At 41.3% G+C, this 288358-nt stretch overlaps 1 protein-coding gene across 1 annotated transcript; it reads left to right on the forward strand.

Moving 5' to 3' along the window:
* Nucleotides 1-7628: 7628 nt before the first annotated feature.
* LOC132817149 (collagen alpha-1(I) chain-like) lies at nt 7629-196759 on the forward strand. The gene is made up of 52 exons (XM_060827358.1): nt 7629-7829; nt 52138-52340; nt 55530-55556; nt 58352-58378; nt 62271-62351; nt 76082-76150; nt 76271-76315; nt 77840-77893; nt 85191-85244; nt 90474-90527; nt 91162-91215; nt 93199-93252; nt 93591-93635; nt 94935-94988; nt 100513-100557; nt 100680-100733; nt 109612-109710; nt 109826-109870; nt 112572-112670; nt 123842-123895; nt 124412-124519; nt 126799-126852; nt 126960-127058; nt 127151-127204; nt 128646-128744; nt 129314-129367; nt 129469-129522; nt 131150-131203; nt 134603-134656; nt 154867-154911; nt 155003-155101; nt 155203-155310; nt 155438-155491; nt 155587-155640; nt 156928-156981; nt 158416-158469; nt 159292-159399; nt 160447-160500; nt 162406-162459; nt 163580-163741; nt 164736-164843; nt 166002-166109; nt 166330-166383; nt 166506-166613; nt 167612-167665; nt 172612-172719; nt 174820-174873; nt 178044-178151; nt 182027-182321; nt 187771-187961; nt 188682-188924; nt 195679-196759. Exons 1-52 carry the CDS (start codon nt 7754-7756, stop codon nt 195823-195825), a joined length of 4347 nt encoding a protein of 1448 aa, XP_060683341.1. The 5' UTR covers nt 7629-7753; the 3' UTR covers nt 195826-196759.
* The last annotated feature ends 91599 nt before the right edge of the window (nt 196760-288358 follow it).

Below are 288358 nucleotides of genomic sequence, written 5' to 3' on the forward strand. Positions count from 1 at the left end.
CTGTTGTTTATGCTCGAGCCTGAGATAACTAGATTGGTTTCTGGGTAAATTTAAAGTAATATCAAAATCTGACCAGCCCAGCTCCTTTTATGTTTTCTGACTTTTTTTTTGTTGGCAAAGAGATTACTTTTTGCATTTTTAACTGAACACTGGTGTAGGTGCTGCTGCAAGACTCAACTTCTTTGTTTATAACTCAGGTCATGTTTTGGAAAGGAGATAGAATCTCTCAGGGAATGTTACGAGGCTGGAAAAGGCTGCGACCTGGCCATTACAGTTACAATGCTTCATATCACATTCCCTATTTCCCTACAGAGAATTCTAATCAGTCTTGTTATAACTCATGAATTCCACAAATGTTCATGTTGACTTCAGTCGTAGCTGAACAAAGGACCCAATATTAGACTGTTATCTGGACCCACGCCAATTGAAAATTTAAAGTTTCCTAGTTCATGTTTGATAGTGCTAAGATAACTAGAGGCAAACATCCTGTGGGTGATGAATGCTTTTTCTTTCAACTAGGGTTTCAATTGTCGTGCGTATTGTTACAAAAAGATGTTCCAATCAAATATTAATTTTTAATTCATTGGCTGATGACAGACAAATTTTAAGAAAGGGTTATTTTAACCAGCTCAAGGATTTTGACTGAAACTAAAGGAAAAGTTGACAATCTGTGTTTCTATGGAAACCATATTACACTACATTGGATTCCAAATGCAAAGTTTATGTTCATCCAACCAGAGACAAAAAATTGTTTGACAGTTGTAAGTAATTTCTTTCTTACCTTGTCAAAAATGAGGATCCATAGCATTTAAACATGGATAAGTATAATGAACCATTCAGCAGTTAATTTCTCAGACAAAAGACCCTGATTTCATTATTTTGACTATGTGGACATGGGCTAATCAAAGATACCTTTCGGAATAGGTAATGGATTTTCGAACTGTGGTGACTGTAACAAAGTTATGATGTGGAGATGCCGATGTTGGACTGGGATTGACAAAGTTAATGATCACATAACTCCACGTTATAGTCCAACAGGTTTATTTGGAAGTACAAACTTTCAGTGCACTGCTCCTTCATCAGGTAGTTAGTGGGGCAGGATGATAGGTCACAGAATTTACAGTAAACAATCATTTTGATCTTTTACTATAAATTCTGAGTCCCATGATCCTGCCCCACTAGCTACCTGATGAAGGAGCAGTCCTCTGAAAGCTAGTGCCTCCAAATAAACCTGTTGGACTAGAACTTGGTGTTGTGTGATTTTTTAACTTTGTAACGAGGTCAGCCAGGTGGGCCTCATAGAATATCAGTTCCCTGATTGGGGCTGTTAACTTAGTCCAAGCAGGGAGCCCTGACTAACAGATACAAACAGGAATGTCAGAGGCTCTGTTCACTCTGAGAGCTGGTTCAGAAGAACCTGGATCAGTGTCAAGGATTCTCCTCAAGTAAATAAGAGGTGACTTAGTGACAGGAGACAAGCCTCTCTGGAGTTATTTCACTAACTTCTCATGACAGCTAGAGAGAAGTCATGTGACTGGCCACGTTTTGTGTAGGTTCAGGAAAAACCCTGTTTAGCGAGAAGACCATTGGAAGCTCTGGGAGGAGACTATTGCTATTTCTCTCTCAATCTTAGGGAGCATCATTTTTGCTGTGTTTGCATCTACATTCCTGAAAGCAAGCAAAAAATTCCACACAAATACTTCTGTTTCAACAGCAATGTTTCTAGAAGAAGAAGACTGAAATATCACTCACAACTTTAGCAACTGCCTCAGCTGAGGACCAAAGCCTCTGGATCGATAACTCGTGAACCATTAATTGGCCAAACTTAGCCTCCTTTAACCTGTTAATTCTATTTTGCATGCTTGGTTTGTGTCTGTTTGCTCATGCACATTTCGTGGAAATCAAGAAGATCTTTACATTTTAAGAAATTTTAAAAATTACTTTACTTGGGTGTTCACATCAACTTTACTTGTTAAATCATGTCAAGTTAATTCTTTATATATAGCTTCATGATAACCTAGTATATACTGAATTGTCATGACATCCTTTTTAAATTGTACCTCTTTGTGATCTATAACTAAATGAAGAGTGGGAAAAGAGGGAGACCAATCCAGCCTCCTTTCTCAGACATACCAGTGGCACCTATGTGAATGGTCCACTCAAGATGGCATGGAGTAGGGCTCCTCATGAAAGCTCATCCATTCCGATTGCTTTTCTATCTTCCTCTTTCTTCTTTTCTCACTTTCTTTCTCTCTCTTTCTTTCAGTTCCTTAGTCTTTACAGCTCGGTCATGGAAGTGAGTCAGCAGCAGCTGGGGACTTTGACAGTTGACCATCAGGTGGTTGATCGGGGTTGGTGGCATTGTGTATCCACCCAGGTCCGGACTGGTAAAGTGGGGCTCTGCGGTGAGGTGGCTAACGCGGCAACAGAACATGGCAGCGGATGGCAGAGTGGTGTCAACAAAAGATGGCAGCGGTCAGCAGTCAGTCGTGAAAGATGACGGCAGCAGCGGTCAGTGGTGAAGCAGCAGTCGGGGCCGAAGCCTGGCGTGCCTGATGGAGATCACCAGCGGCAAAGGCAGTTGGCAAACACAGGTGGGTCTTAGCAAATGCAGGAAAGCATGCCCAGTGCTAGGGAGAGTGAGCCTTGTTGAGGAAAGCCCAGCTTGGAGCACCTGCAAGCCCATGGCTTCAGAAAGGACTGAAATATTTGACTTTTTAACTTTATTTCTTCCACTTTTGTACTTAGACTGTAGTGCCAAATATTTTAACTTTTATCTTTTTTTAACTTTTGCAGCTGTGATTTTGCACCTGGGCATTTTGTACCTAAGATGACACCTTGTGTGGCGACATTGTAGACTTTTCATCAGAAATGTCAATTTGAGTTCTGTTAAAAACTAATTCTATGTTGTTGTGGCTTACACGTGAAAAGCTATAAATATTTTTGGTAATGCTTTGAAAGTCTGGGTGCCTTTGTTTCACATGATTCTAACTGGGAAATGGTCAAGGCCTATTATTTAAGAAAACAAGAGTGATGGTGATATGATACGGCTCACTTAATGTGTTTGTGTTGTATGACAACAATTACATTTGTGAGCACATTGTAGCCTGGAGTTACAGGCAATGATGGTCAAGGCTGTAGCTTTCTTTTTATCATTTGGCCATCCAGGAATCCTTTGCAGCCTTACCACTTGCTATCAGCATGTTTTGGAAGGATTTAGTTATTTCTTAATCCATTTGGCCAGATGATAAAACAATTTTCTTGGTCATCAAGTCATGGCAGGACTTTAACGTGGAGCTTTAACGTTAGAGGCATGGTGGAACACAATAGAACACAACCAAATAAATCAATAAAAAGTGATATGTTTTGGCATGTACAGGCTTTGGAAGTCCAAAGACGACAGGATGAAGAGAAACGTAAGAGTAATGTGAGGATTCAGGCCCCAGAACTTGGCTGGTGTCACACCAGCTACATACAACCATCCTGCCACCACCATCTATCCCACAGCACTGAGAAAGTTAGAAAGCCACAAAGTGGTCAGTTTCATCTTTTACTTGTTTTTCATGGCACACTAGGGACTCAAGGGTTAAACATTCCCTTGCTAAGAGCGCTCACTGCAGTATGAATTACATGTCTGTCCTCTTACAACATGAGACAGGACACCTCAGTAGGGGAGCTGGCTGACTCTCAGAGAACTGAATCTGAGGAGCCATTCATGTGGATTCCACTTGCTGCTTCAGGCAAAGGCATTTATCCTCCCTGGATAAGACTGATAACCTTGACCATAACCCTATTAACTGCCTCCTGCTCCCATTATTTTGCTTCCTCACCATATTAGCATAGGTATATGAATTCCCTATTGAGAACAAGCAAAGCCCTTCTGATTTAATCTCATCCCAACAACAACGATTATGAAGAATATGATAATCAGTCTCTGTAATCCATCCACTCATTACTACAGGTCATCGACAATCACTGGGCATTTAAAAATAATAATTGCCTATCTTAAACAATGTAATGACAATCCACCATGTGACTTATAGGTCTTTGTTTAATCCCAATAAAAAATACTGTCTTTGTGTGTAGAGCAGAGATTCATGGAGAAGTGTCACCACAAGTACACACACAGCTACTTTTCGGGACATTGAGAATCTCTCACCAGCTGTCCGATAATAAAGCATCTATCATTGTACAGAAACTTGTGTCATCTGGATTTGTGGAACAAAATATGCATCAACATCACCTAATGCTAAAGGCTTCACTGTGGGATTTTGCAATGTGTGCGTTTAACTTCCTATTGTTGCCTTGTAGTTAGTGAAAGGATAGTGTTTAGTATAGTTGGAGGACCTCTGACTTGGTTTTGGAGTCAGTGGAGATTAAAGCTCTGTTAGCAGAAAATCACCTATTACTAATAGGTAATATAGTCACAGTCCCACATGGCATGCAAGTGCTCCCTGAGTATCTACAGTGTGCACAGTCCCTTGTGAAACATGCCCTCAGCTTTCTATTCATGACTGCTCATGTTATGTAAGGTGTTGCTCTTCTTTCTCCTCCAACCGTGAAGGCTGCTCTACCAGACTATTCATGACTGCAGTTAAGCCCTTCAGAAGGCAACTAACTGCAGTGAGTACAACAATTCTTATTTTCACTGCCAAGTGTAACTTTCTAGAATCAGACAAAAGACCAAAGCACCCAAATTAGTCAGCAACCTGAAATGTTAAACCAGCAATGAATCTAATTAATTACAAACACAACACTGTCTCAGGATTTTGTTTAAGATCAAGGTTTTATGTGTAAACATTTTACTGTTCACAGGGAGCTAAAGATTAAAGTGTTGTTTAGTCAGGTTTGGCCTTGGAGCATTCCAAACAAGGAGTCACTCTTTCATTCTTGTCATCTTGTGTTCTTAAGATAGTTTTAGTGAGGTTTAAAAGGTCAATGGTTAGGTACTGTTTTGTTGGGATGATGAGGTGGTGAAAGCAGATGATTGGCCAGCCAAGAAATAAAGAATACAATTCAAGAGAGGCTTCCACAGATGACAGGATACTAACAACAATGAAGTAGAGTATTTGACGTGTAAAGTAGTGTCAACCTTTTTAGAATATTCTCAGAGTAAGCTGGGCACTCTTAGGTGAAGGCTAAGTTCTGTCTGACTCTGATGCATGTACTGCATATTTTGTGTCTCACTATCTTACATGTATCGACTTTTGTATTTTAAGTTCGAGTATTATAGCTTTCTTTGTAACTCTGAGAACCATACAAAACAAAAGGCTTTACTCTAGCCTCATAAAAGCAAGGACTGAACCTGGTGAAGACTTAGAGTTATGGAGTCATCGAGCATAGAACCAGGTCCTTCAGTTCACCATGTCTGTGCTGACCAACAAACACTAAACTACCTTGCAATTGTTCCATTCCCTATGATTGCCTTGGTATTTTAACTGCTTCTTCCAAGTCACAGGTTGTTGGGCAGGTCACCATCAGGTGGGTGGCACGGTGACTCAATGGTTAGCACTGCTGCCTCACAGTGCCAGAGACCCGGGTTTGATTCAGGCCTTGGGTGACTGTCTTTGTGGAGTTTGCACATTCTCCCCAGGTCTGCGTGGGTTTCCTCTGGTGCTCCAGTTTCCACCCACTTCCCAAAAGATGTGCAATTCAGGTGAATTGACCAACCTAAATTGCCCATCATGTTAGGTGGTTCCTTGCAGATGAGGATGACTCTGATTCACTCTCAAGATGAGTCAGTGGGTGGCCTTACAGATGGATGCGGCTACCACCGACTCAGTTACATGTGGGGCAGGTGCTGGTTATGGAAAGGGTTGGTAGGGCATTGGTGTGGCAACGTGTTCCTTTCACTGCTTTCATCTAGCTTCCATTTTTTTCTGATGGCAAGTCTTGAGGTGCTCAATGCCTTCCCAGATGCTTTTCCTCAACTTTGGATGGTCTTGGGCCTAGGTGGGAAAGCCACACTTTGCCAGTGAGGCCCTGAGGGTATCACTGAAGCGCTTCCTTTGTTCACCTGGGGTTCACCTGCCATTTCAAAGCTGAGAGTAGTGCACTTGTTTGGGGAGTCTCTTGTCAGTTACACGGACGACATGCACAGCCCATCAGAGCTAAACAAGGGTGATCAGTGCCTCAATGCTGGGGATGTTGGCCTGGTCGAGGACGCTGGTATTGATGTGCCTTTCTTCCCAGCGGATTCTCAGTATCTTGCACAGGCAGCATTGTTGGTACTACTTCAGCAACTTGAGGTGTCTCAGAGTCATCTCTGAGGGCACAATCTACCGCAGCTCTGTAAACCATGATCTTGGTGTCAGATCTGATGTTGTTGTCCTCAAACACCTCTTTCATCAAGCGGCCGAAAGCTGTGCTAGCACACTGGAGGCAATGCTGGATCTTTCCTCAATAGCTACTTGGCCAATTAGCCAAAGGTATTGGAAGTGAACAACGTTCTGAAAGGCTTCCCCTTGAACCTTGGTGCCTGGGGGATTGCTCCACAATGTAGGCCAGTTTGGCAGAGGACTTTCATCTTGTGGATGTTGAGCAAGCAGCATCAAGCAGAACATGCTGGAATTAGCGAAGAGAGGCCGAAAGTGGTGGTGGAGGGTTGCTTTTCAGACTGGAGGCCTGTCACCAGCAGGGTTCCACAGGGATTGAGTTCTGTGTGTTCTTTAGTTTGTCATTTATACAAATGATTTGGGATGAGAATATAGAAGGCATGGTTAGTAAGTTTGCAGATGAAACCAAACTTTATGGCATAATAAACAGTGAAGAGGATTTTCTAAGATTACACAAGGATGTTGATTAAATGGGTCAATGAGCTGAAAAATAGAATATGGAGTTCAATCTGGATAAGTGTGAGGTATTGCCTTTTGGCAGAAAAAAACAAGGTAGGGCTTATACAATTAATGGTAGGGCCTTGGTTAGTGCTGTATAACAGAGGGATCCAGGGGTTCAGGTATATAATTCTTTGAAGTTTGCATCACATATAGGGAAGGTGGTTAATAAGGCATTTGGCATGCTTGCCTTCATAGCTCAGTCCTTTGCGTACAGGAGTTGGGAAGTCATGTTGAGGCTATATAGGATATTGGTGATGCCTCTTCTGGAATACTATGTCCAGTTCTGGTCGCTCAGTTGTAGGAAGGATACCATTAAACTGGAAAGGGTTCAGAAGAGATTTACATGGATGTTGGTGGGTATGGAAGGCTTGAGCTATAAAACAAGCTGAATAGGTTGGGGTATAGATAGAGTTAATGGTAGTTGTCTTTTCCCTAAGATGGGGACTTTCAAGACTAGGGGGTATATTGTTAATGTGAGATGAGAGAGATTTAAAAAAGATATGAGCAGCAAAGCTTTTTTACACAGAGGATGGTTCATTTCGTGCTTTTATTTTAAATAAAATTGGTTGCTGTTGTTTGCTTTAGATTTGCTTGTGTTAAACTTACAGAAATAAAGCAAATTAGCTTGATTCATTTAATAAGTTTATTATAGAATATCTGCGGTTTATTAAACAAATATAAATCAAAGCCAAAACAGAAAAAAATCGAGAGGCCCATTTCAGTATCAAATTTCAGAGAGGGGCGGGAAATATAGCATTGCCAAACTTCTTCCACTTAAAACTTTAGAAGCAGAAGAAAAATCGCAATGTGAACTGAAGCTGTGCTGAAGGAGGAAGAACATACTGGTTTGATGTTACTACACTGAAAACTGTCAGCCCATTTGTTTTCATGTGGCGCCCTGTACTTAAAATTTAGACATGCAGCATTTTGTGCATTTGTGGTTCTTCCTACTTCTTGGGATAACACATGTGTCATTAACATCAGCTCAATCAGGTAAGTGTCATTCTGGATTTCTTTCTGATCCTGTAGACAGACATTATTGTGAATTGAGAGTGTAGTCAACACATTAGATTATGAAAATGATCTTTAAAATTTCAGATTTATTTTTAAACAAAGCTAACTGTTATTATATTTGATTTACCATGCTTCGCATTTGTCATTTTTCTTCCTATCAAATTATTCCTATTTTCTTGCTTTTCCCTGATGTTTGGTGACTCATGTATGTATGTAATACAAGTTGAGATGCAATTGCTTCCTGTTATTTCTCAACTGAGGTCATTTTTTCCCTCCTTGTCTTGACCTGGATACTGAGTGTCAGCTGCATGTTGGATATTGAGCATGCTCCTCTGTGCACCTTCTTTTCAAACAAAATCATTAAAGATCACTGAATAGGGAAGAAATAACATCCTGGAGGATTTGGGTTCCAATTATTTTAAAACTTACCACTTTGACCAAGTCTGTTCACTTGGTGAAATTTCTCTCCATGTGATTCAATGTCAAATTTAGTAATTAACTACCTTAGGACAATTTTATTATGCTAAAGGTGCTACATAAATGTAAATTGCTGTTTTGTTGTATTATTGTGCTGTTCTGTTTGGCTGACAAAGTAGACCAGGGATTAAGCATGGAATATGTTGGGTTTTGTGTGACTTGGTACAACATAATGAATACAATGTGTATTTATTTTAATCAAGTGAGATTTTTATATTTATGTCAATGATTCATTTGATTTTCTTAAGAACAAATTCAGGATGTATATTTTGATCAAAGTATTCTCTTTTTTTATTCCTAATGAATGTTACAATTCAGTACATTGTACTGGTTTGGACTTTGGCACTTCTTCGTGCTCTCAGTTTCACACAGTACCTCTTCATAAATTTAACTGTTTGTCTTGTTCCTAAGCTGGCTTTCTATACTGACCAAACTGGGGTTTAAATGACTGTGCTTTCTTAGTTTGGGAGAAACTTACTGATAGGATAATTGGATTTGTGCATGATTTATACTTTCCGTCATTCAATAAATGTTGGACAAAGGCATTTTAACCTTTAATATATCATCAAACTTAATATGGTTCAATTGAGGCAAACAAGTTGACATATCAAAGTGTGTTCCAGATATGACATAATCACATGTAACTAACAGTATCAGACAGCTCAACTGCAATACTTGCTACTTAGACCCACCCAGTTTTATGAGAGGGAACAGTAATTTTTGGACTACTCATATCAAGATCATGTTTCCTGCTACAATGTAAACTGGGTCGGTCTAAAGAGCAAAGATTGCAGTTGAACTGTTGGTTACATGTAGTTATGTCATAACCAGAACACATTTTAACATGTCAACTTATTGTCATGGCATAGTACTGAGCACAGTGCCTTCCAATTCAACAACTTAATTCTAATGGGAAGTGTAAAATGGCTTAACTATGAAAAATCACATAAACTATCCTGATAACATTTAAAAAATAAGAATTTAGTTGAGTATGTTTCCTTCATATTAAGAAAGATTGCTATTACTCTGGGAAGCTTACAGTAAGTACTGTAGAAATAGTGCCACTGACATGTAGTGTACTCTTGCTGTAAAAATGAAACAGCACATTAAGGCTGCTCCGGAAATACTTAAATCAGCACATGTTTGAAGATATTAAGCTCTATACAATAGAGATAATTGAAGATAATTGTGGGCGGCACGGTGGCACAGTGGTTAGCACTGCTACCTCACAGCACCTGTAGACCCGGGTTCAATTCCCGACTCAGGTGACTGACTGTGTGGAGTTTGCACGTTCTCCCCGTGTCTGCGTGGGTTTCCTCCGGGTGCTCCGGTTTCCTCCCACAGTCACAAAGATGTGCGGGTTAGGTGAATTGGCCAAGCTAAATTGCCCGTAGTGTTGGGTAGGGGGTAAATGTAGGGGTATGGGTGGGTTGCGCTTCGGCGGGTCGGTGTGGACTTGTTGGGCCGAAGGGCCTGTTTCCACACTGTAAGTCTAATCTAAAAAAAAGGGCAACATGGTGGCTCAGTGGTTAGCACTGCTGCCTCACAGCGCCAGAGACCTGGGTTTGATTTCCACCATGGGCAACTCTGTGTGGATTTGCACAGTGTCTGCATGGATTTCCTCTGGGTGCTCCGGTTTCCTCCCACAATCCAATGACGTCCACGTTAGGTGAATTGGCCATGCTAAAATGCCTATAGTGTTCAAGGGTGTGGCGGTTAGGAGCATTGTCAGGGGAAATGTAGAGTAATAGGGTTGGGGTGTGGGTTTGGGTGAAATACTCTTTGGAGGTTAATTGTGGACTTGTTGGACTGCATGGCCATTTTCCACAGTGTAATGCTTCACTGAATTGGGACAAATGAGCCTGGCATGACTAAAAATATTCAAAAGGATATTGTAATCTCATCATTCATTTATTTTATCATGACGCCTGTCATGGAATAATTAGACTAAAGCCATGGCTAATCAGGCAGATCAGAGATTGCACAGTAAATAGATCTCCTGCTGATTCCTAAAGCCAATCTACCACCAACAAGGCACAAGTACAATGTTCTTCACTTGGCTGGATGAAGTGGTAACAATCAAGAAGGTCAAGACCATCTAGAACGAAGCAATCCTCTTGATCAGCATTGCCATTCATCACTTTGAAAATACACTCTATCCACCATCCACGTACAGTCTCTGCAGCACCACTCACAAGCTGCACTGCAACAATTCTTCAATGCATCTCCAATAGCAGCCTCCGACCCTAGGATCTCGACCACTCAGAAAGAGCAGGGCAGCAAGTGCCTGCCCAACCTGTAAGTTCTTTCCAAGCTACACATCACCATTCTGACTCAGAACTACATCATTCCTTGACTGTTACCAAGTAAAATCTGAAAATCTTAAAATCTTGGACATCCCTGTATAATGACACTCCAGGTGTAGAAATCGTAGGAAGGTGAGTTAATGGGTTTCTGAACATAATCACTTTCCATTGAATGAAGGCATCTTGTAAATTTTGAATGGAGTTGAGGTATTTTCATGGAGGGAATCAGAAGCCAGATGTGTTCCTGGAACATCAGCGTGTCTCTGCATTCAGTTAGCATTGACAAATAATTGATGGCACAGCCTTCTTAATTGGGATTTTGGATATGAAATGGTGGTCATGTTTTTCCACTCTCAGAAGGCAGGGTGAAAGATAGTGAGAAAAGCAAACATTTGGCTGAGTTGGCCCTGGAGAGTTACTCATCCCCTTCTCACCATCTCAGTAATTAGGTGGCAGGTTAAAAAGTAAAGTCTATTGGGGATTTTCCCTACTTATTGACAATTAAGGTCTATAGGTGTTCAATTACTGGATACGTAAAGGCCTCAGGTGGCCCAATACGTGCCCTTTAGCAGTGAAAAAGTGGCTGCTTTAGATAGGGAAACCAGATTGAACTGCCTGCTAGAATGATGATGAGGACCTCCATTTACCCCAATCCTTGACAAATTGGAGAAAGAACTGGAGTCAAAGGAAGGGCCATCTATCTCCCTTTCTCATCCATTTTCATCCACGACTCCACGCCACAACAAGTGAAGGAGAAGACTGAACTACTTGTCAAAAGAGGCCCTGAAGAGTAGGCCTCAAGCAGTGGTTTTCAGGACGAAGAGACCTCTGGCCTCAGATTGGCTCACAACCTTTGAGCTGTGAGGCAAGACTGCACTGTTGAGGTCTGTGATTAGATGAGATGCTCAGCCATCAGCTCATATGAAGCTGGTTGGAGCTTGATATGGTGAGTTTTCTTGATGTTGTCGATAGTGAGTCAGTCACCAATGAAAAACCCACCCCCACACTCAAGTAAGAGAATCACAGCCAATGTTTGTCTGATTTTATATAAATATACAAGCATTAATCAAAAAATACTTAATGCCACTGAGGAACCCCACTCAGTTTACAAATGAATCAGTTAAGATCTTTATTGACATTGGTAGAAGTTGTTAAGCTTGTCAAACAGTCTTAATTTTAATTGACTATTAGCCAAGCCTGCTTTGTAATGATGTTGCCTACATGCTATTACTTGCTGGTGAGGATTTGGAGGTACAATAATCTATAGATTTCACTTTGGTTTTTAAAACCTGCTGATGATCCTATCTGAAATCATGGGAATGACAGGCTATAAAGGCCTTGTCAGAAACAATGTGCTCTTGCATCTCTCGTTTCTATTGGTCATGTGTTTAGAATTATGTTAATAAGAGTTTGCAATTAGATTAATACAGCAAAATGCACGAATGTGGTTGACAAAAATAAAAAAAAAACAAGATTCTAGGAGTGCTGCTGAACAGAACAAACAAGAGTTGGGTTCTAAGCAGTATCTCAAAAGAAGGGTTACAAAGGGTGAAAGGTTGGGGATTTCTTGATGTGGGATCAAGGCAGCTTAAGGCACCACTGTCAATGGTGAAAGGGGTAAAAGAACAAGAGACAAGACAAAGAATAAGTTCAGTTGAGAGATTGTAGGGCTAGAGAAAAATAAAGAAATAGGGCAAAGTAACTTACATCAAATGAAGAATGAACAGTAGTTGGCCATTCAGACCCTTGAATGTGCTGTACCATTTAATACAATCATAGTTAAACTGATTGTAACCTCAAGTCCACGTTCCTACCTATCTCTGATGACCTTTCATCCTCTTGCTTGAAGGGATTTAAAGTGAGAATGCACATTTTAATTTCTAATATTTGCCAATGAGGCAGCAGTAATAGTCACATGAACATAAGGGTGAGGCTCCCAGTTCTGCAGAAGGCAAAAGGAGTGGTGGGACAGATAAACTGAACTGGGCAGCAATCATAAACTATGATTCTCTCCAGAAGGGTAATCCTCTGAAGAGGGTATTTATGTTCTCTTATCTCAAAAGGTGGGTTGATTTTCCTCACTGTTCATTAAAAGGACCAGAATTGAGTGGGCACTTATCAGTGCCTTGCCAGTGACCTGCGTTCCATGAATGGATTTTAAAAATTCTGATGAAGGAGACAGACTATGAAAATATTATCGTTAATCAATTTCAGGGCAATGAAGCTACCAACACATGCTTGAATTCTCTGATTATTTTTCCAGTTGGCTGAGAGGCCTTTGGTTCCTCTTTGACACATAATTCATTGAGTGAAACTGTTTCATTTTGCGCTATTGTTTTAAATAAAGGGTGCATTTTTATGTTATTGTACTTGTACTGTGATTACTGAGAAGTGTTACATTAGGTGCAGAACCTGACCTTTGTGTAATTGCACACAATAATACCTGCATACTCCTATGATCTGGAGGCAAACATGATTACATGCATTGCCTCAAGCAAACAGCAGGTAATTGAGGACACATAATTGCTAGAACATGTACCCCAGTTCTCTTACATCCTCTGTTGTGATTATTTGCTTTATTCCTTCACTGTCCCTACTGTCTTGGAGCTAAGGCAAGGCAATAATGTTTCCCTCCTGCACCTTATGGAGTTCAGCCACTTTTCTCCATTACTTCCATAAATTGTCTCTGTGCTGTACACACTTGGCACTAGCCCTGCCTCACACTGACTTCATTGTCAAGGTTACTGTTTTTGAACTCAATCTTCCAAGCCTTAACGGTAATCCCCAATGCTAGGTCTATTCTTCATTAAGTCATGAGAACAATATTAATGACAAATATTGCTGATAACTGAGAGACAATGAAAGATGTCCTGAAAGAAGATCAGCATCACATTCTAGTGAAAGAAGATGCTCCATTCTTTTTCACTTCAGTCAAATATACCATAAATTAATGAGCAACATTTACAACAGTGCAAGTGAATGTGTCGTTAAAATGTGCTGTGTAGATTCATTAAAGATCACCCAAGCCACACTTGTATCCTCAAGACATAGATTCATGCAGCACAGAAGACTCCCTTCTACCCGTTAAGTCTGTGCGAACCTATCTACATTAATCTCACTTTCTAGCACTTAGCCCAAAACCTTGAATGTTATGAGATTTCAAGTGCTCATCAACATTTTTTTAAAGGTTGTTGTGAGGTTTCCCATTTCACCTACCTGCCCAAGCAATGTGTTCCAGGTTTCTACCGTCCTTTGAGTGAAAAGAAAATGTCCTTTAATCCACTCTGTATCTCTTGCCCTTTGCTTTAAAATTATGCCCACAGTTATTGACCCTTCAACTAATGGCAACAGCTGCTTCCTATCCATCCAACCCATGCACCTGCATAATTTTATATATCACAATAACCCATTCCCACTTAGCTCTAAAGAAAATAATAACCTGAGCATATCTGGCCTTTCTTCAAAGCTGAAAAACTCCAATCCAGGCAACATCCTTCTGAATCCCTTCTGCATCCTCTTCAGTGTAATCACGTTCTTCTTATAGTGTGGTGACCAGAACTGTACATACTACTCTAGATGCAAGTAACCATTGGCTCAAACAGCTTCAGCATAACCTCTCTGCTCTGATAATTTTTGCCATTACTGACAAAGGCAACTGTTGCATATGCCTTCCTAACTTCCCTATCCCTGCTGCTTCCCAAGATCCCTCTGTGCTTCCTAGTATAAAGCCATTCTCTTGTTACTTCTTCCAAAGTGCATCAGCTCATATTTCTCAAGGTTAGATTCCATCCTCCACTGATCAATCCAACTATGTCATCCTGTAAACTAAAACTTTCTTAAAACCATCAGTCATAAAATCCCTACAGTTTAGAAACAGGCCATTAAGCCTATCAACCCCCCAAAAAGCATCCCACCCACACCCTCCATTCTCCATGGTTAATCCATCTAACCTACACATCCCTGGAGATTATGGGAAATTTAACATGGCCAATCCACCCAAGATGCATATTTTTGGAATGTAGGAGGAAACAGAGCACCTGGAGGAAACCCACGTAGACATGGGGAGAATGTGCAAACTCCACACATTCACCTGTGAATGGAATTGAACCCGGGTCCCTGGCACTGTGAACCACTGAGCCACATGACACCTAATATTCTTCACTATTATCCAGAAGAAACCTCCTGTAAAAAAGCTATCCCTTATTCCCACTTCTTTTGCCTCTGCCGTATCTGCTCCCAGGAGGACCCAATTCCACCATAAAAGATCCCAGATTGTCTCCTTCTTCAAGGACAACAATTTCCCCTCCCACGTGGTCGACGATGCCCTCCAGCACATTTCCTCCACTTCCCGCACCTCTGCCCTTGACCCCACCCCTCCAATCTCAATAATGACAGAACCCGCCACCCTGGTCCTCACCTTTCACCCCACCAACCTGCAGATGCAATGCATCATCCTCCGCCATTTCCGCCACCTACAAACAGACCCCACCACAAGAGATATATTTTCCTTCCCACCCTATCTGTGTTCAGCAGAGACCATTCCCTCTCCCTTGTTAAGTCCACCCACCCTGCCTCCCCCCACCAGCCCACCCTCCCCTCCCAGCACCTTCCAGTGCCACCGCAAGAAGTATAAAACCTCAGCCCATACCTCTCCCCTCACCTCCATCCAAAGTCCCAAAGGATCCTTCCATATCCGATAGAGATTTACCTGCACCTTCACACACATCATCGACTGTGTCCATTGCTCCCGATGTGGTCTCCCCTACATTGGGGAGACAGGGCGCCAATTTGCGAAACATTTCAGAGAACATCTCTCTGACACACGAATGAAACAACCCCCCCGCCCTGTGGCCAAACACTTCAATCCCTCCTTCCATCCACCAAGGACATGTAGGTCCTGGGTCTTCTCCACCACCAGGTTCTAGCCACCTGATGCCTGGAGGAAGAACGCTTCATCTTCTGTTTTGGGACCCTCCAAACACACGGAATCAATGTTGATTTCACCAGTTTCCTCATCTCCCCTCCCCCAACCTTATCATAGATCCAACCCTCCAACTCAGCACTGCCATCTTGAACTATCCTACCTGTCCATTGTCCTTCCTACCTGTCTGCTCCACCTTCCACTTTGACCAATCACCAAGATTCCCCACCTTCATCTTCCTATTGCATTCCCAGCTACCTTCACCCAGCCCCACCCCCTCCCCTTTATCTCTCAGCCCCTTTGGGCATCCCCTACATTCCTGATGAAGAGTTCATATTTGAAACAACGACTCTCCTGCTCCTTGGGTGCTGCCTGACCGGCTGTGCTTTTCCACCACCACACTTATTGAATCTTCACTATGGACCACCCAACCAATCCTTGTGTCATCTGCTAACTTAATTAGCACCACCCCCACATTCTCATCTACAAGTTATTCTCCTATAACATGCCCTTCATTAATGCACATTCACTATAATGCGATTGACCAATTAGAGACGTATCTAAAGTGCAAACGTGTGTTGGCTGTATATCCTTCATTAAATCTTGCCTCTCCCAGTGCAGATTAATTCACTTCTTCAGAATTTTCTCCAGTAGTTCCCAACCACTAACATGTGACTTACAGTTCTATAGTTGCCTGGTCTATCTCTCCACCCTTCTTGAAAAATGGAACTACATTAACTATTTCCAGTCATCTGCCACTTCCTCTGTGTTCATAGAGTCACAGAGTTATACAGCATGGAAACAGACCCTTCAGTCTAACCAGTCCATTCCGACCATAATCCCAAACTAAATTAGTCCACCTGTCTTCGCTTGGCCTAAATCCCTTCAAGCATTTTTTATTCATGTGCTTATCTAAATGTATAATGTACATTGTAAATGTACCCACATCTACCGATTCCTTTGGAATTTCCAAATCACTCTCTATGTAAAAAAATTGCCCCTGATATTTTTAATTTTTTTTTCCATTGCACTTTAAAAATATGTCCCCTTTTCATGAAATCCCGCACCCTAGGGAAAACACATCTGCCATTCACCCCTCATCATTTTATAAATTTTTATAAGATTACCTTTTAACCTCCAATGTTCCGGTGAAAAATGTCCCAGCCTATCCGACCTTTTCTTATAATTCAAACTGCCCATTCCCGACAGCATCCTGGTAAATCTCTTCTGAACCCTCTCCAGCTTAATAATATCCTTTCTATAATAGGAAAAGCAGAACTGCACCACAGTGCTCCAGAAGAAGCTTTACCAAAGTCCTGTAGAACCTCAACATAATGTCCCAACTCCTATACTCTAATGTCTGAGCAGTGAAGGCAAGCATGTTAAATCCCTTCTTAACAGCCCTATCTATATGTGACACAAACTTCAAAGAATTATGTCTCTGAACCTCCAGGTCTCTGTGTTCCATAAAATTGCCCAAGGCCCTACTTTTAATTATATAAGTTCTGCCTTTGTTTGTTTTTCCAAGAAACAATAACGTCTTCTTTCGTCGACCACTATGTTTAGGTGTTACCTGATGAGGAGGGAGTCTGCCATTACCTATAGCCCAGTGACAATGATGGATTTGGTGGGTGTCCGCTGGGGGTTTAAGATCTAAAGGAACCTTCCTTTTTCTGTTGTCAGCCTGGACCAGAACTTCAATTGAAGTGTTGTTGAATATTTGAGCCAGGTTTTGTTTAATGTGAAACATGCCTGGCGTGTGGGGTGAGTGCTGGTGCAGGTTGGTCAGCACAATCTGACTGATTCAGTAGGCTTCCCAGTGCTGATGTTTTTCACCTGGAATCATAGAATCATGGAATCCTTACAGTGTGGAAAGAGATCATTCGACCCCTTAAGTCTGCACCGACCTTCCGACAGCCCTCTACTCTATAACCATAATCTCACATCTACTATGGCCAATCCACCTAACCTGCACAAATGCTGGCTCCACTACTTTTCATCATTTAAATAAATGATTTGGATGTGGGCATAAGAGGTATAGTTAGTAAGTTTGCAGATGATACCAAAATTGGAGGGTAGTGGGCAGCGAAGAAGGTTACCTCAGATTACAATGGCTCTTGATCAGATGGGCCAATGGGCTGAGAAGTGGCAGATGGAGTTTAGTTCAGATAAATGTGAGGTGCTGCATTTTGGGAATGCAAATCCGTTGGAGGCTGAGGGGTGACCTTATAGAGGTTTACAAAATCATGAAGGGCATGGATAGGATAAATAGACAAAGCATTTTCCCTGGGATGGGGGAGTCCAGAACTAGAGGGCATACATTTAGGGTGCGAAGGGAAAGATAGAAAAGAGACCTAAGGGGCAACCTTTTCATGCAGATGGTGGCATGTGTATGGAATGAGCTGCCAGAGGAAATGGTGGAGGCTGGTACAATTGTAACATTTAAGAGGCATTTGGATGGGTATATGAATAGGAAGGGTTTGGAGGGATATAGGCCAGGTGCTGGCAGGTGGGACTAGATTGGGTTGGGATATCTGGTCAGCATGGATGGGTTGGACCAAAGGGTCTGTTTCCGTGCTATACAACTCTATGACTCTAACTTTGGCTGTGGGAGGAAGCAGGAGCACCTGATGGAAACACATGAGGACACAGGAAGACTGTGTAAACTTCACACAATTGCCAGTGGCTGGAATCGAATTCAGGTCCCTGATGCTGTGAGGCAGCAGTGATAACCCATGCCCAAAAAATATGTTCCAGGTGAATTATGTTCATTCATCAAAATATAATTGATGAAAGAAAAGTAATTTATTTTGTAATTATTGTCACTCTGTCTAAAAGGTAAGGCCATCATGGTTCCATGCCTCAGGTAAGAGGCAAAGTTGAGAACACAGGATCTTCATAGTAACCTCAGCTGGTAAAGGAATTGAACCCATGCTGTTAGCATCAGTCTGAATCACAGACCAGCTAGCTCACCTATTGAGCTAACCACCACATCATCCCAACCCTCCCCTGAGTCTGACTAAGGTGAAATAATCCAATATCACCATACTGCCATGTATGTCTAAGCTGCAATTGCTATATTAGAGAATGGAATATATTTTCCTTCATTTATTAAGGAACTGCAAAGCATTTCAAAGCCAGGGGTTTATATGTTTTTAATATGTGCATTTTTATAGTAATTTAATCCATCAGGACCTGCATTCTATACATTTACACATTGTCAGTGTTCCCAGTGAAGGTTTTAGTTGGGAACTCTTGAATCTCCAGCTGTTTTATCTCTGGCATGCAATTGAAGCCAGCTTGAAACGTTAATGAATGTAAATAGCTGATGGCAAAATGTTGTCTTTATTTTATAATTGTTTATATTGAGTTTTTAATATATTTAACATTGTCATGTTAATTTTAAGAAATCTCCAATCTTTTGCTTTGCAATGCAAATAGAGTTTGGCTGCTATAAAGAGATAAAGATTTTGCTTATGATTGAGATGACAAATCTAAGTTTTGCATTTATTGTACTTAAAATATTAAACAATTAAAAAACACAAATTAACTTCACTGCTCCTTGTTTTAGTCACACAGCACACACACTCATCTGCCTCATCTTCCCAACTGCCAAAAGGTGAAACCATTTCAATCTATATACATAGGAGCATACTGTCCTTTTTCAACTGGCTTTCTATTCAAAACCACCAAACCTTAATTGGCTCTACCTCCACTGTTGTTCTATGTCAGCAAAAAGGAAGCAAAGAAACCCACATTGCCCACCACTCACACTGAAATCCGAGCATGTATTCGAAATTCCTGCTATACATAAGGTTAAGTTCAAAGAATGAACCTAGAGTTGCAGCAGTCTCTGTGGTGGAACTACTACATATATATCTGAAGAAATAGTCATAGTATCTTGTGAATTTAACTTAGCCAGTATGAAATAAACACACAAAATATAACAATAGGCCTGATCTATTTAAAGTTAAATGATGAAATGAAACAATTTTTGTTTCTATTGTTTATTTAGACCAATATTGCTTGTTGCACTTATTGAGTGGAGGATAACACAGCCTAAAGTATAAAAATGTGTACATTAAGTCAAGTATTCAACCTTCAGCAAGCAAATGAACTAAACAATTAATGGGAATGTTTTGATCAATCCAGCTTTGATTATGGACTTGCTTATTAAAAAAAAACGTTTTGCAATCATTGCCATATAAAGTAATACAAGCTCCTTAATGCTGTAACTTTTTTTTATATCAGAGAGTCATTCAAATTGGCAAATATTTGGATTGGTCATACTCTTTGGAATGCAAGCACAGGTTACTGATTCTTTAATCTGTTTAAATTTATGTTTGATCTAAAAGCAAACCATTTCTTTGCCTATGTAACTGGCTGGACTTTTCAGATATTTTGTCTGAAAATCCATTATGAAAATGAATTGGGTATTTAGTCCCAAATTTGTAGCTAGCTGGTAATTATTTACTACATCAACTCTAAATTATTAACTTTTTAAAAATCCATGGAATGCAGCTATCACTTGCACAGACAGCATTCTCACCTACCCTTAATTCATTTTTAAAAAGTGGGGATGAGTTGCCTGCTGAAAATGTGTTGCAGGTCAGGCAGCATCCAAAGCGCAGGAGAATCGATGTTTCGGACATGAGCCCTTCTTCAGGAATCTAGATGAGTTGCTTGCCTGAATCACTACTCTGCGTATGGTAGAGTTGCTTCTTCAATGCCATCAAGAAAGGGTTCGAGAGTGGTGAGGCAGAGGTCCTCTTCATTCCTACTGCCCCACACACAGTCTTCTCCTATATATGTACCAAAAAGCTTGAGCAACAGATATTTGGATCAGGATAACAATGTGTAATGTTGAGGCATCCCGATGTTTGGAGAATGCTCCTCAAATGTTATTTGTGTGGTGCAACTGCTGAATGATGACATGACTGAGGTGCTGCTTTCAGTTTGATATCATCCACTAAGGCTGATTGGAACCGCCCCCAGTAGACCCAGGCTGTGCTGTCCGTGTGTCTGTGATTTAAGTAAAAACCAAAAACAAACTGTGGATGCTGTCAATCAGAAACAAAAACAGAAGTTTACAGAAAACCTCAGCAGGTCTGGCAACATCTCTGGAGAGAAATCAGAGTGATTGTTACGTTTTGAGTAACACTTCTTTCGAAGCTTTGCCTCTGATTTCTCTCCCCAGATGCTGCCAGGCCGACTGAGCTTATCCAGCTATTTTATTTGTTGTCTTGTTACATTGAAGGCTGCTACACTAACAGATGAGGAGCAAGCACATGCAGGCAGACGCTTAGGACCAGAATCAATCTTCAGTGATTGTGCAACCAACCCCTACTGCGGAGTTTCTAACACATGGAAATGTGGGTTGGTGGTGTTATGCTCTGTCTAAATGGACATGCTGTCCAGCATTTCTGCAATAAAACATCTCCTTCCAATGGGCCCAACGTGGGACAGATGATGGCCCTCTTGATATCCGGTTTCTGTGTAGGTCATGTCTGAGGTTTTGTACTGATACCATTCAGACAAAAGATGCCTCTTGATCCTCGAGATCTTTGCTCCAAACAACTGTAAGGTCATGGAGGCTATGGGCTGGAAAATGGGAGTCATTGACAGCCACAAAATCCCGATGATTACCATGTTCTTCAGACTGACCAGTATCTTCAGTATCTGACAGTGCAGCGTTGTCAGCCATAGCAACACAGACAGGACTCCTTTCTGAGTATGGTTCAATGGAAGCAAGTTGCATGAAGACACCTTTCACTGACTGTAAATGTTTTGATACAGCTGACGCCAGCAACCTCTGAATAAACCCAACAGCAAATGCAGCTTTAAGCTTTGATCTTTATGTGCAGTTCATACTGTTTCATAAAACATAAAGTAATGAATGTATGGAAACCTTCACAACATCCAGTATTCCCTTAATCAATCATGACAACGTTTTGTGTTTGTATGAGCATTGTGGAAAGGAAGGCTGTCATTCAGTTAGGGTTAGGGCATGATGTGCTTCTCCTTTGCCTGGGGTCCTATAGGCACCACTTTCCCTCCTTGTGAGGAAGGGGCACCTAGACTAATGTCAAGGTCCCTCACCCCACTGCTGCCTTGCCAATGGTGCTGAGCCCCAATGACTGGAGCGATGGATTGCAGAGCCTGAGGCCATTGGAGTTTACTCCGCATTGCAGCTGACAACGTGTCAATGGATGCAGCTGGAGGCTTGAATGCCAGCAACAACATCATGCAACCAAAATTGTTCGCATCCTCCAACCTTTCAGTCAGTTTGCCAAGGGCCTCTGACAAACTTGCCTGCCGTGCCTATGTCAGCTTTTGCATTTTTATAAAGTTGCAAATAGCAGACACCATGGAGTCACCTCCTGCCTGGTTTGAGCAGGTGCCTGGCCTCTGCCAGTCCTTTGAGTGCCAGTGATCTGAGGCGTTTCATCCCGTGGAGATGAGCAGTGATGTCCTCACACCCAGGTGCTTGCAACTGTAACCTAGCACACCCCACCCCACGGTGCCAGCATCTGAGCTGGTACAGGGTGTAGCTTTGCTGGCAATTTTCTGAGGGATGTGCGACTTTTCCTCAGAGGTGGAAAATGAGATGTCAGCTGGCACTGTCTAGAAAGATGGCACTGGTGCCTGCAGGAGACAAAGTGGAGAATGGGTTATGAAATCAACTTTGAACATTATATACACTAAGAATACATACACAGTGGTGGTAATGTGAAAACACCACAGCAATAAACACCAAATCTAACTTGATTGCTGGGACCTAGAAGTGTTGGCATCACCACGTGAGCAATCACAGTCCTTCCTTGCTTGGGCAATGATGCTGTCTTTGTAGGGTGCAGGGTATGAGGAGTTTGATACTGGGCATCCCACCACCCACCTTGGCTTTCTCATCCCTATTTTGGGATGCTTTCTCCTGGAATAAGGGGAGGAGAGGGATTGCGTAAAGTGAAAGGAGCTGGCAGAGCAGTTAGTATTAGCGCAGATGAGGGAAAGGTGGTGGGATGGTTTGAGTGTGTGAGTAGGCAGTGCAGAGGGCCAATGCGGGGTCAGTTATTTGGGGTGGTGGGTTTAGAATGGGTGACACTAAGTGAAGGAAGATCTTGCATGTAAGAGTGAGATTGACAGAAATTGACAGAACCTGAGCCTTGGTGGGGGACGGGTGCAGTAACAGAGATCGAGTGAGAGAAGACCCGCTTGCCTTCATTTACCTTCTTGTAGCATTCTTGAGCTTTCCTCTAGATTATTGGTATTTCACTGAGCTTGATGTCAACCTCAACCCCACTGGTGGGGTTTGGCAGTCCTGAGAAAAGAGGTCACCTCTCCTTTGCAACATACAATCCACCAAGACCTCCAAGTCCCTGTCAGCAAAGCATAGAGCTAACTTGGTTCCATTTGCTATTTCTGGGACAATTCACACAGAGCCATGCAGAGCAGCTCAGGACTGACATCACTGTACCTGGTCCACAACTGCATTTTAAACACCGGCCAGTGCCATCATTCCCAGAGGCACTGACAGGGTTGAGTACATTCATCTGCAGCCAGCCAGAAGGTAGGGTCAGTGGGGTACCATGTGGATGTGATGCATATCTAAGAAAAGCAGTTGTGTGAAAAAGTTTAAGAGATCTCACCAAGAGAAACTTTTCATGAAACTTCCTGAAATTGACACTTAGCCAATTTCTGGTTAAATTTAGCACATGGACTTATTGTTTATGGGGCTTCACTGTTTAAATCTGCTGCTATGTTTACATACTTGTTCAAATGTACTTTTAGGTCTAAGAAGCTTTGGGTTGTTTTAATAACATGAAAGGCACTATGTGAATGCATAGTACTTTCTTTCTGTGTGTGGAAAAAATTCTCTATTGTCATAATTAATGATCAAATATCATATTTAAAATCTGAGATTACTTTTCTTGGAAAACTGAACCACGTTCAAGGCACATGTTAAGAAGATGCAATGTTAAAAAAAATTCTATTTACCATGGATCTGATTTCTCCAAGGCGATGTTGTAAGTAAACAGTTGAAACTAACAGGGGAATTTCTTCAGCACTTTTATTTCAATAAGGTTACAGAAAAAAACTTCTCTATTAGAAGAAATATTTTAGACATTTTGTTTGCTGATGAGCATTTGGAAATTGGGAGTATTGTTTTGATGTTTAGCTGTTGACCTGACCTTTAATTGAAACCTTACTTCTTATTTGACAAATAGTATTCACTGTATGGGAAATAGATCCTGAAGTTAACTACATATTTTGGATTTTGTACCATAAGTTTAATTTTCATCTGCAGGGCTGAAAAAGAGTGGGGAATATTGTTCCCCTTCTATGTACAGTTTTAAACTAAACCTAGCTTTTATAAGCAATCTGGTCGCGATAAAGTGCATCAAAGCTATTGAAGCACTTTTGACATCTATTTTGTCATTTTGTAAGCAAATACAAGGTACCATTTAAATCTGCTCCTGTCCAGCAGATTGTGTGTTGAATGTATTTGAAAACTCTGGTATCATTTTGTGCATAGTTTTTTTTTACTTTCAGCCAAACATTCATACAAGGTTTAACATTTCATCCAAAAGGTGGCACTTCTGATAATGCAAAATTCTTCTAGTACGTTGCTTCGATTTTATAACCAATGAAGATATGGAGTTTCTACTGGATTTTTTTCTCAAGTTAAAATATCTTGTTAGTATCTTTCATGTGGGCTTCACTGGTTCGGCCAACATTTACGACCCAGGGGAGAATTAAGAGTCAACCACGTTGCTGTGAGTCTGGAGTCACATATAGGCTGGATCAGATAAGGACTGGAGGCATTAATGAACCAGATGGATTGTTATCACCATGGTCAACATGACATTGTCGCTATTAAGCTTGATTTTCATTCCAGATTTTTTGTGAATTCGAATTTTCACTATTTGCCAAGAGAGGATTTGATTCCACATAAACACGCTTCTGGTTTACTAGTGACATTATCACTACACCAACACCACCACCCCCTAACAACCTTCAAATCTGAGTCCAAGTTGAAGAGTCAAGTCAAAGTACTGTACCCTGCAACAAATTTTCAATTGGATGACCTTAATTCACAATGTTGTGAACAGTTTGATCTGGGTAACCACAACTGCATGCTGGTGATTTTTTTAAAAAATTCGCTATTGGGATATGGCCATCCCTGGCTGGGCCAGGATTTAATGTCCATCCATAACTGCCCTTTAGGAGGTAGTGGTGAGCTGCCTCTTGAACCATTGCAGTCCATTTTGTGTAAGTTCACAGTTAGGAAGGAATTTCCAAGATATTGAATCAGTTGTCCTTGAAATTACATTTGTAGGGGATGTGTGATGTTCTTGTATGGAGAGTGAAGATCCTTTTCAGTGTTTTCATGGGAAGTCAAAAGTTTTAATGTCAGATCATTCATGAGACTGTTGTTAGCAATATTGGTGTCAGCTCAAATTTACATCATTCATCTTTTTTGTCAAAACCTGCAACACTTCAGGGTTCTAAGCATAAGACAATAGTCAGGACTAATGGTTACAAAAATAATAAGAAGAAAAAGAACTAACAGTCCTAAATTTGAATGTGTGTCAGTTTGAAGTGAGAAAAATATGCAGGGTGGGTCTGTTAATAAAAGGTAGTATTGGCCCAATTGAGAAGGATGAAGGATGACCAAAATTCAGGACACCAGAATGAGGAAGGTGGAGAAATGATTAAGGGGTTTAGATCAGATTGATGCTGGAAAAGCACAGCAGGTCAGGTAGCAAGAAAATTGACGTTTTGGGCAAAAGCCCTTCATCAGTAGAAGAGGCAGGAAGCCTCCAGGGTGGAGAGATAAATGGTGGGGGAGGGGGGGGGATGCTGAGGAGAAGGTAGCAAAGAGTACAATAGGTGAATGGGGGTGGGGATGGAAGTGACAGGTTAGAGAGGAGGGTGGATAGGTGGGAAGGAAGATTGGCAGGTAGGGCAGGTCATGGGGACAATGCTGAGCTGGAAGGTTGGAACTGAGGTAAGGTGGGGGGAGGGGAATGAGAAAACTGGTGAAGTCCACATTGATGCCCTGGGGTTAAAGTGTTTCGAAGCGGAAGATGAGGCATTCTTTCTCCAGGCTTTGGGTGGTGAGGGAGCAGCAGTGGAGGAGGCTCAGGACCTGCATGTCCTCGGCAGAGTGGGAGGGGGAGCTGAAATGTAGAGCCATGGGGTGGTGGGGTTGATTGGTGCAGGTATCCCAGAGATGTTCCCTGAAGCGCTCTGCGAGGAGGCGTCCAATCTCCCCAATGTAGAGGAGACTGCATCGGGAGCAACGGATGCAATAAATGACATTGATGGATATGCAGGTAAAATTTTGATGTATATAGAAGGCTCCTTTGGGGCCTTGGATGGTGGTGAGGGGGTGGGGGAGGGGTAGGCATAGGTTTTGCGATTCCTGCGATGGCAGGGGAGGGTGCTGAGATGGGAGGGTGGGTTGTAGGGGGGTGTGGACCTGACCAGGTAGTCACAGAGGGAACGGTCTTTGCGGAAGGCGGAAAGGGGTGGGGAGGGAAATATATCCCTGGTGATGAGGCCCGTTTGGAGGTGGCTGAAATGTTGCCGGATGATATGGTTAATGCGAAGGTTGATAGGGTGGAAAGTGAGGACCGGGGGGTGGTTCTGTCCTTGTTATGGTTGGAGGGGTGAGGTTTGAGGGAAGAGGTGCAGGATGTGGATGAGATGCATTGGAGGGCATCTTCAACCATGTGAGAAGGTAAATTGCAATCTCTAAAGAGAAATGATTAAGGCAAAATGTCACTTGTGGGAGTGGGGTACAAGCCTCCTCATAATAACCACATGTTAGGAGCTTGCCAGAAAGATATGGTGAAAATCATGGAGATTTTTGTTTTCATATAGATTGGAAAAATCAGATGGGGATGTGTAGTAGAGAAAAGGAGTTTTCACAGAATGTTTTTGGGAAACTTTCTTAGCACAGAGTCTTTTTGAACCAACCAACAGTAGGCCTTACTAGATCTGGTATGATGCAATGAGAAAGGATTAATTAATAACCTCATTATGAAGCTGTCCCTTTATAGCATTAATTATATTATGTCAGTTTGAGGAACAGAAGAGTATTTTAAACTTTAATGAGGACAGTTATGAAATCATGAAAGCAGAGTTATTTGAAGTAAAATGGCAAACAACGTTAAGCAATAGGTCAATAGAGATGAAATAGCAGACATTTGAGAGACTATTTCAGATTGTGGAGAATAGAAACATTCTAATGAGAAAGAAAAAAGTCAAGGGAGGACACATCATCCATGATTACATAGGAATCATACAATTGCGCAAAGATTAATGGCAGCTGAAATGATTGAGCAGAATAAACTACAATAGCAAATAGTGACTAAAAGATTAATAAGCAGCGGAAAAGATAGTATGAGAGACAAATTGCTATAGATGTAAGAGCAGGTTGTAAGAGGTTCTATAGATATCTTTAAAAAAAGTGTGTTGATCCTATATAAAATGGATCTGAGGAATTAATCATTGAAAATAAGGACATGGCAGATGATTTCAACATGTATTTGCATCAGTCTTCATTATAAATTGGGAAATGTAAGGAACTCAAGAAAATTACCCTCACCAGAAAGTGGTACTAAGTTTTTTGGAGCTGATGGACTCATCCTAAGGGCTGAAAAGAAGTGGCTAGTGAGATGATTGGTGCGTTGGTTTTAATTTTCCGAAATTCCCTAGATTTGGGGAATGGTCCATTTGAATGGAAATCATTGATTGTAACTTCCTTATGCCAAAAGGGAGAGGCACAGAAAACAGGAAACTGTAGGTCAGTTAGCTTAACATTTGTCATAGGAAAGACGTTAGAAACTATTAGCACGGCACTTAGAAAGGTTCAAGGTAATCACACAGAGTCAACATAATTTTGCGAAAGGGAAATCATGTTGAACTAACTTATTGGAGTTCATTGAGTGAGTAACAGGTGCCGTGGATGAAAGGATGCTTGCTTTATATTTCAGTGTCCAGAAGGTACTCAATAAGCTGCCACATCAATTGTGGAAAATAGAAATTCATGGTATAGAGGCTAACATATTCCTGGAAGGACAAAACAGTATTACCAGTCTGGTAAAAGTCGCATATCAGCCGCTGTTGAAGACTCATTGACACTGCTGACACCTGATTAGCCACCAAGAGATTGACTCCTGGTTCTGTGCAGTAAGTAGCAGCCACATTCTGGTTCATTATTGCCAGTTGGACACAGTTTTCACTTGTAGCTGCCTTGTAAGCCAATACTACCTGTTACACTTGTATCTTGGCAATGGCTTCTATTGTCATTGGATGTTGCATTGTGCAGCTTTCTGGTTTTAATTTAATAATTTCCTCAACATGAGTTAAAGTTTTCTTTCAAACTTTAATTCAATTCTAAACAGAATTGTGGATGTGAACTTAATCTTGGTTGAATTGTAGCGAAGATAGTTACAACACATCTTCAAACTTCCATTGTGTAAAAACGTAAAACCAAGGAAACAATGAAAATGTGCAATTTAATTAATGAACAGTAATATTGTTGAACACACAAAAATATATAAGCTTCATTTTACAAATTACATTATGTCTGATGCACATGACAATTATTTAAGTTTTAAATCTTGTCAACTATGTAGCAGTTAATTTATCTTTGTGACTTTCTCCCCACTTAAGCCTTGGGTGTAGAGGTGGAATGTGAAGCATGTGTTCTGGATGAAGACAAAATATTAGCCACAAGTGCAATAAAGCCTGCATTCACAAAGCAAAATAGACATTGCAGTGAGGCAAATAAAGTCAGTATCGGTCAACAGCATGGATGCCTTTCACAGTATTCACCTTGAGTTGGCAAAACCAGGACTTTGCTGCACTCCCAACTATTTAAAGCAAATGCATGGCATGCTACAACCTGAAAACTTTCAAATCATTCAAACAGACAAAGACCCATTTATCCTGACTCTCTGCTCGAGTTAGCAAACCACTCCTTCATTGCTGCTGATATATTCACTACCACACGTTGTGCTCTTATCTTGTAACAAATAGACAGGGAAAGAGAGAGAGAGAGAGAGACAAACAGACAGAAAGAGATTAGAGAGACACAGAGAGATCTGCAAAAAATGTAAACCTAACTTGCAAAATTTCCTGCAGATATAAGGCAATTGTTGTCTAAGTGTCATTTAGCTCAGTTTCTTTGTCTTCATGTCACATTTACAAGAATGATTGTAGATGAAGAACCAGGGATGAAGAACTTGAGTTCTGAAGATAGATTGAAGAATCTTTGGTGAGATCAAGACTAAGCTAGGATCTGATAAAGGTTTTCAGCATAAGTAGTGGGATGGATAAAGTAGATGGCGACGAACTGTTACTGCCCGTTTAAGAAACAAAAATCAATGTCACAAATTTAGTGATCTACAAAAGAAGCAAGAGTGATGAGGGAAAAGGTTTTTAACAGAGTGAGTTGTTCCATTATGGAATGCACAACCTGGAAGTATCATGGAGGCTGGTCCAATTGAGGCATTTAACAGAGTATTGGATGATTATCTTGATTTAAAAATAAATGTGTAAAAAATGAGGTCTGCAGATGCTGGAGATCACAGCTGCAAATGTGTTGCTGGTCAAAGCACAGCAGGTTAGGCAGCATCTCAGGAATAGAGAATTCAACGTTTCGAGCATAAGCCCTTCATCAGGAAAATCCTGATGAAGGGCTTATGCTCGAAACGTTGAATTCTCTATTCCTGAGATGCTGCCTAACCTGCTGTGCTTTGACCAGCAACACATTTGCAGCAGTTAAAAATAAATGTGCAAAGATATAGGGAGAAAGCAGGAGACTGCTGCTTGGAAATGATGCTTATTTAATGATTCAGCACAGGAATTATGGGCTGAATGGTCTCCTTTTGGACAATAACTATTCTGAGATTCTGTAAATGCTCCTTCCCAATAGTCACTACAAACTGTAGGAGCAAATTACTGCAGATCCTGGAATCTATACTGAAAACAACAAATGCTCGAAATGTTAATTTGCTCTCTCTCCTTGGATGCTGCCTGATCTGCTGTGATCTCCAGCATTTGTTATCTTCAGGCAATACAAACCAATGGCTGGCTGCAGCTAAAATAATATTCACCCAATCCAATCAGCTTCTAGCTTCACTGTGAACTGGCCAATCAGCAAACAACAGGAGAAGGACTCCTGGCCCAAAGGCAAGGTCAGCAGTGGATGCCAATGAAAGCAGTCGAACAATCAGTTCCAGGAATGGATTAAGGTAGCGGGATCATCCTGCCCATATTGATTGCCCTTTGAAATATCATGAAACCTTTTGTCGGATTTGAGCCAGGGCAGAGAAGAAAAAAATGTGAGAAGGGGAAAGTGACTGAAGGAGGATGGGGAGAGCTAAAGGCTAGAGTGTAGAGAGAGAGAGAGAGAGAGACAGACAGACAGACAGACAGACAGACATTTTGAGGAAGGGTTTAAAGAGAGAGAAAAGAAGGAAAGACTGGGATTTTGGGTAGCATTAGAGAGTGAGAGTGACTGAGAGAGACTGGGGGCAAGAAAGAGACAAGGGCACAGACTTGGATTGTTGGGAGAGAGAGAAAAAGTAAGGTGGGGGTAAAGAATATGAGTCAGGGAGACTGTAGTTGAGGCAGAGAGAGTGGCTGGGTAGAATATGTGTGAGAATAAGATTGGGTAGCTAACAGACTATAAAGTATGTGTAAATTGCCATTTTCTAGTTGGCATATAACAAGTGGTATACCACAGGAATTAGTGCTGGAACCCTCAACTGTACATAACTTAGATAAAAAGCTTTCAAAGTTTCTGATGACACAAGGAAGTAGAAAGTTAAATTTTGAAGATGACGAAAGGATGCTGCAAGGAGATGCTGATAGGATAAGTGAGTGGGCAACATCTGGCAAACAGAGTGTAATGTGGAAATTGTGAAATTGTCAATTTTGGCAGGAAGAATAAAAAGATGTAAAGTATTATTTAAATACGGAGAGATTTTAAAGCTTTGAGATGGAGAGACATCTGATGTCCTTCTCCATAACTCACAAAATGTTAGTACATAGGTGCAGAACGTAATATTATTATGTGAATAATGGGATGCAAATGTAGAGAAATTATAATTCAGGGATTTGAGACCATTTCTACAATAATGTACAGTATTGGTTTATTTACTTAATGAGGGATATAAATCCATTGAAAGCAGTTCTGAGGCAGTATATACCCAGCATACCTGGAATGGGCAAGCTGTCTTACAACATCCGAGGAGCAAGAAAATTGATGTTTCAGGCTGGAGCCCTTCATCAGGGCTCTGGACCGAAATGTTGATTTTCCTGCTCCTCTGATGCTGCCTGACCAGCTATGCTTTTCCAGAAACACACTCTCAACTCTGATCTCCAACATCTGCAGACCTCACTGTTTCCAGGCTATATTACAAGGCAAGGCAGGAGTTCTGAAGAGGAAGACACAATTTGATTGAAATAGATAGGATCATGAAGAATCCTGCCAAGATTGATATGAAGAGAATGGGCTTGTGATTTTTTGGCTAAGTGTCAGCTTTGGCAGTTATCATGGAGTGTTTCTCTCCACACGCAAGAACAAGTTTTCTTGCCATGGCTTAACAAACCACCGATAGCCATGGCACCACTTTCTTGCACTTCTCATCTGATCTTGCCATCCACTATTCCCAGAGCATAATGCCTCTCCCAGATATCTCCCAAATGACCAGCAAGCGAGCATAAAAGGTATAGTTAGTAAGTTTGCAGATGACACCAAAATTGGAGGTGTAGTGGACAGCAAAGAGGGTTGCCTCAGATTACAACAGGATTTTTACCAGATGGGCCAATGAGCTGAGAAGTGGCAGATGGAGTTTAATTCAGATAAATGCGAGGTGCTGCATTTTGGGAAAGCAAATCTTAGCAGGACGTATACACTTAAAGGTATGGTCCTAAGGAGTGTTGCTGAACAAAGAGACCTTGGAGTGCAGATTCATAGATCCTTGAAAGTGGAGTTGCAGGTAGATAGGACAGTGAAGAAGGCATTTGGTATGCTTTCCTTTATTGGTCAGAGTACTGAGTACAGGAGTTGGGAGGTCATGTCGCAGCTGTACAGTACATTGGTTAGGCCACTGTTGGAATATTGTGTGCAATTCTAGTCTCCTTCCTGTTGGAAAGATGTTGTGAAACTTGAAAGGGTTCAACAAAGATTTACAAGGATGTTGTCAGGGTTGGAGGATTTGAGCTGTAGGGAGAGGCCGAATAGGCTGGGACTGTTTTCCCTGAAGCATCAGAGGCTGAGGGGTGACCTTATAGAGGTTTACAAAATTATGAGGGGCATGAATATGGTAAATAGACAAAGTCTTTTCACTGGGTCTGTGAGTGCAGATCTGGAGGGCATAGGTTTAGCATGAGAGGGGAAAGATATAAAACAGACCTAAGGGGCAACTTTTTCACACAGAGGGTGGTACGTGTATGGAATGACCTGCCAGAGGAAGTGATGGGGCTGGTACAATTGCAACATTTAAGAGGCATTTGGATAGGTATATGAATAGGAAGGGTTTGGAGGGATATGGGCCGGATGCTGGCAGGTGGGACTACATTGGGTTGGGATATCTGGTCAGCATGGACGGGTTGGACTGAAGGGTCTGTTTCTGTGCTGTACATCTCTATGACTCTATGATTCTATAACTTTCAAGGTGGCCATGCACATGGATATGTTTTCACAATGTGGCTCATTCTTCATTAGCAGTGTGATTGTACCCTGGCTACAATCCTTCACTATATAACCTTTGTCACTGTTTAACCACCAGGCTGGACAATTTATCTGTACTTTGCTAGATCCCACCCACCCTCTCTAAATAACTGCTATTCTGTCCCTTGTCAAAAAGTGTGCTGCTGGAAAAGCACAGCAGTTCAGGCTGCATCTGAGGAGCAGGAGAGTCGGCATTTTGGGCATAAGCCCTTCGTCAGGAACGTCCCTAGTGCCTGCTATAGTACTGTACTTCCTCACTGTACAGTAAGGTTCCACCTCATCCAGTTAAGCAATTGGATAAATGCAAACATAAACTTTAATTTACCGTTAGCAGAAGTGAGCACGAACAACTGAATAGAGGCTGCATTTTGTCCCATAATTCAAGCCAGATGCTGGCATGTTGACCAATGACTATTTTACGATAATTCATTTGGAGGGATATGGGCCGGGTGCTGGCAGAGGTGGACTAGATTGGGTTGGAATATCTGGTCAGCATGGATGTGATGAACTGTATGTGCTATACATCTCTGTGACTTTCGGACTCTATCTACTGGACCTGAGTGTCAATGAATCTCACCTCTGTCATGGACAAGGAGAGGTTCCTCTTCCCTAGTGTCCCAAGCAAGGTGAATTGTGAGCAGCCCTATCTAATGCTTTACCACAGTCCTAGTCAAAGTGCAGGCAGTATTTTATCCGTGCTCCCCATCAGTTAGGGAATTGTGCAATGGTGCCATAGACCATGATCACAGCGTATAGGACCCCAGTAATCAGCCATAAAAGGCACCAAGACCCTCAAATGCATAGACATTAGTGGAATGGACCCATTTCCAATTAATGACTTCAGAGTATGCAGTCAACAGCATCCTGGACGGGTCTAGCTAAGTTCCCTGATCCTAATGACTGGGTTGTAGCATTGACCTCATTGTAGAGGAACAAAATGAACCAGTGTGATCTTGTACAGACGGCATCAGTCACTGTCCTGATGCCTGTATAAGTATATGACTTAGAGATCCCACACAGGTCACCTGCCAGTTCCTGGAAGGAGCCAGTTGTACAGAGATTTAGGGCAGTTGTCATCTTTGCAACCACCAGGAAAGGAGGATCTCTCAGTCTTGTAGTCCTCAGTTTCTGCTTCAGCATCTGGCACAGTTTTGTCAGTGTTCTGGGATGTATGGAGCCTGTATCTTCCAAATCTGCAGAAGGCAGGGTCAAAAAAAAAAGTGGGCCAACAGTGGACTCCACACATCTTGATGGACCCCGTGATTGTGATCTCAGGTTGAGCTGAGTGTACCTTGGCCTCCACACTGACTTGTTGCTAATCTTGATCTTGACGTCAGTGTTTGGGTGGATGAAGAAATGGTCTGCATGAGTTTGTAAGAATGGGTATGGGGAGTGACTGAGGGCCTACGGAGCTAATGTTTAACAGAGTAATGGAGATGTGGTTCAGGAGAATCAAGGCAGGCATCTTAAACATATCACTTCAGCATTCAACAGACCCTTTGGCCAGCTCTGAAATGTGTCTGGGAGTGACAGTCTGACATAATGGGTGGGTTTCCTCCGGGTGCTCCGGTTTCCTCCCACAGTCCAAAGATGTGCGGGTCAGGTGAATTGGCCATGCTAAATTGCCCGTAGTGTTAGGTAAAGGGGTAAATGTAGGGATATGGGTGGGTTGCGCTTCGGCGGGTCGGTGTGGACTTGTTGGGCCGAAGGGCCTGTTTCCATGCTGTAAATAAATAATAATCTAATAATCCTGTAAGCAGTCTGCTTGAGTGAAGATCTCACTATTCAGAGTGCTTTCTCACAAGGTGGGTGCATTGAGCTGAGAAATATTTCCAACAGAACTAAGTCAATTTTGGTCCAATTTCCCCTGGAATCCAACTGCCTTTACCTTTTGACCAGCTTGCAACATGGAAATAAAACATGCTGGACATCACAGTGGGTCAGGCAGCATCTTGCAGAGAGAGCAAGCTAATGTTTTGTGTCTGGACAAATCTTCATCAGAGCTGCCACGAAGTGTGGAGGGGGCAGAGTTTATTGTCCACGCGCAAGCATGACCCCAGAAAACATGCTGCCAACTCCTTGCTGCCAACAAATTTACCTGCAACATCCCTTCGCAAATCCACACTCTCTTGTGCATCATCCCTGCCTTCCTAAATGAACGTATATACCATCATTCAGAACTGACTCATGGAAATTGCCATTATCTGAATCTAAAACGGACAGGTCTATAATACTTTGGATTATTTGGATTATCTCTGTATCCTTGTTTTAAACAAAGCTGCAACATTGGCAGTCTTCCAGTTTTGGCACCATTACTGCAGCCAAGGAAGAATAAAATATGGTGGTCAGAGCCTCCGCAATATCCCCCTTGCCTTTTCTCAGGAACTGTGATGCATTTCATCTGGCTCTGCCCTTTATGAAATCTCAGGGCAGTTACCACATCTGTCAAGAAGTGTAGAGACATTGTGAAATAATTCAGAGGCCTGGACAAACCCAATGGATGGCGTGGGTTTAAATTCCAAAAAAGCAGCTCAGGGAATTTAAATTCAATTAATAAAACTCCTGTCATGGTGGCTGTGAAATTATTTACAATTGTAGTAAAAAAATCTATCTAGTTCACCAGACTCCTTTTAAGTAACGAAATCTACCATTGTTACCTTGTCTGTCCGACATAGAGCCATCGAGATGTACAGCACAGAAATAGACCCTTCAGTCCAACTCATCCATGCCGACCAGATATCCTAACCTAATCTAGTCTCACTTGCCAGCATTTGGCCCATATCCCCCTAAACCCTTCCTATCCATATCCCCATCAGATGCCTTTTAAATGTTGTACTATTACCAGCCTCCACACTTCCTCTGGCCGCTCATGCCATACACGCATCACCCTCTATGTGAAAAAGTTGCCCCTTAGGTCCCTTTTAATTCTTTCCTCTCTCACCTTAATCCTATGTGAGTGCACACCCACAGTAATATGACTCTTAATTGCCTTCTGAAATGGCATCACAAATCACTCAGTTTAAGACAATTAGGGATTGGAAACAAATACACGTCTAACAAAAGACTGCCAGGGCTCTATTCAATCTAGACCTCTGACCAATTTCACTGACCACCCCTCTGATCGCAGTCTTTCTAGTTCTCAGATGGACAATACTTGGTTTCCCTGACTAATTGTGATGATCTTATAGGACAGATCATTCCTGGACATATCCCCTGACTGTGAGTGGCCTAAGTGAATGATTGAGAGAGTGGTTCATGTGTGGAATGAACTTCCAAAGGAAGTGATGGTTGTGAGTACAGTTAGAACATTTAAAAAGACATTTGGATAACTACATGAAGAGGCAAGATTTGGAGATTTATGGGCCAAGTGCATGTAGGTGAGGCTAGTTAAGTTTGGGAACATAGTCAGCATAGACTGATTGGGTCAAAGGATCTATTTCCATGCTGTATGGCTCCATGGTTCTATGACCTTGGCCAAGCCTCTAGTCTGCTTATGGACTGTGCCTGAGATTAATGATACCGGGACCCCTTGACTGAAAGTGGTCCCCGTGCCCCTTCACCTGGCCTGAGGGTAGCCTACATCCTTTCAGAAATGGCCATTTGATTGAATATGGAGTGTGCTTGCTGTGCAGGCATCTGGCACATGCTACAGATGTTAGATTGATATGTAATACATCATGATGTGCCATACAGTTGGTACTGCCAAGCAGCCTGTTTCTCTGCAAAAGAGCATGTCAAACCCCAGGACTAAGAGCATTTCGGCTTGGGCTGAAGTGACAATGCCCTAACTGGCATGGCACTGCAGGGTAAGGCAAGGATGCTCTGAGTATTCGGGTAGATGCAAAGTGAGTGAGAAGCCCTGAGGTGCAGCCCTAACCCAGTTTGTGAGCTGGGTACAATGTCTTTCCATTCAAAAAGGCTTCAGCCTTTCAATACAGGTCTTAACATCAAACACTTCCAACACGTGGAAAGGAGAGATGCCATGAGGTCCTGAGGGGCTGGTAACTGTTGGGATGTCGATGTCCACAGGCCAGTGGTGCAAGCGGCTGGTGCCCAGTGGAGGATTCGCCCACAGTGTTGCTGCATGGTGATCAAGTAGTGATTCTTTGCTGAATTGGCCAGGTAACAGCTCTGGTTTGCCTGTCGAGAACTCTCAGCATCTTGTTTGCTTGATGAGTTTAATAAGAAAGGAGAAAGTGAGAATCGCAGATGTTGGAGATCAGAGTCAAAACGTGTGGTGCTGGAAACGTACAGCAGGTCAGGCAGCATTTGAGGACCAGGAAAGTCAATGTTTCTGGCTTTAGCCCTTCATCAGGAATGTCAGGTTTGGTAAGATAGGAAGCTGTATACCAATGGGGTGAGCACGTAATAAGATTATTAACAATCTATGACCGATCTATCCCCAGAAAGGGCAACAGAGATGCAAGAAAGGAAAGAAAGAGGTCAGAGACAGGCCAGGTGAAGGTGAGAGCAGAAGGTGGTTGCAAAATTGATAAAGTTTGAACAAGAGAGGGAAGCAGCACTGAAGACATCATCAATGTAGCAGAGCAAGAGTTGTGGGGAAGGATTCGAGTAAGATTAGAGCAAGGAACGTTTCACATAGCCTACAGAGAGATAGGCATTACTGGGGCCCATGCTGGGCCCAATGGCCACAACTTTGACCTGAAGAAAGAGGGAGGAGTTAAAGGAGAATTTGTTGAGGATTTGGCCAGATGGAGGAGGGTGGTGCTGGATGGGGACGGTTCAGGCCTTTTCTTCCCAGAAGAAATGGAGAACCCTGAGATCATCCTGGTGGGAGATGGATATGTAAAAGGATTGCATATCCTGGTGAAGAGGAACTAACTGGTGCCCGCCAATTGGAAATTCTGAATCTCATGTTGCTGCCCAGCATTTGCATAAAAAATGTCATGAGTTGCTCCTAACAGCGAGAAAATATTGGATATCTTGCATAATTCTGCCGCATTTCTCAGCATAGCCCACATTGTTACTATCCTTATAGGATTCCTCCATTTGTTTCTAATTCTGGGAGAATATAGAACAAGGATCACAGTTACAGTAAGGTGCCCACACATTTAATACAGGAAAGGAAACATTTATTTCACAGGTGGCCATGAATCTTTGTGACTCTTCATGACAAAGTAGTGGAAGCAGAGTCTTTGGATATTTTAAAGGCAGAGGTGGATAGATTCTTTATAAACAAGGAGATCAAAGGCTCCTAGGGAAGATGGGAATGTTGAGTGATGAGATCAGCAGTGATAGTTTGAATGGTGCAGTAGGCTGGTTACTTCTGCTCCCAACTTGTAAATTTGTTTCTTCATATATGGATGATGTGAATCATATATTTGGTAGATTCTGCAAGTCTTCATGGAATGGCAGGGGATTTACACTGTTTTAAACTATTGTCTTCACTTTGCTATATTCTGTGACTCATTTTGCAATTTCTGGAGACATTTCTGCAAATATGTGCAGCCTGATACCAGCTGCAATTGTTTTGTTATGATTCATTGCTGTTTTATACAAATAATGTCATCTACAAATTGATGTCTTAAATGCATCAAACTTTCAAAAACTCTTCCATCAAGAAATTCCACATTAGGCGAGAGATTAATTTTTTTCAATACTGTGAGAAATATTGTGAATTGGAAATATTGCCTGAAATGAGCATAGAAAGTGTCATAGTTACATTGAATGAGGAATTAAATGTCTTCTGGAAAATGAAGGTTTATGTAGCTTTGGGTAAAGAGCGCAGGAGTGAAACTACTTGGATAGTTCTATAGAGTAATTCATTCATTTATAGGATGGGGTCACTGATTTCCTTCTGTAGTGTATAATTTCATGAGCCTACATTGATCATGAATGTGCAGATGAAAAGGAACAAAACTACAGATGCTGTAAACCTGAAAGAAAACAGAAATGCTATGAATGTTTCGCAAGCCATTTAGCATCAATGGAGAGAACAAAAGAGTTAATGCTTCAACAGTAAATCTTCACCAGCATTATGAAGGAACTCAATCCAAAACATTACCTCCCATATTTTCTCCACAGCTGATGACTGAAATCCTGAGCGTTTTAACATTTTGTTTTTATTTCATGAATTCACAAGTGTGAATACCATTATATTTCAGATTTTTATTTGTTATGGTCCAGTGAACAATGTTAATGCACTCAACAGTATATATTTATATTTTTAATGCTCGATAAATTTTGTTTGGAATTAAATTTGTCTTCCAATTTTTTTACCCTTTCATGTTCTTGAAGACATTTGTTTTTTACTGGTGAATTATTCAGTTTCCTCTACAGTGGTTTGAGTGAAGGGGATTAGAACTGCCTTCACCAATATACAGACAACTCACTGCCCATTGAATCCCATTAGACTGGGATTGGGGTTGTGGGAATACTGACTGGTTTTTGTTCTCCTGACTGCTGGGAAGCTGAGATGTATTGCAGACCTAATTGAAGATCTCTGATCTGAATTGTTCACTTGCACTTTGAGTTTAAGAAGTTAAGATACTAGAAACATGCTTTAGTAGTTTTTTTTTAAAAAGATCGTTTTAAATGTGAAACATTCATCAATTTCTATAACTTGTTTGCCCATGTGAATTTGTCTTCTCTGATGAAAATTACTCACAGTAGTTCAAGCAGAAAAACCAATTAATAATCCAAATGTGATTTTTTTTCTGAGAACACTGAAGATTCATGCAAATCTAAGAATGAAATGTTGTAGTGTTATTTTTACCTTTTGATTGTGATTAATGTTCAATCCATGTTGGTTTCAACTTGGCTAAGATGGAATTCAACGAGCTGTTTCAATAGATTGTAATGAACAGTGCCCTCTGATGTAGAATAACAGAAATAACACCAAATAATAAAAGAGAACAAACCAAACTTTGGTAGTAAATAGAACACTGTCACCACAATGCACAGTATTATCAGTGAGCAAACTGGACAGCAACTTGTAAAGTGAGGCCAAGGTACTTCTGATTTATATTTGTTCTAGTATTAGTTTGTCTGTTGGAAACCAGAAAAAAAGATTCAGTAGTTGATAAGGAGGAAAAGGAATATGAGACTATTATAGTTAGGATTATTGAAACAGATTGTAGGATTACACTTGAACAAGTATATAAAAGGGACAAGAACAGTTAAAATAATTGGTGGTTCCTCTAGTGACTGGAGGATTTATCATGGGGAAGTAGAGATGGGCAATAAATGCTTGCCCAACCAGTGGAGCCCATGCCTCCCTGAAGGCATTAATAAAATTTTAAAAATTGGCATAGATTCATATTTAGAGCTCTCACCTCCATTCCTTTCCTAACTTAAAAGTCAGGAGCAATCTTCTCCACAGTCCTGAAGGCTACTCTGTAACAATTTAATTCTAGGAGCAATAGGAAATGCTTTCAGGTGATTCTTCAGCCCCATTCTTGACAGGAATTTTATTTTAGAGAGCTGATGACAAATCCAGTTTGTTACCGCTGAGGACTAGAGCAGAGGTTTCTGAAGTTAGGAATAAAGTACTGGCATGCATAAAGGATTGGTTATAGGACAGAAATCATCTTGTGTGGATAAATGGGCATTTTCAAGTTCATTGACTGTGATAAATGACGGAGCTCAACTATTCGCAACTTTCCAATGCTGTGCATCTCTATGACTCTATACACCAACCTAAGTGGGAATGTGTGTTGTGAGGAAGATGCAAAGCAGATTCAGGAAGGTTTCAACAGGTTTTGTGAATGTGCCAATATATGGCAGGTGGAATCTATTCTGGGAAAATACACTTTGATAGAGGAATATTTCTTATTGAAGTAATTTAGACAAAGAGACAGAGAAATGTGACCATGTTCACTGACGATACTTAGCTAGATACGAATATATACTGTGAGGAGGATACATGAAGCTGCAAAGTGAGTTTGCTGGTTTTCAAAAAGCTACTCAGCCTTATTCCACTTTCCTAGGTGAGGTCTGTGATGATGCAGATTATGATTTTTCAAGTAGACATCCAAAGATGTTTTAATTATAATAAATTTCAACATTTACCAGGCTTTCAGACAGTGAGTTGCTGGTTCTTCTCACTCTCTTGGTAAAAGGTGTTTTTTCAACTCCCTCTTGATCTTCTTTCAATATTTTTAATTTAAAGAAAAAAGATCAAGAGCAACCTATACGGTAGGTGACAAGATCCTTAAGAGCGTTAGTATACAGAAGGATCTTGGGATGCTAGTCCATAGCTCCCTGAAGGTGGCAACACAAGTGGTAAAAAAGACATACTGCATGCTTGCCATCATCACCCAGGCACTGAATCTAAAAGTTGATGAGTGTATGGTGTGTATTCAGGGTGGATAGTCAGAGTCTCTTTTCCAGGGTGGAAATGTCAAACACTAGGGAACATAGTGAGATTGGAAAGTTGAAAGGAGATGTGTCAGGAAAGACTTTTACACAGAGGGTGGTAGGTTTCTGAAGCGCAGTGCCAGGGGAGAGGTAGAAACAGATATGATAGCAATGTTTAAGAGGCATTTAGGCAGATGCATGAACACAAAGGGAATGGAAGCATATGGACCATGTACAAGCAGATGGGATTAGTTTTAAATGGCATTATTGTCAGCACAGACACCGTAAGCCAAAGGGCCTTCTCTGTGCTGTACTGGTCTGTCTTCTGAACACCCTAGTTTTTAACCTTTCTGCTACAATCAGGAAGTCATCACTTTTCATTCCCCCTCATAAGTTTACAACACTGTACTTAAGTCACTCTTCAGCTGTCAACTGGCCATAACTTTCAACATTGAAAAGCAAATAATGTCTGTTGATATCTTGTGAAACTTGAAATAAAATATTTTCTAATAGTTTGATGTGTCGTTTGTTGAAATAAACCCAAACTACTATCATTGCAACAATATAATTTAGTATTTTTTAAAGGAATTAAGTAGTTGAGTGGATTTAAATGCTTTGAATGGTCTTTCACAGATAGGAAGATTTTATTTAGTGAACTTTGTAATAGCTTTTGGAACTTATATTTTATCTCAGCAAGGCTCCTGAGACCCTCATTCCCTGAATGAAGATCTCACTGTTCAGAGTTATTTTCCCTGAGACAGGTGTAGCGTGCCACGAGATTTTGCAACTCACTTTACTCGACATAAAGGGAAACCTCAGAAGAAAGCCGATGTTGATCCAATTTGTCACTTTTCCATAAATCACAAGAGCTTTCACCTCTTGACTAGTTTCTCGTGGGGATGTTGTCAGAAGCTTGCTGAAATTAATGTAGTCCACATTCACTGCACTGCTGGCATTAAACCTTTTTTGTCACTAGCCTTGATAAGTCTCTTCTGTCCTAGATAATGGGTAAGTTCATGTGGTAGATACAAAGGATAGTGGAAAGTGGTTTCTAGTTTGACATGAATTAGCACTAAGCTCGCAGGGGCCTTGAGACTTGGATGGGACTCCTGAGTTGGCGCTAAATTAGAGTACAGGCTATAAGGGACAATAGGAATGGAGGGAGAGGTGCCATGAGTTAACATTATTAGTCACTAAGCTGTAGTATGACAATAGGAGACCATGGGATTGAGGATAGGAGTGGTGAGTGAGTATGGAGGGTATGATGGACCAGTGGAGATGAGTGTCATGGAGTGGGTTGGTGTCAAGGGCATATGGAACTGTTGGGGTTGCTTGAGGGTATAGTTTGCATGGGTTTGCAACAATGGGCATGGAGAGTGGCTAAGGGGTCAGTTCTTAAGGAACTAAGGTTTAACAAATTAACTGAGGTGCAATCCAGAGGAATCGAGGTGGGTCTCGCAAACAAACTGCTTCGACACTCGACAGCCCCTGTGGCCAGCTCTGAAATGTCTTGGAAGCAATAGCGCGACATGGTCCTGCAACCCTAGAGCGAAGATCCCATGGTTCAGAGTACTTTCTCACAAGATGGGGCAACAAGCTGAGAAATTTTCGAACAGGACAATGTCAGTTTTGGTCCAATTTTCCTTCGATTCCAACTGCCTTTACTTATTGACCAGCATGCAATGTGGAACATTGTCAGAAATCTTGTTCAAATCCATGTCGACCACATGTAATGTACTACTGCCAGCAAACTTATCTGTAATGTCCCTTAACAAATCCCAGTTTCTTGTGCATCATCCCTGCCTTCCTAAATGAACGTTTATGGTTAAAGCACAGCAGGTTAGGCAGCATCCAAGGAATAGGAAATTCGACGTTTCGGGCATAAGCCCTTCATCAGGAATGAGGAGAGGGTGCCAGGCAGGCTAAGATAAAAGGTAGGGAGGAGGGACTTGGGGGAGGGGTGATGGAGATGTGGTAGGTGGAAGGAGGTCAAGGTGAGGGTGATAGGCCGGAGTGGGGTGGGGGCGGAGAGGTCAGGAAGAGGATTGCAGGTTAGGAGGGCGGTGCTGAGTTGAGGGAACCGACTGAGACAAGGTGGGGGGAGGGGAAATGAGGAAACTGGAGAAATCTGAGTTCATTCCTTGTGGTTGGAGGGTTCCCAGGCGGAAGATGAGGCGCTCCTCCTCCAGCCGTCGTGTTGTTATGTTCTGCCGATGGAGGAGTCCAAGGACCTGCATGTCCTCGGTGGAGTGGGAGGGAGAGTTAAAGTGTTGAGCCACGGGGTGGTTGGGTTGGTTGGTCCGGGCGTCCCAGAGGTGTTCTCCGAAGCGTTCCGCAAGTAAGCGGCCCGTCTCCCCAATATCGAGGAGGCCACATCGGGTGCAGTGGATGCAATAGATGATGTGTGTGGAGATGCAGGTGAACTTGTGGTGGATATGGAAGGATCCCTTGGGGCCTTGGAGGGAAGTGAGTGTGGAGGTGTGGGCGCAAGTTTTACATTTCCTGCGGTTGCAGGGGAAGGTGCCGGGAGTGGAGGTTGGGTTGGTGGGGGGTGTGGACCTGACGAGGGAGTCATGAAGGGAGTGGTCTTTGCGGAACGCTGATAGGGGAGGGGAGGGAAATATATTCCTGGTGGTGGGGTCAGTTTGGAGGTGGTGGAAATGACGGCGGATGATACGTTGTATACGGAGGTTGGTGGGGTGGTAGGTGAGAACCAGTGGGGTTCTGTCTTGGTGGCGGTTGGAGGAGCGGGGCTCAAGGGCGGAGGAGCAGGAAGTGGAAGAGATGCGGTGGAGGGCATTGTCGATCACGTCAGGGGGGAATCTGCGGTCCTTGAAGAAGGAGGCCATCTGGGCTGTGCGGTGTTGGAACTGGTCCTCCTGGGAGCAGATGCGGCGGAGACGAAGGAATTGGGAATATGGAATGGAGTTTTACAGGGGGCAGGGTGGGAGGAGGTGTAGTCCAGGTAGCTGTGGGAGTCAGTCGGTTTATAGTAGATGTCTGTGTTGAGTCGGTCGCCCGAGATAGAAATAGAAAGGTCTAGGAAGGGGAGGGAGGAGTCTGAGACAGTCCAGGTGAATTTGAGGTCGGGATGGAAGGTGTTAGTAAAGTTGATGAACTGTTCAACCTCCTCGTGGGAGCACGAGGCAGCGCCGATACAGTCATCGATGTAGCGGAGGAAAAGGTGGGGGGTGGTGCCAGTGTAGTTGCGGAAGATGAACTGTTCCACATATCCTACGAAGAGACAGGCATAGCTGGGGCCCATGCGGGTACCCATGGCTACTCCTTTAGTTTGGAGGAAGTGGGAGGATTGAAAAGACAAGTTATTCAGGGTGAGGACCAGTTCAGTCAGTCGAAGGAGGGTGTCAGTGGAAGGGTACTGGTTGGTGCGGCGGGAAAGGAAAAAGCGGAGGGCTTTGAGTCCTTCGTGATGAGGGATGGAGGTGTACAGGGACTGGATGTCCATTGTGAAAATAAGGCATTGGGGACTGGGGAAGCGAAAATTCTGGAGGAGGTGGCGGGCGTGGGTGGTGTCCCGAACCACATATCCTACGAAGAGCCAGGCATAGCTCCACATATCCTACGAAGAAACAGTCCATCTTCCGCAACTACACTGGCACCACCCCCTACCTTTTCCTCCGCTACATCGATGACTGTATCGGCTTTGCCTCGTGCTCCCACGAGGAGGTTGAACAGTTCATCAACTTTACTAACACCTTCCATCCCGACCTCAAATTCACCTGGACTGTCTCAGACTCTTCCCTTCCCTTCCTAGACCTTTCCATTTCTATCTCGGGCGACCGACTCAACACAGACATCTACTATAAACCGACTGACTCCCACAGCTACCTGGACTACACCTCCTCCCACCCTGCCCCCTGTAAAAACTCCATCCCATATTCCCAATTTCTTCGTCTCCGCCGCATCTGCTCCCAGGAGGACCAGTTCCAACACCGCACAGCCCAGATGGCCTCCTTCTTCAAGGACCGCAGATTCCCCCCTGACATGATCGACGATGCCCTCCACCGCATCTCCTCCACTTCCCGCTCCTCCGCCCTTGAGCCCTGCTCCTCCAACCGCCACTAAGACAGAACCTCACTGGTTCTCACCTACCACCCCACCAACCTCCGTATACAACGTATCATCTGCTGTCATTTCCGCCACTTCCAAACGGACCCCACCACCAGGGATATATTTCCCTCCCCTCCCCTATCAGCGTTCCGCAAAGACCACTCCCTTCATGACTCCCTCGTCAGGTCCACACCCCCCATCAACCCAACCTCCACTCCCGGCACCTCCCCCTGCAACCGCAGGAAATTTAAAACTTGCACCCACACCTCCTCCCTCACTTCCCTCCAAGGCCCCAAGGGATCCTTCCATATCCGCCACAAGTTCACCTGCATATCCACACACATCATCTATTGCATCCACTGCACCCGATGTGGCCTCCTCGATATTGGGGAGAAGGGCCGCTTACTTGCGGAACGCTTCAGAGAACACCTCTGGGACGCCCGGACCAACCAACCCAACCACCCCGTGGCTCAACACTTTAACTCTCCCTCCCACTCCACCGAGGACATGCAGGTCCTTGGACTCCTCCATCGGCAGAACATAACAACACGACGGCTGGAGGAGGAGCGCCTCATCTTCCGCCTGGGAACCCTCCAACCACAAGGAATGAACTCAGATTTCTCCAGTTTCCTCATTTCCCCTCCCCCACCTTGTCTCAGTCGGTTCCCTCAACTCAGCACCGCCCTCCTAACCTGCAATCCTCTTCCTGACCTCTCCGCCCCCACCCCACTCCGGCCTATCACCCTCACCTTGACCTCCTTCCACCTACCACATCTCCATCACCCCTCCCCCAAGTCCCTCCTCCCTACCTTTTATCTTAGCCTGCTTGGTACACTCTCCTCATTCCTGATGAAGGGCTTATGCCCGAAACGTCGAATTTCCTATTCCTTGGATGCTGCCTAACCTGCTGTGCTTTAACCAGCAACACATTTTCAGCTGTGATCTCCAGCATCTGCAGACCTCATTTTTTACCCTTAAATGACTCCTAGAAATTGCTATTAGCTGAATCTAAAACAGACAGGCTTATAATACTTTGGATTATTTGGATTATCTCTGTATCCTTGTTTTAAACAAAGCTGCAACATTGGCAGTCTTCCAGTTTTGGCACCATTACTGCAGCCAAGGAAGAATAAAATACGATGGTCAGAGCCTCCGTAATATCCCCCTTGCCTTTTCTCAGAAACCGGGATGCATTTCATCTGGCTCTGCCCTTTATGAAATCTCAAGGCAGTTAACACATCTGTCAATTCATTTCTCAAGAAGTGTAGAGACATTGTGAAATAATTCAGAGGCCTGGACGAACCCAATGGATGGCGTGGGTTTAAATTCCAAAAGAGCAGCTCATGGAATTTAAATTCAATTAATAAAACTCCTGTCACAGTGGCTGTGAAATTATTTACAATAGTAACAAATCTATCTGGTTCACCAGACTCCTTTTAAGGAAAGAAATCTACCATTGTTACCTTGGCTGCACGACATACGAGTGCATGCTCAAAATAATGTGATTGACTCTTAACTGCCTTCTGAAAATGTGTTGCTGGTCAAAGCACAGCAGGCCAGGCAGCATCTCAGGAATAGGGAATTCGACGTTTCGAGCATAAGCCCTTCATCAGGATGAAGGGCTTATGCTCGAAACGTCGAATTCCCTATTCCTGAGATGCTGCCTGGCCTGCTGTGCTTTGACCAGCAACACATTTTCAGCTGTGATCTCCAGCATCTGCAGACCTCATTTTTTACTCTTAACTGCCTTCTGAAATGGACTCACAAACCACTCAGTTTGAGGACAATTAGTGTTTGGCAACAATACTGGTCTAAACAATGATGTCTGCATTCCATGGAAAAGAACTCTCTTGACAATTTGATTTTGTTGTTGATGATATATTTACTTTTCTAACAATGTTGTAATAGATTTTAGTTTCAGATTTTGACTTTATTGTCACATGTAATCAAGTGCACAAATACAGGAGTTCAGCAAAAAATTTTCAATGTGACCACACAACACCATCTTAGGTTCAAGTACCTCGGTACAAAAACGTAGGAACAAGATAGAAAGAAATAAGATATTAAGTTAAAAGTTAAAAATTACAGTCACAGTAGTGACTAATAATAGTTGCTAACAAACAGAATGTTTCATGAAGGAACGAAAATGGAGAATATAGGGAATTCCAGAATTTTGTACCTAGATAGCTTTACATTCCTTCAAGGCTCTGTGCTCCTGAAATTTTGCCCTCCTCAGCATTCCAAATTTCCATTGCCACAATTAATGATTGTATTTTCATCTGCCTGAGCCTTAAGTTCTGTACTTCGTTCCCTGCCTCCACTACTATTTTCTCAGGCATTTCTTAACTAACTTTCGGTTTTCTTTCTGACTATATCTTCAAGCATTTTACTATGAAGTCTTGTTTGATCACACTCCTGTGAAGAGCCGTGGGAGCATTTTGACTATGTTAAAGATGCTATATACATGGAAATTGTTATCGTTTCATGTTATTGGAATACTGGCCAAGACTGAGACCGTTATATGTTGGCCTGTGCTGTGAGGTAACACTTTATGGGATTGACAATAATTTATTAAAATGAATGAAGGGCTGGTCAGCGGGGCAGAGACCAGTATTCCAGCTGATTGCTTTTCTTTCATGTTGACTTTTGACGACCTTGAGCAGGATCAACTTCCAGAAACAGAAATCAATGCTGGGAAGGCTGTTGGCATGCTAATCGCCTGCATGGAACCTCAGAACAACAGTCTGCATGTGCAGCTCAGAGAGAGTTTTGGCATAGACCAAGAGTAACACATATCCCAGCTTGGAATGATATGAAGTTAATCAGGGATGTTAGCTATGAGGCAAACACCAAGAGTAACACATATCCCAGCTTGTAATGATATGAAGTTAATCAGGGATGTTAGCTATGAGGCAAACACAACAAAGCTACAAAAACTATGAACTGAGTGGGCAGTAAAGTGATTAACGTGTGATAAAGTGGAGAAATATGACTTTGGTAACAATAATAGAAATGTGAGATAATTTTTTAAAATGTATGAAACCTGTAAATGCTAATGTTTAGGCCAGCTTAAGTATGCTTGTACAACAAATGCAGGAAGTTTTCAATGCAGATGTAACTAGCAGGAAGACAAATGGCATGTTGACTTGTACTGGGACAGGACTGGGGTACAGAGCAAGGAATTCATGTTGCAGTTTACAATTGTTTGCAGTTTTACAGTGAAACCACACCTGGAGTACTGTGCACAATTTTGATTTCCACATTTAAAGAAGGCAATGCTTGTGTTGGAGGCAGTAGAGTGAAAGTTTTGCTTCCTCAGAGAGTGTTATCCTTTGATCAGACACTAAGTAAAAAGTGTCTGTTTTCATTGTGGTTTAAAAGAATAAATGTGATCCCGTTCAAATGTAAAGATTCTGTTGGGCATGACAGGGTCGATATTGAGGTTATTTTTTGTGTGGTAGAACATTCAATGAGTTGTTACACACTATTGAAGATTCCACCAAAGATGTGTCAAGCATCCATGCTAAATCTGACCACAAAAAATGATGCATTTCATATTTACAAGGCATAGGATCGCTTCAAAAAGCATTATTCAAGTACATTCAAGCTTTAAAAGATTTAATTGTCTTCTATAGGTCTTCATAGGATTGAAGAGGTTGATCTGGAATCGACATGAATGACTACAGAACTACAGAATGTCTACAGATCGTTATTGTTTTTTGGGGGACCCCTGCGTTTAAACCATCTTTGGTCTTGCTCTGAAATTATTTAAATGGTACTTCAAAAATTATGAACTGAATTTCGATTGGGCTTTAGTTGGGCTGGTTGGCTGCAAGAGATCCCCTCCCGCCCATCCCCCCCACCCAATGGGAGATGGCTCACAATGCAGACTTGTGTAAAGCTCTTTGACAGGCCATTATTTTATTATTTGTACTGACCTCCTTAGGTCCTTTGAATAGAATTAGAATAGAATCCCTACAGTGTGAAAACAGGCCATTTGGCACAACAAGTCCACACTGACCCTCTGAAGAGTATCCCACCCAGACCCAGTCCCCTACCCTAATAGTCTATATTTACCCCTGACTAATGCACCTAACGTACACATCTCTGAACATTATGGACAATTCAGCATGGCCAATTCGCCTAACCTGTCCATCTTTGGACTGTGGGAGGAAGCTGGACCACCTGGAGGAAACGTACATAGACATGGTGAGAATGTGCAAACTCCACACAGACAGTGGAGGCTGGAATTGAAGCCAGGTCCCTGGCGCAGTGACGTAGCAGTGCTAACCACTGAGACATCGTGCTGCCTCTTTGCTCTGAGGAAGGTGTCCATAGAAGATCTGCTTGAGGTTATATAGTTACCCACGTATGAGACATGGCCTACCCATCTAACTTGAATTTTCTTGAAGGTCTCCATGCTCTTGGACCCTGCATAGAGTCATAGAGTCACAGAGATGTACAGCATGGAAACAGACCCTTCGGTCCAACCCGTCCATGCCGACCAGATATCCCAACTCAATCTAGTCCCACCTGCCAGCACCCAGATCCTATTCCTCCAAACCCTTCCTATTCATATACCCATCCAAATGCCTCTTAAATGTTGCAATTCTACCAGCCTCCACCACATCCTCTAGCAGCTCATTCCATACACGTACCACCCTCTACGTGAAAAAGTTGCCACTTAGGTCTCTTTTAGATTTTTCCTCTCTCACCCTAAACCTATGCCCTCTTGTTCTGAGTTCCCTGACCCGAGGAAAAGACTTTGTCTATTTATCCTATCCATGCCCCTCATAATTTTGTAACCCTCCATAAGATCACCCCTCAGCCTCCAATGCTCCATGGAAAACAGCCCCAGCCTGTTCAGCCTCTCCCTGTAGCTCAGATCCTCCGACCCTGGCAACATCCTTGTAAATCTTTTCTGAACCCTTTGAAGTTTCACATCTTTCCGATAGGGAGGGGACCAGAATTGCATGCAATATTCCAACAGTGGCCTAACCAATGTCCTGTACAGCTGCAACATGACCTCCCAACTCCTGTACTCAATACTCTGACCAATAAAGGAAAGCCTACCAAACGCCTTCTTCACTATCCTATCCACCTGCGACTCCACTTTCAAGGAGCTACGAATCTGCACTCCAAGGACTCTTTATTCAGTAACATTCCCTAGAATCTTAGCATTAAGTGTAAAAGTCCTGCTAAGATTTGCTTTCCTAAAATGCAGCACCTCGCATTTATCTGAATTAAACTTCATTTACCACTTCTCAGCCCATTGGCCCATCTGGTCCAGATCCTGTTGTAATCTGAGGTAACCCTCTTCGCTGTCCACTACACCTCCAATTTTGGTGTCATCTGCAAATTTACTAACTGTACCTCTTATGCTCACATCCGAATCATTTATGTAAATGACAAAAAGTAGAGGACCCAGCACCGATCCTTGTGGCATTTCACTGGTGAAGGACTTTATTGCTTCTGCCACTGAATCTCAGCAGATGTAATATTTTTGGAAGTAATTGTTAATGCCATTAGTCTCTTTGACTGTAAGTTGTATATCTTGCAAACTAACTGATAAATTTCAACAAAATTGGTGCATTGATTAGGTTGGCACAGGGAGAATTAATTCATTTTTGATGAAGTTACAGATTTAGATTTGGATCTTGGAATTTTTAAGGATCTGTTAACAGTAAGAGGTTGGGGTGAGTGTACAGAATTGACGTGGTTTAAAATGTTGTGGATTGTTATTTAAAAAGTTGATTATTTTAGCATTTCATACGCAGTATCAACTGCTATGGTGGAATTTATCAGAATTGTCAAGTTGAGCAGAGTTTTCCGTGCAGTTTGGTGGAAGTGAATTCACATGATCTTTCTGATTTTACTCTGCCCTCACTCCAAACTGTAAACTTGTACCAAAATCATAGAGACAGTAGCTGGAGAACTTTTGATTACAGGTGCATATTTGATGTATGCATACTATCCCTTGTGTGAACTAGTTACTTATTCTGCTTCTTCCCTTGGACACTTACTCTTCTGTGTCTGCACCCTTACCTGGTCATCTGTGATAAAGTATTTGCCATCTTGCCCTGTTAGTTCCAATGCCCTGTTAGTCCTAATCTCTGGTTATAAGGATGGCCAGGAATAAAAAAAACCCTCCACTCATCTTAACTCATTCCTTCATATTATGTATTGTCTTCTCCTTCAAGGATAAGGATGAATGCTTTTAGCCATCACACAAAGGCAAACTCTACGCTGATTCTAATGGTAGTCCAATGGTTCATGATGAAGCCAGGTGAATGCTTCTCTCTCGTGGTCACTCATGAAGGTGAGGGTGAGAGGGTCAGTAACACCAGGGAAGTGCTTCTCACCATGATGCAGCTATATCTCTGACAAGGCAGGCTGCTACCTAATCTCTTCACCAAATATGCTCTTCCATGTTCCAACGGACATGCCCCAAAGACAAAAGTGGGGTGGAATACTCACATTGGGAGAATAATGTCACTAAAACGCTGCTGCACCGATCCCTGTTACTTCGGATATTTTTAAGATTGTTGACTTCCTTTCAGACTTGCTTGATCCAGCAGACTGATCTCATCCTTATTTCCAGAGTAAAAAGGACCTCCCACCTTGTCCTACAGCCTACAGACAAATCTGCTTGGAGACATCACCGACCCATGGGCTCATCAGGTGTCTTATTTCTGATTGTCTTTGCTGATTCACTTTCCTTTTGTAGAAGTCCATGGAGTTCCTACGATGCTGAGTGCTGTTGACATTTTGATACAGTGCCAGCATTTGGCACAGTGTCACCATATCCACTACCTCTCTGCTCACCCCAATTTCCTTAGTAGTTGGCTCTGATTCTTGTGACTATATTGTGATGATGAGTACTACATAAAGTACTCCAGTTGCAACCTAACCAGCATTTTATATGATTCCAGCACCTGGGGGGGCAGGTCAACAGAATTCAGTTTTGTTTCTAGAATTCTGCTGTTTGACACCTTACTTATATTTAATCTTGCCTGCACAGAACAAGTAACCATATTGCTTTTAGTTTACCTCTGTACCTATGTACAAATTAGAGTTAGTATTTCTCACATGTAGTGATACCCTTCTTGAAATGTAACTTTTCCTATGTGCATCATGCAGTTATATTACTTCACGTGTCAATTTAATTATATATGGAATTCATATTTTCCTTAATTCATATTTAGAGATACATATTAATTGATTTCATAAATTATACAATTATGAGAGATTGATTAGGTAACAGTTTTGGTTATTTCATTCTCCCATTGACATATCTGCACAATTGTGAATGTCTAAACCTATCTTGGCCTCTTACAATAATTCTGAATCTACATCAAATAATTATGGATTTCACAAGATTCCCTCAGTTAAGTATTCCTGGAGTTTTCTGAATTTAATGCATGTTTATTTGCTTTTTAGGTTCTCTTTGTATTCAGGATGGAACAGAATATAGTGATCAAAGTATTTGGAAAGTTGACCTCTGCACTCTGTGCATTTGTGAGAATGGAATCATCATTTGTGATAATATACAGTGTGATGAGGAATTGCCATGTGAAGATGCTGAAATTCCATTTGGAGAATGCTGTCCTATATGCCCAACCGTTCCTCCAACGCAAAACAATGTAAGAATCAGATGTTTTAGTTGTCATTTCAACTTGTCTGGAGTAAAATATTACTACAGTTTACTATAGGTTAGAATGAGTAAATATTTTTGTGGGTGGCACAGTGGTTCAGTGGTTAGCACTGCTGCCTCACAGTGCCAAGCGATTCCACCCTCAGATGGCTGTGTGGAATTTGCATGTTCTCCCCGTGTGCCTACGTGGGTTTCCTCTGGGTGCTCCAGTTTCCTTCCACAGTCCAAAGATGTGCAGGTTAGGTGGATTGACCATGTTAAATTGTCTGAAATGTCCAGACATGGCCACGGTAAAATGTGGAGGTCTGGGTCTAGGTGGGATGGACTTTGGAGGGTCAGTGTACTGAATAGCCTCTTTCTACACAGTAGAGATTCTATGGTACTGATATATTTTGTATTGTTTTACTGTTCAGCACACATTCCTTATCATTAATGTAAAGTGCATGATTTAAATTTTCAGGTTAAGCTAATTTATATTTCAGTTTGGAATTTTAAATTTTGAACTAGTTGCTTACGAGTTGTCTGTTTGTCTGTAGGAGTTTACTGATGTAAGAATTTCTATAGCAATGGTGGTTTATTTTAATGCACAGTGTAAGAGAGAGTTTTGGAGGCTAATGGGAATGTGTTTACACTGAGAAACTTTACAAGAAAACAAAGTAAACAGTGTAGTACATTAAGTTTTTGGATAGAATATTCTAGTTTTTTTTGTGGAAGCTTAGATGATACACAGATCTACAAGTTTCTTAATTGAAACTAGATTGCAAAGCAGTTGCTCCTGATAAAGTAAGAATGTAGTTTAATCCTGTTACTAGGTAACCTCAATGTAAGGAGTTTAGTTCATAACTTACTGGCTAGAAATGTTTGATTACAGTCCAGGAGGGGTGATTTAAAGGTGAAAAAGTTAAACTTAATATGACAATGAACTCAGAAAGAGAAGATCAGATTTTTATGGCGGGGATTGACACCATGGCTAAGTCAAACCTTATGGTGGATAGAAAAGGGCATTCTACCCAATGTATAAATACTGCAATAGGATATTGTTGGTATTACTGGTGTAGTATTTTTACTATGCATTTTGAAATCTTTGTATGTGTGTGATATGAAAACTGTTTGGTTTATTCTATTTTATCTTCAATTCTTCTGCTTAATAAATTCCTGTTTCATTGTTAAACCCAAGTCAGCAGCGTTGCATGTTTGTGCCTTAATTAATTACCACCTTACCAAAACCAAAAGAAAAACAATAACATATCATCTATCAAGCCAGATTAGAATCTGACTTGTCCTGTTATAACAGCAGCTGAAATCGCACCAGCCACCAAATAACTTCCTAAGCTTCCAAGAGGGCAAGCAAGAAGTGTCTGCTTATTTCAAGATTCCCAGCGTATTCATTACGGCCACACAATTGGTGGATGTGCTCATATCTGAAAGCATGTTGTGCCTATTTGAAGTTTCCCCTGGAAAATTAATTTGCCAGCAGTATCATTCATTCATAAGGAACAGACAAGTTGGTTTCGCTTGGTCTGTGTAAATTTACTGCGTCGATGTAACTCAAGAATCTGACCCAATATTCAGGATGCTTTTATTTCAGATGCAAGAATCAATGCCTGCACCAAAGACCTACATCTACTCTCCATTCACCCAACCTGATCTTTGAGAAACACGTACTGTTAAAAGGATGAATTTATTTACTGTAATATTTATATTTTAATTTGTACTGTTCTGATCCCTGAAGAGATTGACAAATCTATCTTAGAATGTGTCATGGAACAATAATATTTTTGTTTAGAGTAGACAAGTGTTTAGTGCCACATACTTAGTAAATGAAAATGGTCACAAGATTCCACAAACAGAATAAATGAAATAACTTCATGAAGTTAGAAAAGTAAGTAAATCTGCCATATGTATAGCAATTTCCTAATTTCCAGAATCAAAGCGTGGTAACTATGGATTTACAAACAAACTGTGATTGAGCTGACTACAGAGCATATCAAATGGCAGATCCAGTCAAGACAAATGCTATAGTTTTCTCAGCAATCCATTGCTAGAGTTTTTTTTCTTTCTCTGTCTTCTGCTGTGAATACAGGTATAATAATGCCATTGCTTATTTCCTATTATCAAATCCCCAGTCATATTCCGTAATGGACCAATTTCCACTGCTTCTATTCTTATTTGTTTATTTCTTGCGAGTTTTCTATGACTTTCTCACTTCTTCCTCTTCAATTATTTTTGTCATCCTCTTCTGGTTTCTAAAACTTTGCCAATCTTCCAGCATCCTGCTAATCTTTGAAATGTTTTTCTTTTTGTTTATTCTATCCTTAACTTCCTGAGTTGGAATACCAATGGTGCATCTTTCTCATCATCTTTCACAGTAGAATACTTTTTTGTTCAGTTATCAAATATCTCCTCAAACATCTGATGCTCTTGTCAATGGTCTTATCTTTTCACCTATTACCTAAGTGCACTCCAGCCAACTCACTCTTCATACCCATGTAATTATTTTTATTGAAATTCAAGACTTGAGTTTCAAACCCAAATTTTTCCCCTCGAACTGAATGTGCAATGTTTTCCTGTTATGATCTGTATTATTGTGAGGTCCTCTGCAATGAGGTTATTGATTGTTCCTATATCACTAAATATTACTAGATGTTAAGCAGTCTGTTTGAAGATTGCTTCTAGTTTAGATTAGTTTCCCTACAGTGTGGAAACAGGCCCTCGGGCCCAACAAGTCCACACTGATGCTCTGAAGGACAACCCACCCAGACCAATTCCCCTACATTTACCCCTGACTAATGCGTCTAACACTATGTGCAATTTAGCTCGGCCAATTCACCTAACTTGCACATCTTTGGACTGTGGGAGGAAACCGGAGCACCTGGAGGAAACCCACGCAGACACGGGGAGAACGTGCAAACTCCACACAGACAGTTGCCCCAGGTGGGAATTGAACCCAGGTCCCTGGCGTTGTGAGGCAGCAGTGCTAACCACTGAGCCACCGTGCCACCCCTTGGATTATTCCAAGGAACTTGCCCAAAATTCTTTTTGAGTTCATCCTCTCTGCCACTAGTGCCCATTTGATTCATCCAATTTCCATCAATATTAATTTTTGCCATGATTACTGCAGTATCTGTCTTATAAACCCTCAATTTTGTTGATTGTAAAATGTATGCTCTCATTACAGAATGACATTGAACCTACCAAGAAACCAGTAAGTATTAATTTCTTGCTAGTTTTCTGTGACATTCTCATTTCTCCCTCTTCTTTTTAATTCATCATCCTTTTCTAGTTTCTAAAACTTTCCAGATTTTCCAGCCTACAGCTAATCTTTGGAATATCCTTTTCTTTCTTTTTTTTTAACATGTTGATTGTAAAATGTATCTTTACATTAGATCTTGATTCTTGCTAATTTATACAGATGGACATATAAAGAATCAGATATTGTCATTCCCTTAATGTCTACTTCCCATTGTGTAACAGCAAGTCTCAAAGTTTATTTTCATGTATGTGACTTTGTCGAAATAAATTATTGCAGACTGAATGTGTGTACCCCTTCACTACCTATGATCAGTATGTTTTGTGAGGAAATAGGCATATTTGTTTTTTCCAACCATTGCAGTGAGTATCCCATTTAATAATTTAGCAACAAGCTTTTGGGTTACAGGGAATGGACAGGAAAGTGGAGTTGAGGCCATGATCATATTTAATGATAGAGCAGGCTCAAGGGGCTGAAATGTCAATTCCTGACCCTAGTTCTTTTGTTCTTATGATGTTAGAACTTAAAAGTAGTTTATTTGTTCTCACACAGTTGGTGAGATGGTGGCATAATGGTGTCACTGCACTAGCCACCCAGAGGCTCTGGCAAATGCCCTGAGACAAGGATAACGAAATAACTGCACAGAGGCCAGATTCCGTCATCAAGTCACCCTTTATTTACAAGTGGATAGTACACTGGCTGTGGCCAGCCAGCTCAGAGTCAATCCTCAAGTAGAACACAGAACATAGAACATAACATCGCAGTATAGGCCCTTCAGTCTTGATGTTGCACCGACCTGTGAAATCAATCTGAAGCCCATCTAATCTACACTATTCCATTCTCCTCCATATGCCTATCCAATGACCATTTAAATGCCCTTAAAGCTGACGCAAAGACCACTCCCTTCGTGACTCCCTCGTCAGGTCCACACCCCCCACCAACCCAACCTCCACTCCCGGCACCTTCCCCTGCAACCGCAGGAAATGTAAAACTTGCGCCCACACCTCCTCCCTCACGTCCCTCCAAGGCCCCAAGGGATCCTTCCATATCCGCCACAAGTTCACCTGCATCTCCACACACATCATCTATTGATCCGCTGCACCCGATGTGGCCTCCTCTATATTGGGGAGATGGGCCGCTTACTTGCAGAACGCGTCAGAGAACACCTCTGGGACGCCCAGACCAACCAACCCAACCACCCCGTGGCTCAACCCTTTAACTCTCCCTCCCACTCCACCGAGGACATGCAGGTCCTTGGACTCCTCCATCGGCAGAACATAACAACACGACGGCTGGAGGAGGAGCGCCTCATCTTCCGCCTGGGAACCCTCCAACCACAAGGAATGAACTCGGATTTCTCCAGTTTCCTCATTTCCCCTCCCCCCACCTTGTCTCAGTCGGTTCCCTCAACTCAGCACCGCCCTCCTAACCTGCAATCTTCTTCCTGACCTCTCCGCCCCCACCCCATTCCGGCCTATCACCCTCACCTTGACCTCCTTCCACCTATCACATCCCCATCGCCCCTCCCCAAGTCCCTCCTCCCTACCTTTTATCTTAGCCTGCCTGGCACACTCTCCTCATTTCTGATGAAGGGCTCTGGCCCGAAATGTCGAATTTCCTGTTCCTTGGATGCTGCCTACCCTGCTGTGCTTTAACCAGTAACACATTTTCAACTGTGATCTCCAGCATCTGCAGACCTCACTTTTTACTTAAAGCTGACGAGTCTACTACTGTTGTAGGCAGTGTGTTCCATATCCCTACTACACTCTGAGTGAAGAAATTAACTCTGACATCTGTCCTATATCTATCACCCCATAATTTAAAGCTATGTCCCCTCATGCTAGCCATCACCATCTGAGGCAAAAGGCTCTCACTGTCCAACGTATCTAATCCTCTGATTGATTTATATGTTGTAATTAAGTCACTTTCAACCTTCTTCTCTCCAATGAAAACAGCCTCAAGTCCCTCAGGTTTTCCTTGTAAGACCTTCTCGACATACCAGGCAACATCCTAGTAAATCTCCTCTGAACCCTTTCCAAAGTTTTTACATCCTTTCTATAATGCGGTGACCAGAAATGTATACAATACTCCAAGTGCGGCCGCACCAGAGTTTTGTACAGCTCTAGCATGACCTCATGGTTCCAAAATTCAATCCCTCTACCAATAAAAGATAACATACCGTATGCCTTCTTAATAACCCTATCTATCTGTGTTGCAACTTTCAAGGATCTATATACCTGGACACCAAGATCTCTCTGCTCATTTACACTCCCAAGAATCTTACTATTCGCCCAGTACTCTGCATTCCTGTTACTCCTTCCAAAGTGAATCACCTCAGACTTTTCCACATTAAACTCCATTTGCCACCTCTCAGCCCAGCTCTGCTGCTTATCTATGTCCCTGAGTAACCTATAACATCCTTCATCACTATCCATAATTCTGCCGACCTTAGTGCCATCCGCAAGTTTACTTACCCATACTTCTATGCCCTCTTTCAGGTAAAAATGACAATCAACAGTGGATACTAGTAACTGAACTCCAGGATGAATATTACCCATCAACCACCACCCTCTGTCTTTTTTCAGCTTGCCAATTTCTGATCCAAACCGCTAAATCACCCTCAATCCCATGCCTCTGTATTTTGTGCAATAGCCTACTGTGGAGACCCTTACTATATACCTTGCAGAAATCCAATTATACCACATAAACCCTCAATTTTGTTGATTGTAAAATGTATGCTCTCATTACAGAATGACATTGAACCTACCAAGAAACCAGTAAGTATTAATTTCTTGCTAGTTTTCTGTGACATTCTCATTTCTTCCTCTTCTTTTTAATTCATCATCCTTTTCTGGTTTCTAAAACTTTCCAGATTTTCCAGCCTACAGCTAATCTTCGGAATATCCTTTTCTTTCTTTTTTTTTAACATGTTGATTGTAAAATGTATCCTTCTCTTATTACAAATGTCCATGTGCTGAATGGAGACCCAGTAAGCATTATTTTTTGTTGCTTCTAAATAACTGAACAGCTTTTGATTTACATTAGATTTTGATTCTTGCTAATTTATACAGATAGACATATGAAGAATCAGATATTGTCATTCCCTTAATGTCTACTTCTCATTGTGTAACAGCAAGTCTCAAAGTTTATTTTCATGTATGTGACTTTGTCGAAATAAATTATTGCAGACTGAATGTGTGTACCCCTTCACTACCTATGATCAGTATGTTTTGTGAGGAAATAGGCATATTTGTTTTTTCCAACCATTGCAGTGAGTATCCCATTTAATAATTTAGCAACAAGCTTTTGGGTTACAGGGAATGGACAGGAAAGTGGAGTTGAGGCCATGATCATATTTAATGATAGAGCAGGCTCAAGGGGCTGAAATGTCAATTCCTGACCCTAGTTCTTTTGTTCTTATGATCATCCACTTTCTCAAAGAACTCAATAAGGTTTCAGAGGCAAGACCTACCCTTCACAAAACCATTTTGACTATCCCGAATCAACTTATTCCTTTCTAGATGATTATAAATCTTATCTGTTATAACCCTTTCCAACACTTCACACATTACTGATGTAAGGCCCACCGGTCTATAATTTCCAGGATTGTCTCTACTCCCCTTCTTGAACAAGGGAACGTCATTTGCTAACCTCCAGTTTTCTGGCACTATACCTGTAGGTAATGATGACATAAAGATCAAAGCCAATGTTTGGCAATCTCCTCCCTGACTTCCCAGAGAATCACAGGATAAGTCCCATCCAGCCCAGGGGACTTATCTATTTTTACATTACTGAAGAGGTTCTAATCTCCTAGCTGTATTGGTCAGCAAAAGCTTGTCTGATTGGCCCCGGTTAACAATCCCAATCAGGAACCTGGTGGTCAATGAGGTCAACCTGGTCCCAATCACTACAGATTCAAATCTACTATGGCAGCTGGGAAAATTTTAATTCAAAATTTTAAAATCTAGGAAACAAAGAAAATCTCAGTAATGGTAATCATGCAACCATCATTGATATCGTAGGTCGCCATAAAAACCTAACTAGTTCACTCATCTCTTTTTGCGAAGGCATCTTGCTGTCCTACATGATTCCAGATTTACAGAAACACTTTTAACTACCATCTGAAATAACCAAATAAGCCATTTTACTTTAAAGGAAATTAAGGAGGTGCTCATATCCCAATTTTTGGAGAAAAAAAAACACCTCAAATTTGTGCAGATACGAATACTTTTGCAGCTTACATTTAACTCAGACTCCGATTCATAATCTGTGTCTTCCAAGTGATTTCCAAGTCTATGATTCCTTGAATATGTTCAGTCCTTTAAAGATAAAATACGATTATTGTGAAGTGAAGGGTTGTAAGGTTTCTTGCTGTCAAACAGCTAGGATGTTGATTTGCATATGAACCTTAAACTGGTTATGAACTTTGGCTGCCTGACACCTTATAGCTTGTACCCATGTCTGGTTCACAAACTGGTTAATCTGAAAAAATGGCTGTCTCCAAGCTGCTTTTCACAAATTCAAAGTCTAATTTTCTAGATAGGTTTGTGTATACCATACTGATTTCACATCAAATAGGGATGGGTGAGTCCAGAACCAAAGTTTAGGGTGAGAAGGGAAAAATTTAAAAGGGACCTAAGGGGCAATGTTTTCATGCAGAGGGTGGTGCGTGTGTAGAATGAGCTGCTGAGGAAGTAGTGGAGTCTGGGACAACGGCAATATTTAAATGGCATCTGGATGGGTACATGAATAGAAGGGTTTAGAGGGATATGTGCCAAGTGGTAGCAAATAAGACTAGATTACGTTAGGATATCAAATGTTGTAGATCAAATGTAGTTTGGATGGGAACACAATAACAATAAAAAGGGAAGGTTTGTTTTCTTATTTATTCATGGTATGTGGACTGGTTCAGTACATATTGCCCATCCATAGATGCCTTTGAGAAGGGGGTGGGTGATTTGCCTTCTTGAATGGCTGCAGTTGATTTAATATAGATACACCTACAATGCTCTAATGGATGAAGTTCCATGATTTTCACCCAGCGACGTATATGGAACAGTGATACATGTCCAAGTTATGATGTTGAGTGTCTTAGAAGGGCTCTTGCAGGTGGCAAATTTACCTGCTGTCCTTGTCCTTCTAGATGGTTGCCATCATGGTTTGGAAGGCGCTGTCTAATAATCCTACGTGGATCTCTGTAATGTATCTTGTAGTGGTATGTGCTGCTGCTATTGTACATCGGTGGAAGAGGGAGTGGATATTTGGGATGTGGTCCCAATTAAGTAGGCTATTTTGTCTTGGATGGTGTTACATTTCTTGAGTGTTGTTGGAGCTGCAATCATTCATGCAAGTGGGGAGTATTCCATCAAACTCCTAATTTGTGCTTTGGAGAAGTTTAGGGGAATCAGGAAGTGAGTTGCTCACCTCAGGAAGCCTAGATTCCGACCTGTTCTTGTGGCCGAAGTATTTGCATGGCTTGTCCAGTTCAGGTCATTGTAACTCCCAGAATGTTGATAGTTTCGGATTCAGTAACATCATTGAATGTCAAGGTGAGAAGGTAAGATTCTCACTTGTTGGAGATAGCCATTGCCTGCCAATTATATAGCATGGATGTTACTTATCAGTCAAGAGTACATATTGTGAAGTCTTGCTGCTTTTAGCCACAGACTGCTTTAGTATCTAAGGAGTCATGAATGGTGCTAAATATTGTGCAACCTACAAGGAACATCCCCACTTCTGACCTTATGATCGAGAGGAGGTCATTAATAAAGTAGGTGAAAATGGTTGGACTGAGGACACTACCACAAGAGCTCCTCTTGGAGCTGAAATGACTGACCTCAAATAACCATAGCTATCTTCCTTTGTGCTAGATATAAATCCAACCTGCAGAGATTCACCCTGATTTCCATTGACTCCAGTTTTACTCAAGCTTCTTTAGGCCACACTCATTCAAATGCAGCCTTTGATCGCAAGGGAAATCACTCTCACTTCCTCTCAAAAAGAATTCATGCCTTTTGACCATATTTCAACCATGGTTGTACTGAGCTTAGGAGCTGAGTGGTCTTGTCATAATCCATATTGATTATCAGTGAGCAGGTTATTGCTAAGCCAATCCTGCTTATTAGCATTGTTGATGACACCTTCCATCACTTTACTGATGATAGAGTGTAGACTGATGGGGCAGTACTTGGTTGGATTGAAGTTGCTCAGCTTTTTGTATACAAGAATAACTGGCAATTTTCCAAATTGTTGGACTGATGCCAGTGTTGTAGCTGAACTGGAATAACTCAGCTAAAGGCATAGGAAGTTCTGGATCCCATCTCCTCAATACAATTGCCAGAATATTGCTAGGGCCTATAGTTTTGCCATTACCAATGCCTTCAGCCATTTCTTAATATCATGTGAAGTGCATTTAGATAGTTGAAGACTATCCGTGATGCTGAGAACCTTCGATGGAGGCAGGAAGAGATCAGGGTGGAAATGCCAGACAATTGTTGCAAATACTTCAGCATTATCGTGTGCACCGATAGGCTGGGCTCATTGAGGATGGGGGATATTTGCAGAGCCTTCTGTAATTTGCGAAGAAAAATACACGCATCTGAGCATTATAGATTGAATTCCATTTCTCTGTCTTTGACAATAAATGTTTTTATTTTGTTTGTGTGGTAGAATCCACCTAAAAGAAATGGCAATGCTGGACCTCCTGGACCACCAGGACCTCCTGGACCACCTGGACCTCCTGGAAATGGGGTTAGTTAACCATAATTTAGCATGCAGTTCAAGCCTGGAAGTAGGCTATGTTAATAAAAGTTATGAATATCATTGACCTAATAATGTACGATAAACTTCATCTTCTATTTAAGTTCTGACTAACTACACTTATAGACATGTTGCAGTACTAGTCTACTAAAAGCAATACATTCTGTGCTGTCACCTGTGCAAACATCTTTCACAATGGAAAATGAATGGGTAGATAACCTATATCATGTATAGACAACAACTATGTGTAGCTTTGGAATTCATTGGAACTATTCTGAGATTATCACAGAATCATAGAATCCATACAGTGTGGAAACAGACCATTCAGCCCAACAAATCCACACTAATCCTCCCACTGAGACCCATTCCTCTACATTTATCCCTGACTAATGCATCTAACCTACATATCCCTGAACACTGTGGACAATTTAGCATGGCCAATTTACCTAACCTGGAAACTGGGGCACCCGGAGGAAACCGACACAGACAGGGGATGCGTTAATGTTTCAGAAAGGAAGATAAATGAGTAAATCCCTTCCCACAAAAAGAGCAGGTATACTGCCTCTCCCCTGTATGACTGCATCGATTAGCTTCTACCTGGAATGGTTATTTGAATCCTTTCCCAAAGTCTGCACATTTCCATGGTTTCTCTATGGTGCATTTGCCCTAATGTTACTCCATACTGGATGATCAACTGACTCCTCATCCTTACACAGGACAGGGATATAGCTCCCCTCCCCTCCCCCGCACACAGTGAATGGTGTGATGTTATTCAGGCTGTGGAACTGGTTCAAAAACTATCCACAATCAGTTCACTGGAAGTCAATGGGGTGGAATATGGACATTGATGTGAGACCTAATCATAATTTCAGTATTTTTAATTGTTTGCTTTCATCTTTGGGGAATGAATGATTACACAAGTGCAGATTATGTCAGACAGCTTTTAAATAATGCTTCTTAAAATGAACTCTGCTGATCAGCTGCAGACAGAGAAGTTGCCTAAATTGAAATGGCTAAGTGATGTACAAAAAAGAACATTCTGATTCCATAATGCTACTTAACTGATCCAAGTAATGTAGAAGTGTACAGATGTTCTCTTCCTTCATGGAGCAGAAACACGTCCGGATGATCATACCAAAAGATGTTCAGTGATCTTACCAGAAATGTCAAGGACTTCTTAAATAAAACTGTGCTCTTATTTTCTGCTCACAGTTGTATCACCTCCACTCTGAGGACTAACAATACCTCTTTCCACTTTCCTCTGAGCACCAATAATCATTGCATTACACCACTACATCTCATTTCCTAACTTTGCACACTCTGCTGTTTCTATTCTGGCCATTACTGCAACCTCTGCTTTATCTGGCACATTGTATTTGAGCTATTCAGTGCACCTTACAAGGAACTTGCACATATTTCCTGCTTGTTGGATACGTTGATAGAAAATGTTTGGTAGAAACCATGAGTGGAGGAGGCTGCTTCCACCTGAACGTTCTGTCCAGTCAAAAAATGAGCTGGTTGTCACAGCCAAAGGCAAAACTCATGACTATGGGGGCGATCTCACCAGTGTTGGAGGAGACGTTCTGCAGGGTTCCTCACACTCTTGTTTTCTGTGACAACATTCTTTTATCTTAGATCGAATATTCTCTCTTCTCACCTGCCATGAAAAACTAATACTTATCTCTCTCTTACGTTTTTAGCATCAGAAACATGTAGACTGCCTTCTGCCACATCAGAAGCTAATCTTTCTTAATGAATATTATTGCTCAATCTGATATAATCAAGCACCAACTCAGTGACTGGAACCATGTGCATTATATAGGGTAGCTAGATCCAAAATAACATGATGAATGATTTGATGTAATTATAGAAGCTGGTGTAGATGGGCCAAATGCCAGAGGTAACTGGTTACCAAGTGGTGAGGTTACATAAAAGTCTGCCACAGAGGACTCAGATGCAAATGTTGAAGACCGAGGCTGATGGACTGGTTGCAGGAAATGCCAATGAACATGGGCAAAGTGATTCATGGCTTAAAGAAGCCTAGTTCAAACTTATGTCATGCAATAGCAAAATCCAAGATGGAGAAGGTAATTAGCTCCATCAACATAAATTAGTTGCCCAAGCTCATGGAGACTCTTCTTGAAACTGTAGCAGATTTCACAGCTGCCAGGAAGTCTCAGATAGCTGTCAGAGTCAAAAAGTGTGGCACTGGAAAAGCACAGCAGGTTAGGCAGCATCTGAGGAGCAGGAGAGTCGACGTTTTAGGCATAAAGGCTTATGCCTGGCTTACTGTCCTTTTCCAGCACCACGCTTTTTGACTCTGACACTACAGCATCTGCAGTCCTCATTTTCTCTCAGATAGCTATCATCTTACTTCTTGGAGTCAGTGTTGCCAGGAAATTCCCAAGTATGGTGCCAAGCGCTATCTCCTCTCTGTGGCCATCAGCCCTGCAAAGGAGAGAGAGTTGCAATACATTTGGATGAAATCCCTGTTGTTTTGAGAAAAGTCTTTGTATGTAGAAAATAGGAGTAGGAATAGGCTATTCAGCCCATCAGTCCTGCTCTACCATTAAGCATGTTGCTGGCTGATCATCCATCTCAGCGCTGCCATATTTCCACTCTCTCCAAGCCCCTCAACTGCTGCAGCCATTAGACATATATAATATATCTCTATTTTTTTCTCTGTGGTCGGAACAGGCTCAACACCTATGAGTGAAGAAATTTCTCCTCATCTTATTTTGAAATTGCTTACTGCATATCCTGAGACTCTGATCCTTTGTTCTGAACCCATCAGTCAGGAAAAAACATCATTCCTGCATTCAATCTGACCAGACCTGTCAAAATTGTATCTGTTTCAGAGAGAGTCCTCTCATTCTTCTGAACCCCAGGGCATACAGGCCCATTAGGTCATGCACTAGCTGGCTTACCATAGTTATGTGGAGAAAGGGAGGACTGCAGATGCTGGAGATCAGAGCTGAAAATGTGTTGCTGGAAAAGTGCAGCAGGTCAGGCAGCATCCAAGGAACAGGAGATTCGACGTTTCGTCGAATCTACTGTTCCTTTGATGCTGCTTGACCTGCTGCGCTTTTCCAGCAACACATTTTCAGCTACCATAGTTATGTGTCCTCCACCACTGTGCTTACCTTAGTTTGTGGGGACCAATGAACACATTCCTCAGAAGTGCTGGGTTGAAATTTTTAGCATTGCAACAGGGCCAACTACAGTTGAAGATAAAAACAAGGATAAATTAATATTGCAGTCTGCAACTGCGAAGTCTTAAGTAACTCTGAATGAATGACTGTGTGCTTTCCACTTCCTGCTGCTATGGATGTGAAAGGAGATATGCAACAGAATTGAACCTTTTTCATTGTCACTTACAAAATAGCTGCAGAATTGAAAAGAAACCAAATCAATATAAAGTTTGAACCCTGCCATCAAAATCACAAGATGTGTTGCAGCCTAACTCTCACAGAGATGCTGAAAAGCCGGACTTTTAAAAAATTCATTCATGGGACATGGGCATTGCTGGCTGGCTAGAATTTATTGCCAGTCTCTAGTTGTCCTTAAATATGTGGTGGGGTGAGCTGATTTCTTCAACCACTGCAGCCCATATGCAGTAGATAACCCACAATGCCTTTAGGGAGGGAATTCCAAGATTTTGAACCCAACAACAGTGAAGGAACAGTGGCATATTTCCAAATACACACTTCCACTACAGAGAATTTAAAGTCTTTGAAGACATGCTTTGAACCCCACATTAATGTCACTTATGAGCAAAGTGTACAACATCAGAGCTTGTGACCTTTGACCAGTACATGACTGTACATCCAGCAAATATCTGTGGTTTTGGGCAATTGGTGAATGATCTCATCAGAGATGGCATTTTCTTAGGCACAAAGAATCTCGTCATGAGAACACATCTGCTGAGAGAAGTGAAATTTACTTTCACGGCAGTTATTAACAGAAGTTGTGAAGTCAATCATCAGTTGTGGACTATTGACAGTGGAGGCTTTGCATTATGCTGAGGACTTCTTGCTAAATGAGAACAATACGTTGGAATAAAGGAATAAATATTTGCAAAGGAATAAGGGAATAAGTGGAAAGTTTAAGGAGCAGGACGCAAAGAGATATCACACAGAAGAAAAATATGCATGTTAGGGATGGAACAAGTGCTGTAACAGCAAAAACTTTGCATGCAAATGTATAGCTAGAAAGAAACAAAGAAACTTATTGAAATAGCTGCTGGAGAGCTGTCAACTATTGATTCTCATGAATCACTATACATAAACCATAGGCTATCATCATCAAGTCTAATGCTCATAAATGTGACCATTAGAACATTGACTGCAGAATATAAAGACCGTATCTTTTTATTACTCTGTGTTTTTGATTGTGAACTGAAATGGGAAAAGGTTTGGTTGAAAAACCATGTATTGTTGAAAGATTGCTACACTTTTTAAAAACAAGCTACCTAACTCTCATTGATTATACAGTTGCTTGTTCAAACAGTAGTGGAAGTCAAGTTTGCAGATGAACTGGAGCCAAACAGTTTGGACAAATGGAGCTTTTGTTTTGCAACAAGGAGCTGATTGTTTTGTGCAATAGGGACCAGGCATTGATGATAAACATCGTTGCCTGACAAGAACTATGTGATTGCTGCCAGGTAGCTGAACAGCTTGAGGCAGTGGATGTTTGGGTCAAGCAATTGGACCATTGTAAAGTCAGGGGTTGTCTCTTTTCTCTGCAGCAAAAGAGAACACGTTAAGTCTGAAGATAACCAACTCATTTGCCTTTTCCAGTTGCAGCCAGACTTTTAATTGATAAGTCAAAGACCATTATAAGCGGGAACCACACTCCTTATGCTTCCTGTAAAAAAGTGAAAGTACCGAGAAAAGGAAGATCAAGAGTATGATCTGCTCAACACAAGGATCATCTCTGGAAACCCTGTTTCTCAGGGCCACTGAACTGCCTTCCATCCTTTCCCTCCATTCAACAGTCTTTGATGAGTATTCAGCTAAAATTGCTTGCTGCAAGACTTCAGCAGCCTGTTCCCGGCACCGCCAAAGATACTCCAAGACCACCTTCATTGCTGACTCCTCTTGCGTTGGGCCATGATGCCATCACTGCCATTGCTGAAGTTACTGCCTCGCTGATGTCCTCCTGCTGGCCAGGCAGGACCCACTCACATGCCAAGACACTGCCAATGCGGGGCTGAGAGACTGCCACAGACTGGGCACGGCTGAGAGGACGCCTCATTCGGTCTGCGCTCACACTGGGAGTGGAGGAAAGATGAAAGGAAACACCGAGAGAGAAAACAAGAGACAAAAAAAGAGAAATAAATGAGAAAGAAACAGATGGAGTGGATGAGCTGCAGCTGAAACGACATGCTCTACTCCATCTTAGAATATCCATTTCCTCTTGCAATAAAAGGTAACATTCCATTAGCTTTACCAATGACTTGCACAAAACTGCATACTAACCTCATTAGGACACACAGATCCCTTTGCATTTCACTGCATTACAATCTGTCATAAATTATATTTTAAAAAGACTTTGTTTGTAAAATGGTCAGTTCCACATTTCTCACTTCATACTCCATTTGCCAGAACCTTTTCCACTCACTTAGTCTATACATATGTATATCTTTGTAACCTCCTTATATCTTCTTCACAACTTACTTTCCTACCTAAATTTAGCAACCACATCTTTCATCATTTCATCCATGTCATTTATATAACTTGTAACAAGCGAAGGCTCTGGCACAGGTCCCTGTGACACATCACTCATTAGATGTTGCCAAACAGAAAATGACTCATTTCTGCCTACTCTCTGTTTCCAGTTAGCTAGGCAATATGATGGAATAATACTCATCCCAGCAGGACAAATGAAGCTGAGAGCCCAAGGGAAAGGAAAGAGCAGAGATCCAGAAATGCTAATCAAAATCCATTCATCTCAGCTGAAATGAGTCTAAAATTTGGACCAGTATCCAGCATAGCAGAAGAAATTTACAATGTTTCACATGCCACTAAGTCATTGACTGCTGGACAGATCCGAGAAGATGACGGGTGTTCTTTGTCTTCCAGATGAACAACATCTCAAAGCAGATGAAAGTGTGAGCCCAACTCAGCCTCTACTGAACAGAGTTGCAGCCACCCTCCAGTACAGTTGAAAAGACTAGATAGAGCAAACTGCATCCCCAATCCCACAGGAGGTTCTAAACAATAAAGGACTCATTATTTTAGGAGTTGTATGCTCAAGATAAACAAGTGAAAGCAAAAGAAGCAGACATGACAGAAAAGCAGAAGAAAAACTATGATAAGAAACAATGGAACAAGAGAAAAAACGATGTCCGAAGTCACATTAGAGAGTTCATTTGCTGACAGTGAAATGCCTTAACTTGGATTCTCGCAAGATAAGAGCTGTAGCAGAGATGTGAGGATCAACAAATATGAAAGTAGGCCAATAATTTGTTGGATTCCTGAACTATCGAGAAAACTTCTTACCTAATTCCTGAACTATCGAGAAAAATTCTTACCTAACGTGTGTTACAGATCAGACCAGACCCCCTCAAAACATTTCAAGAAAGTAACACAGACCCTACCTTTGATAGTTGTTTTAAGCAGGTATAATATGGATATTCCTGAAAGGGTGGAATTGGTCAAGCCACTTAGTTTTAAACAAAACAGAATTTATTTACAAGATTGCTGAATAAAACACAAACAAAAGAGAACAGAATACGGACTAACTTAACTTATCCAAAATCCCAACAGATCATCGCAATTTAATGATGCTGTTCCACATACTTTAATAATTTTGATGTTAAGTTTGACCCTTGATCTAAGTGTATCTCTGTGAGTACTCAGTATCTAGTGAAACATTTGAGTAACTCCTCTACAATCCTTTTAGCTATGACATTGCACAATGGGACGACCTCTGGAAATCTAGTGGACACATCCATTATTGCTAGCAAGTACTGATTCCTACTTTTTGTTTTGGGCAGGGGTCCTACATTATATATTAAGATTCTTGTAGAAGGTTCCTCAAATGCAGGAATAGGTATTGAAGGTGCAGATTTTATTACTACCTGTGGTTTTCTAATTACCTAACGCGTATGACATGTCTGGCAAAATTCAGTTGCATGCTTGTGCAGTCCAGGCCAGTAAAAATGTTTTGTATTTTAGCTTGAGTTTTTCTCACTCCAAAATGACCCCCTAGATCTAGCTTATGTGCCACTTGTAACACCTCCTTTCTATAACCCAATGGCAATACGACTTGATGAACTTCTGCCTATTTCTCATCTGCCTGACTATATAATGGTCTCCATTTCCTTCTTAAAATGTCATTTTTAAGATAAAAATATTCAAAGATTCATTTGCATTCTTTTTCTTTGTATGCCTTTTGATGCAATTGCTTTAAATTTTCATCTTTCTGCTGTAACTCAGTTACTTTATCTGAGCTAAACACATCTACTGTGTCATCTATCTGCTCCTGGTTTGTGTTAACCATTTGGTCAAACAGGGTCTCTGCTGGTTCCACTGCACCTTTCTTACCTGTACTTCTTGATCTTTCCTGTTTCAACCAGTGACTTTGTGACCTTGTTACCACACAGTCAGGAAAAATCCCAGGATGAGTGTCCTGCAATAGTTCAGTTGCCTGAGTTTCCACTGGCTTTTCAACCACAGTAGGCAATACTTCTATTGGTGAATCAGCTATATCATTAGCAAGGACAAATTGTATTCGTGGAACTGAGAGTTTGTCCAGTACTCCTACCACAACTTCTCCACTCTCCACTGGACACTGTAAACTCTAACTACATAAGTGAGTGTTTCTCGTCTCACCTTAAATTCCTGTTACTAATAACTTTTCTGGCAATAGTCCTTCAGAGGTACATATCCCCCCACCTTTCAATACCACAGATTGAGAGGATCCTTTGTCTCTTAATATTGTAACCTCTCATTCTCTCTTTGTCTGCATGGGTTTCCTCCAGGTGCTCTGGTTTCCTCCCACAATCCAAAAGATATGCAGGTCAGGTGAATTGGCCATGTAAAATTACCCGTACTGTTAGGTACATTAGTCAGGGTAAATGTAGAGCAATGGGTCTGGGTGGGTTACTCTTCGGACAGTCGGTGTGGACTTGTTCGGCCGAAGGGCCTGTTTCCATACTGTAGGAAATCTAATCTTCGCCTTATGATCTTCACTGAGAGCTACCTTTCCCTTTCCATGTGAGGATTTCTCTTTTCCCCAATTTATATCCATCACAGATAGAAATTGATTGTGGAAGTCAAACTTTGATTTCTGGACAAACTCATAATCATCAGCCATTTCAGCTGCTAAACTTACCGATTTAACTCTCTGCTCCTCCACATGAGTTCTCACTACTTCAGAAAGTGAATTTTTGTACTCCTTTAAAATAATTGTCTCTCTAAGAGTGTCATAGCTTTGCTCTATTTTTAATGCCCTTATCCACCTATCAAAATTACTTTGTTTGATCATTTCAGACTCAATGTAGTTTTGTTGCCTGAAACGTCGATTCTCCTGCTCCTAGGATGCTGCCTGACCTGCTGCACTTTTCCAGCAACACATTTTCAGCTGTGATCTCCAGCATCTGCAGTCCTCACTTTCTCCTCAATGTAGGTTTGACTAGGGTCACTTCTTAGATTCATGAAATGTTGTCTATAGGTTTCTGGCACAAGCTCATTTGCACTTAAGATGGCTTTCTACACCTCCTCATACACCCCAGATAGCTCCTCTGATAGTGATGTGAATACCTCACTTACTCTACCAACAAGTTTTGTTTGGATCAACAAAACCCACATTGTCACTGGCCACCGCATTTGTTTAGCCACCTTTTCAAATGAGATGAAAAAGGCTTCCACATCCTTCTCATTAAATTTAGGCAATGCTTGAATATACTTAAACAGTATCCCACGATGGGTTTGCTTGTCCTCACTCTTTTCCTCACTAAGCTTATCTCAGCCTTCAACCGGGGATGGCACGGTGGCTCAGTGGTTAGCACTGCTGCCCCACAGCGCCAAGGACCCAGATATGATTCCAGCCTTGGGCGACTGTCTGTGTGGAGTTTGCACATTTTCCCTGTGTCCTCTTGGGTTTCCTCCAGGTGCTCGGGTTTCCTCCCAAAGTCTTAGGATATGCAGGCCAGGTGAATTGGCCATGTAAATTAGGTGCATTACTCAGGAGTAAATATAGGGTAGGGGACTGGGTTATTCTTCAAAGGGTCAGTGTGGACTTGTTGGGCCGAAGGGCCTGTTTCAACACTGTAGGGAATCTAACTTTCATCTCCATCCTTGTAAGTTGACTTTTTTGTGTAAGTGCCAATTTCTGAAGTTCAAACTCCCTCTCTTTCTACCTTTCCTCTCTCTCTCTCCTTTTTGTTCTGCTAACGCGATTTGTTCTTTTTCTCTTTTCTCTGCTTTTAATCGTAATTCTTTGTCTTTTGCCTCTAACATAAGCTGCTTTATTTTCAATGGACTTTTAGCCAACTCTAAAGATTCTGATGGCATTTCTAGCAAATTTAGTTGCTCACCTATTGCTGTAATTACATCTCCTTTCATCATGGAGGGAGATGGCTCCAATCCCAGCTTATCTACTAATTCCAGCAGCTTGGCCTTAATTGCCTTTTGCAAAGCTCCCAAGGCCACTTCTTCTACCTCCAGAAAACTCTTGATGACTGAAAAAGCCATTGCTATCCCCAAGCACAGTTTAAGCCAACCAAATTCAACACTCAGAACAAAAAGTCATTAACATCTACCACTCACTGCCTTCAAGTCAACAACCCTAATACGGATTTCAAACTATATAACAGATCCCGCAAAGAGCCCCCAGTCTGTTATGGACCAGGCCAGACCACCTCAAAACATTTCAAGAAAGTAGCCCAGACCCTAACTTTGCTAGTTGTTTTAAGCAGGTGTAATGAGGAAATTCCAAGGAGGGATTGAGTTAATCAAGGAGAAAGTGAGGTCTGCAGATGCTGGAGTATCAGAGCTGAAAATATGTTGCTGGAAAAGCGCAGCAGGTCAGGCAGCATCCAAGGAACAGGAAATTCTACGTTTCGGGCATAAGCCCTTCATCAGGAATCCTGATGAAGGGCTTATGCCCGAAATGTCGAATTTCCTGTTCCTTGGATGCTGCCTGACCTGCTGCGCTTTTCCAGCAACACATTTTCAGCATTGAGTTAATCAAGCCATTTAGTTTTAACAAAACAGAATTTATTTATAGGATTACCAAATGAAACAAACAAAAGAGAATAGAATACTGAAGGACTTAACCGATGCTAAATCCCAACATATCATCCCAACTTAATGATGCTGTTCCCAATATTTGCAGCAATCCCCATGACCACCCTTTGGCACAAAAAGTAAAATCAAACACAGGGTCTTAAAGGAGAGATGTCAGACAGAGAAGAGGATCAGCATGGACCTGCTTCTTTGGGTACAGTAGCTTTTCAACTGCCCTGACTGCTTTCAGTGAATAGCCAAACCAAACCAGAGTGAAGCTGAGCTGGGAGACCTGGTCACACCCTTTTCATTATACAAGTTTGTTTTTTAAACTTAACAGCCTTCTGCTTGAGGCAGTATCTGTTAACTACAGTCAAATTGGCCCTGAAACCCTTCAAACGTATACTTGTCGGAGTCTGTATCTTTTACAACCTCTCTGAGAAAGGACAACATAATCTTGTTAATTGAGCAGCATCATTACATTTGTCATCAGTGTATGAATATCTATGTAAATTTACCTCTCAGGATGTGCAGTGGTTTTAGGGTACACACAAGTAACTTGAATAAAATAAATAAAGCAACAAGAAATCATTGTGTTCTGGAAGACACCAATACAACAGAAACATTGAAACTGAAAGACAATGGTCTTGCTCAGATCAATAACCCACTGTGGGAAAAATCATCATCTGAGGAATGGGCACAGAACTCCTAAACTGACAGAAACTCACATTTACACCATTGCAAGACATTTGGACCATTGCTGTAGAGATAATGGATGAAATGCATGTGGTAAAAATGAGGCAGACGTAGAGTCATAGAGTCATAGAGATGTACAGTACAGAAACAGACCCTTCAGTCCAACCCGTCCATGCCGATCAGATATTCCAATCCAATCTCGTCCCACCTGCCAGCACCTGGCCCATATCCCTCCAAACCCTTCCTACTCATATACCCATCCAGATGCCTTTTCAGTGTTATAATTGTACTAGCCTTCACCACTTCCACTGGCAGCTCATTCCATACACGTACCACCCTCTGAGTGAAAAAGTTGCCCCTTAGGTCTCTTTTATACCTTTTGCCTCTCTCCCTAAACCTATGCCCTTTAGTTCTGGACTCCCCCACCCCAGAGAAAAAAACCTCGTCTATTTATCCTATCCATGCCCTTCATGATTTTATAAACCTCTATAATGTCACCCTTCAACCTCTGATGCTCCAGGAAAAACAGCCCCAACCTGTTCAGCCTCTCCCTGTAGCTCAAATCCTCCAACCTGGCAACATCCTTGTAAATTTTTTCTGAACCCTTTCAAGTTTCACAACGTCTTTCCGATAGGAAGGAGACCAGAATTGCATGCAATATTCCAACAGTGGCTAATCAATGTCCTGTACAGCCACAACATGACCTTCCAACCCCTGTACTCAATACTCTGACCAATAAAGGAAAGCATACCAAATGCCTTCTTCACTATCCTATCTACCTGCGACTCCCCTTTCAAGCAGCTATGAATCTGCACTCCAAGGTCTCTTTGTTCAGCAACACTCCCTAGGACCTTACCATTAAGTGTATAAGCCTTGTCCAGGTTTGCTTACCCAAAATGCAGCACGTTGAATTTATCTAAATTAAACTCCATCTGCCACTTCTCAGCCTACTGGCCCATCTGATCAAGATCCCATTATATTCTGAAATAACCTTCTTCTTTACTAACTGTACCTCTTATGCTCGCATCCAAGCACCAATTCTTGTGGCACTCCACTGGTCACAGGCCTCCAGTCTGAGAAACAACTCACCACCACCACCTTCTGTCTTCTACCTTTGAGCCAGTTCTGTATCAAAGTAGCTAGTTCTCCCTGTATTCCATGAGATCTAACCTTGCTAACCAGTCACCCATGGTGAATCTTGAGGGTGGCACGGTGGCACAGTGGTTAGCACTGCTGCCTCACAGCGCCAGGGACCTGGGTTCAATTCCCACCTCAGGCGACTGACTGTGTGGAGTTTGCACGTTCTCCCCGTGTCTGCGTGGGTTTCCTCCGGGTGCTCCGGTTTCCTCCCACAGTCCAAAGATGTGCGGGTCAGGTGAATTGGCCATGCTAAATTGCCCATAGTGTTAGGTAAGGGGTATATGTAGGGGTAGGGGTATGGGTGGGTTGCGCTTCGGCGGGTCGGTGTGGACTTGTTGGGCCGAAGGGCCTGTTTCCACACTGTAAGTAATCTAATCTAATAATCTAATCTTGTCAAATGCCTTACTGCTTACTTGAAATGGTTTTATTCATGACCTTTTTTTGTTGCTGACCATATCTAACAGAACAGATTTGAGGCGAAACTTATTCACCCAGAGAGTGTTGGCTATATGGAATGCTCTGCCCCGAAGACAATGGAGGCCAAGTCTCAGGATACTTTCAAGAAAGAGATGGATAGGGTTTCTAAAGATAGTGTAATCAAGGGGTATGGGGATAAGGCAGGAGCAGGATACTGATTGTGGATGATCAGCCATAATCAAGATGATTGTGGTGCTGGCTCAAAGGGCCAAATGGCCTACTCCTGCACCTATTGTTTATTGTGTATTGAAAGAGTTCATGGAAGTGCATTGCTGTGTTTGTTTCAAATTAAGTTAAAATGTGTAGAAGATTGGCAAAGTGTGCAATAAGTAAAAGCCATTCAGTTTGTTCATTTCACGGACCTTGACTAATCTGTTTTATCATGAACTCTGTTGAATTTGGCTTCTGAAGAAACTTTTGAAATGTTTCTCACTGCATTATAATGATGAACTGTGCACATTTCTGGAATATCTGTCATATCTGACATTGAACCTGATAGATTAATTACCTTTTTGTGGTGATAAATTTCCACAGTGCCTTCAGAACCATCATATTCTGCAGACCATTAATCGACTTTAAGTGTACTTCTAAGACCCATCATCTCAAATAACCTAGTGAAATTAATTAGTTGAGATTATTGACTGCATTCTTCAGATAAGTGGTCATGACCTTGAGCGTTTTTCCAATACTGTACAAATTAAATATTTGTGCTGATGATGTAACACATTTAACAATTCTTTGCAATGCATATTACTGAAACAAGGTTAGAGCTTGTCTTCCTATTATGTTATTTTCCAATTGATAGGGTCTTTTCTACTTTGTCAACGTTTCATTACATGTACAAAAGAATCAGAATATTCTATTTCTAAAGAGCTCTTAACTTCATTTAGCTAAAATCATATAGATCACATCAAAATAAGCAGTGTCAACATGACGGTACTTTCTTATCATTGTTCTTTCATGCTCAGCAAAAAGTAAATTTGTGGATTAAGTTTCTATAACATCACACCCCTATAATTAAAACTAACCCCAAATATACAGATATTTGCCAAAACATTTCTCTCAATTACTTTTACCTAATTTTATAAGTTTTATTTACTTTTGTTCTGTAAATGCAAAATAAAGTTTGAAGTTTGTGATCCAGAAACCATTCAATTTTGTTCTTTTTTGTAGGGCAATTATATGGGAGTGAGTGGCAAAGATGGATATTATGGTCCTCGTCCAGTCGTGTGCCCCACTGAGGTATCATGATCCTACTTTGATGTTTATACTATATACCTAGATTATGCATGAATAAGAACATGCAATAAAACTATGCTTTCATTTTAATATAACCTTGATTTATAATTCTTTATATTTTAGTGCCCTCCAGGATCTCGAGGTCCACCTGGCACAATTGGACGACCTGTAAGTATGTGCTAACATTTACTATCTGTTTCGTTTTCCCTCTTGCATGTTTTCTCAATGAAGTAAAAGATCACAATAATTTAAAACAAGTGTTCCAGTGGAGAAAATCGATAGAATTAAAGATAATGTCAAACTTCAAATAAGCCATTGTCCAAATATTCCCCCAAAATTCCACATATAACAAGTGGGAAACAAATTGCAAAATAAAGCATCAATTTAGGTAACTATTTAAAATGGCTAATTACTGTGTCAAATTGCCAACAACAGGGAAGGGGAGAGAAAACTAAAACTTAACTTCTCAGTATTCAGTTGTATTTGCAGTTCTTGTATAGGTTTGGAATTGGTAATTAAAATGAAAATAAATACAGAAACTTTGAAATTAGATACCTTTTCAGGATGAATATATTTTCCCTTTTAATAGTTGCATTAGAATGGACTTGTCACCACTATGAAGTGCCCTTTATAAATAAGACCTGTGTCACTTACTTAAAGCTTGGTCGTTGCAAAAGGTGAACAATTACCATAAATACCAAATCAGCGGAATACAGATATTTAATATAAATTCCAGACTGTTAGCAACAAACGTCTGCAATGAGACCATATTTGTACTGTCTCTGTTCACAATGTTACTAAGTATCACAGGTTGCTGCTTATGTGTTTCTCTTTCTGGGAAGAATGAATACATTCTTAGTGATTTATTAAAGATGGTTGTTATAATGTATGATTTATGATCACTAATAACATATGTAATAAAACTAATATATTGTAGATATTGATAAACTATGAAGTTATAGAAAGTATTTAAAACAGAGAAACTGACGTTCAACTCAAGATATCTGTGCTGATGTCAATACTCTAAAAGATACCTTGTCTAATCTCTCTTCTCCCAACCTAATAAAATGCCCTTTCATTCTTTTCTCTCTTATTTAATTTTCCTTGTTGGCATTTATGTTATTCACCTGTATAGTTACTTGTGCAGCAAATTTCATATTCTAAGCACACTTGACTTTTGAGAAAATTCCTTAAAAAAATCTTTTGTTTTGGCTGAGAAAAGTTTAATCAGAAACTTTGCAAATGTTATCAGCCGTGTGAAGAAGAAAATATATCCACACCTTCGATCTGCAGCAACCAATTTATTCTTTACTGTACATGATCATTACAATTATGTAACAAATTTTCTTATCTCTTACATGCTTTGCAAAGATCCTTTTAATTTAAAAGGTGTTGTGATATGCAGCTATAGTTCCACTGCTTGAAAAATATGAATAGCGTATGATTTTTGGAAATGAAACATTCAGGTGATGCTATCTAATCAAAATGTTTCTGCTTTTTCTAAAACAAATTCAAGTATATTCTAAGTTGCCGTTGCTTATGGCTGTGTATATACTTATTCAAGGAAATAGTTGCAATCATTTAGCTGTGCTATAATATGTATAGCAGATGGCATTTGACAAATATGTTTAATCAGAAAAGCTATTGATCATTTATGTTTTTGTAATCATTGTATGTTTTGCTTGGTCCTAGGGTCCTCAAGGTTACCCTGGTGCAAGGGGTGAGACTGGACCTTCAGGCTCTCGTGTGAGTATTTAACAAAGAAGTCCAAGTAGTATACTTGGTATGGTTAAGGTGAGACTTGATGTTGAGGCATTTCATCTTGCTTCAGCCAGCAAGACAGCCACCAATGGAGCTTGTAATCAAGCTCTCAAGGGTGCAAGATCCACCCAGTCAATCAAAGGCCAGCAGCAGTGCCACCAAGTAGGCCGTGGATGCTGGCAGAAGAACAGTCCCCAAAATCCTAGGATCATGATTGATCGAGAATCAATGTATATGATGTTGTAGCGGGGATGTCAATTGGGTTGCAGAGAGAGGGGACTGCAGGAAGGGAAAGACAAATTAGAAGCAAGGACAGCGATGTGGCTTCTTCAGGGGGCAATGTGTGATGCCTCGAGCTGGTACTAATTGTCTTTGATCATCAGACATAATACCTCCATCCTGAGATGTTGCCTGTACAGATTAGAGTGGTGCTGGAAAAGCACAGCAGGTCAGGCAGCATCTGAGGAGCAGGAAAATCGACGTTTCGGACAAAAGCCCTTCATCAGAAATAGAGGCAGAGTGCCTGCAGAGTGGAGAGATAAATGAGAGGGGAGTGGGGGTGGGAGAAAGTTTTGCCTAGTTGATTTTATCTCTCCACTCTGCAGGCACCACTCTAATCTAGACTCTGGTTCCCAGCATCTGCATCCTTGTTTTTACGAAGCTGCCTGAACAGGCAGGTCAACCTGTCAGGTGTGCCTCATGGTGACAGAGTCAAGAGTGTGGTGCTGGAAAAACACAGCAGGACAGGCAGCATCAGAGGAGCAGGCGAATCAATGTTTTCGGCATAAGCCATTCCTGAAGAAGGGCTTAGGCCTGAAATGTCGATTCTCCTGCTCCTCCGATGCTGCCTGACTTGATGTGGTTTTCCAGCACCACACTCTTGACTCTGACCTCCAGCATCTGCAGTCCTCACTTCCTCCTCATGGTGACAGGCCTGTTCATCCCAATAGTAGCAGACTTGAGGCTCTTAAGTAGTCACATAACTTTTATCAATCAATGTCAGATTAGGGACCTTGACTGTGGGTTAATACAGGGGTAAGTGCTGGCAGCTCACAATTTCCTATATATATAAATGACTTGGATGAAGAGAGTGAAGATATAGTCGCCAAGTTGCCAAGGTGCAGAGATAGATGGGAAAGTAAGTTTTTAAGATATAAGGATGCTGCAAAAAGATCTAGAGCAGTTAAGCATGTAGGCGAGGTTTTGGCAAATGGAGTATAACGTGGGTATATATGTAATTGTCTGTTTTGGTAGGAAGAATAAAAAAATGACACATTATGGAGAAGGATTGCAGAAATTTGAGATTCAGAAAGATCTAGGTGCACCAGTACTGGTATAACAAGCAATCAGGAAAGCTAATAGAATGTTATCATTTGTGGTATAGGGAATTGAACTCTGAAGTTATTTTTCAGTTGTACAGGACACTGCTACAGAATTGGTCTCCTTATTTAAAATATACATTGGAAGTAGTTCAGACAACATTTACCAGAATAATGTCTGAAATAAATGGGTTGTCCTACAAGGAAAGATCAGATAGTTTAGGGTTATGTCTATTGGAGTTTAGAGGAAAACGTGGGTGACTTGACTGTTTAAAAAGAAAAGATCCTGAGGTGTCATGACAGGATGGATATAAAGAGGATAATTCCTTTTATGAGAAAGTCTCAAATTATAAATTCTAAAATTTTAAAATAAGCGGTTGACCAGTTATAGCAGACAAGAAGCAGTGTTATTCTCATAGAGGGTTCGAGTCTTTGGAGATCGCTTCCTGAAAATACGATAGCAGCAGAGTCCTTGAATGTTTTAAAGTAAAGGTGAAAGGAGATCGAGGGGGTCAGGTGGGAACATGGATTTGAAAATTAAACATGCCATGATCTGATTAAATGGCAGAGCAGGCTCAGCCAGTTAAATAATCCCCTACGTCTGCTCCTTGTTCATATGTTTGTACGGGCTTCCCACCCAGAATTTAATTTTAGCATAAGGTGGGAGTGTTTGTGTACCATCAACCTGCCTAAAGAATTGCATGGAAAATAGGAACAGATATAAGCTATTCAGTCCTTTGAGCATGCTCCACTATTTAATATGATCATGGCTTATTATCCTACTCAGTAGCCTCTTTCTGCTTTCACCCCATACCCTTTGATCACTTTAGCCTAAGAACTATGTCTAATTCCTTCTTGAAAACATTCAACGTTTTGGACTCAATTCCTTTTTGTGGCAGAGAAGTCCACAAGCTTACCACTCTCTGGGTGACAAGTTATCTCCTCATCTCAGTCATAAAAGGCCTATCCAGTATCCTCAGACAGTAATCCCTGTTCTGGACTTTCCAGTCATCGGGAATTTACCTTTCGTGCATTTACCTTTTTACAATTTGATATGTTTCTTTGAGATCCCTGACCTCTCCAGTAAATGTAGTCCTAACTGATCCTATTTTAATCCTTTATGAGTCTATGTCTCTATGACTACAATGTAATTTATCATATGCAGTGTCCTGATTAGCATATTATTGAATATGTATGTAGTTAACAAACATTATCCACAAGAAGTGATACAAGGCAATGTTGGATTGGATGTCATAGAGTCATAGGGATGTACGGCATGGAAACAGACCCTTTGGTCCAACCCATCCATGCCGACCAGATATCCCAAACCAATCTAGTCCCACCTTCCAGCACCCGGCCCATATCCCTCCAAACCCTTCCTATTCATATACCCATCCAAATGCCTCTTAAATGTTGCAATTCTACCAGTCTCGACCACATCCTCTGGCAGCTCATTCCATACATGTACCACCCTCTGCGTGAAAAAGTTGCCCCTTAGGTCTCTTTTATATCTTTTCCTTCTCACCCTAAACCTATGCCCTCTAGTTCTGGACTCCCCGACCCCAGGGAAAAGACTTTGCCTATTTATCCTATCATGCCCCTCATAATTTTGTAAACCTCAATACTGTCACCCCTCAGCCTCTGATGCTTCAGGGAAAACAGCACCAGCCTATTCAGCCTCTCCCTATAGCTTAGATCCTCCAACCCTGGCAACATCCTTGTAAATCTTTTCTGAACCCTTTCAATTTTCACGACATCTTTCCGATAGGAAGGAGACCAGAATTGCACACAATATTCCAACAGTGGCCTAACCAATGTCCTGTACAGCTGCAACATGACCTCCCAACCCCTGTACTCAATACTCTGACCAATAAAGGAAAGCATACCAAACGCCTTCTTCACTATCCTATCTACCTGCGACTCCACTTTCAAGGAGCTATGAATCTGCACTGGAAGGTCTCTTTGTTCAGCAACACTCCCTAGGACCTTACCATTAAGTGTTTAGGTCCTGCTAAGATTAGCTTTCTGAAAATGCAGCACCTCACATTTATCTGAATTAAACTCCATCTGCCACTTCTCAGCCCATTGGCCCATCTGGTCCAGATACTGTTGTAATCTGAGGTAACCCTCTTCGCTGTCCACTACACCTCCAAGTTTGGTGTCATCTGCAAACTTACTAACTGTAACTCTTATGCTCGCATTCAAATCATTTATGTAAATGACAAAAAGTAGAGGGCTTAGCATCGATCCTTGTGGCACTCCTCTGGTCACAGGCCTCTAGTCTGAAAAACAACCTTCCAACAGAACCTTCTGTCTTCTACCTTTGAGCCAGTTCTGTATCCAAATGGCTAGTTCTCCCTGTATTTCACGAGATCTAACCTTGCTAATCAGTCTCCCATGGGGAACCTTGTCGAATGCCTTACTGAAGTCCATATAGATCACATCTACTGCTCTGCCCTCATCAATCTTCTTTGTTACTTCTTCAAAAAACTCAATCCAGTTTGTGAGACATGATTTCCCACGCACAAAGCCATGTTGACTATCCCGAATCAGTCCTTGCCTTTCCAAATACATATACATTCTGTCCCTCAGGATTCCCTCCAACAACTTGCCCACCACCGAGGTCAGGCTCACCGGTCTATAGTTCCCTGGCTTGTCTTTACTGCCCTTCTTAAACAGTGGCACCACGTTAGTCAACCTCCATTCTTCCAGCACCTCACCTGTGACTATCAATGATACAATTATCTCAGCAAGAGGCAAAGATATCACTTCTCTAGCTTCCCACAGTGTTCTCGGGTACACCTGATCAGATCCTGGGGATTTATCCACTTTTAACCATTTCAAGACATCCAACACTTCCTCTTCTGTACAATGGACATTTTACAAGATGTCACCATCTATTTGCCTACAGTCTATATCTTCCATATCCTTTTCCACAGTAAATACTGATGCAAAATATTCATTTAGTATCTCCTCCATTTTCTGTGACTCCACACAAAGGCCACCTTGCTGATCTTTGAGGGGCCCTGTTCTCTCCCTAGTTACCCTTTTGTCCTTAATATATTTGTAAAAAAACCCTTTGGATTCTCCTTAATTCTATTTGCCAAAGTTATTTCATGTCCCCGTTTTGCCTTCCAGATTTCCCTCTTAAGTATACTCCTACTTTCTTTATACTCTTCTGAGGATTCACTCGATCTATCGTGTTTATACCTGACATATGCTTCCTTCATTTTCTCAACCAATGTTGTCCTGTCACAATGTATATCATCTGATTTCCATCAGAAAAAACCCAAGCATTTTTTACCGTTCTCCAATATGTGATTGGTGTGTTTCAGTAGGAGAACAATAACGTTACAAAGCCCTTTTACTGCAGCTGCAGTCTCAGAATGGCAACCAAAAGCAATAGCGTTGTGGAAGTTGTTTGCCTGACTGCCAGCTACCACTCTAACAGGGACCTGCAGCTATTTGGAGGTGACTGTATCCTTAATTGGACAGCGGCAGTCATATCATTGGCTACCACTCGCAAAAGGCCTTCCTGGGCCCCATTGTCCATCGCTTGCTGTTGGCCCTGGCAACATGAATTTTGCATTCTACAGAAGATACAACCCATGGTAACTCTCATCAAATTTTTAATTTGTGTCTGTTGCCGCTATTAATTAGTAAGTACATTTCTGAAACTTTTGCAGTTGATCCTTCTCACCATTTGCCAAACCCTTTGTGTATTAGCAGCAAATTCCAAGTTAATATACTATCTCCTCTAAGTCTGAATGATCAACATATGCAGAGAACAAAAGTGAATCCAGGACTGATCCTTCACGTGTACAGCTCTAATGCCTGTCTTACGATACCTCAACATTGCAATTGCAGCAGCATAAGCAACAAGGAGATTCTGTTTGACAGTCTTCACGTTGGCAGGAAAATTTACCTTATTAAATATTAGAAATAGATCCAGGATATAAGTACAATGAAAATGAGATGCTTTTCAATTGTGCTCTTAAGGACTGACTTGACAAAATTGCATGTTCAGTTAGTCTCTCAACTCCAGGAAGAATATTGAGATACTACAGATGCATTTCTTGCAATTTTCTAGTTAATTAAAATGGATAGAATTTTATGGGGGAATACTACTGTAATTTCCTAATGATACCCCAGCAAGTAAGAATCTCAACCATTTCATCATCATTTTGTCAAATCAGTCCTTTTAACTACCAAAGATTCCAATCAATAATAATTGAACACTTTTATGCTCGCCATTGTTGTGTTCGTCTTTAAAACAAAATATTATCTCAGTGCAAAAATGTTACTACAGAATATGAACTTCTCTGTTCATCACCATTGACTACTTCCAAGCCATGTTCAAAAAAATTACTTATTATTTTACTGCTTCTAAATCCAAATTGTTACTCAATAAGTTCCTATTTATTCTCAATTATTATAATTGTAATGGGGAAGGTCATAAGAAGGATATTTTTCGTATTCTGTACACATTGAAGCTTCTGTACACATTCAGACGTTTCTGCATACCAATCTCCCATATTAAGCACCACCTTGGTTGAAAGACAATTATCTCTAGCGTTTAAAAAGAAAGTGTCATGTGCTACCTTTGATTGTATATGTTATGATTCATCGGGTCAATGTTCTGGAAAATCAAATCACCTTATTTCTGGAATCATCATAAATTTAAAGATTTTAAAAAGTACGCAAAGTTTCCCAATTCACCTTGCATTCTGACAAAGGTTGACAGAAATCACAGACCAAGTTTCTGTCCTTAAAGAAGAACCAGTATTTATTACAAATAGTTAGACTCTAGCTACACCTAATAGAGATAAAGCATTGGCATGCAATGATACTAATTAACTCTAATCCCCTTATACACTGTCCCTTACATACACAGACAGAGAAACGTACAGAGTAAAGATAGACGATGGACACAAGTGAAAAACTGGAAAGATAGTTCAGCAGACATTTTTCCCGGGTTCTGTCATTGAGAGACATTTATGGCTCTTCTGCTGGCCCAAGCTTTGCTCCAATGATTAAATTAGATTACTTACAGTGTGGAAACAGGCCCTTCGGCCCAATAAGTCCACTCTCCGAAGAGCAACCCACCCAGACCCATACTCCTATATTTACCCTTTCACCTAATTTTAGCATGACCAATTCACCTAACCTGTACGTTTTTGGACTGTGGGAGGAAACCGGAGCACCCAGTGGAAACCCACGCAGACACGGGGAGAATGTGCAAACTCCATACAGACAGCTGCCTGAGGCAGGAATTGAATCCAGGTCTCTGGCGCTGTGAGGCAGTAGTGCTAACCACTGTGCCACCGTGTCGCTGGACATCTTTCTCCAATTGCCTCCACTGGTCGGTGAGAGACACAAGGTGTCTGGTTCACTTATGAAAAATCTCTGCATTATCAGTTTAAGATCAAAACATATAATAATTTGCAGGTAAGTCAACTGGTTTCTTTAGTTTTAAAGTGAGTTTTGACTGCAGATAATAGGGACACCACTCCTGAGCTGAGGAAGAACTGAAAACATCTTTCTCTCCCTGTAATTTGTTCTGAACTGTTCAGCTACCTGTGCACTGATCACATAATTGTTGGCAAGAAAAAGATCTCAATTATCACTAACTGGTCATTAGTCCAAAGACCAATCAACTTTTTAGGAATAAAAGCTGCTTCAGTACACCCCCTCAGCTCCAAGCCGATGGCATTTGTGTACTTACTGCTTGTTCAAGCAGTTGTTTACATGATTCCTGGAATGGAAGTCAGGTTACTTGCTTTCAAAACTGTAGCCGTTTTTTTTCAAATCCCTTCCTCTGAAGAACTGTTTCTCATTTCAGTATCCAGTTTAAAAAAAACATGAAATGAAAAGGCACGATCCTAACACATAGATTTATATGCTTGAATTAAAAATACACTGATTGACTTTGATAAAACATGAATAACATCTTTTCATTACAGGGTCCAGTAGGCCCACCTGGCAGAATGGGTCCACCCGGGCCATTTGGAAAAGACGTAAGTATTATTTCCCTTGGTATTCACCAAACACTTTGAGTTCATTTTAGCTACTTTTGTTTCTTGTGGATGAACCAGATCTGAACTCAAAGCAGCATGGCCAATCAAATTGAGGTAGTGGTAAAATAACTGATCTATCTCAGTTTGTTTTGTGTTCCTGCTATGTTGAGCATTTACAAAAATGTGTATAGGATGATATTTACAGCTATTTAGTCAATATATGGTGATAATTGCAGTCAAGCCTACCGTTGTACAATATCATGTCTTGTTCACATCTAAGATAACAATTTGATGAATTATGTTGGAAGTGAACCCACAGCTTTCTTACCAGTAAGAGTAAGGACTATTGAAAATGACCAAAACTATTATTTTCATTTTCATAGAAAACCTGTTAAAATTATGCAATGCTGTTCCTAAGGTTTTCATTGAAAGTATTCTGTGAATCCATCCAGTAAAAAAATAAACTTGATAAATGTCTGTAATCTGTAGCTCTATGAATTATTCAAGATTTTATTAAATATTAAAATATAAAATTCTAAACATGACATAATGATGCCATTGATTCTTACTTCTGTAACTACTTACATAGGAGTGGGTTAGCAATGGATTATAGTAGGTTTTCAGACAATGTTATTCAAGCTGTACGTTAGGAACAGCACGATAATTCTTTTCAGAGCTCTTTCTAGAAGAGCTTGTACCATTAGGTGAAATCTTATTGAGGTGTTGAAATCTTAACTACCAACTCCTGAGCCCCATGATGCCTCTTTACAGGAATGCCTGTTGATTTACCAGTCAGTCAGGGTCTTGCTAGGCCATTGGTGGGCCTTCTCTAAAATCAGTGCAGCTCTAACAACACTGAAGAAGCTTGACACCATCCAGGACACATCAGCCAACTTGGTTGGCCCCTCCATCATTGATGCTTAGTAGCAGCAGTGTGTACTGTCTACAAAATGCACTGCAGAAATTTATCAAAAATCCTTGGAGAGCACCATTCAAAACTTATCCACTTCTATTTAGAAGGACAAGGGCAGCAGATGCATGGAATCATCACTACCTTCAAGTTCCCCTCCAAGTCACTCACCATCCCTTCATCGTCGCTGGGTCAAAATCCTGTAAATCCACCCTAACGGCATTGTGGGTCAACCCACAATATGTGAGCTGCAGCAGTTCAAGAAAGCAGCTCACCACCACCTTCTCAAAGGCTACATCCATATGAGTGAATAAAATGATACAACTGTAGCATGGCATTGAAAGAGAACAGTGTGGTTAACCATGTCAAAATTTGCAGTTGAGTGTATTAAAGCCCACACAGATTTTTGATTATTTTATTCCTTTATCAATTTTGAATTGTTAGCTGGGACCGCTTGTGGTAAAAAAAACAGACCAAGAAAGCTTTATTTGTCAAACCTGATCTGGAGGATAATTGTAGGCTGAGCCTTGATTAAAAGACTCTAACAGACACAGCAATCGCAGGAAGAGCACTGTGTTTAAATAGATAGCAGACATTGGCTATTAATAGGTCAGTACCCAGGAACTGATTGCTGCAAGTCTGCAAGTGATCCTTTGTCCAAGCAGACAGCAGTTGGTGAATGATAATAGAGGCCTCATGAACAGATGATCAGCCTATTGGGATGGAAGCAGAGTTAAAGCTGTTTTTTTTTGAACAATGATTTCTGTGAGATGGTCTTGGGCTGCTGTTGAGACAGCATGATGATTTGAAAGCTCTCTGTCTAATCTGATACACCTGCTTCTGGAAGGCCAAAGAGTAAAACATTGAATCAGAAATATTGCTGCCTTTGCCGGGGTGAATCATAAAGATGTCCCTAACCAAGGTTTCAGAAAAGCAACCAAGGATTCCACATTTATGCCTGTGAAATAACACATTATAAGAGGTATCTAAGTAAGCTGACCAATTTTGTTATTATCTTTTATTTATCCCTTATTGGTATTTGTGTGTTTGTCTGTCTTTTGTGAGAATGGGGTCGAAAACAAATGCTTCATGTTTGAAGCACAAACATTAATCAGCTCACTGTGTTGTTTAATTCTCGCTCAGCTGAAGTTATTGTGTATTTAATCAGTTGTTAAGTCTTGTGTTTGAGATACAAAACCAGCATCTAGAAATTAATTGTTTACAAAGTCCTCACATTCACAAAGATTGGTTATTCACAAGTCTGCTTAGGAACCATTGGAGTGACAATTTGAGGGCCTTTGATGGTTTAGTTTTATTGTGTTGTGACTGCAGCGGTAGAAATTATTTTCGTACAGCTGTCTGTCTCTGTGTCATGATAAATGGAGATGGGTGAAGAGGCTTTGTTTCTCCATGTTACAGTTGCAAAGGGTATAATTTGTGACATTAATCACCTTGGCAGGGACTGCAACCTGATTAGAGGGATTCAAGCATGACGTTCCAGCAAAGATTGGAACAGGCTTGAGATGGGAGGGTCAGTGGTGGAATCTCAATACATTCAAGAACTTTGAAGAAGAAAATCAAGTTGGAGATCAGATTGCAGTTTGCAAACATGGTGGGGAAGGGAGTAGTTTCCTTTGAGGATCTGATTATATAAGGTGGAATTAAGGCAGAGATAGAGCACTCATAAAGAGGGGACTATTAATCGTACAAAAGAGAAATAATGTTGTAAAATGTGAAATGCAAAATGCTGGAAATATACAAATAGTCTGGCAGAATCTTGGGAAAGAGAAGCAGAAATAATCCTGGGCTGGAACCTTCTTCAACTTTGCTTTTGAGTTCCACCCATCTTCACTTGCATCTGGTCAGAACAGGCTTGAGATGGGAGGGTCAGTGGTGGAATCTCAATACATTCAAGAACTTTGAAGAAGAAAATCAAGTTGGAGATCAGATTGCAGTTTGCAAACATGGTGGGGAAGGGAGTAGTTTCCTTTGAGGATCTGATTATATAAGGTGGAATTAAGGCAGAGATAGAGCACTCATAAAGAGGGGACTATTAATCGTACAAAAGAGAAATAATGTTGTAAAATGTGAAATGCAAAATGCTGGAAATATACAAATAATCTGGCAGAATCTTGGGAAAGAGAAGCAGAAATAATCCTGGGCTGGAACCTTCTTCAACTTTGCTTTTGAGTTCCACCCATCTTCACTTGCATCTGGTCAGAACAGGCTTGAGATGGGAGGGTCAGTGGTGGAATCTCAATACATTCAAGAACTTTGAAGAAGAAAATCAAGTTGGAGATCAGATTGCAGTTTGCAAACATGGTGGGGAAGGGAGTAGTTTCCTTTGAGGATCTGATTATATAAGGTGGAATTAAGGCAGAGATAGAGCACTCATAAAGAGGGGACTATTAATCGTACAAAAGAGAAATAATGTTGTAAAATGTGAAATGCAAAATGCTGGAAATATACAAATAGTCTGGCAGAATCTTGGGAAAGAGAAGCAGAAATAATCCTGGGCTGGAACCTTCTTCAACTTTGCTTTTGAGTTCCACCCATCTTCACTTGCTCCCTGCTTTTTATTGACATTTCTATCTCTATTTCTAGGGTTAGGCTATTGACTCTTTTCAGTATAAGCCACTGACTCCCACTGCTTTCTTGACTAGACTTCTCCAGAATCCACCTACTGTAAGCACTCTTCTACTCTCCCAGTTGCTGTATTTCCTTTTCATGTGGTCCAACATTACCACCTGCTATATGGAGCTCCTGGTATGTCTTCCTTCCACATCAACTGTAGCTCACAGAACCTTCAGCCCTGACTACTGGATACCATAGCATATGTTTCTACTCCGACTAGTTTTCCTCCTTCCCAGAGTATGTTAGTTCTCCTCTTGTCCCCTTATTTAGTTTCAAATGGCAACTTCATCATCTGTCATTCATACTTCTCCAGAACATCTTTTTTGTTTCATTACTTATTCCATTATGACACACTTTGACCTTAAACCACGAGACCTTTTGTCAGCCATCTCACTTTCCTGTCATCTTATCAAAGGCCTTTCCTTTTGTCCTGTTTCCTGTCCTCCTCTTTTAAAGCCTATTATATCTCTAACTTTTCCCTGGCTTGATCCATCAACAATAATAATTGGAAGAGAAGTTGGGTGGTTATCATTTAGTGGGAATAGGTTCAAAAGAGTAAGAGATGGACAAAATAAGCTCAAAAAGGGGCATGATAACTGATAGTAATGAAAATGCCACCTGGGAGCCAGCTTTGATTCTAACCTTGCGACACTGTTTGTGTGGAGTTTATGCATTCACTCACTGTTTCTGTGAGTTACTCCCACAGTCCAGAAATCTGCATGTTAGGTGAATTGGTCATGCTAAATTTCCCCATATGTTGAGGGATGTGCAGGTGGTTTTACTGTGGCAAACGTAAGTATTGGGTGGGATGCTCTTCAGAGCGTTGGTGCATACTCGATGGGCTGACTGGCCTCTATCTGTATTGTAGGGTTTCTATGATTCTAAAATAGAGAATGGTGCAAGTGTAAGGTTGGTGCAATTTGCTGATGGAATATGAAAGATCTGATCATTAAACTGGATCGAGTCTCACATATATCCCACTATCTCTCCAACTTTGTGGGAGCAAAATAGCCTGTTTTTTTAAATATAGGCTAACTACTTTCTTCACACTTACTGACTTAACAGTGAATAAACCAGCCATACTTTAACTGACTTCAAACTGCAAAATTATTCGCCTGCAAAGGATAGTGAAAAAGTGGAGGAACTGAGAGGATGGGAACAAGTCCTTTATTATTAAGATTTCCTAATTACAGATTTTGAATACACAGCACTCTGATTGCCCAGGCAACTCATTTCTATTTGCATTTACACTTTTTACATGTCATCATGGTTTGTTTGCAATATGTGGTGGTTTACAATAAGCTGCTATGGAGTTGTTGAATGCAGGCTGAATTGTAACACAAAACTTTAAAATCTTTCAATTTCAGCCATACAACAACAGTTCTATTACTTTTTATGTAACATTTATTTGTAGCTTTTGAGGATAAGAATAAAAGTAACCCAAGAAATTAAGTTTTTGGACAACTCTTATTCAATGGTTCAGCATATCCATATGATGTTAATGAATGTTCCTCAGGAGTTGAATAACTGCATGTTCCTCTCATCAGCATAGAAGTCAAACTAGTTCCCGATTGCAAATAGGAAATTGAGCAACTTTTTTTTTCACATTGGCTATCACATCCTTTCACTATTGCCGCCTTATTATATGCTTTTGGAGCTACTGATTTACAATGTTTATTGTTTAGGGTGAACCTGGCAAACAAGGAAGAATTGGTGAACGTGGACTACCCGGCCTCCCAGTAAGTAAAGCTTAAGTAGAAAGTAAAGACAATGCTTGCATCACTTTCATACTGCTACAGGATTTCAGTAAATATACCAGTGGACCATATAAATATAGAATGAGCAGAAGGCTGACTGAGTTGTTTATTTTGAGTCAGGTAAGTATTATACAAATTTAGAAGTTCATTACTGTGTTTAAAGGGTCTCAAACTACATCCACCTTCCCAAGATATTGTGAGACTTTTGAACTTTGTTCTAATCTGTTAGTTATAGGATTGCCTAACTCAGTCTTAGCTTGGTACTTCTTGGCATTCAAAGATATTGTTGCTCGCCTGACATGCCCTTCTACAATACTAGCTCAATCCTCATAGCATCAATTAAAATGTCTGCAGTAACAGGTCACATCTCCCATAAGACTATGATAGCTCTCCAAATTTGATGTTATCAAGGAATGAGAGATATGCCAGCCATTGTGGTTGCAAATTAAGATACCAATCTCCATTAGTAGGATCTGGAAGAAAAATGTTTTGCCAGGAGCACAGAGCTAATCTTGGGCATGTTGTTGTGTGTTGACAGCTGTGTTGTAATCCATGGTTCACTATCAATGGAAAAGTGCCTTTACTTGAAGACCTAATGCTATTTACTTCCTCATAGGGCTCTCCTGGTCGACCTGGTATGCCTGGCATGCCTGGAATGAAAGGTCACAGAGTAAGTACCTGTTTTTGTCTCGTTTAGTATTCCCAGAATATTTACCAATGTGACCACATTTTTAACACCTAAATATTAATGTGAATCCAGCAAAAGAAAATTAATCAACTTGGTAAGATTGAGTATATAATTATGAAAATTCACATGAGTTTGACACATAATAATGCATCATATAAATATGAAAGTTTGTTTTAAGACACTTTATAGAAAATTATAACAGTTCCTAAAAACTTATGAATTTTATTTCCCAGTGACAGAAAATTCAGTGAAGCTTCTATCCTCTCCCTAGCCATTGCTACAAAAAATGTTATAAATGTTTTGGTCAACAACACAAAAACAGATTCAAGAGCAGCTTCTTCCCTACTGTTATCAGACTTTTGAATGAATCTCGCACATGCTAATTCTGATCTCTCTCTCTCTGTCTCTTTCTCTCTCTCTCTGTACCTTCTCTGCGGCTGTAACACTATTCTGCATTCTGATCTGCTATCCTGATGCACTTTGTATGGTACGATCTGCCTATAGAGCACATAAACCAACATTTTACTCTGTATCTCTAACTGTGACAACAGTAAATCAACCAGTCAATGTGCCTCCTGCCTATCCACACACTTCCGCACTCACTCACTCACTCACCCATTCCTCCACCACCCTGTCTGCCTGCAACTCCATTTTCAAGGAACTGTGCACCTTTTATTAAAGAAGCATCTCCATTTTTTGGTAGCTCAACTTGATGGCCTCCAGTTTCTTCCTCGCTCTGGGCATTGTCAGTCTCTGCTGGTTATTTGCTGCTCTAAGTTGATACACAAACATGTTCGGTCCATATAAACTTGCATTTTCTGGAGCTAAAGAGAAAATCTTTATCCATATGCAGCGAAACCTTTACAATATCAATGTTTGGACTGAAAAGTGGCAAATAATGTTCACACCACACAATTGCTAGGCAATTGTCATTTCCAATAAGAGACTATCTAAGCATTGTCCCCTGATATTCAATGGCATTACAATAATTAAATGCCCAACTATCAACATCCTGGGGTTGCCATTGGCCAGAAATTGAACCAAACTAGTCAAATAAATACTGTGACTGCAAGAACAGGGGAGATTCTGGAATTCTACGGCATGTAACTCAGCCTCTGACTCCCCAAAGGCAGTTGTCCATATACATAGCACAAGTCAAGAGTGTGATGGAATATTCCCCGTCTTTGTGGATGAGTGCAGCTCCAACTACACTTGCAAAGCACCATCCAGGGCAAAGCAATTGGCTTGAGTGGCACAACATCCACAACATTTACTCCTTTGGCAACCAATGCTAAGCAAGTCTGTGCCATCTACAAGATACACTGCAGGAATTCACCACAGTTTCTTCAAAAGCACCTGTTAACTCCACAGTCATTTCCATCTAGAAGGACAAAACCACAAATATTTGGGAATGCCACCATCTGCGAGTTCCCCTCCATGCTACTCCCCACCCATTCTTTCTTTGTCATTGGGACAAAATCCTGGAATCCCCTCCCTAAAGGTATGGCGAGTCTACCTACAGCATGGGGACTGCACATTTTCACAAAGGCAGTTCACTGCCACCTTCTCAAGGGCAACTTGAGATGGGCAATAGATGCCAGCTCAGCAAGTGACACCCGCATCCCACATGCGAATTAACACAAGAAAACTAAACATTGCATCCACGGTGTTCATGCTGCTGCCAGAGTTGATGGTGTGTCTCCAGAGCTATGTCAGTAGGGCCTCAATCATTACCTTGCAACAGTCACTGGAAAAGGGTTATAGGGTGAGGACAGTTTATAACCACAGATATAACACCTGTCATTTCTAGCTGAGTTGGTGATCTGTTGTTTAGAAACTCCTGGTGTTACTTTGTCTTTTAATTCCCTTCTTTTTATAGGAGACTATTAATATTAATTATTTACAATATTCACTAGGAGGAACAATGTAACACACGTTATTTTGTCTTATCTGTATCTTTGACAGGGTTTCAATGGACTTGATGGTGCTAATGGTAAACCTGGTCTTCCAGGAACGAAGGTATTGTAGATAGAATCATAGATGTTTACAGCACATAAGGAGACCAGTCATCCCATAGTGACCTTGCCAGTTAACAAATACGTGACTGAACTAATCCCATTTTCTAAATCTTGGGCCTATAGCCCTGGAGATTCTAGCAATGCAACTGAATATTCAATTATCTGTATATATTTTAATATATGTATTAATATAAGTATTAATATATATTTTAGTTCAATATTTTAACATTAATGGTAATTAGAGTCTTATGTTTTTGTTTTCAAACCATTGTAACCAAAACCATCTGAACTGGATGTCTCGACTATTATTTCTAATGCTTTATATCTGATTCTAAACAGGGTGAAGCTGGTTCCCCTGGAGGCAATGGCTTACCTGGTCCAATGGTAATCAGATTTACAAAATGATTGCGTTCTGATGTGCAGACAGGGTCTGAGTATTGGCACAGTTTGATCTTTCTTAACTGTGGCCATCTAAAGTTTCTCTCCAATGGCAGGTTTCCCCTAGAACATGTTGATCTTGTACGTACACAGATCAATAGGCATGTTCAAGGTGAAGTACATATTTGTGTTGTGCACCTTTAAATCCTTTACTTCCTTTGTTACAACTAGAGAATACAGAATATACCTACATTATATTCATCATTAAAATTGGAGTACTGCACTACCAAATATTATGCATTGCGCAACCACTTACAGGTAGAGGATCAGTCCTGTTTAAATAAATATTAAAAGTATTGAACTAGCCTGACTCACACATTGTATGTTTACCTAGTCCAAAAATAGAGACAATGTTAAAGAACAAGCCTTCATGCACCTTCCACTTTACAAGTGTAGAGAGTGAAAATGTATTTCAGGAGCTGATCATGGGTAATGGAACAAATGCTTAATTAATGAAGGGATTTATTGGAGCTGTATTGTGTGGATGATGTCATGTCTGTTTGACTGCAGCTCCCAGAGTTTTGTGGTGCATTGTTAATGTCACCAATCCTGAACCAAAAAACCTCATCCCATCTGCTCCAGATGTATATTGTAACATGTCTGAATAAATTGGTATCTGTACATTAAAGCAATATAGTAATTTGAGTAAGCATTCAGACCAAAGGTTTATTTGCCTAATTAGGTAGATGATGATAACTGTTAATGCTGCACAATTAGTCTTATTTTCATAAACAGCTAATATTGTCAGTGTTCATCTAGACTGATTCTTCCAAAGTATTGCAATAACCACCATGTTAAAGGTATTATAATCCCGCTGTTAATAAAGACAATTCCCTTATTGGGTGGTCCTAGGAGAAGGGGCTCTTGAAAGGAGCCCAGATTCAAGAGTGGGTGCTTCAATATTCTAGTCACTAATTTAAAAATACAAAAATACCAGTGCTACATGCATAAACTTTCCCAAACAGCAGATCTGAGAGCAGTTCCTCAGCAAGGTGTCCAATTAGAGAGTCAGTCCTTACAGTTACCTCAGAGGCATGTAAAAATATAAAACCGACACTTCTTTTCACTTAACAAATTTCAAGTTGTTCCTTTTGTTTCATTCACAGGTGACCAGCTAACTCTGCATGTACAGATGTGGTTGATTTTCATAGTTGAAAATGTATGTTTCAGAAGCAACAAGTGATGCTGAAATGGCTTGTCATTTTTTGCAGTAAAGTTATTGTTTTTGTTCATCACATATCTCAGGGTCCTCGCGGCCTGCCTGGTGAGAGAGGGCGCAATGGCTCTCCTGGAGCAGCTGTAAGTATAGTCATCCATTACAATTGAGTAAAAAGGGTTTCCCCTCAGACATCATTATTTTGTTCCAGACAATATTGTATGAACAAATAAACCAGGAGCAGGTATACACCATTTAGCTCTTTCAGTCTGACCTGCTGTCATTCAAAAGGATAAATGCTGTTTTTATTTTAACCTTAAATCCACATTCCTGCCTGCCCTGATAACCTTCCATCACCTTACCTTAACAAGAGGAAATATTATATCTACATTCAGCCTGTCAAGATTCTTCAGGATCTTATATGTTTTAACCAAGTTAAAACATATAAGCAGCTACAAGCCTAGCTTCTCTGATTTTCCTTTGTAGGACAACCTACTAATTCCTGCTGAGATACATGTCCAGCAAACTTTCTCTGAACTACTTTCAATATTTGTGCGGTTGCGTTACCCGAAACTCTACTCGGGTAGTGTCTCCCACCCATCCTCCTCCTCGAACCAAAAAAAAAGTTCTGTGCACTAGATTGGTAAGATAATGAGTTTATTTTTTATTCCTTATTTTTCGACAGACTCTTTGGGAATTTAGAATAGTGGGAATGGAGGTTAGGGCAGTTGAATGTTCCTCCTGCAGAATGTGGGAGGTAAGGGTCACCACTAGTGTCCGCGCTGATTACGTCTGCGGGAAGAGCACCCAACACCAGCTCCTCGAAAACCGCGCTAGGGAACTGGAGCTAGAGTTGGATGAATTCGGATCATTCGGGAGGCGGGGGGGGGGGAGCGGTTATTGAGTGGAGTTACAGGGAGATAGTCACTCCTCAGGTACAAGAAAAAGACAGATGGGTGACAGTTAGGAGACAGAAAGGGAACCGGCAGGCAGTGCAGAGATCCCCTTTGGCCATTCCCCTCAACAATAAGTATACCGTTTTGGATACTGTTGGGGGAACGACTTACCAGGGGAAAGCAGTGGGGCATAGGGCTCAGAAGGGAAGGGGGAAGAGGAGCAGAGCAGTAGTCATTGGGGACTCGATAGTTAGGGGGACAGATAGGAGGTTCTGTGGGGATGAGAGAGACTCATGGTTGGTGTGTTGCCTCCCAGGTGTCAGGGTTCGTGATGTCTCTGATCGTGTTTTTGGGATCCTTAAGGGGGAGGGGGAGCAGCCCCAAGTCGTGGTCCACATAGGTACCAACGACATAGGTAGGAAGAGAAATGGGGATTTAAGGTAGAAATTTAGGGAGCTAGGATGGAAGCTTAGAGCTAGGACGAACAGAGTTGTCTCTGGTTTGTTGCCTGTGCCACATGCTAGTGAGGCGAAGAATAAGGAGAGAGGAGTTGAACACATGGCTACAGGGATGGTGCAGGAGGGAGGGTTTTGGATTCTTGGATAATTAGGGCTCTTTCTGGGGTAGGTGGGTCCTCTACAAGCAAAATGGTCTTCATCTGAACCGAGGGGTACCAATATCCTGGGGGGAAATTTGCTAAGGCTATTGGGGTGGTTTAAACAAATCTAGCAGGGGGATGGAACCAAAATTGTAGTTCCAGTATAGAAAAGGTTGAGAGTATGGAGGTCCAAAATCAAGTTCCAGGGACGCAAGATGGCACCGGCAAGCAAGAAGTTGGTTTGAAGTATATTTACTTCAATGCCAGGAGCATCTGGAATAAGGTGGGTGAACTTACAGCGTGGGTTGACACCTGCGACTTCAATGTTGTGGCCATTTTGGAGACATGGATAGAGCAGGGACAGGAATGGTTGTTTCAGGTTCCAGGATTTAGATGTTTCAGTAAGAACAGAGAAGATGGTAAAAGGGGGGAGGTGTGGCATTGTTGGTTAAGGACAGTATTACAGTTGCAGAAAGGATGTCTGGGGACTCTACAACTGGGCTGAGGTTAGAAACAGGAAAGGAGAGGTCACCCTGTTGGGAGATTTCTTTGGGCCTCCAAATAGTTCTAGAGATGTAGGGGAAAGGATAGCAAAGATGATTCTCGATAGGAGTGAGAGAGACAGGGTAGTTGTCATGGAGGACTTCAACTTTCCAAACAAGTACTATAGATGGGTCAGTTTTTGTCCAGTGTGTGCAGGAGGGCTTTCTGACACAGTATGCAGACAGATCTACAAGGGGCGAAGCCGCATTGGATTTGGTACTGGGTAATGAGCCCAGCCAGGTGTTAGACTTGGAAGTAGGTGAGCATTTGGTGATAGTGATCACAATTCTGTTATGTTTCTTATAGTGATAGAAAGGGATAGGTGTATACCACTGGGCAAGAATTACAGCTGGGGAAAGACAATTACGATGCAATTAGGCAAGATTTAAGAAGCACAGGATGGGGAAGGAAACTGCAGGGGATAGGCACATTAGAAATGTGAAGCTTATTCAAGGAAAAGCTCCTGTGTGTCTTAGATAAGTATGTATCTGTCAGGCAGGGAGGAAGCTGTAGAGCGCGGGAACCGTGGTTTACGAAGGAAGAGGAATCTCTGGTCAAGAGGAAGAAGAAGGCTTATGTTAGGATGAGGTGTGAAAGCTCAGTTGGGGCGCTTAAGGGTTACAAAGTAACCAGGAAAGACCTAAAGAGAGAGCTCAGAAAAGCCAGGAGGAGACATGAGAAGTTCTTGGTGGATAGGATCAGGGTAAACCCTAAGGCTTTCTATCAGTATTTAAGGAATTAAAAAATGGCGAGAGTAAGATTAGGGCCAATCAAGGTTAGGAGTGGGAAGTTATGTGTGGAGTCAGAGGAGATGGGGAAAGCACTAAATAAATATTTTTTGACAGTATTCACTCTAGAAAATGACAATGTTGTCGCGAAGAATACTGAGATACAGCCTACTAGACTAGGTGTGATTGAGGTTCACAAGGAAGAGGTATTAGAAATCCTGCAGAGTGTGAAAATAGATAAGTACCCTGGGCCGGATGGGATTTATCCTAGGATCCTCTGGGAAGCCAGGAAGGAGATTGCCGAGCCTTTGACATTGATCTTTAAATCGTCATTGTCTACAGGAATAGTGCAAGAAGACTGGGGGATAGCAAATGTGGTTCCCCTGTTCAAGAAGGGGAGTAGAGACAACCCAGGTAATTATATACCAGTGAGCCTTACTTCAGTTGTTGGTATAGTGTTGGAAAACGTTATAAGAGAGGATTTATAATCATCTAGAAAAAAATAATTTGATTAGGGATAGTCAGCATGGTTTTGTGAAGGGTAGGTCGTGTCTCACAAATCTTATTGAGTTCTTTGAGAAGGCAACCAAACAGGTAGATGAGAGTAAGCCAGTTGATGTGGTGTACATGGATTTCAGCAAGGCATTCGATAAGGTTCCCCACAGTAGGCTATTGTACAAAATGCTGAGGAATGGGATTGTGGGAGATATAGCAGCTTGGATCAGTAATTGGCTTGCTGAAAGAAGACAGAGGGTGGTGCTTGATGGGATATGTTCATCCTGGAGTCCAGTTACTAGTGGTGTACCACAACGGTTGGTGTATGGTCCACTGCTATTGATCATTTCTATAAATGACCTGGATGAGGCCATAGGAGGGTGGGTTAGTAAATTTGCAGACGACACTAAGGTTGGTGGAGCTCTGGATAGTGAGAAAGGATGTTGTAGGTTACAGAGAGACATAGATAAGCTGCAGAGCTGGGCTGAGAGGTGGTAAATGAGTTTAATGCGGACAAGTGTGAGGAGATTCACTTTGGTCGGAGTAACCGGAATGCAAAGTACTGGGCTAATGGTAAGATTCTTGGTAGTGTAGATGAGCAGAGAGATGTCAGTGCCCATATACATAGATCCTTGAAAGTTGCCACCCAGATTGACAGAGTTGTTAAGAAGTCATACAGTGTTTTAGCTTTTATTAATAGAGGGATTGAGTTCCGGAACTATGAGGTTATGCTGCAGCTGTACAAAACTCTGGTGCGTCCGCACTTGGAGTACAGTATTGTGTGCAGTTCTGGTCACCACATTATCAGAAGGATGTGGAAGCTTTAAGTCATCATTGGACAAGCGTATAGTATACGTTAGATGGGCTTCAGATTGTTATGACAGGTCAGCGCAATATTGAGAACCAAAGGGCCTTTGCTGCACTATAATGTTCTATGTTCGACTACAATTAAGTCCTTCCTTTAATAAGGTGGCTAATACTCTACACAGTATTCTAGATGTCATACCATCAACAGAGTGCCCTGTTTAACTGAAGCATGACCTCTCTACTTTGCACACAATTCCCCTCCATTATGATAACATTCTATTATCTTTCCTAATTTCTTGCCTGCACCTGCATGGTTGCCATTTCTGACTCATGCCCTAGAATACACTAATTCTCCCCTGCATCTCAGAAAGTTCTCACAATTTAGATACATGATTCCTTTTTCTATTCTGAGATTTTAAAAAAAAAGCAGATGCTAGAATCCAAAGCAGACAAGCAGGAGGCTGGAAGAAGACACCAATCCAGGCAGCATCAGGAAGTGGGCAAAAGTGAGGACTGCAGATGCTGGAAACCAGAATCTAGATTAGAGTGTTGTTGGAAAAGCACAGCAGGTCAGGCAGCATCCGAGGAGCAGGAAAATAAATGTTTCAGGCAAAAGCCCTTCATCAGGAAGGATAGGAAGGGCTTTTGCCTGAAATGTTGATTTTCCTGCTCCTCGGATGCTGCCTGGCCTGTTGTGCTTTTCCAGCATCAGGAAGTGGAGAAGTCGACATAAGGGTGTAAGGGTTATACCTGAAACATTGACTGCTCCACCCCCTGATGTTGCCTGGCTTCCTGTCTTCTTCCAGCCTCCTGCTTATCTCCTTTTTTATTCTTCTTGCCAAAATGAACAATTTCATATTTTCTCAAATCGAGTCCCATTTATCAGAACTTTACCTACTCACTTAACGTATCTCTATATTTTTGTATCCTCATTATGACCTCTTTGTAATTTACTTTTCCACCTATTTTTGTGTTATCAGCAAACTTGACAACCAGATATTCCGTTCATTTCATTAAAACATTGATTGTAATTTGTAAACAATTGTTAATAGCACAATGCTCATTAAAATGCTACCAGCCTGAATCTGACCAATCTATGTCTAGTATCTGCTTCCTATTCATGAAACAATCTTTTCTCCATGAACCCACATTTCTCTTTCTCACACATGCACACACGTGCACACATATATGTACTCACACATATAGGCACACACGCACACTAAATGCAGTCCAAATACAGGTTCCCCTTTATCCATGGCCTATATAAATTCCTTCAAACACTCCAACAGATTGGATAAACATCGCTGCCAATATTTTGCATTAGAAAATTAAAGGAATCCTGTTACCTACTGGTGGAATGTTAAGTAATAATTATAGTAGCAATAAATAATTGGACTGATATGGACCTGAAAACTGGAACAAGCATTTAATATTGATCTTTAACATTTTGAGCAACCTCAATTTTTCATTTTGATAATATTTGTCTCTCATTCTTTGAATTTCTACCTGGTTATTTCCTGTAACTTTATTTAAATGCCATCTTATTCTTAATACATTCCAAAGAAAGCTGACTTTGAACATGAAGTTCCTTTTTCTTCAGGGTACCCGTGGGCATGATGGCAGTCCTGGTAAAGATGGTGCACAAGTAAGTAATGTATTGTTTTCTATAATGTACTTTTAATATAAACATTTGATGGATTTTTTTTTGAAGTTTTTATTAAGTTCAGATATATGCATATAAAACTTTGTTTTTTTGTTTCAACTTAGGGCTCTCCTGGAACACCCGGTACGCCTGGTTTCCCAGGTCAAGCAGGAGCTAAGGTATATTGACCAGTCAGCATTTGACAGGACTGATATTGTAAAAGTAACACCTTCAAATAGAGCCATGTTATTATTTGCAATGCATTCAGGTTTTTGCCAGAGTTAGATTGTTAATGGTGCATGTAGCAACTGTCTGTGTGTGATGGTTCAGTGTTTAGCACTGCTACCTCACAAGGCCAGGAACCTGGGTGCGATTCCAGCCTTAGGTGGCTGTGTGGAGCTTGTGCATTCTCCCTACATCATGTGGGTTTCCTCAAAGATGTATAGATTTGGTGGATTGACCATGCTAAATTGCCCATAAGGATGAGCAGAATAGGTGGATTAGCCATGGGGGTTGTAGGGATAGGGCTGGTTATGGGTGTGGCCGTGATGATCTTCAGAGGGTCTGTGTGGATTCAATAGGCCAAATGGCTTGCTTCCACACTTTAGAGGCTTTATGATATTCTAATCCTATTTTCTAGAACTTGGACCATAGCCTTTTTATGCCATGACAACGCAAGTGCGCATCTAAATATTTCTTTCTTGGACCTTCATCCTATCCTTTATCCAACAGGTATGAGCTCCTACCGGCCTAAGTGGATGAAGAGCAGTGAAGTGGGGGGGTGACTGGCAGAGGGAGGGAAATGCCTGGTCAGGAGCATAGGTTCTGTTCTCAGCAACAGTGAGATGGAGGATTTGAAGGTTGGGTTGCCTGCGCAGTGCCAAGCTTAAAGACATTTTCTGAAGTCTAGAATGAACTTGGAATGGGAGATGTAGTTCCAGTTGTCATTCTGTATATAGGACCCAACTCCCAGGTGGAACAAAAAGCAAAAATCTGCAAAACAACAAGTGTCCAAAATGATCAAAAGAACCTCAAAGGTAATAATTTCTGGCTTGCTACCTGAACTCTATGCATATTTTAATGGTCGAAGAAACTAGAGTTAAAAGATACTGAAAGAGTCAGATGGGAAACAGAAAGCTTCCAATTCATGAGGCATTAGTGCCAGTATTGGGAAAAGATGAAGCTGTTCTGATGGAATATGTTTTACTTAAACCAAGCTGAGACAAGTTGCGTGAGAAATTGGATAACTTGGATTGTTGATTGGAATTTAAATTAACAGGGTGACGTTGATGTGTGGGTGGGTTCTCAGGCAAAAGAACAGTTCTAAATCTAAAGAGAAAAGTTCAGTCTATTGTACTGTGAGATGATTTAGAACAGAGTGGAGTGTGACAGAAAGGGAAGAGTTTGACAGTAATAATACATTGATGAATAAGACCAAATCAGGGAGAATTATGAGATGTTAGAATTAAATGGACTTTATTTCAACACACAAAACATTTGGAGCAAGGTAGATGAATTCATAGAGACATAGAATGTTTACTGCACCAAAGCAGGTAAATTGAGTTGTTATATCTGGGCATGCTCTCTTCACTAGCAACTCAGCTAGTTCCAAATCCTGACCTTTTCCCCTAGCCCTGCATTTCTGGACTGGCATATATAACTTGCTTTGATGTTAGCAACTGGACTGGAACCCTGGGCTGTATTACTTCTGCGAGTTTTAACCCTTCAATGCTTAGTTTTTTAATCCATGTATTAGATTCAGGGATTTTACAAATTTGATCTCTAGGAAGTTGTTGAGTAGAAATGCTTGTCCCCTGTAGCATGTATAGACTTCCACCCTATATCTCAGTCTCATTTATCCTGACATCAAACAAATTGGATGAGATGAGATTTAAAACCTGACTTTGTTTCTTTGAACTCCCATTGGATAGCTGGTTTTATCTCGCCCAGCTTCCCAGGTAATATTGACTCATAGCATCTGTTGAGGGACAAGTCCCTTCCCTTTCCCCTTTATATTGGGAATTGGGTTTTTTTTCCCAACCTGTCCCACTTCCCCAGGAAAACTCTTAAGTGTATGTTCAGCCTCTACCATACTTTCTGTGGCTCTTTCACCAAGTGAGGCTTCACTTTCATTTGTTCTCTAAGGACTTCTTGTGTCTGCCTTTAAATTTACTGCAAAGGTATCTTTTAACCAGATCTCTGGCTCATCTTTTGTCACCTACCCTGGCCTTTTCTTGTCTTCCATTATGGCTATTTGTGCATCTTTATTGGGTTCGGCCCTGACCCTTCCTGATAATGTTTGCCTGACTTCAGCCCAATTTAGTTCCAATGACCATTCACAGTCACATCAAACCTCACCCATTTCATTCTCCCAGTAGGGTTTCCAAATCTCTCTCAGTTCCTTGCCTTAGGTTCTGTCCTGACCCTTTCTATACTTGCAGCGTATCGTCAGCTCTGTTTAATTCTATTGGCTCTTGTTGAGTCTCATGGATTTTACTGCTCCCTTTGGGGCTTCCAATCTCTTTCAGTTCCCACCCTTTTTGCCTCTTGTTGTTGGCTTTCTCTGACCATTCCTTTCTGTCCTTGTGTCTGGCTCAATGCCTGTCAAACCATAACCCAATATAATATCGTTTTTTTCTTAATTATGGACTACACCCATAAGAATTTTTCTCAAGTGCTCTTTGATCAGCACATTGGAATTTGTCTTGCTTTCAGGTGGAAAACCTTTTATTTTCCTCAAAGTCTGAGAAAGCTGGAATCTCCAAGAAAGCTGATTTAACTCTGGCTGCTGAAGGTAGTCATTCGTCAGGATTTCTTTGGACACAAATTCCTGACATCTATCCTAGTCAACAGTGATGCTTAAGGAGACACTGACCATCTTTAATGACACCACCACTGGTTTTGTAACTTGAGTTTCTGTGGAAACGTTGAATTCACCAGTTTTCCATTCCATGCCTTGGGCATGCTGCAAATGAAGCGAAAGTGGGTACTGTAGATGCTGGAGATCAGAATCAAGACTAGAGTGGTGCTGGAAAAGCACAGCAGGTCAGGAAGCATCCAAGGAGCAGGAAAATTGATGTTTCAGGCAGGACACCTTCATCAGGAATCATGATGAATTCCTGATGAAGGGCTCCTGCCTGAAACTTTGATTTTCCTGCCCCTCGGATGCTGCCTGACCTGCTGTGATTTTCCAGCACATATAGGAGGATGTCAGACAGCACCAATTGACTGGTTCAAGCACTGGAATTGCATTTACACAATTCTGTTGGTAGAATTAATTATTTTTACTTTGTCTTGGACTCCATAGAGGTGTTGGTTGAAATTCTTTTCAGGCATTTCACTTATCCTCTACAATCCATCCTTACCCTTTGGAAGCAGCAGTGTGGATCTGAGGCTGCTTGGACTGGGAGGTGAAGGAGAAGTTATAATGACTTCCAGGAAAGCAAGGACTAGTATGGAAGAAGTACTTCCAATTACAGAGCATTTAGATATTGAAGAATTTAAGAGGTCAACTGTCCTTTGAGTGATCACACTGACTGGTCACTGTCTATCTTGATGGTCATGTGTGCAAATGATGATGTGCTTCACTTGGGGGTGAAACCCAATGTCACCTTCACCTTCAAGGCCAAGACTGTCAATTAATGAATGTGCTGCCAGTTCTGGAAAAGAGACCAAAGGTAACATGTGGGATACAGCCACCAAGGGACACAATAATTCTTGGAACAAGCAAGCAAGTTCAAGACTACAGTTTTGGTAGTTACTTGCAAGGCATGGAGGCCAATGCTGTGAATGAAAGGTCTTTGAAGATGCGACCATTTGCTTGGATAGTTGCGATTTCCTGTCGCACAGGATCTTGATCATTTCCAAGTAGATCCTACATTGTGAGCTTGATCCCTGTTCATTTCTTTCCCTCCCACCTCTATGCTTCCTGGACCTTACATTTTACTCTTCTGCTGTCCTAGACTTAAAAAAAAAACTGACAATCACGTTACCATTGCCAGTTGGAATTGTTTATTCTAGGTAGATGTCCCTATCTGTGCTCTTCCCATAATTCACATGTGTGTTCACAGAATCACAGAAGTCTTACTGGAAGAGGCCATTTGGGTCATCATGCACACACCGGCTATTCAAATGAGCATCATTACCTAGTGCCAATTTCTGATTCTTCTCCAATCCCTTGCACATAATGTGGCACCATGCAGTATACTCAATTTTCCAACTGGGGTCTAATCATTACTTTATACATATTCAATATCAGCTCTTTGCTCTTGTACCCTATGCCTCTGTTAATAAAGCTGAGCATGCTGTATGTTTTATTTACTGTTTTCTGCAACTATCCTGCCACCTTCAATGATCTCTACATGTATATATCCAGATCTCTCTGCTCCTGCACCCCCTTTAGAAATAGAAACTCCTATTTAGAATTGTCTTTCAATGTGTTTCCTACCAAAATGCATCAACTTATACTTTTCTGCATTGAACCTCATCTGCTACCTATCCGTCCATTCCACCAACATGTTATTGTCCTTTTGGAGTTGACCTAAATGCAAAGCTGAGATGTTGAGAGTCGAGTTTCCCTGTACCCATTCCACTGACTGGCTCTGCTGACCCTTTTTTGGGCTATGTTGATGCTCTGGGGCAGTTTTCAGTAGGTTTCAGAAGGTGTGGTAACCTATTCATTCATTTAAATAGTGGAATTTCCAGCCTAGGCAAACTACTGACAAGATTTTCAGCAGTCTTAATTGGTCCTGAGAAATGCCAGTTTGTCTCACATTAGCTTTGAAGTGAAATCTGTTTCAAAAATATGAACATAGCTGAAAAACAATACATTTGACGCTACTACTTTGTAGTGAACACACAAGTGATATTAGGAGACAGTGAAGTAACAGATGCTGGAGATCAGAATTGAGAGCGTATTGCTGAAAAAACGCAGCAGGTCAGGCAGCATTCAGGAGCAGGAAAATCGACATTTCAGGCTAGAGCCCTTCATCAGGAATGTGGCTGGGAGCCTCAGGGTGGAGAGATAAATGGGAGTGGGGGAGGGGGAGTGTTGGTCGGGGGGAGAAGGTCGTTGAGAGTGCAATAGGTGGATGGAGGTGGGGGTAAAGGTGATAGGTCTATTTCTTCATTAACTTGATGCTACTGTCAAGGCTAAATGTCCTACCTTCCACACAAATTAATGAAATTTCAGTGCCAGTGCGGTGCCAAATATGTCAGCTACGTGTCCCAATGTCTGGTGGGGGCCATCAAAAAGCACATGGCTTCAGCTGTTCATGCAGATACTGGTTATAGAGGGTCTAAGAGTTTGAAAGGGTTAACACTGGCAATTGCTTTAAACACCACTGTCCATACTCCCGTCATTTGGATTTGACTGCATGTACAACAATACTATCTTCAACCAGAACGGTTCAGATTCAGATGTGAAGCCACTATTGGCCAGTTATAGAAAAGTAAACAATTTACAATATTAATCAGACTCACAATGTGGTTCACTTACACTTGCTAGAAGCTACAAGTATTGATATGCAAGGCCCTGAACTCAAGCGTTATCAGTCATTACACCTTTCTCAATTAAACAAAAATTTGGAAGTTAATATTTTCTGGTGCATTCTCCATAAACAAAATCTCAACCAATCAATGTCAGCTTGTAATTCTTGAAATTAACTTCAACAAAATATTGGTTGATGACACAGTATTCCCGGTGGATCTCCAATGAAGGTGTTAAATTGGGGTAAGACCAGGTAGAACTGAAATTTGGCAAACTATAACTCAATTAGGCAAGAATTGGAGAATGTGCATTGGGAGCGGCTGTTTGAAGGAGTCTTTTAAAGGGCAGTCAATTAGAATGCAGGACTGGCAAGTTCCTCTGAAACTGAGGGACAGGAATGGCAGGATTCAGTAACTTTGGAAGGCAGGGGAAATCAGCTTAGTCAAAAATAAACAAAGCATACCTATGGTCTAGGGAATAGATAAGGTCCTCGAAGAATATAACGAAAGTCGGAAGGAGCCCAAATGGGGGGGTTAAGAGGACCAAAAGGGGCCATGAAATGTCCTTAGCCAACAGGGTTAAGGACAATCCCAAGGTATGTTGTACATATATTAGGAGCAAGACGGTAGCTAGGAAAAGACTCAGCCCACTCAAGGATGAAGGAGGGAGGTTATGTGTGGAGGCAAAGGAAATGGGTGAGATCCTTAATGTGTATTTTACATCATTATTCACTAAGTAGAGGGATGTTGAGGTTAAGGAAGGTGAGTGAATGTCCTTGAGCATGTTAACATTATGAAGGATGAATTGTCTGCTCTCTTGTATTAAATTAGACAAGGCCCCAGAGCAAGATGTGAAACAAGGGAGGAAAGAGCTGGAGCCTTAAAAGATATTTGGCCTCAGATGAGGTTCCAGAGGATTGAAGAATGGCCAATGTTGTTCCATTGTTTAAGAAAGAAGATAGAGACAATCCAGGTAATTACCGGCCAGTGAGCCTGACATCAATGGTGGGGAAGCTGTTGGAGAAGATACAGAGAGACAGGATTTATTCACATTTGGAAGCAAATGGACTTGCTAATGATAGCCAGCATGGGTTTGTGCAGGGAAGATCATGTCTCACCAACTTGATAGAGTTTTTTGAGGAGGTGACAAGAATGATTGATGAGGGAAGTGTAGTGGATATTATTTACTTGGACTTTAGTAAGGCATTTGAAAACATACCTCATGGCAAGCTGGTATGAAAGGTGGAGTCTCAATGGATCAGGGGTATACTGGCTAGATGGATACAGAGCTGACTTGGTCATAGACGACAGAGAGTAACAGTAGAAGGCTGCTTTTTGGAATGGAGACCAGTAACTAGTGATGTTCCACAGAGATCAGTCATAGAATCTTTGTTGTTTGTAATATATATATATGTAAATGATCTGGAGAAAAATGTAGGTGGTCTGATTAATAAGTTTGCGGATGATACTAAAATTAGCAGAGTTGCAGATAATGAGGATGATTGTCAAACGATACAGTAGCGTTTGTATAGATTGCAGATTTGGACAGAGAAATGGCAGATGAAGACTGAGGGATGACCTAACAAGGTCAGAAAATTATGAGAGGTATAGACAGGGTGGTTAGTTGGAGGCTTTTTATCTCAGGTGGAAAAGTCAACTACAAGAGGGCACAGATTCAAGGTGAGAAGGGGAAAGTTTACGGGAGAAATGCAGGGAAACTCTTTCACCCAGAGGAGTGGTAGATACCTGGAACATACTACCGGTGGAGGTGGTAGAAGCAGACAAGTTAGCAATGTATAAGGTTTATCTCAATAGACACATGAACAGGACATGAACAGAGGGATAGAAACCATGCCTGGACAATAAATAGCGTGTGTAAATAGGATAAAGAATCCGTGCAGACTTGGTGAGCTAAAGGGCATGCTCCTGTATTGTATTGTATCGTGTTATTACTCTTAAATTCCAAACCAATTCTGAAAAAGTATCTTAATGAACTTGATGCATTAATTCGGCCTCTGTCTCCAAGGCTGCTGCCAGATGTGCTGAGAGCACTTCTGCTTTTATTTCAAATTTCCAGTATACGCAGTATTTTGCTTTCATTTGAGATTCCTATTCCTTGGTGTATTACCAATGGCAATGTCTTGTCTAATCAGAACTCACTTGTCACTCAGTCAGTACCCTCTTTGTCATGCAGTATAAATTGTTGTTCCCTTTCACAATTCGCTACTGTACCTGTCCTGAACTGCCGAACACCTACAGAAGTAAGCGTTACTTCTCCGAGAAGGTGATCAGTTGTTTGGAGTGGTGAGCTTTAGGTAGAAATAGATAATATGGTTTCAATTTCAAACTAAACGTGGTGTTATAGAAAATGTGCAACTTATTTCAATTGATCTGCATTAGGGAGGTGGGCTAGATGAATTGGTGGTCCCCTATTTTAACGGAACGTATCTCAGTTGATATTTGTGGTTTGGAATGGAACACTGATCCCTTTTGTGTTAATGATTGAGATCCAAATGCACTTGTTTATATAATCAATGTTATCAAATTTAGATTACTTACAGTGTGGAAACAGGCCCTTCGGCCCAACAAGTCCACACCAACCCGCCGAAGCGCAACCTACCCATACCCCTACATTTACCCCTTACCTAACACTACGGGCAATTTAGCATGGCCAATTCACCTGACCCGCACATCTTTGGACTGTGGGAGGAAACCGGAGCACCGATTTCAGATAACAGATAACAGAAGAAAGATTACTGAATCTAAGACATTAATTGTGCTTTCGCTCCTCAGATGCTGCCAGTCCTGCTGGGTTTTGCCAGGAGTTTCTGATTTACAGCATCCGGCAGTTTGTTTTGTGTTTTAAATTAAGGAGATAGATGCACTGTTACATGTTGATTCAATATCCATATGATCCAGCAGGAGAACTTTCTTACCTGTCATTCTCTCATTGTGGTGGAGTATGGTCACGAATGACCTCCTTCCACTGTCCGATTAATACCTAAAAACGGCACTAAAACCAGTGCAGGATCCTGGTGAAACTGGTTTCTACTCATAATTACAAGGCTTTCAGGATGTTCCTGGGACTTTGCAGGCTGATTAAATGAGTATTGCTCGCATCGGGAGTGCTGGCATTTGGCCTCGCTTCTGCTTTAGTTATGCTGGCATCGAAAACTTATAGTGGTGTGTCACAACTTAGCAGGAGTAGAGCTAGCTAATGCTTTTGTAGTACGCTCCTACTAATAGAATGGCTGCAAGTAAGGCATGGATAGGAATTTCAAAGCAGGCTTGAGACTCTCAGAACTGGCAGAGACTCCGTGCTTTGGTGTCTTTGCAGTTGAACTTGTTTTGTACCAGTCACAACAGGGGAGCAAACTCTGATGCTTTCTGTTCCAATCCAACAGGAAGAATGATAAATTTCAGCCATAAAATATACAATGTTGTAGCTAAAGAGCAAATGTTAGTCCCTATCTTGTCACCTTGAGTTTTTGATTCAGCTGAATTTTCCAGGAGGTCACACTGTTTTCAAAGCATTCTTTTATTTTTCTCTTCTAATGATGTATCTTGCAGGGTGAAGCTGGTGAGAAAGGTTCTCGTGGTTCTGATGGGACTCCAGGGTTAAGGGGTGAACCAGGTTTGCAGGGCCGTGCTGGAATTTCAGGCCCACCGGTATGTAAACTGTGATCCACTTCAACCTTTTATGCTGCTTTTCAGTGACCGATTGATGAATGATAGAAAACTCAGAAAATGTTTCCTGACAGCCTGATCTTTGTTTATATTTCAGGGGAAACCTGGAAAAGATGGATCGCCTGGTGCTCGAGGTTTACTGGTCAGTTAGAACAAAAGTAAAGTGTTAATTAAAGAGTGAAGGTTTCAATAAATATTATTTCCTGTTATTGGGTTTGGCCTACTATGTACTTTGCGAGAGGTGTAGATTATTTTCTAAATGGGGAAGGTTTCAGAAATTTGAAGCACAAAGGGATTTGGGAGTCTTAGTTCAGGATTATCTTAAGGTACCCAAGCAGTTTCATTTGGCAGTTAGGAAGGCAAATGCAATGTTGGTATTCATTTCAAGAGCTGAAAATGTATTGTTGGAAAGGCACAGCAACATATTTTCAGCTCTGATCTCCTGCATCTGCAGTCCTCACTTTCTCCTAGAAGAGTCATTTCAAGAAGATTAGAATAAAGAGCAGGGGTGTACTGCTGAAGTTATATCAGCCTCTGGTCAGGCCATGTTTGGAATAGCGAGCAGTTTTGGGCCCTCAGTCTAAGGAAGGATGCATTGGCCCAGGAGGGGGTATAGATGAGGTTTACAAGAATGATCCTGGGGATGAAGGGTTTGTCGTACAAGGAGTGGTTGAGGATTCTTGTTCTTCACTGAATGGAGTTTAGACAGATGAGGTGGCCTATTTAAAGAACGCGAAGAGGCCTGGATAGAGTGGACACAGAGAAGATGCTAGAATCCCCGCTAGAATCAGGGAGGGTCCCAGACCACTGGAAAAACATTAACATGACTCCTCTGTTTAAAAAGGGCGTAAGGCAAAAAATAGAACATTAGTCTAAACTCAGTCTTGGGTAAGATTTTGGAGACCATTGTGAAGGGTAAGATTTCTGAATACTTGGAAGCGAATGGTAAAGTAAGGAAAAGTCAGCATGGGGATGTCATGCCTGACAAATCTTCTAGAATTCTTCGAGACATAATGAATAGGTTAGACCAGAGAGAGCCAATGGATGTTATCTCCTTGGACTTCAAGAAGGCCTTTGACAAGGTGCAGCACATGAGGCTGCTGAGTAAGATAAGGGTCCATGGTGTTAGAGGCAAGGTTATAACATGGATAGAAGCCCAGCTATCTGGCAGAAAGCAGAGCATGGGGATAAAAGGGTCCTTCTCAGGATGGCAGCCAGTTCCGCAAGGCTCAGTGTTGGGATCACAACTTTTCACTTTATACATTAATGATCTAGATGAAGGAACTGAAGACTTTCTGGCTAATTTGCAGATGACACAAAGATAGATAGAGGGACAAGTGGCATTGAGGAGACTGGGAGGCTGCAGAAGGACTTGTACAGGTTAGGAGAGTGGGCAAAGAAGTAGCAGATGAAGTACAATGTAGTAAACTGTGTGGTAATGCACTTTGGTAGGAAGAATCGAGGCTTGGACTATTTTCTAAGAGAGAATTCAGAGGTCTGAAGAGCAAAGAGACTTGGGAGTTCTAGTCCAGGATTCTCTTAAGGTAAAATTTCAGGTTGAGTCAGTAGTTTGGAAGGCAAATGCAATGTTGGTATTTATTTTGAGAGGACTTGAATATAAAAACAGGGACGTACTTCTGAGGCTCTATAAGTTTTTAGTCTGTCCACATTTGGAGTATTGAGCACAATTTTGGGCCCCATATCTCAGGAAGGATGTACTGGCCCTATAGCATCTTTAGAAGAGTTCATGAGAATGGTCCCAGGAATGAAAAACTTAACATATGAGGAACGTTTGAGGGCTATGGGTCTATATTCAATGGAGATTAGAAGGATGATGGAGGATCTAATTGAAACTTGCAGAATACTGAATGGCCTAAACGGAGTGGATGTTGGGAAGATGTTTCCATTGGTAGGAGAGACTAGGACTCGAGGACACAACCTTAGAGTAAAATGAAGATCTTTTAGAACAAAGATAAGGAGAAACATCTTCAGCCAGGGAGCGGTGAATCTGTAGAACTCACTGCCACAGAAGGCTGTGGAGGTGAGGTCATTAAGAATATTTAAGACCGAGATAGATAGGTTCTTGATTATTAAGGAGATCAAGGATTACGGGGATAAAGCGGGAGAATGGGGTTAAGAAGCTTAGCAGCCATGGTTGAATGGCAGAGGAGACTTGATGGGTTGAATGGTCTGATTTCTGATCCTATGTCTTATGGTCTTATGGTCTTATGGTTTTAAGATGCTTCCACTCGTAGGGGAGACTAGGACCTGAGGATGCAATCTCAGATTGAAGAGACAATCTTTAAAAACAAGATGAGGAATTGCTTCAGCTAGAGCGTAGTGACTCTGTGGACCACATTGCTGTGGAAGTTTGTGAAGGCCAAGTAATTTTGTGTATTTAAAACAGAGATAGGTAACTTTTTGATTAGCAAGGAGATCAATGGTAACAGAGAGAACATAGAAGAATGGGAGTTGAGAAACCTATTAGCCATGATCAAATGGGACAGCAGACTGGATAGGCTGAATGGCCAAATTTTCCTCCTATACCTTATGGTCTTATGGGCCTAAATATAAGTTGACAAAAGCCAGGCCATTTGCCTTGATTTTGCATTTTTTTTCCATAGTAGGACAGATTGGGTAATAATTGTATTGTAACTGCCTTTATTGAAACGAAAGAAATATCTCCAAGGCCTTGTAGAAGCATGCAGCCTTGTAGAAGTAAATTTTCAATTTAATAGTTCAGTTTTTAATTCTTGTGTGATTTTTCATGAAGGATTGAAAATTGTGAGCAGCATAGATTCCCGAACAGCTACAGCATTCACACCATTGTCTTTCTATTCCAGGGTCCTCCCGGTCAACCTGGCAGCCCTGGTGGACCAGGTCCAATTGGTAGTCCAGGGCCAGCAGGTACTAATGGAGTTCCAGGTTCCAAAGGTCTACCAGTAAGTGTTTGCAATGCATTTATTATTTCAGTGCACAAGGGAAATTTCATGCTCATCATAAAAGTCCATATTTTTAAAATAAAGACTCAACAAATACAATATCGTGAATTGAGGAATGATTGTTCGACAAAACAAAAAAAGGACAGAACTAAGTGGAATAAGTGAGGACTGCAGGTGCTGGAGATCAGAGTTGAGAGTGTGCTGCTGGAAAAGCACAGCAGGTCAGACAACATTCGAGAGGCAGGAGAATCGATGTTTTGGGCAAAAGCCCTTCATGGGTTCATCTTTGAATTGGCAAGCTCTAATCAGTGGGGCACAAGAAGGATCAATGCTTGGGCATTAGCTGTTTGATTTTATTTGATCTGATTTATTGTAGTCACATGTACCTAAGTGAAAAGCTTTGTTTTGTGAGTGGTACAGGCAGATCATAGTAAACAAGGACATATAGATCATAGGGTGCTTAGACAGAGTGAGACATACATGGCTATGGCTGCACAGGAGATGCACATGGAAAGACTAACATTAGCAAAATCAGCATTATTTAAAGTTAGAGAGGTCCACTCCCTCAGTCTAATAACAGCAGGGAAGAAGCTGTTCTTGAGCCTGTTAGTGTGCGTGTCCAAGCTTCTGTACCTTCTGCCTGATTGGACAGGTTGGAAAAGAGCATTATTGGGGTGGGATGGATCTTTGATGATGTCAGCAGCCTTTCCACAGCAATGAGAAGTGAAAATGGAGTTCATGGGTAGGAGGTTGGCTTTGGTGATGGTCTGGGCTTTTTGTAATTTGTTATGGCCCTGGGCATACCAGGTTGTTATGTATCTGGATAGAATGCTTTCTGTGGTGCATCTGTGAATGTTAATGAGGACATGCCCCCTTGACTATTGCATCCACATGGGGGTCCAGGACAGATTTGTAATCTACATCAATTCTTTAAACTGATGCAAAACTCGATGAGAAGTTACGATTGTGGATAATGCAAGGTGACTTTGGGTAAGATGAAGAGTATTGGTGATGAATCCATTGTGTGAAGTTATCCATTTTGGGAGTTGTACAGGAAAGCAGAATCTGTTTGAATGGTGACAGAGCAGGAAATGCCAAAGTATTCAGAGAGATCTGTGTGTTCTTGTAAGAATCACAGGGAGTTGTCATGCCGGTAAAGAAAGCAATTGGGAAATCAAAGGGCCTATAAGCCTTTGTTGCAAAGGAAATTGAATCTAAAAATGAAGAAGTCTTATTCCATTAGCCAGAACTTTGGGAAAACCACACAAACATACACACATTTGGTTTTCTTTCCTAAGCGAAGATATAACAGCCTAGGAGAGATTGCAATGCATGCTGATTGGATTGATTCCTGGGACAGGAGAAATTGAGAAAATTAGAAATATGTTCGTTGGAGTTTGAAAGAATGAATGATGATCTTATTGAATCATGTGAAATTCTTGAAAGAGTTAAGAGACTTTTCTCCTGACAAGGAATCTAGAATTAGGAGTCAAAGTCAATGAGACTTTGATATTTAGGATTGCGATTGTCCTGAGTTCACAGGACAACACCTTGTGTAGAATGTCCTTATTGAATGAGCTGTGTGATGCTTGCCTGCAATGATGCACCTCGTATCTGAAGTCACATGAATATGACAAGTTTGGAAGGTTTTTTGTACATGATGTTATTTACATCTGAACACTCACTTTTTCATCACAAACAACAAAAACCAAAATTGCATGCACTATCATCATTACCCAAGCTCATCCATTAACACCCATCATCTATTATTCCATTGAGTCCCACTTTTGTCCATTTATTTTCATACATGACATCCTTAGTATACTTGTGTCTTGTATGGTACACATGTGGGTTGTCAACTTTTCCTCCAACATCTGCTGGTTGGATTGATGTGCTCTCTGGTTTTGTTTCAATATCTCCTCAGCTGATGCTGCTGATTTATGCTTTCGGCACCTTTTTCATTTAGCTGTGTTATATAGGGAGGCAGTGGCACAGTAGTAAATCAGGCTGATGTGCATGGAAATGAATTTGAATCCCACCATGAAGTACACAGATCTTGAAAATTGATTTCATGAAAGCCTAGAATTAAAAGCAACCATAATTGTCACAGTGTAATCATGTAAATTGTCATAAAAATGGATTTGGTACACTGATGTGTTTTCGTCAAGGAAATCTGCCATCCATATATGATCCAGTGACTTCAGACCCTCAACAGTGTGGTTGACTTTTTACTGCCCTCTGAAATAGCCTGGCAAATCGCTCTGTATCAATTCACTATGAAGTTGAATAACAATGTTCGTCTCTATGATCCAAGGATGTCAGCTCATTACCATATTCTCCAGGGCAGTTAGACATGGGCATGGTCAATGACACACACATCCCATGAACTAATAAAAGAAATCTGTGCCTGACAATGTTTCCTTTGTGGTTCTGAATTAGGATCATTACCATTGCAGTCTGTGTGTTTAGCTGCCAATGAATGCAAAACAATAAACCTCTTCTGAAACATGTAGGGTCATAAGTCCAAGCTTTCAACTTGTTTTTGCCGAGAGGAATGGCTTTAGCATTGTGTCAAATATCTGGAATTTCAGATTTTCAATTTCATCATAGCATTAAGCTCAGATGCCAATTTGTTCAATTAGAATGAACATCATTCCATCACAAAATGTTAATTTTATCTTTGATTTTTTTTTTGTGTGTGTGTGCCTTGCTCTAAGACAGTTTACAATTAAGGACTCCATGTGCTTCTGAATAAAATGCTGTGAGCCTGCCTGACAATTAGTTGCAATGGGTTTTCAGAATGTGTAGATACAGAAATCAACTGGCTTGCTGTAACATTCCATGTCTTATGTGCTTTTCAGTTTTAAATAAACTAACACATGGATTTGATCAAACCTTGAGGAATTGATTGATAATCAGGCAATTATCATGAACATGGCCTGGTAATTTACATTGGAAATGACCAATCTGATGCGGCCTATTGTACTTGAAGTGTCAGAAAGTGTGATTCACAACATTAATCTCGTACAAAACATCAATGTCATCAAACTTCCAAAACATGTGAAAATTCAAATTTTGTCAGAAAACTGGTTACTATTCTTTATTGACTTCAGTTGATACAGGGCCAAATGTCAATGTACTACCATGACAAGTCTTATTGCGAAGATAACATAAGAACATAGCTAAGAACTAGGAGCAGGAGTAGGCCACCTGGCTCTTCAAGCCAGCTCCACCATTCACTAAGATCATGGTTGATCTTTTCGTGGGCTCAGATCCACTAACCCTCCCTCTCCCCATATCCCTTAATCCATTTATTGTTAAAAAAAATCTATTTTAGCTTTAAAAACATTTACTGAAGTTGTGTCAACTACTTCACTTGGCAAGGAATTCCACAGGTTTACAATCCTCTGGATAAGAAGTTAGACAATAGACAATAGGTGCAGGAGTAGGCCATTCAGCCCTTCGAGCCAGCACCACCATTCATTACGATCATCCACAATCAGTTTCCTGTTCCTGCCTTATCCTGATAACCTTTGATTCCACTATCCTTAAGAGCTCTATCCAACTCTTTCTTGAAAGTATCCAGAGACTTGGCCTCCACTGCCTTCTGGGGCACAGCATTCCACATACTCACCACTCTCTGGGTGAAAAAGTTTCTCCTCAACTCTGTTCTAAATGGCCTACCCCTTATTTTTAAACTGTGTCCTCTGGTTCCAGCCTCATCCATTAGTGGAACCATGCTTCCTGCCTTCAGAGTGTCCAATTCTTTAATAATCTTATACATCTCAATCAGATCCCCTTTCATTCTTCTATACTCAAGTGTATATAAGCCCAGTCGCTCCAATCTTTCAACGTATAATAGCCATGCCATTCCGGGAATTGACCTCGTGAACCTACGCCGCACTCCCTCAATAGCCAGAATGTCTTCCTTCAAATTTGGAGACCAAAACTGCATACAATACTCCAGGTGTGGTCTCACCAGGGCCCTGTACAGCTGCAGAACAACCTCTTTGCTCCAGTACTCAATTCCTCTTGTTATGAAGGCCAGCATGCCATTAGCTTTCTTCACTGCCCGCTGTACCTGCATGTTTGTTTCATTGACTAATGTACAAGAACACCTAGATCATGTTGTACTTCCCCTTTACCTAACTTGACTCCATTTAGATAGTAATCTGTCTTCTTGTTCTTGCCACCAAAGTGGATAACCACACATTTATCTGTATTAATCTGCAACTGCCCTGTATTTGTCCATTCACCTAGCCTGTCCAAGTCACACTGTCTTCTCATAACATCCTCCTCACCTTTCACCCCTGCCACCCAGCTTTGTGTCATCAGCAAATTTGCTAATATTGTTTTTAATGCCTTCATCTATATCATTAATGTATATTGTAAACAGCTGAGGTCCCAACACGAAACCTTGTGGTACCCCACTAGTCACTGCCTGCCATTCGAAAAGGACTTGCAACAAGCACCCGAGCTACAAATCTTCGCACAAACTTTGAACACTTACGGGCGAGAGACGCTGAGACAAGCCAGGAAATGGGAATCCTGCGCTAACCGCCTAAGCGCAACATATGAACAACTCCGGTTTCTACACGAGTGCCAGACCACTATAAATGCCGGAAGAAACATCAAAGAAGCGCTTCGCAGGAGGCTCCAGAGCACTGATGATGTCTCCTAGCTAGGGGACGAAACGTTTGCAACAAAAACTTCCAGCTCGGCGAACAGAACCACTACTACGAAAAGGACTTGTTTATCACTACTCTTTGCTTCCTATCAGCTAGCCAATTTTCAATCCAAATCAGTATTTTGCTCCCAATAGCAAGTGCTCTAATTTTGCTCACTAATCTCCTATGTGGGACTTTATCAAAGGCTTTGTGAAAGTCCAGGTACATTACATCCGCTGGCTCTGCCTTGTCCATCTTCATAGTTACATCCTCAAAAAATTCCAGAACATTAGTCAAGCATGATTTCCCCTTCATAAATGCATGCTGAATCTGACCTATCCTGTTCCTGCTATCCAAATGAGTTATAATGTTATCTTTTATAATTGACTTCAGCATCTTTCTCACCACTGACATCAGGCAGTCTATAATTCCCTGTTTTTTTCTCTCCCTCTTTTCTTGAAAAGTGGGACAACATTAGCCACCCTCCAATCTGCAGGAACTGACACTGAATCTATGAAACATTGGAAAATGCTTACCAATACGTCCATGATTTCTAGAGCCACCTCTTTAAGTACCCTGGGATGCAGACCATCAGGTTCAGGGACTTATCAGCTTTCAGACCTAACAGTCTCTCCAACACCATTTCCTGCCTAATGTAACTTCCCTTCAGTTCATCCCTTACCTTAGGTCCTTCAGCCACTATTACATCTGGGAGATTGCTTGTGTCTTCCCCAGTGAACACAGATCCAAAGTACCTATTCAACTCTTCTGCCATTTCCTTATTCCCCATAATAAATTTACCCCTTTCTGTCCTCAAGAACCCAATTTTAGACTTAACCATTTTCTTTTTGCATACCTAAAAATGTTTTTGCTATCCTCCTTTATCTTTTTGGCCAGTTTGCCCTCATACCTCATTTTTTTCTCCATGTATTGCCTTTTTAGTTATCCTCTGTTGCTGTTTAAAAGTTTCCCAGTCCTCCGGCTTCCCACTCATCTTTGCTATGTTGTACTTCTCCTCTTTTATCTTTATACAGTCCTTAATTTCCCTCATCAGCCACAGCCACCCTTGCCTCCCCTTAGGATCATTCTTCCTCTTTGAATTGAACTGATCCTGCACCTTTTGCATTATACCCAGAAATACCTGCTATTGTTGTTCCACTGCCGTCCCTGCTAGGGTGTTGAACCATTGAACTTTGGCCAGCTCCTCCCTCATAGCTCCATAGTTCCCTTTGTTCAACTGCAATACTGACACTTCTGATTTTCCCTTCTCCCTCTCAAATTGCAGATTAAACCTTATCATATTATGGTCACTACCTCCTAATGGCTCCTTTACTTCGAGGTCCCTGGTCAAATCCGGTTCATTGCACAACACCAGATCCAGAATTGCCTTCTCCCTGGTAGGCTCCAGTACAAGCTGTTCTAAGAATCCATGTCAGTGGCACTCCACAAACTGCCTTTCTTGGGGTCCAGTACCATCCTGATTCTCCCCGTCTACCTTCATGTTGAAATTCCCCATAACAACTGTAGTAATACCTTTGCGACATGCCAATTTCAACTCCTTGTTCAACTTACACCATACATCCAGACTACTGTTTGGGGGCCTGTAGATAACTCCCATTAGGGTCTCTCTACCCTTAAAATTTCTCAGCTCGATCCATACTGACTCTACATTCTATGTTCCCCCTCACAAGGGACTGAATATCATTTCTCACCAACAGGGCCACCCCACCCCCCTCTGCCCACCAGTCTGTCCTTTCGATACCACGTATAGCCTTGAATATTCATTTCCCAGGCCCTGTCCACTTGAAGCCATGTCTCAGTTATCCCCACAACATCGTACCTGCTAATTTCCAACTGAGCCTCAAGTTCATCCACTTTATTTCTTATGCTTCATGCATTCATATAAAATATTTTTAATTTGTTACTCCACTCCTTCCTATCAATCCCTATTTCACTTGACCATACTGTATGATCCCTTCTTGAGTTTTTTTGCTCTGTTGATTCTGTTGTCTTTCTTAACTTCTCTTATTCTCACATTCCCTTTAACTTATTCTTAAATTTCCAGTTTGTCCCCTCCACCCCACTACTTAGTTTAAGCAAACATGTGTTGCAGTGGCAAACCTGCCTGCCAGAATGCCGGTCTCCCACCTATTAAGGTGCAAGCCATCCATCTTGTATAATTTATCCTTACTGCAAAACATACTCCAGTGATCCAAGAATTTAAATCCTTGCTTCCTGCACCAGTTCCTCAGCCACACATTCAAGTCCATTATCTCCCTGTACCTACCCTCTCCAGCCTGAGGGCCCTCTCCAGCCTGAGGAACTGGAAGCAAACTGGAGATAACCACCCTGGAACTCCTGCTTTTCAGGCTTCTTCCGAGTTCTCTGAAGTCCAGCTGTAGAATGTCCCTCCTCTTCTTCCCGACATCATTTGTGCCAACATGCACCATCACCTCTGGCTCTTCACCTTCGACCTTGAGGATTCCCTGCACTCTGTCAATGATGTCCTGAATCCTGGCACCAGGAAGGCAACATACTGAATCCCGCAAAACCCCTTTCAGTCCCTCTCACTATGGAGTCCGTTATTACCATGACTCTACATGATATCTGACTGCTTGACTCTGCCTCCACGCCAATTTTCGATTGGCAGACCTGTCCAATCAGACTGGCAGTGTCGTCTGTCTCAACAGATTCCAAGAGAGTCAACCAGTTCACGAGAGGTACTTCCCCCGGGGTCTCTTGTACTTGAATCATCTCTTCCTTCCTCATTGTTATCTCCCTTCTTCTCTCTTCTGGTATGCTTGGTGTAATGACCTCGTTGAAGGTCCTGTCCAGAAAATTCTCATTCTCTCGGATGAGCCTTAGATCATCTAGTTCTTTCTTCTATGCTGTAATATGCTCCTTCAGAAGCTGAATGAGTATGCACTTTGCACAGCTATAGGAGCCAGAGACACCATCAGTGTCCCTGACCTCCCACATCAAGCATGCAGCACACTAAATCAGCTTGGCAGTCGTGTCTTCACCCTCTTCAAACTGTGGCGTAATCTCCTTCTCTATTCAATCCTAATCTGCTCCCTCTAATCTTGAGGCTATGCCCTCTTATCCTAGTTTTACCTACCATCCTCTCTACTTCTATCATCTATTCTCCTCATGCTTTTCTATGTTTATAAGATCCCTCCTCATTCTTTCCAAATTCCAATGAATATAATCCCAATCTACTCAGTCTTTTCTCATAAACCAATCCCTTCAAGTTCGGAATCAACCTAGTGAACCTCCTCTGCACCCCCTCCAGTGCCAGTACATCATTTTTCAAGTAAGGAGACCAAAACGACATGCAGTACTCCAGGTGTAGCTTTACCAGCACCTTGTACAGCTGCAATATAACATCCCTGCTTTTAAACTCAATCCCTTTAGCAATGAAGGACAAAATTACTTGCATCTGCAGAACAATCTTCTGTGATTCATGCACAAGGACACCCAGGTCCCTCTGCCTAGCAGATTTAAGTAATAATCCTTTTTACTGTTACTCCTACCAAAATGGATGACTTCAGATTTATTAACATTGTATTCCATCTGCCAGACCTTTGCCCACTCACTCAAAGTATCTAAGTTCCTCTGCAAAGTTTCACAGTCCCCTGCACATTCTGCTCTGCCCCACTCATTTTAGTGTTATCTGCAAACTTTGACACACTACATGTGGTCCCCAACTCCAAATCATCTATATGAAAAAGGAGGCAGACTGAACAACAAACTCTGTGTCATCAGTCTAATGAGAAGATTCCTGATTTTCAGAAAGATCTGAAGCAACTTGCATTTAAAATATATCATGCTGAGCAGGAGCAAATATAGAAATATCATCTTGAGCTCCAAGCAACATTGGAGAAAATGACTGTCCTGCAAAACAAGTGGAGATGCACATCACAAACAAGGAGCAGAAAATCACTCCTGAAATGATCCTTTCAGAGAAAAAAAAACTTCTAGCAATGATGCTCCAGTGAAGAAACTAAAGCAGAATATATATAAAACCATACAACCACAGAAGCAGGAAGTGAAAGTGTCTAGGCTTTGAAGAAAGCAAACAAAAATTCAGAAGAGGTTAGGCTGTTATCAGAGCAGGTTGTAAAGGAGAAAAGTATACTTGACCAATAAGAGACTAAACTTTTGTTGAGATTGGAAGAATCCATAGCATAAAGGTACAAGCTTTACAATTAACTAGAAGCTCTCAAGGAACTGAACAGTAAGTGCCAAGAAGATTTGACCCACTTTAAGGAATAAGATGAGTCAATGCCGAATCTGAAACGAATCTTAACTGTTATGCAACAGGATAAACATGTGCTGAAGCAGCAGATACAGCCCATGAAAGAGCAACTTGACAACACAAACAGGAACAGCAGATAACATCATTGATGACTAAGGGCAACAAACAGCATCTCCAGCCAAAGTTACCATCAGGCGATCCAGAAGTATCAGAAATTCCCTCTGTATTATTGAGACCTATTAACCCACTTATTATTGGATATAGTTAAAACTTTATTTTGGAAAAGAAGGGACTTTTATATGTATACTTTGCCTTTAATGAGTTCACCTTTTAAGGTCTTCATGTGGTAGGTGTGCCTTGTGGACAAACCTACCACCTAAGATTGATGCCAACAGTAGACCTCTTGACTGATGGCAGATTTTCTGCTTGGAAAGATTCAAGCTCCCTTAATTTCACACAAAGCTCCTACACCACCCTCTTCTGACTCTAAAGACCTCATGAGATCTCCCAATGCATCACAATGCACAAAACCTTCACTAACACTTTAATAACAAATGAATATCAAAAAACCTTGGATGTTCCACGATAATGTGCTTAACTCATACGAGTGCAAAATCCTTCATGTTCAACATTCTGGATTTATGAGAGACCATTTAAACTGGAGTAATGCGAGGTCAGGCACCATAATCAATATTAGACATTGACTGATAATCTAGTCTGTTCACTCCGCAGACTTACATCACTCTTGAAACTTTGATGGGCTGTACCAGACATAATGTTGTAGGTACAGGTTAGACAGACAGTTCAGACTGTCTGCTCTTGCTGAGATAATACAGTCTGAAGCCAGCAAAGGCTTGGAACAGCCTGAAGGCTTTCTGCAAAGCCACTCGAAACCTCTCCCATTGACAGTCAGAGCCTTGAGCCAATGTGTTGCAGAAACAGGATAGAGCAAGTATTTAGCTGGATAAAAGACACCCTTGATAGAGATACAGATTGATTAATTGAGTTTAGTGCATATTATTGAAAAGGTGCTGCTGGATAAAATTATGATTGGAAGAGCTTGTATTGGACTGGGGTGTACAAAGTTAACCAGGTTTAGACCAACAGGTTTATTTGGAAGTACTAGCTTTCCTGATTCTTCATGTGGAGCAGGATCATAAGACACAAAAGAATGCAATGTCTTGCAACTGAAATGATATATTGAAATTATGAAAGGGTTGTTTTGTATTTTAGTTTATGTCTGAACTGTGGCCGCAAGAAGCTTTAATAGTTGTAATGAAGGAATGGTATTTTGGAAATGTTAATGAACAAAGTTTTGAGTTCATGGAACTGGATTCTGATGATTTGCTCACATGTAACTTGTTTGGACTGTAGATATACCAGCTTCCTTGTCCATTCATTCTCTGCCCTCTCCTCTTAAATTGATCACTGAATCTCAGGTAGCAATGACTCCACCTTCAGAATGGCCACGGCTATCAACTTTGGATCACTTGATCCAATGAGTATCGAAGAGTTTCTTCCAACAGGTTAAGGCAGTGGAATCATGTTTCAGGACGCCATTGGTCAGCTGGTTATATTGTACAGTCATGTATAGTCATGTATGTTACGGTTACAGAGTTGTCAGCCTCTTTGTACAGTGTTCCACAGTGAATAGTTGCTGAGCAACACCTTATCTGCTTTGACATGGTGCCTATGATGTTGCTGACACAGGCTGAAAGCATTATGATTGCTGCCAGGACAGTAGGCATTCTTAGGTATCATGACATTGCAGCTGTAATGCCACATCAGCAGCACACAGACAGAGTCATAGCTCGTGTGGTTATGATACTTCTGTATATTGACAAAGTTATCCATTGCTAATAATGTTTAGGTATGAGACCCTGTTTGTTTAGAAAGTGCTTTGAGAAATATTAATTGGTCAAATATACAAAATACTCAAGCTCAGTCTGAGTGTACTTGTAACTACCTTGCATCATTTTAAAACACCGGAGTTTAAATTTCTAATGCAGTTCAGTGTGCTTTAATGGAGGGAAAAAAAATTGGTGTTCCTCATCTATGCTTATTGAAGCATAGCCTTTAAATTTTCCAGTTGATATTCTGTCGAGGTTACCAATAAATATGTTATTTCCTTTCAAAATACCCAAATAATTCCTGATTCAGAATATAATTTCATGCAACGTGTTTTAAAAATGATTGCTCATCATTATCAATTTTGTTTTCTAATTGGAAACTCTTCACTTTCTTAGGGTGAATCTGGGAAACCGGGAGCAAAAGGAGACCCTGGTCCACAGGGGGAGTCTGTAAGTCTCTTTATTTTGTACCTTTCTGTCTGGACTAAGGAAATAAACTAAACTTGTGAATTGGGATAAATTTTACTGAGCCATTTCAATAATAGTTTTAGGTATTGCAGTTTATGAAAACCTTATCAGAATAATGGAATTAGTTGACAAATCTAAATAGATATTGAATGTTTTTGTGTTTTAAGTATGCCTTTTTATGAGTTTAATTTTTTTTGTAGTAATAACAGAAAATAGTCATATTAACAAAGAACACTGATGAGCCTCTTCAGATCGAGTGATCTATGTTTACTTTTGTTTGGGGGAATTATGGAAAGACAAGGTGATAAGCTGCCATGCTTACTATCTAACAACTACTAGGAAGAGGTACATTACAAAGAAAGAAGATCCAATTTCTCTTTTTACATGGGTGAAAAACTAAGCAAAATGCACGTTGTTCAATCTCAATTATTCGACAAAAGATTATAATATTTTGCTATATTTCACATGTTAAGCCATGTGCATTTTTCTTCTTGCTAGGGAACACCAGGAAGTCCAGGTGCCCCTGGTCCTGCTGGTGAAGAAGGTAAAAGAGGTCTCCCTGGTGAACCTGGGTCAACTGGTGCAATAGGCCCTCCTGGCGAGAGAGTAAGATAAAATCAATGTCATACACTTATTTTCTATGGTAAAAATGTAACAGTTGGTACTAAGTGTGGGCCACTACGCAGCATTAATTAAAATTGGAGCTTTCTATATAAACACTAATGTCCATAAGTTCATATGCCTAACTGCTGTGTATTTGTAAAAAGTAATGGGAACAATACACCAATGATGTTTGTATTCCCAAGAATATAGAAGGCTATAGGCTGAATTATCATAATTTAAGATGTTAACAAAACAGCTATCATAAATAGAGCAAAGATTTTTCTATTGGTAAGATATTCTAATACTAGAAGGCACAACCTAAAACTTAGAGCTGGATGTTTGGGAGTCAATTTAAGAAATATTTCTACATGTAATAGGTGATAAAAATTTGGAATTGCCTTCCATCAGCAATAAGCAATGATGAATGAATGATTAATTTCATATTTAAGATTGGTACATTTGTGTTTCTGACAAAAAAAAGTTTATTACACAGAAGGGAAAGTCAAAAATTAAACATGCTGATCTAGCTAGATATAGAGCACAGTTGGAAAAATCTTAAAACACTTAACAAAACAAAGTTTCAATGTATTCCCCAACATCATCACTTCACAGTGATTCAAATCTAGAGAAATTACATCTCGATATCAAATCTTTAAGATTGACTTAACTGATTCTCCTCAGTTTACGTCCTGTGAACTGTGGTGTGTTTGACCATAAATACATCAAAATTGAGAGCTTAGGTTTCCTCACATTTTAATAACCTGCAGATTTCTAAGCAACAAATGAAACGGAAATTGCTGGCAAAACTCAGCAGGTCTGCTGTTCTATGGTCTGAGCCTGGCAGATCAGAATTGGTGAAGGCTCACCAGACTCAAAATGTTAACTCTGCTTTCTCCCCACAGATGCTGCCAGACCTGCTGAGTTTCACCAGAACTTTGTGTTTTTGTTCACTTAAATCTAATCTGTCCTCACAAAATAACTTTCTAAACCCTGGTAAAACACAGTGAACCTACTCTCCATCCACTGAAAGGGATTTCCTGAGTTTACCTGGAACATTCACAGGCACCATAACAAATGTTTACCTATCCTAGTGGCCTCAACAAAATGTCATCACCTACCATCCATTCGATTCAGGCTAGCGTCCTTCCTTTAGATTAGTTTATACTTTTCCCAATTGTTTAATAACTCTGTTTCCAATGGTAGATTCTAATAATTTCCCCACATTTGATATATTCATAATTTATTTTAAATGTTAACAACTACTCTGATATCTTACGCAATTCTTTAAATGCTCCTTTTTGGATCTCTTCTTATATCTATTTCTGTTTGTCATACTCTCAGTCCACCAGCTTACCAATTTTCCATACATATGTTCAACTTATTAAGAGCTTACCTTATTTTAAAAATATGCTTTCACAACTGGAGCCACTGTTTCAGAAGGATACAATTGTTATACATCACACTTTTTACTTTGTACCTGTTATGGACCAAGTCAGACCCCTTCAAATCATTTCAAGAAAGTAACCCAAACCCAAAGTAGCCCAAAGTAGTTCTTTTAAGCAGGTGTAGTGTGGATATTCCAGGAGTGATGCAGTTGGACAAACCATTTAGTTTTAAACAAAACAGAATTTGTTTACAAGATTACCGAATTAAACGCACGCAGAAGAGAACAGAATACCGAATAACATAACCTATCTGAAAACTCAACAGGTGATCCCAGCTTAATGATGTTATTCCTAATACTTGCAAAAGTCCCTGTAAACACCCCTTTGCATCAAAGGTAAAATCAAAGACAGGTTCTTAAAGGAGAGATGTCAGAGAGAGAGAGAGAAGGATCAGCAGGGACCTGCTTATTTGAGTCCAGCAGCTTTTACAACACTCCCACTAAACACCAGGCGAAACATGAGAAAAGCTGAGCTGGGAGAACTGCCCTTTCATTGTAGTGCGCTTTTTCTTCAAAAACGTGAAAGGCTGTTGCCTCAGGCTGTATCTGTTAGCTATAATTAAACTGAACCTGAAACCCTTCAATTTAGACTTGTCAGAGTCTGTGTCTATTATGACCACTTTGAAAAATAAACCAAAGACAATATAATCTTGTTCAAGGAGCAGCTTCATCACAGTACCATCCCAAATCTTAATGGCAGTACAATTAATTGCTTGCAGTTAATTATCTGTTTTGTGGATCACTGTGGCTCAGCAACATTAATGACTACATATAAGATAAATCAGTGGCGTACAGATATTAATAATATTGGAAACCTGATTTTCTGTCCTGCTCCTAGGGACCTCAAGGCATAAGAGGTGTCCCAGGCACAAGTGGCCCACTAGGATTACAGGTCAGAATATTTTAATATACCTAAATTCAGCTTTAATTTCTTTTCCTCATTGTCATTTGGATAAATTATTCTGAATATTTAATTCTGCACTAACTTTTTGCTGCTAGGGTCCTGCAGGAGAAACTGGTCCACCAGGTCCCATTGGGCCTAGAGGTGCTAATGGTGAATCAGGTCGTCCTGGAGATGCTGGCATCCCTGGTCAAAGGGTAAGAAGACATAATAAGGAAAAAATGCTTACAAATTAATTTTAGAGACAATTTTATTCACTTGATTTTGAATTCCTTTTCTGTGTTTTTAGGGACTTACAGGAAACCCAGGCAATCCTGGTCCTGAAGGTAAACCTGGACCACAGGTAATTTACAGAAGGATAGCAATAGACAAAAAGCATTATTTACATCACCAATGTCCAAATAAACATTTCCTTTCATCTTATTGGGTTTATAATTGATGAAAATAAGAAATCATCTTGCAGATTGTCACCCAGTCTGTCAGAAAACCTAGTCACCGGAATGAGTTTTTTAAGTATCAAGCAACAATAACCAATAGAGAATACAGAGGAACCTCGATTATCCGAAGGACATGGGCAGGGAGTATTTTGTTCGATTAATCAAATGCCGGATAACATAGTTTAGCCGAGCATCGGGACCTTGCAATCTTGCCGAATAATCCGATATTCAGATAATCGAATGCCAGATAATTGAGGTTCCTCCCTAATACATATATAAGTCAGTGATGCTACCAGTAAAATGGAAAGTGAAATTTCTGTATGAATTTTCGATACATCCCACTATCTGTCAGAAACTTGCACATTTTCTTTTGTGTAAATATGTATAACTTTCTACCCCCCATAATTCCTTCAGTTCAACTGACAAAAACAGTTGACACTGAATGACATGAATTGTGATTCATGAAATATTGGTTGACTTGCTAGTTGGATCAACTTCGCTCCCTTCCATTCAGTTATCCTTGAGAAATAACTTTCTTCTCCCCATATTAAGGATGGTTGTCATGTTGGAATTTGTGAAGAAAAGGGTAAGGACAGATGCTAGGCTCAGGAACAAGAATAAGGAATTACTGAATAACGCAAAGACATATAAAATAGTTGACAAGTCACCCATTATTTAATTGATGTGTTTTCATCAGGGACTTAGCTGGTAGCTGTCATGGTGGATTAAAGTAAGAGTAACCACAGCGATCTACCCTGAGCAATGTCATGGTGGATTACACCAAACATCATCAAACTGGACTTGAGCTAAGAACAGGTAGTGGAGTGAATTAATAGCTAATTTTACAAGACACTGCAACGTAGCTCATCGCACCAGAAAGGAGGACAGTTTAGAGATGTGATACTACAATGGAGCTCTACACTCTTGACTAGTGAGCTTCAGGGTAATAACAAATGCTGGCAAAACCACTTTTTATTCTGCACTTATGCATGATAATGTTACATCCAAATTAATTCAAGTGTGGCCTCTGTTTGATTAAAACAAAAAGATTAAAGATTGAGGTTTGAGGTGGGAGGGAGTCAGTGATTCATGTGGAAATTGATACATTTTAAACCTACATTATTTGGCAATTGTCAAGATTCTGAGCATAAATATCTGCTTGTTTTTGGTTTTCACTGTCTACTATGATATATAAATATTGATTATCTATGTTGGTTGTTTATTGACAGTGATAATCATTTGTATATACTTGGCAATATTAATCTTTGTCTTTACTTTGTTTTGTTTCTGATCTTTGTGTGTTTAGGGAGAATTTTGTTATTTTGCAAATTACATTTTTACCAACAGGGTCCTACTGGAGATCCAGGTCCTGCAGGTCAACCTGGTTCACCTGGACAAAGAGGTTCACCTGGTGTCATGGGGTTTCCTGGTCCAAGAGGAAATGATGTAAGTGCAAGTTATTTATAAAATGTATCTGTTGTCATTGTTTTGGCTGGGTGCCATGCTTTGTTACAAACATAGTGTATTGTTATGCAAATGAAAACACAACTCCGGAGTCATGTTAGCAATAACATTGAAACCAGTTGTGAGTAAGCAACTTTATTTGGTGGATCTCTATTCCAGAAAAAGCTTAGATTGAAAAAAGTTTCTAAGCAGTCAACAGTGCCTCATGGATTCTCACTGAATCTTTTAATGCGGCAAAAAGCTGTGCAAGTGGCCGTTGATGCTAGGTGCAAGAACCCTGAAAAGCAATTAATTAGATACATTGCTCAAAGAGCTAACACAGTAAAGATGGGTTCATTTGTCTCCTGTGTTGGAAGATTCTACCATTGTCTCTCCTAATATTAAAAATTAGGAAGCAGAAGATAACCCATACACAGGATTCTCGTTAACTATCAGGACAATGTTGGAAATTGCTTTTGAACCATGCATAAAATGACATCTTCTCTTTCTTCCCCCTTCCCGACCATACCATGCCCCCCCCACCATCCCACCCACCACTCCCAACACACCAGGGACTACCTGGTAAAGCTGGTGATAGAGGATTTGTGGGTAGCCCTGGTCTACAGGTATGTAAAGGCTGCAAATATTCAATTTCATTCTGTTGAAAGAGACTCTTTGCCAAATGTTATTTATGCACAGCTTATTAATACTTACACTATATTGACAGGGTTTACCTGGAAAACCTGGATTAGTGGGTCCTCCCGGCCAGCCTGGCACAGCTGTAAGTATGTTTCTGAATTCACATGTTTTGAAACAAAAATGGTTTATCTCTATCTTAAGTGGATTTATTTAAGCAGTTTCTTAACTTTGATGTGTGACAATTAATCTTTATCTCTTTAATTTGCTGTACCAATCATTCCTTTGACAACACTGACAAAGCCATGTACATTGCCCAACTATTATTCACATGAGAGGGGTGTTGGTGGGCTTTCTCTTGTAATGATTTGTTAGACCACTTCAGGATATAATAGAATCAACCGTGGAAACAGAATAGCATATGAGACAGATCAGGACAGGATCTTAATGAAGTTTCAGAATAATCTAGCTGCCTTCACAGTCAGTTGTCAACTATTGCAAAAATTGATTCATTACCTAAGTTTTATGACTTGCCATTGCAGGATTGGAGTTACTGGGGTACTTATCTAGTACTATTACCTCCACATTATTGAACCACTGTTTGTGCAGAAATAGGATGTTTCCTGAACTGGGGTACAAACTGGCATTGATTCCACCATGAATCACTCAAGATGGCATTGGTCTTCCCATTCTTTCATTATCATCAAGCTGTCAGCACCTATTAACCGCAGATACAGCTCTGTGGTTATTGTTTGTCAGAGAAGGCAGTGGAAACCATGGCAGAGATAGGTTCTTGATTAATAAGGGGATAAAGGGTTACAGGGAGAAGGTGGAAGAATGGGATTGAGAAACATATCAGTCATGATCAAATGGCAAAGCAGACTTGATGGGCCGAATTGCCTAATTCTACTCCTACACTGTGTGGCCATTTGGCAAGATTTGGAGGGGTTTACACAGGGTCGGTAAACAATGGCCTCAGCCAGTGATGGACCCAAGCTGAGGCCAGAAGAATGAGAAGTCAGTGAGTATGGGAGGATGAACAGTGGCTGACAGTTGCTGGCTGGATTAGTGAGGAGTCGAGATCAAAGTCGAGTAGCTTTACTTCCTTTGGCTCCTTATTAGAATATTTGTTTTATGAGGAACTTATATGCTGGAGGTCTCCAATGCATCTCTTGAGGATCTCTCAACAGGTTGCATGGATTCAAGGTAATTCTGAATACAATATGACATTTGATTCAAAACCATGTATTAGACAAATTATGATCATACTCAAAAACCTTCATACTTATTTCATGAAAGCACCATGATGCCTTAACTGTGCCTGAACCAGAATGGGATCAGATGGTTCAATGGGGACTGTGTGTTCAGCATCGCCTAACTAACCTCTGTGCATGTCTTCTGCCTGTTCCATTCTTCCCTGATATGTTTTGCTGAGAAAATTGTTAATCACCATTCTCCCCAAAACCCCAGCCACCATCTTCTGAATTGGTTCCCATCTTCGCCAGTGTCTACAACAGTTGTAGCAGCTGATTAGATAGAGCTCAATGGAAATCCTACTAGTTTCTTTTCTTTGATACTTTCACGGTCTGGAGAATTCCAATTTTGTTCCAGAGATGGTTTATGCAGAAAATTAATTCTCAGTTATGACAAGGAGACGAACTTTAGATAAAAACAAACTCATCATTTATTCAATAGTATAAGCTTGTTATTTGCTTTGAACAAATGTATTCGGATAGTCCTTCTAAATTTTTCAAACATTTGTCTTTTCTCAGGGTGCATCTGGTGAAAAAGGAGAGCCGGGTCCTCAAGGATTTCCAGGTCTTCAGGTACAATTAATTTGATTAACTCTGGTTTGATATAAAAGGCTGTGGAAACTATGTCAGAAATAGATAGCTTACTGATTAGTCAGGGGATAAAGGGTTACAGGGACAAGGCGGAAGAATGGGATTGAGAAACATATCAGCCATGATCGAGTGGCAAAGCAGACTCGATGGGCTGACCTGCCTAATTCTGCTCCTATATTGTGTGGCAAATAATGTTTTGCCCTTCTGTGGCGTTGATAAACTTCCTTTGGTATACTATAAAATGACAAGGATGCACCATCCCGACTTGAGAGTTTATGCTTTGCAGGGAGAAAAGATTAAAGACACTCTTCAGCTGAAGAGTAGTTGAAGCTTAGAGGATAGTTATATTTGGGCTCAGGGAAGGATTGTACTGTTGAAGAGTAGAGTGGTGTATGGGTTAAGTCAGAGAATGGCAACAGACCTCCTGGTAACGGCAGGAGAGTGTATCGGTTCTGAGAATGAAGGGAAAGACTACATTCATAGGTTGGAAATAACGGGAAAAAGAGAGCATGGATATATTATTTCTATGTCCAAAAGTCCTATGTCAATCGACAGCATTCTTAAAGTTTTTAGTGTAAATCATTACTTCGTCTAGTGATACACAACCAACCCATGATCTATTTTCAGGATTGGGGCAGCAGGAAAAGGGGAAAGTAAATCAGAGTGGGAGAGTAGGTTAGCACAGGAAGAAGAACACCAGAGGTAGGTGTTGAAGGGGAACAGGGGAAATATGGGATTGCGGGGATCAGTTTGGTAACAGACTGAAGAGTAGAGAACACAGGAAGGGAGACCAGAGTGGGTGGAGGGGAAGAGGAAGGGAAAGGGAAATAATTAGACAGGAGAGAACAGCAGCTAAGAATACACCTCTATTTTAAAATTGATAAACAATACCTTTTTTCAACCTCCAGCTTTAAATTTTAAATACGAGGCCACAATATTTGTTTTTAAATGCCAGATTCTGAACTTGCAAACCTTTTTTTTTCCCTCTGGCTTTCAAAATAAAAATAATTGATATGAGTTGCATGGTGTGCCTTGACTTTAGAGGTTTCCAAGATTCAAGGCTGGGGGAGGGACACACCTGGGACAGAAAAAAATAGAGGTGGTTTAAAAGGTGCTGTGTTTTGCTTTTGATTTCATTAACTGAGGATGTTTTAAGGAGAACCAGAGTCTAATGTCAGTCAGGAGTGATGACACCGCCCTCCTTCCTCCGAGATGTCAAGAACCTGACAGCAACAACTGAAGCTTTGCAATTGTAGAAGATGTAGTCCACCACAAACCTGGAGAAACATTCCATAATATGTGGCCCAAGCAGGGGGACTGTTCTTGGAAAATGTTGATGATCTGTTCCAAGACCTTCCTCCTTCCAGCACAGCTTTCAGTGTTAGAACGTTGTGGGAATCAGGAACCACATGAAGATTGGGGAGCTTTCATCACCACATATCCATCCTCTGTTCTACACAGTGGCAGGGAAATGCTGGAATCAGCTAACTAACTCAAGATAAAAACTTCAAAGCTGCTTTCAAATTTAGCAGGAATGCACCAATATGGTGGCCTGTATGCCAACTGCGCATTCAGTGAGTGGAATTCCTGGACATCTGTCCACTGAGGGATGATGTCTACAGCCCTGTGCAGCCAATTGATAGCTCCCTGGAAAAACTACATGCATATTCCTACTGCTTTTCTCTACTTTGAGAGAAAATAATATATTTCCCCTTCCTTATGTATAGAGTACCAATGATCTGTGTGGCACAGCGGCACTGTAAAATGAGATGTTGTCGGTCCCAACCTGTAAGGAGTCTGAGACCTAGAAAGTTTGCTACATGGTAACTCTGACAGGCACTGGGAGTGCTGTCTCTACTCTGCTCTGTGGCATTGGACGTTGTGGCAAGTGGCTGACACAATTCAGTAAGCACCTTGCTGATGAACTATGGCTATCTCAATCTGTCCTCCTGACCAGGAAGAACGTCAGAGAAATGCTGAATTCACATGGTGAGCACAGTCTCCGATAGCGAGGCTTCCTCCTGTTTTGCATACAGCTCTCCAAGTCTGCTACCTCTACTCCACACCCCAGTCACGCTGCAGCCCAAAGAGATGCAGCTATAATCCCTAAGAAAGAAAGCAAGCTTTCTGGACTAAGACCTTCTCTGTTCTGACTCAAAGAGCCTGTGAAAATTTCTCCAAAAGCACAATCCATTACTTTTGCAGCAGGGAAACAAAGCTAAAAGCCATCCAACTGAACGTTCATGGTAATACCTTTCAACAGCACTGGGGAAGAAGTTCTGTTATGTGTATTTAAGAAAGTGTCCAAAATGACAATCAGCTATTCAAACCTAAATCAGGGATGACTGACATTACGTTTATTCACTCTGCATCTTTTTTGTGCATCTAATCTGTAGACCATACTATTGTCCTTCAGAACATGGCCATCAGCAAAAGCAGCATTGTACGTTGTCAGAAATAGGATCATTATAATTTTTACCAGTTCCACGCTTCCTTAGTGCTGAAACCAGTGCTGCTACCGAGTGGAACCTTTGGCCTTACAGCCCGATCAGACTTGTGCTGTGACAAAGAAAGAAGCTAACAATACCATGGAATACTGTCACGTGTCTCACAAAAGTCATAACTTCCAGCTTTATCAGCACAGCAGTAGCACTAACCAGTGAGCTAGATTTCCAGTGAACCCCAGTAGGTTCAAACCATATTCCAGAGGTTAGAACACAACATTTTAGGCGATATTTCCCTGCAGTGCTGCGGGAGTGCTGCACTGTCAGAGGTGGAAGCTTCTAGATTCACCATTCAATCTAGAAACCATTTGCTTTCTGTAATGAGTGAAAAGGATCCAATAACTTTATTTAAAGAGGAGGAAAGAAGTTCTTGTGCTCTGTCCAATATTTATTCCTCAAAAACTGTTGCTAAAACAATGATCCTGTCAGTTTTCATTGAAGGTTGTACAACCTTGGTATGTACAAATTGATTACACAATTTTCTATATTACAGAAGGGTTTATACTGAGAAACATAGTAATAGGAGGAGGCCATTCAGCTCTTTGTTGCTGCCAGTCACTTACATTGTGGTTGATCTGCAAATTAACTGCATTCAACTAGCTTGGTTTCATAACCATTCATATCTTTGCTGTACAGAAGTCTCACCAAGTACAAATTTAGAAACTTAAAAAGTATTGAATTGGCTTCTGCAATATCCTGAATCATGAACAGTGTTATATAATGCAAATCATTATTTTGTGCACTTTCCAGGAACAGTTATAACATTATTAAGCCGGTATAAAAAATGAAATTGTGAAGTATTTGGAAGTGTTATTTTATCATCAATTTTCATGAACTTGTGGTTTTAACCATTATCCTTCACTTGGTTATTCATTAGGGTCTAAGTGGTGCCGTCGGTCCTCCTGGTGAAAGCGGGAAACCTGGTGAGCCGGTAAGCTGGTTAATTTCATCAATGCCTAATTTGATTACTACAATTTTATCCAGGGTAACTCATGGCAATACATTGTTAGAAATATTGAAGTGAAATACTTTGTTTAATGTAATTATTTACCCAATGGTACAACTAGAAAATTACACAAAGATTTGTGATAAAAACAGCTCCGGCTAATTCTGCAATTTCCAATCTCTAAAACAATGGAAATCTCCCCGGGGAAAGCAGAGTGTGCTATCTTCACCTTAATCTTCACACTGCATTGCAGAAATTAACTGGATGCTGAGTAACATAATTGTTAATGTCACACCCTAAGGCAAAATGTAGATATGTTTACTGGATATTCACCGTGATGAAGGGGCTGTAGGTGGTGGTATACCTGGTTTCAGCACTTGTATGCTTTGGTGTCTGTAACAATTATTAGAAACTCTATTTCTGAGTGAGTGCACTTTCTGCATCCTAAAACTCTATGACTGAGGTTGGGTTTGTATTGAAGGCAGCATGGAATAAATAGTTTCCATCAGTTCTGTGAGTGATCTTCACACATACAGATAATTTGGGAGAGGTAAGTTTATCATTGCAGTTAGGAAAATGGCGGAGAGGATTGACACCAGTTTCATATCAATTCTCTTAAGGTACGGTTTATGGAGGTTTGGTTGGTGAGGGTTTTCGTGTTTTACTGAGATCTGTCTTATGATTGAAGTTCATATAAAAGACAGGTATTAAGTTATCCCAGACCAGTGTTTTGAGCAAGAAGTCTGTACTAATGCTGAGTTCTTGAGCAAAGTGTGTTATGTTTGTTTAAGGTATATTCTGGGTCTGTAGATTGTTTACAGTGCAGACTTGGCTTTTAGTAGAGTGATGTGCTCTTTCTATCAGATGTGGAAGATCAGGGAGCATTTCAATGCTCCTGGAGACTATATCTGCAGGAAGTTTGTGAGTCCTATCAAATTTCATGGATCGGTTGGAGGAGCATTTAGAGGCATAAGCAATTTACAGGAACTAGGGAGTATGATGGATGGCAATTGCAGGAAGGTGGATACAGCGCAGATACAGTCAGGTAGATGGGTTACTGCTTGGAAAGGTAGGAGAGGTAGGCAGGTAATGCAGGAGTCTCCTGTGGCTATCCCCATCTCAAACAAGTATACTGTTTTCGGTAATGTTGGGGTGATGGCCACATAGGGGAATGTAATACTGACAGCCAGGTTTCAGGCTCTACTGTAAAGAGGGGCACATCAAATTCCAAGAGATTGGTTGTGATACGGAATTTTAGTAAGAGGAACAGATAGACATTTCTGCGACCAACAGCAAGATATCAGAATGGTGTGTGTGTCCCTGGTGCGAGGGTTGGAGAGGGTGCAGAATATTCTCAAAGGGGAGAGTCACCAGCAGAAGGTCGTTGTGCATGTTGGTATCAATGACACAAGTGGAGAAAGGGACACGGATTTGCTGAGAGAATATAGGAAATTACGCAGGAGATTAAAAAGTACGTGCTTGAGCTAATAATATCTGGATTTCTCCCAGTGCCATGTGCTAGTGAGAGTCGGAAGAGGAGGATAAAGCATATGAATGTGTGGCAAAGGAGCTGGTGTAAGGGACAAAGAGTTTTGGATCATTGGGATCTTTTCTGAAATAGAAGTGACCTGTAGAAGAAGGACATATTGCACCTGAATTGGAAGAGGACCAATATTCTGGCTGGGAGATTTGTTACTGCTACTCAGGAGGCTTTAAACTAGTAAGGGTGGGCATTGGCATCAAAAGAGAGATCATGATAAGTCTGAAGCTGTAGAGTAGAGAAGGGGAGCGAGTTAAGTAGTCAAGGCAAGTAAGAGCAAGACAAAGAATGACGTAAGATTCTGGATTAGAGTGGTGTTGGAAAAGCACAGCAGCTCAGGCAGCATCCGAGGAACAGGAAAATCGATGTTCCAGGCAAAAGCCCTTCATCAGGAATAGAGGTAGAGTGCCTGCAGGGTGGAGAGATAAATGAGAGGAGGGTGGGGGTAGGGAAAAAGTAGCATAGAGTACAATAGATGAGTGGGGGTGGGGATGGAGGTGATAGGTCAGAGAGGAGGGTGGAGTGGATAGGTGGAAAGGAAGATAGGCAGGTAGCACAACTCATGGGGACAGCGCTGAGCTGGAAGTTGAGAGCTGGGGTGAGGTGGGGGAAGGGGAAATGAGGAAACTATTGAAGTCCACATTGATGCCCTGGGGTTGAAGTGTTCCAAGGCGGAAGACGAGGCGTTCTTCCTCCAGGCATCAGGTGGTGAGGAAGCAGTGGTGAAGGAGGCCCAGGACCTCCATGTGCTCAGCTGAGTGAGAGGGGGAGTTGAAATGTTGGGCCACGGGGTGGTGGAGTTGATTGGTGCAGGTGTCCCAGAGATGTTCCCTAAAGCACTCTGATAGGAGGCGTCCAGTCTCCCCAGTGTAGAGGAGACCGCATCGGGAGCAACGGATACAATAAGTGATATTGGTGGATGTGCAGGTAAGACTTTGATGGATGTGGAAGGCTCCTTTGGAGCCTTGGATGGAGGTGAGGGAGGTGGTGAGGGCACAGGTTTTACAATTCCTGTGGTGGCAGGGAAGGGTGCCAGGATGGGATGGTGGGTTGTTGGGGGGCATGGACCTGACCAGGTAGTCACGGAGGGAACGGTCTTTGCGGAAGGCGGAAAGGGGTGGGGAGGGAAATATATCCCTGGTGGTGGGGTCTGTTTGGAGGTGGCAGAAATGTTGTTGGATGATGTGGTTTATGTAAAGGTTGGTAGGGTGGAAGGTGAGCACCGGGGGGTTCTGTCCTTGTTATGGTTGGAGGAGTGGGGTCTGAGGGCGGAGGTGCGGGATATGGGTGAGATGTGTTGTAGGGCATCTTTAACCATTTGGGAAGGGAAATTGTGGTCTCTAAAGAAGGAGGCCATCTGGTGTGTCCTGTGGTTGAACTGGTCCTTTTGGGAGCAGATATGGCAGAGGCAGAAGAATTGGGAATATGGGATGGCATTTTTGCAGGAGGTAGGGTGGGAAGAGGTGTAATCCAGGTAGCTGTGGGAGTTGGTGGGTTTGCAAAAAATGTCGGTGTCAAGTCGGTCATCATTAATGAAGATGGAGAGGTCCAGGAAGGGGAGGGGGGTGTCAGAGATGGTCCAGGTAAATTTAAGGTCAGGGTGGAATGTGTTGGTGAAGTTGATGAATTGCTCAACCTCCTCGCGGGAGCACGAGGTGGTGCCAATGCAGTCATCAATGTAGCGGAGGAAGAGGTGGGGAGTGGTGTCAGTGTAACTACGGAAGATGGACTGTTCTACGTAGCCAACAAAGAGACAGGCATAGCTGGGGCCCATACAGGTGCCCATGGCTACCCCTTTGGTCTGGAGGAAGTGGGAGGATTCGAAGGAGAAATTGTTGAGGGTGAGGGCCAGTTCAGCCAAACGAATGAGAGTGTCGGTGGAAGGATACTATTGGGGACGTCGGGAGAGGAAGAAACAGAGGGCTTGGAGGTCCTGGTCATGGTGGATAGAGGTGGAGAGAGATTGGATATCCATGGTGAAGATGAGGCGTTGGGGACTGGGGAAATGGAAGTCTAGGAGGAGGTGGTGGGCATGGGTGGTATCTCGAACGTATGTGGGGAGTTCCCAGACTTGAGGGGAGGTAGGTAGAGATGGGTTCAGTGGGGCAGGAGTATGCTAAGACAGTGGGTCGGCCAGGGTGGTCAGGCTTGTGGGTCTTGGGAAGGAGGTAGAACTGGGCAGTGCAGGGTTCCCAGACTATGAGGTTGAAAACTGTGGGTGGGAGATCTCCTGAGGTGATGAGGTTCTGTATGGTCTGGGAGATGATGGTTTGGTGATGGGGGGTGGGGTCATGGTCGAGGGGGTGCTAGGAGGAAGTGTCCTTGAGTTGGCGTCTGGCTTCAGCGGTGTAGAGGTCAGTGCACCAGACTACCACTGCGCCCACTTTATCCGCTGGTTTGATGGTGAGGTCGGGATTGGAGCAGAGGGAGTGGAGGGCTGTGCGTTGTGAGGGTGAGAGTTTGGAGTGGGGGAGGGGGGTGGACAGGTTGAGGCGCTTGATGTCCTGGCGGCAGTTGGAAATGAAGAGGTTGAGGGAAGATAATAGGCCAGCGCGGGGTGTCCAGGTGGATGGAGTGTGCTGGAGGCAGCAAAGGGGTCCTCGGAAGGTGGGCAGGAGTCCTGATTGAGAAAGTAAGCATGGAGGCAGCAGAAGAAGTGTTTGACGTCACGGCGTATATTAACTTCATTGATGCGTGGGCAGAGGGGGATGAAGGTGAATCCTTTTCTGGGGATTGATCATTCGTCCTCAAAGAATGAGGTAAGATTGAATAATTAAACGGCAATTATTTCAATGTAAGATGCTTGACAGGTAAAGCAGATGAAATTAAGGCATGATTGGGAACATGGAACTGGGACTTCATAGCTATGACAGAAACATGGCTCAGGGAGGGGCAAGATTGATACCTTACTGTTCCCGGATAGAGGAAGGATAGGAAGGAGGGGCAAGAGAGGAGGGGGAGTGGCATTTTTGGTTAAGGTTAACATTCCAGTTCTACCTAGGGAAGATATTCCTGGGAGAACATCCAGTGAAATTACATGGATGGAATTCAGAAATAGGAAAGGGATGATCACCTAATTGGGATTGTACTGTAGCCCCCAATAGTGGGAAATTGAGAAACAAATAAGAAAGGAGATCTCAGCTATCATAAGAACAAAAGAGTTGTAATGGTAAGCAATTTTAATTCCCAAACATAAACTTTGGACTGCTATGGTGTTAAGGGCTTGGATGCAGAGGAATTTAAGTGAGTACATGAAAATCTTCTTACTCAGTATGTGGATGAACCTACTAGAGAAGGAGTAAAATCTAACCTTCTCTTGGGAAATAAGGCAGGGCAAGTGATTGATGTGTCGGGCAATGGGGGGTGGGGGGGGAGGTGGAGCACTTTGGGGCAAATGATTATAATTCTATTAATTTTAAAATAGTTGTGGAAAAGGATAGACTTGGTCTAAAAGCTGAAGTTCTAAGCTGGAGGAACTTTCAAAGTTGATTCACGGAGGCTGTTTGTGGTAAATGAGCAGTTGGAAAGTAGGAAGCCGTTAAAAATGAGAACCTAAGGGTTTAGAGACAGTATGTTCCTGTTAGTGCAAAAGCTAAGGCTGCTAAGTCTAGGAATGCTGAATGACTAGAGAAATTGAGGTTATGGTCAAGAAAAAAAAAGGAGACATTTGTCAGGTATGTCCTGTGAATCCATGGAGAAGTATAAAGGCAGTAGGAGTATACTTAAGAGGGAAATCAGGAGAGCAAAAAGGGGATATGAGATAGCTTTGGCAAATGGGGGTAAGGAGAATTCAAGACATTCTACAAATACACTAGCAAAGAGTAACTAGGGGAGAGGAAAGAGCCCCTTAAAGATCATCAATGTGTGGAACCACAGGAGATAGTTAAGATACTAAGTGCATATTTTGTGTCAGTGTTTACTGTAGAGAAGGACGTGGAAGCTAGGGAACTTGAGTAAATAAGTAATGATGACTTGAAAAGTGACCATATTGAAGCTATCAATGGCTCAGTGATTTCTCCACAGCTAGAGTAACCAATATTCAACAACAGCTTTGGATGCCAAGTTCAAAACCATTTATTCTGCTCATCCAGTAAAAAATTAGATAGTCACAATAAAAGAGAAAAGCTGTCCAGTGGAAAATACGAGAATCAAAATCTCAGCATAAAGGTTGTAATGTGAATTACTTACAGTGTGGAAACAGGCCCTTCGGCCCAACAAGTCTGCACCAACCCACCGAAGCGCAACCCACCTATTCCCCTGCATTTACCCCCTTATCTAACACTACAGGCAATTTAGCCTGGCCAATTCACCTGACCTGCACATCTTTGGACTGTGGGAGGAAACCAGAGCAAATGCACGCAGACAGGGGGAGAACATGCAAACTCCACACAGGCAGTTGCCTGAGTCGGGAATTGAACCCGGGTCTCTGGTGCTTTGAGTCAGCAGTGCTAACCACTGTGCCACTGTGCCACCCATTTTTTTTAATGATATTTACTTCTAATCTGCTACTGGTTCTTTTAAGTAGACCACACTATCAGAACATTGAGTTACATCAACAGATCGGACCAGCTTCATAATTTGAAGGGATAACAAATAAAACACACTGGTAAATGATTTAATACCTGTAATTCATTCACTTATACATTCCATCTCACTTTCACCTTATGCATTAGATAGTTGAGTCTTCCTAAAGTTAACCAAATTCAGAAGCAAATTATTTATTTGCATACAATGAAATATTAGATTGTCTCTTCAGAATTTTAATTACAAGTCCCAAAAGTTTAAGAAAAGAAACTCACTATCCCAGATCTGTCACGGGTAGGAGCACCATAAATTAGATCATGAAAATAAAATTTCTAAAAACCACCTGATCAGAACCAAAAATTGGACATTGCTTCAAATATGTTTCCCTTCGATATTTTTATTCCATTGGCTTCGATTGGACAGTTTGTTTGTTACAACAAGTGTGCAGTTAAATCTAAGTTATTTACCTTTAGAAACTTGCGGCACTTTCCAACATATTGGCAGAGTCCAGTTTATCTATTTGCTTCGAATCTTGAATGTTCAAATAATGTTTCTTATGGACATAGTGAACCACTGAGCTGGAGAAAGACAGACCAGCGCAGAAATCAGGTGATGGAGTAGAGTTCCAGTTTGTTGGGTTAGCATTGAAAAACCAAGGCCACAAAAGATCACAGCCACTAACGGTGATTAGAAAGCTGGGATGTGATGGTGGATGAACTGACAGTGGTGTGAATCCTTGATGGACCAAGTAGAAAAATCTCCTGAGTTTGAGAAGCCATCATGAGAGAATCATTCCCCTTGTGTGTTGAAGAGCCAAGTTTCTGGTGTTGAAACTGGCTCTAATGCAATGAAGTGTAGGTCGGGTTCCAAGAGATCAATTGTGTTAGGGGATTCTGTAGTCAGAGGTACAGACAGACGTTTCTGTGGCCAACAGAGAAAAAGCAGAATGGTGTGTTGTTTCCCTGGTGTCAGGATCAAGCATGCCTCAGAAAGGGTGCAGAATGTTCTCACGGGGGAGAGGGGCCAGCAGGAGGTCATTGTCCAACGGCATTGGAAGGGTAAAGGTTGAGACTCTGAAGGGAGATTACAGAGAATTAGGCATGAATAATAAAAAGGAGGTCCTCAAGGGTAGTAATATCTGGATTATTCCCAGTGCTACAAGCTAGTGAAGACAGGAATAGGAGGATAGAGCAGATGAATGCATGGCTGAGGAGCTGGTGAATGGGAGAAGGATTCACATTTTTGGATCATTGGAATCTCTTTTGGGGTAGAAGTGACCTGTACAAGAAGGACGGATTGCATGTAAATTAAAAGGGGACTAATATACTGGCAGGGAAATTTGCTAGAACTGCTTGGGAGGATTTAAACTAGTAAGGTGGGGGGGTGGGGTGGTGGGACCCAGGGAGATAGTGAGGAAAGAGATCGATCTGAGATGGGTACAGCTGAGAACAGAAGTGAGTCAAACAGTCACGGCAGGCAGGGACAAGGTAGGACTAATAAATTGAACTGCATTTATTTCAATGCAAGGGGCCTAACAGGGAAGGCAGATGAACGCAGGGCATGGTTAGGAACATGAGACTGGGATATCATAGCAGTTATGGAAACATGGCTCAGGGATGGGCAGGACTGGCAGCTTAATGTTCCAGGATACAAATGCTACAGGAAGGATAAAAAAGGGAGGCAAGAGAGGAAGGGGAGTGGCGTTTTTGAATGGGATAGCATTACAGCTGTGGTGAGGGAGGATATTTGGGAGGAACTGAGAAATAAGAAAGGGATGATCACCTTATTGGGATTGTATTATAACCCCCCCCCCCCCCCCCCCACCCCCCCAATAGTCAGAGGGAAATTGAGAAACAAACTTGTAAGGAATCTCAGCTATTTATAAGAATAATAGGGTAGTTAAGGTAGGGGATTTGAACTTTCCAAACATAGACTGGGACTGCCATAGTGTTAAAGGTTTAGATGGAGAGGAATTTCTTAAGTGTGTACAAGACAATTTTCTGATTCAGTATGTGGATGTACCTACTAGAGAAGGTGCAAAACTTGACCTACTCTTGGGAAACAAGGCAGGGCAAGTGACTGAGGTGTCAGTGAGAGAGCACTGTGGGGCCAGCGACCATAATTCTATTCGTTTTAAAATAGTGATGGAAAAGGATAGACCAGATCTAAAAGTTGAAGTTCTAAATTGGAGAAAGGCCAATTTTGACGGTATTAGGCAAGAACTTTCAAAAGCTGATTGGAGGCAGATGTTCGCAGGTAAAGGGACGGCTGGAAAATGGGAAGCCTTCAGAAATGAGATAACAAGAATCCAGAGAAAGTATATTCCTGTCAGGGTGAAAGGGAAGGCTGGTAGGTATAGGGAATGCTGGATGACTAAAGAAATTGAGGGTTTGGTTTAGAAAAAGAAGGAATCATATGTCAGGTAGAGAAAGGATAGATCGAGTCAATCCTTAGAAGAGTATAAAGGAAGTAGGAGTATACTTAAGAGGAAAATCAGGAGGGCAAAACGGGGACATGAGGCAGCATTGGCAAATAGAATTAAGGAGTATCCAAAGGGTTTTTACAAATATATTAAGGACAAAATGGTAACTAGGGAGAGAATAAGGCTCCTCAAAAATCAGAGGAGAAAGTGAACACTGCAGATGCTGGAGATTAGAGCTGAAAATGTGTTGCTGATAAAGCGCAGCAGGTCAGGCAGCATCCAAGGAGTAGGTGAATCGACGTTTCAGGCATGAGCCCTTCTTCATTCCTGAAGAAGGGCTCATGCCCGAAACATCGATTCTCCTGCTCCTTGGATGCACTCTGACCTGCTGGGCTTTTCCAGCAATACATTTTCTCCTCTCAAAGATCAGCAAGGCGGCCTTTGTATGGAGCCACAGAAAATGGGGGAGATACTAAATGAATGTTTTGCATCAGTGTTTACTGTGGAAAAGGATATGGAAGATATAGACTGTAGGGAAATAGATGGTGACTTCTTGCAGAATGTCCAGATTACAGAGGAGGAAGTGCTGGATGCCCTGAAATGGTTAAAGGTGGATAAATCCCCAGGACCTGATCAGGTGTACCTGAGAACTCTATGGGAAACTAGAGAAGTGATTGCTGGGCCTCTTGCTGAGATATTTGTATCATCGATAGTCACAGGTAAGGTGCCGGAAGACTGGAGGTTGGCAAATGTGGTGCCACTGTTTAAGAAGGGTGGTAAAGACAAGCTAGGAAACTAGAGACCAGTGAACCTGACCTCGGTGGTGGGCAAGGTGTTGGAGGGAATCCTGAGGGACAGGACATACATATATTTGGAAAGGCAAGGACTGATTCAGGATAGTCAACATGGCTTTTTGCATGGGAAATCATGTCTCACAAACTTGGTTGCGTTTTTTGAAGAAGTAAAAAATAAGATTGATGAGGGCAGAGCAGTAGATGTGATCTATATGGACTTCAGTAAGGTGTTCGACAAGTTCCCCATGGGAGACTGATTAGCAAGGTTAGATCTCATGGAATACAGGGAGAACTAGCCAGTTGGATACAGAACTGGCTCAAAGGTAGAAGACAGAGGATGGTGGTGGAGGGTTGTTTTTCAGACTGGAGGCCTGTGACCAGTGGAGTGCCACAAGGATCGGTGCTGCGCCCTCTACTTTTTGTCATTTACATAAATGATTTGGATGCGAGCATAATAGGTGCAGTTAGTAAATTTGCAGATGACACAAAAAGTGGAGGTGCATTTGACAGCGAAGAGGGTTACCTGAGATTACAACAGGATCTGGACCACTTGGGCCAATGGGCTGAGAAGTGGCAGATGGAGTTTAATTCAGATAAATGTGAGGTGCTGCATTTTGGGAAAACAAATCTTAGCAGGACTTATACACTTAACAGTAAGGTTGTTGAACAAAGAGACCTTGGAGTGCAGGTTCATAGCTCCTTGAAACTGGAGTCGCAAGTAGATAGGATAGTGAAGAAGGCGTTTGGTATGCTTTCCTTTATTGGTCAGAGTATTGAGTACAAGAGTTGAGAGGTCATGTTGCGGCTGTACAGGGCATTGGTTGGGCCACTGTTGGAATATTGCGTGCAATTCTGGTCTCCTTCCAATTGGAAAGATGTTGTGAAACTTGAGAGGGTTCAGAAAAGATTTACAATGATGTTGCCTGGGTTGGAGGATCTGAGCTATAGGGAGAGGCTGAACAGGCTGGTGCTGTTTTCCCTGGAGCATCGGAGACTGAGGGGTGACCTTATAGAGGTTTACAAAATTATGAGGGCCATGGATAGGATAAATAGGCAAAGTGTTTTCCCTGGGGTCGGGGAGTCCAGAACGAGAGGGCATAGGTTTAGGGTGAGAGGGGAAAGATATAAAAGAGACCTCAAGGGCAACTTTTTCACACAGAGGGTGGTACGTGTATGGAATGAACTGCCAGAGGATGTGGTGGAGGCTGGTACAATTGCAACATTTAAGAGACATTTGGTTGGGTGTATGAATAGGAAGGGTTTGGAGGGATATGGGCCAGATGCTGGCAGGTGGGACTAGATTGGGTTGGGATATCTGGTTGGCATGGACGGGTTGGACCGAAGGGTCTGTTTCTATGCTGTACATCTCTATGACTCTATGACAAGATAATCAATGTCACATTATCATGTGCAGGAATTGCTTCAATTGAACCCATTATCCACCTGATTAAAGATCAGGAGTTAAGGCTCTACAACAATATCCTGGAAGCTCTGCAATATGAATGTCCATTAAAAATAGTTTATTTCTTTCAGCTAAACTTTTCCATTAATGTTTATGAAGATTCATTGTCAATGGAATGAAAAATCCATCTTTTATAATAATTAAGGACCACGTGTTTACATCCCCTGTTACAATGAAGACAGCTGCTACTTGTAACATGACACTTTTCTATGACTTTACCATTTCCTTGGCTCCTCAACAGCCTCGGTGCTATAAAACCGTTAGCCTAATATCCAGTTTTGGAGTAGTTCTGACTTCCTCCTGCATATAAAATGCCTAAGAGAGTGTGCTTATGTGTGCGCATCAGCTTACTGCCAAACACAGTGAGTGGATGATCCAACTCTGTCATATTCTCCAGTCCCCATCATCAGTTAGATGCTGCAAACCTCCACCCAACCCTCTGCCATGCTCAGGTAACCTTGGGGCAGAATCAGGAGAGGAGTCATTAGCAAGAGAGGAAAACAGAAGGCATTGACTATATCTGTGCATGCCCTGTCTCTCCAAGTAGCCCCAAAGAATAAATCGCTCTGCAATATCACATCTACCACTCTCAGGCAGATACTGCACTGGTTCGGTGCAGAGTAAAGATCACTCTTCTTATTCACTAGCTCCCAAATTTTGCCATCGAATCAAACAGTTGATGATTTGCTCTGTCTGGCATCAGCCTCCTCTGCAAAGTGGACCATTCGAGTTTGGGGCTTTTGTCTTACTGGCACCAGGAGCAAAACGGAGTTGAATCTCACAGCAATAACATTTTATTCTATCATCTCTGTCACTTCTCAATATCGTGGATATTGAGTACATGCTGTGACAACAGGTGTACAATATTTTCATTTTCGGAATTTGGATTTTTAAAAAAAATAGAGGTAGATTGACGTTGGTTAGTCCATGTGAAGGTGTTTGTTTTTAAGAGAAAGGTATTTTTAAAAGACAGGCTCAGAAAGTCAATTAGGACTGTGACCTAAATATATAACCTCTAAGAGGCCATGTGACATCAAGGCAACTGCTTAACAGACACCTGTGGTGTTAATGGATGAAATGCTTATACTGCTGCATTTATGACAGACAGAGTGAACAGATTAAGGCATTAGTTTTGCTTAAACTTCAGAATCCTGTCAGTTCAGAGGCTCCAGTCACCTCATTGGAACTGATTTCCAGTTTGTGGAGCTTCCAAGCCTAGAGAGCTTATAAAAAAAAAGTTCACGTTGAAAGTTTAGGCTGTCAGAGTTGTGAAAGTTTCATGCTGGCAGATTCAAAGGAATCATATTAAAAAAAACTCAGACGTTTAACCACAATCATAATCAACTGTAAAATTTAAACATATTATTCTCGCGCAAGTCTCAGTTTGGTTTGTCCTAGGATGGATGTCCTTCCTCATCTGTATGTAAGGATACTAATGAGAGCGGGTCATGCTGTTTTGTGGCCAGTTGATGTTAGACAATAGACAATAGGTGCAGGAGTAGGCCATTCTGCCCTTCGAGCCTCCACCACCATTCAATATGATCATGGCTGATCATCCTTAATCAGTATCCTGTTCCTGCATTATCTCCATAACCCTTGATTCCACTATCCTTGAGAGCTCTATCCAACTCTTTCTTAAATGAGTCCAGAGACTGGGCCTCCACTGCCCTCTGAGGCCGAGCATTACACACAGCCACCACTCTCTGGGTGAAGAAGTTTCTCTTCGTCTCTGTCCTAAATGGTCTACCCCGTATTTTTAAGCTGTGTCCTGTGGTTCGGCACTTACCCATCAGCGGAAACAAGTTTCCTGCCTCCAGAGTGTCCAATCCTTTAATAATCTTATATGTCTCAATCAGATCCCCTCTCAGTCTTCTAAACTAAAGAGTATACAAGCCCAGTCACTCCAGTCTTTCAGAGTAAGGTAGTCCTGCCATTCCAGGAATTGACCTCGTGAACCTACGCTGCACTCCATCAATAGCCAGAATGTCTTTCCTCAAATTTGGAGACCAGAACTGCATACAATACTCCAGGTGTGGTCTCACCAGGGCCCTGTACAGCAGCAGAATAACCTCTTTGCTTCTATACTCAATCCTTCTTATTATGAAGGCCAGCATGCTATTAGCCTTCTTCACAACCTGCTATACCTGCATGTTTACCTTCATTGACTAGTGTACAAGAACGGGGTAAAAACAATGACTGCAGATGCTGGAAACCAGATTCTGGATTAGTAGTGCTGGAAGAGCATAACAGTTCAGGTAGCATCCGAGGAGCAGTAAAATCGACGTTTCTGGCAAAAGCCCTTCAGATCTCTTTGTACTGCCCCTTTACCTAAAAAGATTCCATTTAGATAGTAATCTGCCTTTCTGTTCTTGCCACCAAAGTGGATAACCATACATTTATCCACATTAAACTGCATCTGCCATGCATCTGACCACTCATCTAACCTGTCCAGGTCACCCTGTAATCTCCTAATATCCTCCTCACATTTCACCCTGCCACCCAGCTTAGTATCATCAGCAAATTTGCTAATGTTATTACTAATACCATCTTCTATATCATTAATATATATTGTAACAAGCTGCTGTCCCAGCACTGATCCCTGCGGTATCCCACTGGTCACTGCCTGCCATTCCGAAATGGAGCCGTTTATCAGTACTCTTTGTTTCCTGTCAGCCAACCAACTTTCAATCCACCAAGCTAGGTTTCATTCTGGAATTTTATTTGTCCAGTATTACCATCAGCTGGGATCAATAACAATATTCATCATTCTGACTCGTGGTCACCAACCTTCAACGCACATCCCTAACCCTGTCAAATGTTCTGTCTTACCATGTCAGTGCACGTCCATTCAACCATTTGATTTTTTTTTGGATTAGGTAATAATTTACTTATGGAAGACAATGAGGTCTGCAGCTGCTGGAGATCAGAGTTGAGAGTGTGTTGCTGGAAAAGCACAGCAGGTCAGGCAGCATTCGAGGTGCAGGAAAATTAATGTTTCAGGCCGGAGCCCTTCATCAGCCGTTCCTGGACCCTTTAAACATACCCAACCATTTAATAGTATCATGGTTGGTCTGACTTTAAACATATCCCTGATGGTCCTTCACTCCCTTGGTAATCAAAAATCTATCCACCTCTGCCTTAAAAATATTTAAATGTACTGCACCCTTTTGACAAAGAGATTTCCAAATACTCTCAACTTTCTCTAAAAGAGAAAGAAATCCTTGCCTCTGTCTTAAATGGGCAACCTCTTATTTTTAAGCTATGGCTCCTAGTTCTAGATTCTCCCACAAGAAGAAATATCATTTCCACACCCACCTGTTTAAGTCCCCTCAGGATCTCAGAAATCACCACTGCTGCCTCACAGTGCCAAGGACCCAGGTTCGATTCCAGCCCACGGGCGACTGTCTGTGTCATGTTTGCACATTCTCCCTGTGTCTGCATGGGCTTCCTCTGGTTTTCTACCACGGTCCAAAGATGTGCAGGTTAGGTGGGTGTATATGTAGTTTAAGGGGTTGGGTAAGATTCTCTTCTAAGGGTTAGTGTGGACTTGACAGGCCAAATGGATTTTTCAAACATTTGCAGAATTAGAGCATCGCTGGCTAGGCCAACATTTACCTGCCCCTCAGAGAAGCAGGTGAGAGTCAATCAATTGCTGTGGTTCTGGTGTAGCATGTAGACCAGACCAGGTAAAAATGGCATTAGTGAACCAGATAGGTTTTTCCCTGACAATTGATTTATGATCATTAGACTCTTAGTTCCAAGTATTTAATTGAATTCAAATTCCACTAACTGCCATGGCAAGATTCAAACATGGGTTTGTAGCACATTATCTGGGTCCCTGGAGTAATAGTCCAGTGATAATACCACTAGGCTATTGCCTCCCTACACTGTAGGGATGCTATGATTCTATGATAGCCTGTACTAATTAAATCTCGGATTTCAACTCCTAAAAGGTACTACTCTAAATGATGTGCAGGGGGGCTCAGGGATGGACAGAACTGGAAGCTTAATGTTCCAGGGTATAGATGCTATAGGAAGGATAGAGTGGGAAGCAGGCGAGAAGGAGGAGTGGGGTTTTTGATTAGGGATAACATTACAACTGTACTTAGGAAGGATATTCCTAGAAAAATGTCCAGGGAAATTATTAGGGTGGAGCTGAGAAATGAGAAAGGGATGATTACTTTGCTGGGATTTTACTATTGACACCCCAGAAGTCAGGGGGAAATTGAGCCACAAATTTGTAAGGATATCTCAGTTATCTGTCAGAATAATAGGGTGATTATGGTAGGGGATTTTAACTTTCCAAACATAGAGTGGGACTGCCATAGCGTTAAGGGCTTGGACAGAGAGGAATTTGTTAACTGTGTACAAGAAACTTTTTCTGAATTAGCATGTGGATGTACCTATGAGAGAAGGTGCAAAACTTGACCCACTCTTGGGAAATAAGGCAGGGCAGGTAACTGAGTGGTCAGTGGGGGAGCACTTTGGGGCCAGTGACCATAATTCTATTGTTATTAAAATAGTGGTGGAAAAGGATAGATCAGATCTGAAAGTTAACATTCTAAATTGGAGGAAGGCTAATTTTGACAGCATTAGGCAAGAACTTTCAAAATTTGATTGGAGGCAGATGTTCACAAATAAAGGGATGGGTGGCATGGTGGCTTAGTGGTTAGCATTGCTGTCTCACAGCACCAGGGATCCAGGTTCAATTCCTGCCTCAGATAACTGTCTGTGTAGAGTTTGCACACTCTCCCTGTGCCTGTGTGAGTTTCTTCTGGGTGCTCTGGTTTTCTCCCATAATCCCAAGATGTGTATAAATTGCCCATAGTGATAGGTGGATTTGACAGGGGCAAATGTAGAGAGGTGGGTTGCTCTTTGGAAGGTTGGTGTGGACTTGTTGGGCTGAAGGGCCTGTTCCTACACTATATGGAATCTAAAATGGGAAGCCTTCAATAATGAGAGTCCAGAGACAGTATGTTTCTTTTAGGGTGAAAGGAAAGACTGGTAGTTGTAAGGAATGCTGGATGACTAGAAAAATTGAGGTTTTGGTCAAGAATAAGAAGGAAGCACCTATCAGGTGTAGACCACAGAAATTGACACATTCCCTAGAAGAGTATAAAAACAGTAGGAGTATATTTAAGAGGGAAATCAGGAGGGCAAAAAGGGGACACGAGATAGCTTTGGCAAATAGGTTTAAAGGGAATACAAAGAAATTCAACAAATACATTCAGGACAAAAGATTAACTAGGGTGAGAATGAGGACCCTTAAATATCAGCAAGGTCACCTATGTGTGGAATACCAGGAGATGGAGGAGATACTAAATGAGTATTTTGCATGAAAGATATAGAATGTAGGGAAATAGATGTGACATCTTGCAAAAAGTTCATATTACAGAGGAGGTGGTGCTGAATGTCTTGAAATGCATAAAGGTGGACAAATCCCCAGGAGCTGATCAGGTGTACCCTAGAACTCTGTGGGAATCCAGGGAAGAGATTGCTTGGCCCCTTGCTGAGATATTTGTATCATCGATAGCGACAGGCGAGGTGCTGGAACCTGGAGGTTGGCTAACGTGATGCCACTATTTAAGAAAGGTGGTAAGGAAAAATGAAGGAACTGTAGATTGCTGAGCCTGACATCGGTGGCTGTTGGAGGGAATCCTGAGGGACAGGATGCACATGTATTTGGAAAAGCAAGGACTGATGAGGGATAGTCAACATGGCTTTGTGTATGCAAAATCATGTCTCACTAACTTAGTTGAGTTTTTTCAAGAAGTAACAAGTGCATTGATGAGTGCAAAGCAGTGAATGTGATCTATATGGACTTCAGTAATGCATTTGACAAGGTTCCTCATGGTGGACTGGTTAGCAATGTTGGATCATATGGATTATAGTGAGAACTAGCCATTTGGATACAGAACTTGCTCGAAGGTAGAAGACAGAGGGTGGTGGTGGTGGGTTGCTTTTCAGACTGGAGGTCTGTGACCAGTGGTGTGCCACAAGGATCGGTGCTGGGTCCACTGTTTTTCATCATTTATATAAATGATTTGGATGGGAACATAGGAGGTATAGTTAGTAAGTTTGTAGATGACACCAAAATTAGGGGTGTAGTGAACAGTGAAGAAGGTTACCTCAGAGTACAATGGGATCTAGATCAGATGGGCTAATGGGCTGTGGAAAGGCAAATGAAGTTTAATTTAGATAAATGTGAGGTGCTGCATTTTGGAAAGGCAAAGCATGGCAGGACTTATACACTTAATGGTAAGGGCTTGGGAATGTTGCTGAACAAAGAGACCTTGGAGTGCAGGGTGGTTCCTTGAAAGTGCCATCTCCGGTAGATAGGATGATAGATAACTTACAGTGTGGAAACAGGCCCTTCGGCCCAACAAGCCCACACCGACCCGCCGAAGCGCAACCCACCCATACCCCTACATTTACCCCTTACCTAACACTACGGGCAATTTAGCATGGCCAATTCACCTGACCCGCACATCTTTGGACTGTGGGAGGAAACCGGAGCACCCGGAGGAAACCCACGCAGACACAGGGAGAACGTGCAAACTCCACACAGTCAGTCGCCTGAGGTGGGAATTGAACCCGGGTCTCAGGCGCTGTGAGGCAGCAGTGCTAACCACTGTGCCACCGTGCCGCCCGTGATGGTGAAGGTATTGTTTGGTATGCTTTCCGTTATTGGTCAGAGCATTGAGTATTAGAGTTGGGAGGTCATGCTGCAGTTGTACAGGACATTGGTTAGGCCACTTTTGCAATACTGTGTTCAATTCTGGTCTCCCTGCTATAGGGAAGAATGTTGTGAAACTTGAAAGGGTTCAGAAAAGATTTACAAAAACGTTTGAGGTGTGAATTATAGAGGTTGAATAGGCTGAGGGATAATCTAATAAAGATTTACAAAATCACAAGGGGCATTGATATGATAAATAGACAAGATCTTTTCCCTGGGCTGAGGGAGTGGAAAACACAAGGGCATATGTTTAAGGTGAGAGGAGAAAGATATAAAAGAGACTTAAGGGGCAACTTTTTCATGCAGATGATGGTGCATGTATGGAATGAGCTGCTAGAGGAATTGGTAGAGGCTGGTACAATTACAGCATTTAAAAAGCATAAGGATGTGTATATGAATAGGAAGGGTTTCGAGGTAGATCGGTCAAATGCTGGCAAATAGGATTAGATTTACTTAGGATAGCTGGTCAGAATGGACGAGTTGGGCTGAAGGATCTGTTTTTATGCTGTATATCTCTATGACTCTCTGATTCTACGGGTTGAGAGACCTGAGTTTATAAGTGCAGAAGTCATTAAAGATTGCAGCAAAGGTAAAGAGTGCAGGTAATAAAGCATACAATATCCTAGCTTTATTAAGTGATGTAGAGAATAAGTGCTGGGAGGCACAGCAGAATTCGTATAAGACCCCATTTCGATCTCAACTGAAATATTGTGTATAGTAACGGGAACAAAACCTCAAGGTGAAGGCATCGGTGAGTGTTCAGAAGAGGTTTAACAAAATGTTTCCAGGAATGAGAAACTTCAATTATCAGGATAGATTTTAGAAGGTGGGACTGTTTTCCTTGGTGAGGAAAGGTGAAGAGGGGATTCAATCTGTCAAAATCATGGGGCTATGGAAAAACTGTACCAACTTGTGAAAGGATCAAGAATGAGAGAGCACAAATCTAAAGTTACTTGCGAAAGAGAAAAACATGATGCGAGGAAAAAAACATCGTTTTCATACAGCAAGTCACTTGGGTTTGGGATGTGCTGTCTGGAAATATGTTGGAGGCAGCTTCAATCAAGGGTTCGATTCAAGAGGGCATTGGAGGATCATATGAATAGAAACAATGTACAGGGAAAGGGAAGAAAGCAAGAGGTGATGCAAAGTCATTATCGTTCAGGCAGCCAGTGCAGATACGTTGGGCTCAAGAGCGTCCTTTGTCGCTGTAACAATTTTAAAATTCTGATTCTGTGGTTCTGGGGTGCATTTTGGCTGGAATAGAGACTGAATTTGCTATTCAAAAGCATCTAGTCAAAAAAATTACTACAACATGGTGCATCAAGGCAGAGAGTAGGATCCAATGTTCTCTGGCTCATCTCTGCTGGTCTTGCTGCAAGAGGTGGACAGGAGGAAAGAGAACCTCCATCTTACACAGCAATGGTAGTGGGAGCACTCAGCTACTGTCGTCCTTGGCAGTAGCCCAAAGATACAGAATGACAAGTAATTCAAAGCACAAACATAAGAGATGGAGCTGGAGAGGATCATTCAGATGATTGCCACCAGTCAATAAGATTATGGATGATCCAATTCTGACCTTAATTTCAGTGTTCTGATTGTCCCACTCCCCCACACGTCCACAAATATTGCTACCCCTTGTAGATCCAAAATCTGCTTATCTTACATTCAATGACCCAGCCTTCACTCCTCTCTGAACCAGATCGTGAAGGTTTTAGTAATTAAACCTTATTAAATGTCGTTTTACTTGTTGCTGTCATGTAATAAACCTTCTTGTCTTATAAGAACCATTTTGTTTTCTGTAGATCATGAATAAAAGTCAGATAAAAGTTGTTTCCACTGAATCCATGGCCTGAGATGATCTCTATGGGTTTGTTATCCTTTTTACACATGGATCATGGCAGTATGGCAGTTCAAGATGCAGAGAAATTTAACAAAGAGACTGGATAGTGAACAAGTTATTGTGTCTGGAGTAAGCTATTAGTATCTGATAGGGTCTTCTGGATGATGAGACATTTAAGTGATTTATTTCCAGGGGGCTTCTCTCATTCGATCCCCAGAGGATTGGCAGAAACCCCATTTATGCACATGAACCAAACACCCGTTGAAGTTATGGAGCAATAGAAACCTGAAAAAAATTTACATGTTATGGTATATAAGGGATTCAGGAATAAAATGCAACATCTGCTGGATATGCCATGCCAATAGAAACTCAGGGTAAATGCCTGGGAACCAGTGAAACAGGAACCTACAATAATCAAGAGTTGGAGGAGCCGGTGTTGGACAGGGTTGGACAAAGTTAAAAATCACACAATACCAGGTTATAGTCCAACAGCTTCGTCATCAGGTGGTTGTGAGCAGGACCATAAGGCACAGAATTTATAGCAAAAGGTTACAGTGTCATGTGGCTCAAATATATTAAATAAACTTAGATTAAGTCTTTCATCTTTTAGAATGGGTTTACTTGTTTTAGTTCGTTAATATGTAAATCCCAAATTCCTTTTAAGTCACATTCTCAAGATAACTTCAGAGTTTCTAACAAAAGGTGTCCTCTCAGCTCAAACAATGCATTAAAATTGTAAGGTCAGAGCAGAGAATAAACTCATCCACTTCTCTGCCTTGTAATTTCATGTCCAACTATTGTGTTCACTACTTAAAACATTCAGAGTTGTTTTTATTTTGATAGGAGTATATCATTTTGACAATTTGCTTTTTGATAGGGTCCCCGTGGTGAAAATGGTTCCCCAGGAGCGCCGGGTTCAAAAGTAAGTTTCATGTCAGATTCATTTTGAATGCGGGCTTCTTGTTAAATAGAAGAGTCTTAGCATTATTTCATGTTCCATCTTTAAACTCTAGGGTCAGGCTGGTCCTGCAGGTGAGCGTGGACCCCCTGGTTCTTCCGGACCTACAGGGCTACGTGGGCTTCCTGGTGACAGTGGATCAGCCGGAGCGCAAGTAAGCAACTTAGTTGATTTTTTTCAGAAAGAAATCATGTATATACACAGACAAGGAGAGCCAGTACTTACGTTCATTGTTGCTTCATCTTTGAACGTCAGGGTCTTCCTGGGCCTGCAGGCCCACCAGGCCCAATGGGCCCTTCAGGATTACAAGGTATGCCAGGTGAAAACGGTCAGCCAGGTGGTATTGGGCCCAAAGGTGAAAAAGTAAGTATTGTTCTTTATTTCATTTTTTTAAACCTCTATTGACTATAATTCTTTTTGTTTTAAATATAAACTATTTTGTGTTGATATTCAGGTTTGCACAGAACTAAGTGTGTGTTTTCTATGACAGGGGGAGGCTGGTCCAATGGGATTTGATGGTGCACCTGGCAAAGATGGTACCTCAGTGAGTGCACAGAATTTTGTCTGCATCTTGTTAGTCACTTTGTTTTGGTAACAAAATCTGTGCTCAACGTTTTTACTATTTCTATTCTCCTGCAGGGGCGGCAAGGCCCTATGGGTCCACCAGGTCAACCAGGCCCTACAGGAGGGCGGGTAACTTAACATTTTCCAAAAACTTTGATGTTTGTCACCTGAGAAAGATTGATTGCTGTTTAGTATCAATAAATAAAATAAAGGCTGAAGAAAATATAACAGACTCTGGTAAAGAAATAGTGTCATATGTATACAAATCAATATTATTAAATAAATTGGTCACACCATGTAGTGAGGAAGAGATACCCTAGAAGTTATAATTACCACAAGTTGTTGGCTAGTGTGTACTGGGTCTCACTAGGTTTCACAAAAGTGACATCTCAAGTTCAACATCTTCATAATCTCTGCATGCATTTGTGCATTAATTGCTCAGTAAACATGCCAGCCAAAGTAATTAATAACATAAGTTCCCTTTTAATGTTGATCATTGTTAATTACTGCTAATCAAACACTTTTACATAGAAATAAACCAAATATACCTGTGAAGTGTTGTGTGTTAGCTTGTAAATTGTTGTGGGAGGTTTTAACAATATCTAACTTTAACTACTGTTTGAAACTGTTGTCTTTCTTTTGTTTTTCTCTCCAAAATTTTCCAATCTTTCTGGCCCTTCATTTATTTCACTTACTGCATATTCACTCACTTTAATTTCCCCACCTTTATCTTTAATCCTTCCTCTATTTATTTCTTGATTCTAAAACTCATTAAGGTGTTCTGTTGGTCACTAAAATGTCTGATGTCATTTTGTAGGCATTGTCCCATTATCTACTTGCACTTATATCAAGCTTGTTTCCACTTCAACAAAAATCATTGATTAATAACCCGAATTAAGAGGGCTTGTTGTGAAATGCCAGAACCCTGAATAATCTGGTCGAACATGTCTGAAATGTTCTTGTCAAATAAACAAACAGCAATCTAGCAGGAGATTAAATTAAATCTCAGCAGCCTTACAATCTGTACCAGAAGATTAGCTATACAGTATGTCCCTCAATGGACATTGCTTCAATGGAAATGACAATAGGATAAGGTGTAAAACAAATATTTACAACTGTCCCTTTTGCTCGCATTAATAAGTTGCATTTTTGTAAATTGGTAAATTGATGTCTTTGTTGGGTCTTCACCAGAGACATGTATCCGTTAATCTGATAGCCACTTTAATGGAATATGATCATTGCTATGAATCAGTTGGCTGCACTCCCTGCTACCCAGAAGCATGCACACTAGTTGCAAAATCTCTCATACACTTATGTAAATAAAGAGTGAAAAATAACTCACAAATAGTTGAAATTTTTTTAAAAATCATCAATTTGTAAACCTTTTTAATTATCCATTGATTTTTCTGATATTAGGGTGAGTCTGGCCCTGCTGGTCCTCCAGGTCCTATTGGTTCTCGTGGTCTTCCTGTAAGTAAATTTTATTGAAGATTTAATTGAATAAATGTTTCTGCAATTAAAAATCAGGTAAAATAATTTAGGCTGCAGAAATACTTTATGATGATTGTAACGTGCTCTCACTTTAAGGAGTGTGGAAACTTGATCTCAAAGAAAGTTAGTTCAGCAGCATTCTGATGGAACTCTGTCTGCAAAGCAGCTTCTTTCTGTTTTAAAAGCAGACTGACAAAATGGTTATCTCATCGTCTGACCTGTTATAAGCCCAAAGGTCTTTATTGAACATGGGACATGCAATGATTGCACATCTTATGTTACTGTTTGAGACAGCCAGTGCTTTTGTGTTTGAATGGCTCATCCAGTTTGAGGTTATCATTTTGAACTATTTTTGGGAGAAGACCTTTTTTACAACAGCTATTGGGAATGTTTCTTTCTTGAGGGACAAAACTGGTTTGAATCCACTAAAGAAGTAAGGTGATGCTCCCAAGGCTATCTTTTGCCACTTTTTGTCATCAGTATAAAAATGTAAAAATATAATAAAACATTTTTTAAAATGCCGCACTCTGTAATCAGTTTTAAACTTCAAATATAACTACCTTGTGTAACACAGAAGGGGAAATTAAGCAGGGATGATTCAGTAGCCAAATGCAACCTGTCCAATTATCTGCCCACGTAATTGTAAGTGCATTTAAGATCAACTAGGCTACATTATAAAATGGAACCTGGCCTGGTTCTCCTCGAGGAGAGAATCTACTCCCTCCTTTGTAATTAAGGGATTTCGTTTTGGTCAGGCATTTTGGAGCAAACTGGTGAACCTGACTGCCAGGCAATAACAATGTGCTGTCCCTGTGCAGCTGAAGCTAGGATCTTATTTCTTCTTCAAAGCCATTTAGATCTCTTGAGAATAGTTATAAAGTTAGATCTCCTTGCAAAGCAGAGTCTAGCACAAAACACAAGTTAGAATAATATTGGGCCCACCTGAAGCAACAGTAAGGAATAAAGGAGTTGGGATCATGTCATTGTGACCCATAGTTACTGATCTCCTCATCTTGCCAGTGATTCCTGATATATCTCAGTATCCTGGAGGAAGAAATGGTGTAATGAAATGGTGAATGTCTATCATGTAATAAACATCTTGCCCCAGAACCCCTGTGGACACTCTGTCTCAGCAGGACTTCAGCTGGAGACACCCAACAAGATTCACAGTGAGAAATAAAGCAGGAGATTGAGAATGCTATATGCTACAGTTAGGCCTATGCTTACTTCAGTTTAATTATTTGCATCTCATTATGGTACATATGCTGAAATAAAATACACATGTAACAGATAAAGATATGCAGTCTTCAGATTTATTAAGAGCAATTTAAACAAAATTACAATTATATGTCATGTATCTCAAATCTGAAGAAAATTATTTATTATTAAAATTATCTCAATTATTTTCTTCAGGGCGAACGAGGGGAAATTGGTCCTAAAGGTCCTAGTGGATTTCCTGGACCTCCGGTAAGTTGAGACTTAATAACGAGTCTGTGAAATATTGTAAATAGGGTGCCTATTTCTGGAACATCAATAATAGTTGTAGTTTACTGTCAGGCAGAAAATAGCCTTTCGATTATTTCAGGTTAAGTGGGAAATGGACGTCAATACAAATGAAAATATTGTGGGACATTTTGTTAGGAAGGATAAGGAGGATATATTTTCTTTGGTGCACACCTATAAAATGAAAGGCATGGAAAAACAGATGCACAACTCACTAAAATAAACGATTCTGATAAATAAGGCCCTAAAATGCAAAAACAAAATCAAACTGAACAACAATTGTTAAATTTATAGAGAAACTTGATTAGAGCACAATTTGTGTCATGTGGACAGTTCTGAACAGAATAAAGAGGCACTGGAGGAGTTGCACAAATCATTCAGTAGAAAGATGCCAGGACTCAGACATTATACCTGAAAGGCTTGGCTGTTTTTGCTTGAGAAAAATGAAAACAGAGAGTGACCTGACACAGCTTTTTAGGGTTATGAAAAAATTATATCATGTCTCCACAAAAATGTTTTTCTTACTTGAGTGAAAGAATGGTTACTAATAAATTTGACAGCTTGAACAATGCAGCTGAGATCTGATTTTGATTAAGCCTCAGGCTGACCTTTCTGAGAACATGTTGATATTGATATTAATATTGATATTATGCAAAGAGCATAATTGATATTGATACTATGCAAAGAGCCTGGTGCAAGTTCAATTTTGCTGTCTCAGAATTAAAAGTTGAAAACTGTGTTAACTTTAGTTCCAGTGCATGACTAATCTGTAATTTATTTAATTAGGGTCTTGATGGTCAGCCTGGTCCTAAAGGCTCAGATGGGAACCCTGGCCCAAAAGGCAGCTCTGGCCTACCAGGTCCTACAGGTATAATTGGATTTCCTGGTCGACTGGTAAGCAAATTTTCCAATAGTATACAGTAGCGCCTCGACATACGAACGACCCCGTTCTCGAAGAAATCGGTTTACGAACAGGATTGTACATAAAATTTTGCTTCAACGTCCATTCGAAATTCAAGATACGAACAAATGGAGTGAAGTGCAGGCTTTTGTTGAGAGGCATCACCCTAACAAAACTCTGACCAACAGAGCAGTGAACATTTTAAATGACAATGTGATGTCCCATTTTCGAAAAATTCTGCAACAAAGAAAAAAACAAGTTTCTCTGGATCGTTTTCTTGTGGCATCACCAACCTCCAAGAGACAAAAAAGAGAAAAGACTCCGGAAATATCCGAACAATGGAAAACTTGATTCAGTTCACAAATTTTTCGGTTCGCGAACCGGGTCCCGGAACGGATTAAGTTCGTAAGTCGAGGCGCTACTGTACTTACTGAGGGATGCACTGAGCTTGGGGTAGCTGCTGCCAACGCACAGTGGGGAAAGATCACCGTCTAAGGTCTTCCTGGCAAAGTATAGTGAAGGTCCATTCTTGCTGCCTCAGAATGAATGTAAAAAGGTTCCTGCTTAAGAAAATGCCTTTGCTTTTGAAACTGCAGAGAAACTCTGAAAAATGTCAAGGTTTCAATGTTTTGTTTGTTCTTTTTTCCCACAAAATCTGTACACAACCAATTTAGAAATGTGGATGCACATATAAATGATTTTTAGGGGAAAAAAAAGCAAAATTTTTAGTTCTGCCTAAATATGAGTGTTACATTTCACAATAGCCTTGTAGCCTTAATTTTGTGTTTATAAAATATTGTTTTTATTGCAAAACTGGATTGAAGGTCTAATGAGGAATGCCAAAATTTCCACTCTTTTTTTCTGTAAAGTTTGTAATGAACTGTTTTGTACCTGTTCTGTTTACTTATAGGTAATTTATGAATACAGTATTTTTTAAAAATAAACAAAAGTTTATAATCTTGATCATCATATGTGATTAATTGCGTTTTGATTTTTCAGAAAATAGGTGAAATTAGTTCACTTTTTTTTCATTATTTTAGGGTCTTCCAGGAAGCAGAGGAGAGAAAGGCGAACGTGGCTCAGCAGGGCCTCCTGTGAGTATCAGAATTACTATTAAACAACAACTCAGCTGATATTCATATTTACAACCACCTTATTTAAGTTAATGTCCTACACGAGTATTGCATTTCTCTGCGAAATAATGAGCAGCCATCCATTCATATAGTTACTTAATCCACGAGAATATAATGCCCATTCCATAGCTTTGTTTCTCAGCACTGCGTTCACAAAATGTTTTATCTCAATTTAAGATTCTGCTCAACTTTCTTTAAAATCTGATCAATTTTAATAATATTCCCTCCTCAAATCTGCAGGAAGAACTAGGCTGGACCATTCATAAGGATTTTCCATGGTAAATTTGTGCATCACCTTCAATGTGAGGCTAGATTGAATTAAAATATAAATATGGAGACTCATTTTTATTGGATGACTGAATTACAGTATATAGGACTAAGATCTGTAATGAGAGTACAGATCCACTGTGATCTAATTGAACAGGGGGAGAATACTTGAAGGGCTCAATGGCCGACTCGTGCTCTGGGTGTGATCACCTTATAATGGGCAGTAGGTTTAAGAGTGGCTCAGCAGGAACTTCCTTGGCCCATAACCCAAAAGCCATCTTCTACTGAAATTCTCGTAAGACTGTTTAGTCAAGTGTGCATCATGGCACTCAGTTTGGCATGCCTCAGAGCCACTTCTCTCATATGAAGATGATCATTAATTATGCGCTCTGATGCATCCTTCTTGAAGAATCACATTGCAGGAGAGGCAGATGGGCTCACCACTGCCAGGTCTTAGAGTTGCCTGTTCCACTGGCACCATCTTTAAAAGCTCAGCAGTACACCAGATCAGACGCTGCAACCCAGGAATCAGTCCTTACATTGTATTGCTCAGCTATTATAATTGAGACGTGGCCCAATTCCTCTTTGTCTTTCCTGATTTTGATCCTTTACCCTTCTAAATGCTAGACAAAACATCTAATTTGTACAATCTCTCCTCATAATTTAACCCCCAAAGTCCCCAATATGGGTGGACAGCCCTGAATGAATGCTGACCAGACCTTTCACTGATCTCAGTGCAGCTTCTTGACTGACAATCCATGAATCCTCAGACTGGTTGCAATGCACCTATGAGACTGACTCAGATCATTGCCCAGACCGCAGATGTCCTGACCCCCGGATCCTGACTAGCCTAAATGAATGGCCCACCATTTCCAATTTCCAGACTGATGCCCTAAAGTGACTGTGCCAGAACCTCCTAACAAATGTCAGTCCCTTTCTTTTACTGAGGACTGTTTGATACATGGACGTTTGGTTAAAGCACATGCAGTATGTTTGCCGCATGGACTATTGGCAGATGCTGTAAGTATTTATTTGTATAGGAGTGCCTGTGTGTGTAGGAGTGTGTGTATGTGTACAGTGCAATGATGGTGACCTAGACTGTGTCATGAACCCAAGGTCCCGGTTGAGGCCCTCCCTATGGGTACCAAACTTAGCTATCAGCCTCTGCTCGGCCACTTTTTGCTGCTGCCTGATCCAAAGTCTGCCTTGGACGATGGTGACCCGAAGGTCTGAGGTCGAATGTCCTGGACCGCTGAAGTGTTCCCCAACTGGGAGGGAACACTCCTGCCTGTTGATTGTTGTGCGGTGCCCCTTCATCTGTTGTAGCCTTTGCTCGGTTTCCCCAATGTACCATGCCTCAGGGCATCCTTGCCTGCAACATATAAGATAGACAAAGTTGGCTGAGTCACATGAGTACCTGCCATGTACAAGGTGGGAGGTGTCCCCACGTGTAATGGTGGTATTCATATCCACACTCTGACATATCTTGTAATGTCCACCGTGACAGGGTTGTATGGAAAGATGTGGTTTATGATAACTGGGCTGTACATTACATGAGCAGCTTTGAGAATTGTCTAATTGAGATGGCCTCTTTTGTAGGGTTCTTCTGGATTTCCTGGCAGCCCCGGTCCAATTGGTGCAACTGGACCAGCAGTAAGTAATGTCTACAGTTACATTCAATATCAGTATGAATTAGTTCTCTTGTTACATTAATCTATATTTTGTACAGATCTTGAAACATCTCATATTTTTCTGACCAATGTCTAAAACGATTTTCACCTTTGCTTATTTGCTATTAAATACATTATTTTCCTAACACTCACAGCATATCCATAGCTAGTATAAAAATCATTTTTGACACACCTTGCACATGTTTGAGGATCTATGATCTTTTCTCCCAGTTTTTCAGAGGTAGGGTATGGCTCAGCAGACAACATGCAAAGTGTTGAAACATTCTTGTCTCTCTATGTATCAATGAAATATTTTAAATTCAAAATTACTACTATGCAATGAAATATTGATATTAATGTTGATAAATAGAATATGACAAAATGAATAAAGTTTTATTCATGAAAACATGACAATCCCCTGTGATCTTCAAGCACGTTTTATTCCCTTTGGGACTCAGCCAAATATTTGCTTTTAGGTCACATGCACAGTCAGAAAATATACCCCGGCCATGGAGAAACTTCTCTGAGTGACAGAATTTTTATTTTAGCTGAGGGAAGGTGACATCAAGAGTCGCATTCACTAACCCCCAAAACACTATAGAGACAGCCACAGGGCCTACTGACCTTCCAAGTGAGTTGTGGAAAAGGTTGGTCTCAGTGATTTAGGATCTTGTTCAAGTTTACAGTAAAAGCAATAAAGAATAAAAACAGCCCCGTGGCCATCACTCGTCCCATCTTTGTACTCAGTAGACTCTCACTCACTCCTAATGCCTCTCTCTACCCCTCCACTGTCCCCCATTTTCCAATAAGCTCTTACACCACTCACTATCAATCTATGCTGACCCATGACCTCCTCTTCCTGTGTCCCCATGGCCTTTTATCGTACCTGTACTTTGGTAGAAAGAACATTGAAAGACAATTAAAATGGGGTAGAATTATAAAGGGAGTGCAAGAGTAGAGGGACTTTGGTGTTTCTGTGCACGGATCACTTGAATTAGCAGGTTTGATAAAGAAAGTAGTAAGTAAAGTATATAGTGTTCTCAGCTACATGAATAGGGTCACATCCTTTTAGAATTTCTCTTAACCTTTATTTTTCCCAACAGGGTAGCGCAGGTTCTCCTGGTCCTCCAGGTCCCCCTGGTAAAGATGGACCTGCTGGTCCAGCTGGCAAAACTGGCGTACGTGGTGAAATTGGACCTCCTGGTAACAAAGGTGAACCAGGTAACCCTGGTGACAAGGGTTCACTTGGTGAATCTGGACCTCCTGTAAGTAAACTAGCTGGTGCCTAAAAAAAAAGTGCTAGTTATCAAAGATGGATTGAGATACGGGAGATAATTTCTAAAATACATCAAATAAAAAGATTCACTTTGATTTAATACTTAATGCAGTTTCTTTGTGTAAACACGTAATTTAGATTCCTCAGATTCTAGATGTAGTTGAATCAAATTTGCTGTGACCATTGTCACATTTCCCTCAGCCGCATATCATTGTAGGCTAATAACAAAGTTGCTCCATACATCACATACGTTAGTTTTTCTTAATATCAGGGATAGTCAGAAACATGAGAAATTAGACTTGTTAAAAGAGAACAAGATCAGCATCAAGTAGTGCATCTTCTTTTCTTTAATTGGATATGTCAGCCCTTGTACAGTGCAGTGGTAGTGTCCCTTCCTCTAGACTGAGAGGCCTAGGTTCAAGGCCTGCACATTCCAGTGGTGTGCAATAATGTTTCTAAGCAGGTTGATTGAATTATAAAAAGGTGAGTTAGATATGCAAACCTTCTGGTGGTGCAATGGTAGTGACCTTACCCTGGAACAGGACACCTGGGCTCAAGTCCCACCTGCTCCAAAGGTGAGTAATAATGTCTGAAAAAGTTGATTATGAAAAATAGTTTTTTTTTAAATACTGCAATGGGTGGGCCTTATTGTGGTGCAGTGGTAGTGTCCTCTCTCCTGAAATGAGAGACCCAGGTTCAATCCCAGCAGTACGTACTAATATCTCTGATATTAGGTTGGTTTAAAAATAAAATTTAATTGGATACATGGGCCCTTTTGCGGCACAGTGGTGGTGTCCTTACCCCTGCATCCAGAGGCGTGTGTTCAAGTTTCACCTGATCCAGACAGGTGTGGAATAACATCTCTGAACAGAATGATTAGAAAAATAGGTTAATTGGATATGTCTTAATAATGTTTTGCCTCCACTATTACACATAGAAACTAAAAGGCCAAGTTATTTTCTAAACCACGTTGTCTTTAACAGGGTCCACCTGGCACACAAGGTCCTCAAGGAATGCCAGGTCCACGAGGTTTGGCAGGTTTACCTGGTTCAGTAGGGAAACCAGGCCCTACAGGTCAAAGAGGACCATCAGTAAGTACAACATCTCCCAATGACACTTATTTGGCTTTCATGTCTTTAATTCACAGTTACATGCTATTATTTATAGCTTCTAGACACAGAAAGGAAGCAATTTCTCTACTATTATCAAACTAATAAACAACTTACCACATAGTTCCTTCTGGAAACAGGACATATCAGGTTTTCATTACCTGAATGCAAAAGAAAATACTATGGTACACGATTAAATAGTATTATACACCACAACTCAGTTTTCGGGCTGTGAGTCAAACTTTAGCCATGTAACCTCCATTTATTTCCTTCCCATACAGTTTTCAGCCATTCTCTGATATCTAGACCAATCTTTAATTATTTCTGTAGCACACTAAGAACTTCAGTTTCTTTGTTTTATTCTGAAAATTCTGGTACCTTTACTGTCTTCTTGCCTCAGCAGATCTAAACATGATAGCGATCGTTACCTCTTCGAGGTTGAAGTCAAAATATTTGCTCTATTTTTTTGAATACTTCCATTGCTATCCTTTAAAAAATTCCTCATAGTAACTTTCGAGACAGTTTTTTGCATTGGCACTTCCTGTCTCTATCTTGATTTAGAAGAAAGTAAGGACTGCAGATGCTGGAGATGAGAGTCAAAGAGTGTGGTGCTGGTATAGTATAGCCGGTCAGGCAGCATCTGAGAAGCAGGAAAATCGATGTTTTGGGCATAAGCCCTTCATCAGGATAAGATTCCTGATGAAGAGCTTATGCCTGAAAACTCGATTCTCCTGCTCCTCAGATGCTGCCTGACCAGCTATACTATACCAGCACCACACTCTTTGTCTCCATCTTGATCTATGCCATTATGCACAGGCAAAGACAGCTGCTCCTTTTCAAGAAGAGCAGATAATTATTTGAAGCAGCTGGGGACACAAAGTAGGGATGAGAGATATGAGATTACTTCTTTGGATTTCTCTCACTAAAGAGCTTACCCGGGTAGAGGTCACCAAACAACTGTTTTTTGTACTGAAATTTGTGATGTTTCTGTTGTACTAACTGAGGAGCACTCATTTTTTGGAGGACCTGACTGAAAGACTTGCATTTCAGGTTTTTAAAATATAGTTGTATTCTTTTCAAGAAGGTACACCAAATCATAAGGGTATTTGCTCAACTTGGTATAAACCGTGTGTTATTCAGGGTGAACCTGGCAAACAGGGTCCCCCTGGTGGTCCTGGTGAACGAGGTCCTTCTGGTACGGCCGGTCCACCTGGCATAAGTGGAGTCCCTGGTCAACCTGGCAGAGATGTGAGTAGTTCCACTCATATTTTTATCCTTAAATAGAATTATTGACATCACACGTTATCAAGACAGTTAGCATCCTATGCATTTTAGCACAGAATCTATTTCTAAATAATGTTATGTTTACAAACAACCATCGATTGGAAATCTGTTTTCCCATTAGTCATTAAGACTTCCTCATCTTATTGGTAGTGTTGTTTGATAAGTATTTTATATTACACTTTAGGGTAATCCTGGCTCTGATGGACCTCCTGGCCAAGTTGGAGCAGCTGGTCCTAAGGTGAGGAGGAAGAAAATTCAACTTATTTGCATTTGCAAATTTACCAAAGAAAGTAGGAGTTTAAAATCGGTGTTAGGTTGTTTTTCCCATCAATGGTGACAATTGCCATTTTGTTTTGGCAGGGAGATCGTGGTGAACCTGGTCCAGGTGGTCATCTGGGTCACTCTGGACCTCCTGGATCTCCAGGGCAGCCTGGTCCATCTGGTAAACAAGGTGACAGAGGTTCCTCTGTAAGTTGGAAACTCTATGTCACCATTATCATTTAACAATGTGTAAATTGCAATAATTAATTTGGATAGAACAAACATTGTTAACTTAATTTATTTAATACATGAGGAATTTGTTAAAAATGTTAACTTCCTTGAAGTGTTCTGATTTACTTGAGCATACTATAGCTTTTTGTTGGCCTAATATTTTTGAAATAAGAGCCATTGAAATGAAGGTGTACTTTTTGGGCACATCTTTATATCTATCTGATGTAAACTATTACATGACTGAAACTTGGTTAGCTCAATTGGCTGAATGGCTGGTTTATGATTCAGTGTGCCTTCAAATCCCAGACTGCCTGAGGGTACCAAGAAGGTTGCAGCTTCTTGACTTTGCCCATTATATAAAGTGTGGTAACCCTCGGATTATACCACCTTCCATTGCCTCACAAATGAGGGAGCAGTCCTATGATCCATGAGGACCAGGACAACATTTATTCAATGATACGAATGAAAAAAGAATTGGTTAAACATTTTAATGTGCTGGGTCATGGAGAAAGAATTGAACAGTTCTCTAAAATGAACAGGTTTATTTTGTGGAGCATTATTTCATGAACCTATGATTACAGTTTGAAAGAACTTGAATTTTCATCCAAGTTTTCCTGGTTTGATGGATAAGCTCTTCTTCAAAGAACCTGACATTTGCCATGGCCATCTCGTGTTCATTCATTCTCAACCATATAGAGTTCAGGTCTGGCTGCTGGGAGAATGTATTCTTGCTGGTTTTAAAAATATGCACAAGGAATTTATGATGGCCTGTAAATCGTACCAATCTGTGTCACTGCTTACACCTTTTTTGGAGAAATCTTTTGTCCAATTTATCCTTTGTATTAATTGCTTTAAACCTTATTCACAATTGACTTTAAATTCCTTCAAACATTATTCACAATAATTTTATGTAAGATATAATGTTTGAACACAAATGTTTTAGCTTTTTGTTTTCCTACTTCCAAATCTTTTAGGGCCCTCGAGGTGAAAGGGGCTTACCAGGCCCACCTGGGGCCACGGGACGTGTGGTAAGTTGGTGGCAGTCTGTTTCAGGAAATCGCATCCAAATAGTCTCATGAGACAGTAAATTATTGTGTGTCAGAAAGAGGGCATGGTCAGTGAGAGGGAGACATCACCTGAATGAAACAGAGGACATGTGAGTATGTCAAGGAGGGAATTCAATGCAGACGGGGGAAGCTGCGCTTTAAGTAAAGTTTTCTGCAAGAATTGAAAAGTGCTAAGTGTGGAGTTTGGTAAAGGGTGGGAAAGAACTGCTACTTTTTTCAGTAAGTTTGTTGGTTAGTAAGAATTAGGGACTGTTTATACATTGTTATAAATTAGAAAAGCCCATTGTTATGAAAGTAGAAGCCATACTCTGATTTAACTGAAGAACAGCAGGGAACAGGGAAGGTTCATGTTAACATAATAGAATAAACGAAGGAATCAGAAACAGAATAACATTGACATAAGGCAAATGGGGCTAAGACAAGGCAGCACAGTCCAGTTGAGTGGAATGCATGATCTGTAATATGTGGGAAGCCATGGACCCTACTTCAGAGGGTCGGTGTGGAATTGTTGGGCCAAAAGGCCTGTTTCCACACTATAGGGATTCTATGATATCCTCAACAGCCACGTGAGCAGGAAATGATGCCAGCTGCAGAAACTTGAGCTCCATGTTTCAGAGCTCAAAAGGCAGCTGGAGTCAATGTGGTGCATCCACAAAGCAGACATGCATGGATAGTATGTTCAGGGGTAGGTCACATCACACTTTAAGGGTCTGGAAGCAGAAAGGGAATGGATCACCGCCAGGTTGTGCAGGAGTTCCCTGGGGTTCCACTTACAAATTAAATGTATGTTTTGGAAGCAGATGAGCGCATTGGTTCTTCAAGAGAATGTAGTCAGAGCCAGGTTTGGGACACCATGAGCTGTAAGCGAAGGGAAAAAGGAAAAGGGAGGAGCAATAATGCCAGGGGAATCATGACTCCAAGTTGGTGTGTTGCCTCCCTGATGCCAATGTCAAGGATGCTGTGGAGCAGCTGTAGGATACTCTTCTGGGGCAGGGTGACCAGCTAGGGGCTATGGCCAACACTTGTACCAATGACTCAGATAAGAAAGAAGATGTAGTCCTGCAGTCACAATTTATGGAGCTAGGTAGATGATTAACAAGAGTTAAAAAGTGTGGCGCTGGAAAAGCACAGCCAGTCAGGCAGCATCCGAGGAGCAGGACAGTCGATGTTTCAAGGATGAACTCTTAATCAGGAAGGTGAGCAAGCACAATCTCAAATATAGTAATCTCCAGAATACAGAGAAAGGAGGATAAGACAGATGAATGCAAGGCTGCAAAGACAAGGAAGGAATGAGGGCTTTGAAACCCTGGAACACTGATCCTGGCTTTTGGGGAGATGGCACCTATTCAAATTGGATAGTCGAACAGATCTGGCACTGAGTTCCTTGCAGATCACTTTGCTAGTGCTGTTGGGAAGGATTTTAAACTAAATTGACAGGAGTGTCGGGATCAAGAAACAATGTAAGAGAAGAATACCATAGTTCACAAAATACTTGGAGAGACAGATAATGTGATATTAATAGGTGAAGGCAGAGTATAGGATAAAACAATCTAAGTCAGAGTCACTGTGCTTGTATGTGAATGTGCAAAATAGTTAATAAGATCGGAAAGTTACAGATTCAGATTGTCATGTGGAAATATGATGTTGTGACAATAACAGAGATCTGGCTCCAAGAAGGGCAGAACTAGGTGTTAAATAGTCCTGAGTATAAGATGTTCACAAAAGGCAGAAAAGGAGGGGAAGCAGGGTTGGTAATGTAAAACAATGCAGTGTTGGAGAAAGAGGATGTTCCAACAGTTAAAAGGACAGAATCAAGTTGGTTAGAGCTGTGGAATAAACAGAGATCTAGGTTTAGTCTATAGACCACCAACTAGTGGGACAAAGCAGAGAAAAAAAATTGTAAAAAAATTACATAAAAAAAGACATTATAATGTAATTTTATTTTGGGCCTTTAATTAGCCAAATATAGACTGTTAAGAACAGTGAGTGGCAAGCAGTCTTAAATTATGTGTAGGAGCATATTCTACAGGAGTACACAACCAGTCCAACAAAAAAGGATGCACTGTTAGACCTGGTTCTTGGAAATAAGTTTGGCTAAATAGATCAAGTGTTTGCAGGGCAACATTTAAGTGACAGTGGGGATAGGACAATGGTGGACAATGTCAGAGGTCATTTCAGAGTTAGGAAAACCAATTGGCAGAGAAGGAACTTCAATGGGTCAAGAACAGAGCTGGGCCAGATAGACTGAAATAAAAGATTGGTGGGAAAATCTGTAACTGACTAATGGGATACCTTCAAAGAGGAAATTGTTCAGGTACTATCAAAGTGTATTCCCTCTAATGGAAAGCTGATAAAGGATGAGAAAGGAAATAGAAATTGAGATAAAGGAAAGATGTACTTATGACAGGTGTCAGGTGGAAAATATAATTTAGAACCAAAAGAAATACAGAAGTTCACAGGGAAGGTGAAAAATTATATCAGAGAAGCTAAAATGAATTATGAGAAAAGGCTAGCTGCCAACATAAAGACGATTTCAAAGTCTTCCATAAGCAAATAAATAGCAAAAGAGTGATAAATGGAGGGATAGGGATGATTACAGTGTGAAGAGGAGGTTTATACATGGAAATGAGGGCATGCTAAGATGGGAAATTAATACACTGCATCTGCCTTTACCAAGGAGGGAGATGCTACCAGGCCACTAAGGTAGAGAAGGAATTCTGTCACTAGAAGGCTCAAAATTGAAAAGGAGGATGCGTTGATAGACTATTGGCACTTAAAGTTGACAAGACACGAGAACCGGATGAGATACATCCCAGGATATTGAGCGATGTGAGAGTGGAGATTGCAGGAGCACCATCCGCCATCTTTTAGTCTTCCCTCCACTCAGGGGAGGTGATAGACAACTGGAGAATTGTAAATATCATGCTTTTTTAAAAAAAGAAACATTTTCAAGAATAAGTCCAGCAATTATAGTCCAGCCTGTTTCATTTCAATAGCAAGGAAGTTTCTAAAAACAGGTCTTCATGGTTGATTTAGTAGTCGCAGGGAAAAGAAGAAGTCAGCATTGAGTTAACTGACTCGGAGTTCTTTGAAGAGGTAACAGAAAGAGTTGCTGAGGGTAATGTTGTTGATATTTGGGGGTGGGGGGTGGGGGGGGTTGCATGGTGGCTCAGTGGTTAGCACTGCTTCTTCACAGTACCAGGGTCCCGGGTTTGATTCCAGCCTTGGACAACTGTCTGTGTGGAATTTGCACATTTTCCTCATGTCTCTGTGCGTTTCCTCCCAGTGCTCTGGTTTCCTCCCACAATCCAAAGGTGGGCAGGTTGAGTGGATTGGTCATGCAAAATTGCCCATTGTATCCAGGATTGTGTAGCTATGGGAAATGTGGGGTTATGGCATACAGGAGAGGGCTGGATCAGGGTGGGATGCTCTTCAGAGGGCCAAATGGCCTCCTTCCACACTGTAGGGGTTTGTTGATTCCATGTGATATGCATAGATTTCCAAAAAGGCATTCAATACTGTGCCACACAAACCTGTGAGAAAATATATAAATCACGGATAAAAGGAACAGTAGTAATGTGGATAAAGAGACTGGCTGAATGATAAGAAACAGAGGGCTAGAGTCAATGGATATACTTCAGGGTGTAGGAAGGTTTTAGAATAGACCTCATTCGCAATTGGTGTTGGGACCCTTGCTTTTCCTGAATACATGTTCAGTGTGAGAGAGAGGGTGTGTGTGAGAAAAAGTGGGGGTATGTGTGTATGTGTGTATTTGAGAGTGTGTGCATGTGTGTATTTGAGAAAGTACGAGTGTGCATTTGAGAGAGCGAGTGTGCATGTGTTCTCTTGAGAGAGTGTGAGTGTGCACATTTGAGTGTGTGTGTGTATGTCAGTGTGATTTTGTGTGAGAATCTGTGTGCTTGTGGTTGAGTGTGTGTGTGAGAATGTATAGTGTAGTGGGGTCACCTGAAGTGTGACATGAACCCAAGATCACCTTTGAGGCTTTCCTCATGAGTACAGAACTTAGCTATCAGCGTCTGCTCAGCAATTTTGCGTTGTTGCATATCTCAAACTGCATCTTGGAACACGCTCACGCTCTCTGAAATACACACATACACACCCCACTCTTTCTTGCATGCACACACACGCATGCGCGTGCACACAACACACACACACACACACACACACACACACATAGTCAGACGCTGAACATACAGTGTCTCAGACTTAATTAAAGGAGAAATAGCATACACATGTGCAAGGATGTTATGCTTCACTTATGTTACACATCTGTTGGAGTACTGTGTGCAGTTCTGGTGATACACTACAGGAAGAACGTGAAGGCATTGGATATCACACAGAAGAGATTTACAAGAACGGTTTCAAGGATGAGGAACTTCAGTTGTGAGGGTGATTTTGAGCGATGGGCCTATTGTTCATGGAGAGAAGAAGGCTGAGAGAATATATGATAGTTTTCAAAATAATGAGATGGCTATAGAGAATGGATAGGGAGAAACAGTTCCCACTCATAAAAGGATCAAGAATGAGATGGCATGGATTTAAAGCGATTTGGAAAAGAAACAAAGTGAAATATGGAGAAAACGTCTGCTCACAATAAATCAGTTAAGTTTGAAAGTACTACCTGGAAATGTCATGGAAGTAGTTTCAACTGAGGCATTCAAGAGGGCATTAGATTGTTTCTATTCAAATAATGTGCAGGGCTATGGGGAAGAGGCAGGAGAAAAGCACGGAGTCATAATGCTGATTTGGAGAAATCTTGCAAATACAGTGTGTTATTGGCCTCCTCCTACACTGTAGCAGTGCATGGGATTTTGTAATATGGCATATATTGAAATTATGTTACATAATACATCTCCATGACACAATGGTTTTTCATTTATTTTAAGGGCCCACAAGGTCCAAGTGGCAATAAAGGTGAAGATGGGCAGCCTGGAAGGAATGGTATCAAGGGTCATCGGGGATTCCCAGGTGCTCCAGGAATGCCAGGCCCTCCTGTAAGTATCTTGTATTTCTGGGATTTCTAGATTAAATACAAGAGAAAGTAATATGCTTTCAGGTTTCTTATTCTGAACACATTTAAGACCAGCAGCATATCAATCAAGGGCAAATTTGATATCACAAATTTAGATCATCTTACCTGATAGATTTTCCAGTTTGGCACAGCAATTTATTTTAGTGGTTCCTAAGCATGGGGTAGCATTACATATCATTTCTGAGGAGAAAAAAAAAGCAAAAATAGACCCCACCTTCCTGAAATATTCTTGTCTATGAGCTCACAGCAACTCAATATTATTCATAGAATCTGGATGTGTGCAAAATTAATATCTTATTTGCAAAGAAAATGGTAGGTTTATTTCATAACTCATCAGTCAAAACACTGATATTTCAGAGAAATGTAATGTGCTGTACATTTTGGTGGAAGTTTTTCAGTCTGAGAGAAATGGTAGTAATAGGATTTAAGGCTATGTGTTGGGAGATGTGATTGAATGAGAATATTGATTTAGGAAATTGAATGTGAACCTACATCAACTGAAGTTAGAATAATCTTACTGTTATTGAGTTATTTCAGCTACTGTTGTCTTTAATTTAGAAACATTCCTTTTTGCTTAATTCATAAACCTCCTGGAAAGGAAAAAAAAAACATATGGAGAGTGCTTTCTCTGAATGAGCCTGTCCTCATACTGGCCGATGGTGTTGGACAAACCAACCATGGTTTGACAAGGATACTTATGTACCTCCCAGTCTTTGGACACAGGTGAGGGCAATCCTGTGGAAACGTCAATGGGATTGTGCTGCAGCCCTCTGTTGTGTCACTATGGAATTCTCCTCACACCTACCTTTATTGGGATATTTACTGGCAATCCCTTCCCTGTTCACTTACATTAATCATGGAGAGGTGAGTCAAGGACAAGTGTCCTGAGCAGATTTCCCCCTTTTATTCTCCGTTTGTGAACTCCTCCCAGAAAACAGGAACCAAAACAGAGCAGGTGAATAGGGGTTTGAAGCTGCCTCAACACCTTGCCTTTCCCTACCTTGCTCAAATGAGCTTGGTGGGTGTGTCGGAGAACAATAGCAGAAGTTAAACAGATGTGGTGAGGTCTCTTATGGTTGACTGGTGAAGTCAGCCAGCTGGCTTCCTTTCTAGCAGTGGAGGCCAAAGACATTTTGACTCTTCATACACTTTTTAATTCAAATGACAGCCTGTAGAAGCCAAACAGAGTTGTTGATGCAGCTCTGTAGATTTGGGACACGCAACATTCAAGTCAAATCATGACATGGCTGAGGAGGGTTTCAATTAGACCATCAAATCTGAACTGACTATTCAACTCACCCCACTCTCATCCCTTTCTATATATTTTTCTAAGTTTCTCCCTTTCTCCTTGAAAGTTAATAATAATCTGTTTCCATTACCTTTCCAGGCAATGCAGATTCTAATCACCTGCTGGGTAAAAGCAAATGTCCCTCAACCTGCTTTGACTTTTTGCAATTTATTTCAAGACTGACACTTTTGCCACTGTCAACAGCTGTTGCTTCTTTATTCTAGCAATCACAAGACAATTTTGAACACCTCTATTCAGTCTCCCCTGAACCTACCCTGCTCTAAAGGGACTAATCCCAGATCTTTCAGTCTCCCCATGTAATTAGTGTCTTTCGTCTCTTGTGAAAATCTAAAAAAAAGGTCTCCTCTGGATATATTCTAAAAGCTCTTCCTAAATTTTGTTGCCAGCAATTGAACACAATGTTCCAGCTAGTTTCATCAAAATAATCACTGGAACCTACTTATGTTGTACTGAATACCTCTATTTATAAAGCGAAAAAATCGCTTTTATATTTTTAAGACTTCTAAAGCTTCCCTGCTACTTCCAAAGATGTGTATGTGGGCCGTCTGTGCCTGTAGAATTCATTTACCCTACAAATTATATTGTTTCATGTTACTTTATGTTACATTTTTATGTCTGCATATACCATTATGAAGTCTATTGTTGTTCTCCCTGCTTATTACATTTAAGTTTTGTATCATATTCAAATTTAAAAATTCTCTGTTTTTCTCCTTTGTATTGCTGTAAAAAGTCAAACTGTTTCATTCTCTCCAGGGGAATTCTGGAGAACCAGGCCCACCTGGAAATGCTGGAGCTCAAGGTGCAAGAGTGAGTAAAAGTGAACACTACGACAAAACTTCATCAAATTCTAAAACACTACCTTTCCAATCTCTCACCATAATATATCTTGAGTATCATATGAAAATAGGCAGACAGATACTTCCATTAATATGAAGATTATCAGATAAGTTATAGGTGTTTGGGTGAAAATGAATCATTGATCAGGATTTTCCCAACCTTGGACACTGTCAGGCAATTTCTAACAGTTGGATTGGCAGTGTCTCAATTGCCTGCCAACTAGAGGTGTGTTACAAATGTGAATATTTAAAGGCCTTTAAAGCCTATTTTTGTCAGAATATCAACATTTTGCATGTAGTGAAACAACTTTTTGTCAGTTATATGGGGAGGAGGCCAACATTGGAGCCAGAGGCCTGTGGCAAAGGAGCTGCGAAAAGAAAACCCTAACACTGCCACCCACGTTGGGTCATCTGAAAATGGAGGTGCCCTCACATTTCCCCTCCTGCCTCAGCAGTGGCCACCTCTGATTGGACCTGCCTTCTGCAGTTGGTCCCCTCTCATGGCTGAAGTTGAGCCTCTCACCTAAATTGCCGACCACTTGGAAAAAGTTTCGTCATAATGACTGACACCACTCTGGGAAGTTGCCACTCAAGAATAAGGACATTGGCCCTTCAGGTTTTCAGGCCTGACCCAACATTCAATTACATTAGTTTATGAATGTCAGGAACAAAGTTTGAACTGTTTCAATTAAGACACTGCCTTTCAATCATCCAAGAGCAGCTGTTAGGTATCAATTATATGACTGTTATTCCAAATGTTTACCATCACCAAGTCCATGCATTTGATGCACATCAATGTTTACACAAAGCCAATGGAAGCTATTGATATCAGTTTGTTTTCTAAGCATTCAATGGATAATGTGGGATTAAATTTTCTTCTCATCCCTCTACTTGTTCATGCTGGACAAAGAATGTCAGAGATTTCTTCTCACCACGGACCTGAGCATATCCATGCTCCTGGTCTCAAGCCATTACAATTCCTGAGTATTCCCGAGCTGCAGGAACATCTCCAGGCATCCAAATGGTAAAGCAATGATATGAATGGTAGACTGACGGCCTTCTGCTAGCTGTCCAAGAACAGTAACCAGATGGCTCTTAGTTCCAGATGGCATTGAAAGGCAACACACAAGCACAGGTCTTCAAGGCTCTGGACAGTTGGAGACCAGATGTAGCCTGACAGATGTGCATTGGGACACAGAATCATACAGCACAGAAATGGACACATTGGTCAAACTGGTCTGGATATCCCAATCTAACCTAATCCCATATATCAGTATTTGGTCCATATTCATCTAAACCCTTTACATTCATATATCTATCCGGATGCCTTTCAAATGTTGTCATTGTACCTGCATGCACCATTTCCTGTGGCAGCTTATTCCATACACACACCACCCTCTGCGTGAAAAAGTTGCCCCTTAGGTCCCTTTTCAATCTTTCCCCTCTCACCCTAAACCTATGTCCTCTAGTTTTTGATTCCCCAGCCATGGGGAAAAGACCTTGTTTATTCACCCTCTCCATGCTCCTCATGATTTTATAAACCTCTGGAAGGACATCCCTCAGCCTCCGATGCTCGAGAGAAAAAAGGCGCAACCTATTCAGCCTCTCCCTATAACTCAAACCCTCCAGCCCTAACAACATCCTTGTAAATCTTTCCTCACTCTCTCAGGTTTAACAATTCTTTCCTAGAGAAGGGCGACTAGAATTGTACACGACATTTTGAAATTGGCCTCACCAATATTCTGTATAACCGCAACATGACATCCTAACTCCTGTCCTCAGTGTTCTGACCAAAGAAAGCAAGTGTGCCAAATGCCGCCTTCTCTATCCTGTCTACCTGCAACTCCACTTTCAAGGAACTCAGCGTTCCCCAGTGTCCTGTCCTCGTTTGCCTTATCAAAATGTTAACTATTTATCTCAATTAAACTCCATCTGCCACTCCTTGGCCCAATGTCCCAGCTGATCAAAGTCCCATTGTACTTTGAAATAACCTTCTTCCCTGTCCACTGCACTTCCTATTTTGGTGCCATCTGAAAATTTACTAACCACAACTTGGAAGTGCCAGCCCACTAACTGTGCAGTAATTAGCCAAGAAGTTTAAACTTCTAATGGACAATCACCCTCTGTCTGGATCCATCAAAACAAGTTTTCAAACCTCGATAATTAGCCAAGAAACATTAGATGATTAAAACTTGCTCCGAGCTCTGGGTAACCATCCTACTGATCCCTCAACACACTCACTAACCCTAAATCATTCATGCTTCCACAAATCTCCATAACTCTCTCGGACAATTTTCCCTCTCTAATGCCTCCAGGTGTCTGACCAATCCCCCTCTGCACACAGGACAGTGGAATGCTTTACCCCCTTACCCACACTCTCTCCTGCAAACAGGTTGTAAGCGTTTTTGGCCGAATATATTCTCTAGCAGAGTCCATGGTATTTCTTCAGGATTTCCCTATATTGATTAGATTATATTACTTACAGTATGGAAACAGGCTCTTCAGCCCAACAAGTCCATGCCGACCCTCTGAAAAGTAACCCATCCAAACCCATTCCCCTAAGGGCAATTTGACATGGTCAACCTAACCTAGCATGGCCACCTAACCTGCACATTTTTGGACTCTGAAAGGAAACCAGAGCACCTGGAGGAAACCCACGCAGACACGGGGAGAATGTGCAAACTCCACACAGACATTTGCCTGAGGCAGGAATTGAACCTGGGTCTCTGGCGCTGTGAGGCAGCAGTGCTAACCATTGTGCCACTGTGCAGCCCAGGATTGCTTAACTATCCTGAGAATGAGATGGATAGAAATTGTTCTACATTGCACCCATTTTTCAGAGGGTCTCGGACTGACAGTCTATGCCCAATTCACACAAAAATAAGCAACAGCCTCATTACCTAATAGTATAGGTGCCTTAGTAGGGCACCCAAGACAAGTACTTAAATATGTTGTTGAGCGGCCTAATACCTGGAGAAGGATTTATTTTCAAAATCGATCACCCAGGATCAAGAAATGAGTGCATGTACAGCAACCAACAGTAAGTAAGAATGCTTTTCTGTGAAGTCAATGTTTTTGTCATTTATAGACAATACAGTTTTGCACATTAACCTTTTCAATTCCATTTTAAATATTTTAAAGGGTCCTCCAGGTTCAACTGGTCGCCCTGGCAAAGAGGGTACCAATGGTTATCCAGGCCCTATTGGTCCTCCTGGTCCACGTGGGTTACGAGGAGAATCTGGCCCCAGTGTAAGTAAACAGCAGAGACTTGACTTAATGAAGCAGAAAATTGGAAACTTAACATTTCTGGCTGCTCATTCATCAGGAAAGATACAGTAGAAAGGGAGGTGACAGGCAATGTAATGATCAAATAAACTATTGCAGTTCTGAAAGGCATAATGCAGGATACAAAGACAAAGTCTATTTGTTTGAAGTGAAAGAAAAACACACAGGGGAGTTATTGCACAGCTGGGTATAAATTATCAGAATTAATGAGAAGGACTTGGAAGAAGGAATCTGCAGGCAATTTACAGAAAGAATTAGAGATGTCATAGCAACAGTAAAAAGGGCAAAGTGGGGAAGGAATTCTTGGAATGTGTACACAGCACTATCTTCATCAGTAACTTTTTCCAGCACACGAGGCAGGGATAGCACAGGATTTAGTTCTGGAGAATTAAGTGTAGCAAATGGATCATGTTTCAGTGGGAACAGTGATCACATTTTTTTGCTGATTTAGTATGAGTTATGGTCAAGAAAAAGTGCAAACAACTATAAAATACTTAGCTAGAGGAAAACTAACTTCAGTGAATCAAGAAGGGACCTGACACATGGATTGGAATTTAAAGTTAGTCGGCACAACTCTAATTGGACAATGGAAGTCCGAAAAAGTGGAGTTGGTTTGGGTACAGTTACCATCAAAGGAAAGGATGGCATTCAAAACTAGAAATCATTAGATGAAGAGAAGTCTAAAGATGAAAATGAGGCAGAAAAATAAGATTTATGACAATGTTCAAAATACAGAGAATTAAACTGAATAGAGGAATTAGAGTTTGGGGTGGCACGGTGACTCAGTGGTTAGCACTGCTGCCTCTCAGCGGGAGGGACCCAGGTTCACCTTGGGTGACTGTCTGTGTGGGGTTTGCACATTCTCCCCATGACTGCGTTGGCTTCTTTTGTGAGCTCCAGTTTCCGCTCACAATCCAAACATGTACAGGTTTGGTGAATTGGCTTTGCTAAATTGCCCATAGGGTTCAGGGGTGTGTTTGTTAGGTCCATTAGTTATGGAAAAATGTGGAGTAATGGGTCTGGATGGGATAATTTTCAGAGGGTAGGTGTGGACTTGTTGAGCTGAAAGGCCTACTTCCACACCGTAGGAATTCTTATTCTAATTCAAATCCCTACAGTGTAGAAATAAGCTGTTCGTCCCAGCAAGTCCACACCCTCTGAAGAGTATCCCATCCAGACCCATTACTCCACATTTTCCTGTAACTAATGGACCTAACAAACACATCCCTGAACCCTATGGGCAACTTAGCAAGGCCAGTTCACCTGATCTGTACACATTTGGACTTTGGACTATGTGGTCCCCACGCAGACACAGGGAGAATGTGCAAACTCCACACAGATGGTCACCCGAGGATGGAATTGAACCAGATCCCTGGCGTTGTGAGGCAGCAGTGCTAACCACTGAGCCACCTAATACAAGTAAAACCTGAAAAAAAGGAAACAAAGGAAAAGAATGGAAATACAGAGTACACAAAAATTTCATTAATTACCTACAGGATATATTAAAGATTATATATTTTGGCAACAAATTCTGGCATCACCATGAATGCAAGCATTGAGTTAGCAGAGTCTTATCTTTACTCGAGAAACTAGCCCCAACTTGTTCACCCTTTCCTGAGAAGTATGATGCGTCTATTTCTAATAGATTATTTTTCCATCTTCACATAGTAATGGAGACCAGAGAGTACTCCAGGTATAGTCTGATAATGTTCTTCACAAGTTTAACATAACCTTTTTGCTTTGTAACTCTGTCCCTTTCAATAATGAGTCCCAGTGCTTTGTCTTTTTTTGTTTTTAATATCATAGTAACCCATTCAATTTGTACCCTCCGATTTCTCCATTATTTAAAAACTTAGCATCCACACAACTTTTTATGTATCAACGTCTAAGTAGGCACATACCTAGATTAGGTCAGACTTCCCACTCTATCCAGTTTCCAGTATGGTGGAAATCTCACTCCAGAGAGCTGGCAAATCTCATGGGGTTTGGTTGGTACCCTATAGTGGCAAGGAGACCAGCTAAAATCTTATTTAATCTCTATAAAATCCTGGTGGGCTCTGGGATATTGGATGTGAGTGGGTCACCAGTAAAACAACCTGATATCTCTCTGCTAGTGGGTGAATTTCCTGCATCAGGGCCCTATCCCTTCCCTGAATACAGGAGAGCTTCCTACCGCATGATCTTGTGAGCCAATTTCCAGACCAGCCTGTCATTATACCCTTTTCAACAGTCTCCATTAAAACCCTCCCTATGTTTGACTCCACTCTCTGTTTCTGTTTTGTAGCTAGCTTGCATTTGTCATTTGACCTATCACTCCTCATGTCCACGAGTCAACTATGTAGCTCCTTGCCAAATATGTTTTTTCATTAAAAAAAAATGTCACCTCTCTATCATTATGGTTACTTACACTTTTTCACACATCCTTACAAAATTCAATTTTGGAGCCCTTTCTCATAGCTTTTTACCATCAGTCTCTAGATGTTTTTCTCTTCCAACTTTGAATAAGGATTCCATTACCTTCCTATCACTGACATTACAACAGACCTACATGTTGTCTTAAATATTAAGTAGTAGTAGTGAAAGGGATGGGGTTGTGGATAACTTGAGACTAAAATTGTGGATTGTTTTTGGAACTACAAGGGTAGGCTTAGTAATTAAATTTGTATTTTATATTTTTCTTCCTTAGAGAAGAGGATTCTGCCAATGGCGCAGTAAAGCAGAAGGCAGTAACAATGTTAGATAGGATGGTCATACAAAGGAAGATCTCTACTTTAAAAAACTGGCATTCTGCAAAGTCTAAAATTAATATGATCTGGATGGGTTGCATGCTAGGTTACTGAGGGACATCTGGGTGGAAACTTTAGATGGTATGCCCACAATTTTCCAAATATACTTCAAAATGTTGGTGCTAGGAGATTGAAGGATTACAAACGTTTCATCCCTTTGTAAAGAAGGGGAGAGGGGTAATCCTGGCAATTATAGACAAAGAAAGCCTTTAGAAACACTAATCTGGGAGAAAATTGATTGACATTTAGATTAAGGAGAATGAATAAATTAAAGCTGGCGTGCAATTTTTTAAGGCAAATAATGTTTAAGTAACTTTCCTTGGTTGTTTAATTAAGCGATGGCAAATGTTGATCATGGTGTCACTGCTTACGTGCACAGACTGATTCCTGGGGTGGCGGGGTTGACGCATGTGGGAGACTGGATCAGTTAGGACTATCAAAGAATGAGAAAGGATCTTGTAGAAATTTACAAAATTCTAACAGGACAGATGGAGAAAGGATGTTCTCAATAACCAGAGAGTTCAGAACAAGGGGAGAGTGAGGACTGCAGATCAGTGTCAAAGAATGTGCTGGAAAAGCACATCAGATCAGGCAGCATCCAAGGAGCAGGAAAATTGACATTTCAGGCATAAGCTCTTCATCAGGAATTCTTGATGAAGGCCTTATGTTCGAAACATCGATTCTCCTGCTCCTTGGATGCTGCCTGACCAGCTGTACTTTTCCAGCACCACAGTTCAACTCCGGGGGCAAGGGTGAGGATCACAGTCTAAGGATAAGCTCTCAGGACAGAGAGGAGGAGAAATTTCTTCACCCACAGCATGCTCTTGTGGAATTTCTTGCTATAGGAGACAGGAAGCTAAAATATTGAATACTTTCAGAAAAGGTTTAGATATAGTTCTTAGGAGTAAAGGGATCAAAGGATATGGGGAGAGAGCAGAGAGAAGGCACTGAGTTGGATGATTAACATTGAATGGTGGAGCAGGGTCAAAGGTCATTCAGCCCTTCATCTCCTATGTGTTATGTTTATGTGTTTCTATATTTTGAACTCTGTAGGGTCCTTCTGGTAACCATGGCCCTCCTGGTACTCCTGGTGCCCCTGGTCCCCCCGGTCCTCCTGGCCCCTGTTGTGGAGCAGCAGACAGTGGCGGTAAGGGTGTAGTGTATCCAGGAAGCTACTACTTTAGAGATCAACCTAGTGAATCTGTGAACGAACAAAGGGACGAAATAATAGCTGCTCTGAAATCCCTCAACAGCCGAGTAGATACAATCCTGATCCCAGATGGATCACAGAAGAGCCCTGCCCGAAGTTGCCGAGATCTAAAATTTTGCCATCCTGAATTCAAGAGCGGTAAGGAAGTTATTTAAGATAATTACATTTCTTCTGTCCTTTAGATTAAATTCATTGTAACTTAGAAGTATAAATTTAGGGACAATATACGAACATTCATTTGGAACTTGAGTATTGTTGAAATCAGAGATATGTTACTGAAGCTTTTCGTCTTGATATTATCAAGGCAAATGCAAGAGTACCAAAATATGAGCCAGCACAACAATTTATACTTCAAGACAGAAGGGTGTTGATTGGCTAACAAGTCAAATGGTTGACCGAGGCAATACACTGAAGAAAGCAACAGAGATAAATTGAACCAAACAGCATGTCTCTTTGACTGTTCATAATAAATGGAGTACAGATCATTCCCCTGTAGTAAAATTGTTCCTGTCATGTGAAAGCTGACATTCTTGCATTTGTCCTGAAGAAAAATAATGTTTCAGCGATATGAATCATTTTTCAATACCACCTGATGTTTCACATGAACATACAAGATTACCAGGCAGGAAAAGACTGGATCATCAAACCATCTCCACACACATTATTGCTTAGGTACTTCTTGCCTCTTTCCCGTTGCATCATGCTAGCTCACAAGAAAAAAACAACATAGAGAGGAAATTCACTGCCGATAAGAAGGAAGAGCTTTGGAAAATTCCTGTCCAGCTCCTCACTTGATCAGAATCAGACCAAGGATTGCACAGACCGTGTACTTATTATCTAATCTTTATCATTCAGTTTAATTTGCCCATTTTCTCCTAATAAAGATTACTTCCCATTTTCATGTAATTGGTAATTCTAAAATTAAATTGACACAGTTTAAAAGCTAAGGTATCTTAATTTTTTTAGGTTAATATTATTTGAGATGTTATCACACAAAAGGTTAGAAGCTGGTATCATGTTCTCCTTCTATTTTAATATAGGCGTTCAAAATGAAATAGTTGAGTTAATATCTCCCTTAAAGATCAAAGGGAGAAATATGTTAATCAATAAATTAATAAAAATTACTTGTCGCTAAATCTTAATTTTTACTTTGTTCAGAGGCATTTCAGAATTAGACTGCTGAATAATTTTACAATTCCCGTAAAATCATAGAATCCCTACAAGTTGGAAACAGACCACATCGACCCTTTGAAGACATCCCACCCAGACCTACACCTCTACCCAGAATCCTATATTTGCCATGACTAATCCACCTAGCCTGCACTTCCTTAGAACGATGGGCTATATAGCATGGCTAGGTAAAAACAATGACTGCAGATGCTGGAAACCAGATTCTGGATTGGTGGTGCTGGAAGAGCACAGCAGTTCAGGCAGCATCCGAAGAGCAGTAAAATCGACGTTTTGGGCAAAAGCCCTTCATCAGGAATAAAGGCAGAGAGCCTGAAGCGTGCAGAGATAAGCTAGAGGAGGGTGGGGGTGGGGAGAAAGTAGAAATGACCTGGGAGTTGCAGTAGGAGAGCGACTCCCTGAGATTCTTGTAGAGAGAGGAGGAAAACTTCTTCAAGACAGGCATCCTTGCAAGAGGATTAGCAGTAGGGTTAAAATCAACGAGGTAAAAACAATGACTGCAGACACTGGAAACCAGATTCTGGATTAGTGGTGCTGGAAGAGCACAGCAGTTCAGGCAGCATCCAAGGAGCAGTAAAATTGACGTTTCGGGCAAAAGCCCTTCATCAGGAATAAAGGCAGAGAGCCTGAAGTGTGGAGAGATAAGCTAGAGGAGGGTGGGGGTGGGGAGAAATTCGAAATGACCTGGGAGTTGCAGTGGGAAAGGGACTCCCTGAGATTCTTGTAGAGAGAGGAGGAAAACGTCTGCAAGGCAGGCATCCTTGCAAGAGGATTTGCAGTAGGGTTAAAATCAGCATGGCTAATCCACCTAACCTGCATATCCTTGGACTGTGAGAGGAAACCCACGCAGACATGAGAAGAAAATGCAAACTCCACACAGACAGATACCGGAGGCCTGAATAGAACCTGGGTCCCTGGCACTGAGGCAGCAGTGCTAGCCACAGGGCCATCATGCTTCCCTTGGCTCAGCAGTCAGAAAGATTTCCACTTATGCCTTTCACAGCTGCCAAAAGACAAACTTCATATCCAACAAAGCTGATTGATTGGATCTGTGCCTCTGGCAGTGAGGGGACCATTGGCTACACCAATTCTTATTAAGTAAGAAGAGGGATAGAACAGACTTAGAAAAGACTTGTGAACATATTTTACTTCATAAGGCAAAGGTTTGCATTCATCTTTCCCAAAATTACTCTGCTGTATTTCAGGAGTATTTCTGAATAACCACAGCAAACCATGGGATTCAAAGGAATTAGATACTTATGATGTTTTTGTTGTATTGGTTACAAGAAGATTAAAAGTATAGGCACGTACCAGAATGTCAGAGTAATTATTCAATTTCAGGAAATTATACATCACAGCCTTTTGATTTTCCATCAATCAAGTTAATAAACAGAAAATGGTTTGTCAGTGTGCCATTTCTTAATCTGTATACCCAGTGTGGTAGGTGGAAATGAACAGTATGAAGCTATGATTTTCAGAAATTATTAAATGCTGTTGAAGAATTCTCAACAGATATTTGGTGGAACACACTGTTATTGTTCATCCTTGGGAATGTGGTGACTAATTTAAATAAGAAAAATAAATTCCAAAGATGGTACATATTATCAGCTTTGTTATAATCTAAAATTGAACTGCCATAAGATAATATATGTCAGGAAAATATTGTATTGTTGTAGTGGATTTTTGAAAGGCTCTTCTCAACCAGAGTAAAAACAAGCCAGCCAAATTGATTCAATTATTTTCAATTACTCAAAAATAATTTCCAATTTGCCTTCAAAGTCAACATTATGCTACCAACATTAAATGTTTGATTCTCTGCCTTACAACTGTTGTCCACTAATACAAAAGCAGCATAGTAGAATGTGTACTGTCTTGTGGATTACTTTGTTTGAATCTTTTGGATTACTTACAGTGTGGAAACAGGCCCTTCGGCCCAACAAGTCACACTGACCCTCCAAAGAGCAATCCACCCAGACCCATTCCCCTACATTGACCCTTCACCTAACACGGACTGTGGGAGGAAACCAGAGCGCCCGGAGGAAACCGACTCAGACATGGGGAGAACGTGCAAACTCCGCACAGACAGTTGCCCAAGGCGGGTACTGAACCTGGGTCTCTGGCGCTGTGAGGCAGCAGTGCTAACCACTATGCCACTGTGCTGCCTCCATGTGTCACATTAAATAGGAAAAAAGAACAAAATTAAAGGCATTGCTACCTTTGAAAACACATTTGAAAATATATTTTTGTATTAGGTTAGAATTTTCACTATTAGCATTTTAAAAATCCCTGCTAATAATGTTGAGGTCCTCTATATCTGGTTTAATTAAAGGACAAGTAGTCAGAAATTATTTTAATTTGGGCACATGGAAGATGATAACAGAATTGCTAAAGGCATAAATTTTCAGGGATTTACTAGACAATGCAAGAACTAGAATAGACTTCAGGAAAGCGTGTGATTTGGAGACGTAAGGAAATACAATATAATACAGAATAATGTGTTTGAGGATGAACAACAAATAGTAAGAGCAAACACAATGGAAAGTTGCTCTAAGGATGAGATGAGCAGAAAGACTTGGAAATTAAATTAGATAAACCAGGTATGATGGTCACAGTTTGTAATTACTGCATGTGCAACCAAAACGGATGAAGGCAATGATACATGTGCTGCTGCTTGTGTGAGGTTACCCACTAATAACTATCCAGCATCACCCAAAACAAGACTTCATCTTTTAAGGGCAAGTTGATTCTACTGCTGGACATGGACTTTAAGGTGGATGATCAGAATGGAAGTACAAAACTGGTTCACCAGGTTAAAGAGTGTCCCCAAGATTCTCAGAAGCATTTAGAGGTCTTGGTGCAACAAGGCAGTAGTTCTCTTCCTTCAGCAAATGGGTGGCACTGTAATTAAATACTGGGAAGGCCATGGGATCACGTATCAAGTAATCAATTCCAGTAATCAATGCCCAGAGTTGACATCCTTCCATCTACTAGGAGAAAGTGAGGACTGCAGATGCTGGAGATCAGAGCTGAAAAATGTGTTGCTGGAAAAGCACAGCAGGTCAGGCAGCATCCAAGGACCAGGAGAATCGACGTTTTGGGCATAAGCCCTTCTTCAGGAATGAGGAGGGTGAGAAGAGCTTATGCCCGAAACGTCGATTCTCCTGCTCCTTGGATGCTCTTCAGCCTTCCATCTACCTAATATAACAGAAATGAAGCAAATCCATTTTCATTGGGATCGGTTCAAATGATGCGCTTGATGGTTTAAAATCAAATCAGTGAAAGGCAGGTTCTTCTACAAGTGCTTCAGATTTGGAGGTTTGTGTGATTGTGACTGCTGTCCTCTGCATCATTAGTTGTCAAATTGCTGATCATTATATCAGTCTGCAGTATCTACAGTCAGTATGTAAGTCTATAGGTCATGTTGCCATTTCTCTCTGTTATTGACTAATCTCTCCCACATGTAAACTTGATGTTTAGGACCATCATGGTACCCTTACACGCATCCTTCAAGAGGAGCTTTGGGCATCCTACTAGCCTGAAACCAGACAGAAAACCTGTGGGAATATAACCTGTAGGAATCTTCCACATGTAGAACAATGGTGTTTATTTCTCTAATATTTTTCATGTCTGCTTAAGGGATTACTTTTCGAAGAGTAGCCACTGTTTCTATGTTGGAAACTCAGCAGCCAATTTTCATGTTGCAAGCTCCTACAAACAGGAGAATGGTATTAAGTAGGTCTTCTGTTTTTTTTAATGTTGATTGAGAGATAAATATAGACCAGATCATTGCGGGTCAACAGATTAACTTACCTGGCCTGCTATTTCTGCAGGCTTTTCAAACACCATATATCCATCAATATAAGCTTGTTTTTGGCTTCAGTCCTTCTTTTCTGCGTGCTTCTAAACAACATGGTAACCTTCTGAACTGCCATTTATTTTAGGTATTCTAGCAACCATCAAGTCCAGCAATTTAATTATCTTATTTTGCAGTAGTTAATTTCTTAAAGCAGTATGGCACCAACCTTTTGGTCCATTTTTTAATGTTAAGCCTGAATTAAAGACATGCAACTAGATATCACATGTGCCTGCTATAGCCAAATACCTATGAGATATATGTGTGAGTCTTACAATATTGATAAGTATTGAAGAGTAAGGTGGAACAATTGAATGTTACATATGAGACTAGATTACTGATAGATGGCTAATGGGGCCTGGTGCATTGAGCAACATGAAGATTTACATTTCTTGCTCAGCTACAATGCCATAACTATTAAGTTGAATCAATGCAAACAATCCATCAAAAAAGTGACAACTTGTTTCTCCAATATAATGAAAGTACTGAATTTTAAACATAATTGGTAGTCAGTGTGTGGACTTTGCTTTGTTATTACTATTACAGGAGAATACTGGATTGATCCCAAGCAAGGCTGCAAATTGGATGCTATCAAAGTACATTGCAACATGGAGACTGGAGAGACCTGTGTGCCTTCCAACCCCAGCAGGATTCCACGCAAGAACTGGTGGACAAACAAAAACACAGTGAGAAAGAAGCACGTGTGGTTTGGAGAGTCCATGGATGGTGGATTCCATGTAAGTACTTTTCGATTGTAATGAAATAATGTAAAACAAAAGCATGAGGCGAGAAAACTGAAACAAATAGGTAAAATATGTTTAATTGTCCACCATTGGACAACTGTAACAATATTAAACAAATTGAAGTTCACTCTCTTTGTAACTCGAGATTAGATTTTATACTCAGCCCCTGTATGTTTTTGAAACCTTTAAAACATATGATCATTATTTTTATATCAGTGCAGACCAAACTACCCAAGCTTTTCTACTAAAAGATATTATTTCTTTGGGTGGCCTGGTGGTACATGATTTAAAACGAGAATTAATACATAAGTTCCTGTATCCAATGGAGCAGTCACCATAGTGATGAAGGTGGGGGGACCGGTGAAATTAGACTCTTTCCAGTACCAGAAAATATGATCAGATTGATACAGCAGCTTGTTTTGCATAACAGGAAAGAAATTCAGGCACAATGCTGACTCCTCCTGTTTTACAATACTGACATTAACCATTTTTGTGTTCTGAGATACTTAGAATATGCATTGTTGATATGACAGTCTGTAGATGTATTCTCTGTAATGTTCTTTACAATTAAAGCAGAAGTTCTAAACAAAGGCCCATTAACACCAGGAGTGGCTAATAAATGATGACCCTGCCAATGATACCTGTGCTATGAAAATGAGTAAATAACAAAAATATCCCTTGAGTATAATTCAGTGAATAATTTTATTTCTGCAGTTTAGCTATGGTGTCGATGCGCTATCAGAAGATACTGTTGAAATCCAAATTGGATTCCTTCGCCTTCTGGCCACTCAAGCATCCCAGAATATCACCTACCACTGTAAGAACAGTATTGCCTACCTGGATGCTGAGACTGGAAGTGTGGAGAAAGCTTTAAGGCTGATGAGTTGGGTCGATGCGGAGCTCAAAGCTGAAGGACGCAGCAGATTCACATACAATGTCCTTGAAGATGGTTGTACCGTATGTATCAAAAAGATGCTTATGCAAAATATATGTAAGAGTAGGCCATTCAGCCCATTGGTCATGACTGGCCTGATTGTGGTGTTAACTCCACCTAGTGGTCTGTCCGGAAAGCACTTAATTTGCAATCATCAAATCTGTCTGTCACAGCTTTAAAAATATCTCATGATCCAGCCTCCACTACTTTGTATGGACGAAATTTCTAAAGTTATGACCTTTTAAGAAAATAAATTCCTCTTCATATTTATTTTAAATAGGAAACCTATCCTTTTGGCATTTACCCTGTTGAACCCCCTCAGGTTCTTATGTAATTAATTAGGATCAACTCTCATTCTTGTAAACTCCAATGAGAATAGGTCTGACTAATCCTCAAACATTAATCCATTCACCCCAAAGATCAGCCATCCAGATATCTTATATAAATCCCAACATCTATAAGATGCTTCCAATGCAAATATATCCTTCAATAAATAAGGAAACTAAAACTACAGAGTATTCCAGATTGGTAAAACCTATGTGCTGTACATTTGGAGCAAAACTTTCCTATTTTTATAGCTCAGTTCCCTTTGAAAAAAACAACATTGCATTTGTGGATCTAATTATTTGCTGCACCTGCATGCTAACTCTATTTGATCCATAGAGTCATTGAGATATACAATATGGAAACAGACCTTTGGGTTCAACCCGTCAATGCCGACCAGATATCCTATATAAGTCTAGTCCTGTTTGCCAGCATTTTGGCCATATCCCTCCAAACCCTTCCTATTCATATACCCATCCAAATGCCTTTTAAATGTTGCAAGTGTACCAGCCTCCACCACATCCTCTGGCAGCTCATTCCATTCATGTATCACCCTCTGTGTGAAAAAGTTGCCCCTTAGGTCTCTTCTAAATCTTATCCCTCTCACCTTAAGCATATGTCCTCTAGTTTTTGACTTCCCCACCCCAGGGAAAAGACCTTGCCTATTTACCCTATCCCTGCCCCTCATGATTTTATAAACCTCTATAAAGTCATGCCTCAGAGACCTGACACTCAGAGAAAACAGCCCCAGCTGATTCAGCCTCTCCCTATAGCTCAAATCCTCCAACCCTAGCAACATCCTCATTAATCTTTTCCAAACACTTTCAAGTTTCACAACATCCTTCCTGTAGCAGGAAAGGGGAGAGAATGCTTCTTTTGTGTTGTAGCATTCTCCAACCTCTCTCCATTTAAAAATCATTCTATTTTTCTGTTCTTCCTGCCAAAGTGGGCAACCTTTTCCTTACTTTCACAGCTTCCAAATATTCATCCATTCACTTCACCAGCATATGTCCTTTTGAAGATTCATTGTAACCTCCATACAACTTGCTTATCTATCTAACTGTATATATTCAGCAAAGCTATTACAATATAGTCAGCCCCTTTATTCCAAGTCATTAAAAATAGTAAATCATTGAAGCCCCAGCACAAATCCCTGTGACACTGCACACATTAGAACTGAACCTGTTTATCACAACTCCCTATTTCCTGTTAGTCAGCCAATCATACACATGCTAAAGAATCACCCTAACCACTATAATAATCTTATAATCCTCAGTACCCTTTTATGTGGTGCCTCATCATACCTGTCAATAATCCAAATAGACTGCATCTATACCCTTGTCCATCTTCTTAATTTGTCAATGAAGTCTAACAAATTTGTCAAAAACAATTTCCTTTTCATCTTCTTGATTTTATTATAATTTTCCTGTTACTGCGTATAATAAAGAAGTTTAACGTTTCTCCACAATAGGTTTTTGGCTAACTAGGATGAAGCTTCAGCTTTATTTCTTCCTGGTTTCTTGCATCGAATTGTCACTTTTGAAGATGTTCTATCGACTGAGATCTTTTCACTCTGGGAAATTTTGGAAGGATTACAACTGCATCCACCTTTACTAGACAACTTCTTACACAAATTTTGATTTTAGTGTGAAGGCCATTATGCCCAAAGAACTGATCAACCTTCTATTTCCATTAGAGCATTTAGTTGCCCATCAGCCTTATAGTATATTTTCCCTAGTGATCATGATTATTTTAAAAACCACATAACACCAGGTTATAGTCCAACAGGTTTAATTGGAAGCACTAGCTTTCGGAGTGCTGCCCCTTCATCAGGTGTTTGTGATGAAGGAGCAGTGCTCCGAAAGTTAGTGCTTCCAATTAAACCCGTTGGACTATAACCTGGTGTTGTGTGATTTTTAACTTAGTACATCCCAGTCCAACTCCTCTCCAACTCATGATTATTTTAATTCTCCCTTCCTTTTGCACCTCTGACACCCCCTTCCAACCGCCAACATCACACACACTTTTTTCTACTATTCTTACAATGCTTTTTGTGTCTGTCTTCCACAGAGGAGATAGATACAAAATGATTGTTCGAAGTTTTTGCCATTTCATTGTTTCCTGAGACTCACTCCTAATGAACAAATGCTCATTTTCATAACTCTGTCCACTTCGATATATTAATTGAGCTTTTGTTAGTTTTCTATGATTCTTCTATTTTTCTGTCTTTAATTTTTAAGTGATCTTTTAAGTTTTCAAAATGTGCCCAACTATTATTAACCTTTGCAGCGGTGTAGACTGATTCTTCCTATTTGATATTATCTGTAACTTCCTTAGTTAGCCACAAATGATGTATCCTTCTCATCATGTCTTTCTTTCCCGAAGAAATTTCCATGAGTTGAAAGTTATAAAGTATTTCCCCAAATATTTGCCCCTGTTTTTGTTTCCCATCTTACCCTATTTTTCCCATACCAGGTTTTCCAACACTAAAATAAAACAAAGAACAGTAGCTGCCAGAGATTTGAAACAAGAACAGAAATTGCTGGGAAAATTCAACAGGTCTAGCAGCACCTGTGAGGAGAAAGCCAACTTAATATTTCAAATCTAGTTCTGATGAAAATTCACTCAACCCAAATCTTGTTTTCTCTCCACAGATGCTGCCAGGCCTGCTGAGTTTAGCCAAACATTCATGTTTTTGTTGCAGTTTTTCCAACTCTGTTTTCAAATATTTTTAATGTCTTTATTTAAGTATAAAACTCTAGTTTCAGATCTACATTTCTCGCTGTCAAACCAAGTGTGATATTTTTAGAACAGACGTTATAATTATTCTTATTAAGCGGATTTTTAGTTAAGGAGTTGTCAATGAATCTTGTCTAAATACAGATTGCTCTGTCTAAAACAGACATTCATATTTAATTGCAGAATGTGTTCTCCAAAATTGTCCAACCTTCACTATATAAACTCTTCTCCAGGGTATATTTGCCAGTTTAATGTGCAGGTGAGGTGGATTGACTATGCTAAATTGCCCTGTAATGTCCAGGGAAGTGAATTAGCCATGGTAAATGCGGTGATGGAGTGCGTCTGGGTGGGATGCTCTTCAGAAAGTTAGTGTAGTTTTGATGGGCTTCTTTCTGCACAGTGATTCTATTCTATGAGTCTGCCCATAGATTAAATCTCCCATTGCAATACATTTCTTAAAAGCTCTTATTATTTATTGATTTATACTCTGCCCTACAATATAGATCCTGTTAGGTGCTATAAATTAATCCCAGTGATTTATTCCCTTTTAATAATTTGAATCTCCACAAAACCTAATTCTACATCTTGATCTCTCATCTAAGATTATTTTTCACTGAGAGTAAAAGTGTCTTAGTTCCTAATAAATATAGGTTTCTCTCTGATTAGAGATAGACAATGAGTTTAATATAATATTCATCATGCATCAGATAATGAACAAGTTTGAGAAGTGGGGCCTTCATGGAAATCTTAGCTAGTATGCGAAATGAGCCTGAACTGTTGTGTCCACTTTGCATTGCAAATTCAGCCATCTGTACTGATTTTAGAGGCTGAATAGACTGAATAGACTGAGACTATTTTCCCTGGAGCACCAGAGGGTGAGGGGTGACCTGATAGATGTTTACAAGATCATGAGAGGCATGGATGGGGTGAACAGTCAAGATTTTTTTTTCAGGGTAAGGAAATCCAAAATTAGAGAGCTTAAGTTTAAGGTGAAAGGGAAATATTTAAAAAGAGACCTAAGGGGCAATTTTTTCACACAGAAGGTGGTGCATGTGTGAATGAGCTGCCAAAGGAAATAGTAGAGGCTGGTTTTGCAATTACAATGTTTAAAAGTCATCTGGATGGGTATATGAATAGAAAAGATTTAGAGGCACACGTGCCAATGGGATCAGATCACTATCAGATATCATTTAGTGGGTGGTGCAGTGGCTCAGTGGTTAGCAACACTGCCTCACAGAGCCAGGGACTCAGGTTCGATTCCAGCCTCAGGTGACTGTCTGTCTGGAACTTGCACATTCTCCCCGTGTCGCATGGATTTCTTCTCGGGGCTCCAGTTTCCTCTGACAGTTCAAAGCTTCGTAGGTTGGGTGGATTGGCCAGGCTAAATTGTCCAGAGATGTGCAGCTAGTTGAGTTGTCCATGGCAAACACAGGATTATAGGATTGGGAGGTGTATCTGGGATGGAAGCTTTTCAGAGTGCCATGTGGACTTGATGGACCAATGGCCTGTTTCCACACCGTAGTAATTCTATGATTATCCAGGCAATGCAGATGAGTTGGACGGAAGGGTCTGTTCCGTGCTGTATAATTCTATAACTCGCCAACCGCCTGCTCCTTTCTTTAATGTTGCTCCAAAATGTCAAGTCACTTTGATTATTTATACCAACCAAAATAATCTTGATATCATGACCCTGTAATTGCTATGGAAAATTCGGTTATTTCTATTTATTTATCAATTCAATCTTGTCATGACTATTCTGTGTGTTTCAGAAAAGGGCCTTTAATTTTGACATTATACCATTTTTCTCTGCTCCAAACTTTGTCACTGGTGTATTATGATCCTTGCACATTCTGTATCTCCTTGTCACACTATGCCATGCTGTACCACTGCCTTATTCTGCTTATTCGACTTGCAAACTTCCCTCGTATGTAAGCCCTGTCAACTCCCACTGTTTAATTTAAAGCTCTGTCTACAGTCAAAGTTACATAATTCATCAGGACACTTCAGTCAGAATTGTTCAGCTGAAAGCCATCCCAACAATAGATCTCCATCTTCTCCTTGTACTTATACCAATGTCCTCTGAATCAAACCCCATTTCTCCTACACCAGTCAATGAGCAATATATTTAATTCTTTATTCCTATTTCTTAATGCCAATTTGGTCAGTAACTTTGTGGTTTTATAATTAGCCCTTAGCTGCTTGCTGTCCCTGAGCAGAATGTCTTTCTGAGGCATTCTAAATTTTTTTAAAAATGTGTGTGTAATGCAGTGATCCTACTGCACTGCGCGCACACACACACACACACACACACACACCTATGCACACTCACACAGACCCTCTCTCATACAATCTCGCACTCTCACCCACAAACATGGGGTGGCACGGTGGCTTCATGGTTAGCACTGCTGCTTCACAGCACCAGGGACCTGGATTCAATTCCTGCCTCAGGCAACTGTCTGCGTGAAGTTTACACGTTCTCCCTGTGTCTGCGTGGGTTTTCTCCCACAGTCCAAAGATGTGCAGGTCAGGTGAATTGGCCAGGCTAAATTGTCCATACTGTTGGGTGCATTAGCCAGTGGTATATATGGGGTGGGTTTGGGTGGGTTGCTGTTCGGAGGGTCGGTGTGGACTTGTTGGGCCGAAGGGCCTGTTTCCATACTTTAATGAATCGAATCGAATCTAATCTAAACACACCCTCTCATGGACTTATACCCCGTTACACTCACATTCATACATACTCTCTCACAGACACTCATAAACCACACACACACACACACACACATATATAAGTTTGTTGGGTGAATTTGTACTTGCAGAATTACATTCTATTTTGCTCAAAAACTGCATGAATCCATGTAAGAGTCTGTAAATCCCTTTTTTAGATTAGAATCAGTCTGAACATTGGGGCACAGACAGTCTCACACAGGGCACCTCACACTTTGAATGCGTTATCTGGGCCGACATGGCACCTATTGTTCAAGTTCACTTGAGAATGTAATTTTAAAAAGGTTCTGGGATTTACATATGAAGGAACTGAAACCAACATGGTCATTTTAAAATATGAAAGACTTAACAAACAATCCAGGTCTTTTTTTCAATATATAATTTACATCACACTGTAAACTTTTGCTATTAATTCTGTGTCTTATGACGTTATGCTCCACAACCTCCTGATGAAGGAGCAGTGCTCTGAAAGCTAGTGTTTCCAAATAACCTGATGTTGAGTGATTTTTAACTTCGTACACCCCAGTCCAACACTGGCGCTTCTAAATCATTTCTTAGTTCTGCCAATGTCGATAGTATAAACATGGAACATTACAATTGATTTCTTCCCCATCAACATTGCAAGTTCCTCTCCAACCCAGAAAATATGTTCTTGACCCTGGTATCACACAGGCAGCACAGCCTCATGTCTGCTTCAAAGAATCATGTCCATTCCCCTAACTACACTGACTGCTATTAAAACCAACCTTGGAGGTCCAGGCAGCAGGAAAAAAGTTGACCACAACTATATTGTTCCTTTTTACTCCACCCATTTGAATATGGCTATCACCATTTTGTTTTATATATGCAGGAATGTAGAACTTACGAGCAGGAGCAGGCCTATTTAAACCAATTAATTTAGAATCCTGACATTCATTCCAACTGATATGATTTCTGTCAACAACATAGTTTATGAGATGAAACTAAAACTTTATTTCTGTTTGCTTATAGAGGCATACAGGAAATTGGAGCAAGACTATCATTGAATACAGAACACGGAAGACTCTTCGCTTGCCCATTGTAGACATTGCACCTCTGGATATTGGTGCTGAGCACCAGGAATTTGGTGTTGATATTGGACCTGTCTGTTTCTTATAAAATTCACTTGAGAAAATTTTTTATCAGTGCTTAACTAAAACCAGACACAGCCTAACTAATTTCCATACTGCACTTATCCACATGCTTTTGTTTTGGACCTCCCAGGAGGAAATAATGTCCAAATCACTGCTCATCATTTTGACAGAAATTATAGAAAATATCAAGATGGAATATGCATGACAAGAGAATATTTTCACGTAAGTGTTCAAACAATGACTTATCTGTGGTGCCTAACACTGGGGTGAAATCAAGAAACGTAATTCATGTGTTGAACATTCCCAACATAAAATTTGACAAACCTTTCTTACCAAGGTGAAAATCAATATGTGCAGAACTTGCCCAGTTTCAACTACCTCATCATTGACAGAGACTGGGGTAGGTTTGATACTCCCACAGAAATGTTGCACTAGTCTTTTAAAGTTTTCCAGAAGCAGTAAATTTAAGGATAATTCAAGGACAGGTGCTTTGTATGAACAATAAAGATATTATTGATACTGCTGGTAGACCAAAGTGAGCTAAATGTACTAAGTGCTCTGCATTTACTATATGTGTTCAGCCAATTATTCATTGGTGCTTGTGTTCTTGAGCCTGACTTTGGCTTTAAATTGGTGCTATTTTAAGTACAGACTTCCTAAAGTTTTTTCACTCCTTCATAATTTCTAACTTTTGCTGCAATGACTGCTCAACAATGCATTCCTTTCACATATATTCATTTATTGTTCAGTGATAAGTCATCATCACTTTATCAGCTTGAAGATTACTGTTGGCCATTCATAGTTCTAAAACTCAGCAAGTGGATAAAGGATTTCAAAGATTCCATTGACTTACTTACAGAACTATCAGTTTGTTGTGAGGTGAGGTCAGGTTTTTTTCTGTAATGGTATTTGAGTGCATATTTGTCATAAAAAATTAAATAAAATGTACTGAAAAATTACTTGTTTTCATTTCACTATTTTAAACTGGGTAGCACCAGGATGACATGACAACAATATACTGTATTGTCAGTGGAGCCAGGTTGGGAATTCGGAAAAATAACAAAAAGTAAAAATAGTTTTTGGCAGTGTGCATAACTAAATCATATTAGGAAGGATTTGAAGCCACATCCTTGAGTCACATTATCTTCTCTCCATAAATTCAATTTATGTAGTAAAATGTTCCAAAATGCTTCACAGACATGCAATCAGATATCAAGCCAGAAAAAGATAGAATGAGGGATGACTAAAAGCTTGTTCAATCTGGTAAGTTTAAAAGGGAGGCTTAAAGGACAAAAAACGTACAGTGATTTGAAGAGGAAATACCACAATTTTGGTGCAACCAAGGACATCAATATACACAAGAAACCAGAAATAGAGGAACACTTCAATTCTTGGAGGGTGAGCACTGGGGGAGATTACAGAGTTAGGGACTAGTGATGAAAGCCATTCTAGGTCAGTATGTATATTTATCATGTTGTAGTGTCATAAAATCTTTCCTTATGATTGATTCAGTATAAATCCGGTGAAAGGAAACTTATGTCTTTGCCAGCTGTGAAGGAAAATATCAATTTTATGGTAGAGTTCCCATTTAACTATGCCAAACCACACTGGTTTTAATAACATTATCTTTCGCTTCTGAATCATATTTACGATGTAGAATTTGTACTATTTAAAGCAAAGGGGGAAATTATAATAATCTAATGTTCAAGAAGCAGAGAAGGTCTGAAAGCAAGATAAAAAACAGAAAAGCTGGGATTCCACACATGGAATTTTAATGCCAAAATGTGCATCTTTCATTGTTGACAGTTTGCCTTTCTGACACTTCTCTGCAAGCTGTCCTTGATTCCTGGAGACTGCAATTAAACCTACAAAGCAGTTTATATCCGAGACTTCCACATTCACCATCATTATTAAAATGCAAATTTGGCTCCTGGGAGTGAATTACTTGCGTTTGTCCCAGTTGAAGTCAAACATGGATTTTCGCAGGCCAGAATCAGCTTCCAGACATGCGACCATTCACAAAATAGATCCTACCTGCTCATATGTGTTACAACTCCCCCAAAATTGACCAATTAGGAAGTACATTGTGCTTAAATTTGTTCCCTTGTGGCATTTTATTTACTTTGTACTTTTAAGAAAGTTCAGCACTGTTATTGCAAAAACTTGGTTCCAAAATATCTACATGGAGAAGCAATTTTTAAAAAATAATTTCTTGTACAATTGGAGTTAGAAAGCAAATCAAATGGAGCTCTTGGAATGCTATGTTGCAGAGGTTGACAGTTAGTAAAGTGATACCTGCTTGAGCTTAATTTTAGAACTACAGAACTGTTAATCCCAGAAAAATATAGTCCTGATGGAGCTTGTTTTGGAGGCACCATTGTTTCCCTACAACATTTTCCTGATCCTTTGGAAAAGTATTAGAGAGTTTCCTGAATGCAAACATAACCAATATTGTCTTTCAAATTAAAATATAATGCCACTTTTGGTAGCAAAAGGAATAGTATATCAAAGGGTGCAGAGTTTGCCCCTTGGGATTCAAGGGATAGTTGCCAAACTGCAAGTCAAGAAATTATTGTCAGCAGAAATCATTTCATTCCTACAGCATAAAAAGAGTGCAGATCAAGGACTTGTGTGTTGATATAATCTTAACAGTGTTAAAGGAAAAGTGAATCATACTGATGTGTAGAACATGCTAAAACATCAAACGTATGAATGACCAACTTAAACAACAAAATGTGAAGATCCTGGGAAATAATATTGAAAGTAAAATATTAGGTTAGAATTAAACATAACAAGTTTAGAACATTTAAGTTTCAAGTGGATCGAATTGACCTAAATCAAATCACATGCTTACCATTGCAGATGATTGTAACAGATTCTGCTTTAGGTAGTAAATTGTAAATGGTAATGTCATCACAGTCCAACTGGACCATAGAGCTGCTCTCTCAGAGACAACTGATGGTGGTTTAACTTGAGCTAAAACCTGAGGGTCGACACTCTTCAGGCAAGGGGAGAGGTGAGGAGGAGGTAACCTCCATGGTGATCTTAGCCAGTATGGGAAGTTGGTAAATTGTACAGGCCGCACCAAACAATGTACAACTTTTTAATGCAGATGAATGGTGTGTTGTGGTTATGCATAATCCATTAACTAAATAACCACGTGCAGTAACTTTGCCCTAATTGGACCATTAGTCCCATGAATTGCCAATATGAACATGTCTCATTATTTCCCACCATTGTTGCCAAATAAAACATGCAGGCAGTCCAGACACAGTCCAGTGATATTGTTCAATTTAAAAGGATCTTTGCACAGAAAATTGAACAATAAGAGCAAACTTCATTGCCCACATTTCTAAAGGAAGCCTTTGTTGATTCTGATTCTTACATTGACTGAAATTGAGCACAAAATGAGCAATTTCCATGTCATTTCTGCTAATTCCAAATTTACCACACTTCCACAATATTTCTCTCAATTCAATTCATTTACACAACAAAAATTCATTTTCCTATTCCACTATCACAGTTTATTCTGTCAGCAAAACAAACTCCCACTTCAGTATTCAAGTCAGGTGTTGTCAGGGTTTGTTTTGAATGTTTTGATTAGATGCTTAAGAACTAGCCTATATATTATTAAGTTCTTGCAAAGCATAAATAATTAGCACAAATGAGAAGTATTCTTTACGCTTTCAGAAAAGGTTTACAAAGATGTTCCTAGATGGAGGATTTGAGCTACAGGGAGAGACTGAACAGGCTGGGGCTGAGGGGTGTCCTTATAGAGGTTTACAAAATTATGAGGGGCATGGATACGGTAAATAGGCAGTCTTTTCCCTGGAGTCGGGGAGTCCTGAACTAGAGGGGAATGAGAGGTTTAGCATGAGAGGGGAAAGATATAAAAGAGACCTACGGGGAAACTTTTTCACACAGAGGGTCGTAGATGTATGGAATGAGCTGCCAGAGGAAGTGGAGGAGGCTGGTACAACATTTAAGAGTCATTTGGATGGGTATATGAAAAGGAAGAGTTTGGAGGGATATGGGCCGGGTGCTGGCATGTGGGACTAGATTGGGTTGGGATATCTGGTCAGCATGGATGGATTGGACCAAAGGGTCTGTTTCCATGCTGTACATCTCTATGATTCTATGACTCTACTGTGAAAATGCCATTTAAAACAAAAATGTGTGAGACTGAATTGGAGCAGTTCCTTACGGAAGGAACAGCCCTCTAAAGATACTGAAAGGGGAGGGGATGTATTTGGTGTTGGTATCCTTCTGGAAGAACTGTCAGGGGGTAGATTATTGAATGTGAAGGATGGAAGGTGAGGGAAAGGGGAATAATATCATGATTTTGGAAGGGGAAGAAGCAGATGAAAGTGCCAGTGTGATAAACTAAATGAGCATAACTGAGGGCTTTATCTACTATGGTGAAGGTGACTTCTCAATTGAGGTAAAAGGAAAGACACAGGGAAGGAAGTGGTCAAACAAATGCACCAGAGATGGAAAAGTGTACAGAAGGTCAGTGTGTGGAACACTTGTCGATGTGCTGAGGGAGTCAAAGAAATTGGGTCAGAGGCTAATTCCAGGAACAGAGAGAAAGACGTTGAGCAAGTGTAGCATTAGGAATACCTTGGGTTTCAACTTATGACTGCACATTTATGGAACATGTTGAATATTCACTGTTTCAGTCTTACTTGGGTCCCTTCCTTATTATTTTAGCTGTTACATCAATAACTGTGTTGGTCCCATTTACTCCTCACACCCTAAACTTGAACAGGACATCAACCTTGCTTCCAGTTTCTACAATTCCCTCATGTTCACCTCATTTCCTCAATATCTACTCTGTGTGGTATATGAATTTCAGGGATACCAGGAATGTAGGCCAAAATCTCAACTACGAGTGGACTAGGATAAATGGCATATCCCTCTGACTGTTTGGAATTGGTAGAGTACTAGGCTTACAAACCCACATTGCAAATCTCAGGATATAAGTTTTTACATTTGACATGATTCTGTGATGGGACAGCGCTTAATAAATCACAAGTGAATTAAGAATTACCAGTCAATTTAAGATCCTTAGTTGTGCTTGCAATGTGGCTTATTTGTGCATGTTAGAAGCTACACACACTCATACTCAGGTATCTGACCTCTGCAAACAGAATGAATATTGTACTCTTATTAATTAAATTAAAACTTTTAGAGGACAACTATTCACTGGTATTTTCCCATTAACTAATCATTATCAATTTACTTTAGAACTTAAAAGCTTGAGAGATTAATGACATCCTGGTACATTCTCCCTAGCTATACTTTGACACTCCACTTGCAATTAATCAGCCCCCTTTTGCTAGCACAGTATCAATTATTATTCCCTTTGAAGTTTGGTATTCTTACCACTGCACTGTTGGGCTATAAGGGCACGTCTGTTCATTAAAGCAATTAAATACTTTTTGGTTATGATTCAGACAAAAATGTCAGCAAAGCAACGTTTTTCTTCCAATGCTGTCATGGGATTTTCAATGTTCCCTTAAATAAACAAGCAGGGTTTTGGTTTAGTATTTTACCCATATGGAATCTCAATGGCATTTACAGAGTATTTCAGCATAGCTGATGTGCACACATTCTGAAATGGAAATGGAACCATTGACTTAGAATTAAAGGTGCAACCACTGAACCAAGGCTATATTGTGTACATAAAACACAAACAGAAAATATGTATTTTTAAAAATGGTGTCTTCAATCTATTTGTACTCAGTATTATATACAGCATGAAATAATTTTCACATTCAAACTGAATTTTAAGAATGACTCAGGCCATGATAAATTTATATTAATTAATGAACAAAATGTTTAATGAACTGAATATGTGCCAGAAAGGCATGAGGAAGCCAAAAAGTTATTATGCGGAACAGAGAGACAGCAGACTAATTGAATATGTACTTTAATTCTGTCTTTACAAAGGAGAACATGAACAACATACCAAAAATGTCTGGGAACACGAGGTCTAGTGAAAAAGAGGAACTGGAGGAAATCAATTTAGTAGGAAAATGATGTTGGGGAACTTGATAGTATTAAAGCCTGATAAATTTCTGGGGCCCAATAACCTACATCCCAGTGTAATAAGAAAATGGTTCTAGAAATAGTACATGCATTGGTGGTCACCTTTCAAGATAATTTCTGAAACAATTCCAATGGATTGGTAGGTTGCTAGTGTAATCCCACTATTCGAAAAAGGTGGTTAAGACAAAACAGAGAATTATAGACCATTTAGCCTGACATCAGTAGTGGGGAGGTTTCTAGAGTCCATTTTGACTTTGGCTGCAAAAACAGGAGAGAATTTAACTTAAAGGTGACAGATTGGAAAAAGGAGGGTAGAGCAACAAGGCCTGTCTATCTGTGTGTACCAGCCACTGAATGTATATGTGTAGGTGTAAAAGGCAAATAGTACTTTGACCTTTACTGTGAGATGATTTGAATACAGGAGCAAGGATGTCTTTCTGCAATTGGATAGGGCCTAGGTGAGACAATGCACAGAGGATTTGAGTGCAGTTTTGGCCTCCTTATCTCAGGAAAGGTGTCCTGTCTATGGAGGAATGCAATGAAGATTGTCAGACTGAGTCCTGTGATGGCAGGATTGACATACAAAGAGACACTGTATCAATTAGAAATAAAGTCACTAGAGTTTTGAAGTAAGAGGGAGGAACTCATAGAAACTTATAAAATTCTAACAGGACTACACAGGATTACTGCAGAAAAGGATGTTCCTGATGACAGGGGAATCCAGAACAAGGAGTCACAATCTACTGACATGGGAGAGGACTAAGAGGAGGAGAAATTGCTTCTTCAAAAGATCGGTGAGAGTGTGGAACTCCCTGATACACAAAGTGCTTGAGGTCAAAATATTGAATATTTTCAAGAGGAATTAGATATAATTCTTTGGGCTCAAGGGATTAGAGAAAGTGGGAACAGAATAGTGAGTTGATTAACCATGATCATACTAAAGGGTGGAGCAGGCTCACAAAGCTGATGGCCTACTCCTGTCGCTATTTTTCTGTTTCTAAAACCATGCATGCTTTACAAACAATTTGAAGTCTGCTCCCAAGGAACTGTTTAGAGAATTAAACTACTGACGAGAGAAAAAAAAATTTGGCACGGAACAAAGCTGAACAGCATGCAGGAAACTTTAGCAACAACAGATGTGAGGACTGAGGATGGGATTATAATTTGGCACAGGACATTAATTATCTAGGCTGTGAGGCAGCCAGAATGGCGAGGAAATGATGAAAACCAACAACAGAAGCAATAGCATCAGAAAAGTAGCACTGAAAGCCTCAATGTTTCCAAAAAGTGGCCCTTCACTTTTAAGGAGTCACCTCTCAACCTTATAGCTCGTAGAGCTACATTGTGCTTGTTCATGGTACCTGGTCAACTCTAACATACAACATAACAAGTACTTGTGGAGAGGGTCTTTGTTTCACTACCAAGAAACAGTATGACTAGTCTGTCAAAAACGACTGAGAGATACGTGATTTATCCAAAGAGAAGCACAAAGTTTTCTCAGATGGGAAACTTCAACACACCTCGAGAGCAAAGCAGCAGTCCTGCAGCTAAAGGAAGGTAAAGACAAAAAAAAACTGCAGATGCTGGAATCTAAGGTAGACAAGCAGGAGGCTGGAAGGACGTGGTTGGCATGGTAGCTCAATGGTTAGTACTGCTACCTCACAGCGCCCGGGACCCGGGTCCAATACCAGCTTTAGGCGACTGTCTGTGTGGAGTTTGCACATTCTCCCTGTGTCTGTTTGGTTTTTTTCCAGGTGCTCTGGTTTCCTCCCACAGTTCAAAGATGTGCAGGTTAGGTGAATTGGGCATGCTAAATTACCCATAGCATTCAGGGATGTGTAGGTCAGAGGCACATATAGGGAAATGGGTCTGAATGGGATACTCTCCGGAGGGTCGGTGTGGACTTGTTGTGTCAAATGGCCTATTTCCACACTCTAGGGATTCAATGAAAGTACAGTAAGCTCGGCAGCATCAAAAGGTGGAGAAGACAATGTTTTGGTTGTACCCCTTGTTCAGGACTGGGTGTAAGGGGAGCTGCAGATAAAGCGAGGGGGGGGGGAGAGGGGGAGGAAGTTTTGGGTGGGCTGGGGTGGTGAATAAGGATATGTGCAAAGGGTTGGAGGGCTGAAGAGATCACAGTGCTGCAGCCTCCTGTTTGTCTGCTTTGGATTCCAGCATCTGCTTTTTGCTTGTCTCTAAGTTTGTACCTCTGCAAAGTCTCTTCAAAGGATGGCCACTTTGAAGAAGTTCTCTGCCTCCCTCAGACATGCATTCAGTGAGACCCTTTCTCACTGCCAAAGCGCTGTGACATCTTCAGCCCTCCGGCTCTTTGTACTATTCCCTACCTCACCTCCCCACTCTTTATCTGCAGCTTCCCTTACATCCACACCCCATCCTGAAAAATAGAGGTAATGGCAAAGGAAAGTAAAATAACAAATACTAGATAGAAAATGCACAGGGTATCAAGAACATGCAAACACCACCACCATATGTTGTTCCAAGACAATTTATATCCCAAGGGCCCGCCCACTACACATCAAGCACTTAGGAAGCTTACAAGGGCAGGGAGGGAATCTATGATGACGAGAAAAAACATTTTGGAGAACTCAGCTGAGATTCTCTGTTTGACCGCACACCCTCACCTCCAGTCAACACCACATCTGGATTAGTCTTAGTGCCATCTCGGTGCAGACTGACATTGGAAAATTCCTTGAAGTGCTAAAAAAAGGCAATAAGGTCTCTGGAGCAGACTGAATCCCTGCTGAAATTCTAAATGCAACAGAAATGTATTCCTAGCACCATCTTATATCACTCACCTAGTAAGAGAAGTGGATGCCATGGAATCTCAGGGACATTGTGCTCATGTCTGAATTCATAAACGGAGACAAGTCCCTGCACTACAGGAAAGTTTCCCTATTATCTCTCACAGGGAAGACCATTGTAAGGATTCTCCTAATTTGCCAAAGCCTAGCAATTGAAGAGTTCCTTCTAGAGATGGAATGTGATTGCTGTGCCTCAAGAGAAAACACAGACATAACCTTGGCTTTGTGACACATCCAAGAAAATGCAAGAATCAGCACCAACTCTGGACATGACCTTTTTGACTTCAGAAGTGAGAATACTCCTTAACTTTGATTGCCCTTTTTGAAATTTGTGGCTATCTTTTGCCTACACCACTCCCAAAGCAACTGCTGAAGTTCAAACTCAGTAATGGGGAGATTCTCAGGTGGACAACAGAACTGCTTTATGGATGTTCTCAAACAGATTGAAAAGGTCAAACATTCCTATCAACTAATGCGAGACAATGGATTATGACTGAGGAAAATGGAGAAAGCTCTTTAAGGAAGGTAACGAACTCAGAGTGACTTTGTCAAAAACATACAGAAGCAATGTTAAAGCATCCGGGAAAGCACAAAAACCTCTTTACAAATTCAAACCGCCCAAGAATCACTTTCCCTACTGTGTGTCAGAGCCTGTAAATTGCATACTGGATTTTGTCAGCATTGATCAAATGGAAAGCAAGCAAGACATCTTTGATCCTGAGGGACTGTTTAAGTACGAAAAAATATAGAATTCACTTAACAATGAGAAAAACATTTCTTACTGGCATAGAGTGTAGTAAGCAGCATGCAAACAACTTTAATAATAACAGATGCAAGAATTGAAGATGAGATTATATAATTGGCAGAAGACAGCAATTATCCAGATGTGAGAGAGATGGAACAGTGAGAAACTGATGAGAAATCAGGAACTAAAAAATAACCAATGAAAGCTCATGGAAAAAAAAAGACCACAGCTTGAAACAAAATTGTGTTTTATAAAACCCCGAGCTGTCATCTTTAATTACTTTCTTCAACATCAAAAGTTGCAGAAATGTATGATCTGTTTGGGAAGACTTGTTGGTCTAGACTCTAATTACATTAAATAAACATTGGAATGAGTCTTGTATAATCTCCCACATTTTGTTCTGACATCGAGACAAACTGTGTGGGCTAACAGCATGCAAATACAGATCCAGAAGCTAATTGCTGAAAATGACAGCCGTTTTAGAAGAACAGGAGGAGCTTTGTTACTTCAAGTTATAGACATTTTAATGGCGTTGCGGTGAAGTAGAAGGTATCTTGATTGTAACACTCAATCATTTCACAGTCAATCTGTAACAACTATCTGATGCTCTGTGTTTGTAAAACGACATACACAAGCCACACCATCTCTAAATTTGTAATTATCTTGTTCAATTCTTGGATAAACAGAAACACCATGTTTTCCGTAAGTTCCATAAGTAATATTACAACCTTTTTAATTTGATCATTGTTTTAATTTTGTCATATCCTTATTATGAGAATGGAACTCTATTGGATTGGCCTATTCTCTTCCTGGTTTCTCAGTTTCCTGTCATTTCTAGTAGTGTGTATGGGGTTTTCCAGCTTGTTCAGTTCTTTCTTCTGGTTTCTTGCTTTCATCCATATTTTCCTGGCTTTGCTTTTCTGCTCTCTCTCTTATTCTGCCTTTTCAAATTCCTGACTCAATACCGTAACAAAAGGTAACATAAAGTGTACGAGTTAAAGTTTATAGGATTGAAAGTACATTACTCATTCCAGGTGAATATAAGATTCCTTCTGGAAACCAGGCTTCAGAGTCGATTTAGAGAAGAAGCAGATTTAGCTAAGCTTGGAGTCCATCTATAGTGTGACCAGTTAGATCTTAGCAGATTGACTTGACATTAACAGCAAGCTGTTTCTTCACAGATTGAAACAAGGGAGTCCAGAAATTACGATTCAATCATTTAAAAAAGAAAACAAATGGAAGCACATGACTGGGGCCCTCTTGTGGCACAGTGGTAGTGTCCCTACTCCTGGACCTGGACACCCAGGTTCAAGTCCCACCTGCTCCAGAGGTGTGTTATAACATCCCTGAACAGGTTGTTTTGGAAAATACATTGCTTTCACTGAAATGTATCAGCTCCTGTTCAGAGAAAAATTAGATTAGATTACTTACAGTGTGGAAACAGGCCCTTCAGCCCAACAAGTCCACACCGACCCGCCGAAGCGCAACCCTCCCATACCCCTACATTTACCCCTTACCTAACACTACGGGCAATTTAGCATGACCAATTCACCTGACCCGCACATCTTTGGACTGTGGGAGGAAACCGGAGCACCCGGAGGAAACCCATGCAGACACGGGGAGAACGTGCAAACTCCACACAGTCAGTCACCTGAGGCGGGAATTGAACCCAGGTCTCTGGCGCTGTGAGGCAGCAGTGCTAACCACTGTGCCACCTTGTTGATTGAAAGCTGGAACCTGAAATTCAGAACTATTATAAGGTTGAAAATGTGAATTCAAGGAGAAAGAGATTCATAAGACCAGCCATTTGATTGATTTGGAGGTGGGTTTGCCACCCCATTAATGGCTGATGGGGTGAGAACAGAGGTGGGTCTGATTTCATGTCACCACGGCAACCGTTAGCATGGACAATCAGAAACTGCTTTATTGTCCCAATACATCTGGGGAGTCAGAGGGAGGACTGCCCTCGAATTTTCAGGGGTAGACTCTGACGTTCTGCTGTTCGAAGTTGTGAGAGGTTATAGGGAAATGTGTGGCATAGAAACAGGTAAAGGATTATCATTTTTAATTCCAGGCTTTCACTAGGGAAATCCCACTTTTGGGAAAAGAGACCTTGTTTAAAACACAATCTGTTGGTCCCAAGAGAGAAAGGATTAAGTTTTTCAAATAATAGAGTAAAACCAACCCCATCTAACAGAGACTGAAAACAACAAACACTGGAGATCACAGCAGGGTCTGGCAGTATCCATGGTGAGATAGTATGCTAGTGTTGGAGTCTAGATGACTCTTCATCAGAGCTGAAGTGAGGTGTGGAAGAGTCTGCATTTATGCTATAGCAGAGGGGGAGTCATTGGAGTGCTGGGGGAGAAAGGATGTTGATAGTTCAGATTAAGTGATCAGAATGTGAGAATGGCAGAACAAAGGTGTGTCTAACTGCCAAACGGTCCCCCTGGGGTGGGGAGAGAGGACATGGTGACAGAGAGTGTAACAGGTAAAGCTAAAAGAAAGGGAGGGAATTGGTTCACAATTTGGGATGGCACGGTGGCTCAGTGGTTAGCACCATTGCCTCACAGCGCCAGGGACCTGGGTTTAATTCCTACCTCAGGCAATTGTCTGTGTGGAGTTTGCACATTCTCCCTGTGTAGGTTTCCTCTGGGTTGTCCGGTTTCTTCCTGCAGTCTAAAGATGTGCAGGTTAGCTGAATTGGCCAAGCTAAATTGCCTGTGGTGTTAGGTGCATTAATAAGGAGTAAATGTAGGGGAATGAGTCTGGGTGGGTTGGCACTTCAGAGGGTTGGTGTGGACTTGTTGGGCCGAAGGGCCTGTTTCCATGCTGTACAGAATCTAATCTAATTATTAAACCCAGAAGGTTGTAAAGTGCCTGGTTTGAAAATGAGATGTTGCTCCTCCAATTTTCACTGTGATTTGCTGGAGAATTGCAGCTAGTCATTTTAACACAGCATCCACCTACCTGTCCTCAGCATGCTGCAGTGTTCCAGTGCATCACTTCACAAACTGGAGGAGCAACATCTCATCTTCAAAACAGGCACTTTACAACCTTCTGGGCTCAATATTGAACCCATTCAAATCATGAACCCATTCCTTCCCTTTCTTTTACCATTGCTTGTTACATGCTCTGACACCATGTCCTCTCTCCCCTCACCCCACCGAAGGGGGACTGTCTGTCCGTTCCAGTCGGGCAGTTAGATGCATCATTGTTCTGCATCCTCACATTCTGATCACATAATCTGAACTATCGACATCCTTTCTCCTCCAGCTCTCCACAACCCCCTCTGCTATAGCATAAACACTGTCCCCTCCACATTTCACTTCAGCTCTGATGGCTCGAAACATTAGCTTGCTCTCTCTCTCTCTCTCTCTCTCTGCATGAATGCTGCCTGACCTGCTGTGATCTCCAGCAAATTTTGTTTTCAGTTCAGATTCCAGTATCTGCAGAATAAAGAACAAAGAACAAAGAAAGTTTACAGCCTAGGAACAAGCCCTTTGGCCCTCCAAGCCTGAGCCGATCCAAATGCTATCCTAAACCTATCGCTCAATTCCTAAGCATCTGCATCCCTCTGCTCACCACCAACTCATGCATCTGTCCAGATGCATCTTAAAAGAATCTACCGTGCCTGCCTCTACTACCTCTGCTGGCAACGCGTTCCAGACACCTACCACCCTCTGTATAAAGTACTTTCCATGTGTACCCCCTTATACTTTTCACTTCTCACCTTGAATGTGTGACCTCTCATTATTAAATCCCTCACCCTGGGAAAAAGCTTATCTCTACCCACCCTGTCTATACCCTTCATGATTTTGTCGACCTCAATCAGGTCCCCCCTCAATCTCCTTTTTTCTAATGAAAACAATCCTAACCTACTCAACCTCTCTCCATAGCTAGCACCTTCCATACCAGGCAACATCCATGTAAACCTTCTCTACACCCTCTCCAAAGTGTCCACATCTTTTTTGTAATGTGGCAAACAGAACTGTACACAGTATTCTAAATGCGGCCGAACCAAAGTCTTGTACAATTTTAACATGATCTGCCAGCTCTTACACTCAATACCCTGTCTGATGAAGGCAAGCATACCATTTGCCTTCTTGACCACTCTATCCACCTGTGCAGCAACCTTCAGGGCACAATGGACCTGAACTCCCAGATCTTTCTGATCATCAACTTTTCCAAAGGCTCTTCCTTTTACAGTATAGTTCACTCTAGAATTAGTCTTCCCTAAATGCATCATCTCACATTTGCCTGGATTGAACTCCATCTACCACTTTGCCGCCCAACTCTCCAGTCTATCTATATTCTCCAGCATTCTCTGACAGTCCCTTATGCTTTCTGCTATGCCACCAATCTTCGTGTCATCTGCAAACTTACTGATCAGACCAACAGTGCCCTCTTCCAGATCATTTATGTAAATCACAAACAACAGTGTCCTCCAGCCCTGATCCCGTAAAACAACACCTTTCTCCATTTCAAGAAACTCCCTTCAACTACTACTCTGTCTCCTGTTGCTCAACCAGTGCTTTATTCACCTAGCTAGAACACCCTGCACACCATGTGACTTCGCTTTCTCCATTAGGTTACCATGGGGAATTTTATCAAACGTCTTACTAAAGTCCATGTATGTGACATCAACAGCCCTTCCTTCATCTATCAACTTCGTCACTTCCTCAAAGAACTCTACTAAGTTGGTAAGTCATGATCTCCCCCGCACAAAATCATGTTGCCTATCACTGATAAGTCCATTCTTTTCCAAATATAAATAGATTTTATCCCTCAGTACCTTCTCCAGTAACTTTCCCACCACTGACATCAGGCTCACTGGCCTGTAGTTACCTGGAATATCTCTACTACCCTTCTTGTATAAGGGGACAACATTAGCAACTCTCCAGTCCTGTGTTTAGGGATGCTACAAATAGATCTGTCAGAGCCCCAGATATTTCCTCTCTTACTTCCATCAGCAATCTGAGATAGATCCCATCCAGTCCTGGGAATTTGTCCAAATTAATATCCTACCCACCACATCTTCCCTCCTTATGTCAATGTGATCCAGAGGAAACAAACTTCTATCTCTTATCTCAATATTCACCATGTCCCTCTCCTCAGTGAACACAGCGTCAATGTGATCCAGAGGAAACAAACTTCTATCTCTAATCTCAACATTCACCATGTCTCTCTCCTCAGTGAACACAAATGCAAAGTAATCATCGAGAATCTCACCCATTTTCTCAGGTTTGACACACAACCTTCCTTCCTTATCCTTTAGTGGATCAACCCTTTATCTAGTTACCCTCTTGCTTCTTACATATGCATAAAAGGCCTTGGGATTCTCCTTAATTCTGCTCACTAAAATTATTTCATGACCCTTTTAGCCCGCTGGATTCCTCATTTAAGATTGGTCCTACTCTCCTGATATCCATCAAAGGCCCATTCTGTTTTTAGCTGCCTGGATCTTATGTACACTTCCCTTTTCCTCTTGGCTAGTTGCACAATTTCTCCTGTCATCCACGGTTCATGAATCTTGCCTTTTCTATGCCTTGTTTTCAAAGGGATATGAACTGAAAAATGTGTTGCTGGAAAAGCGCAGCAGGTCAGGCAGCATCCAAGGAGCAGGAGAATCGGTGTTTCGGGCATAAACCCTTCTTCAGGAATGAGGAGGGTGTGCCAAGCAGGCTAAGATAAAAGGTAGGGAGGAGGGACTTGGGGGAGGTGCGTTGGGAATGCAATAGGTGGAAGGAAGTCAAGATGTGGGTGATAGGCCAGAGAGGGAGTGGGGGCGGAGAGGCCGTGAAGAAGATTGCAGGTCAAGAAGGCAGTGCTGAGTCCATGGGTTGGGATTGAGATAAGGTGTGGGAAATGAGGATGCTGGAGAAATGTTCATTTATCCCTTGTGGTTGGAGGGTTCCTAGGCTGAAGCTGAGGCGCTCTTCCTCCAGCCATTGTGTTGCCATGGTCTGGCGATGGAGGAGGCCAAGGACCTGCATGTCCTTGGTGAGTGGGAGAGGGAGTTAAAGTGTTCAGCCACGGGGCGGTTGGGTTGGTTGGTGCAGGTGTCCCAGAGGTGTTCTCTGAAACCTTCCGCAAGTAGGCAGCCTGTCTCCCCCATGTAGAGGAGGCCACATCGGATGCAGCGGTTGCAGTAAATGATGTGTATGGAGGTGCAGGTGAGTTTGTGATGGATATGAAAGGATCCCTTGGGGCCTTGGAGGGAAGTGAGGGGGGAGGTGTGGGCACAAGTTTTGCATTTCTTGCGGTTGCAGGGGAAGGTGCCGGGAGTGGAGGTTGGGTAGGTGGGGGGTGTGGACCTGATGAGGGAGTCGTGGAGGGAGTGGTCTTTCTGGAACACTGATAAGGGAGGGGAGGGAAATATATCCTTGGTGGTGGGGTCTGTTTGGAGGTGGCGGAAATGACGAAGGATGATACGATGTATCTGGAGGTTGGTGGGGTGGTAGGTGAGGACCAGTGGGGTTCTGTCCTGGTGGCGATTGGAGGGGCAGGGTTAAAGGGCAGAGGAGCGAGAAGTGGAGGAGATGAGGTGGAGAGCATCGTCAACCACATCTGAGAGGAAATTGCTGTCTTTGAAGAAGGAGGCCATCTGGGTTGTTCGGTATTGGAATTGGTCCTCCTGGGAGCAGATGCGGTGGAGGCAATGGAATTGGGAATATGGGATGGCGTTTTTACAGGGGGCAGGGTGGGAGGAGGTATAATCTAAGTTGCTGTGGAAGTCAGTCAGTTTATAGTAAATGTCCGTGTTGATTCGATTGCCTGATATAGAAATGGAGAGGTCTAGCAAGGGGAGGGAGGAGTCTGAGATGGTCCAGGTAAATTTGAGGCTGGGGCGGAAGGTGTTAGTAAATTGGATGAACTGTTCAAACTCCTCATAGGAGCACAAGGTAGCGCCGATACAGTCATCGATGTAGCGGAGGAAAAGGTGGGAGGTGGTGCCAGTGTAGCTGTGGAAGATGGACTGTTCCACGTGTCCGACGAAGACGCAGGCATAGCTGGGGCCCATGCGGGTGCCCATGGCTACTCCTTTGGTTTGGAGGAAGTAATAGTATTGGAAAGAGAAGTTGTTCAGTGTGAGGACCAGTTCAGTCAGTCGAAGAAAGATGTCAGTGGAAGGTTACTAGTTGGTACGGCGGGAAAGGAAGAAACGGACGGCTTTGAAGCCTTCGTGATGGGGGATGGAGGTATATAGGGACTGGATGTCCATGGTGAAGATAAGGCGTTGGGGGCCGGGGAAGCGAAAATCATGGAGGAGGTGGAGGGCGTGGGTGGTGTCCCAAACGTAGGTGGGGAGTTCTTGGACTAAGGGGGACAGGACAGTGTCAAGGTATGCAGAGATGTGTTCGGTGGGGCAGGAGCAGGCTGAGACAATGGGTCAGCTTGGGCAGTCAGGTTTGTGGATTTTGGGCAGGAGGTAGAAACGGGAGGTACGGGGTTATTGGACTATGAGGTTGGAGGTGGTGGATGGGCCATCCCCTGAGGTGATAAGGTTATCATTGGTCTGGGAGATGATGGTTTGGTGGTGAGAGGTGGGGTCATGGTCAAGGGGGCAGTAGGAGGAGGTGTCCGCGAGCTGGCGTTTAGCCTCAGCAATGTAAAGATTGGTGCGTCAAACTACCACCGTGCCTGTCTTGTCTGCCGGTTTGATAGTGAGGTTGGGGTTGGGGTTGGAGCAGAAGGAGTGGAGGGCTGCATGTTGCGAGGGTGAGAGGTTGAAGTGGGTGAGCGGGGTGGACAGGTTGAGGCGGTCAATGTCGCGGCGGCAGTTGGCTATGAAGAGATCGAGGGCAGATAAGAAGCCAGCACGGGGTGTCCAGGTGGATGGGTTGTGTTGGAGGCGGGAGAAGGGGTCGTCAGAGGGTGGGCGAGAATCTTGGTTGAAGAAGTAGGCGTGGAGGCAAAGGCAGAGGAAGAATTGTTCGATGTCTAGCCACGTGTTGAACTTGTTAATCCGGAAGCGTAGGGGGACATGTCTATCCTGCATGATCTTCAACCTATCTTTGAAAGCCTTCCACATATCAAATGTGGACTTCCCTTTTATTAGTTGCTCCCAATCCACAATTCCCAACCCCTGCTGAATTTTGATATAATTACCTTGGCCAAGTTTAGTACTATTCCCTTAGGACCATTCTCATCTTTGTCTATGAGTGTTCTAAAATTTACAGAATTGTGGTCACTATTCCCAAAAACTTCTCCTACTGCAACTTCTACCACCTGGCCTAACTCATTCCCCAACAACAGGGTCCAATATAGCCCCTTCCTTCATCAGACTATTGACATAATCCTCTAGAAAACTTTCCTGGATGGTCCTTACAAATTTTGCTCCATCCAGACCTCTGACACGAAGTTTATCCCAGTCAATGTTGGGAAAATTAAAATCTCCCATCACCACCACCTTGTTGCCTCTATATCTTTCCATACTCTGTATACTTATTTGTTCCTACCCAACAGAGACATTGATCACCTCATCACTGGCTCCAAATTAGCTGGAGAGACAGTGACAGCCACTAGCTTGATATCATCAAGATGGCAGAGCCCATGAAAAGGCAGTTCACACATCGTATAAATTTCAAGGCTAGAGATTCCCATCGTTCCTCTATACCACAATATGCATTCAAGCCAAAAAGAAACGGTGGATGCTGGAGATCTGAAACAAAAATAGAAATAGCTGGAGAAAGTCAGTGGACCTGGAGAGTGTCTGCGGAGAGAAAGCTCTCAAACAAACCTTTCCGCTAGAGGACCAGTTGGGCCAATCTTTGTTTGCTTTCACAGTCTGAGGAGACGATATCAAAGAAGGGGTTTGAACAGCAGGAGAAAGGAAAGAAGAAACACGAGGCAGCCAGCTGTACAAGGTTGATACATCAAAATCACATCTCTCTCTACAACTAGGACGGAAGGAACTCACATAACCCAAGGAGTGGTTAGAGCCCCAAGGAATTTGATCAGAGAAGACACAACAGAGTGAATGCTTTATCCAAAGCCCACAAATCCATCAACCCAATGCTCTGTGCAGAGCCCGTACCGCCCAACAACCTTTACATAACTTTGGGAGTTCAACAATTGAGAGGAAGGGAACATGAAGGGGCTGATTTCAATAAAGTCTAAGGAGAGGTCACCTGCTTTGTTGGTGTCATATAATAACATCCGGTGTCAGTTATGCCATATTGTGATTCGCTCTAAGTATTAAAAATATTCATTTTATTCAAAATCTGAAACCTGTGTTGATTACTTTATTCTTCATCTCTCAGTGTGGTTCATAAAGGTAAGCCCAGACCTTTGACCATAACACAGTGAGTCCGTGTGTGATCAGCGGGGCTGAATGACCCTGACAAGATTAGAAACACTTTCCAGGCCATGTGGCCGAGACAGTTTTTGCTGAAGTTTGTGCTCCACTCAAAATTCCTCCCATCCTTCCACAAATAAATGTAACATTGTAACCCCATTCCCTTTTCCGTCATGCATTTTAATGCATCTTTACTATTTATTTAAAGCTTTGCTTGTAACAGTAATTACACATGCCCAGCACTACACTTTAGATAATAAAGTTTCATTTCAATTTCTTGTGGATTTCCTGATAACTATTTCATGTTGAAGGTCTCCAATTATGCCCTTCTCCACAAGAGAAAATGTTCCGTATTCACTCTATGAAATATTTTCATAACTTTAAGAATCTCTATCAGGTATACCAGATTGCAGCCATCATTTTCAAGAGAAAAGAAAACCAGGCGGAAATGTACTTCTTCACATTTTCCATTCTTGTCAACCTACCCTCCCCAAGGGCTTCTATTATTTTTCTAGAATATAGCAACATGCACTAAGTATGATCTAACCAAGTTTCATTTCGTTCATTCACATGAAGTATGTTTCACTGACTGCGCCAGCATTTATTGTCCATTCTTAAAGTTTAAGAAATGGTTAGAGTAACTTCCCTACTGATATTTTATGCTTTGCAGTCAATAAATCTTTAAGAAAAATACTCATACCATCATTGTACCATAGCATGTGGCCCAAGGGTGTATAGGTCTCAATGTTATCTTACTTGGAGTATTACATCTTCTGGAAGCTCTTCCAGTACTAGCCCAGACATTTGTGTATCTGTAAATGTAATAATTATATACAATGGCCATCTGTAATAAATGTCTGCTCAACCCTTCAATATCATATTACCCATTTCTAACTTTTTTATGTTATAAAGTTTGTTATAAACATTGTCATATAAAGGTAAAGCTACCCTTAAGAAGGCAAAATACACAGCACAGTTAGCAGTGGTAGGTACATAAATAGGAAGAACAAACTCCAAGATCTTGGTAGTAGATTTTGGAAACCTCAACGAAGACAAAGAAGACAATAGCCCTGGAGATTTGTAAATATGAACAATCCACAGCATCATCTGAGTACAAACAGCTGTGTCAATCTCTGGATAGCGCACCAACAGAATTAGTTCCTTTCTGATTGAAATCAATTCTTTCAAGTTAGAAAAAAATTCTGACAGTGCTTTTCTTAAAAATGAAAAGAGTGAAGTTACAAACAGAGTCAGAACCAAAAACAACAGACATCTGTCAGTAAGTACTCTGTCAAAAAAAATGAATCAACATCCTATTGTTCTGATTTTAAAAATATTCAATGGACCTCTCAGCACAGCTACAAAGCTTGCCTGAACAAAAACATTAGAACAGCAATTTTCTAAACTAAGACTTACTTCTATCCAGACCTAAGTCCTCCATTTTCCATGCTATCTCCATTTTCTTGCTTCAAATTTGCATCAAAATGAAATAAAGAGGCCCACATTACATTATTACTCTTTCCTTGGTGGGAATGCCACCTAGAGGCAGAGTTAAAAATCACACAACACCAGGTTAAAGTCCAACAGGTTTAATTGGAATCTGGATTAGTAGTGCTGGAAAAGCACAACAGTTCAGGCAGCATCCAAAGTGCAGCGAAATCTGAACTGCTATGCTCTTCCTGCACCACTAATCCAGAATCTGGTTTCCAGCAACTGCAGTCATTGTTTTTACCTAGATTTAATTGGAAGCACTAGCTTTCGGAGTGTTACTTCTTCATCAGGTGATTGTCCTAGAGGCAGAACTTTTAAGAAATATCAAAAGGGAAAACTCAAAGGAAAGAGAACAAAACCTGTAAAATATGTAGACAAACTAGGAATACTGCTTCCAGTTCTGTTCGCCCTATTATAGGAAAGGTGTGGATGCTTTGGAGAGGGTTCAGAGGAGGTTTACCAGGATGCTGCCTGGACTGGAGGGCTTATCTTATGAAGAGAGGTTGACTGAGCTCAGACGTCTTTTCATTAGAGAAAGGGAGGAGGAGAGGGGGCCTAATTGAGGTATACAAGATATTGAGAGGCATAGATGGAGTCGATAGCCAGAGATTATTTCCCAGGGCAGAAATGACTAACACGAGGGGTCATAGTTTTAAGCTGGTTGGAGGAAAGTATAGAAGGGATGTCAGAGGCGGGTTCTTTACACAGAGAGTTGTGAGAGCATGGAATGCGTTACCAGCAGCAGTTGTGGAAGCAAGGTCATTGGGGACATTTAAGAGACTCCTGGACATGCATATGGTCACAGAAATTTGAGGGTGCATACATGAGGATCAGTGGTCGGCACAACATCGTGGGCTGAAGGGCCTGTTCTGTACTGTACTGTTCTATGTTCTATGTTCTAACTCTGCACTGCTCTCTCCTACTGAAAAGAAGCCAGGAGTTCCAAAGAGAAAAGGAAGGTGCATTTATAGACTGGGCAGATTTGAATAGATTCATACACAAAGCAACCCAAAGAGTTTATTGACTAGTTTGTCAAAAAATACTGCACTAAAGGTCATGAGTGTGAATTTGGTGATTATTTCTATACCAATTAAGCTTGTTGGGGAAGATGTTTGGGACAATAAACAGGACCATACCATTGATGCAGGTCCTTGAGGGTGGATGTAAGAATGAAGTGGCAGACCAACAACTATTGCATACTTTAGGTACAGCCAGTACTACTGTTATGGTCAGCAAAGTGCACCAAACTATCAAAATGGGTAACAGATATGGATTGCATATCTACTCAAATGGTTGTTCAACCTTTCTGGCTACCTGTAAAGCATGTGACACAAAGGGACATTGACTATACAAATGCAAGAAATCTAGTTCCAAAGGCCAAACGAGAGCCAAGACCAAGTATGTGATTAGTAACACAGTACAACATCACACCATTGGCAGCAAGGAAGATATTAAGAACGTACACAAATGCAAACACATCAGTGAAACTAAGAGTCAACCAAGAACTTGGAAAATTTCAGAAGATGACTGAACTTTCCATATTGCTAACCTCATCCATCATGTCAAAGGTGTCAGGCCTCTTGTTTCTGGTGTGTGCTGACTCACTGAATCAGACTAATTTCTATCCAAATGTCTCCATTTTAATCACATTTTGAATACATTACAAAGGGACGTTGTGACAAGTCCCTTTCAAAGGTGGGAAGACTCACATGCTGATTCACTCATAGATAATCATAAATATTGAGTCCAAAAAGGTCACTGTGTGACTGTTGATGAGGAAATTGTTTGTCACAATATGGATAGTTTGGTTTTCTTATATAAGATGAGAATTATTTTAATTCATCAAAATTATTTTCACTGTTTTGCAAAGTCTGCAATGTAATTCTATTCTGTGAGCACATTTGAACATTACTGAACAAGTTTCATAGATCTACAATAGAATCTGTTCGAGATTCCTCAGATTTCCCTTTTGAGACCCTTCAGTTACTGTTTGGGTTGGAAGTTGTAGAGACCATGACATCGGAATGGAATGTTCCTGAAATGTAACAGGAAGGGAAAGACCTTCAGCCTGTTTACATTGAAAATGGCATCAATTTGAAAACAGATTTGAATTTGAACTTGCTTTTCAGACCAAAAAGATAGTGGATCATTATCATTACTGACAAGAGAAAAACTGATCTCATTTTCACCTCTTGCACAAGGGGATATATATTTATATATGTTTGAATTGTACAATCAATTTAAAACAACACATGAATGAAAAAGTGAATGTTCCATTATTAATAGGATAAGATAATGAAGGAATACAAAGACTACAAAGATTCATCTACAATGCACAGATATAAACACCAAGAGTGTGTTGAATGCAGTCGTTGAGCTGCAAGTGCAAAAATAAGTGTGGGTATATGATGCAGTCGCAGTACCAGAAAGGCAGAATCATAATGACAGACACTTAGGGTTGAAACTTGTATTGTTTTTGACTAAACCCGAGTTGCAGCAAAACTTTGGAGGGATTTTTGCCATGAGGAGTAGTGAAATTTCTCACCCATTTCCCCAATTTACTTCATTAATTACCTATCCTGACCCTATTATATCTCTAACATCTGATTTCCATCCCATTTTACTGCATGCAATTCACATAACAACTCATCATTCAATGGGTATCTGTTGAAACCCCAGCATCCCTTGAGCTTGTGCCAATTTTGAAAGGCCGCTGTGCACCCAGATAACTATTAGCAATGTGGTCTTGCCCCTCACTGGCAACACAATAGCACAGGAGCCATGAAGTCACAGTGCATGGACAGCTGTGCTGACACTCCCTTGCAAATACAAAACCATTACCTCATCTTTGTTGCTGTTTAACATCAGGTCTGACATTTGACTGGTCCATGGCTACATCTCATCTAAATAACTTCTCCAAGTCTGCACGATCCTTCCCTAATGCCCATTGTGCAACCAATTCCTGTCATTATCCAGTAGGAGAACATCACATGCAGGCAAGCAACTGGAAAGATATAAGACAAACATAGGCTTTTATTTACAGATGGAAATGGGAACAAAAACAGAAGCTAACCTCATGCCCCACAATGCCAATCATATTTCAGCAACATGACCAAAATAGTTTTGAGATAGCAATTTCCTGCTGCACCCTGTTCTCGTTGATTGGAAGTAAGTGTTCTGGTGAGGATCCATCTGAATTATAGTACCCGTTGCAGCTGAACTCTGTCATGGACATTGTCAGCTTCCCCGTCCCCAAAGTCCTTGTCTTCCTCATCTCGAGACTTCTCTCGGTCCCCCTCAGCATCCAACTCATCACTTCATTACTTGTTCAATTATGAAGGACACAGTACACCAGGATGATGCAGCACACTCTGTCCAGACTATAATGGAGCACACCTCCACCAATCACACAGCCCCCCGCACCCCCTCCCCCTCCCACCCGCTCCCCCCCCCCTCCCCGCCCCAAGTAATGTAACTTAATCTTCAGCAGCCCCATCAGCTGCTCCATCATGGCCCTGGTTGAGATGTGGGTGACATAAAACCTACATTCTGTATCAGTCTGGGAACTGTACAATGGTGTCAAGTCCACAGTCACAGTGGGTCATCCAGTAACCTGCTTTATAAAGCAGCTGCATTTCAAATGCACCAAGTCCATGAGAGTACTCCAGGAAGTAGGAGTCATGGCAACTGCCAGCGTAATGGGTGTACACCTCCAGGAAGTGATAATGGTGATCACAGGTCAACTGAAGGTTGAGATTCTGAAGGGAGATTACAGAGAGTTAGGCAGAAATTTAAAAAGGACGTACTCGAGAGTAGTAAGATCTGGATTACTCCCAGTGCTACAAGCTAGTGAGGGCAGGAATAGGAGGATAGAGCAGATGAATGCATGGCTGAGGAGCTGGTGTATGCGAGAAGGATTCACATTTTTGGATCACTGGAATCTATTTTGGGGTAGAAGTGACCTGTACAAGAAGGATGGGTTGCACCTAAATTGAAAGGGAACTAATATACTGGCAGGGAAATTTGCTGGAGCTGCTCGGGAGGATTTAAACTAGTAAGGTTGGGTGGGGGGGGTGGGGGGTGGGGGGAGCGGGAACCCAGGGAGATAGTGAGGAAAGAGATCGATCTGAGACTGATATGGTTGAGAACAGAAGTGAATCAAACAGTCAGGGCAGGCAGGGACAAGGTAGGACTAATAAATTAAACTGCATTTATTTCAATGAAAGGGGCCTATCAGGGATGGCAGATGAACTCAGGGCATGGTTAGGAACAAGGGACTGAGATATCATAGCAATTATAGAAACATGGCTCAGGGATGGGCAGGACTGGCAGCTTAATATTCCAGGACACAAATGCTACAAGAAGGATAGAAAGGGAGGCAAGAGAGGAGGGGGAGTGGCATTTTTGACAAGGGATAGCATTACAGCTGTGCTGAGGGAGGATATTCCTGGAAATACATCCAGGGAAGTTATTTGGGTGAAACTGAGAAATAAGAAAGGGATGATCACCTTATTGGGATTGTATTATAGACCCCCTAATAGTCAGAGGGAAATTGAGAAACAAACTTGTAAGGAGATCTCAGCTATCTGTAAGAATAATAGGGTGGTTAAGGTAAACATAGACAGGGACTGCCATAGTGTTAAGGGTTTAGATGGAGAGGAATTTGTTAAATGTGTACAAGACAATTTTCTGATTCAGTATGTGGATGTACCTACGAGAAAAGGTGCAAAACTTGACCTACCCTTGGGAAATAAGGCAGGGCAGGTGAATGAGGTGTCAGTGGGGGAGCACTTTGGGACCAGCGACCATAATTCTATTCAATTTAAAATAATGCTGGAAAAGGATAGACCAGATCTAAAAGTTGGAGTTCTAAATTGGAGTAAAGGCCAACTTTGATGGTATTAGGCAAGAACTTTTGAAAGCTGATTGGGGGTACATATTCGCAGGTAAAGGGATGGCTGGAAAATGGGAAGCCTTCAGAAATGAGATAACAAAAATCCATAGAAAGTATATTCCTGTCAGGGTGAAAGAAAACGCTAGTAGGTATAGGGAATGTTGGATAATTAAAGAACTTGAGGGTTTGGTTAAGAAAAAGAAGGAAGCATTTATAAGGTATAGACAGGATAGATCAATTGAATCCTTAGAAGAGTAGAAAGAAAGTAGAAGGATACTTAAGAGGGAAATCAGGAGGGCAAAAAGGGGACATGAGATAGCTTTGGCAAATAGAATTAAGGAGAATCCAAAGAGTTTTTACAAACATATTAAGGACAAGAGGGTAACTAGGGAGAGAATAGGGCACCTCAAAGATCAGCCAGGTGGCCTTTGTGTGGAGACACAGAAAATGGGGGAGATACTAAATGAATGTTTTGCATCAGTATTTACTGTGGAAAAGGATATGGAAGATATAGACTGTAGGGAAATAGATGGTGATATCTTGCAAAATGTCCAGATTACAGAGGAGCAAGTGCAGGATATCTTGAAACGGGTAAAGATGGATAAATCCCCAGGATCTGGTCAGGTGTACCCGAGAACTCTGTGGGAAGCTAGAGAGGTGATTGCTGGGTCTCTTGCTGAGATATTTGTATCATCGATAGTCACAGGTGAGGTGCCAGAAAACTGGAGGTTGGCTAACGTGGTGCCACTGTTTAAGAAGGGCAGTAGAGACAAGCCAGGGAACTATAGACCAGTGAGCATGATGTCAGTGGTGGGCAAGTTATTGGAGGGACTCCTGAGGGACAGGATGTACATTTATTTGGAATGGAAAGGACTAATTCGGGATAGTCAACATAGCTTTGTGCGTGGGAAATCATGTCTCACAAACTTGACTGAGTTTTTTGAAGAAGTAACAAAGAAGATTGATGAGGGCAGAGCAGTAGATATGATCTGCATGGACTTCAGTAAGGCGTTCGATAAGGTTCCCCATGGGAGACTGATAAGCAAGCTTAGATCTCACGGAATACAGGGAGAACTAGTTATTCGGATACAGAACTGGCTCAAAGGTAGAAGAAAGAGGGTGGGGGTGGAGGGTTGTTTTTCAGACTGGAGGCCTGTGACCAGTGGAGTGCCACAAGGATCGGTGCTGGGTCCTCTACTTTTTGTTATTTCCATAAATGATTTGAATGCAAGCATAAGAGGTACAGTTAGTAAGTTTGCAGATGACACCAGAATTGGAGGTTTGTAGTGGACAGCGAAGAGGGTTACCTCAGATTACAACAGGATCTGGACCAGATGGGCCAATGGGCTGAGAAGTGGCAGATGGAGTTTAATTCAGATAAATGCGAGGTGCTGCATTTTGGGAAAGCAAAATCTTAGCAGGACTTATACACTTAATGATAATGTCCTCGGGAGTGTTGCTGAACAAAGACACCTTGGAGTGCAGGGTCATAGCTCCATGAAAGTGAAGTCACAGGTAGATAGGATAGTGAAGAAGGCGTTTGGTATGCTTTCCTTTATTGGTCAGAGTATTGAGTACAAGAATTGGGAGGTCATGTTGCAGCTGTACAGGACATTGGTTAGGCCACTGTTGGAATATTGCATGCAGTTCTGGTCTCCTTCCTATCGGAAAGATGTTGTGAAACTTGAAAGGGTTCAGAAAAAATTTCCAAGGATGTTGTCAGGGTTGGAGGATTTGAGCTATAGGGAGAGGCTGAACAGACTGTGGCAGTTTTCCCTGGAGCGTCGGAGGCTGAGGGGTGACCTTTTAGAGATTTACAAAATTATGAGGGCCATGGATAGGATAAGTAGGCAAAGTCTTTTCCCTGGGCTCGGGGAGTCCAGAACTAGAGGGCATAGGTTTAGGATGAGAGGGAAAAGATATAAAAGACACCTAAGGCGCAACCTTTTCACACAGAGGGTGGTACATGTATAGAATGAGCTGCCAGAGGATTTGGTGGACGCTGATACAATTGCAACATTTAAGAGGCATTTGGATGGGTATATGAATAGGAAGGGTTTGGAGGGATATGGGCCGGGTGCTGGCAAGTGGGACTAGATTGGGTTGGGATATCTGGTCGGCATGGACGGGTTGGACCGAAGGGTCTGTTCCCATACTGTACATCTCTATGACTGTATGAGTATTAATTGAATGAATCCCTTTCCCATTGATGTCCTCTGCAGTGTTGTGGCATAGCCCACTCAATGCACGTGTACAGTCGAAGGCACTCTTCTTGGAAGGAGCCAGTCACACAGAGGTCAGAGCAGCAGTGATTCTCACATCTACTGGGCAAGAATGGCCTCCCACACCTGCAGCCCTCAGCTCCTGCTCCAGCTTCAGGAGCATTCTGTCACCATATGCCAAGACATATAGACGCTACATTGGCACTGAGCCTGATTCATCCTCAGGAAATGGAGTCAGAGTCGGAAAGGTCGGAGTCTCCTGTGGCCCTTGTGCATCCTGAGGAGCCCTGTGCCTACAACCTTTTCATTAGCTCATTACTCTGTGGGGAGCTGCTGCTGCTGCTACTGCTGGGCTTGCCATCAGTCCTGGTCCCCTTACATCTGCTTCAGCTTGTTAGGAAGGCAGTCACTATGACCAACATGCTTCCAAGTGACAGAGTGGGAAGGACTTAAATCATAGAATTAAAGACTCCCTACTATGTGGAAGTAGGGCATTTGGCCCATCAAGTCCACACTGACCCTTCAAAGAACATGGAGAAGTCCATCCATCTTCATTCTATTGTGGTGCAAGGCTTATCTCCAAAACGTTGATTCTTCATCTTCTTTCATAGCCCTTTATTACATCCAGCACAGATCCGACACCTACAGCTGAGATTTAGAGATCTGCTGTCTGGTATACCCCAGTCTGTGATGATTTTAAAAGTGTCTTATGTGGTCTTAGAGCAAAAATGACACCAGGTTTATGGGAGTTTTGTGCATATTTGTAGATGCAGCCTCCTCAGTCTGACCTGCTGCAGGAAATGGGGTCACTGGCAGACGGTCATTGATACTGAGCACTTGGCTAACGTGATAAAGTGCAAAGCTGAACACAACTCCAACAAATACTGGCTGCTCCGGGTTTCCAAGCCAGCCATCTTTTCCAATAAAGCTACTAAGTGCTCACATGTCAGAGGGACCATAATAGAGTGAATATCGATGGACCCCTCCATGTGAGCCCCTCCTGCCTGTCTCTAAGATAACAATGCCACTTATGACCAGATCCTGAAGCATTTTTCTGCATGGGGTTGAGAACGTTCCTGGTCTCCAGCTTTGCTCTGAGTGTCAAAGACTTAGATTGTGAAGAATTATAAAACCTTATCTCGAGGAATGTCTGAGAGTGGCTGTATATCTGAGAAGAACAGACTGCAATATTCCTTGAGGACTGAAAGTGGGAAAGGGGTGAACGAGCACTCGATGAACCCTGCCAGATATTGAGCCCTCACCATATGGTAAGTGAATATGAAATGCAATGCTCGGAAAGCGTTAATAATTATAAATTGGGTGTGAGCCCTTCAAAGCACATCATGTATGTGGTGGTTAAGTGGACAAGCCTGTGTGACCTGACTGCATGGTGGCAGAGTTAGACTGGGTGATAGCCCTATGAATGTGAGGTGAGAAGATCTTTAATGAAGTGAAGGGGGTTGTACATCTGTTTACTACACAGTGTCCAGGTTCCTTCTGAGGACCTATGGCACTCATCATAGACCCGATCTGGGGCTGGGATATCTAGGTATGATTGGAGGGCTCCTTTCACCCACCATTGGGCAAGAAAAGCTCCTTCCTGAATCAAATGGTCAGCAGCAGAGTGTCCATCCAGGATTCAGTGAAGTAGGGAGTGATTTTCTTTTGCTTTGCAGACATCTTGACAGGACAGAGAGTTAGTGAGAGATTGATTGTTGCAGGTGAAGGACCATCCAGCAGGTCATTAAGACCAGGAGGGGCAAGATGTTCTGCTACCAGCCACACACCATTCAATATTTTGATGGCCAACAAAATCCTCTTCATACAAAATGAACCTAAAAGTGAAAGATCACACAAGAATACTTGCCACTGCTCACGGTAACACAATCTCATTGAAAATGCTCCCTGCCTACTTTAATTTCAAAATGGAAAAGCCTGGCATATTTCTGAAGCATGTAAGGTAATAGAAGGATCTGGGATGCGTGTGTATAGATTTCTGAAAGTGGCAGGACTTATTAATGAAAGCATATAGGTATTTGGTTTTCATTAATGAGGCATAGAACGTAGAAAAGTACAGAACAGAACAGGCCCTTTGGCCCACAGTAGCCATGCTGACCCCATATGAAGCTCTGGTTAGGCTACTGTGGTTGTGCTGTGGTTAAATCCTAATGTAAAAATAATAACTTAACTTATGCACCCCTCAACTCACTGCTGTCCATGTGCATGTCCAGCAGTCACTTAAATGTCCCTAATGACTCTGCTTCCACCACCACAGTTGGCAACACATTCCATGCATTCACAACTGTCAGCGTAAAGAACCAACTTCTGACATCTCCTCTATACCTTTCTCCTAATATCTTCAAACTATGACCCCTCGTACCTGTCAATCCTGCCCTGGGGAAAAGTCTCTGGCTATTGACTCTATCTATTCCACTCATTATCGTGTATAGCTCGAGGGAGAAAAGTCCAAGCTTTTTCAACCTTTCTTCATAAGGCAAGCCCTCCAGTCCAGGCAGCATCCTCGTAAACCTTCTTTACACCCTTTCCAAAGCCTCTGTACCTTTCCTATAGTAGGGAACCAGAACTGGACACAATATTCCAAGTGTGGTCTCACTAGGGACTTGTAGAGCTGCAGCAAAATCTCGCAGCTCTTAAATTCGATCCCCCTGTTAATGAAAGCCAAAACACCATATCCTTTCTTAACAACCCTATCCATTTGGGTGGCAACTTTGAGGGATCTAAGTACTTGCACACCCAGATCCCTCTGTTCCTCCACAATATCAAGAATCCTGTCTTTAATCCTATATTCAGCATTCGGGTTTGACCTTCCAAAATGCATCACTTCGCATTTTTCCAGGTTGAACTCCATCTGCCATTTCTCAGCCCAGCTCTGCATCCTGTCAATGTCATGCTGCAGCCTGCAGTAGCCTTCGATACTATCGACAACGCCTTCAACCTTTGTGTCATCTGCAAGTTTACTAACCCATCCTTCAACCTTCTTGTCCAAGTCATTTATAAAAACTACAAAGATGAGAGGCCCAAGAACAGAGCCCTGCACAACCCCATTCAACACTGACCTCCAGGCAGAATACTTTCCATCGACAAATACTCTCTGCCTTCTGTCAGCCAACCAATTCTGAATGCAGATAGCCAAATCTCCCTGTATCCCATACTTCCTGACTTTATGAATGAGCCTATCATAGGGAACCTTATCGAATGCCTTGCTGAAGTCTATATACACCACATCTACTGCTCGACCTCTGTTGACCCGTCTTGTCACCTCCTCAAAGATTTGTGAGGCATGACCTGCCTCTCACAAAGCCATGCTGACTGCCTTTAATCATGCTATGCTTGGCCAAATAGTCATTGATCCTATCCCTCAGAATTCTTTCCAAAACTTTGCTGAGCACAGACGTAAGACTGACTGGTCTGTAATTGCCAGGGATTTCCCTGTTACCCTTCTTGAAAAAAGGAACAACATTCACCTCCCTCCAATCCTCCGGTATGACTCCCGTGGAGAGAGAGGAGGCAAAGATCTTCGCCATCAGCTTAACAACCTCCTTTCTCACTTTCCGGAGCAGCCTAGGATAAATCTGGTCTGACCCTGGGGACTTATCAATCTTAATGTTTTGCAAAATTTCCAGCACATCAACTACATCAATCTTGATCTGGTCAAGCCTGTATCTCAGCTCCTCAAAATTCTCATTCACAACAAGGTCCCTTTCCTTAGAGAAAACTGAAGCAAAATACTCATTTAGGGCTTCCCCTTTGTGCATCAAATACTAAAACTGGAGAAGTCATGCTAACCCCATATGAAGCTCTGGTTAGGCTACTGTTAGGTTTTAGTGTCCTATTCTCGTCACTCCACTAATGGAAGAATCATACCTTGTGAGGGCCTTTGAGAGAATACAGAGGTGCTTTAACAGAAGGGCTCCATCGTCAGGTTGGAGGAGCTGGGGTTGCTCTCCTTCAAGTGAAGAATACCATTGAGACATTTGATAAAATTATGATGTTTTAAAGATGGGAGACAAAGAAAAACTATATTCATTAGCTGATGGAACAATGACTAGGAGGCACATGATTGAGATTTTGAGCAAGAGATACTTATAACTTAATGGCTAGTGAGGCAGAATGGAATTTATCAGATTGTGCTGCAAAGAGCCAGTATAGACTCAGAGGGCCAAATTGTCTACTCTGTTACCATAATGATTCAATGACTAACTTCACCAGCAGTCACTTTTACACAACCTCTGAAATTTCCCACCAAGCTCTTTGGCCCATCCCTTCTGACTTACTGTTTAAATTCCATCTTGAATCTGTCCATTTCTAAGCTTTCTAAACACAGAGATATTAAAAAGATGGTCATCAAAAGCTTAGAGATGGAGGGATTAAAGGTGGACCTCAAAGTGTTTCTAATATCTCTGTGTGTTCACACATCCATTTTAATGGCACCACATAAAATGTCATCTGTTGTTCTTGCAGAATTTGGAGAAATATGATTCAAGTACCCCATATATTTTGCTGGGGTGTAACATTGATATTGAGTATTAGAAAATGAGTTTGCATGCAGCTGATGATGAATGCAAAATATCCACAATTGATTTTCTGGTAAGTCATCAGAAATTTGTAGGGCTACATCATGAACATGAACATGGAAGGTCAAAGTTCTATTCCTGAATGCTCTACTTATTAGGAAGTTAAAAATCGCACAACACCAGGTTTAGTTCAACAGGTTTATTTAGAAGCACTAGCTTTCAGAGCACTACTCCTTCCTCAGGAGGTTGTGGAGTACAAGATTGTAGGACACAGATTTTATAGCAAAAGTCTACAGTGTGATGTAACTGAAGTTATATATTGAAAAAGACCTGGATTGTTTGTTAAGTCTCTCATCTTTTAGAATGGTCATATTGGTTTCAGTTCTTTCATATGTAGAATTACAGTTTATTTTGCTTAAAAACTGCATGAATCCATGTACGATTCTTTTTTATAGATTACAATCAGTCTGAATATTCAGGCACAGACAGCCTCACACAGGGTATCTCACACCTTCAATGCATTATATGGGCCAACATGGCACCTATTGTTAAAGTTCACTTGAGAATGTAACTTTACAAGAGAGTTCTGGAATTTACATATGAAAGAACTGAAACCAATATGCACATTCTAAAAGATGAGACTTAACAAACAATCCAGGTCTTTTTTCAACATATAATTTCAGTTACATCACACTGTAAATGTTTGCTATAAATTTTGAATCCTACAATCTTATTCTCCACAACCACCTGATGAAGGAGCAGTGCTCCAAAAGCTAGCACTTCCAACTAAACTTGTTGGACTATAACCTGCAGTTGTGTGATTTTTAATTTTATACACTTGAGTCCAATACCTGCACCTACAAATCATTATTTATTAGACGTTTAGTTTTGGAGGGTGCACTTGTTACCTTGCATGTTGTTGACTCTGTATTATATTAATGTTGACTATGTTTTAAGAAGACTCTTCGAAGCATTAATAATGTGATTCTGATGTTTGATTTCCAGTGCATTTGTGAAAAGGGAAGATCTTTTAGAACGCAGATACGGAGGGACGTCTTTTGGCAGAGAGTGGTGAATTTGTGAAATTCATTGCCACAGAAGGTTGTGGAGTCCAGGTCATTGAGTATATTTAATAACAGAGATAGATATGTTCTTGATTGCGAAAGGTTTCAAAGGTTGCAGGTAGAAAGTGGGAAAATGGGGCTGAGAACCTAAAAGTCATGATTGAGTGGTGGAGCAGGCTTGATGGGTTGAATGGCCTAATTTCTGATCCTATATCTTATGGTCTTAAAACCTTAACTGAGGGCCCTCTGTTTGACCCTAGGGGTCATGTAAATGTTTAAAATTCTACTATATGATGCAGCATGGAGATCTTTTGGCATTCTGACCAAAATGTTTCCTTTGTCTACGACTAGAACTATATTCTTCTCGATGCCATTTTTTAATCTTGTTATGTTCTAAGCGAATGTAGCATTTGCCTAATGACTGCAGTAGTCACTGTATATGAGGAATTTTGTGGCAATGAAATAAATGTTAATTTAATGTCATTTGCAGACTGCATGCTGTATTGTGTTTTTTTGAGATTAGAATGAAAGGATGGGTTGACCCCTTTGTGTAAATTCTGATACAATGATTAATGTTTTGCAAAATTTGCTGACTTCTAAATGATAAATGTTGGAGACAATTTATATAAAAGTGTTCAGGAGGAAGTGGTTCTTTTAAAGTCACACCGTAAATTTGATCTATGTTAATTATTCATTGCCTTTCTTTTTTAGATGAGATTTACAGTGTGGAAACAGGCCCTTCGGCCCAACAAGTCCACACCGACCCGCAACCCACCCATACATTTACCCCTTACCTAACACTACGGGCAATTTAGCATGGCCAATTCACCTGCCCCGCACATCTTTGGACTGTGGGAGGAAACCAGAGCACCCAGAGGAAACCTACACAGACACGGGGAGAACGGCGAGTCGGGAATTGAACTCGGGTCTCAGGCGCTGTGAGGCAGCAGTGCTAACCACTGTGCCACCGTGCCACCCACAAATTTTCTTGCAAATTGTAACAGATCCCTATGAAGGTCAACGAAAGATTCTGAGATATTCAAAATCTAAGGATTAGATTTTGAATCTAAGGTTTAGAAACCCATGAGCCCTGAGCTGGAGGGTGGGAGATTTGTGAATGTCGAATTCTTAAGAAAATATGGCAAGCTGGATTCCCTGATTTGAGATTCACTAAGTTAATTTATGTTTTTCCTTCTTGCTGCACAGCAGGGGTGTGATTAAATGGCAAGCTGACCATTTTAAAGACCAATACAAAAATTCAATCTGGTAGAGCTGGATATAAGTTAGCACAACTCACGAAAGAGTAAGAACAAATTCTCTTGAATTCTTGCCGTGTATAATCAGAAGTATCGGGTTTATAATTTGCACCAACAATGAGACAAAGGAACTTCAGGTGATGCCTAAGAAGGTGTGGACGCAGCAGGAACATTGTCCCCTTCAGTTTGATGCGTGCAGGAAGATGTCTAATCGTGCAGCCAAGCCAGGAAAGATAAGATTCACCTATATCCTGTAAATCTCACTGCTAAGTTTACTCCATCACTTCATATCACAAGTTTCAGCATCAATCTGTTCTCCTATCTTCCCAGTTATCCATCTCCTTGTCCATTCATACTGCAATCATTGGGTCAACTTATTAGTTATGGTCACACTTATTAGTCTGTTCTTTTATTTCATGAAAACGAATGCAAAACATGAAATGAAAGGAGAGGACTGGAGATCCAACTCATCGAACCAGAAGAGGAGGCAATGGAGTTTAGTCTGTAATCTTCTTCATGAGGGGTAGAGAGGTCTGCTGGTCAAACTTTGATAAACTTTGTACCAGGAGTATCGCTGAGTTATGTGAAACTTCATGATGGTTCAAAATGCCTACACAGCCAGGAATAATTCAGATCAATTCTATTTCTGATTTGGGACCTTCAGGCTCAGAGTAGGTTTGTAAGTATAAATGTTGACAATTACTCAGGGGACCTTATTCTTGCAGAGGATGCACTGTCACCGGATGTTCAGCCATACACGAGTTCTGGTCTCATTCTTACAGGAAAGGTATTATTATTATGGTTCTGCTCGCCGAGCTGGAAGTTTTTGCTGCAAACGTTTCGTTCCCTGGCTAGGGAACATCATCAGTGCTGTTGGAGCCTCGTGTGAAGCGCTGCTTTGATGTTTCTTCCGGTATTTATATTGGTTTGTTCTTGCCGCTTCCGGGTGTCAGTTTCAGCTGCAGTGATTTGTATGTGGAGTCCAGGTCGATGTGTCTGTTGATGGATGTTCTTGCCGTTTCCGGGTGTCAGTTTCAGCTGTAGTGGTTTGTATATGGTGTCCAGGTCAATGTGTCTGTTGATGGAGTTTGGGGATGAATGCCATGCTTCTAGGAATTCTCTGGCTGTTCTCTGTCTGGCTTGTCCTATGATAGTGGTGTTTTCCCAGTCAAATTCATGTTGCTGGTTGTCTGAGTGTATGGCTACTAGAGATAGCTGGTCGTGTCGTTTTGTGGCTAGCTGATGTTCATGGATGCGGATTGTTAGCTGTCTTCCTGTTTGTCCTATATAGTGTTTTGTGCAGTCCTTGCATGGTATTTTGTAAACTACGTTAGTTTGGCTCATGCTGGGTATTGGGTCCTTTGTTCTAGTGAGTTGTTGTCTGAGCATGGATGTTGGCTTGTGTGCTGTTATGAGTCCTAAGGGTCGCAGTAGTCTGGCTGTCAGTTCTGAGACGCTCCTGACGTATGGTAGAGTGGCCAGTCCTTTTGGTTGTGGCATGTCCTCGTTCCTCAGTCTATCTCTTAGGCATCTGGTGATAAAGTTGCGTGGGTATCCGTTTTTGGCGAATACCTTGTATAGATGTTCCTCTTCCTCTTTTCGCAGTTCTGGTGTACTGCAGTGTGTTGTAGCTCTTTTGAATAGTGTCCTGATGCAGCTTCGTTTGTGTGTGTTGGGGTGGTTACTTTCATAGTTTAAGACTTGGTCTGTGTGTGTTGGTTTCCAAAACACAGATATAGAAAAAACACACCGAATCATCAACGCCACACTCACAGGAATCCGATTCACACGAGAAGAGGAAAAGGATAGCCAACTCCCATTCCTAGACGTGTTAGTAGAGAGAACACCCAACGGAGAATTCACCACAAGGGTACACAGGAAACCAACACACACAGACCAAGTCTTAAACTATGAAAGTAACCACCCCAACACACACAAATGAAGCTGCATCAGGACACTATTCAAAAGAGCTACAACACACTGCAGTACACCAGAACTGCGAAAAGAGGAAGAGGAACATCTATACAAGGTATTCGCCAAAAACGGATACCCACGCAACTTTATCACCAGATGCCTAAGAGATAGACTGAGGAACGAGGACATGCCACAACCAAAAGGACTGGCCACTCTACCATACGTCAGGAGCGTCTCAGAACTGACAGCCAGACTACTGCGACCCTTAGGACTCATAACAGCACACAAGCCAACATCCATGCTCAGACAACAACTCACTAGAACAAAGGACCCAATACCCAGCATGAGCCAAACTAACGTAGTTTACAAAATACCATGCAAGGACTGCACAAAACACTATATAGGACAAACAGGAAGACAGCTAACAATCCGCATCCATGAACATCAGCTAGCCACAAAACGACACGACCAGCTATCTCTAGTAGCCATACACTCAGACAACCAGCAACATGAATTTGACTGGGAAAACACCACTATCATAGGACAAGCCAGACAGAGAACAGCCAGAGAATTCCTAGAAGCATGGCATTCATCCCCAAACTCCATCAACAGACACATTGACCTGGACACCATATACAAACCACTACAGCTGAAACTGACACCCGGAAACGGCAAGAACATCCATCAACAGACACATCGACCTGGACCCCACATACAAATCACTGCAGCTGAAACTGACACCTGGAAGCGGCAAGAACAAACCAATATAAATACCGGAAGAAACATCAAAGCAGCGCTTCACACGAGGCTCCAACAGCACTGATGATGTTCCCTAGCCAGGGAACGAAACGTTTGCAGCAAAAACTTCCAGCTCGGCGAGCAGAACCACAACAACGGATACCCAAGCTACAAATCTTCAATCAGATTTTAAAGGTATTATTAAGATGGAGAGGGTTTAGAGAGATTTATCAGAACTTATCAGGAATGGAGGATTTGCGTTATAAGGAAAGGCTGGATAGGCTGGTACTTTTTCACTGGAACATAGGAGGTTGAGAGATGATCTTAAAGAGGTTTATATAATCACACAGGAAACTTCCTTGAAATTTCATAGAATCCCTACAGCGTGGAAACAGGCCCTTCAGCCCTACAAGTCCACAACGACGCTCTAAAGAGCATCCCACCAAAACCCATTCCCCATTACTCTACATTTGCCCCTAACCTAGACACCCCTGATAACTATGGGCAATTTAGCTTGGCCAATTCATCTAACCTGCACATCTTTGGACTGTGGATGGAAACCGGAGCACCCGGAGGGAACCCACACAGACATGGGGAGAATGTGCAAACTCCAATAGACAGTCACCCGAGGCTAGAGTCAGACCCAGGTCCCTGGCACTGTAAGGCAGCAGTGCAAACCACTGAGCCACCGTGCTGCCCTAAAAGATAAGGTGAATAGTAGGTATCTTTTCCCTGGAGTGGGGAAATTTCAAGACTAGGGGCAAATTTTTAAGATGAGAGAAGAAAGACATGAAAAAGACACGAGGGCAATTTTGTTACATAGACAGTTGTTTATGTATGGAATGAAATTCCAGAGAAAGTGGTGGATATGGCACAGTTACAATGTTTAAAAAACCTTTTAGATGAGTACATGAATAAGATGTATTTGGAAGGATATGGACTAAACACAGGCAGGTGGGACTAGCTTAGTTTGAGATTATGGTTGGATGAAAGGGTCTGTTTCCATGCTGTATGACTCTATGATTCTGGTCAGTCTAATTAGAAAATTGTGTGGGTTTTCACTGGTGATTTATGCTATTTAAGTCAGTCTGAATCATCATTGATGGCAGGGACAATGGTAGCAAGTCCACATTCTGCTTAGTGGAATATTGATGTAGACCTTCATTGGGAAGGAGAACAATAAAGATACTGCCGGAATGTTGTGAAATCCACTTTCTGTTCCAAAAAGCTAGTTAGTAATGTGTAGAACTGGTGCCAGTTTTTATAACACATTTTCATAAGCAGTCATTTACAGTGTTGCACATTGCAATTATGCCTACTAATCAAACAACCACAGAGGTAGTTTGTTTCTATTTACAGGGAGGGTGGAGGTACGTGCTCATGTGAATGTCCAGTTAATGCCCTCTACATTGCAAACAAATTCAACACAATGAAATTTGATTGACATGCCCTGCACCCTCTGCGTAAGAGCAAAGAGGATAAACATGTTCACCTCTAGCAATAGTGGGTTGCTGTCACTGGTGATCACAAGGCTGCCTATTATAGAGAAAGTGACTGCTGCAAGGCTCCAGTACTTTACACAAATGCGTCCAAGAATCAAGCCATACTAGGGGTTGATGTTGAAAATACTTTATCCACTACCTTAAAACACTATGAGCAACACTGACCTTCACTAACGTGTTCTGCAACAGAACAGTTACGTGTTTTGGCTTAAGCTAAGGGGTTAGGGGTTGTGTGGTGCTGTCTCAAGGGAGGGATGAGAGTGAAAGGGGCCATGGAAATGAATGCTCCTCTGTAAAGTAATCCTCTCAGCAGTCACCACCCTTCCCCACCATTACCCCAAACACAATCATTTACTCGTTTGGTAGTACAGAACTTGAATAATACTGAACAAAGATTCATTTTGTTGAGAAACAAAAACAGAAGTTGCTGGAAAAGCTCAGCAGGTCTGGCAGCATCTAGGAAGAAAGGTCAGAGTTAACATTTTGGGTTTGGTGTTCTGAGGAAGGATCGCCAGACTCAAACATTAACTTTGATTTTGCTTCACAAATGTTGCCAGACCTGCTGAAGTTTTTTTTTGTTGTTTTTGTTTGTGATTTACAGCAGCCACAGTTCTTTCTGTTTTTATTTTGCTGAGGCTTTTTATCTAATACTCATCAGAACAGTTTTCAAGAAACATGAATGTAAAGGGAAATCAATCTTTTTATGCCCGAGGAGAAGAGATTGCTAATTGATTGGCAAGTGGACTCTAGTCAGCAGAGGTATTACAGTGGAGAACGCACCAGTTAGATGGTAACAGGCATTTAACTGCCAAATTTTGCATGATTTTAAATCAGGCCCACTGACTCTAAGTGGTCAAGGCATTTCTCTGAGAAATTAACAAGAGCATGGCTGTCTGTTATTTCATTGAGTTGAGACAGGCACAATGTATGTACATGTTCTTTCTGTTTGTAATGTTTAAGTGTCTATGGATTACCATATGTATATTGCTTCCATGTATGCCACATTGTGATCCCCAATGATAATCTTACATTGGTTGTCAGCATAACACATAGCACAATTAGAATTGTTAGCAAATGATGTCCAGTCATGGAATCACATCTAATAGAGTCATAGCGATGTACAGCATGGAAACAGACCCTTCGATCCAACCTGTCCATGCCAACCAGATATCCCAACCCAATCTAGTCCCGCCTGCCAGCATCTGGCCCATATTCCTCCAAACCCTTCCTATTCATACACCCATCCAAATGCCTTTTAAATGTTGCAATTGTACCAGCGTCCTCCACTTCCTTTGGCAGCTCATTCTATACACGTACCATCCTCTGCATGAAAAAGTTGCTGCTAAGGTCTCTTTTATATCTTTCCCCTCTCACCCTAAACTTATGCCCTCTAGTTCTGGACTCCCTAACCCCAGGGAAAAGAATTTGCCTATTTATCCTATCCATGCCCCTCATAATTTTGTAAACCTCTATAAGGTCACCCCTCAGCCTCCAACTCTCCAGGGAAAACAGCCCCAGCCTGTTCAACCTCTCCCTATAGCTCAAATCCTCCAACCCTGGCAACATACTTGTAAATCTTTTCTGAATCCTTTCAAGTTTCACAACATCTTTCTGATAGGAAGGAGACCAGAATTGCACACAATATTCCAACAGTGGCCTAACCAATGTCCTGTACAGCTGCAACATGACCTCCCAACTCCTGTACTCAATACGCTGACCAACAAAACAAAGCATACCAAACGCCTTCTTCACTATCCTATCTACCTGCGACTCCACTTTCAAGGAAATATGAACCTGCACTTCAGTCTCTTTGTTCTGCAGCACTCCCCAGGATCTCAACAAAAAGTGCATAAGTCCTGCCCGATTTACCCAACAAAAATGTAACATCTCGCTTTTATGAGAAGTAAGCTGCATCTGCCACTTCTCAGCCCATTGGCCCATCTGGTCCAGAACCTGTTGTAATCTGAGGTAACCCTCTTCGCTGTCCACTACACCTCCAATTTTGGTGTCATCTGCAAACTTACTAACTGTACCTCTTATGCTCGCATCCAAATCATTTATGTAAATAACAAAAAGTAGAGGGCCCAGCACCGATGCTTGTGGCACTTTACTGATCACAGGCCTCCAGTCTGAAAAACAACCCTTTACCACCACCCTCTGTCTTCTACCTTTGAGCCAGTTCTGTATCCAAATGACTAGTTCTCCCTATATTCCATAAGACCTAACCTTGCTAATCATCTCCCATGGGGAACCTTGTCGAACACCTTACTGAAGTTCATATAGATCACATCTACAGCTCTGCCCTCATCAATCTTCGTTGTTATTTCTTCAAAACATTCAATCAAGTTTGTGAGACATGATTTCCCAAGCACAAAGCCATGTTGACTATCCCGAATCAGTCCTTGCCTTTCCAAATACATGTACACCTTGTCCCTCAGGATTCTCTCCAACAACTTGCCCACCACTGAGGTCAGGCTCACCAGTCTATAATTCCCTGGCTTGTCTTTACCACCCTTCTTAAACAGTGGCACCATGTTTGCCAACCTCCAGTCTTCCAGCACCTCACCTACGACTATCGATGATACAAATGTCTCAGCAAGAGGCCCAGCAATCACTTCTCCGGCTTCCCACAGAGTTCTTGGGCACACCTGACCAGGTCATGGGGATTTATCCACCTTTAACCGTTTCAAGATATCCAGCACTTCCTCTTCTGTAATCTGGACATTTTGCAAGATGTCACCATCTATTTCCCTATATCTTCCATATCCTTTTCCACAGTAAATACTGATGCAAAATATTCATTTAGTATCTCACCCATTTTCTGTGGCTCCACACAAAGGCTGCCTTGCTGATCTTTGAGGGGACCTATTCTCCCCCTTGTTACCCTTTTGTCCTTAATATGTTTGTAAAAACCCTTTGGATTCTTCTTAATTCTATTTTCCAAAGCTATCTCATGCCCCCTTTTTGTCCTCCTGATTTCCCTCTTAAGTATACTCCCACTTCCTTTATACTCTTCTAAGGATTCACTCGATCTATCCTGTCTATACCTGACATATGCTTCCTTCTTTTTCTTAACCAAACCCTCAATTTCTTTAGTCATCCAGCATTCCCTATACCTACCAGCCTTCCCTTTCACCCCGACAGGAATATACTTTCTCTGGATTCTTGTTTTCTCATTTCTGAAGGCTTCCCATTTTCCAGCTGTCCCTTTACCTGTGAACATCTGCCTCCAATCAGCTTTTGAAAGTTCTTGCCTAATACCATCAAAATTGGCCTTTCTCCAATTTAGAACTTCAACTTCAACTACCCTTTTCCATCACTATTTTAAAACAAATAGAATTATGGTTGCTGGTCCCAAAGTGCTCCCCCACTGACACCTCAGTCACCTGCCCTGCCTTATTTCCCGAGAGTAGGTCAAGTTTTGCACCTTCTCTAGTCGGTACATCCACATACTGAACCAGAAAACTCTTGTATGCACTTAAGAAATTCCTCTCTATCTAAATGTTGGACAATGTTTAGAGTTTTGCAAGCATGAGTTCATTAGATACCACCCTTACATTGCTTATTGCAAACAACTCAATAGTTATACAATTTCAATGCAGTCTACCAGTCTTTGGGAAGAACTGCCTACATATCCAACATCACGCCATGTACAACATTATTCATCTGTATGACAGGCAGAATATATTTTTGGCTTGATTGCAGCATCCTCCTTACACCCTCATCTTGTTACTGCTGGACATTGCTCATTCGTTTGAGTTACTTTATTCTTCAAGGTAATGTGAGATAGACTGGACACCTTTCAGAATTAAAAATGATAGCCTTTAAGGACCATTCATGAGTTTGCATGATTTACAGCAAGAAATGATCTGATCAAAGCCACCATTATCCTACAAGATTGCTTTGATACATCCTTTTTCTGTAGCCAGTTTGCATGCTGAATAAATGGCCTGGGTCCCATGTACAAGATTAACAATAAGACCAATCTTATTCCTCATTGAACTATTGGAATCCCAAGCCATATATTAACAAGTGAAGATAGGCTTGTGGTAGTCAGTGGTGGTGAACCCCCTGGAGTTCAATTTTGTCTCCTGATGATCAGGTTTTTCCCCTGGATAGCTAACGATCGCGCATTTTTTTGATGGGTGTGTTCCAAGTGGTATGTCAGCAATCAGGGAATGGCCTACGTCTACCTCTGCTGAAGCTGCACAGGATACATAACATGGTAGTGATGAAGATTCTAATTTAAAGGAATGGTATTTCACTGATGGAATATTGAAGAATGGAAGACAAGGAGAAGAAGCATGACAAACACAATGAGGTGGAATACCCATAGCCAGATTGATATTCATCATGAAGCAAGTCAAACACAAGAGCACATAGGTTAATATGAGCTCTGATAAAAAATAAAATTTAACAGCCTCTCTCTAGTCCCAGGAACCCCATCTACGAAAAACATTGCAGCCTGTTTTGCCTTGCAATTGTCACCCTCATCTGATTTTAGATTGATGATATTTGCCTTCCTCCGGTTAGCAGGTTACTGAAATGCAACCAAACGTGCCTCCGTTAAATCAGGAAATGTTGGCATGTGGTCATCTTTGAAATCTTTGGTATTTTAACTTGCTACAGTTCAGCTATTGTTTGGTCAGGGACTGTAACATGTTCACCTGTATTGCATTACATTTAGTGCATTCTAATTAATCGTTTTTTAAAAATAAGTTAACATTGACGACATTTTCTAAAGCTAAATTCTTATACAAAGTTTAATTCTTAGAACAGTGAAATGTAATCTACACAAAACAAACTTAAAGGTAATGTTAAGCATAGTCTTTGAGCACCGAAACCTCAACGTTCCCTGACAGTGCTACCAGACAGATGATAAGGAAATGTCATTCAACTGAATTAAGTTGACTGGCTACAAGTTTACATGACAAAATAAAATAGACCCTGAGGAATAATTATTTTCCAGCAAATTAAAATGCAGCAGTTCATTTTGTTCTGTAAAAGTCAAATAGCACAGGGGTACCTTTTATGAGGATTTAAAGATATGACAGGAAATCAAGAATGAAAAGTGAATCAAATGCAGATGTAGGTAAATATCGCATAATCTTAAAACAATGCCAGTTGGGACCATTGACGTCAATGGAAATGGAAATTGGCTCAAGTGCATAATGGGTTGCTAATACACCAGCAGTTTTGGCTGGTGCCCAAGATAATTTCAAACCTTTTTATTCCAAGCATGGTTCTTGTTTAAGTTCATTTTTTGAGAACATTGGAGCTCCTTTCAATTACTCCCAGATTACTCAGCATTTCAAAATTTGGTCATAGTGTGAATCACCTCTCTCAAGATGATTAGTGGAGGGATACATTGGAATGCAAATATTTTGAGTGATTTTTAATGGCCTTGTTTTTTGATTTAATTGAGCAGCTGTATTTTTAATATTCATTCCCACAGTCTCGTTTAATCCACAAGGGATTAACAGCTCATCATCAACCAACCACAGACTGATCAAGATAAATACTTGTTATTATTTACATCTAGCAACTGAGTCTGAAAGTTTTCTTCCTTGGAAGATGATTGCATTAAACTTGGAAACCACTCCAAAAAATTCATTTCTTGTTAATTTGTCTGAAACATGAGTGTATATTATGGCAGGCTCGATAATAACCCAGGAATAAAAAAATCATTGACAGAGGATACTAAATATCTTGGGCATGGTGAGACATAATAGTCAAAGATCCACAAGTCCATTCTGCCTCAGCTCTCAAAAGTTTGAAATTCAAATACATTACTGAGAGAAACAAGGGAAAAATCATGCTTGGTTCAAATAACTGTATAGTAATTTGTAAGGTCAATATCTTGAAATATTGTGCAAACATCCTTGTGGTTTACCTATGAAGCAACCAAAACTGATTTCATTCATTAGACAGGAGACAGGTGTGGTGAAGTCAATCTCAATGATGGGGTCATCATGCCACATCATCTATGCCTTTCACACGCAGTGAGGTAGGATTCAGATCGAGCACTGGCAAGTTGCTTATTGGCAGTGTCCCTTTGGCAAGCTCCTCATTAATATTCAGGTTCTGAACAAATCATGTTGGGAATATTTGGCATGGAAATCAGAGCAAGACCCTAACGGATTCTCCTCGCTGCTTGCTCCAAACAACCTCCATACTGGAGCCAGGGCATCAATATATCCGGGGCACACTCCATGAACACCAGCTACATGCAGCCCATTTCCACAGACACTGGCATCCAATATGTGCCAGCCTCTGAAAACCCTCTAAGCACTTCCCAATCCACTTACAGGACACTTCTGCATTTCACCAACAGCTCTCAATGTAGCACTTTGCGAGGGCACTGGGTGTTCAGGTATGTATACCCAGCTCATGGACCCGACCAGGCTGCACCTCTGGTCTCTCTGCCTGCTCTCATTGCACTTACTCACTCTGCGTGCCCTGGGATCCTCACAGTATCACTGCTGTTCTGTTAGCTTGCCTTCACCTTTTGCACATCTCCCCCTCAGCCAAAGATACCGGGTTCATATTACTGCTGCCCTGCTGTGCCTTTAAAAACCTTTAGTCTGTGGTCTTCGCAAAGTAAGTCACAGGCAGCCTCTGGTATCAGTATAGACCGTTCTTTGGCTGATCAAGTTCAGGCTGAAGGGAGGAGGTGCTGAAAAAAAGGCAACACCCCACCCATCTTGAATCTTTATGTTCCACTGGCTGCCCATTTCCTCCTGGAATGAGAAATATGTTGGTATTACAGGAGATGAAAGTTGGGGCGGGGCACTTATTGCGGGTGTAGAGATGTCCCGAGTAAGAGAGCAGAGGGACTGCAGAATGAGCAATGTTGGGTTTGAAGTTGGTGAGAGCAAATGGGGAAGATGTAGCAGACAACAATAAGAGTGGCAGAGGACCAGCTTTGGTGAGAGGTGGCTACAGTAGTAGGTATAGCATGAGTATGAGGTATTGGAGAAATGTTGGTGGAACTTACATTGGTGGAGTGCAGAATTACATTGATCTTCTTCCTATGATGCCAGGCATATGTCAGAAAAATGTCAGTATGAGGTGGGAAGGAATTTCTCATCTCACTGGAGCATTCTCAATTCTATAAGTTACAGGCAACATATTTGGAAAGCAGCCCTAGACAGTATTTTGCAATCCAGAAGCATCAACCAAACTCGACTCATCACCATCTTGATATGACACAATGCTGACAAAGAGCAATGCCGTGGTTCAGCGAGATGGCCCGGATTGCTGCTGAAGTAAGATTGTGAATGAAGAGAAATGCTTTTTATAAGGGATAGCAACAGCAAGTCACAATAAAGCACAAAGGAGCACTCTTATGGAGGTGCCTGCAGTGGTTTATGTCCATGGAACCTAAAGGCTTGTTTTGATGCAGTGTCACAAAAGAATGAATGATTTCTTGCAGTCCATCACTTATAAATGCCATGTCTACTCAACGCTTCATGTTTCTTTGAGCATGGGTTGGAATTGCATGCTTGTCACTGCATAATAATTTCATACACAAGATTATGTGCCACCGTGGGCGGCACGGTGGCACAGTGGTTAGCACTGCTGCCTCACAGCGCCTGTAGACCCGGGTTCAATTCCCGACTCAGGCGACTGACTGTGTGGAGTTTGCACGTTCTCCCCGTGTCTGCGTGGGTTTCCTCCAGGTGCTCCGGTTTCCTCCCACAGTCACAAAGATGTGCGGGTCAGGTGAATTGGCCAAGCTAAATTGCCCGTAGTGTTAGGTAAGGGGTAAATGTAGGGGTATGGGTGGGTTGCGCTTCGGCGGGTCGGTGTGGACTTGTTGGGCCGAAGGGCCTGTTTCCACACTGTAAGTCTAATCTAATCTAATCTAATTAGATGCAAGGCATCTCCTTCAGATGCCCCTTAGATAGTCAATGTCTGTCACTTCATTGCATGATTTTGCTGGACTGCTTCTGAGGTGCACCTGCCTCTCTCTATCTGCTAGAGTGGCTCTTAAAACAATAAAGGAGCTATATCTTCCATCAGCTCATGCATCACTAACTCACTGACCTTTTCTGACAACAAGGGGAACCTGCACATCACATAACCTCTAACCAAAGTCTTGCATTGGTCATGAAAACTACCACAATGTGGCTTTAGGATCTAGGGCTCACATGAAAATCAGTCACACACATATCAAAGAAAGTTTTATTGACTTCCAGCATATCCAACTCTTTCTCCACACACAACCACCTTTCATTCTGAATCCTCACACTCATAACTTTCCCCATATCACATTCTTCATGCTGATGTCACACAGGGTCAATCACAACTCTGGGGATTCTCATCTCTATCTGTTTCTATCAAAGCAGACAAATTGTTTGGGTATCCATACTGATGTCTCTTAATGTGTCTATTCTTCTACAGGAGAAGAAATGCACAGTTAACAAAAGGAGGCATGCACAGAGGGGGGAGCTACCTGAAATCAGGATGTTCACCATATTTAAGGAGCAGGTTGCCAACGTTGAGGAAACTGAGAGAAGCATAGTATGTGTGGTGAAGTAGATTGGATATTTGTAGCCATTTAGTAAAAATCCTTCAAACAACTACATATTCCACTTTAACACTTGTTTCGTCAGCATGAATTGATTATAATGCGATTGACGAATTGTGTATGTTGTTTGGACAATGCAAACTTTCTACTGAATAGGTATGGCAATTTTCTATTAGCAATCTTCTACAGTGCGATTTTCTATAGAGGTTTTCCACAGTGTGATTTTCTATAACATGAGATTGCAGAAGAAAAGAATAGCGAGTTATAGCAGAATGACCTGTACTCCAAGTTGCAGAATGTGAGGGCTGCCCATGTTTGAAAGACACAAAATGACCGACAAGGGATAAACAGAATTAAGCAGCCAACTCCAGCATTTAAGACACAAAGTGGCGGACAAGTATTTAAAACAGAATTAAACGCCTGCTCCAGCATTAAGTGAAACATAATGGTAACGTTGAACAGGGCCACTTGAAGGTGAATGGGAGACCCGACGCAAACAGCCATCCAAGACAGTTTGATAAGAAGATGCCTAAGGATAGACACAAGTTTATTAAACTATGACAAGTGATTAATTCCAGCCTCATCAATAAAAGGATGTTGTCCCATTAGGTGAACAGCACCAGTTGGAACAGGGGCTGTAAATCTCAGTCCATGAGACAGTCAGACTAACTCATCATACAGTTGTGAAAACAGCAGCTAAAATTATTTTGGAGTAACCAATCGTTTCTTTGAAGATATTCACAACATTATGAAATAGGTTCCAGTTAAAGATTCTTCAGATACTCACCAATAAATTTCACCGTAATTATAGATACACACATGTGAACAAAATATGATAGTATTATGAGGGAAAAAACATTCAAACGTAGATGTGAAAGTTAATGAGTCTCAGGAAACACTTTCCTTATGTCTAAAAAGGTGCCTGGCGTGAAATAGGTTGTTTTCAACTCATTAATTAAGAAGTTGGAAAGGTAAGGACTGATTCGGGATAGCCAACATGGCTTTGTGCGTGGGAAATCATGTCTCACAAACTTGACTGAGTTTTTTGAAGAAGTAACAAAGAGGATTGATGAGGGCAGAGTGGTAGATGTGATCTATATGGACTTCAGTAAGGCATTCAACAAGGTTCCCCATGGGAGACTGATGAGCAAGGTTAGATCTCATGGAATACTGGGAGAACTAGTTATTCGATTACAGAACTGGGTCAAAGGTAGAAGACAGACAGTGGCGGTGGAGGGTTGTTTTTTCAGACTGGAGGCCTGTGACCAATGGATTGCCACAAGGATCGGTGCTGGGTCCTCTACTTTCTGTCATTTACATAAATGATTTGGATGCGAGCAAGGATGTTGCCAGGGTTGGAGGATTTGAGCTATAGGGAGAGGTTGAACAGGCTGGAGCAGTTTTCTCTGGAACATTGGAGGCTGAGGGGTGACCTTATAGAAGTTTTCAAAATCATTAGGGACATGGATAGGATAAATAGATAAGGTCTTTTCCCTGGGGTGGGGGAGACCAGAACTGGAGAACATAGGTTATGGTGAGAGGGGAAAGATATAAAAGAGACCAATGGGGTAACCTTTTCACACAGAGGGTGGTATGTGTATGGAATGAGCTACCAGAGCAAGTGGCGGAGGCTGGTACAATTACAACATTTAAGAGTCATTTGGATGGGTATATGAATAGGAAGGGTTTGGAGGGATAGGGGCCAGGTGCTGGCAGGTGGGACTACATCTCTGTGACTCTATGACTGTAAGTGCTAACAGTAGAAGTAGCTGTATAACTTTACATACAATTAACATTATAATAGGAATTAGTACTACAAATCTTATAGCAGTTAGTTAAAACCAACTGTCTTTTGTATTATATATATATATATAAGGACAGTGAAAAATATGAGATATAACAGAATTTGTTCGAGACAGTGTATGGAATACAATGAATAACAGAATTCAAGCTGTCCTTCGAGATAAGCAAGTCTGGGACAGGTCTGAAGGTGTATGACTAGTAACTTTGGAGTGTGAATTATTAGGATGCATAGAAAGATCCCAAGACCTGGCAATTATAGTGTATGTTAAACATCATGAGATCATGGGAATGTGGGACTGTCCATAGGAATGCCCATCATTGAATAGGTGTATCACAGGATTAGATATAAAGAATAAGGGGAAGGACACAATGACTATGTTGTAAGTGATTATTGAAACACAAAATGTATAAAAATGCTGTAATTAACTGTAAAAATCAAAGCATGTCATTGATCTCTCTTCTGAACTGAGACAAGGATTAAGAGAATGTCTGGGTTCTCACGTTGAGGCCAGATTCGGGGAAGACTTTTGGCCCTCCCCCTGTATTAACTGGTTGCTGCTTGAATAAGAATATAGCCTGCCACTTGCCTGAATCCTGCCTGCCTCCTGAGTCTCCATCTCCAGTCAGGGCGTGGGGGGAGTGGGTGGGGGGAATGTGGGTTACACTCCTACACAGAAAAATCACTATCTTAATAGAACATTGGGCAAAGGCAGTGTCTCACAACACCAACAATTCTTGATGTTTTTCTCTGCAGCACCTGGATTCCACTTCAGGGTGTGAGAAACTATCACCCAATGAGTGGAATTGGACCAGGACACCTCATGTCAGGATCAAGGAATTTTCCAAGTGGTTCACAAATTTTGGACAACTCTACAAAGCACCAACCGTTTCTGCCAACTTAGGCAGAACCAATAGAAGTTACGAACATGAAAAATGTAAGAAATAGGAGCAGGAATATTTAGTAACACCCACTGAGTGTGCTCCACCATTCAATATGATCATGGCTGGCCTTTGGCTTCAACTTCACTTTTCCACCAGTTGTGTCTGCACCCACCAAGAAGGAATTGTTAAAAGCCAGCTTCCCATTCCAATCCCATCTTCTCGTGCCTGGACCACAACCTCGCAGGTTAAAGCCCTTCTGGTGCACATTCAGGCTGAGGGCCTCTGCCTCCACCACTAACCAAAACAGTGCAGGCCAGACATGTCTTCCCTCTCCCGTGGGAGAAACAGGTCTTTCCTGTCTACTCATCCTATACACATCTTAATTTTGTACATCGCAATTAAATCATCTGCCAACATCTCTGTTGTAAAGAAAACAATCTGAATGTATCTCATCTTTCTTCAATGCTGTAAATGTTAAGGCCTGGCAACATTTTTATAAATCTCTTCTCCACCTTCACTTAAGCAAATTATATCCTTCCTGTGATGCAGTGACCAGAAAGTTCATTTAATTCCAGGTGTAGCTTAACCAATGTTTTTTAGAGTTTCAACAATACATCCCTGCTTTTTTAAATTTTAAACTTCATCCACGAAATGAAAACATTCCATCTGCTTCCTTTTGCAGCTATCTAGCAGCCCTAAAAACCTGACGTGGAGGCAAGGTATCTCTCATTCTTTCCTCCTCTCAATACCCTCTCATTTATTGGGTATTCCCAGTTTGTTTTCCTTTACTACATGCATGACCTCACACTTATTATTTAACTTCCATTTACCATTTTTCTGCCCACTGAAACAAATCATTGATAGAATTCTGGAATTGACTGGTATCCTCCTCGCTATCGTCTGCAGGGATGACTTTTGTGTCACCACAAGATTACCAGTCATGCCTCTCATATTTAAATCTCAATCATTAGTATATAGGAAGAACAGCAAGGGATACAACAAAGAACGCTGTGGGAATCCCATTTGAAAACACTTGCCAATTCACAAAAATATCTGCCAGTCATTACATTTTGTTTCCTTTCATTGAGCCAATTTTAGATCCAGCTCATCACATTGTCATATATCCTCTGAGTTTTTACTTTTCTGAACAGTCTGCCATGTGGGTCCTTGTCAAATGCCTTGCTAAAATCCATATAGAAAATATCCATTCCCCTCATCAATTGTCCTTGCTACTTCCTTAGAAAATGCAATTAAATTAGTAAGATATGACCTTCCTTTAATAGAACTACTCTGCCTCTAACTAATTAATTCCTGCCTAAGTATCCTGTTTCCCAAACTGATTTTAATAATTTTCTTACCACCAAATCAGACAGACTAGTTTATAATTAATTAATCTATCCATCACAACTTTCTAAAATAATGATAGAATATTTGCAGACCTCCAATCCTCTGATACCTTGGTTGCATCAAGTGTGGATTGGAAAATGATTTTTTTTGTTTCAAAAATATACTTTATTCATAAAATTATTTTGATATCTATACTATTGGTCATGCCATATATACATATACATTCCATTTCTTTACATGCAGAGATCAGAATTAATCATTCGTATGTACCAGTCTGTACATTGACCATCCAGGTATTCTGCTGAGGCGTCAGCGGGACCTGATTACTGAGTGTGCTCCCTGTTCTTCTTAGCAGGCAGACCTTACACGGTGGTCTTTCTCCATCGCGCCTTGGCGGCAGCTGCCCAAGCTTCAGCGCGTCCCTCAACACGTAGTCCTCGACCCTGGAATGTGCCAGTCTGCAACACTCAGTTGGAGTCAACTCCTTCAGCTGGAAGATCAACAAGTTTTGGACAGACCAAAGAGCGTCTTTGACCAAGTTGCTGATCCTCCAGGCATAGTTGATATTCGCCTCAGTGTGCGTCCTGGGAACAGACCATTGAGCACGGAGTCCCGCATCACGGAGCTGCTCGGGGCGAACCTCGACAAACACCACTGCATTCCTCTCCAGACTTCCTTTGCGTAGGTGCATTCCAGAAGAATGTGTGTGACAGTCTCGTCTCCTCCACAGCCACTTCGGGGGTTGCGTGCAGTGTAGCAGAGAGTCCGGGCATGCGTAAAGGATCTCACAGGCAGAGCCCTTCTCACCACCAGCCAAGCCATGTCTTGGCGCTTGTTGGAAAGTTCTGGTAATAAGGCATTCCGTCAAATGACTTTGACAGTCTGCCCAGGGAATCGCTCGACAGGATCCGCCCTCTCCTTTTCCTGAAGGGTCTCAAGGACACTACGTGCTGACCACTTCCTGATGGACTTGTGGTCAAAGGTGTTTTTCTTCATAAATTTCTGCACAAAGGACAGGTGATACGGAATGGCCCAACTACTCGGAGCGTTCCGTGGCAGCAGGGCCAGGCTCATCCTTCGCAAAACCGGGGAGAGGTAGAACCTCAGTACGTAGTGACACTTGGCGTTTGCGCACCGGAAATCCACGCACAGCTTGATGTAGCCACACACAAAGGTGGCCATCAGGGTGAGGGTGGCATTGGGTGCATTTTTTCCCCTGTTGCCCAGATCTTTATACATTGAGTCCCTTCGAACCCAGTCCATCTTTGGTCTCCACAGAAAGTGGAAGATGGCCTGGGTGTCTGCGACAGACTGGGAATAGGCCAGACCTGTGCCACGTATAACAGCAATGACAGTGCCTCACACCTGATGACCAGGTTTTTACCCGTGATGGAGACCGACTGTTGCTTCCATCTGCCGAGTTTCTGCCTCACTTTCCTGATATGCTCCTCCCAAGACTGGGTGCATGCCCCAGCACCTTCAGGTGGTCAGTCCTGATGGTGAAGGGGATCAAGGATTGGTCGGCCTAGTTCCCGAAGTGCATGGCCTCGCTCTTGCCTTGGTTTACATTGGCCCCCGAGGCCTGTTCAAACTGGTCACATATGCACACAAGTCTGTGCACGGACAGCGGATCCGAGCAGAAAACGGCGACGTCATCCATGTACAGGGAGGCCTTAACTTGTAGGCCCCAGCTGCCAGGAATAGTCACCCCTCTCAGGCTCACATCCTTCCTGATGGACTCGGCAAATGGCTCTATGCAGCACACAAACAAGGCAGGAGAGAGAGGGCAGCCCTGCCTGACTCCAGATCTGACTGGGAAGCTATCTGATTCCCACCCATTGATTGAGACTGCACTAATCCTCAGAGCAAACATTATTTCCTACCTGCATTCCTTTAAAGATCTTTAATATAATCCAGCCAACCCTGGAGATTAATCCACTTCGAGGATGTTAGCATGCCCAGTACTTTCTGCCACAATGCTTATTGTATCAAATATTTCAAATTCCTCCTCTTTGGCTGGAATGTATGCATATTCTCTCTCCTTTGTGAAGACAAAGTAGTCATTAAGAATTCTGTCAAGTCTTTTGCATCCATGCATATGTTATCTTGTCCATCTTTGTTAGGCTCTGCACTTCCCTTGTTATTGGCTTGCTGTCCTGATAAGACATTGCATTTTTGTAGATTTATATTTTAATTCAGAGCTAAAGCAGGTGATAAATTCTGAAGATCTCTGCCACTAACACTCAAAATGAGGTAGATAGCAATGTGTAGGATCAGAGCTGTAATTTATAGGTGAGCAGCCATGATAATTAGATTTCCAATCAGGAGATTGACTTCCATTTTCATCCTATAGTATCTCAATTCTTAAAGCTACATTTTGAATTAACTTAGTTTTGATCCACACACACCATGTACTTCTGTGCAGAAGTCTAATGAATATTTTAGAGATAATGATGATGCAGTTAAATTTAGCATCATCCTGAAGGACAAAGATAGGAAAGGACTAAAAGTTCAAAACTGGGGGAAGACAAACCTTACAAAGCTGACAGTAATCGTGTGAAGGTGCATTGGATGCAGTTACTTGAACAGGCATTTAAAAGCCAGTTTCTATGAACTTAGTGTTGAGATGCTGCCTTGAATTTACTTTCCAATATCATTTCATATCCTCTCTCTGCTTCACCCTTATTCCCTCATTTTTTTCATTTGTACTCCAGGCATTCTACAGTGTTGTGTAACTGGCTTAGTTATCATTTTCTGTTTATCGTACTCTGCATGCTTTTGGATAGCATGGAAGCTCAGGAGTGAACATTCCCATCCATTCTCTTTGTGGGGACATCTCAACACTAGGTTCATAGAAACTGACTTTCAAAATGCTTCCTACTTAGTTTTACTCAAATAGCTGCATCCAATGCGATTACTGTAAGGTTTGTCTTCCGCCAGTATAAAACTTTTAGTCCTTTTCTATCTTTGTCCTTCAGGATGATGCTAAATTTAACTGCATCATCATTATCTCTAAAATATTCATTTGACTTTTGCACAGTACATCATATGTGTGGATCAAAACTAAGTTAATTCAAAACGTAGCTTTCAGAATTGAGATACTATAGGGCGAAAATGGAAGTCAATGTCCTGATGGGAAAGCTAATTATCATGTCTGCTCACCCACTAATCACTGCTCTGATCCTACACAATGATATCCATCTCATTTTGAGTGTTAATAGCAGAGATCTTCAGAATTTATCACACTGCTTTAGCTCTGAATTAAAAAATAAATCTACAAAAATGCGATGGTAATGCAAATTTAGCAACTAATTGCAAATTTCAGACCTTTAACAGCTGCTAGCAGAGGGGCAAGGTATCTTAAATTGCAATAGTGATCAATTCAAGGTATGAGTTTAAAAAATAGCTCTGGACTATCAGTACTGCTATAAGGAGAAAGATTCTCAACTACTTACTTCAGCACTCTATTTATAAAGTGTCACATAATGCTTGAAGTGAAATAATTTATCAAGCATGATTACATCAGCAGATTAAACTGGCTTTAGCAATGTCTTTAGAATGAGGATTAGTTGTTGAAATGTATTGACTCTGTGGTTAAAAATCATATTTCAAAACTGCCTGAATGACCCGAGTTAAGACTGTACATTGGAGATTAGTAATTGGCAGATAACATACCACACTCAGAGATATGTGAACAGAATTATAATTAGATATTGTAAACCACTGACCACAAGTTAAGGCTCAGTAGGAATTGGGAAATAGCCACAGCAGGTAATATTTGAAGAGAGAATATGAGCAAATCAACTTATAAAATGATACATTTAGCATCAAATTTACACAAATTGTATACAGCATGTAACAAAAGCACAAATAATAATGACAAAAAGTCAATTTCCAATACATTACAGTCTAGCAACAGGCCCTTCGGCCCACCATGTCTGTGCTAACATGATGCTATTCTAAACTAATCACATCTGCCTACAAATGGTCAGTATCCCTTTATTCACTGCCTGATCAAATGCCTGTTATTTGTATCTTCTTCTACCATCTCACTGGCAACTTATTCCAGGTAGCTACTCTCCTCAGTGTAAAACATTTTCTTCTCATATCTCCTTTAAACTTTCCCCTTTCCACCTTAAACGTAAACCTCCATTGTACTGACATTTCCACCCTGGCAAAAAGACCCTGACTACCTATCCTATCCATGCCACTCAGAATATTATATATTTCTATCTGGTCGCCCCTCAGCCTCTGACACTCTCGCTAAAATAATCCAAATTTGTCCAACTTCTCTTTCTGGCCAATACACTCTAATCCAGACAACTTCCTGGTAAACCTCTTTTGCCCCCCTCTCCAAAGCCTCCACATCCTTCCTATTGTTTGGCATTCAGAACCGCAGACTGGATTCCAAATATGGCCTGACCAAAGTCTTATACAGTTGCAACTTGCCTTGCCAACTTTAATACATAATGCCCAACTGATGAATGCAACCATCTTTACTATCGTATCCAATTGTGTTACCACTTTCAGGAAGCTATGGACTTGAATTCCAAGATCCCTTTTGTATAATAATGCTCCTAAGAGTCCAGCCATTTACTTTATACTTTCCTCTTGCATTGATCTCCCAAAATGCATCAGCTCAGACCTGTCCAGATTAAACTCCATCTGCCATTTCTTCACCCTACTTTCCAGCTGATCTATATACTGTTGCATTCTTCGATATCCTCTGTCACTATCTACAATGATACCAATTCCTGTGTCATCTGTAAACTTACTAATCAGACCACTGACATCAAAATCATTTGTATATCAGTAACAAACAACAGAGTTCCCAGCACTGATCCTTTCAGAACACCACTTGTCACAGGCCTTCAGTCAGAAAACACCCCTCTGCAATTACCGTCTGTCTTCTAGCCAATTTTGTATCCAACTTGCTATCTCACCATGGATTCCATGCTACTTGATCTTCTGAAACAGCCCACAATGAGGCACCTTGTCAAATGCTTTCGTAAAGTCCCTGTAGAAACATTCACGACTCTACTCTCATCAATCATCTTTGTCACTTTCTCAAAAAACTCTATCACTTTTGTGAGATAAGACCTTCCTTGTGCACAGCTTTGCTGACTATCCCTGATAAGTCCATTCTCATCCAAATGCAACTAAATCCTGTCCCTAAAAACCTTCTCCAATAATCTCCCTATCACTGATGTAAGGCTCGCCAGCCTATAATTTCCTGGATTGTCTCTGCTGAACGTTTTGAACAAAGGAACAACACTGGCTATTCCTCAGTATTTTGCGACCTTGCCTGCGGCTAAAGGGGATACAAAAGTTTTCGTTAAGGCCTCAACACTCTCCTCTCTTACCTCCGTCAGTATCCTGGAATAGATCCTATCAGGCCCTTAATGTTTTTCAAGAAACCCAACACCTCCTCCTTCTTAATGTTGACATAATGACATGCATTTAAGTATCAACAAATCCCTATCTAAATTTACCATCATCAATGTCTTTCTCCTTGGTGAGTAGCGACGTGAAATATTCATCAAGAACTTCACCCACTTCCTGTGTCTCCACGTAAACATTCTCTCCTTTGTCCTTGAGTGAACATACCTTTTCCCTGATTAATGTTTGCTTCTAATATATGTATAAAATTCCTTGGGATTCTCCATTATACTCTTCAAGGGCCTTGTTTGATTTAGTTCCCTAATCCTTATATATATTTCTGTTCTCTTTTTAACTAAACTTACAACATCCCTTGTCATCCAAGGTTCCTGGATCTTACCATCCTTATCGTTTGCCCTCACAGGAATATGCTGGTCCTGTACTCTGGTCAACTGGCTTTTAAAAGACTCCCTAATGTCAGATGTGCATTTAGCTTCAAACAACTGTTCCCAATCCAATTTTTCCAGTTCCTAACTGATAACCTTCCCCCTGTTTAGCACTTTCATTCGAAAATCAGTCTTATCATTTTCCATAACAATAATGAAAAGGTCGTAGCAGCAAAGGCAAAGAAAAATAGAATTACATCAATTGCTAAGGAAGTCTTTGATAAAATCACAAGAGTAACTTGCAGTACAGTAGTAATTCTGTTGGGTTCAATGTTCCTAAGCTAAAGAGAACAAGTATCTACCAGGTTTACTGCTTATGATTATTAGCTAACATTTGGTACATTTGTCTTCATCTAGACTAGGAACTGGTAAAAGAACAAGAGATAGAAAAGCAGAAAGACAGCAATGAAGAAGAAAAAACATGACTCTTTCCAACACTCAAAACTACCATCTCAGATATTTACACGATAATTTAAAGTCTCGATGAGAGTGGTGCTGGAAGAGCACAGCAGTTCAGGCAGCATCCGATGAGCCGTAAAATCGACGTTCCGGGCAAAAGCCCTTCATCAGGAATACAGGCAGTGAGCCTGAAGGGTGGAGAGATAAGTTAGAGGACGGTGGCGGTGGGGAGAAAGTATCTTAGAGTACAATAGGTGAGTGGGGGAGGGGATGAAGGTGATAAGTCCGGGGGGAGGGTGGAGTGGATAGGTTGAAAAGAAGATAGGCAGATAGGACAAGGCATGGGGACAGTGCTGAGCTGGAAGTTTGGAACTGGGGTGAGGTGGGGGAAGGGGAAATGAGGAAACTGTTGAAGTCCACATTGATGCCCTGGGGTTGAAGTGTTCCAAGGCGGAAGATGAGGTGTTCTTCCTCCAGGCGTCTGGTGGTGAGGGGGCGGCAGTGAAGGAGGCCCAGGACCTCCATGTCCTCGGCAGAGTGGAAGGAGGAGTTGAAATGTTGGGTCACAGGGCGGTGTGGTTGATTGGTGCGGGTGTTCCCAGAGATGTTCCCTAAAGCGCTCTGCTAGAAGGCGTCCAGTCTCCCCAATGTAAAGGAGACCGCATCGGGAGCAACGGATACAAAAAGTGATATTAGTGGATGTGCAGGTAAAACTTTGATGGATGTGGAAGGCTCCTTTAGGGCCTTGGATAGAGATGAGGGAGGTGGTGTGGGCACAGGTTTTACAATTCCTGCGGTGGCAGGGGAAAGTGCCAGGATGGGAGGGTGGGTCGTAGGGGGTCGTGGACCTGACCAGGTAGTCACGGAGGGAACGGACTTTGTGTAAGGCGGAAAGAGGTGGGGAGGGAAATATATCCTTGGTGATGGGGTCTTTTTGGAGGTGACGGAAATGCCGGCAGATGATGTGGTTTATGCAAAGGTTGGTAGGGTGGAAGGTGAGCACCAGGGGCATTCTGGCCTTGTTACAGTTGGAGGGGTGGGGTCTGAGGGTAGAGATGTGGAATGTGGACGAGATGCATTGGAGGGCATCTTTAACCACGTGGGAAGGGAAATTGCGGCCTTTAAAGAAGGTGGCCATCTGGTGTGTTCTGTGGTGGAACTGGTCCTCCTGGGAGCAGATATGGCGGAGGCGGAGGAACTGGGAAAACAGGATGGTATTTTTGCAAAAAGGAGGGTGGGAAGAGGTGTAATCCAGGTAGCTGTGGGAGTCGGTGGGTTTGTAAAAAATGTCGGTGTCAAGTCGGTCGTCATTAATGGAGATGGAGAGATCCAGGAAGGGGAGGGAGGTGTCAGAGATGGTCCAGGTAAATTTAAGGTCAGGGCGGAATGTGTTGGTGAAGTTGATGAATTGCTCAACCTCCTCGCGGGAGCACGAGGTGGCACCAATGCAGTCATCAATGTAGCGGAGGAAGAGGTGGGGAGTGGTGCCATTGAAACTACGGAAGATGGATTGTTCTACGTAGCCAACAAAGAGACAGGCGTAGCTGGGGCCCATACATGTGCCCATGGCTACCCCTTTGGTCTGGAGGAAGTGGGAGGATTCGAAGGAGAAATTGTTGAGGGTGAGGACCAGTTCAGCCAAACGAATGAGAGTGTCGGTGGAAGGGTACTGTTGGGGACGTTGGGAGAGGCAAAAATGGAGGGCTTGGAGGCCCTGGTCATGACGGATGGAGGTAGAGGGATTTGATATCCGCGGTGAAAATGAGGCATTGGGGCCAGGGAAACGGAAGTCTTGGAGAAGGTGGAGGGTGTGGGTGGTGTCTCGAACATATGTGAGGAGTTCCTGGACTAGGGGGGCATAGGACAGTGTCGAGTTCAGTGGGGCTGGAGCATGCTGAGAAAATGGTTCGGCAGGGTGGTCAGGCTTGTGGATCTTGGGAAGGAGGTAGAACTGGGCAGTGCGGGGTTCCTGGACTATGAGGTTGGAAGCTATGGGTGGGAGATCATACTGCAGATCTATGCTAAACTTGGAGAACAGCAAATGTCAACTCCCACCTATCAAAACAATTTGAACTTGAACATCCAAAAATGAATATAAGCCTTTAGATACATGTACAGGAATTAAACCAAGATTATATTACAACATTTAAAAGGCATCTGGATGGGTTTACCAATAGGAAGGATTTAGAAGGATGTGGGCCAAGTGCTGGCAAATGGGACTAGATTAACTTAGGATATCTGGTCAGCATGGGTGAGTTGGGCTAACGGATCTGTTCCTGTGACATACATCTCAGTGACTATATGACTTTATGAACTGTGAAAATAGTCTACACGGCATAACATTCTCAGGGAAAAGAACTAGGCCATAAAATTTGCCTCTGTGGAACCATCTGCAAGATTCTGAAATGTTGAAAGTAGTAGCCATTACAATTCCAGCTACTTTCATCATTGTGACCCCTAGTCTCAGGATGCCAGAAATAAGAATGCTATGCACATGGCTGAAACATGAAGAGTAGGCAGTCTGTCATGTCATTCAATGCATAATCATGTTTTGGTGACCGACTTGACATTCTGACCTTGGAATTTCTTGTTCATGTCCCCTCTTACGTTCTCTCATCTGTACAAAGATCTCCAAATGCAATACTCCACTTTGTTTTGATAAATATGTATGCACGGTCACACACAGAAAAAGAGATTACATACTGGAAAAAATGCCACAGGTCACAACTACATTTTACAGGATACATTACTCACCAACACAAGGTAAAGCAAACAGCTTACCTTTGGGTAAGATGTTTTTATTTCTTTTGCTGCAGTGGTGTTAGTGGAAATATCATGCATAATCTGTCATTGGAGGAAATCCAACCACTGGGTGGAATTTAATTTCAGCAATGGTGATGTCAGAACCCTATTGGAGAGCTGACTAGAGGCTCACATCACCTCTTTTTTTGGAAGCCTAACAATATTAAGTACCCAACAGGTTTTTTAAATGGCCAATGATGAAGCAAACCTGGGTTCAATGACATCTATGACTGCCCTGTTGGCCAATCAGAGGTAGTCAGATTGTGGAGAATGACACCAAGGGAGTGGTACATGTGCTGTGGTACAGATAGCAGATGATCACAGTCAATAAGGCATCCAGGACACAGGTCAGTGATGGATAGGTTGGGTTTCAATGGTTAGGTATTACGGGTGGGGGGGGTGAGAGAGGGTGAGATTGATAGTTGATAGTGAGAGCAGAGCAGTGTTTCTCTGGGCAACTCTTCCCTTCCTCATGATGAAAGGTCCTTCAATCAGGCACTGATTAGATTAGACTTACAGTGTGGAAACAGGCCCTTTGGCCCAACAAGCCCACACCGACCCGCCGAAGCGCAACCCACCCATTCCCCTACATTTACCCCTTACCTAACACTACGGGCAATTTAGCTTGACCAATTCACCTGACCCGCACATCTTTGTGACTGTGGGAGGAAACCGGAGCACCCGGAGGAAACCCACGCAGACACGGGGAGAACGTGCAAACTCCACACAGTCAGTCGCCTGAGTCGGGAATTGAACCCGGGTCTACAGGCGCTGTGAGGCAGCAGTGCTAACCACTGTGCCACCGTGCCGCCCCCACTCTGCCAACAAAGCCAACTCACAATTACAAACCTGCAAACACACCAGGATTTGTTTTTTTTCAGAATAGTAATAACTTTGACTACTGTTGGTTGAATACTCAATTGTCTGTGGGGCAAGAAACCAATTTTGAATCAGTTCTTCTCAGACTTACTTGGATCAGGAGTGGTACAGTGGTTGCTCTCCACCGTACACCCTCCCACCTTAAAATAACTCCCACCTTTAAACTGTCTTCTTGGGGCAGTATCAAATTCTTTCATACTGCTGGAGTCAGAAGGGTGTGATTTAGTGAAATTTCAAGCTCTGCCAGCCCTCTTCTATAGCTCATAGGGATTATCATGCAATCACTCTTGGCCAAGGGACACCAACAGGATCCATAGAGCTACACCAGCAAAGTAGGGAAGCTTTGTGCAAAGGGAAGAGTTGAAAATCTCTCACTAACAATTCAATGCCTCAAAGCTCTTTACAGAACACTTCTAACAATTCCAGATCGTAAAGGAGCAATATCTGAGGGAAGTTAAGATTCACTAAGGCATTAGTCAATCAGTTGGGCCCCTCCTCTACACAAAACTGAGTAAGGGCAAGAATGCCATTGTTATTAGCAGGGAAGATCACCATCAGCCTCAATTTTTCATGCCAATCATTCCTTCCAGGCTAGGTTTGGTGATATTGGAGTATCTAATAGGCCATGGATGGTATATTAAGAAGTACCATAGATCCTTTGCAAGACAGGGGATATCAGTGTCCTCCCTACTCAGAGAGATGGAGGGGTAGTACCACTGTTGTTGTAACAGGCTTCTTGGTGGTACATGGAACCATTGATTGTGTAAACATGACACTATAAGCATCATACCTTCACACAGAGATGGAATGGAACCATAAGTGATACTCCTTCCTAATTGTACAGGCATTGTGTGCTTATAACCAGAATATCACATGATATGAGATTTATGTACATATTTCTTAATATTGTTTATTTTGAGTAAAAAATGAGGTCTGCAGATGCTGGAGATCACAGCTGCAAATGTGTTGCTGGTCAAAGCACAGCAGGCCAGGCAGCATCTCAGGAATAGAGAATTCGACGTTTCGAGCATAAGCCCTTCATCAGGAAGCTTATGCTCGAAACATCGAATTCTCTATTCCTGAGATGCTGCCTGGCCTGCTGTGCTTTGACCAGCAACACATTTGCAATTGTTTATTTTGAGTTTATATTCTTGCAATTTTAATTTAAATATAAAGGTTTCTCTATGTCTTTAAGTTAAAAATTACCAATTCTTAAAAAAAAGTACCCATAATTCTGAGGAAGAGAAAGCTATCCAGAGTTCATGGGAATTGCCCAGAGGAATGAGGCGAACTTTCCAGATTGATTGAGTTTTGGTTGAGATGCTGTTTGAGAGAGAAGCACATTTTAAGCTCTGAAGTGTCGAGAAGTAACACGTACTAAGTATTATTCCTTGGAAAAGGAGTTTAAAGCAATGAAATCATCTTAGAATAAAATGCTATTGTTAGTCCTAGACTGGAGTTTTGGGATATAGTTTGTAGAAAAGAAGTGAAGTTGAATTTTTTGAAGTTTTCAAAGAAAACAAGTAGCGGCAGTAAGAGTGTGGTGCTGGAAGGAAATTAAATCAGGAACATAATCATTAAGAAAGAGATACTTTTGGTGCAGATGAGTTGGAAGTTTAATCATTTTAAGCTCGTTAAAGTATTAAAAATAATCTTGCCCTTTCTCCCCTACTGGGCAGAATCCTGCTAGAACTGAAGCTCTAGGCAGTCTTAGAAAGATGATAATGTGAGAAAGCTGTGTCAGGGTGTCCTGATTCAGATATGCAGCTAGCCATTGTCTCAGTTACATTTCTAAAGAGCAGTTAGATCATTTCTAATGCACGCTTACAAATCTTTCTACCATTGTTATAAGAGGATAATGTTTTGTTCCTTTTTTTATCTTCATTTCTGTGTTAATAAACTTCTGTTTTATCATTAAAAGACTGCAACATTGTATGCTTATTTTTCAGTAAAGGATCACCCCAGTTTAAAAAAAAAATTGAATTATGATCCACTCAATCAGGGAATTTGAATTTGTTGGGAATCTGACTTGTCTGGTGCTCCCTTCGGTCCTCACAGCAGTTGGGACCACAAGATTATAATTGTGAATACCTGTTCTATTGACATTAAGAACTACGCTTTTATCCTACAGCAGTCAGAAATTCTATTATATTGAACAGTACTTTGAACTAGAGATTGGCCACTTGCTGATGAAGACCCACCACTTAGTTAAGACTCTCTCTCAAGATATCCCACATTAATGGTGTGGAAACCCACATGTTTCAGGGAAATTTATGTGGGTTAATGACCTCTTTAAAAATGAAATTTTTTACCTATTTGTTGTTGGTTTAAAGGAAAGCAGCTAGCTTCCAGAAAATGATTATGTAACTATGTTGAGATGAACAACAAAGACCACCTCAGCCAGGCTTGCAGATAGGCGTAAATGCTTTTTTTCGCTCAACTCAGAAATTCTGTTGAGATCAAACTACAATATCAGACTAAAAACTAACTAAAAATATAAAATATTTTCACTTTTCCAATACTATTTGCACATCAAATATAGAAACCTAAACATCAAAAGCAGGGATAGGCCATTTAAGCTTTTGAGCCCGTTCCACCCTTGAATATGATCATTGGCTGATCATTTATTTCAATGTCATGTTCCCTCTTTCTCCCCACACCCCTTGATGTCTTTAATGTCTAAAACATTTATCAGTCTCTTTCTTGAATACTCTGATTGACCTGGTTTCCACAGCCTTCTATGGTAGCAAGCTCCACAGGTTCATTATTCTCGTTTCCTCATCTCAGTTCTAAACCCCATTTCCTAAGGCTGCATCCTCAACTCCCCAAATAGCAAAACATCCTTCGTGTATGGAATCTGTCCAACCTGTTAGAATTTAATGTGTTTCAAATAAATTCCCTCTCATTCTTCTAAACTCTGGTGAATACAGTCCCAGTTCCACCAAAGTCTTGTCATACAACAGTCCTGCAAAAAATTATAATATTGGTGGGTGAAGAATCAGCCTGTTCAGTCAGATGAAAATTGATGGCAGAAATCCATCCCCTTGTGTGGATTGATGCCATCTTAGAATCAAGGGATAGACAAAGACTGATGGATAAAATTGTCTCCAAAGCTTGTGAGCTTCTGACATATGTGGCACGCAAACATTTTTAATATGCAGGAAAAACTAGAGTTTACGAAAGGGCAACAAACAAAACTTCGAAAAATCAAGCAAGCACTGAACGGCTAAGGTTGAATCTCTTCATAATTCAATTTCAATGTTTGATATTTTGGTTAATATGATATGGTTTCTGACACTTCACGTTATTTTAATTCTCCACATGAAGGAGAGAAACAATAACTAATCCAGAATCTGGAATAACTTAACCTATCCAAAAACCCAACAGACTATTCAAGCTTAATGAATACTATTGGTATTCATTATGAATAATATTGGTATTAACAAATACCAATATTTTAAAAATGAGAATAAAAACACATATGATTTTCAGGTGAACATTGCAAGTTCCATTTCCTTGATGCACCGTCTAGATCCAGAATCTGATATAAGTCATCATTTGGAAAGCATTGAAAATTCTTTTAGCTTAATGTTCCATAAACCAATCTATCCATCTCACATCAAACAAAATATACAACTGTAGAGAATCGTACAGTAAGCAGCCAGGGTGAAGGCAAGCTACTGGTTGCGGTCACTAATTCTCTGTGAGTTATCCGTCATGTATAATATACCACAGAGTAAGTATAAAGACATGTTATTAGAGCTTAGAATCAAAATATTCTTGCCTGCATGGACATTAAGGGATAATCAAATCAAAGCTCTCATGGCAAAGATTGTAAGGAAGAAAATTTCAGTAAAGATGTTTCATATCAGTTAATATTATGGAACTCTAATTACTACTACTTGTACATTTGCTTGAAGTTCTTAATGGCTGACACCAAACAGTCATCTCCTGCCTGGTGCTGACCAGGTGCCTGGTCTCCAGAGGCCAACAGCTTGGGATTTCTGTCTTAACCAACAGCAGAAACATGGCAGTGAGATGCTCACCAGAATTTGCTCCCGATTCTAATCCAGCTAAATACGCACGAAGCTTTCAGTGCTTGAGCTGGTGGAGATTGTGAGTGGCAACCTTGCTTGTGTGTTCTGCAAGGGATTTGTAGCTTCTTCCTCATAAGTGGACAAGGACATATCAAGCAGGGCTGCCATCTTAACTCAGGAGACTGTACAGATACCATTGTTAAGTGTAAGAGACAAAAAAGAGGATGAGTTCCAAAAGAAGGGTGGAAAGCGAACCAATGGATAGTATGTGCCCCACCACACATCCTGACTCTCTCTGCTCTATTGTGGGCTATTTTCTTTTGGAATCAAAGAAAGAAATAGGCTGAGGGAGATTAAAAAAAAGTGGATGGCACAGTTTTTAGTGCCAGTGCAAATGGGAAAAAAGGGGAATGAGAGGGTAGGTTTCTGAGAAGCCATGCAACGTTAGTAATCTGGGAGATTAATTACATGAGAGAGCATGTGACAATGCTGCTCCTTTAACAAGGTTAGGTTGTCCTTTGGTTTTTTTTTCCAGAGGGGTCGTAAGGACAGAGGTTCCATTTTGTCTGCTTGAAGAAGCTTTTCAGTTTTTAAACATACACTTGTACAATGAAAGGAGAGTGGCCAGTTCTCCCAGCTCAGTTTTTCTCTGGTTTGATTTTGGTTTTAGCAAGCAGTTAGTTTTTGAGGCTGCTGGTCAAAGAAACAGCTCCATAGAAGGTGTTCCATGCTGAATCTCTTTGCCACCTCTCTCTTGTGACACCCTGTGTTTGATTTTAACTTTTTTTTGCCAAGGGGTGTTTATGAGGATTGCTACAGGAATTTGGAACAGCATCATTAAGTTTGAATAGTCTGTTGGGTTTTTGGATAGGTTAAGTTATTCCAGATTCTGTTCTATTTTATTTGTGTTTCAATCAGTAATTGTGCAAATAAATTTGGTTTTGTTTAAAACTAAGTGGCTGGGCCAACTGCATCACTCCTGGAATATCCACTATACACCTCCTTCAAACAACCAGAAAAGTTAGGGTACGGACTTTTGTCTTGAAATGTTTTGAGGGGGTCTGGCCTGATCCATAACAAGAGAATAAGAGAAGAATAGAGAGTATGGACTAGAGAGCGTGGGAGAAACTGAGCATTGGTGGGAGGTGAGTGCAGTAGCAAAGATAAGGTGAGTGTAGGTAGCAGAGAGAAGATGGTGGCATGAGCCCTAATGAAATGTAAAAGGGTAACCTGCTTGTTGTTTTCCTGTGTGTTAGACCACGTAAACTGATCTATCCCTAATGGCTACTTCAGGCCAGGCTAACAAGGTATGGTGGGACAGTCTCCTCTGGATGTATTGAAGAAAGAATATGCCCTTTTCATAATATCAATGGGTGGCACAGTGGCACAGTGGTTAGCACTGCTGCCTCACAGCACCAGAGACCCGGGTTCAATTCCCGACTCAGGCAACTGTGTGGAGTTTGCACATACTCCCCGTGTCTGCGTTGGTTTCCTTCGGGTGCTCTGGTTTCCTCCCGCAGTCCAAAGATGTGTGGGTCAGGTGCTAAATTTGGCCATGCTAAATTGCCCGTAGAGTTAGGTAAAGGGGTAAATGTAGGGGAATGGGTGGGTTGCACTTCGGTGGGGTCGGTGTGGACTTGTTGGGCCAAAGGGCCTGTTTCTACACTGTAAGTAATCTAATCTAATCTCAGCCACCAAGATCTCCAGGTCCCCATTGCAAATCAGGGAGTAACTTTCTTCCTAACCCCATCTTCAAACCAAAGGAATAGTGAATGGCAACTCCTGACTGACAGTGCTTGATACACAAACACACTTTCCATGTGGTGCCAGGAATCCTGGCAGTGGTGAGTATGTTGGCTACTGATGAGTGAAAGATAGCACCGATACGACACTTTAGAGCATAGATAATGAAATGAGCTGCAGAGAATACCTTGAGAAAACATCCTAGAACTTATTGGAAGAAACCCTCTACAGGGTTACCTGCAATTGACACTTTGTTTCTAACTTAGGGTTATTGGAGTTCGATGAAAATGTAATGTGCTATAGATAAAGGGGAACTGAAGGATGTACTGTACTTAAGTTTTCAAAATGCATTTGTCAAGTTGGCACATCAAAGATAATCACAGAAAATAAGGGCTCTTAGTCTAGGAGATAAAATATTGGCATGAATAGAAAATTGCCTGGCTCACAGGAAGAAAGAATAGGCATAAATCAGTGCCATATGAGACTGGCAAAATGGAACAAGTGGAATGCTACAGGAAGCACTGATGGAGGTCCATTTTGTACAATTAATATCAATATCTTGGCTGAAGGGGCAGAAAGTATGGTTGCTAAGAAATGTAGGAAAGTACAAACAACAAAGAATAAAGCACGGAACCAGTCCTTCTGCCCTCCAAGCCTGCGCCGATCCAGATCTTCTATCTAAACCTGTCACCTATTTTCTAAGGATCAGTATGCCCCTGCTCCCTGCCCATTCATGTATTTGTCTAGATACAACTTAATTGACGTTATCGTGTCCACCTCTACCACCTCCACTGGCAACCCATTCCAGGCACCCATCACCCTCTATGTAAAGAATTTTCCCCACATATTTCCCTTCGATGTTTCTCGAAATTGTGATCCCTAGTAATTGCTGTCGATCCTGTTTATACCTCTCATGGTTTTGTAGACCTCAATCAGGTCCCCCCTCATGAAAATAATCCTAATCTAACCTCTCTTCATAGCTAGCGCCTTCCATACCAAGCAACATCCTAGTAAACCTCCTCTGCACCCTCTCCAAATCATCCACCTTCTTTTGGTAATGTGGGGACCAGAACTGCATGCAGTATTCTAGATGTGGCCAAACCAAAATCCTATACAAATGCAACATGACCTGCCAACTCATGTACTCAATACCCTGTCCGATAAAGGAAAGCATACCATATGCGTTCTTCGACCTGTGTTGCCTGACTCACAGGAAGAAAGAGTAAGCATAAATCAATGCCATATGAGACTGGCAAGATGGAATAAGTGGAATGCCACATAGAGCACTGATGGGGGTCTACTTTGTACAATTTATATCAATGCCTTGGCTGAAGGGACAGCAAGTATGGTTGCTAAGATACGTAGGAAAGTACAAAGAACCTTCAGGATACAATGGACCTGAACACTCAGCTCTCTCTGTACATCAATTTTCCCCAGGGCTTTTCCATTTATCGTATAGCTCATTCTACAATCAGATCTTCCAAAATGCATCATCTTTCATTTGCCAGGATCGAGTGCCATCTGCCATTTCTCTGCCCATCTATCCAATCTATCTATATCCTGCTGTGATCTCTGACAGTCCCCTTCACTATCTACTACTTCACCAACCTTAGTGTCATCTGCAAACTTGTTAATCAAACCACCATTACCTTCCTCCAGATCATTTATGTATATCACAAACAAAGTGGTCCCATCAAGGATCCCTGTGGAACACCGCTGGTCACAGTTCTCCACTTTGAGAAAATCCCTTCCACTACTACTCTCTGCCTCCTGTTGCCCAGCCAGTTCTCTAGCCATCTAGCTAATGCACACTGGATCCCATACAACTTCACTTTCTCCTGGAAAACCTTATCAAACACCTTACTGAAGTCCATGTATATGACATCTACAGCCCTTCCCTTATCAATCAACTTTATTACTTCCTCAAAGAATTATATTAAGTTGGTAAGACATGACCTTCCCTGCACAAAACTATGTTGCCTATCACTGATAAGCTCATCTTCTTTCTAATGGAAATAAATCCTAACCCTCAGTATCTTCTCCAGCAGCTTCCCTACACTGACATCAAGCTTCATAAGTAAATTGTGAAGAAAACATAAAAAGGCCACAAAAGGATAAAAGTAAGTAAAGTGATTGGGAAATGGAATATAATACAGGAAAATGTGAAATTGACCATTTTTGCATGTAGCATTTTGTCCAAATGATGAAAGATTGGAGAACTCCAAGATGCTTGTGCTTGTGCACAAATTGCAAAAGGTTATTATGCTGATACAGCAAGTAATTAGGGCAGAAAATAGAATTTGTTGCAAGGGGAATTGAATTCAAAAGTAGATAGGTTATACTGCAGCTATGCAGGACATTGGTTAGAGCACATCTGTTGTAATTTGCTCAGTATTGATCTCCTAATTTAAGGAAGCATATAAATGTACTGCATTCAGTTCAGAGAAGCTTCCCAGACAAATACTTAGAATTGACTGGTTGTCTTATGAGGAAAGGTTATACAAGCTAGGTGTAAAATTAGCCTGAGCCCCCACAATTAATGATAACATTCTATTAGCTGTGAGATGTATAAACATTTCTTTTTAATCTTGCTTGGGCTAAGTTTGGGTTTTTGGTTTCTGTGTCAGTAACCCATGGGTTTTCATTATCTGAAGCTAATAGTTAATTTGTAAGAATTACTGTAACCATTGTGATTTATTTTAAACCCATTTTGAGGTCTAAGTTTAGAGTTAGTTGTTTTTTTTTGTGTACATATGTTAGGGTTTATGACCGAACGAGATTATCAAGCTCCAGTTTAGAAGGTCAAGAACATTTTTTTAAGGTGAAGGGAAACATCTATAGCATAGGGAAAGAGCATTTCTTTTTCATTTAACTTAAATTTGAGCAGTCCTATGAAGTCCTTTGGTTAAGGTGTTTGTATAGACCAGTGCTTCCGAGAAGGGAACAATATAGTGAAATTACATTATCTTAGAGCAAAGAGTTAGTAATTGTCCCATACCAGAAGTGTTGGGTAAAACCCCAAAGAAGTTAATTAAAATTGAATACATTTCAACTCAGATATATAATAGTTTCAGGAAGAAGATATCTGCAGCTACAGTCTATCGAGCCAGGGATTCTGGTATGAGTATTACACAATGGTGTTTTGGAGCATTATACAAAGAATGCTTTGGGGACTGTATCGAAAGTATGTTTTGAGTACCATACAAAAGCTGTTGGTTTTTTTTTAACTTATAAATGAATATTTTGGGATTAATAGGTTTGTGCTTTTACTTTGTTATTAAGAAAGTTTGTATTTTATGTAAGTAGATCATTTATTTTATTCTATTTCGTTTTAATTTATTCTGTTAATAAACTTCTGTTTGATTGTTATAGCAGAACTTGCAGCATTACATGTTTATGTTTCAGCGAGAGAGTACTGCATTAAAACCAAAACAAAACAATATAATCTATCAAGCTAGGTTTCCTCCTGCAACCTGACTTGCCTGGTTGTTAGAATAGCAATGATCATAATAGCTTTCCTAATTATCTACTGTAACTACATACTAATCTTTTGTAATTATAGAGTTATTAGAGTCATACAGAATGGAAACAGATCCTTTGGTCCAACTCATCCATGTCGACCAAATTTCCCAAGCTAAACGAATCCCACTTGCCTGCATTTGGCCCATATTCCTCTAAATCTTTCCTATTCATGTATCTTTCGAAATGTCCTTTAAGTCTGGTTTATGCACTGAGATATTTGAATCACTCTGCATCTTATATTACTAACTGGTTATCCTTCTCATGGGTGACTTCTTATACATTCTGAGCAATGTGATCTTCCAAATGCAGAAAGAAAGATAAACTTTCAGAAAAAAATGATTTATTGATTGCATTGATCAGAAAGTGTAATGAAATTGTTGGAATGGAATTTGTGGCAAGAACTACGAACAGCCGATCAATAAAATCATCATCAGCTCAGATATACCAATCATCACCTTATTTCTGAACTGGATTAGATTAGAAACTTACTCCTTACCTATAAATGTTATCTGTGCTGGAGTGCTCTGTGAGAGGTGCGCTGGAATGAGCCTGTGCAAAAAACTAGGAGTGCAGCAGCGAAGGTGGTCATTGTGGAAGCATTATCCCATTTTGTTATATTCTGTGCCTTTAATGTCCAGTGACATAGTCACCCACTTTGACAGCTCCTGTGAACAGGGAAGGTAGGATAAGTGTCGGGGTTAAGGTGGCAGTTGGTTGAGATGTTGGAGAACTAGGTGAGTGAAGGGTGTAGTGTGCCAGGTGAATAGAGTACATTAGGCTGGGAAGGGATAGCCCAGTGTATGTGAATGTAGGTTCAGACCAGGGGTGCTATGTCTAGCAGTAGTTGGGTGAAGACCCCAGATCCAACTGATGAGAGTCCAGAGTGATCAGGCTGGTGGGGAGGGAAACAATCACAATTTGGGGGCTGCAGTGAGTGTGGTCATGTTGGAAGGACAGAGGATAAAGCTATTTTGAGTCAGGGGGATGGTCGGGTTGGATGGAATGGAATATTGCATCAGCTTAGGATCTGGTTGGGCGTGAGAGTCTCAGATCTGATGGGATGGACAGTGTGTTAATGTTCTGGACTGGGGTGAGGGGGTTGGTACAGCATCAACTGAAGGATCAGATAATGTCAGGTAGGGTCTGATTGGAGAGAGGTGTGATTGAATTTGGTCAGATCTGCAGCATTTTGGTTCAGAGGTAGCAGTGAGTTGGGGGAGTCAGTTCAATAATGAGTTGGGGGACATCAGTTTGCTAGTTACCCAGGAGCTGAAATAGCTTTTTAATCCTATAACATTTCCTGAATAACTAGTAAGCTTAATTGTGCTTGCTTCCTCTGAACACTTCAACTTTAATGAACTCTTTTGGAGGGTTCTAGATGCATGGGAATTCTTACTGGGAAAAATCAATTTTCTGCATGATTCCTTCAGAGTCAGCTGTGCTGAGGATTCCGCACGGTTCCAATGCACAACTCCAGTCTCTGCTTTCCAACAACTTGCTGGCCATCGAAATGTCTCAGCTATTTATTCCTACATCCTAAAATCATTTGTGTCTTGAAAACTTTCCTATTTCCGATGATTAGCTTGTTAATTTTTATTTTACTTTTTTTCATTCCTCTTTTGTCTTTGCAAATTTCTTATGAACATACGATTATATGTAATTAAACAGATAGAATTGAACAAAACAGCCTTTAATAACATTTGGAATACTATCTTTGTTGAAAAATCTCAAACACAAGGATTAATTTTTGATATTTGCTATTTTTGTTATTTTTTTTCCTGTGAAAGGAGCAGCCATAATAACAGCTGGTGTTTTTGCTTTTTCCATTTACTCCAGCCATTTGAAATAGTTATTGCTCCCACCTCAGCCTCTACAACCCCTGCACCCCAATGCTGGAACATGTTCGGAAAAAAATTAAAAAACTGAATAACTACCTTAATAAAACACATTTACTACAGACATTCAAAATCAATGAATATTCACCTATATTTCTTCCTTTATGGATATTTATTTCTTCATCCATGCAGCTTGCAGACATCATTCAGGGCTATTGCACATCCTAGAGCTATCATTGTTTAGGTAGCAATAATCTAATAATACAATTTGTCTAAAATAAGTTGAATAGCCTGACTGCATTCAGGGATAACTGACACATGCGTGTGCTTCAGGTGAGCAAGTGTTTTAGATGGCCGTGAATAGATTTTAATGTTTTTATTTGGTATGGTTAAAAGATACAGCTGACCTCCTTACCATCTCATTTCATATGTCAAGACAGCGACAGAGGTGGATTAGAAATTTGACTCTACTGGTTAATGTAATTTGCTGGAGCATGATCCCAATCTCTTCTGTTGATTGCTTTCAGGAATGGGTATTGTGAACATCTGAGTGTGAGTTAACAGATGAGGTTTTTAAGATTTTGTAAGGTCAGGCTGCAGTATAACCTTGGTGATAAAATAGCAGATTCAAAATATTTTTCAGTCACTCACACATTGTTAGTATCTGTGATGGTACATGTATTCACTTCACTGTTTTTATTGTTTAAGGAGTCATTAATCATAGTCAAACATTCAAAGTTAAGGTCAAAAGATTACTAATATTAATTTTGAGGACAGGCCAATTTGACAAATGTAAGATATAAACATCATAGTGATCAGTGGGAAAATATTTCTCAGACACTCATCTAAAAGGATGGAAACAGCTCCAGTGCATGTGTGAAACTCATTTTGAAGTTGTGAAGAGGGAATTAACTCATTTATTTTTCAGTTTAATCTTTGTTTAAGATTTAAAGTGTTACAAAGTGAAGATCATGTTTATGAGCGACTGGGTGAGCTGTTTAAGAGATATGAAGTCAAGTAGTCGTGAAATTCAATTCCCTCTGGAGACAGGGCTCACTAAGTGGTTGTAGAGATTGCTTATCTACAGCTGACAGAGTGAAGGTGTGAAATTGCTTTTAGTGTGTGAGAACAGTTTCCAAACATGAAATGCAGAATGGCAATAATAGATTCACTTTTCATGGTTCCTTATGGGAGGCTAGCAGCTTTACTTCTAATGGTAGCTTCTGGGCAGCAGAAACCCAGCAATGTATTATCTTCTGCAGGGCATCTCTTTAACGCAGGAAGTATCTGGTCACAAGTAAGGGAGATAAACAGGAGGCATCAGACAGTGTGGTCTTCCAGAGTGATCTTCTTTTGCATCACCATCCCTTTGAAATTGACTCTCTTAGACACTAATGCTTGGCTACTTAAGAGCCTCGGTTGAGGCAAAGGTGGGTGGGTAAACAGCAGGAAGGCCAAACAGAGTGCTTCCCCATCTGCAAACCCATCCCGGGTGCCTGTAAAATTCTGTCCATTGTCTTAGCTAGTTATAGATCAGAGCATAAAATCAGATGTAGTCAGAATTTTAAAAGTTCAAATTTATTTTTTCAAGTAAGTCAGATTTTAGTATTTTAACATTTTAGATTGAAACATCAAAGAAGTCTAATAAATAACGACACAAAGAGTCGACACACTAAAAAAAATTTAAAAATTTTAATCCTGATAAAAACATATTCGATGAACTACCTGTGTTAAAATTAACCTTAAGCAAGGCACACCATAAATTACATTATCCTACCAAATAAAATTCAACATTCCCAACTGCCAGTGCCTTTCTGGTATTGTGAAGATGTTGCAGCCACAGAGTGGATCATTTAGGTGACCTGCTGTTAAAACAGAAGCAGAGGGCAGTGCCAGACTCTGCAAATTTGCCAACTTATTTTGTCCCCCATCTCCTGCCAATCTGCTTCCCACCCTAGAGGGGTGAGGGCTTACATTCCTCTATGGTTTCAGCTCTGTTCTGTGATAGGTATCTCAATTTTAAATAATTCTGCGGGTGAAATATAGTGCCCAGAAAGATCAAATGAGCTAAATTTGTTTTGATTTTGCCTGAGTCAGAAGGTTTTATGTTCTGGCCCCATTCCAGAGTGTTAAACTCATGATCAAGGTTGGGTGCTCCAGGACATGTTTGTCCTTTGCTTTGATTTATGTGATTTTCTAAGCAAATGACCAACCAATGGTAAGATTTACAAAACTTTTTTTTTCACTTCCCATGGGTGAGGAGGTCAAGCTATTTCCATGCCTGCTAAAAGCCGTATATTAAGTTATATCCATCAGGAATGCAAGAAGATCAGAGGACATAAGTCACAAATCTGACTTTAGCTGTCATGTCCCAGCATGCCACATCTCATGGCCAGTATATCAGCCTACTTTTGAGTAACATGTTCATGACATCAGTATCCATTATTTATATTCATTACTCAATAATGATCATTTGTGTATCAAGTAGTCAATAAGTTGATGTTTCAGTTTATGTGTGAAGAAGTCCATTAAATCATCTTTGGAAACTGGGAGATGTTGTATCAAAGGTATTCACTTTGTTGAAAATTTAAAAAAAAGAAAGCAGAAAAGATTTCAAACTCAAAACTGAGCAATGAAAATGTCACATATTTCCAGCAAATTGACATAGAAACATCGTCAGTTCAATAAACTCTTAAAGTGCTGACAAAGTCAAAAGATCAAGCAGAAGTGTTAAATCTGAAGTTAAAACAATTGCTTAAAAATGTATCAATTATATCACATCTGAATTTTGGTATGAATTTAAAGGGATGATTTTCCATTTTCCAATGTTGTGACGCAGCAAAAATCCTCGACTGAAATTCTTACGCATTGCATTATGAGATTTTTCAACCAATTTCCATATGTTTGTAGATAATGAGGGCCCAGATTAAGAGCATCAAGATTAAAAAAAACACAATTTATTATGGAAAGGTAAATGTGAAAAATTGACATATTGGCATTGTTTTACTGCTATTGGACTAGTAATCCAGAGATGCAGACTAATTTTCACAGGAGCAAATTCAGTCATGGAGGTTGGTGAAAATTCAATTAATACAATTTGGAATTGGAAGGTAGTTTCAGTAATGTTGACCATGAAACTATCAATGATTGTTTTAAGGTCATTTGGTTCACAAACATGCAACAATGGAAGGGAATCTGCCATCTTTACCTAATCTAGCCTACGTGTAACTCCAGACCTACAGCATGGGATTGACTCTTAACCTTCTTCTGAATTGACTCAACAAACCACTCAGTTCAAGGGCATTTAGGGATGTGCAACAAATAGTGGGCTTGCCAGTGATGGCCACTTCTCAGTTAAAAAAAAGTAACATTTTTTAATGCAATTTTTCAGGTCTTTTCTTAAAGGGCATCTTCATTAATTGGAGTGAAAGTATATTTTGTGTTTTTTAAAAATTGGATTAAACATATTGGTATGGTTTCATTTTCTTTATTTCTTTTAGATGCCTGTGTATGTGATCTTTTCTCAGAGGTCCCAGAAAATATCCAAGCTCAACCTATCCTCCAATGAGTGTGTATTTAGTTTTGTCATTTTCCTTATAATATTACCTCCAGTTTTTTTAATGATTCTGTTGAAAATCCCCTTCCAAAGTGCATAAGTCATTTTTGAAGGTAAGATGCAGAATTGAAGAGGGAGCAAAATGAATTGCACAAAGTTTACAGAACCTATTTGAATTTTTTGCACTGTCTGTTTTATTCTGGAAGTTGCTAAAGCAGCAACTTTACATTTGAGGAGTTAAAATAATCTGATATCTTGCCAATTATGAATTTTGTTTCAGTCTGAGTGAATTTGATATGGTCATTATAGCAAATATGGACGAAAGTCAGGATAACAGAAGGAAATAGGGTGAAAATTTCTTTGATGATATCATGGAACTACTTAGAAATTACACAACGTCTGCTTTTCACTGTGCAAAGACGCGTTATAACTGTTTGATTTTATGTGCACTTAGTTAGAAAACAGAAGAACCTTGTTACAAAATCTAAGTCATTATTTATGGAGATCTTCCAGATGTAGGTTGCAGTTATAAATCCAACATAAACAGAAAATTGATGCTGTTCCTTGGAGAGCTTGCATGTTCTTCTGGCAACAGCAAAGTTGGTGGGTTGAGAGCAGTGAAGAACCGAAGTGAAGCAACATTGTTGCAGGGTAGGGACCTTCTAATACTGTTAGTAGAGGTTTAAACTAATTTGGGTTTGAGATAGAGAGTGGGGGCAGATTAGGGGTGGTAGATAGACAAATATAGAAGAAAAATGATGTCAGTGTGAAATCAAATTGTACATAGTCAGGTCATAAAGCAAGGTAGCAAGGCAAGACTGGATGGCATTTACTTTACTGCAATAAGGCTTGTGAGTAATGAGCTGAGTACCCTGATTAACAGATGGGGAGATGATATAATTGTTATCAATTAATATCAACTAATTAGAGACCTGGTTAAAGGAGGGGAAGGAGAGGCAGCTGAATATTTTGGAGTATAGAATCATTAAGCAAGACTGGGAGGGGGTTTTATAAGAAGAGAAAGTGGTGAAGGCAGAAATTTGAGAGGGTATTGAGAAGGATATTTGGAAAGCAATAGCATACAAAGCCATTAGCCAAGTGTTGGAAAAGTGATTACAATAGGTAGGTGCTTGATTATCAGCACAGGCACAATAGGCTGAAGGACAGATTTCGTGTTGTAATATTCACAGGGTTGGAAACTATGTATTTTTAGCTAAGTTCAAGTTCACTGAGGTTTTGGCAGGCTTTTACACTGTGAGATTTCTTGCCCTATGTTACCATCTCACCTCATTGATTACCTTCCACATCCTCATGGTGCCTCTGATGTCTGAGTTCTGCCCCTCTTCCCATGTGTCGTTCTTGGAACAACTTGCCACTTTGCAGACATCTGACAAAACATCAGCACCCCTTACACCCATGCCACCTTTAAAAATACACTGTGCATCCAGATGAACACTGGCATTCTGAAACTGCCAACTCACTCAAGGATGGAGGTCTGAACAAGTTGGAAAACAGGATGCTGGCACCACAATTCTCCAACCGAGACCTCAATGTAAAGGATTGTCCATTGGAGAGGCATCCTTTACACTGAGGACTGGCAGAAGAAGCTGCACTACCAGACCCTGCCTGGTCTGAGGTTAGTGACCTTCTCAGCTGCACCAAGGTAAGTGCAACCTCACATCTGCCAACTCACACTCACTCCATTTCTGCTATCGCACCTATCTCCCAACAAGGCTCATGCTCTGCCAGTCTCACAACTGCGTGCAATACCTTCCCACTCTTGCTACCCCACTACTGGCCCTTATCCCCCCAACCTCCCAGACCACTATTCCAGCATGCCCTCTGTGCTGCCACCTCAGTCCTTCAATGTACCATTTCATTTTTCTTCCACGTGCACCAGCATGAGCAATAATGCCACTTGCTATGATCTCACTCAGTGGCCCCCTTTTCATCATTACGAAAGATGACAGCCCATAACAGGGCAGAGAGACCACATATGTCCTCACTCATTGTGAAGAGACAATTCTAGCTCTTGCAGTAGACAAGGACCACTTCTGTTGAACATCCCACCACACAAGTGAGCAACACTCTTTATTCCACTTAACTCTCATAGTAACCCTGCTATCAGCCTCAATTATTGCATATCACTTCCAACCACTGCAACATCTTCTCTTTCTTTTGATTTGCAGGTTCCTCCTGAACTCTTTGGAGAAATACCAGCTTCCCAAGCAGTGCCAACCTCAAACTTTAAGGAGGGTGGCACAGTGCCTCAGTGGTTAGCATTGCTGCAGGGACCCAGGTTCAATTCCAGCCTCGGGTGACTATCTGTCTGGAGTTTGCACATTCTCCCCGTGTCTGCTTGGGTTTCCTCCGGGTGCTCTGGTTTCCTCCCACAATCCAAAGATGTGCAGGTCAGGTGAATTGGCCATGCTAAAATTGCTCATAGTGTTCAGGGATGTGTAGGTTAGGTGCATTGGTCAAGGGTAAATGTAGAGTAATAGGTTAGGGGAGTGGGTGTGGGTGGGTTACTCCTCAGAGGCTTTGTGCAGCCTACTTGGGCTAAATGGCCTCCTTCCAGACTGTAGGAATTCTACAATCCTATGACAGGAGTACCAAGACTTCAGGGGAGGTGTTGGCCAGGCTGCCTTCTGCACACCTCCCATCCTAGAAACTGGCTTCTCAAGGAATCCTTAGGCATTGGAAATGTGTGTGTACAATTGAGCTGCCTGTTTTGGTGTCTGTTCTAAATGGGAGGCAAGGCTTGAATGCTTAACATACAGACAGACACAAAGTGAGTGCGCTGTAAGGAAGCAAATGAGCTGCCCTTGGATGCACCCTAGTCTAGTCTATAAGCTGGGTTTCTGTTCCTGTGTGCTAAGTGCCCCCGTAGCAGCTTTCAATGCGATTTGTCACTGTGCCCTGCAATACAAGAGCACAGGAAAAGAGACAGAGTAGTCATGAATAGTTGGCAGATGTCGAATGCCGATGTCTGTGGAGGAGGGAGTTGTGAGCCTGCTGTTTTTTTATCATGCCTCGGACTGCAATTGTGTTGTATGCATCATGAAGGTCATTTGGAACAAGCAGCAAGCTGAAACCACCAGTACATGCTCTGGTTTCCATGTTGGCATTCTTCTGATGTCTAGCTTGTTCAGTAAGTATGGTAAGATGGGAGGCAGAATATGAAGGAGGCAAGTTGTGTTATTGACAAGGCATGAAACGAGTGTTCATTCTTGGCAGCTGGCATCTTACTGTTGTCTATCACCACGCCATTTGTGAAAAACATAAAAAACAGAGCGAGATGATTTCGACGTTGAGATTTCTTGTCGAATTCTACCACAAATCTCAACATAACTCAGGTCATTCAGACCCTAATAAGAGCTGCTTCTGGATTTATGACTCGAAAATCAAACAATGTAAATTAGCTGTAAGGTTATAAGAATAGCCATGAGGATCTCATTTCACAAAAGGATAACGTTCAATGAATAGCATCGTACCTCTACTCTTCTTGGGTAAAAACTCATTAAATTCAGAATTAGGTCTTTCTTGGGTCTGTCTGCTAAAATTCCAAGAATAAATTGAGAATACTGACTAGTGATGCATTTGAAGAAATAATCGAAAAGAAAAAAAGCAGATAACTTTCCAAGAAAAGGAGACGTATTTGTGACAGTTTGTTTTGTGCTTTGATAATCCCATTTCCCTTGAACATATCTGTTCATACACATTGAATAGACTCTCCTTGAATTGGGATGGGACCATTCACCACAGCAGATTCACCGCCAATGATTAGCCACTGCCTTTTGACCGCCAAAGATGCTTAGCCACCGCCCATTGGCCACTGAAGACGATTCCGCATATAAGCAGATTCATCGTTGATGATTAGCCACTGCTCTTTGACCACCGAGCATATCTAAATGACATAAAATTGTCATTATATTGGTTAAGGTAGTGTTTGCTTTGTTTCAGTAACAAATTATTTTCATTACAGGAGAGTTTTTTTTAAGCTTGTATCTTGTTTTCCATTTATCCTCAAGCCTTCAAAATGGAAACAGAAATTATTAGTAAACGTGGAAATAAGACTTTTTACCACAATGGTTTATATATGTTTTGATAAACTATCCAAGAGTGATTCAAGTATTAAGTTTTGGTGTGGTTTGTGGATGAAGCTGCTCATTATATTGGACTCTACAATAGACGTAGCAGTAGTCGAAGGGCACCCTTGTTTCCCTATGACATGTGGGTCGGTCTATGAGACAACAAAAATCACACTGAAGCTGCTTATTGGAGAATTGCTTTTGAACTCGGAGCTCACCACCCAATCATATGGAAATTTATTGGAACGTTAATGAAAGTGCAAAAGAGGTGAGATTTATATATGGAACAGCTGATAGTGGGTTACCCACCACAAATAAAGCTAAAATTGAATCGCAGATGATAGAATTTAAAAATTGTTCTTGAATATGGTGAAAGAGATTGTTTGGAATATCTTAGAGGAATAGCGCATAACTATCAAACGAACAAAAAAATTTCATTGTTTAATATTAATGTGAGATTTTACTGTCATTATAAAGATTTTTAAATATATTTCCTTTTTTTATGGCTAAAGCTTGTAACTCATTTTTATATATAAAATGATATTTATTTTAGCTCTTTTTTTATCAATATGTAGTATGTAGTTGTATAAATAAAGGGGACTGAGAAGTATGAAAGGACATGTGGAGGGAAAACAGTCAGTACATATATATATTTCCGGTGGTGAATAGTCTCCAGAGGTCAAATGACCCCAGTGGAGAAACGTTGGTGGCGAACAGGCAGGGGCTAATCATCGGCGGCGAATCTGCTGTGGCGAAACATCACCAATCCTCTTGAATATGTTCTCTCTCAGGGATTCATTTTCAATTTGGTCTGATTATTAGCACTTGTATAATCATCTATATGTACTCCAGGGATGATTTGTCATTGCACTTCTACATCCAAGCTAAGTCTAGATGTGAGTGAAAAGAAGGGGCTTGATCTCATGAAGAGATATCTGCTATTCCATATCTACTTGCAATGCAGACTCAGTGACTTACTTGAGGAGTAGTTGAGGACTCTGGATCTGTACTCTATTGAGTTTAGAAGGATAAGGGAGAATCTCATGGAAACTTACAGAATACTGAGAGACCTGGATAGAGTGCACTTGGAGATGATGCTTTTCACTAGCAAGTGAGACTAGAATCTGAGGGCACAGCCTCGGCATGAAGGGACAATCCCCTAGATCCGAGATAAGAAGGAAATTCTTTTGCCAGAAGGTGGTGAATCTATAGAATTATTGCCCAAGAAGGCTGTGGAGGCCAATTCATTGTCATTAAGACAGAGATAGATAGATTCTTGGATCAAGGGCTATGGGGACAAGGCAGAAGGATAGGTTTGGGAAACATATTAGCACGAGTGAATGATGGAGCAGACTTAATGGCCAAATGGCCTAATTCTGCTCCTTGATCTTATGGTCTTATGGATGGCATTTAAGCACTGTCACGAATTTCTGTCTGCTAAAGTGCTTCATGATCGAAAGAAAATTGAGAGTATTTAACATGATTCTTTCTGTTCTGCAACGAAGGCTCTGCTTCATATCAATGCTAATTATTAACATTTTGCTTTGAATACAACTGACTTACTTGATTGAATAAAACATTTTTATCTTGTTAAAGCTGGCCTTGGGCACAGTGTATTACTACTTCTGAACAACATCATTTTTAATAGTTGCACCAGATTGTCTATCTGAGCAACTGAATTTCTACTTTACATAAATTTCATGCAATTTTCAGTATAGTAACAGGCCTTGTGGCCCAACTGGTCTGTTCCAGTGGTTATGTTCCGCCAGAGCCTCCAATTATCTATTTCATCCAGCCCTAATCTTGTATCCATTTCTTTCTCCCTCGTGTGCTTAATTAGCTTCCCCATAAATACAAATCAGCTCTACGATTTTATTAGGTTGGGAAGTGCATGTTCTCTCTCTCCTGTGGACAAATTTGTAAGCACTGGGAAAAATGTTAATGCTCAAAAATGGGGATGTATTTTCCACAGAATGTAGAAATGCAAATCGTTTCAAACAGAATCACAATCTCCTTGAACCTGCTCAATTTTGGTTTTTAACAGAGGAAACATGGGACTGTGGGTGACCAACCTGCACTTCAATATTTTAAGGATGAAAACTTGCAACGAGATTGTACACTTCAATTCTTCCAGATATTTTATTTTGAATTTATTTTGGCAGAGTTTTGACAAGTAAAACTGAGTTAATTTGCAGCACAGCCTATGGACCAGGAGGAAGCATTGTTTCCATGAGGGAAATGGATTTGGGTGGGTTACTCTTCGGAGGGTCGGTGTGGACTGGTTAGGCCGAAGGGCCTGTTTCCACACTGTAGAGAATCTAATCTAATCTAATCGTAGTCCAACAAAACTACTTTTTTTCAGTTTCACTGATTCTCTACAATCTCACATCAATGTCACACTGCATATTTTCCCCATGATCCTCTAACAGAGATATATCTATGACCATGATCTAGACTCCTCTGACTTAGATATAGTGTTTTCCAATGGTCATCCACTAACTTTACGCTCTCATCCCTCCTCACATTTTGTCTGTCTGATCGCTATCTTTCCCCAGACCCTGAAACACCCTTCTAGATTAGAGTGGTGCTGGAAAAGCACAGCAGTTCAGGCAGCATCCGAGGAGCAGGAAAATTGACGTTTTGGGCAAAAGCCCTTCATCAGGAATAGAGGCAGAATGCCTGCAGGGTGGAGAGATAAATGAGAGGAGGGTGGGGGTGGGGTGGGGATAAAGTAGCATAGAGTACAATAGGTGAAAGGGGATGGGGATGGAGGTGGTAGGTCAGGAGGAGGGTGGGGGAAGGTAGCAAAGAGTCACATTGCTGCAAGCGTGGTGTGGAGGATCTTGAAGGAGAACCGTTGCTAGTGGTTTTGAATCTGTAGTCTGTACTGTTTGTCCTGTTCTGATCCGAACTCTGCTGGTTTGAAGGTGGTCCGAAGTCCGTGTAGGATGAGTTGATTACGGAGGCAAGCACTGAGGAAGCAAATGTGGCTGTGGTAGTGAGACTGTTTCAGGACTACTTTCTCCCCAACCCCACTCTGCTTCTATTCCTGATGAAGGGCTTTTGCTCGAAACGTCGATTTTCCTGCTCCTCGGATCCTGCCTGAACTGCTGCGCTTTTCCAGCACCACTCTAATCTAGAATCCGGTTTCCAGCATCTGCGGTCCTTGTTTTTATCTGAAACACCCTTCAACAAGCTCCTTCTATCATTGTACTGTCGCCTTGCTTACTTCACCAATCTCAAAAGCCCCAACCACAATGTCCCTTCAAACTGCCCTTGGCTGCTCAGTTACATCTACAAATCCATTGCCTACCTCTCTATCCAGCATCGATGATGAATGGTCTCATAGTTTCTGGAGTATCCAGTAATGCTTCAGAGATTGCCAATATAAAAAGGAAATTGAGACATGGAAGATGCATTGCTGCAACAGAATCGATACATAAATGCTCTTAATTGACCAATATTGGACACCTCTGTGAATTAAAATGTGAAACTGCAGCTTTGTTCTTTTTCTTAATAGGAATCACTTAGCTGTGTCCAAGTTAGGAATTACTTGTTAGAAGTACAAAACCAGTTGATCACAAATCAGCTGACCAAATAGACTTCATTGTGAGTTGGATTTTAGAATTAGTGATTAAAATGAAGAATTGTTTTTATGTAGAGTGTTTCATGTTCTCTGGATGTCGCAAAGTGCCTCACAGTCAATTAAATAATGTTGAAATGTAGTCACTGTAGCAATGAGTTTGCTAATAAACAATAATGTCATCAACACCAGATAATCGGTTTTATTGTTGTTGATTGAGGACACTGTGGACAGCTTCCCTGCTCTTCTTTGAAATAGTATCATCAGAACTTTTACATTAACTGAGAATAGGGCCTTGACAAAATGTCTCATTCAGATACATTGGCACAGATGAACTTGGCCAGAAGTTTGATTCAAAGCAAAATTATTATCAGCAGAATTTTAGTCCAAAGGACAGCATCTACTCCCCACTCCCCACTACCACCCTAACGCCACCACCCCAGCCCCCCCCACCTCCCCCTCAACTTCAACCCTGGGTATGAACTAAAGATTAGTTTCAGGTAGATTCTCAGCAGGAATGCAAAACTAGAGCTGCATTTGACAAGTATTCTGAAAACCTAATCCAGCAATAAGGGCTGTTTGTCTCCCTCTGTTCATTTTAAAAATCCACTTTATTGATTAGAAATGCTGGATCAATTCAGCAAGTCAGTCAGCACCTGACAGAAAGATATTGATCTGAAATATTCCCCTTTCTCGGTACCTACTCTCTCCACAGGTGGCGAAAAACTGATGGTTGTTTCCATTTTTAGCTGTTGATGTTTCAGAATTCCAGCATTTACAATGAGTTGTGTTTGTTCCAGTTCACTTATCAAAAGCTGAAGAAAGATTTTAAGAGCTATTTCCTTGTAGGCAAGGCATATGATTGATGATGGTAATCCAATATGTATGCCAATCATCACTGTTCAAAATAACAGAGCAATGACAACAGGGCAACAGGCCATTATGTCCAACTAATCCATATTGGTGTATATCCTCCACACAGCCTGGGGTCTACCTTTCATATTCCCCTCCAGTTTCCATATTCTTTTGTCCTCTTTTCCTAAGGTTGGCTGGTGGCTGTAAGATACTGCATTCAAATAACTCCTGCAGCATTCCCCTACTCTCCAACATCATCAACACTAATCCTGGCAATCACTCTCACAGATGTGATCTTCTCAGCTAACATAGAAATATTCGTCATCAATCATTTTTTAATCAGGACTGACTACAGGAGTTTCATCGGAGTGGACAGCCGGCCAGATGGATGGGGTGACCTGCAGCCGTTAACCTGCGCTGGATTCCAAATGGCCAACATGGCATAAAGTGAACTTGAAGGTGGATAAAGTTAAAAATCACACAACACCAGGTTATAGCCCAACAGGTTTAATTGGAAGCACAGTAGTGTTCGGAGCGACACTCCATCAGGTGTTTGTGGAGCGCACAATTGTAAGGCACAGAATTTATTGCAAAACTTTACAGTGTGATGTAACTGAAATTATACATTGCAAAATACCTTGATTGTCTGTTGAGTCTTTCATCGGTTTGAATACCATGATAGTTTCACTTCTTTCATGTATAAATCACAAAATCTTTTTTAAAAGTTGCATTCTCGGGTTAGCTGTAACAATTGGTGTTAGCTAGACAATATGTTGAAGGTGTTAGCCCCCTGTGTTCTCTGTCTATGCATGATGTTTAGATTGATTTTAATCTAAAAAGTGAGATAACAGAGTTTTACATGAATTCATGCAGTTTTTGAGCAAAGTACAATGTAACTCTGCGAGTACAAATTCACCCCACAAAATATATGGGTGCATGTGGGTCTTTGTGTCTTCTGTGTGTATCTGTCTGGTTGGGGGTTGAGAGTGTGAGAGAGAGTGTATATGTGAGTGTAGTGATGAATGCCAGATTTATCAGCCGTACCCACAAGGTAGAGCAAAACATCACCTGTTCACAACGCAATGCCATCCATGCTCTCAAAACCAATCACAACATTGTCATCAAACCAGCAGATAAAGGAGGAGCCATTGTCATTCAGAATAGAACAGATTACTGCAAGTGTACCAACAACTGAACAACCAGGAACACTATAGGCAACTACCAGCTGATCCGACCAAAGAACACACCCGTGAATTAAACACATTGATTAGGACTTTGGATCTAGTCATTCAGAGTTCCCTACGTGCCCTCATCCCATGTACTTCTCATGTGGCGACTTCTATTGCCTTCCAAAGATACACAAAGTCAACACACCAGGGCGTTCCATCGTATCGGGCAATGGGACCCTGTGTAAGAATCTCTCCAGATATGTTGAAGGCACCTTGAAACCTATTGCACAGGGAATCCCAAGCTTCTGTCGTGACATTATGGATTTCTTACAGAAACTCAGCACCCACAGACCAGTCGAACCGGGAACATTCTTTGTCACAATGGATGTTTCAGCACTTTACACCAGCATCCCTCACAATGATGGCATCGCAGCAACAGCCTCAGTACTCAACACCAACAACTGCCAATCTCCAAACACCATCCTGCAACTTGTCTGCTTTATCCTCGATCACAATGTCTTCACCTTTGACAATTAGTTCTTCATCCAGGCACATGGAACAGCCATGGGGACCAAATTTGCACCCCAATATGCCAACATCTTTATTTACAGGTTCGAACAAGACTTCTTCTCTACGCAGGACCTCCAACCAACACTATACACCAGGTATATTGATGACATTTTCTTCCTCTGGACCCATGGCGAGGAGTCACTGATAAAACTACACAGTGATATCAACAAGTTTCATCTCACCATCAAACTCACCATGGACTACTCTCGACTATCTGTCTTATTCTTGGACACATGCACCTCTATCAAGGATGGGTACCTCAGCACCACACTCGACCACAAACCCACAGACAACCTCACAATGCTACACTTCTCCAGCTTCCATCCAAAACATATTAAAACAGCCATCCCCTATGGACAAGCCCAATGCGTACACTGGTTCTGCTCAGATAAGGAGGAATGTGATGAGCACCTGGAAGTACTCAGGGATGTCCTTACAAGAACGGGGTACAATGCCCAACTCATCGACCGCCAGTTCCGACATGCCACAGCAAGGAACTGTAATGGAGACAGACACGTGTTGCAACTGACAGGGTACCCTTCGTTGTTCAGTACTTCCCAGGGACTAAAAAAACTGCGCCATGTTCTTCATGACCTGCAACACATTATCAATGAGGATGAACACCTCGCCAAGATTTCCTCCACAGCTTGCCTTTAAATGACTGCCAAACATCAAACAAATCATTGTTTGTAGCAAGCTGCCCGGCTCTCAGGACAACTCCATACAACCCTGTCATGGTAGGTGCTGCAAAATATGTCAGTATGTGGACATGGATACCACCATTACACTTGGGGACATCTCCCATCTTGTACATGGCAGGTACTCATGTAACTCAACCAAAGTTGTCTATCTTATACATTGCAGGCATGGATGCCCAGAGGCATGGTACATTGGGGAAACTGAGCAAAGGCTACAGCAGCGGATGAATGGGCACTGCACAACAATCAACAGACAGGTGTGTTCCCTCCCAGTTGGGGAACACTTCAGCGGTCCACAACATTTGACCTTGGACAATCGGGTGACCATCATCTGAGGCGGACTTCGGGACAGGCATCAGCAAAAAGTGACCAGACAGAGGCTGATAGCTAAGTTCCATCCCCATAGGGAGGGCCTCAACTGGGATCTTGGATTCATGTCACACTACAGGTGACCACCATTGCACTATACACACACACACACACACACACACACACACACACACACACACACACACACACACTCCTACTCACAGGCACTCCTAATCACACACATACACACCGACACACATATATACAGACTTGCACACACACTCACACACACTCTTACAGACACACACACTCTCACACTCACACAGGCATCCTTTCAGAGACTTAGACCACTCTACACTGATGCACACACATATACACTCTCTCTCACAGACACTCACAACCCCCCACCCTAGACACACACACACACACACACTCCCACATGCAACCCCTCAGAGACTTAAGACACTACACTCATTGCACACACATATACACCCTTTCTCACACTCACAACCCCCAATCCAGACAGACACACACACACAGATAGACACAAAGACCCACATGCACACATATATTTTGTGGGGTGAATTTGTACTCGCAGAGTTGCATTGTACTTTGTTCAAAAACTGCATGAATTCATGTAAAACTCTGTCATCTCACTTTTTAGATAATAATTAATCTAAACATCATGGCATAGACAGAGAACACAGGGGGTTAACACCTTCAACATATTGTCTAGCTAACACCAATTGTTACAGCTAACCTGAGAATGCAACTTTTAAAAAAAGGTTTTATGATTTACACATGAAAGAAGTGAAACTATCATGGTATTCGAACAGATGAAAGACTCAACAGACAATCAAGGTATTTTTCAATGTATTATTTCAGTTACCTCACACTGTAAATTTTTGCAATAAATTCTGTGCCTTACAACTGTGTTCTCCACAACCACCTGATGAAGGAGCATCGCTCCGAAAGCAAGTGTACTTCCAATTTAACCTGTTGGGCTATAACCTGGTGTTGTGTGATTTTTAACTTTGTACACCAACATCTTGAAGATGGATGTTGGTCATTATCTGGTTTAAAAAGCTGTAGATATTGCAGGTGTTATATTGCTGTCACACACCATGCAGACAGGTCTGCAGGATTTTCAGCTAACTCTCATTAAAAGTAAGTCTGATCGCAGGTCCCTGAATGGGTGGGATGGAGGGTGCGAGGGGTGGAGGGGCTGGGGTGATGTGGTGGTGGTGCTTGATTAGCCTGGCAACAGTCTCTGTTCATTTTGCAGGGCTTGGCAGAGCAATCCAACTCTTCCTTCCTCTGTAGAGAAGAAGCTATGAAAAATTTTCTCCTGCACTAACCAGCTGCCTCCAGCAGCCTCTTGTTCCCTTGCAAACTCTCTCTGTCTTTGCTAAGGACCATTGGTTAGGTCATGTTAGACCCAAAATAATGAGTAACATGTGCCAGACTTATAACCCATTCGTTTCTTTAGCAATTTTGCATCAGGGCTCCTAAAATTGATATTTGGACGCCAAATTGCAAAGTCAAGGAAGAGAGTATCTACTTCAGCTGTGCCTCTGCATGCTTGGGTATTGCTAGCCATTCTAGTTGAGCAGCAGAGATGAGGTGCAAGAAGTTGTAATGCAAAGTTCAGTCCTCCAACCTTACATTTTTGTCTAATTATCACAGACTTAGGAAGTGTTATGCCATTCATTGAGATCATGACTGATTTGCAAAACATTGTTCTCCTCCATCCCTTGACACCTTTGTGAGCAATATCTATCAATCTCTGTTTTAAATTTAGTAACTAATCTAAAAGCAATTGCCATTTGCTGACAGGAGTCTCAAACTTATGTGAAGAAGTGTATCTTCATTTCAGTCCCCAATAGTCTGGCTCCATACTTTTTTTGCATGGCCTCTCTGAGTCCAATACTCTGCAACTAATGGAGATATATTCTCTAAATCTAAGTATCTGCTCAGCTTCAAGGAGGCTTGAATTTTCCCACCATTGGTTATTTTCTTTCTTTCGTGCAAAGCAATAGTAAACAGTAAAATCTAAGGCACAATGGTGAGAAACGATATAACAAGTTATTCATCCAAACATTTGGATGTTGATAATTATTCAAGACTTTGAACTGGTCATGAATCTATATATTTGTTACATTTTTGTTTTCTTTCTGCCAATTTCCCATGTAACTTTGACATACCCATCAATCAAACCCACAAATGTTTCCATGGAAGCTGAGTCAATGAAATTGAAGTCTTCTTGTTCAGATGACCTGACCACATCTGGTGAAACGCTTCTCAGAAACAGCCGCCCTCGCACATGTAACTTTGGCTTTGTTGTTTTGAATATAGCACCCTCTTATGTGACTGAATATTCACTGATAAAGAGACTATTCAAAATTAAGTTTTAAAAGTCTTCTGCCTTACTCCTAATTGGTCCTGACTATCTCCCCATTCTTTCATAAACTTAAATCTGTTTGCAAAATAATTATGATGACTCATCATATTTTACTTATGCTGATCTAATCTGAATGCTATTTCATGCTGGAATTGAAACAAAGTTTAAAGCACAAGCTTCTTGCTAGCATTGTCTGTGTTTTACAGTCTCGATGGATAAGCGATGAAAGCCCTGTGTACCAAATCTTCACTGTACCTAATTAAGACTAATTAGTAGGAGCGGGCTGATTTTAATCTGAACCTCTGGGGACAAGGGAAATCAAGCAAATGGATAGCTTTAATTATCCTGTGTCGAACATTGAAAGGGAGCATGCAACTAACAAGGGATTTTAAAATAAAGGAAATCTTCTGCAGTAGTGGAAGACATGGTTAAGATATTAAATGTATAATTCGCATGTGTCTTCACTAGAGAGATGTATGCTGCCAGTTGGACAGAGAAGGAGTTTATAATGTTTAGATGGAATAAAAATGAGGGAGGGATTTAAAAAGTTAGCATTGTTCACAGTTGAAACATTATTTAACTTGAATGGGCTGCATCCCAGATCACTAAAGAAATGAAGGTCTAAAATTGCAGGGGAACTAGCCGGAGTGTTCAAGTCCTCATTGGATATAGGAATATAGAATCAGGAGTAGTCTATTCAGCCCCTCAAACCTACTGTGCCATTCTAAATCCTGGCTGCTTATCCAGGTCAATACCATATTCCTGCCCTGTTCTTGATGAATGGAAGACTATAAATACTCAGTGGTGAGGAACCTTAAATTCTGGATTTAATGGGGGACTATGTCCTCAACCCCTAAGCTAAGAGGTTTGTCGGGACCTTAGCTTCGATCCCAAAGACTATGGCTGGGAGGAGTACAATTTGCTGTAAGGTGAGACTGCCACCCCTTTGTCAGTAGGCAGTTCTATCAGTCCTGTTGAATCAATGGGAGGACGTGAGGACTGCAGATGCTGGAGATCAGAGTCAAAAGGTGTAGTGCTGGAAAGGCACAGCCAATCAGGCAGTATCCAAGGAGCAGGAGAGTTGACATTTCAAGCATAAGCTCTTCATCAGATATAACATTCCTGATGAAAAGCTTACGCTCGAAATGTCGATTCTTCTGCTCCTTGGATGCTGCCTGACCAGCTGTGCTTTTCCAGCACCATACCTTTTGACTGCTGAATCGGTGCCAAACAGTGTGTGATCTTAACAGCAGAGCTGGGTGCAGTAACCCCGACTGGGACTACAGGCAGTTCCCGCTGTTGAGGAGTCCACATTTGTCTGTTTCATGGCCTTGACAAGGGGGTAGGTTAAAGGTTGCGGGAGCAGAGGTTGGACAGGTTCTCTCCTCCAAATCCTGGGGGACAGCAAAAATGGCACCCACCACCCCCCTCCCCAACCTTTGCTAAACAATATCCGATGAAATCACATTTGCAAAACTTTCCAAATTCCCTGGATTTCCTCCTTACTAATTCACCACTCAATAGGCTGAGAGCAGGAGAGGGTCCTAAACCTCTATCACCCCACTGTTAAATTCCAGGCAGGGAGTGAAGAAGTAGGTGGCAGGAGGACAATCAAATGATTTTATTTGCCCCACTGCGTTCGAACCTGCCAGCAGAAAAGCTTAAAATCCAGTCTGACATTAACTTGGGGCATAGGATTCAAACTTTTTCAGCTGCCATTTGAGCCCAGGTCCCCAGATTGTTAACCTGAGACTCTGGATTATTACTGCAGTGGCAATACCCCTTCACTACCACCTCAACCTATTCTTAATGTGCCATAATGTCCATTCTCTTCAGGTACAGGTGGCATCAACACAGTCTCAGTCACTACCACCCATGTCCTCCTGCACCTCTAAGGCAGATAGCATGGATTCCTGAGAGAATGCCAAGGTAAGGCTGCCTCCTGCTCACTTCACCAGCTCATCCACTGACACCTTGTGGGTATTTCAGATAGATTAGAGTTGGGAGCTTATGCTGGAGATCACTCCATGATGTCCGGCCACTAGCAACTACAACTATGATGCACAAGCAGACACAGAAACAGCAGCCAGATTTGCCAGAGGCACTGGACAACTTTGACACAAAGCTGTAGGAGTGCACCATCACCACCGGGAACCTGCTGCTTCTGGCATGTAAACATCTGGCTGCCTTCATGTGCAGATTAGCAACTGTGATGGAGAGTCAATCTGAGCAGTCTCTGAGCCTCCTGGATATGTGCAAGGATCTGCACCCCACTGTTCTAGCCACTGATGCTCGGCACCAACAGCAAGACAATGGATTGGGGGGTTGGGGTATGAGGAAATTTGACCTCCAGCTGCCCCTTCCTCCCAAGAAGACTGCTGGTACCAATAGGAGGAAGCCCCAGAAGTCTCCTTTGATGACACTCAGGTGGTGGCTAGACCTTCCATTTCTATGGGCACCAGCCAAATGTACTCCCTGACCAAGGACATTGGCAATTGACATGTGCCAGCCTCTAAGAACCCTCTGGGCACACCTCCAATCCTCTTACAGAATGCTTCTCCACTTCATTGCTGCACCAGCAACTATCGCTGCAATGCTTGTTTTTACCTACTTCAAGAACACTCAGGAACACATACCCAGCTCATGGACTGGACCAGGCTGCTTCTCTGGGCTCGTTGCTGCTACCATAGTGCCCACACACTCTGAGCCCACCTGGATGCTCACAGCATCTCTACCATGCATTGTCTTGTCTTGCCATTTCGCACCGCATAGCCAGAGATACCACATTCATGTTCCTGTTGCCTGCCACGCTCAGCCATGTGAGAATTCAGGGGGGTGCAGCTGCCTGGACCTTCTAGAGACAAATGCATCCAGGGACTAAAAACTCTAAAGCCAACTGGCCCCACTGTAGAGCAGGTTCCCTCCTTTCCACTTACAAATCTCAGGACGGCAGCAAATGTAAGGACTTTAGCTTTTCTTTCCTTAAGTGGAGTGTTCCATTAAGTACAATTCCATTTGTTACAGGAGCTTTTCATCCAGATTTTAAGAAATGTTTTTGAAATATCTTTGTACAGAAATCAAACATCACTGTGAGCTTTCAGATGTTAGTAAAACTCTACTTCACTGAATTTTCTTTAAAAGTCATTCTCAAAAGTAACTTGTTCGATGATTCTCGACATTTATT

This window comes from Hemiscyllium ocellatum, chromosome 7, assembly GCF_020745735.1.
Source record: "Hemiscyllium ocellatum isolate sHemOce1 chromosome 7, sHemOce1.pat.X.cur, whole genome shotgun sequence".
NCBI classification, from domain to species: Eukaryota; Metazoa; Chordata; class Chondrichthyes; order Orectolobiformes; family Hemiscylliidae; genus Hemiscyllium; species Hemiscyllium ocellatum.

Coding starts and splice junctions, on each gene's coding strand:
- LOC132817149 (XM_060827358.1), top strand. CDS start 7,754: ATGCAGCATTTTGTGCATTTGTGGTTCTTCCTACTTCTTGGGATAACA. Junction 55,557..58,351: donor TTGAACCTACCAAGAAACCA/GTAAGTATTAAT, acceptor CTCTCATTACAG/AATGACATTGAACCTACCAA. Junction 93,636..94,934: donor ATGGCTTACCTGGTCCAATG/GTAATCAGATTT, acceptor CACATATCTCAG/GGTCCTCGCGGCCTGCCTGG.